General features: G+C 35.7%; 2 protein-coding genes and 1 pseudogene across 4 annotated transcripts; 2 read left to right on the top strand and 1 right to left on the bottom strand.

Annotated features, from left to right (window-relative positions):
• The first annotated feature begins 70,390 nt into the window (after window positions 1-70,390).
• LOC148832732 (pituitary adenylate cyclase-activating polypeptide type I receptor-like) lies at window positions 70,391-199,671 on the top strand. 3 transcript variants are annotated; one of them, XM_088918561.1, is made up of 15 exons: window positions 70,391-70,510; window positions 85,897-86,079; window positions 118,064-118,160; window positions 160,579-160,686; window positions 163,963-164,069; window positions 168,896-168,993; window positions 169,637-169,769; window positions 171,843-171,996; window positions 174,009-174,069; window positions 174,616-174,685; window positions 175,286-175,377; window positions 183,609-183,692; window positions 191,947-192,076; window positions 193,246-193,287; window positions 194,071-199,663. In XM_088918561.1, the coding sequence occupies exons 2-15, from the start codon at window positions 86,026-86,028 to the stop codon at window positions 194,257-194,259; spliced, it is 1,419 nt and encodes a 472-aa protein (XP_088774687.1). In that variant the 5' UTR covers window positions 70,391-70,510; window positions 85,897-86,025; the 3' UTR covers window positions 194,260-199,663. The 3 variants fall into 3 exon arrangements, with proteins under 3 accessions (XP_088774687.1, XP_088774686.1, XP_088774685.1); XM_088918560.1 differs by lacking the exon at window positions 183,609-183,692 and having other exon boundaries at window positions 194,071-199,671; XM_088918559.1 differs by lacking the exon at window positions 183,609-183,692 and having other exon boundaries at window positions 194,058-196,685.
• A 6,750-nt stretch (window positions 199,672-206,421) lies between these two features.
• LOC148832731 (uncharacterized) lies at window positions 206,422-207,262 on the top strand (annotated as a pseudogene).
• Window positions 207,263-213,184: 5,922 nt separating this feature from the next.
• Window positions 213,185-230,841, bottom strand: ghrhrb (growth hormone releasing hormone receptor b). The gene is made up of 10 exons (XM_088919070.1): window positions 230,752-230,841; window positions 229,433-229,530; window positions 226,072-226,204; window positions 225,215-225,368; window positions 224,577-224,637; window positions 218,179-218,245; window positions 217,450-217,541; window positions 215,117-215,246; window positions 214,078-214,119; window positions 213,185-213,547 (listed from the first exon to the last, which is right to left on the bottom strand). The coding sequence occupies exons 1-10, from the start codon at window positions 230,824-230,826 to the stop codon at window positions 213,368-213,370; spliced, it is 1,032 nt and encodes a 343-aa protein (XP_088775196.1). The 5' UTR covers window positions 230,827-230,841; the 3' UTR covers window positions 213,185-213,367.
• Window positions 230,842-288,358: the final 57,517 nt, after the last annotated feature.

Here is a 288,358-nt window from a genome sequence, read left to right as displayed (position 1 = left end):
TGTGTCCCATTACATCTGGCGTAAAAGTAACCCAGCATTTCAGAAAAGGAACATCATACCAACAGTAAAATATGGTGGTGGCAGTGTGATGGTCTGGGGCTGTTTTGCTGCTTCAGGACCTGGAAGACTTGCTGTGGTAAATGGAACCATGAATTCTGCTGTCTACCAAAAAATCCTGAAGGAGAATGTCCGGCCATGTGTTCGTGACCTCAAGCTGAAGCGCACTTGGGTTCTGCAGCAGGACAATGATCCAAAACACACCAGCAAGTCCACCTCTGAATGGCTTAAGAAAAACAAAATGAAGACTTTGGAGTGGCCTAGTCAAAGTCCTGACCTGAATCCGATTGAGATGTTGTGGCGTGACCTTAAAAAAGCGGTTAAGGCTCGAAAACCCTCCAATGTGGCTGAATTACAACAATTCTGCAAAGATGAGTGGGCCAAAATTCCTCATTGCCAGTTATCGCAAACGCTTGATTGCAGTTGTTGCTGCTAAGGGTGGCCCAACCAGTTATTAGGTTTAGGGGGCAATCACTTTTTCACACAGGGCCATGTAGGTTTGGATTTTTTTTCCCTTAATAATAAAAACCTTCATTTAAAAACTGCATTTTGTGTTTACTTGTGTTATCTTTGTCTAATATTTCAATTTGTTTGATGATCTGAAACATTTCAGTGTGATAAACATGCAAAAAAATAAGAAATCAGGAAGGGGGCAAACACTTTTTCACACCACTGTATATTAGTATACATATATTAGTATGCAAAGGAACAAGTAATAGGTTTATTCCATGCTGAAAAAAAGAAGAAAGAGAACACAACGTTTCGGCCGTGGAGCCTTCTTCAGGTGTGAGTTCTTCATATATTAGTATTATATACTGTATGCAAGGTGGTAGGTACAATCACAATCATCTGTTTCAGATTGCACTCAATAAGTTGAAGTAAGAGACAAGATGTAAAAAGGGTTAACTTAAGTCAGTTCTGCCTGAAAATTAGACTTCTAAGCAACAGGGGTTTATGGCAGGAAAGGGGGTTAACTGATAAGGATTCCAGATGCAAGCTAGGAAACCCCCTGGGTGTAATCTTAAACTGACCTTTTGGCAAGGACCTCGTAAACTGGCCAAATAGCATGACCCCCTCCCCTTACCATAACACCGAATGACGTTTGAAGCAGCAAGCAAGGACTATATAACCTAAAAGTTTGTACCGGCACATCGAACAATACTTCGGTTTTGTTGTTTCTTGCGGGAAACAAGACTTCGGCTTTATTGTTCCTTGCATGCAATAAACTCATCTGTTTTACTTCATCTCGGGATCAAGAACCTTATTCTTTCTGTTACAACAAAGTGTAGGTTGATATTCATTCCATTTTATTAGTGTTTTTAAAGCAGTTATCTTCTTATTAAATATAAAACATACTGTATATAACAGTATGTTTAATGGTAGAACTAACATCTTGTGACTGTAAATATCATCATGTCTCTTATTGTTTGATTTTCTTAAAAATTTGTCTTTAAATTTACTTTTACGTTTTCCTTAATTTTTTGGATGCCAAAACTTTAGAAAATACTAAATTAAAAAATTCTTTCAGGGTCTGGCAAAATTGTAATTACGAATAGGAGTTACAAATTGATTATATCTGGTCAAACAAGTGGCCTTTTACCCCATCCTTGCCAGCTCAGGAGCAGGTGCTTAATTTATGGAAGGTCTTAATTTCAAATTTATCAATGTTTTAGTATTTGCTTTTAAACACGAACTATAGTATCTGTTAAAATATTTGAATGTCAAAAGTCCTGCATATTCTAATACTGCTGTTAATATATGTAACAAATCACAATTTATGTTACTTAAACATCTGATATTAAAGTCAACATGCTTTTTATACTAGAATACAGTATTACATTCTCAAATGTGGAAATAACATGAATGTCCTGAAAGATATCGATTTCAAATGTGATAAAATGTCCTTAAAAGGTGTGATCAAAGAGTATCCCAAAATTGTTTCTTTAATAACTTGTTTTCACTGCAACAAGGTATTAGAAAATTTCTTTACATTTGACCTAAGAATGTTTTGATCTGCATATATAAAATGAAATGGTGTTTTGGGTGCTTTAGTTTAGGCACAGTAATATGTTCACAAGCACAATCATGTCTTCTACAGTATATTTAGATATAAACAGTTGTGAGGAAAAAAAATAATTTGGGTTATTGGAAAGCTTTGACTCACACACAAAACAAATGCCAGTGATTGTATGCATGTTGCTGAAGAGACATGGGATTTGGTTTTGTTTGCAGAATAGCCTGTGTTGATTAGCTTAAGATGTAGAGGCAACACAGAAAGCAGCTGGTTGCTATAGAAACTGAAAATGTTAAGGATATGCCCTACTGAATAGATTTTGATGGAACTCTCCCATATTAAATAAAAAATGTTTTTAGCTTCATCTATCTATCTTTCTATGCCACATGAAATATGACAGAATATTTTAATATCTTTAACTACAAAGGTTTAAGATTTATTCTGACTGCTTTGAGCCTTTTTGTAAATAATAAACAATTTATTGTTCAGTTTTTATCAGTATGGAAATAAAGTTAACATTTAACACATTTCATTGTGTTAATAATAAGCAACCATGGGAACTACTCACAAATATTATTAGCCCTCCCCATCATGCTATTTCACAAAAATTTTTTGATATTATTTTTTCAGTCTCAGAAAGGAAGATACTGTACCACACATATTACATTTTCTGTATTTCAGAAATCATGTAAAAACATTCACATTCCCAGTTCATACTGTATCACTTTGATGTGGCACAAGTAGAATCTACCATTATTTGGAGATGTATCTTTAATGGAAAAGGCATGGAGACTTGTTTGTTAATGAAACATGAACACACAAACTCTAACATATGTTTCACAATACCCAAAGACTTTACACAAATAATGCTTTTGTGCTTTCAATATACATAATTTAAGCCATCAGCAGTGGGACAAAGTTCTTATGGACATCAGTGTGTGTGACACAGATGAGTAGAATGATGTACTTAATTATTATGTACAACAAACCAGAGAATATGCAGGTCCAAAATGTGATGGTCTAAGCAAGACGTTACAATGACTAATGTTAACCCTAACTGGATGGTGCAACATTGGTCAAGAAGATTCATTACTGGCCTTCCTGTTGGCCCATCTTGATGAGACAGCATCCCAGGAAGAAAATACCTGTCTTCATTCCACTTATGTAATAGTCTTTCCAAAAATGTTAACAATACTGAGCAGTATTACTGTATATCCTTTTTTTACAAACATTTTGAAAATCTAACAATTAGTTGTTATGGTTTCTGTCAGTTGATCCATCTATCATGTCATTCATGCATTCAGATACAGACACAGACAACATGTATTGAAATTTTAATGGATCCCCCCTCTTTGCAAGGAATGAGACAGGGAGCTGCTGCAAGGGTACAGATAATAATAATTCCTTACACTTACATAGCACTTTTTTGGACATTCCACTCAAAGCTCTTTATACAGTATGTAATGGGGGTGTAATGGGGAGGTAATGGGGTAGAGGGGGGGGTTTGAGAAAGAACCCCAAAGGAAGTGTTTAGCAGAAATAAATTTATGTATAGGAAATTGGAAGTAGATTGAACTAGGAACTTGGCTGCTTCCCAAACATGTTAAAAATAACTAATTCAGTAATTTGGCCAAATCCAAATTAATGCAACATAGGGACTTGACATATTGAAAGCTTATTTGACTGACTGGACCATTTAAACTAAAGAAGAAACCCCACAACCCAATGCAGAATTTTTCAGTTACCAAAGTTAATGATAGCATATGTGTCACGATCGCAAACCCTCCTCTTAAGGGTGCTCCAGCCCTTCCTCGTTAGCCTCATTCCCCACACCTGTTCCTTGTTTCTACCCTGTTTCAGTTCGCCTTTAAAAGCCAGGCGCTCACTTCACTCAAGGCTTTGCATCTGATCTCCGCATCATGTGAGCGCGGGTCCTGGTTGCGCCTGGCTCTGTAATGTTTTTAGCTTCCTGCACTTGTTCCTGTTCCCCCTGCCGGTCCCGACCCGGCACCTGTTTTTAATCCCTGGTTTTTGGATGGATTACACGGCCATGGACCTTTGCTTTCGTTTTGGATTCTCCCTGGATTGTTTGCCTCGGCCACACCTCCCCCATGCACCAGCACACTTTGGACACGCCCCCCTGTTTTCATTCCCATATTCCTGCATGACTTTTTCCCTAGTGTTTCCTCACAATTCTGGATTGTGTCGTCCGCATAGGGTCCGGAAAGAACTGTTCCATTACAATATGAATGTGAGTATGGTTGAATACATACAGTAAGGGTAAAAAGAACTGTTCAAATTAATCTTTAGTAGCATTTTAAGATCAGGCAAAGAGAGGAGAGGTTTAAGACATGTCCTTGAACATAATATATGATTGAAAGCAAAGAAGGGAAAGAAATAAGAACCATATCACACAGAAACAGAGTCTGAGTTGTGGAACATGATGGGCCTTAAAAGTGGATTGGGAAAGGATTATATGTTGTGCTAACTGAAGGAATAGCCAGCAAGCATTCTGTGCTGAAGTCATCATACTGTAGTTAGTGCTTTAAGGAGTGAAGTAGGAATCACTTGCTTTCATTTTATGAAAGAGTAGTGGGTCAGAAGGAACTGATGTCCAAGATGAGAGTAATTGGGTGTAGAGATTTTGTTAAGCAAAAAAGTGGAAGTGGAAAAAAGTGGAAAAATTTAAATGTGATTCTGTGAAAAAGTGATACAGCATATAGAGGAAGAGATACTGGACCATGGCTTTTGAAGTATAGAAAATATAGAGCTGGTGTCAGAGGTCTTGAATTTCTCAAAGGGGGATACCAAAATCTAGAGTAACAAGGAATACGAGCAACACGCATAAAGAATTTGTTACAGAAACCCAGGTGTCATGGTTATGATATACAGAGAGTTAAAACACCTTTATTATGTATTGCAAATATATGCTGAATACTTCAGGATAGAATGTTTGCCGCCAAGTAAAACCCAAAAGAAAGAACAATGGCAATGATCACAGACTACAGTTCATAAAAAGCTGCAAAGGAATCTGAAGAGATTCATGGGTCCACGGAGCCATGTAAAGTTTCTATATATAGTTAATATACCGTAGTGGTACAGAGTTGTCGTGCAAGAAGCTATCCGAAGAAGATACAGTAAATGGTTTACCCTTTGTGAGTAAACAGTACACTTGAGATTCAAGAGCTCCCGTTGAGTAAGAGCAGCAGGATTTGGCAAGAGCCATGACGTACAACACAGTTGTAAGTAAATAATTATTTTCAAGATGCTTTCTAAAATTATTTCATTAAAATGTACTATGTAGTATTATAATCTATACTAATACTACACAATACTGTTACAGATGGGGGGGTTATGAAACTGGTGAAAATCAGGAACTGACCGAGTGGTTTAGTCAATAAGTAAATAATTATTCATATCCTCAAACTTGTAAGTGCTTTTTCCAGAACATACCCAAGTGGTTAGTATAATTAGAGGCACATGAATTCTTTGTCTTCTGGCACAGCATTGGTGAGAGTAGTAATGATCTAGGTAAACTTGGTTAAACAAATATTTATTACAATGACAACAAGACACAAACTACAGTACACACAACAAAACACACAAGTTACTCTATGTACAGTATTTACGAACAAGGCATTTCAGATGCCTAACATTCTGGTCACCCAGAAAACCCCAGACTGCTACTAAGCATACAGTATATGCCCAAAATAGGAACAGTAACTGTACCTTTTGTCTCCTGTGTATATACTAGCACTAATACATAAAAATATCAACATTACATTTCTACACAACTTGAAAGTTCGGAATACATATATTCTTATCATTATCTGAACAAATCTATATCTGGAAATGTGTGTTAATGATACAATATACAGTATATTCAGCATTCATTCAACATAGAGATGCTTTGCATTAAAATGTCTTAATTGGGTTTTATGCACTAGAATTAGGGAATAAATCGTATCTTGTTGATTTTTAAAAAAAAACACTTCAGATTATACATAATGTTGTTATTTCTATTCATTTCTGAACATAGCACCCAGAGGGATTATAGGGCATCACTTGCCTGTTATTAAAATAATAGGATAAAACCTAAGTTTAGAGCATCTTACACCTGGCGCTAATTTGGCAATGAAATCACTGATTCATGTTTAAACAGCTATAATTAAGTGAAGATAATTGTCCACACACTTTTTGGTTTATAACATGAGATCAGATTTTCCTGAAATGCATAGTTTAGATAATCTGGTGTAGTACATAATATAAAAAAAAATGTTTCCACCTCTTTTACATCTGTCCCTGTCATTAAGAATGTACAGATTATGCTCATACTAGTGGGATTCATACAGTACCATGTAATCATGCCTGTTCAGCTCTTATTCACCTGACAGGATAACCTGATGCTTTCTGTAGCATCATCTGCATGCAATACAATACCAGCACAGGCACAGGACATCATTTTAACAGCTGTCTGTCATCACTGAGAAGAGTCATTGGAGCTTTGTTTGTGCAATGAACTCCAAGATGGATTGCTCATTTGGGCTTCCTTTAGGGGAATGATGCTTTTTTGCCTTCGTCTTATACCCTGGAGTAGCTTCGCCATATGCTCAATCTAACTTCATGCTCAGAAAGTGGGCATTTCAGGAAATGTTGCATGCTATGAAGATTTTTACTGCATTGACTTTGAAAGCAAAATCTTCTTTATTGTATTATCTGATACCAAGCTGGTCAAGGTAGCACCAATTTGTTATGCTACTTCCCCTATCCCCTTTCACCTTGTCAGCCTGCTGCGCAGATCTGATGAATTGAACACTGATACATATAACTTTTACAACTTTATTGCAATCTGTGCAACATTTTGTATTTCAATTAGATATTTACTGTAGTTTGCATTATTTATAACCACCAATAGCTTAGTGAATAAGTTGGAAAACAATCCATATTGTATGTTTATAGCATAGTAACAAAGTGGTGCTTTACTTGCATTTATTAGAATTTAGTGAATAATCAAGAATAGTACTTTAGCACAGGCCTTTCATTTGATTTCTTTCGCTTGAATTGTTTAAATCAATTATTTTTTTTAATGCAATCTGCTGCTACACATGCATTGCCAAATAACACGTGGTGTTTTTAGCATTTCGTTTTTTGATGCTTGAATCTGACAGTTTTAATGATGAAACACTCTTCTAATCATCTTGATAAAATTTGAGTACTTGGTGCTATTTAGTGTTCAAGTAATTTGGTATTTCTTCCCCTTTGATCACAAGTCTAGGAAATAAACCACCATGTATCCTTCACGTAGGGCATACTTAAAATACATGATTACCAAAAAATGAATGCATTTTGCATTTTCAGAGTTTTTTTCTTTATTCTGTTTTATTTTGAAATACCTGTAGAGAGTGCTTTGGTTTAATATTATGTAATTTACTCTGTCTTCCTGGAAGACTCAGGCTAGGATCCTTTAAACTTTAGACCATCAGCTATTCACATATTCTAGACATGCGTAATTGTGGCTTTGTTTGCCAAGTGCTTTTTGCATCTACACAATGGACAGCAATGGCAACATTCAATTTGCCAGACAGTTGCTCAAACTACACAACAGAGCCTCTGTCAAGGATCAGACTTGCAATTTCTTTGTATTAGGGCCAAAGTTTAATTTATTACTCATTTTAATTTATTATCAGTAGAGTTAAAAGACATACTGAATTATAATTGACTTTTAATCATATTTTAAATCAGTGAGTGTTTACTTTGGTGTAAATTGTGTCAAAATATAATAAGACTAACACTCGTTGCCAAAGAAAATCATCTGTTACAGAAGGGTTGAAGACAATACTGAAGACTAGACTATAGTTTTCTTTACATAGAGTTCTAAATTCTATTCATCTCAATGAAATTTTCAGATAGCTACTGTATATGCAGTACATAAACAAAAATACATTATTCGAGATATATTGTCTCCATTAAGAATCTGCAAATTTGCTGCTCCAATGAAGATCTTTTTGGACTTGAGCAAGAGTATCCAGCTCCTCATGAGACAACCTGCAGCATAAACTCCTTCTGTTGTTTTCCCCACTCCAGTCACCTGTATCCTCCAGTCTCAATTAGCTTAATCATTGGGGCTATTTTCTTGAGCTTCCATATCACACCAAATATCTACTGTATATCTGCTGCCACAGTTACTCCATTTACAGGATCATTACACTTGTAAACTTCCTTGTCAGTGTCTCCTTCAGTCCCCTGCTCTAGACAATTTTATCTACACTGTAGCTCCAGAACTGTTCCCTTGCATTTTCAATTACCAAGGACTGGATTCTAGCTAAGCTACAACATACTCTTCATAAGCACAGAGCTTCCTCCAAAAGAAATACCCTGAAGATTTTTTTTATTTATACTGTACCTTTCTGTTTTTCACATCAAACAATCCCTGGACATCCAGACTACTTTAGCATCTGGCAATGATGGCACTCACCTCAGTGTTAAATTAATGTCTGCTGAAAAGGCCCTTATGCTAACCACGCTACCACCTCCTCAACCACCACCTTCTTCCTGTGTAGTTTCCTCCATCTCTGGTCTTTCTTTTGTTACTGTCTTCTCTTCTCACCTGCAGTCTAACCCTGTTTTTTCTACTGATTTGTCTACTCTCCAATATTTCTTTCATGCTGTCCTTGCTTCCTCTTGTTTCTTTCCCCTCACTTTTCAAGAATCTCTGATCCTAGGCGTACCGCTTCTTCAATATTGTTCAATTTCATTTCTGCTCTTTCTTCAGCCTCTGTCCCCAAAATGTCTTAAATGGTCGAAAACCAACACTCCCTTTTCCTGATACTATCCAGTCACATGTTTTTTCTGGTGCCTTAACCTCAGCTGAGCCAGAATGTGTCCTATCACTCTAACTTTTCTCAAAATCCCTGCTTGACACCCAGAAATCACCTCTAACTATCCCCCTTCACTTGCAACTCACTCTATTTTCTGCCCCAAACTGTCAAGCGGTACTATAATCTGAAAACACATTTACAACCTAATTTCAGAGTTCTGTTTTCCAGCTGCTTTTCTACCTCTGTATCCATTGCCCAACACTGCCCATAACCAATGCCTTGGGAGTCTTGTCCCCTTTTTTAAATGCTTCTTCTGATGCCCTTCCTTAGCCTTCTATCTATCTAGTGTCCTACCTTTAACTCAGTCATCTGGAGTCCTATAACATTTTCTCTCTTTCTTGTCCCCTAGCATGCAGACCAGCTCAGTGGCTGTTTCCCAGCCTCCATCAGTCTCAAAAAGCTTTCTCCCAGTCTTTATGTTGGGGGTTCTTCCTTCTATGAATATCAGAATCAATGTTCTGCTAGTATCAGTAGAAACAACATTCCTACTAGAAAGCCTTGCCTTTCAATCTTCTCTGCCACATTTATGCTGGTATCTGATCCCTCTTCCAATTTATTTTTTTCATACTGTATCAACACTTCAAACCTCTGCCACCTCCAAGATCGACAATAATCCTTCTTTTCCTCCCTGCTGTTATCTTTCCCAATTGGTGTTAAGCATCAGATCTGCTTAAACACTTTAACTCGTTTGTTGTTTGAGGCTGCCATTTCTTTAATAATTTCACAAACGCACTGCTGATTTGCTATTTCACCATTACTCTAGTTTAACTTTCTGGCTGCTGAATGGCTTTTCATTAGGCTCTTCTGCCAGTTTATTCACTGTTCTTTCTTCTTCTGTCACGTTAAAAAAATCTGCTGTCTATGTCTGACCCTGAAAGAGTTGATTCCTTGCTTCTGGCTATAGCAAGTAACGAAAATGAAAAACCCGTTTAAAACATTTCTTTTTTGTTTAACTAAATTGCCCCATTGGCCACTCCATTCGCACATAAACTTGCATGTATGGGAAAAACTGTTTTATTATCAACTGTCAGTCTCCCATAACCCTCCTGTTTTGAGCACTAAAATAAGCCATCTCAACCTTGATCTTTGGCATCTTTTTGGCATATCCCAGCAAAATAAGCAGTTTTCTTAACCCTTGGCTACAGTAACATTTGGCTACTTATTGAAATCTGAATCACATACTTCCAAATAATTCGAATTTCCCTATTCTTCATCATCTTCTTGATTTTCTTTTGATTGATTTTACCATTCTCCTCCTGTGAAAGCCTCATCAACTCTGACCTCTGTCTTAAAAGAAAAATTGGTACATATGGTACTTAGTGCTGAATAATCACAGTATACAGTAAGTATATAAGAAACAAGTAAAGGTTTATTCCATGCTTAAAAGAGTTGTTTCCTTTCTTCCCTTTTCAGCATGGAATAAACCTTTACTTGTTCCTTTGCAGCCTACGCAGGCTGACGCAGCTTCCTACTGTATTTAAACAATGCTTAAACTACAGTAGCTGTCAAAGGTGAGAAAATGTATGAATGTTGATGTTAAGTTATAGAAGATGTATAAAAATCAACTGTGAGAGGAAAAGTTTTCTATTTCTGAAGAAGAGTTGCTCAGAGCCTTGGGTTATAATAATGTAAATATTGCACAGATGCTGGGAAATACCCTGCAGCAAAAGGTTTAAAAAGTTCAATTGTTTGAGGGTAAGAAATGGCATTAGGATGTTTTTTTCAAGCACCAACCATTTAAAAAGGACAATATTCTCAAAATGTCAAGATTACATACTTCTAGTGTGGAGCCATATAATACTCCACAACATCTATGAATTAAGTTTCCATTGAATCATTAGGGAATACAGCCCAAGTCAGAAAGGACACGGAATCTCTGGTTAGGAACACGCAGAAGATAAAATGCAAAAGACTTCAATATTTGCTGTGTCATAAAATATAGAAAGTTTCATTGATTTTAATAATTTAATAACTTAATAGAGTAATAGAACTATACAAATTGTCATCGAGATAGGAGCATATCTTTCCTGTATATTGAGCAATAAATAGAAAAATGTTAATACATTATAAATCACCATTATCACAACATTTTTAAAAATACAAATTAGAACAAACACATTGGCATTTTTATTCTTACAAATGCTCTTATTCCTGAATAATATTAATGGCTTAACAGGCATTTGAGTTAGATAATAATCTTATGATTTTATTGGATAACTCAATTTAATTGAAATTATCTTTCAATCTAACAAAATATGTCTAGTGCTGGTTTCAAGTCTAATGTAAAGAGGCACACTGTCACTGCTTAAACATCTGATGGCAATAAGGATAAAGGATTAATAAGGAATAATAAAGATTCGGTCTTTGCTTCTCCTTTCCATACTGTATGTCTGTTTCTGTATTTATGCTGTGGTCCATTCCTGTGAGAGTTGACTTAAGAATCTCACAGAGAGTGTTCCAGTCATTGTTGAATATTTCTGTTTTAATATGGCTGATTTAATGAACCATGAATAATGATCCTTTAATTATCCTTTGTTTAATCTGAATTCATTATTAGGAATGCTCTTTTCATAATCTATCTATATCTTGGACAAGGCAGCAGTGTAAATATAGTAAAACCAAACCAAGTGTCTCAAACCTTCAGAATAAGGTAATTTATAGAAACTACAGCCACATCAATATATTTATGTACTATGTCTTGTTCACTGATACACACTTAGGTGCAGGGTTACCACTGCTAATACAAATATGTGGAATTCAAAAGTCCAGGAACTAAGCAATTTAGTTACAGGGCTGGTGAAGTACATAAAGACAATGACAGTGATTACTTTGTAAAATAGACTGTAATTTACCACAGGCTGTGACACTTGCCTTCCAGAATTTATGTATTTTCTCAGTTTTTCCACAGACATTTAGTTTACTGACATTCCCCCAGAGAACATACTTAGCAGTCTAGTCAGGTTCTCTGATAGCTAAAGGCAGATTCAGTTGTGATATCTCGTATATATCCCTCGACTTCTAGAATGAAACAAATACTCTATGTCATTTTATCACTTTCTTGAAATATGCAGCTATGGACTCTGTAGGTTTTCCTTTTTCTCTTCATTACTGTCTGTGGAGATAAAAGTCAATCTCAGGCACATTTACAGTACCTTGCAAAAGTATTTAGACGCTAGCAGTTTTTATTTGGTGCTTTAAAGCTTTCAGTCATGACACTTTGAAGTAGCAGTTAATATTACATTATATACTGTACTGTACACAGCCTACTCCACACATCCAAAGCAAAAAATAAGTAGTACATAATAATTATGAAAGAAAAAACGGAAAAGGCATGATTGCAGAAGTTTTAAAATCTTTTGCTGTGCACAAAATTATGTGTCTGTTTGCAATGACAGTAGTTCTTATCACTGCAGAATAAATGCACCTGTCTCTGTAAGACCCTTTAGTCAGGTTCAACCATGAAGACCAAGAAGCTTTCAGAACAATTCAGGGATAAAGTTGTATCAAGACCCAGAACAGGAAAAGGTTACAAAACATTACCAAAAACCTCACTATTTAGTTGAGTACAGGAAGTCAATTAAGAAGTGGAAGGCACCCAGACATTGCCTAGATCAATCTGTCCCTTCAAAATGAGCTGGCCAGCAATTATTTTGAAAGACTTCAATGATACTTTGATATGGAGGAAAATGTCCATGGGCAAATATCCTGCTCACTCCACAATGGAAGCTTGTACAGAGCTAAAAAATTACCATCTCAAATTCAACAGGGAGTTTTCAATGAAGAACCTAAGTGATACTGCAATAGCTTTTGTGATCAGACAAGACAAAACTGGACAACACACAAAGCATTACATCTGAGACAAACTGCCAAGAGAAGGGCTGAAGGGGTTGTTGAATTAGTTCCTGAAATGCACAAATTATGATGGTCCAGCCACAATAGCACTTATGTTCAAGAGTGAAAGTCCATTTAACAGTGCTCCCAAAACCAAATATACAGTAAGAAATAACTCTCCCCCTCTCCTAGTTTAAAGGGCTGCTTAAATAAGGTTAGGTTAGCTCCGCTCCACCCCACCCCTCCCTTGGAACGTACCACCGTCTCTTAAAATCATTATCATTCATACTTTACAAAAAAACGATTCATTCACGAAATAACAATTCATTTTTGCTTATGACACCGTGTCGTTTCAATAAGGTAACAATGATTTCTTTGAGTTTGTATTCACTGCACTGGTGCTTTCCATTGGGAAATGTGCGCATGCTCTCTTCAGTGCAAGCACTATAAAGCCAGCCTGAGAACACAGTGCGGGTTTGGATCTCCTAAACTGCCGTATCTGGAAGGCTTACGCTCTGGGTATACGGCATAACAATGAGGAAAAAGAGAGACAAGAGCGTTCTTTAAACAACAGATGAGTACAAACGGAAAGTAACAATCATGTGTGTGACTGATTTCTTACAGAGGAGTAAAATGTAGGTGTGTATGCATGTGTATGAAATATGAAACTGCTAGCCGAGCCACGAGTGTGCACCCTCGCGACTAGCCATCTGATAAGCAGGTTAAGAAATAGCGGTAGTTCAAGTTAACAATTATTTCTGTTTTAACGCCTGTACACTTTAAAGCACTGCCCGTGGCTGGTCCTCTGTCACACAAACCCAACAGTTCATCACTTGGTCAGCACCATTTATACTCTCAGCAGGGACTAGGAAGTTGTCTAAATTGATGAGAAGTTAGAAGGCACAAAGTACTGGCAAATCTTGGAGGAAAACCTATTTGAAACAAAACTGGGTCAGAAAATTCACTGTTCAGAAGGGCAATAATCCAAACTTGGATCTAAACACTGGTGTAGCTTAAGAACAATGGTGATTTTTGTGGCATGTTGTATTGAAAGCCCTGACATAAATCCTCATGAAAGTCAGTGGAAAACTAGCAAGAAAATATCCATAAGCAATCCCTAAACAGCTCTAAAGAATAGCCAAGAATTGCACGACACCTGTGTACTGTATGAAGTAGTTAGAGACTAACCCAAAAGACTTGCAGCTGTACAGTAATTGCTGCCAAAGATGTGTCCACCAAATAATGAGTACATGGGTCTGAATCCTCATGCAATCAATATGTTCATTTTTTCTCTTTAGTTTGTTTTATTTACTGTAACTTGTATTACCTTTAAAAGTTGCCAGGGTAGGTAATCAGGTTTTGAATAAAATACTAAGTTACAAAATATGTACAGTATGCATTATTTTGTAAATATACAAAACCAGGCAATTTGTGTAGTGTGAATACTATTGCAAAGCACATTACTATATGTGTAAACACTTTAAAATAAAGTACTGTCTTTCAAGTAAACATCTGTCATACCACTCTTCCTTTTTAAGAAAGCATAATGGGACAATTATCAATTTTTGATTGTACGTGCTATTATTGATTCCTTTGTTTTTTCTGTTTAAGAAACAGTTCAACTTACACTAATTTGCCATTCTTACATATAATTTTTGTTAGAAATACAATTATCAATATAATGTTATAGTGTCTTTTTAAATCAAAATTCAATATTCTGCATATGATAGAACACTGTGTTACATTATTTTTAATAGACCACTTTAGCCAAATAAATGATAAACATGGTGTAATAGGGCAGATGGATTTAGAGTTTCAAGAATGGGTTAAAAGACTGGAGGGCTGCGTAGAGATATTCACAAGGTTATTAGGATTGGAGTAATTTTTGTGAGGCCAGTCTTCCTACATTGAAGGTATTGAAGGTTTACTAAACGAACGATCTTGGTCAACTCGTGGGAATCGGACCCTCCCTACCGGGTGTGGGGGTGAGAAGCTGGGCTTCAGAGGGAGATGCCAATAGAGTGAAATATCAAAATCAAAGAAGGGGGCCAGTTTTACCACCGTCCCGGAGGGGGCTGGAGAATTGTTTGGTTATTGAGAGCTGGGGAAACTTGTATGGCGTAGAAGTCTTGGTCGTTGCTGTGTCGGCGTAATGGTAAGACGAAGACGGGAAGAGTGTGACCAGCCAAACGGCATCATGCGAGATAAGGTATTTGCTACTACCTCATATTTACAAGATGCAAGGTGGACGGATAAGTAAACATTAAGTCCACTGTGTGAGTATCTGTGAGAGTGTAAGGAGCGTTTATCAAAACATTCATTAACATACTGTAGACATGTAGATTTAAATTGACTAATTTAGTTTGAAAAGCAATTTATTTCTCTGTACATAATGTAACTGTTTTATTTACAAAATGCATACCATTGGTCTTTGTTTTACTGAGTAATATAAGAAGGGTTACAAATAAGAGGACATGGCCCATCTCATCCATTTGGTGGTTAGTTGCTACTTGATCCAAGTAATTTTTTTAAAGATGTGAGGGTGAGTTAATCAGTTATTAGAAAAGGTGATTTATACAGATTTATTCTGATTCTTTGGTAATGGAGAGATGTTTCTTATTTAGTCAATTTCTTCTCTTGGGAAGCTAAAACATGTTCTTTACAGTTTCAATCAGCACTTTGAGATTAATGCATTCTGCCACAAAAATAAAATGGATTGGAATGCTAAATTAAATCTAAATTATTTCTCTTTAAGCATTTAAAGGATCTCTGTTGATGTTGTGACTTTTCATTTAAAATTTATGTTGTTGTGAAGGAAATTGACTGTCGGCTCTTCATACCACCTTGATTGATCACTATTTAAGTGTACTGTAACTAATATGAACCTGCCAGGCAACCCATAAGATCACCTCCATATGATTCAGTTCTTGAAGTAATATAAATACTGTTAAAACTTTCAATGCAAAAAAAATACACTTGGCAAATGTACTATGGTATAAACAATGAAACTCATTAAAATACCATTCATGTATATTATTAAAATCAGAAATTTAAAAGGGAAAATCTAGTCTCTCAGTTACACAACCCTGACTTTAGTTGGTTGTGATTCTCATAGATCAGGTACACAATCTGGTCCATTTGTTTTCATTCCATCCTATTTTTTGATTACATCAATGAACATATTTACTTAATTGCTCATGATTTTCATTCCCCAAAGAGACTTGAAAAAAATATTGTTTGTAATTCTTCAGAATTAGGGCTGCGTTTTGTTCTTTAGACTCTAACCCTAGTGTAAGGCTTCTACTGTATAAAAGCGTTTTAAGGTCAGTTTAGCAAATCTGATAATTTACCTTTTTAATTTTGTATGTCTAATCAGCAACTTATTAATTACCCATTTTCTCCTTTTTTATAATACCTTCTCTTCTGTTATTTTAGTTGTACGTCTTCAGGGTGTTTATTTTAAGGTTATTTTTTCAAACAATTGTTTTTTGACTAAATGTCATATTAATTAAAAAAAAATTGTATTCAATACTAATTAGTGTTTGAAGTAGATCTATAAGTCAGGGTTGATGCATTTTTTATAGTAATCAGTCTACCATTTAGAAAGCAATGGGCCCTGATTAAATATTGAGAGAAGTTGTATTTGTTTACTTTTCTGGTAGTATTTTACATTGATGGAAATAAGAATTACAACCAAATACACTCTAACACTTAGAAGAAGTTGCAAAGTACTGTAGATACAGTATATATGGATTATATACAGTATAATGTATGTAAATGTAAATATACGAAAATTGTGGTTGGTTGTTTCCTTTCACATTAGCTGAGATTACCATGACATTATTAAATAAGTGGTTTTCTAAAAGGCCTCTGATTATATTTAATTAAATGGTTTTAAGGAACATTGTACATGTTACCTACCATCCTTTCCACTTAATTATGTCTTTTCCTGAAATGACAATTACAATCAGTATGAAGATGTTCTTGTTGAGTCAGGTCATGAAAGGTGATTTCTAAAATTCTGATTTCTGGGCCACTGCGTATAACAAGTACTTCATTTCAGATTGCTAATTACACACTTTAGACTTCTGTGAAATCCACTTGATGAAGTGTAACTTCTGTCAAAAATAATAACTGATTATATGGTAAACTAGGCAGACAAAGTATCCAAACAGCAAAAGATGTACTGTACAAAATCCAATGAGGATTATATTATACAATTTATCTTTCTTCCTCTAGACAGTTAATTCAAAACTAAATTGAAAATGTAATAGACATACTCCTCTTTATATATACAGTATATTTTAAAACATTATTAGGCTAATTGAGAGAGAAGAAATCCAGAGGCCGTTATAAAACTGGAGTAGTCACTAAAATAGTGCAGTTTTGAATTTTCTTCCATAAATTTACTTTGCTGTCACTTTTGAAAAGCCATGAGTATAATAATTTTGACTTTCATAGCATGTATTTTAAACTGTTTTAAAAATGCACTATGTAAAAATTCCATTATATTGTGGCAAACCCAGTTGGGTGGCAGATGGTATGATAGATGAGGCAGGTATGCAGCTTCAAACCAGGGCCAGTGTTTCCCTTTTAGTTTTTAATTACAGGAATGTGCTGTTCACTTGGGAGAAATAGAGATAGAGAGGCTTGGGTTAGCACAGTCTTACATACTGTAGCTTGCCATGCCGTCGAAAAAGAAAGGAAAACCCTTTATATAGGGTGCTGAGGGGAAGGAGAAGCTGTCAGAGAGAAGGGTCAAGAGGTAATGGCACAGTCCAAGGTCCGGGGGTAGTGGAAAGCTACAATTAGCTTTTTACTGCCAGGCATTTTTGCAAACAGGACAGTAGATCTATTTAACAATACATGCTTAATTTATGGATTTAACACACATGTCCACACCAAAAATATATTTATTAAGATATGTTTTCGGTCAGTTTGTTTTAAAAATGAGCATTAACTTGAAAAAATGAAAAGAAATACCAAAATATCTCAAATGTAACACCTTCCGTACATAGAAACTGTGGTTTACCTAATCAGTTCTTGGGTTTTACAGATCTAATCATGTCACTTACATAAATTTTTATATTGACTAAGAGAGAAATCAGTCATATTCAGAAGTTTTTCCTTCATCTTTGATCATTTCAGCAGTATGTTGTGCTTCACCTATAGGGATCATTGAGAAGTTTGAGTTTGAAGGAAGTCAAGGTGTAGGGGATATAATGTGTAATACAATTGCAGGCTATTAATGAAGGGGCTAGTGAACACCAGCTTATTAGCCAAACATAGATTATGGAAATTGATTGTTACAATTATAAATAAATTAAATAAACTGAAAATTAAACAATACGAATGCACTCGGGTGTTAGCTTGTGGTAGACCAGTGTGACTATAGAAGTCACAGAAGAGGTTGGATGCTAACTTGTAGCTGACTGGTGAAGCTGTAGAAGCCACAGCAGGGTGGTGAAGGTGAAGAGACCACAGTAAAGTGGCGAAGTTGAATAGATCACAGGAGGCTGGTGCAGGAGCTGGCTGCCAGCTTGTAGTGGACCATAGAAGTCCATAGAAGGTGATGGGACTGGATGTTTGGCTTGTGGTGGACCAGAGTGACTAGTCACAGCAGAGGTTGGCCGCAGATCAGTGAATTGATAAAAATCAAAGCAGTAAGGTAGCAGCCAAGATAATCTGTTCATCTTGTTTCATCATAATTAGAATTTAACCAAACTACTGAATTGATTTGTGAACGCAGAAGGTCAGAGCAGGAATTTCCCTTTGGTAGATTAAGGATAAACTGTAGGTTAGATAAGTATATTTTGATGAACAAGACCTACAGTATGTTATATCATAGTGGGGGAAAAAAGAATTAATGCTGTATATGTCCAGTAGAGTGAAGGGGTGTGGAAGGTCTGGTTGAAGCCTTGGTAACATTTCCAGTCCAAACACTGGGTGGAAAGTTAAGGATGCAAACACTCTGAAGAATAGTGTTCCTAGAAAGAGTGAAGAACTGGTGATGTGGATGAGTCTTCTGAAAAGTTAGGAATTAGCATTAGTGCTGAGTCTACCAGAGCTAAGGTTCTAAATTTTTGTATCTGGAAATAAGAGAATTAATCAATAGTGTGACTTATAATAATTTATAATATTTTCATGAACAAAATGCTGTAAGCCATTTATTTGTATAGTAAGTAACAAAGTCTTGTTAAGGATTCGGTAAGAGGGACCGAAACCAGTGAGTGAACCCACTTGCAGGAGAGAACAAAGCCAAGCCGTAATCCAAAAGCAATCCGTAATCGAAGGAACGAGCCGAGAGTCCAGGGGAAGCCAGATATCCGAAAGGGAACGAGTACCAAAGCCGAAGCGTGATCCGAAGTCGTAGACGGTAGAGCAATCCGATAATCCAGGGGTAGCCAGTGATCCGAAACAGAGCGAAAGTAACCAAGCCAAGCTGAGATCCGAAAAGCCGAAGTCCAAAGGGAAAAACCGAAAACCAAAAGCCAGGACGAACACAGGGAAGAAGTAGGAGTAGCGCAACCAGGAAGCTCGAAAGGAAAAACCAATACTGAGCAAAGAGGTAGGGAAAGACAGGTGTATAAGTAGGATGAGACGGGGGTGTGGTGGTGAATAGGAAAACTGATAGGTGAACTGATGGATAGGGGCTACGCCTACTTCTGCCTCCTCCGTTGCCGGGAGGCAGGGATCGTAACAATCTTTAGGTTGTACAGTGCAAGTGAAAAGTTTGGCTGTCTTTGGCAGACTTAAGGTACTGTAGTTACAGTATTATAGAGAAAGCGAATGCCATTCAATTGCTCCAGGAATAGGTGTATCATAACATAAGTTCTGCCCCACAGTTGGTATCTACAGTACAGTGATGTGGTAGAGCAAAGACTCCAAAGCAGTTGAGGAGGAGATAAGAAATGAGAGTAAGCCCTTGAGGAATGATGTTCATAGTGTAGTATAGGTGACAGAGGAGAGATGGAAGCTTATGATCTGAATGAAAGCTAGAGTGTACAGTATAAAGGTGATGAACAGCATCTTAATCCAGTGCAGCATTTTCTTCTTTTTCTTCCCCCAGGTGAAAAGTATTTTGGTCATAAATTCTATAAATTACTCCAGGCCATACAGTTTTCTATCCACTTAACTCCCATATGTTGTGGTTTTTGTATTACATGTATTCATTATAAATATATATATTTTTAACTGCCCATTCATATCATCTTTAGAATTTATTTTACAAAGTCATTTTTCGAAATACAACATGGGCCTTCAGAAGGCCGAAGGCAACCCTTTACACAGCAGGAGAGGAAATGCAGGTATATCCATTTAATATAATTTTTCTTCCTGTTTTCTGCCCTGAGCATATATGAGCTCCCACTCAACACAATCATCAGCTCTCCCACATGACAATTGCCCATAAAAATTATGCAATAGATACATTTTAAGTACAAATCACTTCTAGAAGAGAACCTAATTGAGCCAAAGCAGCAGGGGATACACAGGCAGATCAGCTTGTTCCAATTTAAACTGCTCCTGTCCAGTCACTTACAGTAAGTATGTAAAAGCTGCTGGAAAAAAGTCAAATCTTTGAAGAAGAAAAAACTTTTGTTGTCCCTTAAATAAAAAAATCAACAAGTTAAAATTATTTAAATGTTACTGTATATGAATATTTTCACAAGACTATTTTGAAATTAGAAGCAAATACAGATTACACGATCACTGTTAGTAAGAGGAAAAATAAGCAGGGCTTTAAAAAAATAAAGTAGCATTAAATTCTGAGTGTCAGAAACTGTATGGCACAAAACATGATTTATGCTTTAAAATGGCATGTTTTACAATTCTTTATACACATTTTGAAATGTCACACATCTACACTTACAGTATGACTTGAAACACACATAGAGCTGCTATTTTAGTCATACTGGAACATATTTTGATTGTTCATTTCTTACTTTTCATTTGGAGATGTGTCCAGCTTTAAAATAATTACATTGAAATTGTTAAAATGGACACAAAGAACTTGATTTAATGAAGTTGACACAACATGAGTTTCAAATGTCAAATCTAATTGAGTTACAAAATTGATAATTAATTTCAAATCAAGGTCTTACCAATTATCTTTTCAGTAGCTTAGTAAAGTTGACTAGATAACAATGTAGTTCAGGTGGGTAGCTGCAAAGGAACAAGTAATAGGTTTATTCCATGCTGAAAACATAAGAAAGAAAACACAACCTTCAGCTATGGAGCCTTCTTTGGGTGTCAGAATTAAAAGGACAGCATTTTAAAATGTGGCTTAACTTATCTGGTTAAGGAAATTGAAGCTTGATCATAACGTGAAAGTTACAAGACCCCAAAAGGAAGCAAATGTACTCCATAACACCAATGCAGAGATCTTCAAGATATGCAAGACTGTTTAGGAATGCCAATCTATGATTCTGTACATTCACTGAGAAACATCAGCAAACCATTATTCTTCCTACACTGCTCCCTGTCTATTGAATAAGGCTATCTGAAGCCAACCTCATCACCACAAGCTTTGGGTTACTCCTTCTGGGACAGCACAGCACCTAGATCAAAGGAGGGAAATTTGGCCAGGACAACAGAGTAACACCCCTACTCTTTTCAAGAAACGCCATGGGATTTTTAATGATCACAGAGACCGTCAGGTTTTATGTCTCATCAGAAGGACATCTCTTTTTTATGATATAATGTCCCCATACTACAGTGGGGCATTAGGACCCACACAGACTGCAGGGTGAATGCTCCTTTCAGGTCCCACTAACAACGCTTCCAGCAGCATCCCTAGCTTTCCCAGGAGGTCTCTCATCCAGGTACTGGCCAGGCTCATAACTGCTTAACTTCAGTGGGTTGCCAGTTGTGAGCTGTAAGGTAATATAACTGCTAGTAAAACAGCAATTGTGATTTCTTTGCAGGCAAAAAACAGTAAGAAGCATGCCATTATGTTTGGCATGATTTGAACTTGTGTGGGGAGACTCCAATAGACTTCTAGTCTATCACCTTAACCACTCAGCCATGACTACATCAAGTAATAAGACAAAAAGATTTGTTGGCCAGAACTGAGTTTGATGAACTGAATGTAAGCACCCTGGCCTGTCTGGTCTGTTTGCTTTGCTTGAATGAGGAAGTATTGAAGGTATTACTCCCAAAATAGCAGCTAAAGAAGTTGTTCTTGAGCACAAGTAGGAGTTCAGTACATTTAACTTAATCAAAGGTCAGTACTGAAGCATAGGGGAGTGGGGGTTTTGGAGAAAGTCAGGAGGCAACCACAACATCCAATTTGACACTAGTGGAGGTGGTGAGGGGCAGACAACAGGAACAGCAAGAACTGTGAACAAAGATCCAAGACATGCACAAACGCACTCAGCATTCGTGGAAGAGATGGAAAGCATCCATGGAAGGATGAAAGGGCTATTATAGGGATTGCTGGAGGAAGGGCTAGAAAAGAGGAACAGTTGGTAAACTGGCTATAGGCTGGGTCGGAAGATGTGGTCACCTCTGGAGAGAAGGAAAGATAGTCTGGATGAAGCAGGGATTGCTGAGCAGTGGAAAGGAGACAGGGTTGTTCCACAGCTCTGGGGAGGGGTGACAACAACGGAAGAGAAGAGTGGACATCAGACGCAAAGTGGAAAAAGTAGAGGTGAAAGAGCTGCTTTTTTGAGGTGAAATAGAAAGGCACCCACTGTAGTGGAGTGGGAGTTGGGCTACAGCACCAACTCCTATGGGAACTGGCAGGAATGAGAGATGATGTGAAGTTGGAGATGAAGAATTGAAAGGCAAGGTCTGTCTCTTTCAAAAAGAGTTCTCCACTTATTGTTTGTTTTGCAAGGAACATCTGTCTCTGTTGAGAGCATATGGTGAGTTTGGAAAATGGGGGCATTTAAAAAAGCACGTTATAACATCTTTGTTTCAATGATACCTGAATAGCTCTGGAAATAAAAACAGAAGCAGTACTGGGATAAGGCTACGAGACTGCAAGCCTGTTTAAAATGTGCAAGTAAGAGTGTAACTTTTCTGTTATTTTCTAAATAAGGTTAAGAAATATGTGCCTTAAATTCTTCACTTGCTATGATAAATGCTTTCAACTTTTTCTGTACAATTGAACTTGTATATACAAATAAGCATACAGTATGTAATATATTACATGCATCTTTAGCTTTAAAAAATAAAATATAATATTAGAATATTTCAAAAGATGCAATTTCATCATTTTACTAAATAAACATTCATCAGCTCTTCAGGTTGAGATAATGTTGAGCACAAACATTGAAGGGCAATTAATTTTAGGTTCTGAGTTTCCATGATTATTTTTTGTTTTAATATTTAGGTTCCAACATCTGGGAGTTTTTTTTCTCTTCAGCAATTGTTTCTTTCACAATATACTTAATATTGTGGATTGTTGTCAGGTGGATTTTGTGTGAGAAAACTGGTCTTTCCCCTATTACAAATCCTGTTAAAAATACCATATTACTTGACATATTTAAATTGAGGTGATAATGACATCTTCTCTCATCCTTTAATGACATCAAAATACCAGTTACATGAATCATTTTGACTGTCAAATTGAGAGAAGTGCATTTTTCTGGGAAATTAAATTCCATTTTAAATTTGTTTTTGCTGTCAAGTAATTTTTCTGACTGTTTCTATTTTTAAATGTTAAATAGTTGCTTGCTGGCTGCTGGGGCTACAGTATGTTTTCTTTACAGCACTTGTTTAGTCAAAATACATATTCAGTTATATCTGTACTTTACATAGACTATGCTGTTGTACTTTGATATGATACAGCAAAAAGTAATGTCTAGAGATAACGGAACACACAATCAGGCAGCAGTGTCACTAAGAATTCACCCATGGAGCCCAGGCCCAGAATCTATTTTGTGAGCTGCGTGAAAACTTGAATTTAAAACATGAATCGAGCTTAACACTTTTTAAATTTCTGATCAATTACACTATAATGGCACATGGAGAGGTGATCATTGTTTACTAACAGATGTTTGTTAAACTACATCAAGCAAACAGTGTATAACTACATTCATATTTTCACGTTTTTTTTCAAAAAGACTTAAATGGTTCTTTTTTTCTAAGCTATTTATTGAAAAAGGCTCCTTTAGAGAGCTTATTTTTGACTAATGTCATGAATAGAGTAACCCCTAAATTCAGGGTCACACATTCCATACCAGACAAGTAACCCATTAGACCCCAGTTACCAAATAATGCAGTCCAGCAGTTCTGTCCTCTGTGTAATTCCTTTGGTGGTTCTTGGGTATCTTCTCCCTTCCTGACTGTCCTGAACAACATGGTTTTCTCATGCCCCTCCCCCATGCTCCCTGCTGTCTCAACTGAGGTGACCACATTCTCTCTGCCTGTTCCTAGTAATGCTTCTCAATCTTCATATTCTCTGATATTCTATTAATGGCACTGAAGGTTTCCTATATCATTCATGTTCCATCAATGTTGGTTCAGAACCAGGTTGTTCATTTCTCTCCAGGGTGTGAATTCCTGCTTGTCCTGAGCAGAAGTTGTTCTCTCTATGAGTTCTTCCAGGGCTCATCTTCACCTTTTCTGGTTATGCCCATTTCCATCACTACTGCTTCAGAAAGTATTTGCTCCACTGTCTCTAACAGTATCTAAGAATCCCTTCCTATCTTAAATCTTGGAGAAGATTCTTCATATCCCTCTTCACAAGCTTCTTTCTACATCTCCTGCATCATTGAAATGCATACTATTTTCTACTGACCAAGACAAATATTAATGCTTTACAATCAACTTCTCAAACTTTCAATACAGAATGGTGTAAAATGGGAAACTAACAACTCAAAAAACAGGTGCTGGAATATGACCCGTATAATACTAACTTAACTGGGATATCCAGCCACCTTCTAATATGTTCCCTGCAGATAGCACTTCAGGAGTTCATCATTCCACATTTAATGGATGGATCCATAACCATCAGTAAGCGAGAAGAGATACAAACTTTCCCGTTCTGTGGTTAAGACATCACTGTCATGGTGCTTCTCACTGCTGCCTTACAGCTCTTGGGTCTTGGGTTGATTCAAGATTAATAAATCTGTCTTTGTGGTGAATATTTTCAGTGTGTTTGCATGGATTTTATCTCAATAATCCAAAATTGTCTCTGATCTTCTAAAGAAATGCAAATTAGGTTTCATTGGTAACTAAAATTGTCCATTTCCAGGGGCGGCTTCAATGGGATATCATAGTTGGGGTGCTGGTTTGCAGTATAAACAGTAATAGCTGTGGGACTATAGAGAAATAGAACCAAGTAACTAAATTTATTAATTTGATGAGCCAAGTGGCTTCCTCTCTTTTGTGGCCTTTCTGATGTTCTGGAATTCTGATTACTTAATGTACTTTATGTTCTTGGGTTTAACCTGTTGGCTGGGAACAAATATTGCACTCTAAGGAAAGCTCAGGTGGATTTCTGGTTATTGTTCTTCTTATATTGTCATTATAGCCATAACTGCTACTCTAAATATAATGTCTAGATTTGTTGAACTTTTTTATAAAAAATGATGCATGCACAGAAATGCGGTGCTCTGTGAACGTGTTCCATAGTGTACCCATCTGCACTTTCTTCATTGATGTAAATCTAGAGCCTTCACTACAATGTGATTCTCATTCTTTAGCTGAGATACAGTTAAAGATAATTATGATAATAAGTAACAAAGTAATATCTAATAAAGGTAATATCCATAATAAATATTCTCAAGATGACTCAGACTTTCATGAATGTAATCGTCATATTATATGAAATATAGATATTGTAATGAGTTAGTGGGTGTGAATGTTAAAATGAAAGTAAAATATAAATTACATATATATCCAGTCCTAACACCAGCTCGCTTTACAGGCAAGTTTTAAAATTTTACATACAAATTGATCATACACCTCCTATTTTTTATGGAAAACCAAGTGGATCACAAATAGGTATGTGTATTTGTTTTTTGCTCTGTAGCATTGTTAGAAATGAACAAACAAGTAATAACCAGTTGACAATAATTAAGCATGAATAAAATAAACATTACTGTTTAGTTATACTTAAATTACAATGGTTAAATATACATTTCTTAAAACAAAGAAGATAAACACTTGAAAACTAAAATGAAGTTTCCAGTCCCTTTTCCTCTTGAGTCTAACCTATGTTTTTATTTTTAAATGGGTTCCATAAATGATGCTCCATGGCGAAGTCACTATGCCAGGGGCTAAGATTTGGATTTTGCTTGATTTTGGCCAAATGCTGGGTAACCAGAAGGAACACATGTATGGCCTGGATCGGTCTCTTGGCCCTGTTGATTCCATGGCTTGCAACAATGATCCAAAGCAACAATTACAGTAATGCTGTCCAGAGACAAGATTTTTTCATGTCTGTCTGCCTGCAGCTCTAAGCTGAAGTGCTGGGTGTCTGTTGCCTGCCAGTGCTGTCATTAAGTTCAACTCCTCTGGTTCTCTAATGGAAATGACTAAAAATGCAAATCATTCCCAGGTGCAGCCGGCAAGTGACAAGGACTCTAGTCGGTCAGTGTAAAAGCTGACCACTACTTTACTCCAGGTCCAGATCTCTGGTCACATTTGTTGGTGCAGGGAGCCTTGGAGCAAAAAACAATCATTTTCTGCATTGCTACATTTGAGAGGAGTATGGCTGTAGTTGATACTTTGTGCCTAACAAAAAGGTTTGAGTGGCATCTGTGAGTCCGCAAGGTGTTGCACGTGAGGATTCATGGTGGGTTGTCCTACCCCCAAAATCTGAACATTACAAGATACCGGGGACAGCGCTCCTATTGGATAATCCAAAGTATCTCTATCACGTTTCAGCACTTTGGTTCAATTATACTAATGATGAAACAAGTCATACTTGCTACTATGGCATTAACTCTTCTGGCAGAGGAAATGACAGCGCTGGTCAGTGATCAGGACTAGTACACACCCCTTCACAAACAAAGGATGAGCCAGAGAGAAAATATTGCAACAGTGAAGTTGTGGTGAGGGAGGGTTGCTAAAAAAAAGTGCCATGTGTTTCCACAGAGCTTTTTTGCACAGGACAGCAGAAAAGTGATATTAGAATTGAACCTCCTCCCAAACTTTTGTTAAACTATTTTTCAGCCAGAAGTTTTTTCCCCACTCTCCTACTCCCAGTTCTCTCATACTTTTAAAATAACAGAGAATATCATGTCCCTTTCTAGCTCTCCCACTGTCAAATGTTTGTGTTTTCGTGGGCAGAGAGCTTGGCTCAACTGGATGATTCGACCTAAGATGATTTTATCAAACAAAACATACAAGTAAAAATTGATCAATTGATATTTAGTCAACTGCAAATATGAAAATACAGCATAAAGTTTTGTTCAATTAGAATTTTACATAAACCAGAATTATGATTTTTAATGCACCCTTTTGTTCTCTGGATTTATTTTAAAGTTGGCTTACTACATACAGTAAATGTGCCAATGTAATGCACTTTATTGTTCATAGTGCATAAATATTAATTTTAATGTTTTGTTACTCGGCCAAAAAATCTTTTTACTTGAATTAAACCAAATTTCTTTTGCATGCTGCATTGTGATTTCATGCAAGTGGCAATAAAACAACCATCATTCAAAAAGTGATACTTAAACTGTCAATACAACAAAAAGGTATAAATATTGTATACAGAAGGTGTACATACGTTTATTTTAAATACCTGTAATGTCAATGGTAGATTTCTTATCATGCATAACTAGATTATTTTGATATAAGTATCGAATGTATGCAAACCAGTTTGGCTTCACAGTTAAGCAAAAAATAGTTTGGTTGCATGACAGCTGTTTTATACAAGACAAGCACACGGACATCTGCTCCTGGCGTGATATCATTCTGGTGTGATCTGCTGAAATAAAAATGAAGAGCGTCTGTTCTTCCACTCAAATGATTTGCTGTGTCATGCAAGACCCATCAGGTGCGATTAGAAAAGAAAAGAAGGTTTCTTCTTAGAAAGAAAAAATAAGTTGATTGGTGGTTTCATCTGATTAAGAGGTCATGTACTGTATGTGTGTGCCACAACACAATGCCATAGGAAAGCTTCCAATAACAATCAATTTGTAGTATTTAGCTCTCCATGGAATTGGAAGCTGAAAAAGAACTGGGTATGGTAACTTGTATCACTAAGATAAGCTGTAGACTCTTAAACATTTCTTCAATCGAATATATTTAGAATTGAAACACGTAAGTTATTCTATGAGCACCACCTAAGTGCCTACTCTGCCTCCCCCCTACACCTGCCTCCTCTACACTCCTGGTTTTTGTTCTCCTATGCAATATCAGCTACTGACGTCCCTCTCTTTCTTACACCCGAAGAAGGCTCCACAGCCGAAATGTTATATTTCTTTTCTCTTTTCAGCATGGAATAAACCTTTACTTGTTCCTTTGCAATCTAAAACATGTTTATTCTAAACTCTGCAATTAAGAACTCTGCTCCAGTATTATGGAGTCCCACTTAATTATTTTAGAGTTCTGATCCCGACAATGATAGCCTTATTGTCGGGCTGTCTTTCCCTAATCAATCTAATTTCTATTTTCCATCTTAATTGGGGTTATATACACTACTCAAATGCAATTTAAAACAGGGGTTCAGGAGAAAGCCAGTTCCAAAAATGCACACTTACCATTACCAAAGCATAAACATAAGTTTTTAATATGTTATTTTGCATTCATCAATTTGCATCTCTCCTTCCATCATCTTTCTTACACAAGCACTTTGGGTTATTGCACTTAGAAGGGGGGAAAGAGGGTTTCAATAGATTTGCTTCTACAGTCTTGATGTCAAGCAGACTAAGATAAATCAATCCAATAAATGTATTTATTTTTCAATCTTAGTGTGTGGTTGAGAAACACTAATAGCTCATTGGGCACATATATAATGTATTTACATTTTAATTATTGAGTGTTCATTGAATGGTATTCAGATAACAAAATTAGGATTAAAATGTTATTTTATGAAAATGGTGAAAATTATAAAACGTTCTACAGCAGTTGATGCGGAGGCTGATCTAATCTGTAAGGCAGGAGCACTAACAGCCAGTAATCACTCTATCACTTAAAATTTCTTCCACACTATGCAAGTTTGCATGCACATTAAAAGTTTAGACTTTGGAATGGATGCTTTATTGAGTTCCAAATTTTGTTACAGTATATGTTTAAAAGGGTTGTTTTAGTCTCTTTAGATTATCAAAACATTATTAAAGCATATTCTGCAAAATAAGTACATAGTGGGATGTAATGTAAATTGTATTAAACCTACAAATACTTAACAAGAATAGTTGATTTAAGCAATTAATTTGGCATTCAATCAATATGAAGATTAATTGAGCCTCTAGATAAATTTTGACCTTGAGTCTGTCTTCATCAATATGAAACTACAAGATCAATACATTTTGATTTTGAGATCAGCAAAAGACAACTTCTGCTTATTATAATCCTCTAAATCTAGCACGTGAGTGACACAAGTAATTTAAGAATGATTAAGAGCAGTAGAAACAGTAATTAGGTTTACAGGTACTTTGCTATAATTCTATTTACAAAAAAGTTAATAGAGTGCTTGTACATACAGCATTTCTGCATGATGAAATGTTACATATTTAGAAAAGTATTTTCAATGACTACCAATAAAATCTAAGCTATACAAGAATTTGCCATGGAAACAACCTAACTGCAGGAGATTTCTACAGTCTGTTTAGTGCTGGAGAGATTGGGAAGATTATAATAGACTTATATATAGAGCAGTAGGTGGGGAGAGAAATCAAAGCTTATGTCAACTAATCAAAAAAAAGAAAACGTTACAAATTAGGATTTTTCATTCTGGTTTAGGTTTTTTTCCCCTATTGTCTTGGTCTTATTAAAAATAAAGCAAAATGGAAAAACTCATGCCATATCAAAATTATTTTTCAAAAAAACACTGTGCAGTATATGCATGTAAACTTGTTTTTTCAGAACAAAATCAAATAAATCAACAATTGAGTAAATGGTGTCCATAAGTAAATGTTATATTTTACATAGTATTTATTGCCCATATTTTACATATATTCACACAGGCAGTTATAATTAAAGGACAGAACTGATGAAGTACATGCAAAAATTACTGCTAAATTTTCTTCTTCAAATACTCTCTTGATAGTAATCAGAGATGCACATCCTCTGACTAATGTTGTCACTCATGCTAAGCAGTGTACCAATATCTGTTAGTTGACATTTATTCATTATCATCTCACAGGACATATAGAACAGCACTTTAGGTAATTTTACTCCCCTGTTAATCTCAACCTGGGTGTTTCACATTTGAATTAGTGGAAAAATCTGTATAAATGTCTGTCTGTATGCATGGATCTAATTAGAAGATACTAGCATTAAGATCCCATCAATAAACAAGAATTCCAATTACATTGCAAAATATTATACTGTATATACAGTATATTTATATTCTTAATCCTTAATGATGTCTTAAGGTACACTATATGATTCAATTAGGTTTTGGTTTTCAGTTATAAACAATCTGAAAAACATTGTAGAGACCAATGATTATTCTTAAGTTTTCATATCCTAGATTTATATTTTATACTTGACAATTGCATAAATACCTTGCAGCCATGATTATCTTGCTACAGCCCTCACAATGAGCTATGCGTTGGCAGTGTTCTGTAATAGAATGCTAAACTGTCCTCCTACAAACATAGACAAGCTTGTCAATTTAAAGTACCATTTACCTAAATGTTGACTTGTAAAGAACAAAATACCTATGCATCAAAACTATTTTAGTTGTGTTGTTTAAATCAGCAACTCTTTAATTTTAAGTACTGTATGAATACCTGTTCATTCACATTAATCAGCATTTAAAATATGGGCTATTACTTATTATTTTAAACAAAAATATTTGTTTAATACACTTCACATCTAAAAACCTGATTTATGATTTTTTTGTGGTGACAAAATTGATTCCAGATAATGCACCTCATCACAGGTGGCTTTATAATTGAGAAATTCTTAAATTATGTTTACAAAAAATACAATAACTTATTTGATATACTTGTTTTCATTTGAAAAATTGCTAATTTGGCCACAGTTTAGGTGGGATTCTGACTTAGAGGCATCCAGTCATAATCCCACAGATGGTAGCTTTGCACAATTGGCTCCACAGATAAGCACATCCACCAGATGTCTGAACCTGCAGTTACAAAATGGTGGAGTGGTAATTTGTGAAGCCAGAGGTGCCCGGGAGTGGCCATGGTAATTTTCTGGTGGGATCAGAGCTGCACCTGTTACACATATGCTGTGTAGGACTCATGACTACCAGCCATGTAGACTGCTGCAGAGAAAGTATTGACAGGCTTTTTTAGCATAAAGTGATTCTCTACTGTCTAAAGCATGGTACTGTGGGGCTTGTCAACAAAAGGGTGAAGACACAAAAACAACATTTCTTGACTTTCTATAAAGTCTTTTTGACAAATTTCAATGTCCTGACTTCAATGTAATTGTACATTTGAGGTTTAAATTCAATTAAAGAATTAAGTTCATGAACAGGAATCTAAGTATCTGGAGTACTAGAGCAACTCTGCTTTGAGGAACAGTCAAAAATCCTACTTCAGAATTCCCAATAACGCATAACACTTTAATATAAGCATCTTGTCATTGTAAACCATGCTAGAGAAGGATTTATATAACTAACTACAGGGGTGTGAATACATTGAATCTTATACATTGAATCTTATGTTTTCTGAACTTTATGTTTTAAGGTAGTGATGTGATTGTTATATTTATTGGCACTATTAGAAATTGTATGAGTGCTTTATGACTGTTAGGAATTAATCAGGCAGAATAACAGGCTTTTTTGGTACAAATGTTTAATACACTTAAGGATAAAAATAAGAATTTCAGAATTTAAGCATGAGATACATTGACTATGACATTTGTTATGGTCTACATTATTATTCAACATTCAGATAATTTAAGGCAAATACATATAATATTGAGAGTGAAACATTATCAGACAAGTTTAGGATATGTTAAGTCTTTTCCAGTCGGTTTTTATGAATTGAAAAGCCTAGTGCAAAAAGAGGGAGAGTTGAATTATTTGTCGGAGCCATGTCCAATCTCTTTTCTGCTGGCTTGGCCCAGGAATGTCTCGTGGCATAGGGGAAGAAAGCTTGGTGCTGAATACGGATCTTGGAAGTAATTCCTCACTAACATTGTGCTGAGCTTGACTTTCTAACAGTTGTTGTACAAAGTTGGACTCAGGTAAGATTGCCAGGGCGTGACTGAGAGAGTTTAGCAGTAAAAGTGCAAAATATTTACCTTCCAGTAAAAATGTCTGGTGATTGTTAGATATAGTGCTGTGAAAAAGTAAGTAAACCCCAGGTAAAGGTGTTTTTCTACATATTTGCATGTATGGATATTTGATCTTAATTTCAACAATATTGATAGATAAAGTTGATCTAATTTAACAAATAACAATTAAAATTTTTCTTTGCAATAATTTATTCTACAAAAAAAGTAAAAAATGCAATAGTGTGCTGTGGAAAAAATAAGTACACCCCCTAGCTTCAACAGCTGGTGTTGCCCCCTTTGGCAGAAATCACTTCTTGTAGGCGTTTTTTGTAATTGTCTATCAGTCTCCTAAATCCACTTGGAGAAATTTTTCCCCACTGCTCCCCACTGCTCCTTACAAAACTTCTTCAACCGTGTGATGTTCGAGGGCTTTCTTGCATGTACTGCCCACTTCAAGTCTGCCCACAGCATTTCTATGGGGTTAAGATCTGGTCTTTGACCTGGCCATTCCATAACCCTCCATTTCTTCTTTTTGAGCCATTCTTTTGTGGATTTGCTTAAGTGTTTTGAGTCATTGTCTTGTTGCAAGGTTCAGCTTTAAACTTAGAAGGAGGAAGGGAAGGCTCATAAGGAAGGATATGATTTAGTTCAGCTTTTTGACAGATGGCCTTACATTCTCCTCAAGTACTTTGTTACAATGTGGAATTCATGGTTGACTCTATGATGGCACACTGGCCAGGCCCTGAGGCAGAAAAGCAGCCCCAAACCATAATTCTTCCACCACCATGTTTTACAGTTGGTATGAGGTTCTTTTGGTCAAAGGCAGTTTTTAGTTTTTGCCAAATATGACATCTGGCATTGTGGCCAAACAGCTCTACCCTTGTCTCATCCGTCCAGAGCACATTGTTCCAATAGTCCTGATCTTCACGTGGGTGTTGTCTGGCAAACTTAAGTTGTGCATCTATATTCTTTTTTGAGAGCAGAGGCTTCTTCCTTCCTGACCTCGCATGCAGGGCGAAGTTGTGCACTCTCTTTTGGATGGCTGACTCATGCACTTTGACATTGACTGAGGCAAGACTTGCCTGTAAATCCTTTGATGTTATCCTGGGGTTCTTGGAGACTTCTTGCAGCATATTTTGTTCAGTTCCTGGGCTGAATTTGGTGGGACAATCTGGCCTGGATAGATAGCCAGTGGTTTGGAATTTTCTCCATTTGTAGATTTTTTGGACAGTGGAGTGATTGACTACAAATTGCTTGGAAATGGTTTTAAACCCTTCCCAGACTCATAAGCATCAACAATCTTTCTTCTGAGGGCCTTTGATCTTGGCATGATGTAACTACACACCTCAATTGCTAAGACCAAACCAGACCACAGGTTTCTGATGTTTATAGAAGGCAGTGTCCTCCAAGTTACTCTAATAATGTTCTAATCATTTGCACCTGTTTTGGTGCACCTGATTCTAACTTTAAGCATTTGATGCAATAATAAAGGTAGGTAACTTTTTCCGCATAAGGAAATTGCATTTCTTTAAATAGTACAAATGAGTGCAAAATGTAATAGGTCAATGTTATTTTTTAAAAGTAGCTCACCTTTATCTATCAGTGTTGTTGAAATGATTATCAAATATCCTTTTGTCAAAAAATGTAAAAAAAAGACAACTGTACTTTTTCACACCACTGTAGTATGTTTCTCCACCAAACAAGATCCTCATTGGTTGTTTTTCTTTTGGATAATAGACCATGAGCTGCAATTAGGTTATTGTCCAGACAAACAACAAAGTTAGCTGGCCATCATTAAGTCTGAGTACAACATCCTGGTTTCTGTCCAGGGCACAGGATATACTGGTTGTCAGAGAGGCCACTTTCAGTTTTCAGTTTCAGGTCTACGGTGCTTGGGTTACTATTTGTTAAGGGAAAAGAAAGATTAATAGAAATCTTTATTAACACATAATTCTTAGTGGAATAATGTGCTACAATGGAAAATATGACTTTGATCTATACAATGCAATAATATGTTCTACAGGACACAATATCCAATCTGTAAATCTTTCTGCTTTATGGTGATTTTTGTTTCTATTTCATGGATAATACAGTATATGGTGCTTTAAAATGAAACATCACACAAAAGGACAGGATACTTTTTCAATGAAAAACAGATTACTTTATACCTTTTTCAAAGTAAATATCTGTGTGTAGGCATACTGTTTTCTTTGCCCAAGCAAAGAATGTTGGAAGTAGAAAGGCAAAAAGGAAAGAACATGTAGCTTTTTTAATATTTATTTAATATATTGTGCTATGTTATGCTAAAATTGTGCAATGAATTCGTTAGACTTCTTTTAGAATTCTGAGTACAGTTTGACCACCAAGATACAAAAAAGACTGCAGCTCTGTAAACTGTAGTGTACATACTACATACTGAACATTCCTGGACTCAAAGAAATATCTTATGCTGAAAAATAAATCTCTTTTGTCTTGAACACAGAAGACTGAGATGACTTGATTTCTGTATTCAAATTCTCATTAACCATTGACATAATCAATCCTTTGGACTGATTATTCAGAATCAAGAGTGAAACACAATGACAATTAAATGAAACAATTAAGTTTAACAACTGTTTAAATTAAACAACTGTTTAAAGCATTATTTAAAATTTAGAGTTTTTCCCATGATATCGAAAAGGATTGCTGAATTTGAGCTTTAAGTGATTCAATTACTCGGTTAAATAACAGAGGTGTTATATCTTAAGAACACTTACTCTGTTACCACTTGACAGAGCTACTTGGAGACCAGCCCCCTGCAAGCTTTAAGGGTTTTGCTGAAGACTGAAGTGCATTCCAAATCAATTTAATTTTTGAAATGACATCAAAGCAGGAGCAAGTACTGAATCTGTGCTGGAAAAAATATATCAAAAGCTCAGAAAAAATGGCCAGTGATAATGTTGTAGCTAGGACCAATTCCAGGAATGACACACGAAAAAACAGACATTTTTAATTTATTAATGTTAATGTTTTTTTTCTAAAAAAATTAAATATATAGAAATATATAAATGAGGTAGACATGGGTGCAGAATAGTAGATTCTGGAGTTATAATTAAAAGTGGGCACAAATGTTACGATGAGCATTGTTGTCCGAAGAAAGGTCCTTTACTCAATTGTTCCCCTATAATGCTTAGTTGTATAAAAGGGTACAATTGTAACTGGGGTTAAATAAACGTATCAGCACCATTAGTTAGCTATTAGAGTATTAAAAGAAAATAAGAAACAAAAAGTTGGCATGATCAGCTCAAGACTGCAGTGCCTTTATTTACCAAATGCATTATAATTCATTAAAATCTAAGAACATTACACTAAACAATACATTTTTCACATTGAAATCTTTCCTGTTTCTTTAATTTGAGAGTATGGACAAATTTATTCACCTTGAATTTTTTTATGTACCTTTTTTCATTTATTAAAGTTTTTATATGCTTTTACATAAGTAGGATAACTAAGAATTTATAGTGAAGTGCTATCGTCATCACTATTTAATTAAAAGACTATCATGTTCAACATGTTTTGCTTTAAATCTTCAGTTCTGTCTGGATAAGTCTAGTAAAAACATTTGTAACAATACTATTTGTGCATAAAAGTCATTGGTGTTGGCAAGCCCATGACCCTGAACCGAGTAGGAATGATGGATTTTATTCCAAATCTAAATGCTTAAACTACAGACATCAAAGGGTAAGATAAGTTACAGTAAATTTCAGCAAGGTCTAAAGCGAAAAACAAATTATATTTATTGTAAACTGTAAGTATTCAGAATTCAATATTAGGGAGTAACACGTTTTGTAGCACTTACGGCCACTAGTCTTTTTGAGTATCTACCAACTTTGCATACTGGTTTTGCGTACTGTACAGTTTTGCCCATTCATCTCGGTAGATTTGCTCAAACATTTTCATGTTGTTTGGGGATTGTTTATGGACAGCAATTTTCACATCTTTCCACAGAAAGTCAGGACTTTCACTTGGCTAATCAGGGACATTCACTAACTTATTCCAAAGCCACTACTGCGTAGTTTCAACCTTGTGCTTTGGATCATAGTCCAAAGCACAAGGTTGTAGAAAATGTGAATTTTTCTCCCATGAGACTGAAGTGATGGAGATTTTACAAATCAGTTGTAAGGACAGATAGAAGTTGAGGACAATGAAAGTAAAAGAAAATCATGTTGGTGTCAATTCCTTGGACTTTGCAAATTTCAATAACCTGTGTGACAGCGGTGAAAATTTACTTTTCACTGTGATACCGCTGTTCACCACCAGAGTGTTTTGGCGTTCTGACAGCCGTGTGGGAATGCATTTTCTTATTAAACAGCATGGGTGTCCCTAATTGGGAACCCCATAATAAAGGTTCATGTGGCTGGTGTGGTGTTTGTCTCAGAACCATGCCAAAAGCCTTCCTGCTTAGGCACTTACTCATTCTCAGTAAAGAGAATTTTCTCCTTGTTTCTAGCTGGTCTCTGTTCTCTGTCAGCTCTTGCATACTTTCCATGGATCGATTCCACATTGGCACTCTGATCCCAAAAGGGACTAAAGAAAGTGGTACGCCAGTGGTTAAAAGCATGGTCAAACCTCATGCATTATCACACCTGCAAATTTATCAATCTATGATATCTTTTTCAGGTGCTACAGTGTGCAAGTACAGTAAAGTTGTACTTTTTTTAAAGACTTGTCCATTTCTTCTTGTCTCTTCTTTTGTCACTTATCTGGCTTTGTCAGGACTCAAGCATTGTTATAGTGTTTTTGTAGGAAAACACTTTTATTCAATTTTGAAATCACACAGATGTGACATCCTGCAACACCTTTAAATGGTTTTAAAGCCTTGAAAGTTTTTTATATACTTCAATATATTGTATGTTACTTTATGTATTTATTCTATGAACACAAATTACTATTTGAGTGACAATTAAAATTATTATATTCAGAGAAAAAAGAATTGATAAGGTGCATGGATCCTGCTTTTGGTCAAAATGAATAACCACAAATGTGAATTTTTTCTTCCCACAACATTGCAGTATTTGACTATTTATGACTGCATTCATGGCCTGGACCACACGTTTGCAGGGAACTTTGAACTTGAGAGACCATTAGAAAGTACTTTAAGAGTAATATATACATTTAAGGAAAGGCAATGATCTGCAATCCTGCATCCCATCCAGAGTTTTCCCTGTCTTGCACCTTTTGCTTGTTGAGATGAACTCAGGTGAGACCTGAAGAAGGCTCCACGGCCAAAACGCTATTTTCTTTCTTCTCTTTTCAGCATGGAATAAACCTATTACTTGTTCCTTTGCAGCCTATGCATGCTGACACAACTATCCAACTGAAAAGAATATTGTATCAATCAGTAACTTGAGTGTTTTTAACAACTGCCAGAGGTCAGAATTATTTACCTTAAAGCCATTCCTTAGAATAATTTACATATTGCAGTTGACTTGGAGACAGTTTAATAATAAACATCTGGAAAGCAACAGAAGTTTTGCTGAGGCATTATTTTCTGTCACTGATATATTCAGTGAGTGCATTTACTGTGGGATTTAAGACTCAGCAAATACTGATTTATAATCTTGTCATCAGAACTTCACCACATGGTGATAAATCATTGTAATTTTTTGCTTCCCTTTACCTGACTTCTTTTTCACAGACATGTGAATCAATTTGCCTGCTTATATAGTACATGGGGTTCATTCATTTTGCAAGAAACTGAATCGAAATGTATTTTTACTGGCTCACTGAAATAATACATTAAGTCAGAGTACAGTAGCTTTATTTCCTCTATTCATTTTTCACCCATCTGATATAACTAAAACAACTAAAAACAATTTTAAATTTTGAAATTCAGGAACATTTAAGAAATAAAATGTGGAGAACTCAAAGAAAATATAAGAAGAATATATACAGGAATACAGTCAAACATAGCACCTAATGAAAATCAAAATACAGTTCCATTCAATTACAATCTTATTTCTAAACTAGGTGTAGTAGAAACATATGATTTAGAAGCTACCACATTAGCATGTGGCTGCAATATACAGTGCCTTGCTATGGTGTTTTGATTTGTAAAATTACAAAATATTGCACACACATCTTTAAAAGATATTTTAGTTAAAACCTGGATGCATTCATTGAAAACTTCTAAGTGTAAGATATGTTACAGTGGAAGTCAACAATAAATGAGGACAAAAACATTAAATATGTTGATTGCATAATTATTCAAGCCTCTGAATTCAATATTGGGTGGAAGTGCCTTTGGACACAATTACAAACACCTATCTTTTTTGATTATTCTCTAACAACTTGGTGTATTGATTTGATCCCACTTTTGCCTATTTGTCAGATTTGCTCGAGCTTTCTCAAGTTGCTTGGGGATCACTTAACATTTTTCAAGTCTTTTCACAGATTTCAATAGGATTCAAGTCAGGATATTGGCTTGGCAATTCAATGACATTCGTAAAGCCTTCTGCTTTGGATGATTAGCCTGCTGAAAAGTGATTTTTGTCCCAGTTTTATGTCCATAAAGTCTCTTAGACATTTAAATCTTTTTTCATTTTGTTTGTGCTTTACTCCATCCATTTTTCCGTCTGTCCTAACAAGCTCTCCAATTCTTCCAGAGCTGAAGCATCTACATTAGCAAGATGCCAACATCATACTGTAGCCTTTGTTATACAGTACTTGAATGTACTTGGAATGTAATTGTGTTGTTTTGGGTCTGAGCCAAATGTAACGCTTGACACTTAGACCAAAAATTTTAAATTTGGTTGACCTCAATAACTTTTACAACATTTTTAAAGTATCACTTAGATACTTTGTCGCAATCTTCATGTGGAATATAATTTCCACTCGTCACAATAACTTTGTGGAATGACTGGGGTAGTGTAGACTGACTAATTTTCTTCCATCTTACATTGGCATCCCAATGTAGTTCCCTCCTCACCTAACCTGGGTTTGATCTAAGCAGTGTGTGGGTGGTACAATGAAACTCCATTTCCTGATAATTGAGTAGATTGTGTGCACATCGATATTCAGAGAATTCTCTGTCCCTATCTGGGTTTGAAATCTCCATATTCTTCATAGTTGAGTCCCAGAATGGGACGCTCCCAGAAACCGGTGTTTTTATTATCTCAAGTTTTAAGAACACTATTATTGCACACAGACAGAGACTATTCATCTAATCGTTTGGATCATCAAGGTAATTTTGTGTATCTGTTAATTGAGGTTTGTCCCTTTGTCACAGCAAAGGGTTTGAGTACTTATGCAATTGTGACATTTTTTTCTATGAATTTGTAGTGTATATTGTGTATCTAAATTATTGCTACATCAAACCGTCATGACTACAAGCTTTAAAGCAACAAAATGTGAAAAATGTGCAAGGGTCAGAATACTTTTCCAACACACCGTATCTTATATTTGCTAATTGCTAAACAAGAGCAATTGTGACAATATTCAGTTGTGAAACATTCAGGCTCAGGATTTTAGCTTAGAGGAGTTAAGGTACTCTCAAAAAATTAAACTTAAAAACTTTTAAACATCGTTAGAAGTACAGTATGCCCTACGTAGATCACCAAATACAGATATTAATTATAATTCAAGATACAGTACAGTATATACTGTATGTGTTACCCTATGGAGACATTGCAGTCCAACTCCATTTCTCTCACATGGAATAAGCAACGGTATACAAAACTTGTTCTGTAAGGTACTGAGTGGTACAAATGATAAATGTATTCACTATGTAATAATAATAATAATAATTGCTTACACTTATATAGCGCTTTTCTGGACACTCCACTCAAAGCGCTTTACGGGTAATGGGGACTCCCCTCCACCACCACCAATGTGCAGCATCCACCTGGATGATGCAATGGCAGCCATAGTGCGCCAGAACGCTCACCACACATCAGCTATTAGTGGGGAGAAGAGCAGAGTAATGAAGCCAATTCATAGATGGGGATTATTAGGAGGCCAAGATTGGTAAGGGCCAATGGGAAATTTGGCCAGGACACCGGGGTTACACCCCTACTCTTTTCGAGAAATGCCCTGGGATTTTTAATGACCACAGAGAGTCAGGACCTCGGTTTTACGTCTCATCCGAAGGACGGCGCCTGTTTACAGTATAGTGTCCCCGTCACTATACTGGGGCATTAGGACCCACATGGACCGCAGGGTGAGCGCCCCCTGCTGGCCCCACTAACACCTCTTCCAGCAGCAACCTTAGTTTTCCCAGGAGGTCTCCCATCCAAGTACTAATGTATGTATGCTTCTTAGGCACTAGGATCCTATTGTGGGTTGAAGCCTCTGTTATGTCATTAGCTAAACGTAACATACATTTTCCCAAGTTATGGTGTGCAGCTGGATAAGAACCACCACAGATGCAATTAAAATTAGTGGAGCAGCTCAGCTTTTAATAAAGCCATGGCCACTGAAAACGTTCAGGTGCCTTCAGGTTTATGGCTTCATCAGTAAGGGATGTGCCTCTCCTCCAATCAATACTAAACTGAATGGATGGGAATACTAAACTGAACTTATTCCTGCCTGATACACATTACCCAGAGAGCAATGGTGAATGATCTGCTGTCCTCAGTCACCTGACCACTATGTAAAAATAATTTCCTCATTGACATTTAAAAACCAGGAAAAAGAAACCTCTAATTGGCTCTGCTATCCAGGAGGAGGGCAGGTCCACTGAAACGCAATGTATTGGAAGGAGAAACAAAAAAGTGAAATGACTAGAAGAAAGAGCTATGGAAGTGTTGTAAGTTTTTTTTATTTTAGAGACTGTTTAGAAGTTTAGGAGAGAGACTTGTTTTAAATTTTTTGTTTTAAATTAACAAGTAAAGGTTTATTCCATGCTGTAAGGAAATGAAAAAGACACATTTCAGCTGTGGAGCCTTAACATTGTGCCTCTTTTCTTTGCCTTTCAGCATGGGACTTAACTTTACCTGTTCCTTTGCAGCCTACATACAGTATGCCGATGCAGCAACCTATAGTATTTGTTTTAAATTATTTCAACTGGTCAGTTGTACAGTATATAGAGCTTGGAGTGAGCTAGATTTTTGTTTCTGTGCATTGGTTTGTTTTTTCTTTGCACTGTAAATAGAGAACTTTTTTACCTAATGGCTGTGTTTATTTATTAAGACCCACTGATTCAAAGATCGCTACAATGGCACACCTGCCCCTGGGGTGACACAATATAAATATGCAATTGGTTATTTAAATTGTTTGCATGTTCTCCCCACGTTAATGTGGGTTTTCTATGATTTCCACTATGAAGACATAGTGATAGGTTCTGGAAAAATTGGCCTTGGTGTGAGTGTGTGCATGTGCCCTGCAATGGGGTGGCATCCTGTCCAGGGTGTGTTCCAGCTTGTGCCCGTAGTGTGCCAGGATACATTCTGCAAGCCCTGTTAACCTGAATTGAATAAAGAGGTTAGAAAATGGGATATATGGGTTAGTACAATATGAAAAATAATTAGTGAATCTATTTAAAGAAACCTGTACTTTTTAGCAACAAAATTTGTCAAAGTAATAACCCCAAATTTTCCAGAACTGATGTTATATTCCTAAGGGTAAATTCTCCTTGTGATTGACAAGATCAAACAGATATCTAGCCAGGTTTAATGACTTCTTGTATTTATATAGGAATAGGATGCTTTTCATCCCAAAGTGCTTCACATACAGGAGAGGACCCACTTCATTAACCACTGAAGTGCAACAACCTTGCATGAAACACAGTTGCCCCATTACACAGCTGGTCAAATGGAAATATGAGAAATTGCTTCACCAATTGAATTAAGAGGAAATTTCAGGCTGGCTTAGGAATGCAGACTCCCAAGATTTTAATCAGAAAATGAGGGTCAACAGCTCTGTTCTAACTAACACAGTGCCTTGGAATCTTTATTAATGACGTAATAGACAGGGCCTTGGTTTAAAGTCCAAAGGAATTATTAGTAACATTACTTACAGAATAGTAAGTACACATTTATATGGAGTCATTACTGCCTTAACACATTTGCAGAGTAGATATGTTCCACAAAAAAGCCTGAGCAATAGAAATAAAACTGTAACAAAACTATAATGTCAAAGACTGGAAGACTGGAAGATTGTCATATACTGTACAACACTGCTTGGTGGCAGAGTTGGGAGCAGTATCACAGTTAATATAAACCAGCCTCAGCAAAGCATGGTGTTTGATCAATACACGTGTGGAGCTGCATGTCAGGCAAGTGTGTCACAAATTTTCAAAAAATCAACGGCACATCGACTGCCAACAAGTACAGGCAGGTCCATTGTTCTATTCCCCTTAAGATCAGGTCTTATTGGGCAGGGACTTTATCTATACAGTATATAACAATGTAGTAGTTTCACCAGATACCTTAGCTAAAACAACCAGATGATCCCAAATCTGTTTTGTATTGTAGAAACCACACAGGAGTGTTAGGTCAGTGAGTTACCATGCCTTTATAAAAGAGGATAAAATGTGGCTACTTTACATGTTCAAAATTAAGGTAACAACAACTTAAGATCATTCATTGACTTTCAATGACAAATTGTAGGAAAGTTAAAGAATTAGTTGAGAGACTGAAAAACCCAAATAACAGATACAGGGAAATGGTAGCTGTTAAAACAGAATTATTTAAGACAGAAAAGAAAAATTGCTAAAATAGAAGGAATATCAAAAAACCCAAGGCTTTTGATTTTCTAATCAAATTCATCTGAAGAAGGCTCCACGGCTAAAACGTTGTTTTCTTTCTTCTCTTTTCAGCATGGAATAAACCTATTACTTGTATAATACAGTATATCTATCAAGTATAGTTATATTTTCCCAATGCAGACATGATGTTGAATGCCGTTAGAAACATCAGTAGGGAAATATTTTAAATATCAAGGACAGGTGGGATTGATCAAATTATTAGTGCAGAAAACTGTTAAAGTCACATGAAACGATCTCTGAATCGTTACTCTTCATAAATAGTATCTATATACCCTTACTGTTCTAAGCAGAGGATAACAAGAAAAACAAGACTTAAAATGTTGTGTAAGGCAATCAGGATGACAGTCAAGGGGGTAGTACGCAGATGTGTGCTTGTTTTGTTGTTGCATTAATCAGAGCTAAAGACATTTTCAGTCCATTCATGCTGTACTGTTTAGAATGTACAGTATCTGTCAGTGATGGGTGTGCTTTTCAACGTGATAATGACCTTAAGTACACTCCCAGATACAAACACGACTATTTCACTGAGAGAGAAAAAAAGATCTTAAATCTGATGCCCTAATCTTGTCAGTTTCCTGGCCTTAACCTAATTGAAATTCTGATGATGAGCTCATCACAGCACTGCAAATGAAGGTTAAATCTATGAGAAATGTGCTCTTGCAGAAAATAACATAGTTATAGAAAGCACATCATATCTGTTTTTTTTTCAAACAGATTGCATGTATGTGACAAAAAACTGTAAGATACAGCTTAATTTGTTGAAAACACAGCTGCCCTGATGATACTGGAACAGCTGGATTTTGAGGGTTTAGTGTTGATTGTTCATCCTCTTTATTTTATTCCTTTTTTCTTTTTGTGTGCAGTCCTTTTGTTCAGTAGTCATTTGTTTTGCCTCTGCATAGCCACGCTGGGTCTGTATCATTATTTGTGAAGTGGGGGAGCTCCTCAGCACATGGTTTTATAAGCTTTCGCTCTCCTTTAGGTTCTTGTTTCACGTTAGCAGCATTTCATTAAAGAACCCTGTGGCTCTATTACTGACTGCAATGCTGGCATGTTTAATAATGCAGCTGTTGTGACTACACAAGAGAGATGCTAAATTTCTGATTGAAATGCAAAAGGTATGTGTGTGTTCTTTGGAATACGGTATGATGCTGTAAATAAAAAGACAATAAATTGTGCATACAATCCATGCTAAGATGAATATGAAAATGTTAAAATGTTTCAGGAAAGCCATGTACTGTATATACAGAACAAACCAATTAGCATTGGTTTAATAACCTTATCTATGAATTATGGCAGTGTTTGGAAAAGGAAATCTTGAAACAAGTGCCTAAATTTGACAGACAATACATTCCTTCTGGTAAAACATGTTTGAAAAGCTGTGCATGCTGTGTTTGAAAACAATAATGGAGGGTTGTGTGTATCATGCCTTCTACCAGTCATTGACAACTGTTTTTTTCTCTCGCTATATGATGCAGTTCTGTTATCATTCAGCAGTGACGTTGCTAGTAACCATGGTTACACTGTACACTATTATATTTTTTTTTCCACCTTCATATAATTAATAATTTTAGTCTTACAGTGGAACAAAGCAAAGTGAATTAATCCATAATTGTACATTTGGCTCAGTGAGCTGGTATATGGTTAAAACCCACCGTACTGTATATTCAAGTGGATTTTCTGTTTCAACACATTTAATATATACAGAGGTAAAAATATATTTGAAACAAACTAAACATTGAAAAATGGGAAACACTGAGCTAGAAGTGTTTACTTATGAAAGAGAGGTGTTAATGTTGACCTATTTACATGTTGTAAATTGTTGAAGTGTGTAAAGTAGTCTGCACTTTTACAGTATATACAGTATATATGTATGGAGTGTTCAATTGGATAGTAAGTCTGACTCAAAAAAGAATTTGTTACTCTTCAAATTACATGTACTTTGTTTCCTTTTCAGACTATCGAACCAAATATACCAATACAGTTCACAGACTGAGAGGAAAAATCTCAACTTAGTTAAGAAAATGATTTACCTAGACTTTCTTTTGATAATTTGACTAAAACCAATTTGATTAAATCCAAAATAAACATTTACTTTAAAAGTAAAAAATGTTCTGCATCAATTTAGATATTTTTCCTTTCTAGTTGCACCTTTCCCTGATTTTAGAGCCTAGCATTTTAGATAAAATATTACAGAAATCCACAGCTGTTTAAAAGATAAAAAAGATAAAAGTTTAACCTTTCACTTCCTTAAATTGTAATTTAGTGCTCTGTTCAATAGCAATTCATGTGGAGCCATTTCCATATTGTCTTCAAAACCTATACCAGATTTGCAAAGCAGTTAAAATAATTTCATCTCCTGTGGTTTATTTGTTTTAGTCTATTTTGGGAGTATCTTGTCTGGCAAATGTAGAGGATTAAAGATGAAGCTGGTGTATTATAAAGGTTGAGTCCCATGTGACAAAGGGTCTGGAATGCAGAAACATACACAATGCATGCTTAACAGTAGATTGCTTCTAGTGGAAACTGAAGTCAAATTAAAGGGAACATGATGCCACAGGACTCAGGGCTTTTCTCTGATATAATTATGTGTTTGTTTATTTTATTTTTATTTTAATGTCATTTCAACGTAGTTAAATACCATTACCATACCATATCATAGTGAGGCAGAAGTCTGAAAAATAATCCATTTAATTTATTCTAGGGATAAAAAGTTGGTTCTTCAAAAATGTGTGTGGAGGTAAATAACAAAAGGCGTCCCACTTTCAGGAAAAACCATGGAGAGAGAACCCGATTCGTGCAAATAAGCTTGAGGGAGTCTAGCACACAAAACCATAAGGGGTGCCTGCTCATAAGCAGAGAATGAACACATAGAAGGCACTGTGTATAACAAAACATGGACCCATTCACTCAACTACACATACCATACAGTATATTACAGTATTCAGTAATTGTATTCCAAAACTGTGTAAAATCAAAAGCCGTAAAAAAAACTGTTATCCAGGGTTAACTCTCTTAACTTTGTCATTTTATGTGCAACCAGATGTATAACTGGAGTCAACATTAAATGGTTCTGGTGACGCAAACCCTACAGTGGCCTAAAACACCCTCTAATTTCAAGCTGAATGAAAATTTGCCTAAGGCAAACTTATTCTTGAAGACAATCAATTTCCAAGAGCTTTTTTCAATGGTTGGTTGTTTTAGACTCATACTTTTTAAATTGAGGAACATTTCCAACATTGATGACTGAAGGGCTTTAGACACAGAATGCAGGATTGCCCTGGTTATACCCCAGCTAGGGTTAGGATTAAAATTTCGAAAACACGTAGACACTTTTTATGCTCAGTGCTGAATTTTGTGTCTCAAGAGAACTTTAGGACAAGTTATGTTTTGGTCCTAGTGACGGGGACACTATACTGTAAACAGGTGCTGTCCTTCGGATGAGACGGAAAACTGAGGTCCTGACTCTCTGTGGTCATTAAAAATCCCAGGGTGTTTCTTGAAAAAGAGTAGGGTCCTGGCCAAATTTTCCATTGGCCCTTACCAATCATGGCCTTCTAATAATCCCCCTCTATGAATTGGCTACATTACTCTGCTCTTCTCCCCACTGATAGCTGATGTGTGGTGAGCGTTCTGGCACACTATGGCTGCCATCGCATCATCCAGGTGGATGCTGCACATTGGTGGTGGTGGAGGGGAGTCCCCATTACCTGTAAAGCGCTTTGAGTGGAGTGTCCAGAAAAGTGCTATATAAGTGTAAGCAATTATTATTATTATTAATGAGAAGGTCACAGGTTCAATCCCAGGTAGGGGCAAGCGATGTAGCTCCAGGTCCACTCAGCCTCCTTTCCAAATGAGTACCAGGGGTTCATCCTTCCAGGGGTAATAGGCCGGCCAGAGCTTGATGCTGACCAAATCACCTCCAGTGATTCACCTCCAGACAGTTCAGAAACATGGTGGTCCTTGTCCTCCATTCCCCCATGGGCCTTTATGGCATGAAAAGGGGAATTTACCAATCTACCAGTAATTGTATTCCAAAACTGAGTCAGATTAAAACTTGTAAAAAAACTTGTTCTGCTAGGTAAACTCTTACATTTGTAATTTAATGTGCAACCACATGCATAACTGTAGTCAGCATTGAATGGTTCTGGTAATGCAAGCCCTACGCTGGCCTAAAATACCCACTCATTTCAATACCATTTTTATAGCATTTTTTCAGCTGAATGAAAATTTGCCTAAGGCAGATGCATTCTTGAAGGCATTCAATTTCCAAGATATCGTTTTAATGGTTTTGGTTGTTTTAGACTCATATCTTGTGGATTGAGGAACATTTTCAAACTAATGACTGGAGGCCAGAGACAGAATGTAGGATTGCGCTGGTTAAACTGAAGGTAGGGTTAGGGTTAAAATTTCTAATCTACAGTACTTAGACATTTTTTACACTCAGTGCTGAATTTGGGGTCCCAAAAGAACTTGAGGACAAGTGATGTTTTGGTCCTATAGTATATACAGCTTTACTTTTTGGAGACTTTTTGCTGCTTTTGTTCTATATTGCAGCATTCAGTAATTATATTCCAAAACTGAGTTGGATCAAAAGTTGTAAGAAAACCTGTTTTGCTGGATAAACGCTCTTCCATTTGTCACTTAATGTGCAATGACATGCAAAACTGGAGTCAACATTGAATGGTTCTGGTAACGTAAACCTTATGCTGGCCTAAAATGCCCAGTCATTGCAATACCTTAATTTCAGCATTTTTCAGCTGATTGAAAATTTTGCCTAAGGCTGATACATTCCTGAATACAATCAATTTCCACGAGCTCTTTTTAATGGCTTTGGATCTTTTAGACTCATACCTTTTGGATTGAGGAACATTCTCAAAACTGATGACTTGGGTGTTACAGAGACTGAATGCAGGATTGCACTGGTTAAACTGAAGGTAGGGTTAGTGTTAATTTCGAAACTACATAGACACTGTTTACGCTTAATGCTGACTTTTGGGTGATGTTTTAGCCCTCTCAGATTCTTTTACAATGGTTTTGGTTGTTTTAGACCAGGGGTGCTCAACCTACTTTTTCATTTGCCAGTCCAGTGCAATCTATCAGTGTGAATTTGAAGCTCTGATATAGAAAAACAAACCGTGGGCACATCAGTACAATAACGATACCATCACTAAAATGACAGCAAATAAAAGCAAGTGACTCATGCTACAGTGAACAAGTAACGTCAATGACATTTTTATCTTGTCCTTGCAGCTTGATATTCAGCTCATTCAGCAGTTCAGTCAAGTCTGTGAGGAATGCTAAATCCAGAAGCCACTGGTCATCCTCTAATTGGGCATATTCACCATGTTTAGACGACTTCAGAAACTTTGATTTCAGTCAACAGCTGTCTAAACCTCACCGAAAATGTTTGTTTTTGAAATCTCCAAACAGCAAGTGAGCAGCCTCAGCAAACACTTTTTTATTATTTCTCGATCCCTGAATGACTTTGTGTTTAGCCAGGACGTGGCTCACACAGAATGATGTGATGATTGCCGGTTTCCCTCTTGTATAAGGCCTAGTGAAAACCAACCACTGCTAGTTGAGATTTTAATTTTTCCATTTTTCTTTTCCGTAACTTGCTATTAGTGGGAAAGTCTACATCATACATTTTGTGTGCAGTTCTGAAATATCCCTTTTTTGCGTGATTTGAATGCGAAAGTACAAAAAGAATCATGCTCCCACTCGTGGTAACTGTAATTTTCGGTCTCTTTGCTTCATCATTTTCGCTCAAACGCTACAACTATTAAAGAGGCAATCAAACTTATCAAACTGTTGACGAATTTGTCACGGTCAGTCTGTTTCGCTCCACTATGTACTGTAGCGAATGTGGGGTTCGTGCAGCAATAACCAAGAGAACGTTCTTGGGTAGCACACACAACACTATTTACTGAGCCTTTTTTTCCCAGTGTCAGCCAGCACTCAAGGAAGAGACTTTTACAACCCATTTGACAAAGGTTAAACACACAAGAGCAATAAAATGGATGACATTACATGCACACATCTGAATGATTTTTTAGGCTATCGGAAAAAGTAGTCAGATAGCTCATTTATTTTTTTCCATACATTCTTGCAATCGACTGGCAAGCACTATTGAGGAACATTTTCAATACTGATGACTAGAGGCCTACAGAGCTGGTCAAACTCCAGCTAGGGTTAGGGTTAAAATTTCAAAACTACTTAGTTTTTACGCTCAATGCTGAATTTTGGTCCCAAGAGAACTTTAGGGCAAGCGCTGTTTTGGTCCTATCTGCAACTTTTTTTTTGGAGACTTTTGGCTGTCTGTGTTGCATACTGCAGCATTCAGTAATTGTATTCCAAAACAATTGTAGGAGGGCTACAGAGAAAGAATGCAGGATTGTCATCTTGAAACCCCCAGCTAGAGTATACTGTATGACTGAACTACTGAAAAATTGACTAGAGAAAGAAGAGTGAGTGAATTGTCTAGAGTGTGTAGGTATATAGCTACAAATATTAATAGATTCAAATTCTTTGCCTGAAGTATAAAAGGTCTGCATATCATTGTTTGATGTGTAATTCATTTTTACAAGCTGTAGTTTGTTCAAGCTTTTGAACAAGGATTTGTAGTAGAAATAATCTTAGTTTTTTCTCTTCAATAGTATGCTGTCTCTGCTTTTTACACATTGGAGAAAGTGGTTGGAATTTTTGCATTAAATATAAGGACTGCAGAACATCTTTCTGGATATTAAATTGAAGGTGAAAAGCTGAAAGTGCCAAACCTAATTTCCTTAATGACAACGTATGCAGTTCTGCAAAGGCCTGACATTGGTCAGTAGTTCTTCAAGTAGTTTCAAGTAGTTCAAGTAGATCAAGTAGTTTCTTTGTTTTTATGTTGACAGTTTAATTTCCATTGGTTTTCTTTCTGTCAGGAAATCTTAAGGCACGGCTAGCAGTTATAAACTACTGCATTATCCCGTAACCTCTTGTTTAAATGAATTAGTATGTTTAGAATTTAATAAGTCATATTCGATATACAGTAACTCAGCAGCAAAAACAACACATAAAGTAGAAAAAAACTGAAACAAGAACAAATATTTACTGTATAAAAATGTTAAGGCAGTAATTATCCATTTAAAACAATTCTACTGTACAGTATATAATTATTTCTTATTGGAGATAACAAAGTGCTCAGTTTTCATAAATTTCTAAAATCTGTTTATGATCTTTGGATTAGATCTGGTATTCATCTGTCTCCAATAAATTACATATTTTGCTTTTAACAGTCGTTATGGACCCACACAGTAACTTGATAATTTGGTGCTCATTCCAAAACGCTATAATGTACAAAAACAAACCAGATTCTTTTTGTTTTTAAAAGTCTCCTTTTCACTCTTTAGAATATTTGCTTCCTTTTCATGCTATTTTTGGATGATTCCATGAAAAATCATGCACATCTCCAGTTCTATCAGAAGATGATCTAAAGAATCATCAAATTCCTGATTTGCAATAGATGAGCCAGAGGATAATGCTGTGGGAGCAAAGCTCATGACTAAACAGTGAGTGCCATCATCAAGTGTGGTCATGAATACTTATTGTTGACCATGGATTTTTTTTTTCCAAATGACCAGAGGAATACCCAGGACAAACCAGGAAGCTTATACAGTAGCCAAAGCCAAATGCTACCCCTGCAATTCAATAATTAATCTTTTATGAGGAATTTCATGGAACGTCTTCTGAAAATATGCCCTCTGTGTATCCAATATTGTTGTTACTTGTTCAAAGAAGGAACTCCAACTGCTGAGATTTTTAATTCAAACATTTAGCAGCAAAGTACTGAAAGTTCTTTAATTTCATAGGAGAAGTGAATAATCTGCCTATTGCAAACAATTTGAACTTGTAGCATTCATTATCAATGGGTCAGTTAACAAAATAATTGCAACTGGTATTGCTTTTAAAATGAAATGCCATATGATTTCTTATCTTGTCACATGTTGAGAAGATACAGAGCTGTTATGACTTATGAAGACATTAATTTAAAAATATGGACAGAATCACTGTGAATTTGAAATGTAAAACTAGGCTAAAAACAGTTAGCTATGTAGACCTGGCTCACAATTTATAAATAATACTTTGAAAATAAAATAAGTTAAGTATTAATCAGATTAGAACAAAAAACACAGAAGACACTTGGTCACCACGAATTAGGTGTGACAACCCTGCCATAATAAATAATATGATAGGACACATGATGACCACAGGGCAAAGAATTGTTTTAATTGCAACACAACCAAAAGAGAAGGATAAATATGAGCAACGAAAACTACAACAAAGATATTTTGAATTTGGGGATGTTTTTAGACAACATGAGTTTAAGTTTGCAAAGGAACAAGTAATGTAATAGGTTTATTCCATGCTGAAAAGAGAAGAAAGAAAACACAATGTTTCGGCTGTGGAGCCTTCTTCAGGTGTGTCAAACTTCAGGTAAACTTCAGGTCAGTGAGTATTAGAGTTACTATGGTTTCTAAAATATCCAAATACACAGTTTATTTTTGGGGCAAAAGTAAACTTTTGTGTAGTTTTTACTAAGGAAATTAGTATAACACAGCTAAATATCAAGAACAGAAAAGCAGTACCCATAACAAAAATAACACCTGAAACATATCCATCTTCTACAGTGTTAAAAAATCTTTCTTTTCAAGTAAAGTATCATATTCTGGGAAATGAGCCAGAACACTCATGAACAAGATTTAGATCAGGTCAATTTCAAGGTTTAGATGAAGAAATACCCGGGCACTGTATACTGATATATATATATAGATTATACATACTTTAGTGGTATTTTAAATCTCAGAAATTGATAAAGGGTTTTTAAAATGTCAAATATTTGAACTAGTGTCTTCTGCTTGCTTATTAAACATCTAGCTCTGTTCCAACTAAGGAAGTAAAAAAGGGTGAACTGATACCATCTTTCTTACTGGAATTGTATAGCTATAGTACAGAGTCACTTAATGAAGGACAAAAAGCTGAGGGCTTTCTTAAAGAACACATTTTTTTTATAAAGAGGAGGACTACTTGGGTTAGACATCAGTGACAAAGCATATAACTGGATACTGGAATGACAGTGGTTACCAAGCAGGAACCTAGAAGTGTCCCTTATACTAAAAGAGAAGAAAAATAATTGCAGACAAATTACTGCAAGAGTAATGCAAGAGAGCTCTGAGGTAGTTCTTGGTCATCAGTTATTGTATTAGTGGGCATGAAAGACTGTAATACATAAGTTTTGTGTGGAGCATAAGATCACATCACATGAAAGAAATCCTGTTTCCTTAGATACACTGGTGACACACTAGAGGTTTTTTAGGTTTTGTGCAGTTTTCTACATTGGAATTGAAAAGTGAAAATAGGCAAAGGGTGAGAAATGTTAAGACTGCTTTTACAGATAGTATGCAGTATGTGTTTGGACAGGAAAATGTATTTGGACTGAGACTTGGTTATCAAACAGAAAACAGGGGGTAAAGATAAGGAGTAACAGGGATGATGTAAATACTGGAGTACCACAAGAACCTGTACTAGTATCAGTGATCTTAATTTTTATCATCGAGATTCTGGTGTATTTAATAAAATTACTCAAGTTAGTAAATCATACCAAATTTGGAGGATTAGCAAGCCTGAAGAAAAAGAAATATCCCAGAATCCAGTCTTTCCCCAATATACTCTATTTTAAGATGTTCAATCCTTCTCGTAATTTGGTTAGGATTATGGTTACAAATGATGAAGATGTTGGTAAAAATAAATATACTGTATGCAACCATTCTAGGTATTAACACTCCTACTTTCACTCATTCATATAGAGTACAATATTTTACAAAGTATTCAGGCCCTTACATAGTTACTTTTTTGCTTTATGCTTGCAGTTACAACCATTTGAAGTAGCAAATACTATTTTATACATTTTCAAATACAAATATAAATTTTCAAAACTTTCTACACACACCCAAAGCAAAAGCAAAAAGCTACAATAACATAGATTATTATGAAACAAAAATTTAATAGCCATGTTTAATAATAATAATTGCTTATACTTATATAGCACTTTTCTGGACACTCCACTCAAAGCGCTTTACAGGTAATGGGGACTCCACTCCACCACCACCAATGTGCAGCATCCACCTGGATGATGCAATGGCCACCATAGTGTGCCAGAACGCTCACCACACATCAGCTTACTCAGAGGAGTAATGAAGCCAATTCATAGACGGGGATTATTAGGAGGTCATGATTGATAAAGACCAATGGGAATTTTGGCCAGGATGCTGGGGTTACACCCCTACTCTTTTTGAGAAACGCCCTGGGATTTTTAATGACCACAGAGAGTCAGGACCTCAGTTTTACATCTCATTCGAAGGACAGCACCTGTTTACAGTATAGTGTCCCCGTCACTATACTGGGGCATTAGGACCCACATGGACCGCAGGGTGAGCGCCCCCTGCTGGCCCCACTAACACCTCTTCCAGCAGCAACCTTAGTTTTTCCCAGGGTGTCTCCAATCCAGGTACTGACCAGGCTCACATCTGCTTAGCTTCAGTGGGTTGCCAGTTGTGAGTTGCAGAGTGATATGGCTGCTGGCCACTGCTGGTTTGCATAGGTATTTAAACTCTTTGCTTTGGGAAAACCTACTGTAAATTAATTTAGGTTCACAAAATTAATTTAACAAGCCAAACAATTAATTAAGTGTATACTGTGTACGATTAGAGTTTCACATGATTTCTGCATAAATACGGGTCTCACAGTCCATCAATTAGTACATTTCAGGCAAAGATTCTTCCAGAAGGACCAAGCAGCTTTCAAAACAACCCAAGGTAAAGTTTTATAAAGGCACAAATTAGGAAGTTTGACATGACTGATTGGAACTTTGATGGACCAAAATACTCCATCTGCATCTAAATTGATGAGGAAGCTTCAGACCTAAATCTAGAAGAAAAATCCAGCTTTCACTGTGACAATGACCAAATCACATGACCAAGGTTACAGTATACTGTAGGTGACTTCAGAACAAGGAAGTGAATGTCTTTAGGTGTTCCAGTCAAAGACCTTACTTGTAACCTATTTAGATTCTATTGAAATACATGAAAGCGACTGTGCATAAGCGATCCTCAAGCAACCTGAAAGAGCTTGAGTAAATCTACCAAGAATAATGGCAAAACATGCATCAAACCAATGTGCAAAGCCTTTCTCAGCAAAGATTTGCCCAAAAAGTCTTTGCTGACAAATGTGCTTCTAATCATAAGAGTTCATGGGTCTGGATACGTACTGTATACAACATATTTCAGGGTTTTCTTTTTAGTTTTTGCTGGCATTTACTGTAACTTATCTTACTCGTAGATCTTCAGTTTGTCAAAACAGTCAAAATATTAAGTTTAAAATGTTTTTGTTTTAAATGACACCATAGGAAGGGTCTGAATATATTTGCATGGTACTCCAGCTTCATGGCATGATCAGCTTAACCTTGGCTGCATATCTTATCTTTTCCTTTGAAGGTCTTGCCCCTTTGGATGTTTCTTCTCTAGATTATACTGTATACAGTATGGCTTATTATTGAGTCAACATTTTATTTTTCAATAGCCCAAATTACAAATCTAAGTTATTTCTCAACCTGTAAAGGTTATGGCTCATAGACATCAAATACTTCATAATGCATCCATACATCCTCTGAAAAAATGCTGAAATTACTGTTTTCTGAACCAAGCATATACACTAAGATATGCCTTTCTATGCTCATCATTGGTTACATACAGTAGTTCAGAAAGACTATTATTGGTAGTTATTTCTTATAATGGCACTTTACATTTCATCTCCCTACCCTGCCTTTTGGTTTTGCCCTGGATCCCTTTGGTCCAACTCCCTTAGTTTATTGTTTTACATTGAAATGATTATAGTTTCTCCCTTATATCCTTGAGATCATAGTTTCTCAGATCTTCGCCATTATCTTAGGGTTTTGCAGAATCTCTATGTGCACTTTCTGTTGCATCCTTTCTCTTCTCTTCTTTGCAGTGTTTCCAAAATGTGCTGCTGGTCCAATTCTATATACAGAGAAACCTATATACCTCTGAGTAACTTTGATTTTCTGTATACAGTACCTCACCACTTAGTTCAGTGTCAGCACTGACATTTAGTAAATAGACAGAGCCCCCAATTCCAAAGCCACAACTCTTCAGAAGATGAAGAGTGACCAGTGACCTTTTTGCCTATGTAGCGACTATATACATTTCAGTCTTAGCATAGAGAAGCATACAGTTTGCAGTTAATACTGGGTTCTGATGAGCATCTCCAGGAAGTCCATTTGAAGTCCCTCTTAAAATGCTTCTTAATTATACAAGTGTTTTCACACCTGTGTCTCAAGCTAATTGTGATAGAGACCTGCATAAGAATATCAACATTTCTATAGACATTAATTCAGTACCTTCAGACAGAGGTGCAGTTAATGTAATGTTGGAGTCCCATATGAAAAAATACTTCTATTACTTAGTACTTTGTAATGTAATATATCTGGGAGCATTACAAGTACAAATAAAGTGGAATACGTGGTAAGGCTTTTCAGGTATAAAAGTACTATTTCCTCTTAACCACTTTCATTCAAATGTGTGATATAAACCATACTGTATGTAGATTCTTCTTAGGAGAGACTAACTGTGTTGCACCACTTCTACAGATTTAAGGTCTGTAGCATTACAATACTTTTGAGATTGAGTAAGGAAAATAATATGGATTTTTTTGCCATTTATCTGTGAGTGTATGCTAATTCATTCCACAGTATTGTGTAGGATATGTCAGGTTTTTACTTGACCAAAGCAAATCAATATATTTTCTAATGGTTACTATCACTGCTTTGCAGCACTGTGGAGATGGGTTCAATAGCTGGGGTGCTATCTGCATGGTGTTTGTATGCTCCTCCCATGTTTTTGTGGTTTTTTTCCAAGTGCTCCCGTTTCCTCTCAATTAACTGATAGGTTAGTATGCACCCATTGCTTGCCAAGATAAGCTCCAGCTGCCCCACAAGCCTAGGTTGGAAAAGGTGGTTAGAAAAAAACTGTATGGATGATGTTGTGAAGACAACTGATGCAACTTCAATTTTGACATTAATTAATCATTTATAGTGATGTCAAATAAAGTAGAATTTGTCACAAAAGATCCAGGTAACATTGGGTTAGTGTCTTTGGTTTGCCAAAGAGGTCAAGAAGTAAGACACTGCGATTGAGATCCATCTGTCTGCAAATCAAAAACATCAGCAACATTTGGCTTGTGGAGGCTGAAAAGACATTTTCGACTCAAATTCACAATTTGGCATTAGTTTTAGAGAGTAGCTTGTCCAGTGGAAAGTCTTTTACTATTTAGAAACCACCAAAAGCCAGCAGAAACCAGTTTCTAAACTCCTATGCCTCTGTTGGTAAAGTAGGTATACAGTATTTTTGAGGGGACATACAGTATAAGGGTATCTTTGGACTGTAGATGGTCTGGACTCAGGATCCCCCTGTTTTTATTATTTGTTTTGATCAAGTGTTGTAAATATTCAATTTGTCCAATTGCTCTGCTGTTTCACTGTGCCAGGGGAACAAAGATACCACATGATGGGTTTGTTTGTCTTTTTCTTTATTCTGGACTATAGAGAGCGTTTTTTCTCATTTTAAATTGGTGTCAGGATATTTTTTACTTGATTATTTATCCTGACCCCCCCCCCCCCCTTTGTATTACATTTGACATGAAATCAGAGTGGGTATTTAGTTACATATACTAATTACAGAGGAGAGGTTTCTAGCACTACACTCTCATCATTCATGTACCTCACTTTACTCTACTCATTCTGAATGACTCACCTCATGCCCTGATCCTCTAAGTATTTGATTCAGCCTGAATTCTGTTGGTTTGCAGTATTCTGTGTTTCTAAATAACACACCACAGGAATGTACAACATTAGTAGACAAAATAAACAAAGTATTAAAATAAAATATGGGACATATGTAAAAATATCATTTTATCCAGATTAACTGGGCTGGGATCCATTATCATTCATAATGTTTTCATGTCCTTCAGTGTTTTTTCCTAGATTTGAGGCATTACATCTCTTACATAATTCAGTAGTTCGGTCAAATTCTAATAATGATGAAAGTGACAAATATAAAGGAATAGCATACTTAATACTTCTGAGTTAACTCAACTGACTTAGTAAACAACATCTCTGGCTGAAGATCAGTGCTGTCACATCCCCCCTCAATTGTGAGGAATGAGCCAGCAATAGAATCAGTGGAACAAATTATTGGATCTGTATCAGTAAGGTTGTGTTGAGAATGGAACAAAATAATGAGAAAAAGAGGGTATTGGGTGTGAGACTGTGAATCACAACAGTGTTGGGAACTACACCCTGCAAAACATATCTTCGGTAGCAGCCAGAAACGCACATGACCACTTGGGGAGCTACTGGCAACTTGATAAAATAATACTGAGCAGCTACAGTAGCTTAATTCATATGGATAGTAGGCATACATGCTTACAATGTCGACTTAATGAGTCAATGCAAAAGGGTTACGAACTGTAGATGACTTACTGATGTAACATCTGTGCCTGGTTCAGGCAATTTGGAAAAAAAATAGTATACTAATTGAATGTAAAGTTATCTGTAGAATTAATGCGCACTATAATCCTATTCCTATACTAGAAAAAGAAAACAACAGGGTTATGTATAAATATGTAAAAGGGAACCACAGCTCCAGCTCAGCGATGGTCTGCTTCTCTGAGGAGCCAGTGGGCTTAGTAAAAAACATTGTGATATATTGTAAAAGAAGGCAAGACCTAGATTGGCATTAGTGTTACTTAAAAGACACAGGTCACTTAGCATGTCGGCTGAACAAAGACGTAGAATCTGTTAAGGCCAGTATTATTTCATCTGGTACTTGCTCAAAATCAATAAAATTAGTGAATTTACAGATTGATAAATCAATCCTTTACCAGTAACTCTACCTCAAATAAATCGGTAAAGGAAAGTATTGCACATGAGGATCTTGTGACACAATTGCTTAAATGCTAGTATTAATTAATTTCTAAAACAGTCTTAATAGAGCCAAAATAGTAATAAAATAAAACATTCATTATCATAATAATCCTCACACTAGCAATTTCCTGGATACATCACTCTAAGTGCTTTACAGATAATTAGGACTCCCCTCCACCACCACCAATGTTTATCACCCACCTTGATGAAGCAATGGCAATCATAGTGCTGTCCCAGGGCGTTTCATTTTAATGACTGCAGACAGTCAGGATTTCGGTTTTAGGATGGTACAGTTTTTACAGTATAGTGTCCCTGTCACCATACTGGGGCATTAGGACACATAGAGACCACATGGTGAGCGCCTCCTACTGCCCCCACTAACACCTCTTCCAGTAGCAACCTTAGCTTTCCCAGGATGTCTTCCATCCAGTTACTAGCCAGGCTCACATTTGCTTCAGTAGGTTGCCAGTTGTTGCAGGGTGATACAGCTACTGGTTATGAGTGATCTGAGGACAATTTTGATATGGACATATGTTTAAGTTACCTGTCCAAAATGAAATGACCAAGATGTTAAGATGAATTTTAATAGTAGTTTACATATTAAAAGTTTTCATATTATCATGCCTTCCAATTTATCCTCCTGTAGATGCTGAAAACCTGACGTAAAGATGTGGGTCTCTTAAATGCCACTGATATCACCCTTATAACTACAAATGCTTACCACTATTATAAAGCTCCAATTATAATTGTGAAAAATTGGAATATGTAATATTCATTCATAAATGTCATCAATGGCCCTGACTGCCTCATTTCAGGAGTAGGACGTCTTATTGTTCCTCAGTGTTTTTCTCTTGATCAGTAGGCTTTACATGTTTACAAGTTTTTTTTTACTCTTTTTTGAAAGGATTTGTCTTTTATTGCCTCTGTATCCTCTTTCAGTTTAATTTGCAATGTCCACCAAACACTCTTGGACCATGGGGACTTTTCCTGTGTTGATAGAGGGATGTTCTACTAAGGTGGAATTTCTCTAATGATGACCCAGTCTAATTTTTCTTTCTGCATTTGTATACTGTAGTTCAAGGACTAAAAGGACGCTACCTCTATGATCACTAGGGTTACTTCAGGTCACGTCAAGGTTTTGTCTGTGTCCAGGAGGCAGGTCTCCGATATCTGAGTCACAGTACCAATTACTGTAGGGCACATCAACACAGAGAGAAGACAAATAATACATGCAACATAACTCTTTTAAAAAATTCTTTTAGCCACAACTAAAATTCTGTGAGATATTCATCTAGCTTCCAACCACTGACTCAACCTGCAGCAATTACAACTTAGAGATCTCAGAGACTGCTTCTTGGGGTTTCTCTTCTCTAAACTCCAAAGTTACTGTGATTTCTGAGGCTACTTTATTTGTTACTTTATTGTCCTGCCAAAGAGTTTCTCCATGACCTCAGTTTGTTGAAAATAAAGGGCATGTATAAATTTAATTTATTCCCTTTTTTCACAGTCTTTTAGGTTGTACAAATTGTGCACAGCATACTTTAGGTAGGAAACAGGCCAGTGAAAGGCACACCAAACATCATTAAGTAATGTGCCAAGTGCCGCTTTCATTTGATGTCTGACTTGCAAGTCAGTATAGTAGGAAGTTGTAATGAAGTCATTATTTTCAGGTGCCAGCATCTGGACACAGCTCATGTAAAGTGATGGGTCAGCTACAGCCTATTCTGGGGAAGAGTCTGCTAGACATCCAGATCAGAAGAAAAGCCAACATGCAAGAGTGTTTGGAAAAATATGGGTGTTGTACATCCTCAGTCTGGAGATTAGTGTAGTTAGACGCTTGGATTCTTTGCATCAGTTGGGACTCTGTGGCACTTTGACATCAGTTTAACACTGATATCAAAAGGAAAACACTTGTTGACTATTGTATTGTAGCAATGATCATGAAAAAAGTTATGAGCTTCTCTAGGTCTTTTCCAAGATTTTTCTGTACGAATAGAAAAATCTTCAGCCTATACAAAATAATGTTACAATGTGTTTTTATTTTTTATTATTTTACTTGAATAAAAAATACAATTAGATTTTGAATACAGTAGTATCAAAATTATAAAAGCAGAAATGTATAAATTACTCTTCTGCAATTTTTCCTGCATTACTCACAAATAAGATGTTATTTTTTCAGATTTCTATGGTGACCTACTATAGGTGCAGCCCAATTTTTTATCCTAGTTAATTTTATTAAATTGTATAATACATAGTTATTTATTTCGTTACAACCATGGTCCTGGTCCACAAAAAGGAGGGTAAAGTGTAGCACGGGGTTCTTTGGACATACTGATATAATGCCTTATAATGTTATAAATAATCTTTACTTATAGTTCCTGTTTTTGTTTGTTGTTCTTACCGTTACATTCCTTTAAAATGTTTGTTATTCCCTGTGTAATAACTTGATTAGACTTTACACCTTTTTGGAATTCGGGGGAATGAATTTAACATTATAATCAGGTGTTTGGAATTAAAGCAGGAGTTGTGCTTAAATTCTTGTTTCCAAACAATTTATGAATGTAACGGAACAAAGAAATTGACTATTAGGAATCAATCAGAAAGAAAAATAAGCAGTGTCTATTTTCAAACAAATTTGAACATATATAATATCCAAATTATTTATTTGACAACAGAACATGCATAGTAAATCAACAAGAATAGTAGTATATACATGAATTATTCTGCCATTGTACAAATACCTGATCATTCTTTCAGGGATTATAAAGATAGTAATAACATCAGGGTTAATATATGTCATCTATCACATTTGTTATGGTCTGCCTTGTAAGTTAATCAGTCTCATACAATTATTCAGTATCCAGACAAGTAAATATAATTACCTATAACATTTTAGGTTACACTTGGAATCTATAATGTGAACATTGATGCTATACTCATTCAATAACCTCTTTTCCAATTGGTTTACAAAAATGAAAAGTTCTGCACAAAAAATGAGACATCTGAGTGGATTTGTCGGAAAGTTGTCCAATCCCCTTGTGTGGGCTTGGCCTAGCCTCATTCCATAGTGCAGAGACAGTGTTTAGATTGTTTCTGAAAATGGCTATCAGGAAAATAATTCATTGCTAGTATTGTTGCTGAGCTTGGCTTCCCACTCAGTTTGTGTAAAAGTTCTGACTCAGTTCCAGTCCAATGTGCTGAGAGGGGAGAACTTGTTTTTCCCAGGGTTTAGCACTTATTACTGAATATATAGTGTATTCAGATAGTAGCAACATTTTCTTTGTGCAGAGAGAAGTTATCTACAGATGATCTCTCGGTCTGGCATTTTGAACCAAATTTCAATTTCCTGACTTTCAAAATGGTGGTTGCACTCATGTGGTCAGTTCTTTTTCTGGGTTTAGAATGAGAGACCAGGACAAAGTGAGTAAGGATTATGATGTCCAGTAATCACGACTGCTGATCGGCTGTGACCCCATCAGAAGCAGTGTTCTTCTCCACCCAGAAGTTTCTCCTTGGTGGGCCTCCTTTAGATGACTGATCATGACCTGCAGCTAGGATCATCATCATGATGCAATGATCTCTGTGCTGCAGATACAGAGATGCTGACAGTCACTAACTGTAACGACTTAAACTCCACTTTACAGTGTCCTAGTTTGTGTTAGACTCAAGACATTATTCTGATGAAAGAATACCCTTTCAATAGTTTTTTATCAAACATAACATACAAATGTTAACATTAGAATGAAAATAACTTACATTGCTGTTTCAGTCCTCTGCTCTTCCATCTTGAATATTAATTAATTGCAATTCCCCTCTATAACTGATCAACTAGGCCAGGCACCATTGATCAGGACACAGGCATCTTATATATTACATTATTTTTAATATACATGTTTTGTCATTTGGCACCAGAGGCATACAAGGTGTCAGCTGTTAAAGTATTATGCAGTCATATAAAAATAATGATACAGTATTTTTTTGTTGTTTAATGAATTTCCTGTTCTATCTTAAATTATTCTATAGGAAAACAATGTTAAGATTGTTTTCAAAACTGGGTTTTAGGAGATGAGAGGTATTTACAATATTTAGTGCAATGTATTATATCAGTACAGTAGGTTTCACAAAATATCATGGTCATCATTTGTGTTCCAAAATGTTCCAAATTTGTGTTCACATAATCAGCTTTGTAAAGTCATATGTAAAGTAATACAACATACTCTCAATCAGTTTATTTTTTATTTTTGAATTATTTTCATTTCTAAACTGTTGTGTTTCTTGATGTATAGGATTTCAGAAAGTTACTGTATGTTTAAACAGGACACAGGAAAGCTACAGCACATTAGAATAACAATATACAAATTACAAAACATTCTCATCAGGTTTATATGTAGTTATTTTTTCATGCCCTCAAATTAAGTGTAAATAAAAAATAACTTAGGAACTAGAATGAGGAAGAAAAAAAGCATAATATTGAGGCAACAAGGACACAGATTAAATTCAATTCACTCATCGTCAATTGCAAATTACAAATGCAGTACCTGGTACTACCCCCAAAGTCTCATGAAGGCATGACCCTCCAAAGGCTTTTTGTGTCAACATAATAGAAATCCAGCATTGAAGAACATTTGTAATTTAACTTTGGTGTGTGGTTTGGAACCTAGAATTAATCAGGGTCCATATAATTGAAATGCATTCTAGAAATCTTAAGCCTCTGTATACACAGTACTGTATTATTGTGCCAATATGTTATTGTCTGAGAAAGTGAAAAGTAAAATTATGCATAACCATGAATATAAAAAATCTATAATTATATATAAAATAAAGAACCTCACCATTTTAATTTGCTTCACTCTCCTTATTATTTATATACAACTCTCCTATGTAAAAGGTATATGTGATGAGTATAAGTCTGTCAATATTGTACTAATTTATTGAGAAAGAAAACTATATTTCTGTCTTCATCATTAGAATAATACACAAAGTATCACAATACAATAAAAGTCTCAATTCGAGGTCATCAGTTTTGTTTTCTTTTTTTATAGTATCACTATGGAAAAAAAGTCAACAATTCTACTCCCCTGTATTTCTTGTCATTGGAAAATAAACTATAACATTTGTGAAATTGCATTCACAGATGATTGACTCTAAAATGATAGGGGAAGTTGCATAGCTCTATAAGAAATAAATTGCTTCTGTCATGGTAACTAAACTACTTTGGTCAACATTGGTTTCCATTATAGAGATGTAGAACTAAGATTTGACTTTAGTTTGTCATGGTTTATTACAGTTTGAATCTACAACCACAATATTTTTCTATATTTAGAAGTCCTGTCCACCACACATGATCAAAACACTCTAGAACCAGAGCAGATACCATACCATCACAGCTTTACTAAATATCCTATACTTGTAATAATCAACTGCTTAAGGTGGAACAAAGCAGTGGATCTACAGTTCAGAGCAGAGTTCAGGACGACGTGGTCAAGGCGAAGCAAGGGGCACATTCAGGAAAGCATGGTAGCGAAGCACATAGGATATATTGTTGTAAATAAATAAGTAGGGTCTAAGCTGAGTAACACAGAGGAAGTAACAAGCCAAGGAGTGACCCAGAAATGAAGTCGAAACAAGCAAGGTAAGGAATCAAAACTAAACACAAGTTAAGGAAAACAGGATTTTAGACTTGAGAGATAACTCTACGACAGAGCCCAGGGCATTGTCAGACAAGCCCGTAAATAGGAACAAGTAAAAGTTTATTCCATGCTGAAAAGAGAAGAAAAGAAACACAAAGTTTGAAGTCTTTCTGGAGAAAGACCTCACACCACCTGAGTGCCCACTCTGCTTCTCTCCTGTTCCTGTCTCCTCTACACTCGCAGCTTTAGTTCTCCCATGCTTTATTAGATGCTGACTTTCCTCTCTTTTTTATTGCCATTAATTGTAATTTGTGTATTTTCTAATATTGCACTGTATATCTAGATTTTTTCCATGTGTTTATACATACCTATACTGTATAAACTTTGTGCCTGACCAGAGTTTTTGGGTGCATGTAAATGCTTTAACAAAGTGAACGTGCATGGCTGTAATAGTGAAGCTACAGCATATTCCCTAAGGAACAAGTAATAGGTTTATTCCATGCTGAAAAGAGAAAAGAGGAAACACAACATTTTGGCTATGAAGCCTTTTTCAGGCGTGAGAAAAACAGGGCAGACAGCAAAGATTAAATAGCACAGAACAACAAAGCTGGAAGAGGGGCAGAGAGGCCACTCAGGAAGTGCAAAGTGGAGAGGTGTGAAGAAAGGTGTGAAGTCAAAACCTGCATGAGAAGAGAGAAGATTACATGAAAATAAATCAGTCATTGAGAAAAGGGGAATGGTGTGAACCTAGTTTCAGGATGAGTTTCGTTTCTGTTGTTTTTCTGCTAGAGGAGTTGAGAAACCCTTCATTGAGAGACAGAGAGATCAGTGTGATCATGGTCATCTGAGGTGAAATGAGAAACTATGGGCTTGGAGAAATCTTTAATCTTCACAGCCTTAACATGTTCTCTGAAGCGGTCTCCTAGTCTCCTTCCAGTTTCCCCAATGTAGATAGCTGGGCATTTATGCAGGAGATTCAGTAAATGAGGTTACTGGAGGTACAGTGTGTCATCTGGGTGATCCGGAATTGATCTGAGGGGCCCTGAATGAGCGTGTTGTTAGATATGTCTTTGCAGGTGATGCAGCAAGTTCTGTTGTAGGGGAAGGTGCCTGGTGGGGATGATTGCTGAGTGCGGTCAAGGGAGCAGTGAACCAGAAGTTTATGTAGATTGGGTGGTTGGTGGTATGAGATGATTGGGTAGTTAGAAAAAAGGGTACCGATAGAGGGATCGCCCTGTAAAATGGAGTACTTATTAATGGTCCTGGGGATTGAAAGTGTGTTAGTGTGGTAGGGAAGCACCAAAGGAATGCGGTTGTGAGACCGGGAGTTCCTGGTCGAGTTGATGATCCGAGGACTGTTTTTGGCCCGGGTGAAGGCCCTATCGATAACATGGGTTGGGTATCCTCTGCTGATGGGAAAAAAGAATATATTTTGAGTGCTTGGTTCTGGAAATCCATGTCGTCACTGCAGAGTCGTCATATCCTGAAGAACTGTGAAATAGGGAGAGAGTTTTTGGTGTGGGTGGGAAGAAAAGAGCTGTACAGGAGCTGTGTGAATCTGTGGGTTTGTAATAGACCGATGATGAGAGTTGTGGATGGTTAACAGATACATTTATGTCTAGAAATGGAAGAGTGGTGGAAGATATGTTAACTGCATATTTGAGGGATGGGTGAGAGTTAGTGAGTTGATGCAAGAAGTGCTCTACGTGGTCATTAGAACATGTAGCAGCACCGATGTAGTCATCGATGTATTGCTTGAAGAGGTTAGGGACAAGGCCAGCATAGGAAGCAAAGAAGCATTCTTCTACCCAGCTGACAAAAATATTGGCATAGCTAGGTCCCATTCTGGTGCCCATGGTGACTCCACTAACCTACTGATAAAAAAGGTTATTAAATGAGAATGCATTGAGTGTGAGAACCAATTCTGCCAGACGCACTAGAGTGTGAGTGGGTGGGTGGATCAAGCACTGTGCCTTTGTCTAGCATGTGCTTGAGGGCTGTAAGACCATTATTGTGAGGAATGGTGGTGTGGAGAGATGTGATATCCATGGTAAAATTGTAGCATTCTGGATCCTGAAATTGGAAATAATTGAAAAGTTGGAGGGCATGGTAGGCATCTTTGATATATGAGGGAGGCATTTCAAACAGAGGTCTCATAAGGCTGTCGAGAAAAGCAGAGATGATCGTGGTCGGACAATTGCATGCTGAGATAAGGGGGCATCCAGGGGTGTCGGGTTTGTGGATTTGGGGAAGGAGATAGAATGAGGATACCTGAGGATGTTCGACGATGAGACAGTTCGCCTCCTGGGGGAGTTCCTGATTGCTGATAAGAAGAGAGATAATGGATACCACTTCCTTCTGGTAGTCAGTAGTAGGATCCCATTGGAGAGGATGGTAGGCAGAAGAATTGGTTAATTGTCTGGAGGCTTCCTTAATGTACAGGTCTTTTTGTCACGCTACAACAGCTCCTCATTTGTCCGCTGGTTTGGTGACAATATCATTCCTATTGCAGAGAGACTGTAGTGCCTGAGTTTCTCCTTGGGTGAGGTTAGACCTGTGTTTCCTAGGTGTGGAAAGGGTCTTGGGAACTTGAATGTTACATTGGTTAATAAAGTAATCAACTAGTAGAAAACAGCCGGAAGGGGGAGGCCAAGAACTCTGTTTAGGATTAATATTGTTAATGGCATCAGTGACTGGGTTGTTGTCCGCTACCACTGAGGAGTCGTCGGCGGCAAAATGAGCTTTGAGCCGAATCCTGCGGTAAAAACGGTTGAAGTCATATATTGTATATTCCCTAATTCCTGAGTAAAACCAATAGTATAGCACAATGTGTTTAATTCCTTTCATTGATAGTTTCCATGATTAGTTATCATCATTATAGAAATCCACAGAAAATGCCATTTATTCTAATGCTCTATGTAAATGAAAGACGTGTTGTGTGTCAGAAAACACCAAACACTTACCAAAATATGACTTCTCTGTAAAACATTTGATGTTTTGACTTGAACAGTTACTAGACTGGAAAATAAGTTGCACATTGTATAATTAAAGTCATGTCCTATTAGCCTTTAACAGACAAGATTTGGGGATTTTAATCAGATCATGAATAATGAATATTTTGAAAGGAGTTAATAAAGTAAAACTCAAAATCAATGATCTTGGTATTTTTGGCATTCTCCATCAATGTACTGTATAATGATCTCAGATAACACAGAAAGAGGATGTGAAATGTAGATGATAAAATTACATTAGATTACATTTTTAACCACTTTATCCAATACAGAGTTGTCAGGAAGTTGGAAGCTTATCCCGGCAAGCGACAGGCATAAGGCAGGATAATTTTGGACAGGATGCCAGTCCACCACAGAGGACACAAACACGAACACATACACACTCACACCAGTGCCAATTTTCCCAGAAGTCAAGTTTCCCTGCCAGTACAGTATGTCTCTAGACTGGAAACGGGAGCACATGGAGGAAACCCACACAAACACTACAAAGTCATACACATAGGTAGTACAAATGTACAATATAAATATTTGATAGGGAACACAAAATGAGAACAATCAACCTCTGAAAAGGAATTTACTGTATACAATATGGATTCATCATTGTCATTTTTGTGGGCAATTTGGGGAATCAATACAAGCCAAAAAGATCTAGGATATGTTGTAAAACGTGTATCATTTAACCTAAAGGAAGTAGTGTTAAGGATATAAAATGCACAAGTTAGACCTCAATTAGAATACCGTTTGAATTGTTTTCACTGCATTTTCATTTCTAGTTGTAAACTTAAACAACGGTGACTTTCAGGGATCCATTTTAAGCCCATTGTTTTTTATCATTGATATACATCATTTGATAGTCTTTCTCACACCTGAAGAAGGCTCCACGGTCAAAACATTGTGTTTTCTTTCTTCTCTTCTCAGCATGGAATAAACCTATTACTTGTTCATTTGATAGCTTGTATACTGTAGGTAGTTACCTAGTTAGATTTGCAGATGATGATACTGTTGATTATTTAACTTAACAGCAAAAAGAATCCTGGTCTTAGGACTGTTAACAGAGTTCAATCTCTTTAGAAAAAAGATATTGTAAATATTTAATCCAAATATACTGTATAAAATCCTAAGGAATTTAGATAAAATCCATCTAGGAAACTATTTCAGGCCTTGTTGGTGAAACAAGGACAGAGATATGAAAACTGAAAAGCAAAAGGAAATCAATTTAGTACAAAAAGTAGGAAATTCTAACAGGAATTGGACTTTCCAATAGGAAAAGTAGGACTTCCAATAGGGTGGTTAAGGCTCAGTGTATTACTTCAGAAAATGGTTCGATGAAATTACTGTATAGATTTACCTTACTACTAAATTACCAAACAAGCAAGATGGGAAGAACAGATTCTCTAATTTTTGCAACCTTTCTCATGGTCTTAAAATTGTTAATACCTGAGACACATTTCAAAGAATGGTTGCCAGAATAGTTCAGGGATCTAAAGGTTATTCCATAGACAGATAGGAAAAAGAGACTAAGTCTCTTTAGTTTTGAGCAGAAGAGCTCACGAGAGACTTGCAAGCTTTGAAGATCATTCAGTATTCTGCAAGTGTCAATCCAAATGAATTACTTCTTGACACAAGTGATGTTAGGTGTCCGGCACATGCTGCAAAGCCATGTTGCTGAAGCCAGTTCCTGGGAAATCTTCAAGAAATAGCCGGGTGAATTCCTCAGATCAATAAACCACTACCAGCCAAACAAGCACAATGGGTTCAGTGTCCTTCTCTAGTTTGTAACCTTCCTTATGTTTCCATATTTTTAGAAAATATGTTATTACACTATTATTTGTGTTCTGTTGATGAAGGTCCCATCAGTGGTGTTTGAAACGTCTTCTATCTAACTTCTATGGATTTGTAAAACCTAATCGTAATAAAGTCATTAAGTGTTGTATTTTATAACATAATTTTCTGTATTTCTAATTATAGCAGGTCAGTATAATGATTCAGTGGTTAACATTGCTGCCTTGCAGCTCTGGAGCTCTGGGATCAATTCAGACCTGGGGTGCTTTTTGTGTGGCGTCTGAATACTTTTCTCGTATTTGCGTGGGTTTCCTCCAGATTCTCTGGTTTCTGGTAGGTTAACTGGATTCTGGGAAAATGTGAGTTTGTGCCTGTCTGCTCAGCAATGGCCTGGTGTCCTCTCTAGGGTGTATCCTGCCTTGTGCCTGTTGTTTGCTAGGATGGGCTCCTACTCCCTCATGACCGTGAATTGGATTACAATGGCTAGAAAATGGATGGATGGATTCTAGTGATACCAATCTTTATTTTTAGATGAAGAATGGGCAAAACATTTAATTGCCAATGGTACAAAATTAGCCATGTTTCTAAATAAAAAGCCGCAGTTTCATCACAAAAGAAGAAGGCATCTTTTAAAATATTGGTTTAAAGTGTATCTTCTGCTATTTGCCATAGAGACAACATTGCAGGTACAATATACTGTAGGTATATTTTGTTACAGAATTCCTTACTTTTGGGGTAACCTGGGTATCTGCCCAAGGTTATGAACCAGAATATTTAAAAACCCATCATTCACCGTGCAACCAAACAGAAGAACACTCAGTGTTTAAGGTTGTACAACAGCTAATGCAGTACTTGGGTTTTACTGTTGACACGTTCTGCACCAATAGCAGTGCACTCTGCTTGATCTTCCAATTCTAACATCACCAATAACTAATATCACATGGCCATTACCTGCCAACAGATAACTGCATGATGCTAAAACTTAGCGGAATAAAATGAAATATTTGGAAAAAATAAATTTATTGGCCTAATCAAAATATCAACATTCTACGTGTTGCAATTCATGGATTTAAAATGCCGTGGTAGTAACATAGTGTATACTGTACATTTACCCTTTTAGAGCATTTTACAGCAAATACTCCTACAGTACTGTATCTGTAATATTCATTTGGATTCTTTCATTGGTAAATATCAATCCCACAGGTCATGTACATTATTCTATTTGCACTTTATTTCAGTATTTTGTTTCGCGTAATTGAATGTACGTTTTCGATAACACTCCCCCCCCGTTCTGATTTGATGATATGGCTGTTCAAGATTCTTCAACTCCACTAAAATATACTAAGCAATCATCCAATTGCTGAAATGCACGTTCAACAGTGTGCTTTTAAAAAAATCTGTCAATGTGTACATTACCTACTGCATTCGTCTTTCCTTAGTTCTTTTTTGCAGACAGCTACAGTATGTACTGTATAAATCGATTACACGTACAGAATTGTTTATGATGGAGCAAGGTCGAAATTTAATGATAACCATAAACAACAAAATAATATTCGAACATTTATTATTTCCGAATTGGGGCTTTTGCGCTAGCCCTGCATTTTCACCGAACCTTCATACACTGCGTATAATAAAATAGTGCAGTTTCATTGGTTGGCCCTTGGCTCTGAACATCTGCTTCGGGGGTGTGCAAGTACCTGCTTGCAAGCATGTTGAGCATTGCCTGGGAAGGCACACAGTTTATGGAGAAAAAAATAAACGTATTCTTACTTTAATCGACCACATATATAATTATATACTCTATTTATATATCAAAGCAGCTGGACATGGTTAGATGTCTGAACATTTTACACGAATTATAATTCTTTCGCGGGATATAACACCCCGTTCAAGAACCAGTGTCTCCCCATAATCGTACTTCAGGCTGCAACGTCTAAATCTTGTCATCAAGACTAAGAAACTGTTCGTAGCAAAAGATAGCTGTTTTAATTCAGTAAAGGATTGCAATCTAAAGTAAAAACCTATTAAAAAGGTACTACACCCCCGCATTCAGAAAAGGAAAAAACGCGCTGAGCATTACCTGACTGTCATTTGTAGGCGCTTTTTGGTTTGGAAACGACCTACAGTAGCTGTACGTGAATGAATTGAACTCAAAACTGGGAGGTGTTTTGAAACCGTCATTCCACGAGATATTACAACTGCAATGGTAAGGTTGTGATTCTTCTATTCCTTTTACGTTAAAAAATCTTCCTTTTTTCTTAAAGTAATAAAAATATGCAGATAAAAAGCCATCAATTTCCTCTGTAATCTATAAGTATTGCTGAAGGATTTGGTTTTCTGGCTTGTGTTTTCAGCATTTAGACAGCAGTGGGGGAAAGTAACGCGATGGAGCTATTTCAGACCTGGTAAAGTAAAGGGAATGTAAATGTCATGATAAAATCCGTGTTATAGCGTTTAATATGTTGTAGCGTTTTATTCTTGACAAAATACAGCAAAATGGCATTTATGAGCACTTTGTTTTAATGCATTTGGGAACGATGAATATACAGTAGAAACGGCTCGTGCTGTAGTTAAAACGAGTAATCTTTTGCAGCATGTTTAAACGAGGAATATTTTGGACGTTATTATTCCAACGTTAATGGATGTAAATACTTGTGATTTTTTTTTATCATATTATTGCATTGTTATATGTGGTATCTGCTTAATGTCATTTCGGGTATATAGAAATACCGCTTGTTTTTTTCAAAGCAATTGGTGGAGAATTGGATAAACAGTAGAGCCGGAGTCTGCATGGTATTTATTAATGCAGCATAATAGGTAGAACGCGGTTAGCATTTAAAGATTACTCATTCACTCAATTGACAACACAGAAGTTGAGCTTTGGTTCATTGTGGAAAAACAATGTTCTTTTGTGTTCTTTGCTGCGATTTTTCAAATGCGTCGCAGTTAGTCATTTTTATATTCATCCTTCTAGTGATTTTCATTTAGAAGGAAAACAATGAAATTATTACATATGACTAGCGTTTGCATTTTGAAATATTTACGAAAGTTAATAAGAATGGTGTGTGCAACACAAGATCTTGACTTCTTGCAATAAATACTGTATAAGGTTAGTCAGAGGTACCTACAGTATAGAAATTCTTATTGAGAATTGAAAAATAGAACAGAATTACAGTTGAAATAGTCAAGGTTCCACTCTAGCATGCACAGTTTTAGTTATTAACTTAACCATAAAAAAACATTATTTTTCAGTCACACCCCACCCAAATGCAACTCCGTGGTCAATGTAGTGCGGCTATATTTTCAAGATAGACAGCAATCCATATGATTTATAGACACTATAGCTGCATTAACGATAGCAGTGCCTTGTTTAGGTACTATACATAATATTACATTGCTATATTTATTTTTTAGCGTAGTCATTTTTATTATTGATTTTAATATTAGTACTTTTCAGCTTAACGCTAAAGTCTAAATTCCTATATAGATGCAGTAGTTTCAATTAATAAAGGTGGATGAGATTTGTTGTTACCATTTATTAATTGTAATGTTATTTTGTCTTTAAATATAGACGTCTAGTCAACAATGAAAAAGCAGCAGAACATTTCGTAATGTTAGTAGTTGTAATTTGGTATATTTGTCAGATGTAATAAATACATTTAGCTTCATTTAAAATTAATAGTGGTCCTTAAGTGCAGCACATAGAGAATCTTGTGTTCTAATATTAAAAAAAACAAAATACAGTACATGTTGTCTTTTTATAAATATATTTAAAATACACTTGAAATGTATAATACAAGATAGGCTCCGGTTCCCCCGTGACACTGAATTAAATGCAGCGGTTAGAAAATTGATGAATGTTTACAATGTTGTATTCAAAAGCCATATTATGGGGAAATGGGTTGCCTTGGAACTGTTAATTTAATGTTTGTATGGTTGTGAATGAAACATTTTTCTGTTTTGCTGTTGGAAGGTCCCAGGGGCTCTTCTACCATGATAGTGGGGCTAAATAGGGAATGAAAACTAGTCTCTAAAACGAGCACCAGTCCACTTGTGAGCTATTTGAATCAACATATAACAATATGTCAAATAACCAATGTTAATCAAAGTCTGCACCTTCACAATAAAACTCAAATCAGTTCCTTAATACATTCCTTATTTTGATTATCCCTGAGGGATTTGTCCTTGCCCTGAGGGCGATTGTTGTTGTCATTTGCAGCTGAACAGAAGCAAATCCTTCACAAACCAGAATGCACATGTATTGAAGGATTTAAGCAACAATTATAAAGAAATAGTGCAGTTTAATTTTCATTGTATGCACAGTATATGAAAGAAAAGATGTACAGACTTCTGTCTTGAAATAATGTGCTGCTGCGAAATAATGATTCACTCTTACAAAACCAGAATGTTCCTTTATGTTAATCTAAATAGACTTAGAAAAAAATATATTTGAAAAAGCAATACATAAAATTTGAGATGTTGGTCATTTATTAACGGCTGTAAATAAGGAAGGTGAAAATACCATTATTAGTGTGCAGATAAATGGTTATGTTGCATAAAATAAATCCTAAATAATATATGGGAAACTAATTGGTTTTCTTATCGTGCTTTTAGTATTTAATTGGTTTGCCTTTTTTTTAAAAGAAACATATTTTGGCATCTCTAAAACACTTCCTTAACTAATCCACAGAAATTATTATATACTGAACTGGCAAATTTAATGGTATCTCAGAAATTGCGTACTCTATGACAATGAATAGCAGAGATGAGCATTGCTATTCTTACTGTTCAGCTCTGTCATGCAATGTTAAAAAGAGTTTGATTCTAATTAGAATTTTCACAGGGAGGCACCAGAATTATTAGGCACCGCAGCTAAGCAGGATAGTGTGCCCTTATTTTCTATTATCCTCTTAATGTGCTCTTTCATATTGGTGACTGACAGAATAGTTGTGCTTAGAATGGAAACAAAAAGAAATCTTAAAAGTAATGTACTGTATATAAAAGTATTGATAGTAATCTTATAAAAAGGTTTCACGTTTTCAGTCTTTTGCAGAGTGGGTTGTTGCGTCTGGTGATATGTTTTTTATTTATGTTTGGCAGCGGTGGTCAAATGAAAATAACACTCAACTATAGGGACATTTTTTTGATCTATGAAAAAAAAGGATGCATTCTTTAATGGTTCACTGAATACTAATGTTTCAAATGTGTTTAGCCATGTTTCGATAAAGAATTCCATGGAAGAAGTGACAAGCATAATATTGCGCCATTCTTTTTAAACTAATCATTCCTCAGTGTGTGAAAGCTGTTAAGACCTCTGTACTGTATGTGATGTCTTTTAGTGGACTGTATCACAAATATATGTTCCATATTTTGTTCTGATTTGTATTACATGCATACTGTACAAGCATTCAAGCCTAGTGCAGAGTAATTATTCTTTTAAAATGTTAATGCCGCATGTGCTAGAAAATAAAACACATCTTATTTGAAAATAACATTGAAAACAGATATATTCTGTTAATATAGAAAGCTTAACAAAGGACAGTTTCATTGAACTGACATTTCTGCTCTTTACTGAGCACAGCCTGCGTTTGATGGAGATGATGCATGGTCAAAATATGAGATCATTGAGTCATATGTACTGGATGTATACATACAGGTGGTGTGGGCATCTAATTAGTTAATTCCATAGGAATTTATTATACAGTATATCTGGGATATTTTAAGTATCAGAAATTGTAAAAAATAATCATACTTAGTAGAAACTGCTTAAGTATAACCGTTTAAGGTACTGTATTTCACATACATTGCACATACAAGTAGCTAAGTGTGATAAAAATAGCTTAAGTTAATTAAGTTTAAGTACATTTCCAAAGACCAAGAAATTATTTTTGTAAAGTTACGGTAGAAATCCGTTCGATTCTTTGGTAATGCAGAGTTAACCTAAAAATCAACATTATATTCTTGATTACATTCTTGACAGAATTTACTGCCATGCACTGTTGAGATGACAGATGAGATACCATGCACAAACTCAAGAACAAAATTTACATTTCATTATTTAAAGTCAGTGTATAAGAAATAATTAATGAACAGATGCAACAAAAAGTGAAACAGTTTTGTCACTAAAAATCTTTATTTCAACATAAACTCCTCTAAAATAAATAATCCCATTAATCCTCGAATGCTTCAAAAATGGATAAAATATTTAACATAATCTGCATTTTCTTTTTGTTTATTTTTTTACTTGTTGCAGTTAATGTATTTTCATATTTTAATTAGAACACACACAACGTGTACTGAGGAGACAAGAATAATATGTATAATAACGCTGCAAAGAAGTAATGAGAAATTCTAAAATATCAAATAGCAATATCAGTGGTATACAGACAGCACAAACTCCTCCTTTAAAAGTGTACAGAACAAACTCATAATGTTTTCAGACTATTAAAAAAACAAGATCAACTACATTGTACTGTATTTCCACTTTACATATTTAAGTACATGGATAACAGCATACTGTGGCTTTTGTTTTCTGTACCTAGAGTCTTTTAACAAACAGTTTGTAAGCTGGGATACACAGTGATGCAGCGGCTAATATTGCTGCTTCACACAACTGGTCCTTTGGGTTTAATTCCTTGGGGGCTATCTGTGTGGAGTTTGTATGTTCTTGTGTTTGCTTGGATTCTCTCCAAGTGCTGCAGTTTGCTTCCTCATGACTACATTTACCTTGCTTACTTTTAATAATAAAAAGTTGTATATAAAGATTAAATAGATTACATCTTAAGTGGGAAACAAATTAATTATTATTATTTTTTCTTTAATCTGCATTACTTTTGTTGTTCAGACCATGTTTGCCAAAATTAATCATTATCAAGTTTCTACCCAGCTGGGGCATATCTGTGAGCTTGCACTATAATCTTTAAGAGTTACATTACATCTTTATTTGCTCTACAGATTTAACTAGAATTCCGGTTTCTATTTTAAATACTTTTTAATGCTGTTTGCCACTGATGATTTTAATTTTATTTTTATATTGTTAATATTATAAGATAAATTAAGTGTGATTCTGGGTGACACTATACTGTAAAACAAGCGCCGTCTTTCGGATGAGATGTAAAACTGAGGTCCTGACTCTCTGTGGTCATTAAAAATCCCAGGGTGTTTCTCGAAAAGAGTAGGGGTGTAACCCCGGCATCCTGGCCAAATTTCCCATGCCTCCTAATAATCTCCCTCTATGAATTGGCTACATTACTTTGTTCTCCTCCCCCACTCCGACGGCAGGCGGAGCGACGCGCCGGTTGGAGTATTCTCATTTGCAATTAATGGCAACGTCAGCTCAAAGATTTGGTTCAAACCACCAAATAGAGACAGGCGTGCCGACAAGCGGACCCTGTTGATGCGGAATTAACGCTAGGAAAGAGAGAAGTGTGATTCTGGGTGAATCATGTTTGAAGTTTTAACTCCAGTCTATTTGTTAATAGTCCTTTCTCTTTTCATTTCAGCATTTGAATGTGGATATTTATGCACCATTTGGATTGCTGAAACATATTAGATGATGTGGGAGTATACAGTAAATGAAGATGGTTTTAGCAGTTCTAAATGTGCAACATTTGTCTTTTTTATAGAATATTGAGATCTGGATTTTAATTAGGCTTCTTCAAACCTCTCATTTTCATGTTATACTGTTCTTATAATTTGAAATGAAAACATATCTCCCTTTGCAGGTGAGAAATATGTAATGTGATCTGTATTTTAGTAAAATAAAGCTTAATTTTATGGATAGAAATATTTTTCCCAGTCAGTTTTCCTCAAACATAAAATTTGCTTAACAATGGGTTCAAGATATTCTAATGCAATTAAATGCTTTGCAACCTGTCGTAATACAAAACAAGACCTTGACATGAATTCTTGCCTTTTTGACCTCCCTATACAGTGTATGTTTATGTGTAATGTGTAAAATATCTTTAGTTATTTTACGACTTGAACGCAAGAACAATTGATATTTTAATTGGAAAGCAAGTTGAAAAGATACTGTGGTTAAAGTACAGTACTGTATAATAGCTAAAAAACAAAAAAATATACTGGAGAGGAAAGCAAAAGCATTTGATGCAAACAGCTATTGCATCACTTTCAAGTTTTATGTTACAATGGTAACTTGCATTTCAAGTCTAAACGTTTATGATTAGCCAAGATAATTTTTTTGCATGTATCATTTAACATATATTATCAGACAAAATAATTGTTCTGAACAGTGCTGCTGCAACTAATACATGTGTATAACCTTTCACTGAAAACTAATAGGCAAAAATGTGGAGCACAGGTGAAGACACTACCCAAGTGGAAATCCGAAAGCCTAAGGAAGCTTCCCTTTTGAAACAAATCTCTTTAATCAACAGTTCTTACAATATGCCAATGGGTATGATGGCAAACAGAGAGTGATGAAGTGGATATTTCTTTTGCTGGAGAAGGTGCATGTCAGGCACAGTGATCAAAAGGAGCAAGAACCTCCAACTACAATAGAAAACGACACGAATGATAAAACAGCTCTTCAGGTCGGAGAGATCAACAGTACCTCGCTGTTTATCAGTGATCCTGGACCTAGGATTAATTAACATTTTAGGAATTGTTTGCTTGCATGGAGCCTACTAGCTTGTCCAAACCTAAATCAGAAATACCCTGCCTTGGTCAGAGGAATACGTTGGAAAATAATATCACTTATATAACTAATGACCTGTTTTTCAGACGTTTTTAATTCAGCCAAAAGCGTAGGGGTAGTACTGTATGTTTCTCTTCAATGAAGTAGGAAGAATGTAATGAATTTATGTATGATAAACATAAAACCAAATTGCAAAACCTTATTGTTTATTGTGGAGTCAACACCTTACTGGTGACATGTTAAACAGTTGTCTTTATTTTCAGATCTGTAAACTGAGGAAAAAATTGAGTGTTTCATAGGTTTTGAAACAATAGAGAGTCATTCAGATTCAGATTACACTGTGTACTTGCCACAATCAGTGATTTGTTTTTAGATTTAGCAAATGGTGGTCAGTTGTATCACAATTCTAGCAGTATGGCTGGAAACTACAATGACTTGCAGGCTAATCTGAGTAAACAAAACTTGCTGATTCATAATGACCTTTGTGCTGCACATTCAGTTAATTAAGTGGGTGTCATAAGATTGAGAACAGCTGTCCAAATGCAAGCATTTTCTACGGGGATCAACAGTCCTTGTACTGATTTTGTGTTGTCCACTTGTTGGTGGAACATATGTTTCCACAGTGTAAAAGGCCAGTAGCTTTTGACACTTAAAATATTGTGTGTAACACAATGGAACTGTGGTGCTGATTAACATGAGCCCCTTTCCCGAACTATTCTTCCATCAGAGAGGCTTTAAAGAATTTATCTGAAGATGTAAATTAATTGCTCAAAATATGACAGGAGGTTTCAATACTGCATGATAAAATGGGAAACCTTCACACTGTTTTCATGGCTCAGTTTTGTTTCATTGTACTGCAAAGATTTCAAATGACAAGCGTTGTGTTGCAGAAAAGTGACATTGACCTATAGACAGCAGTTCAGCTAATGCAATTATTGCAATCTTTTGTGGCTTCACTTAGCAGTTTGATGAGTTTGAGAGGTCTGCCACAAGTGTCAGTGGTGCTTGTAAAAAAATATGAACATGAACTGCATTGCATGAGAAAATACAATATGTTTGTTGATGACTCAGAAGAACCTAAGGGGTTACTTGTGAGAAGCCAGAAATTTTGAGTAGATACATTCAGCCTGATAACTGACTGGTTTTGTATCCCTTTGGGTTACTGCTTCAAAACTACTCAGATATCAGTGACATTTGCAAGCAGGTCATACAACTGACTGCAGTCTACTGAAAATGAACTTTTACAGGTTACAGAAACTTTGCTGTTGGATGTATTGAGTTCCAGTTTTTGGTCAAAGAGGATAAAATAGTTTTGAAGCCTTTGCCAATTTGTTTTTTCTCATTTTACGTAAACTCTCAACTTTACCAGTTCATCAATTTCACTTGTAAGCTAGTGCTACTGTACATTTGTGTTGGAGTTTTGCAGCATAGTGGCGTATTTCTGATGTGGAAAGTAGATGAAGATTTTCATAAATCCAAATTTGCCATATACTTCTTTGTATGAAGAAGTCTGGTTATGTTTGCTTTATGCCTGCTTTAAAACTCTGAACAACACTGAATAACTCCATGCAGATTTTTTCTTTGGTCTGATAACTCATGGATCCCTGTAGTTATTGTAGTGTTTTTTATTAGGTTTTTTTTATTTATGTTGATGATAAAGTCAAGGTATCTGTTTTTTAGCTGTAGTTTCAAAGCTCTCAAACTAAGATCATAATCTAGCTACAAAATTCTTTAAAGTAGTTTTTGTCAACAGCCTGAAGTGCGGTGTTTCTTGAAATCTCTGCAGACCTGTTATCCAGAGGTTCAAGTAAAGATGTGTCCAGCTTTTCCATTTTCATGAAAAGTAAATAGAACATTACTACATATTTAGATTCTAAATTTGATTGACAACTTAGAAAAACTTTCCTGAATACACAGATGCAGCTGTTCAGAATGCTCAGGGTGTTTTGTTACGTGCTGCAATGAACATGCCACGTTACACCTTAGGGTAATACCCAACACCTTTTTATTTTTTCAAATAATCTGATGCAGAACTGCAATACTTTTTAAAACTCCCAGGTGGCGTAGTGTAACCTTAACCTGCCTTAACATACGGTAGCTGGTAAGTTTTAGCCTCTTCCTTTTTCTTCATAAACATCTGCTTCAAATTCTTTAACTCAGTCACTTAACCACTGTTGTGGTTATTTTGGAAAAGGTTTGACGTGCTTGTTTTTAACTACATTTTGCTGTCATTATTATTCTAATGGGAAATAATATGCTTGTAGTTTAATTGAAATTCTTGCAGAAAATGGAAAAAGTAACTCATTAAAATTAAGTAGATTTGGTTCAGTGGTAGAATTTTTGCCTGCAGTTGTACTTTTAACAAAGAAAGACTCTTTCTCTTATACAAGAGAATATACATATTATCTTATAGAAATATAATAAATATTATGTATGTAGCATTTTGACATCTTTGATAATTTTATATATCACAATATGTATATCTATTTGTAAACATTAAAATAATATTAATAATACATGAATGAACATGAGTGAGGAAACGTGTGAATACTGTCAGGAGTTAAAACCAGTTCTACAGGCCAGATTAGACCACTGGTCTCCAGTTGTTTAAAAGGGCAATAAACAACAAGATTATTTAAGGTTAGTGATATTATGAAATCAACAAAAATTGTTTGCATCTCCTTTGCATCTGCCTTTCTTCCCTCCTTCGAGAGGTGAAAAATGAGGTAGCTTTTGTTTGAACAGTAAAATTAAATCAGTCTCTAATTTCATAGTGTAACTGCAAGAGTTGCCATTTAAGCCTTAAAAACACAATCAAACAATTACATTCTCTTAAAAACAGCTTTAACTAACTTGTCATAATTTGTCATAAAACTGCAGAAGAAGTAATCAGTTTCTCACTTAATTTAATTATTTAATTTTTCCATTTTCTACAAGAACTTCAAGTGTATGATTATTAATTACAATAAGACAGCGAATTGTAGTTAAATCAATTTCCCTACGGGATTAATAAAGTATTATCTATCTATCTAAAAACAAATATGTTAACACTTTTCCAAAATAACCACAACAAGTGACCTTGTTAAAGAATTTTATGCAGATGTTTATTAAGAAAGTGGAATATGCTACTCGTATCAGCTATAAAAATATATTTATATCTATAAATAATTACAATTAATGACGTTCAGAAACTTATTTTTATTTTCAGCTTTCAACATTTCCCTTGAGTTACAGTACATGATTCTATATTAATGTTCCATATTAACTAGATTTAAAGAAGTACTGCAACAGATTAAGTTAAACTAATGTTTTCATGAACATCGAATGCACCACAAGTTCTATCTATCAACCTTCTTTGGCTACTGAAGATTCTCTGGGCAGTGTACCATGGCATGCCAAAGTCATCTTGACGCAGTATTGAGTTTTGATGCGCAATCTGAGTGGCTGCATCTGTTTTCTTTAATTCGTTAGGATCAGGGTGTATGTCAAAGAACATTGAGTTTCAGCAGAAATTAATAAGAACTTAAAAAAAAACTTAAAAAGGGCAAAAGAATTTTGTCTCCAAGCTGTAAATTGTTAGTAACCCCCACTTAATTGAAAGCATAAGCTGAACAAGGCAACCATTCAAAAGATTCACTGTATGTTTCAAGTTCATTATTGGAGACATTTGTGTGACCTTGACGTTTTACTGGCATTCTCAAAACATCAACTTGTGCAATTTGCTTTGTTGGTACAGTAGGCCTTGCAAAACTGTTAAATACTGAATTGCAATTCTGTTTTCCAGTATGGCATTTTATTGGGAGAAATATAAGAACATGCTCTTGCATTGGCTTTGCTTACAAAATGTTGCACTCAATGAATGTGAGTTGATAAAAGAATGTCTGAAATTGTAATCGATAAAAAGAACTTTGAATTTAGCAACTGACTGAAAGCAACCTTTTTTCCAATTGAAGCAATACATTCTTTATTAGCTGAAGATACAGTAGGTACAATACATGTATTATCAGCATTTCCACATTTTTAAATGTTAATTAGAGCATATGTAAAAGATCAGTCTGATTCAATAATTACAAGGTGATTACCTGTAGGTGCAGTAATTACCATTATTGTGGGATACTAGAGTCTCATTGTTTCCTCTGAAAGAAAGCCACACTGAGCCAGAAACTTAACAACAGCAACAATCAGTCTGTGGACCTCTCTCCAACAGGCATGGTCAGTTTCACACTGTCTTTTCAGTTCCAAATTTGTCTGGTGGTGGTTAAATCCAGAGTGATGTCTGAGAAAACCAGGCAAGAATCACATTACTGTGAAAAATGTTGCTCTCGTCCTCATTAGTGGAAATTACAGCAGCTTTACAATTAGATCCACAACTATGAAATATTCTCACATGAAAATACAAAACACAGAATACTCAACTAAAAAAACAGACCCTTCTGATGAAAAAAAATACATATTATTTGAGAAAAAAAGAAGCCACTCATGAGGGATGGGTTCCCCATTATTTGAGTATGTGTGAAAAGCTATTAGAAAAACACTATTTCTAATGTATGTGCTGTTTTTCAGATACTGAACAAATAGTTTTTGTTTTGACATAGTGTTGGCCCTTTTGTGAACAAACATGTTTGCATTGTTTCATTAATTGGACTGGACTGGACTGTTTGACTGACCTATGCAGTAGTTTTACAACTGTATTTTTTTATCAGCAGTTCCTCACACATTATTTTTTAAATTTTTTGATTTCCTCTTTTGAGTTGTATTATCATATGTTTTTTTCTCTGTTACTATTATTATTAGTTATTTTAATATTTTTTAAGAATTAAAAATTGTATACTTACAGTATGCCTTTATTTTCTCTGGGCCTCCTCTAACCTGATGAGCAGGGCTGCAGCTTCTAAAGCCCATGGATTAGTATTGCCGTCTTGAGAGCAGATGTATGTAGATCTCTGTGGTGTTTCCTTCTTTTTCCTTCAATTTACTTTTGCATATTTTTTGAGATTGGAGCTTTAAAATGTTTTACATGTTGTTCTTGAAATACAATGTTACACTCTCAGCTTTACATTGGTACATAACCATGTTTATAAATATACTGTATAGCCCTCACCAAAAAAGGTGTTGTGGTCCTTGACTTTTTTGTGATGACTTTTGGCTCTTTTAATTCCAGACAATATTCTCTTCATTTGTCTTAATACTTGAAATGTTGTTGATGGCCATATTAATAGGGTGGGAACAAATTAACATGATGCAGTAAGCATAACACCCTGCTCTTCACAGCTGAAACTTTGTCTCCTTTCTTCTCTTTTCAGTGTGGAATAAACCTATTACTTGTTCCTTTGCAGCCTACACATGCTGACGAAGCTACCCACCAGAACTACTTCTTTAAAGAATGTTTATTGTTTCACTCCAACAGTAACTAGTTTGTAATTACTATATAGTATTTACTGCATACAACATATACACAAACATTACTTCAAGGTAGAGCCATCAGGATATATTCCCCACTAGAGTAATCTAGTTGTTCACAGGAACCCATTAATTTTCCATTTTATTTTCCATTTTATCCATAACAGAGTCGCAGCAGAGTCGGGGCTTATCCTAGTAAACAGTGTGCCAAAGTCAGGATACTTTAGTCTTAAGGCACTGCCACTGGGCCTGATGATGTTGATGATTTAGAGTATTCTTTAGACAGTGGTCTGTGATGTATACAAATGATTTGACAAGTGAGTCAAGTCTGGCAGACAATTAGAGAGTACAATGGTACAGTCTTGCTGCTATGATGTCTCATGTGGGCAACAACATCTAGAATAATCTGGAGCATTGTCGGTTGATAGTTGTGAATGAGCTCATAAAGTGTGGAGCAAGAATACTCAAAAGCTCAGGCTGACTGCAGCAGGTTCATGGCTGTCCCTGTTTTTCTCAGCACAATTTTGATGGTCATTTGAACTGATTCAAGACAGAGAGTGTCATACTGTAAATCAAAGTCATGAGATAGCTTGATTGCATGCATACTGTACATACTTAAATACCCATCTCTTCGCATATCGCTGTTGGGTAACAAGCAAGTTTCCTTCAAGATTTGTTTCAGAAATGGAAGAAACTATGTACTGTATGACATTTATATGCACTGTAAAAAAAAGTTCTGTGTACACATTCTGGGAAATATCTGTGCATGTGCTCAAAAACTGGCAGTATAGATTTGAAAACATTGCCATCATAGGTGATGCATAAGCATTGATAGTGGCAACAGGGGAAGCTCAGCTGTGTGCTCGGCTGTGGTCAGCTATGGTGAGCTCAGCTATTTTAATATTTGGGGTAGAGATTTGAAAATACAGTTCTTCATGGCATTCTATAATTGTTTTTTAATATCTTTTGTTTTTTTAATGTTACATTTCAATGTCACATAATATAGTATTCTGCTATATCAAATAAAGTTTTAAATGAAGGTTTGGGAGGACATCAGAACTTACCTACATGATTAGTACTATGCTTTTGTTTTGTTTTTCTTGCTGGCGTGTTTCATTTTCATATTATAATTTATAATTTGTTGTCATCAGAGACAGACCTTTCCATGCATGTGTCTTAGTGTGTTATATTTTTCACATGCCTGCTTGAAAAAAGTTATTTGCTTCCACTGACTCAGTATGCCAAAACAATTATGCTGATTTGAAATGAAAACCAAACTGCTGGTTTCATTTTCATTTTTGGTATCACTATAAGCAGACCTTCTATGCAATTCTCTATAGCTTTTCTTTTTCATTACCCTGCTTAAAGAAATATAAACTTCAGTGTTTAAGACTCAGTATGCCACTGAACTCCAGCTGATGTGACAAGGAAACTGCTTTCTTGGTTTCCCTGTGATCAGTTGTGCTATGGCTGACACTCATCTATCCTTATACAATTACAGCTTTTATAGCTACTGAGTCCATCTCGATCCTGTGTCTGTTCTCTACTGCATTCCTAGTTACTCTTTTACCAAGCAAAGCTCTCCAGGCCAACCTCCTTATGCCTTGGAAACAAGCTGTTTCATGATTTGCCATGCTGCCTTCCCTTTTTCCTCATGTCATCATTTTAATGCTGTGCCGGCATTTGAGTCAGCACAACTGCACCCTGGGAGTCACCCTTTGCCCCAGAGGTCCCCTTACCTCATCAATCTTCTTTGATTTCTCTGTAGCTTTTTCAGAACTGTAACCTATCTTCGTCTTCTTTGGGAATCCAATTAGAGCCAAAATGTGTCCTGATGCACTCAGTTGTGTATCCGTAGATAAACTTCTGAATGTTGTGGGACTTCCCAGAATTCTTACCTGTGTTCTGTCTGTAACCAGTTCTTATAGCATATTCCTTTCTACTCAGACCAGTTTGTGAATTCACGCATTTTCATAAATTCAGGACCATCTAGACCAGTCCTACAAGTTTTTAGAAGTCATAATCTATATCTCTATTTGTATGTCACTTTTAGTATGTCACCTTTCATATCACTTCTCTAGAATATCATACCCTGAGCTTTCCACTAACCTTTTGACTTTATTTAAAAAAAAAAAGATTCTTTGCACACAATCTTTTTGAACTCTCTTATTTTTACCACCACTTACACTCAAAGGTACATACATTTCCTCCAACCCCTCACTATCAACAGTTGGACAGTTACTGATTTGCCACTTGCTCCTTCACCATGTCCTGAAGTTGGCTTAATAAGCACAACTAGTACAGCTTTCTGTATATTTCTTTGATTGGTGCAGCATACTTCACTACCCATTAAGGAATAGCCATCACCAAGTATTAGTTCCTTGAACGCTGATCCTTTAAAATTTTGAAGCTTATATCAAATTCAAAAACGAATTGCCTTTAAGCACGCTCAGCTTTTCCCACAATTGACAGATTTGCTTTGGTGAGATTTGCATTTTTTTCCCATATAAATTCTTGTACCAATGTTTCAATTTTTTTTTATTTTCCCCTCTGTATACCTTTCTTTGCATTTAACCATTAGCAAAATAAAAAGGTACTTATATTTCTTAAACTTTAACCATAAGTATACAGTCTTACATGACAAATATATAAAGATAAATATTTCCTAAATAGAAAGTTCACTTATTTATTGATTAAATGAGTTATTAGTAGTTAGTACTTAGTAGGTATTTATGAATTTAATTATTGATGCACTGTATTTAGTTAAAAATAGCTTATGTATTTGGATTAACATGGACTACCTGTAATTTGCAATATAAACTAGGCCTCTAAAATGAACTGCTAAGTGGTTGTCCACAAAAAGTGCAATACAAAAAGCATAATTTGACACTATGCCTGTGATATGTGCATAATTCACTCATATTTAAGGGAATATTTGAACTTCAATACTTTTCAGCCTTTTGGGGAAACAATAAACAAAGATATTCACAACTACAGTATATGGATACTTGATCCCTCTGACCATGTCAGGAACACCCAAAAGGCATCTTGTTTATATAGACATCACCTTTATTCCACCTTTTACTGAAAGTGCCGTGCCATTTATATGAATATACTATACAGTATATGGACTCTTAACAGTTGTCTCCAAACAAGACAAGAGGCCAAATTTATCCTTAAAAATTTCACATCTACTCCCAATTAAGTGAATATTTTTTTTCTAAGTATCTCCATTAATTTTCTGAAGTCAGTCTTTCATAATCCCCGCGCAGTTATTCTTTGGATACTCCTTCTTACCTGCCGTACCATTGTCCCATTTCCCTGATGTTTGTCCAATTTATCAATCTTTAGCCTCCTATTCCTTCTCTTTCTGCCATTCACTCACGTATTTGAAGAAGGCCCCATAGGTGTATAATGTTTTCAGTGTGGAATTAATTAATACTTGTTTCTGTGCACATTTATATGTGTATTTGATTGAAACATTTAATATGATTGTCAGCATTCTTATGATTTTGTTGTTTTATCTTCTATTTCAGATTCTGAGATGATATTTGAGAAGTCAACACAGTTGTTTAACAAATTTTAAAGATTCTGAAGACTTTTACGATTACAACAACCCGGTATTAGCAAATTTCTTGTCTGAAAAATTTGAATCATAAGAAGAGATGTGTTATACCATCAAAGGATTCCTGATTGCTTTCTTCTTGCTCCTTCCTATGGTAAGGAAAACATCAAAAATGTTTTATTACATATTTATATTAATAAAATTACAGCTTACATTGTTTGTTTACAGACATACAGTTCCTGTACCAGATATTTGCAAAGTTTAAAAGGGCTGTTTTTTATCTGTGCTACATTTAGCATAGTATACTATATTTTTTTAAGTACAGCAATTGTTTGGTTTTAGTGGAAGCACCACTATATTGATAGATATATTATATATGCCAATGTATCAAAGCATGGGAGGTATTTCTATCGTAAGTGTAATTAATTGTTTTCTGCACATATTTAGGCACACAAATACTCAGTTAACCCTTCCAATTTATTTCAGACAATGTGTCATTTCACAATTATTGTATTTTTTTTATAGGTGGTAAAATGTTTTCACAAAAGCATAACCTCATTTATGTGGCATGAGGCAAACTGTTATAGAATACTACAGTATATAACACATAAACACTTAATAGTAATATAACTTGTGTTTTATCTTTTCTTAGAGAAATATCTCCTTTTTTCTAACACTTAAACATTTAAATGATAAGCCTTAATTTTACGATTGTTTTTGAGACCTCTGTAATAAGCAAATCGAATGGAGGATCAGATGATTGTAGCACCTTAGTACATACAACATGAATGAAGGCTAAATGTTACACATGGGCAAATGAAATTACATGCAGCACTTAAAAATTGAACAACGATGCCTCAGTTTTAATATCATCCTAGTCTATATGATTTACAAAAGTATATATTTAAGAAAAATGTTTCTGATTATTTAATAAGGTTAATAATAAGGTTAATAAGGTTAAACCTTTTGGTTATTCACTGGAAAAGATCCTTTATTCTCATTGTATTACATATAGTATGTTCTACTGTATAATGTATAAACCTTAAACTATTGTGAGGAAGGTCTTTAAAACCTCTTTGTGTTCATGGTTGTAAAATACAAGGGTTAGTTTAAATGAATAACATGTGGCTTCATTAATGTTTAAGCATAAATTTCATTAAAAAAAAAATCTCTGTTCAAATTAAAAGTAACCTGTTGTGTTATCTTAGCACAGATACTGTTCTTATTGTCTGGTACTGACATAGAAAGTTACAGCCTCAGACTAATCTTTAGTAGATTTGCAAAGTACAAACTCAAGATGTGAAAAATACATACCAAATGGAACCAAATGCCATTATTTACTTGGTTTGTAAATTGTGACTGGCAAAGTTTACATTTAATGTGAAAGTAAATCAACTTTCAGAAGGCAAAAAGATGCAAGATAACGCAACAGAAAATAAAGTTTTGAGTTTTTAACGAAAACATTTGAAAAAGAGAATCTTGCAGTTTTGTAATAACATAAGAGTTACCTACTCCACGATTATATACTGTATATACAGTATGTTCACTGAACATCACTGTTTATGCATATATGTTTTTATAGAAAATATCTTTTGGAGAATTAGCAATACTAAAGTATGACCATGTTGGTAAAGGTTTTATGTTTCATTGGTGCTTAATAGTAATATTAATCATGTATTTAATTTGTTAGAGGAAATGGAAAAAAAATGTTTATTTGTTCCAGAAAAAAAACACAATTATATGCATCACATTATAGATCACATTCTATTGAGAACACAGTAGGAGGCATCAGAAATTCAATGCAAAGTTTCATATCTAAAGTGTTTTGTGGGGTCTTCTTCATTTTTTTCATGCATACCTTTATTGTAGAATCACATGCTCACTTCATGCGCCACTGTTGTTATTCTCAGCTCCATTCACCCCAGGTACCCCGAATGACTGTTGGTTCATTTCTCCACCCAGATCAACATTCCATCTAATCCTGATCCCAGCTTCAGTCATCATCTACTGGACTGCTTTTAATTTGAGTTTTTGGCAGTTTGCAAGTCTCTTCTGTGAACTGCAAAAATCTTGCATCTGTTATGTTCGACCAAAAATCTATAGAGTTTATCAGTGACTTTATAATCATCTCCCTTGATTCCCCTCTTTTTCTCTGTTAGCCACATCAATTCTGTCACTTGTAATTATTTAGGGAGAAAGGATTTAATAATCATTAGGTCAGTCCCCCATGCCTCTGCTATACCTAGCTTTAACAGCTTGACCTAAGGTGGACTTCTTTTACTATGCCATAACAAATCACACTGTTTACCCCATCAAGCTGGGCGCCTGGGTTTCTAAAGCTGGCCTCTCAAGCACTATTAAAATCATGCCTCTTGACTCAACTCTGGCATCTCTTCAGCATTTCCTAGAGAAGTTTTACTTTGCACTTCATTTAACATTTGTCTCTAGGAGCAACCAAACCCTTTTCAACACCTTAGCTGAAGTGCTCTACTGAATCCTCTCTAATAATTAGATACTCCTCTTTCTTCATCTTCTAGATTTTTTCAATTAATTTTCCCAGCTTTCCTCACGCAAGCCTGTTTAAAAAAATTGAGCCCTGCTTATAGTGGATAAAATATCTGGTCCACATGCAGCCATCACATTTCTTGGAATTATTCTCAGTTCTAAAATTCTTCATCCTTTTCGCTTCATGATAAGCTTAACTATGTTCATTTTTACTTTCCTACCTACATGTACTTGTCATCATAATCATGCAGAAAAAAAACTCTTCTTTTTGCTGGGTCTCCATAACTATACCATGTGAATCATTCTACAAGACCAATCATTGATTTAGCATCTCTTTGATCTTTCCTCATCAGTCTGTTCCTTCCATCACTCCTAACAGTAACATTCATCTAATCACAAAGCAAAACTTCGGTATTGGCATTTATTTTTGTAGAAGTGAAATCCTCTTTTTTTTAGGAGTTATTGTCATCTTGAGCTTGAGGCGAACTCCAACTTTTACGAGTGTAGCACATTCTGTTCACCTTGGAGGCTATTATTAAGTTAAGTATTTCATTTCACTCTGGCCTTCTATGTTTTCATCCATTTTCTTGTTGGAATTCCTTCTACCTTTAAATTATACCCAGTCATTGTAGCTGCTTTGTTTGGGGCCACAGCTAGAAATAAAAGTCCTTCATTTATCATTATAATCATCCACATCATAAAAAAGGAGATTGTCCTCCAAGCTAATTGAGAAATTACACAGTGGTTCCATATGGCTTTTTATTTCTTATTGTCACTACTTTTAGCACAGGCCATCTCAGTAGTATAGCTGACAGTTGTTCTCATTCTCAGTTTCAGAAATTCAAAACCTTTGTTTTTGAACCCAGTCTGGATCCTTGTCTAATTACTTTTTATTCTGATCTAATCTTCCTCTGAGTCCTAATTACCAATGACCAAAAATGCCATATGATCAGGAACTGCATCTTACTCCCTTAGTTACCTTGTAGATACAAGTCTGCATTATGTAACAAAAGCACACTTTCACCACAACAATTCTGCACTTACTACGACAAAATGTTTTTGATTGATAATATGCTGTGTTTTGTGTGTTTCTGAGTAATTTTGTGTAAATGTTTTTAAGTATTTTTTCTTCACATGGTTTTATTTTAAAACACTTCAGGTTCATTTGGGTAATATTTATTTGTTCTTTATACAGTAAACAGTCATGTGGAAAAGAAAGTACACCCTCTTTCAATTCAATGGTTTTACATGTCAGGGCATAAATAACAATCGTTTGGTCTTCACCAACTTCTATAGACAAATCTAGCCTCAGAAAACAGACAACACCTAACAGATTTCACTATGTCATTATTCAACAAAAAGTAAGCCAAAATGCAGAAACCATGTGGGAAACATTAAGTGCACCCTTACTGCTTCCATAGGAATTAAAAAGGTAATTAGCAGCCAAATGCACTTGATTAATTGATCATCAGGAAGTGTGACTACCTCTATAAAAGCAGAACTTTTGGCAGTTTGGTGGTCTGGAGCTTTCAGGTGTGTGTTAACACCATGCCAAGGAGAAAAGACATCAGCAATGAACTCAGACAAGCAGGTGTTGCTGCTCATCAATCTGGGAAGGGTTATTAGGCCATTTCCAAACAATTTGAAATCTACAGTGAGAAGGATTATTTACAAATGGAGAACATTAAAGACAGTTGCTAATCTTCCCAGGAGTGGGTGTCTCAGAAACTTCACCCCAAGTTCAGACTGTATAATGTTCAGAGAAATTGCAAAGAACCCAAGAGCTACTTGGTAGGGATCTACAGGTCTCGGTTAACATGTTAAATGTTAAGGTTCGTGACAGTATCATCAGAAAAAGACTGAACAAATATAGCTTTCATGGAAGGGTAGACAGGAGAAAGCCCCTTCTCTCCAAAAAGAACATGGCAGCATGACTTAGGTTTGCAAAGTTGCATCTGAAGTGTCCTTTGAACAGATGAGACCAAAGTGAAGATGTTTGGTCATTATGCACCACGCCATGTTTGGCAATAAACAAACACAGCTTATCACCGCAAACACCTCATACATACCATCCAGCATGGTGGTGGAGGGGTGATGATTTGGGCTTGTTTTGCAGCCACAGGACCAGGGCACCTTGCAGTCATCGAGTCGACCATGGACTCCTCTTCCAAAGTATTCTAGAGACAAATGTGAGGCCATCTGTCCGACAGCTAAAGCTTGACCGAAATTAGGTCATGCAACATGATAATGATCCCTAGCACTCCAGCAAATCTACAACTGAATGGCTGAAAAAGAAAAGATTCAAGGTGTTGGAGTGGCCAAGTCAAAGTCCAGACCTCAACCAGATTGAGATGCTGTGTTGGGACCTTAAGAGAGCTGTGCATAAACGAATGCCCTCAAACATCAATGAAATGAAGCAATGTTGTAAAGAAGAGTGGGCCAAAATTCCTCCAAAACGATGTGAGAGGCTGATAAACTCATACAGAAAATGATTACTTCAGGTTATTGCTGCGGAAGGTGGTTCTACAGGTTACTGAATCATGGGGTGTACTTAGTTTTTCACACATGGCTTCTGCATGTTGGCTTATTTTTTGTTAAATAAATAATGACATAGTGGAATCTATTATGTGTTGTTTGTCACCTGATGTTAGATTTACCTTATTTTAGGACCTGGTAAGGACCAGATGATTTTTTGTTATGTCCTGATATATAAAGCCATAGAATTGTTGCATTCACTATTCACTTAGCTGCATGGAAAAGATCTATGACATTGGTCCTCAATATTTGATGCACAATGCCCCCCTTTCAGTTAACACAGCACCACAGCCTCCCCCTTGGTGTAAAGGATAACAGTTTTATTTAAACATTTAAAAAAAGATCAATTTCAGTTGCTACTTGTGAACTTAATCTTACATGAATGAAAAATATTTTTTACTTCAAAAACAAACAGATTCCAGGTGGAATGATTCAAATTCACATTTGAACATCAGTGTATTTAGGAGTTTGCCTCAACCATTATTTGTGTGAGCTTATAGATAATGCACATTTGCCACAAGTTTTGAAATTCTTGGCTCTGTGAAATAGTAGTACAACAGGAGTCACTTTCAATATCAAGTCAAAGTGCTTTTTTTATCATTGAAAACTCCAGCCACACTCAGACAGGAGGATGAAAATGGGATAAGGATGCACATAGCTTGTTCTCCTGGTGATTATGCTTTGACATTGAAAGAAAGAAAATGTAACATGGCTTAGTTTTATAATGTTGCCACTAGGGAAGACATTATTTGTTGTTATTGTGTGCTTCATTGTCTGTATTAACTCTGCTAATGTGTGATTATATGGTGAATAGCCACATGTTTACTCAAATCCAAGGAAATGGGGACCAAAGTAATTGCAGTTTTCCTAAAAAAATTAATTAACTGTTTTTGTTATTAAATAATTGATTGGATCAGAATTTGTCGATGAGATTTTGCTAACTAAAATTTGTTTAAAAGAATTTGCTGGTTGGATGTATCATTATTCTTGCTGCAGGAAAAGCAAACTTTCTGCAGATTATATGGAATGGATTTGTAGTGACTATAGACAAATTCTGCTTGTTGTTGACTGTGATTGGGGTTGATCAGCACTGACAATTTTGAATTCAGTGGAGCCTGTATTGCAACTTTGGACTCAATTATCCGTGGCATATGGACACCTATGACAAACTGAAACCTTAAGGCATAGACATTACATGGCTTTTCAAAGTGGATTATCTGGATAGAAGCACACAAAAAATGATCCCAAGGTTGTTGCAGGCAAACCAAAAATGTAGGAGTGGGAGTGTTGCTATTTGACAGCACGACTTGAACAGAACTTAGCAGCCAGCTGCCAAGAACTTGGAGCATGTGCTTCCCTACTGATGTATTTCTGATGCCTCTTACAGTAAAATGAAAATAAGGGCAACCAACTAAATACAGCAATTAAATTTCTGTTAAACCACTTTTTTCATTTGGAGTTAACTATGATGATAAAATGCATGTTAAAATGTCATGACATTTAATTGAAAATGTCTGTTAAATTGTTTACCATAGTAGCAATTGTGTTTGTATGCAAAATACATTTGGAAAGTAACCTTTTGCCACAACACCAAAGGATTATACTACAGTATATGGCAGTTTCCTGTTATGACGAGAGGTTAGTTTCTCAAATACTTTTCAAAATAGTTTTAGAAAGTAACCTCTTATCATAACATCAAATGTTTATGCTACTTAATGAACTGGACAAATACTGTACTGTATGTCCTTGATGAAGTCTGCTGTATTCAAAAGGACTATCAAAAATCCTATGTAGAAAAGAAGTCCTAAATAGGAGTTTTTGAAGTCCTAATTACGAGATAAAAAGTTTTTATTAGAAGAAAAAGTCCTATGTTGAGTTTTATTATTTTTTTAGTTTTTCCTTGTGGCACCAGGACACTGCCGTAGGGACCTAACATTTTTGTTTAAATTATGTGTTATTTGTTTAATCAGACTTTGTTTTATATCATATGACTTAACTGAAAATCAGATCACACTTTAGGAGCAGTTAATGCAGGAATATACTGTAGATGACACCAAAGGTTCACAAACGTTTTCTCACCATTGTAAAGAAAAAACAGCAAGTATTCTGTCCTTCATTTTCTACAAGTGTTTCAATGAAACTGCAAGCATTTAATTTTTCATTACACTACAGATAAACACTATATACTGTATAATATATATAAAGATCAAATAATGAAAATTACTGATCTTATTGCTTGCACAGCAAGTGAAACTAAATTAACCTTAAGTGAAAACGATATATCATAAATCGAACACATTGTCATAAATATTTGCCGTTGGTAATTATGCACTTAAAGAAGCTACAGCTGTAATTCATTTCTTGAAAGCCATTCAAATCACTATTGGCCTTTTTTTGGGTTTTTACACGTTTCTTTGCTTTAAATAACTTTAAAAAATAAATTATTTTTTAAAGCCACTATGAATTATATATATGTATTTTTTAAAATCAAAAATAAAATTATCTATTTTCTAATTATTATTTATACAATACTCAATTACTGTAATTAAAAAAATAAAATGTTAGTGTTACTGTACAGTATGATTAATGCAGGAGAGCACTAATTGAGAATTAATAAACATGCAACTTTTACAGCTAAAATAAAATTTTACTATATAACCATAAATGACAACCATACACAATCTGTGATACATTAAGGATTCACTGTGCCAATAGTCAATAGACATCTTCAAACACATTTAATTATTGGGTGTAGTAAGTTGCTTTGGATAAAATCATCAGAAAATAATAATATAGTCAAATGAACAAACATATTATCGGGGAGGCAGGGATCAGTGGAGTGCAAAGACATACAATAAAATAATTTACCCTTGACAGAAAAAAGAATAATAATATTTATCTTTTTTTTCTATTTAAAAAGTGCTAGACATTGCCAATGTTTGAAAATAATTAGAATTAATTTTACTTGCAATAAAATGGACATAATTATGTCAAAACAAAGAAGGGCAGAGCAAATTGCAAAATCAGTAGTTAAAGTATTCTCTGAAGCATGGAACTACACAAAGAGTATTTAGTCATTGGTACATATAAATCAATTTTTTTTCAATTGACATGGTCAACCTATAGTCAGCAGACATACAGTATAGAAAAAAAATGCATCATTGTACTTGTGTGGGGTGTGATCACATTTTACCTCCTTCTTGCCTTCTTGCTAATAATATCAGCGACAGCTTGATGAGGTTCAGTCAGTAGGTGATGAAAGTGAAGGGTGTTCCAGTAGGTTTTTTGTGAAAGTTTCAGTTATTGAACACAACCATCTTTTTTCTTTTTTTGTTAGAAAGGCAAAATACTTAATAATAAGGATTTTATATGCTAAGTATTTTCAGATTTTTTTTATTAATCTTACATTAATTACTGACTGTGATGCACTTGAGTGTCTGTTGCATTAAAGCACTAAATGAACTCATTAGTGAGAGAGATGATTGGGCACAGGAGATGAGGAGAATAGATTAACCTATTGAAAGTCAAGTCTGGTGAAAATGAAACATTGCATAGGAAGGAACCAATGTGCTCTGCTAAACAAGAACAATGCCTTTGTGCCATCAGCATATTGGGAGATGGCCTATGATGTTCACAGCAAACAAATTCTATCATACAGTACTACTGTACATGAATCAAATCCTGAGGACTCATGCTAATATGATAACATTCCAGCAGGTAACATTCAAAACCATTGCATTAATACTGTTTTTGTTACAGTGGCTTTCTTGTGAGATGAGAATATGACAGCAATACAGTACGCTAGAAGCCTTGTTTGCCAGACATGAACCACATTTAACAGTGAATAGACATAAACTTGTTCAGGCTCTTGAGACAAATTAATTTACCTACAGTATGTAATGCTGTGCATCAAATTTAAATAGAAAATGAAATATGTTTGTTGTGACAGTTTTGTGATTTTGTGATATGTTTCTTTTCATGCTTAGTATATACATTATACACACGTATAACCTTTGTGTATAAGTTTAAAAAAAACATTTTGGGGAATGCTTTTTAAGGAAGCATTATGACTTATAGATGAAAATATTAAGGAATGCTAGTTCTCAAATGAAACATTTGTCTGATCTTAGCAGCTCTGAATCCAGGTCTCTGACCAATGGAAGCTGGGTATTTACAGAACCACTAAGTTTATCATCATATTATCAAAACGTTGGACAGATTGTTGGGCTTTGCTGTTTAGTAAATAAATTCCGTGAGTAAACATTGAAAAGGAAAAATGAATATTTGTAGTAGTTCACTAGGAATAACTCCCAAGAATTAAGTATAACGAATGGTTTTATGTAGTGTTTTGGTCAAAATCTGGCTTAACCCATTTGGCTGAGGGCTAACCTCCTGGCCTAAGATGAGGAGGCTAGTACCCCCTGCCAGATTGAGGAGTGACCAAGGGATAACTGCAACCTTGAAATAGGGTGGATTTGGGATGCAAGAAGATATATGGGAATAATGGGAATAATGTATAGTATGTATAATGTTTTAGGTGAGAAAATTGTCAGGAGTGAATTTGAATTACAGATGCAGACATTCAAAATGGGTGGGGTATTTTGCGGTATATCCCGGTGGGCGTGTCGCATCAAAATGCAGTTTCACGCAGTATCACGTGGTATATCGCGTCATTTGACGTCATACCGGAAAGTATCCGGAATCAACTTGTAAAACCGGGAGCCAATAAAGCTTAACCTCTCATGTACAGCATTTGAGCTTTTAAATTTAAACTGTGTATTACAGCATGTTAATCATCAGTCATTAAAAAGTTGGTATATTTTATGAAAGCAAGATTGCTCAGTTGGGCAAAAGTACACAACCTACCTGTCACGATTATAGTTCCCCCTCCTTAAGGGTGCTCCAGCCCTTTCACTTTAGACTTTATTCTGTGCACCTGTTTCCTATTCCCAGCCCACCTTAAAAGCCAGGCGCTGACGTTCATCCGGGCTCTGCATCTGATTTCCGTATCGTGCGAGTCCGGGACCTGGAAGCGCCTGGTCCCGTTAAGGTTTTAACCTCGGTTCCCGTTCCTGTTCCCTGTTCCCTGTTCCCTGTCCGCCGGTTCCGACCCGGCCTTCGTGTTTTAATTCCGCGTTTTGATGGATCTCCTGGTTTTGGACTTACCTTTCTGTTTTGGATACTCTCTAAGGACTACTCTTTTGGATTGTTCGCCTCGGCCGCACCTCCCCCGTGCACCAGCGCACCTTGGACACGCCCCCCTGTCTTCAGCCCCGTATTCCTGCATGACGTTTCCCCAGTGTTTCCCCACTTCGTCGGATTGTGTCGTCCGCATAGGGTCCGGAAAGAACTGTTCGTTACACTACCTTTATCATAAATATTTTAATTATGCAGAAATATTTTATGCATCAAAGCCTTTACCGAAGATATTACTCATATTATTATTAATGAATGACCTTGGACAAGCTGTAAACTCAAAGTATTACGCTGGTCCACATTATTTGTAACCGTCATTTGAAATGAAAAGACTTTATTTTTTCATCGACAAAAAGTAACAACACAGCATTTCGTTGATCTAACTAACAAGGACGGGACATTAGCTAGCCAATATGATAAAGGAATAAATTACTTTTTTTGTTTATTTCTTTAGCACATTTATTTGAACATTTCCATCGATTGTACAAGCACTGAAAAAACTGTCCAATCCCTAGTTCATCGGGCATTTTCTTTTAGTATAACAGACATAAAAACTCCCTTGCTTTTAACAGAGCATTTCATAATTTCTAACAACGAAAATTATTTAAACTGCGACAATTATCATTCAACCAGAGCTCAAAATATCACAAGGATCCTCAAGAGCACAACAACGACTGTTTTAAAAGATACTTGTACCAGATACATGAGAATCCAAGCCTTTTTATCTACGTCTTTAAAATTTATCACACAGTAACAAGTCAAATTTCAGGGGCGTCCGTATACCAGAGATTATGGTACCGCTTCAGAAGGGTGTCAGCCAGTCAGATTCCAGGACCGGAATTATCTGTTTTATAATCGAGAATATATAAGCACGTATCTAAATAAATTAATCATGATATTAATTTAAGGATCTAAATTTCTAAATCTATGTATCTATATAGCTGGTAGTATTACTGTATTTCACTTTGTAAACATGTTTTGTTAACACCCGAATCGCAGGTGGATTCTGTTTTTTGGTCTGTTATGGTCTGTAGCTCAAATCCTGCTTAACTAAAAATTAGACACGAGAAGAGTATTATTGGACAATGTTGTGAGGCTCTGGCGGAATTTCTCTGTAAACTGAAGAGTTATAGAGGAGACAGGTTGTGTATCGCTTCTTTTGACACTTGTAAAAAAAACATTCCAATGTTAATGCGACACGGAAGATAATGTGGTGTATTGGTCGTTAGTGAAAAGATTCAATCATTTAATCTCTTTACTGTGCACATTTTAATCCGCTTAGTATTGAATATTTATATGGAATTTTACCACTAAAGGGAAATTTTAGTAGCTAAGCATAAAACGCAGAGGAGCCTAATGAAGGTCATAAAGGTCATAAACAATATTAATTTAGGAACATAAACATATTATGTAAACTGTATGTTGCTGTTATTGGTATTTTAAAGAAAAAATACACACCAATACTCAATTTCTCCTAAAGTATATTGACATTTTTTATATTTCAAAATGACACATGTTCCTACTGTATGTACAGTACACAGCGGTACCGCAGGTTGAACTGTAGGGCGCAAATCCACCCTAACCCAAAAGCCCAACATATTAATGTGCATTCGCCTGACGCTGCGCGGTTTTCATCACTCTCTGCGGGAGTGCTGGCTGTGACGAATTAAACTGGTTTCACAGGTATTTTCAACCCCCAGCCACTGTTGTTTCATCGGTTGATATCCTGTAAAGCGCTTTGAGGAGCCACCTTTAAAGGCGCTCTATAAAATAAAGTTTTTTATTATTATTATTATTATTATTAATATTGATCATATTTTTCCTCCCAGAACTCCCAGACTCGTTCGAAAAAAAGTTCATCCCATCTACAATACATTATTTTTAATATTTTTGTGGTAAGAGGGAACAAAACATCAGTATTTACTGCTAGTAATTAGTGTATGATCTATAGTTGAAATCTGAGCCTAAATAAAAAGAAAAAGCATTTTCAGAAAGCAATTACACTGTGTTTATGTAGAATAAGTGATTAGGTTTAGGAGCAATCTAATTACTTATTCGTTTAAAACGCTATATAAAATAAAGTTTATTATTAATTTGCTGGACAGAGTGGTGAATATTATTATGCAGAAGACAAAGATAACGATTTACGTTAAAAGACATTTAATTAAACACGGGTTTGTGATTTAAATGGGAATGGGGGTGACAGGAACTCTTAATCTAAATAAAAATAAAATAAATAAAACAGGTTTCGATAGTTAATAACCACTTTTTATGCACGAAACACGGGTGATTTTTCTTCCTCCTGATCAGTTTAGAAATCTGTGTACGCTGTAAGGTTTTTACTTCTTAATTAAACTTTTAAAATACACGTTTCGAATAGAAAGAAATCCTATTCGTGGTATATAGAGCAGATTAGCACGTCTTTTTTCCCCAATCAGAGGGGTGTCAGATGGTGTCAGCCAATCACCATTCTGAAGCCCTACCGTAATCTCTGGTATAGGGAGACCCCAGAATTCTGTCCCATAGTTTAGATAGATGATAGATATTTTTATTGATCCCGTGAGGGAAATAAAGTAAATCATTTTCATTTTAGGAAATTATTAAACACTCGGTTAAAGGCAAAGGAGATTGTCTGTTATAGTTGACATAAAAACAAGAGTTTGCTGCGGCGTTATTGGAAACCCAAATTTAACAAAAAATCGCTGGCATTATATCCTAGAAGACACAGACCGGCGCCAGACCGGGAGAATGCCCACAGCGTAAAAGAAAATGCCTGATGAACTAGGGATTGGACAGTTTCCAAGTGCTTGTACAATCGATGGAAATGTTCAAATAAATGTGCAAAAGAAATAAACAAAATAATCATTTATTTCTTTATCATATTGACTAGCTAATGTCCTCTCTTTGCTAGTTAGTGGCTGTGTTTCTGCGTTGGGTAGCAATGGGTGACTATGTTCTCAGGCGGAAGATGTAAACAGCTTAATTTTCATGTTAAATAATTTTTTTAAATTAAAATTCATTCTATACAGCAATCGCATATTTGGGTACCGTTTCATAAAACTTTCATGCTTAAAATGTTTAGGGAGAAATGGAAGACTGGTGTGTATTTTTTCTTTAAACTACCAAGACCAGCCATACACAGTACAGTTTACATACAGTAATGTTTATGTTCCTAAATTAATATCGTTTATGACCTTCAGATGCGTTATGCTCCTCTTCTTTTTATGCTCAGCTACTAAAATTTCCCTTTAGTGGTAAAATTTCATATAAATATTCAATACTAAGCAGATTGAAATGTGCACAGTGAAGAGATTAAATGATTAAATCTTTTCACTACCGACCAATGCACCACGAGTGCCCCTGTTGGTCATTTTGGCCAGCCAATCACTTACCACGGTGCCCTGCACCGCGGGTAAGTGTGGGTAGTTGCCCGTACCGCTGGTTTGTACCGTGCATTTTGAATGGCTGCATCTGTACTAACAGTTGAGACTGATCAAACTTGGACAATGACAGTTGTTGTCTTTTTGTATTTTACTAGAAATGGTACATAGTTGATGTTGATTTTGTAGACCATGTTATGTTGGCGTCACACTACATGACTCGACACAACTTCTAGTTGGAGAACATTTCAAATTTTGCGACTGCAGTTGCTGAATCTCGCTGCCTTTACTGTCCTAGAGGGTGATAAAATATATGACTAGGAATTGCAGGGGGTGACTACACGATTCCCTCTCGACTTTTCATCATGGTTCTAAATCTTGTATTGCGCCACAAAAGTACCGCGAGGTCACCTCATTTTGGCGGCCAATCAACGTGGAGCACACCGGAATAAGAAGAGGAGTACTGCACGAAAGAAAACAACATGGAGAACAAGCAAACTTTGTCGTGGTACGACAAACACGAAACATCATATTAACAAATATGTCACTGGTGAAAACAGTAAATCTTTAATTTCTACTTTGTAATATCTGTAGCAGCATTATCATTTTTATCTGATTTTATACACTAAGCAAAACTAGATCAAGCAGTACAAGTTAGATTATTGCAGTAAGTGGTGTTGATGGAAATGTATGGTGGGCTCTTCACCCTGGCTTAGATTAGTGACCAGTGAATTTTGTTGACCAGTGGAAAAAAAAAGTTACACTGATACAATGATGGATTCTTGGAAATAATACTACAGTATATGTGTGTGACAAAATTGCAATCTCTGTACTTTTTGCAATTTTAATATGCATGTGAACTCTCCTATCTCTTCAGCCACAGTCAATTTCTTAGCTACTTCAGATTGTTTGGATTAAGCTTTACTTAGCATATCAAGTTCCCAACAAATGAGCATGACCTTATACTTAGTTATTTCTTGTGCAGTGGGCATTTCAAACTAACAAGCATTTGAATTGAACATTTCTGATCATATGTGTGTCCTACAGGACGTGGAAGTTCCTCCAACGTCTGTTGATAGTAAGTGCAATATAACCTGTAGAATAAATTTGGTGAATACAATGAATGTATTGGAGATCACAAAGACTCTGCGTTTCAGTTTCTTTTACCTGAGGATTCTGTTGCTCAATACAATGATACCCTAATAACAATATTGTATCTTCTGTGAAAACCTATCCCATTTCTTTTGTTTTTTTTTCTTCCTGGTATTAAGTTAAATGTACTTTATAAAAGCAGCAGGATGGTGTTTTAAGTATTTCTGGAGAAACATTAGGATGACTGTTAATCTACAGGTTTATGAACAAAATCAAAAGACCAATAGCAATGCCCTTATGCTGTTCAGATCATTTTTCTTTTCCAGTCTGATTAACCTGCAAATAAGTTAGCTTTTCCTCCCTCTGCTAAACAGCTAGTTAAAATGTAACCTTCAGCATGTATCTTGTGTTCTTTCCTCTTGTTCAGGTAGCTTTTTCAGCCTCGTGTCCATTTGGTATTGACCTAATCAATCAGTCCCCAAAATCGTATGTTGTTCCTTTAAGATTAATGACTGCTGGTATTATGCCAATTCCCAGGTAGCCTTTTCTTGCAGAAATTCTGGAATGGCACCTCAATTACAATCCAATCTTGCATTTAATGAGCTCTTCTAACCTTTTTAGTCAGGGTTTGGGCAGAGGTGGTATTCAAACAGGTCTTATTAAGATGTTAAATTATTTGCTGACGGGTTGTTACTCTACATTACTTGATAAACCTCTCCTTCTGGACTTATGTGCAACGTGATAATGTTACTCACAGCATCCTGGGGGATCACATTGAGAATTATCTAAGATCACTGGTACTTAACATTGTTGGTTTGGCTACTATTAGGCTGCCAGGACCCAATTCACAAAGTGTGTCTGTAATTTGTAGCTGCTGTTGTCTCTTTTTTAGGTTGTTTATTGGTGTTTTATGCTAGGACTACTGCCGTTTAGTATTAAAGTAATGTGTCTGGGTCACATTGTTCTCCACCAGTAATATTCAGTAGCTATGCTGGCAACATTCAGGTTTTACTTGAATACAAAAAAAGATTCTACTGATGTGGTTTTTGTACTTTGCCGGTGACTTTAAGCTAAACTTTTATAAGACCAAAATTATGCTCATACTGTACTCTCCAAACACCCATAGCAATGTTTGTTATTTAAGTGTTGTCAATATTACTAAAATCAAACCCATTATGGAAGTACAGTGTAGCAAACCTAAAAAATAATCGTATCAAGTTCCTTCTTCATGCCTATAAACTTCTGGCAATTCACTGTTTTTCAGCTTATGAAGTCCACAATTCTGATAAGCATTTGCACCTCATTCTCCTAATTGAGTTAGAAAACGTACAGTACATGAGCACATTTTCCTGTACAGTCTCAGAAACGTCCGACTGGGCATACCTGGAGTATTTTGGAGTATGCAGAAATTGTTTCATAATATCTAAAATTTTACTCCTTCATTACAGCATATGATTATAGGCATAATAAGGAAACGTTTCTTAACATCACTAAAAAGGGCATCTCTCCATGTTCTTGAAATTATCTTTTATCTGTGTTCTGCTTTTTTTTCTCAGCTTATTGTTTCTTTTTTAAATCACTTTCTCATAGATCACATTTAGTGTGGTTAGGGTAAACATAACACTTTGGCAACATGTAAGCATAGATTTGAGTATCTAATGGATTTGCTGCAGACAAATAATCCTTACACTCAACCAGTATAGTGCTTTTCTGGACATTCCATTCAAAGCACCCACAGTTAATGGGGACTTCCCTCCACCACCTCGATAACCTGGCAGCTAAAGTGCTCAACACACATCAGCTATCAGTGGGGAGGAGAGCAGAGTAATCATGCCAATTCATAGATGAGGATTAATAGGAAGCCATGACTGGTAAAAGGCAGACAGAAATTTGCCTAGAGTAACACCCTACTCTTTTCGAGAAATGCCCTGGGAGTTCCTAATGAGATAGGACCTCGGTTTTACATCTCATCTGAAGGATGGCGCTTATTCTGGGGCTTTAAAACCCAGACAGACCACCGAGTAAGTGTTCCCTACCACCTCTTCCAACAGCAACCTTAGCTTTTCCAGGAGGTCTCCTTTCTAGGTACTGGACAGGTTCACACCTGCTTAGCTTTAGTGTGTTGCCAGTTGCCAGGGTGATATACTGCTGGCTGCTGGCTATATGGAGCCTATATGGTGGAGGGGCAATGGTGTTCTCTTTTAAGCTAGAGTTATTTGTATTAACCATATCTTGGTGAGTGATCGCTACAATTTATGGAGCTTGGTCAAAGGCTTCATTGAAGATTACAATTCACTTGACTAAAAACTGTATAAAACTCATATTAGGGAAATTACTTAACTGGAAACCAATATAAATTTGTTGATTGCACTTTCCAATCTGATCTTTATGAGGTAACTGCAATGTAAATTAAACCTATTAGAAAATGTATTCAGTTCTTAGATATTGTGCCTCGTAGAGAGAATGTGGTTTGCTGACATACGACTATATTTGATGGAAATCATTTACAGTAATAAAAATATATTATGGGCTGTATTTTCTTGAAAATAAAATGTGTATAGAAAGCATGTCTGTTTTTTTCTAGAATTTCAGTAAAACTGGCTAGGAATAATTGTGACTTAACTTGCAGGTGATTAAATATAAAGTGCCAGCTTTACTTATCTAATTTTGTAAACCAAGAAAGAACTAACCTATTAACCAATTAAAGGCAAAACCAATGATTCAAATATTTTTCCATGTGATATTGTGTATATGGCAAAATGAAATATTTATTTTAAAATATGTGTTTGATCTATTATTTGTATAGTGAACAAAATGTGCACAATTTTATTGTTGTTCATCGTAATTATGGTGGGGTCAGTATAGTTAATTCCCTTAGCATTTAAAACTTTCCTTGCCTGACAAATTGACCATGATGTGTGTGAATAGGGACTTACTGTAAGTGAATAGTTGAACAATATTTACATCTCTAGTAGAAGGATATTTTCCTCAATTGAATTTGGCCTTGTTTTTATCCAGGTGCTTCAGTGGAAAGGTCAATATAAATGCTAATTTTGTGGAAAGCTTGATTAATTATGAAATGAGACAGTGGGTTAAGTGCATTTGATCACCAAAAATTGGTCTCTCTCATTAACTGTTTCAGGTTTTCTTTTTTGCTTTCATTGCATGTTTTCCCTTTTTAAAAAAAATATCTACAATCTCTAGATAATTTGAAGGCTTGTACACATAATTATTATTAGTGAAAAGTATACAAAGCCACTTAAAGCTGAACTTCAAACATCTCTGTTTGGAACAGAGATTATTTTTATTCATTCTCAGTATATACTGTGATGCCATGGGGTTATGGCCATCACTTTTGAGCACAGAACAGGGGAGTCCTTATCATCTGAGATGCCCTTACAGTCTATTTGGGCAATTTTTTGTTATCATTTTAACTAGTTTCCATCCTTACACTCACTCCACTGAGAGTGACGCTATTGGGGCAACTACAACACGAGGCATAACATTTTATATATTCAGTGCATTTGAGGATATTCTCTCAACACTCTAAGCCTCAGCTCATGGACTCTAATGCTCAGAGTCTCGTACATCTGACTTCTTTCTAAATGTTATATTATCTCTTGTACTGATTCTCATATAATGCTCACATGTTCTCTCTCATGCCTCGGTCTTTTCTATAACCACGTCCGAGATCTGAAGATCAACTTGTATCACTGAGTCCTCAGCTCACTGACTTTCAAACATAGTGATTGTAGCACCTCTGGCTGTCACTTCTACCAGCTCATCCTTTTTTGGGAGTAAAAGTGGACTTGCTTCTTCTTGTTTAGACAGACACACTCTACAGCTTTCCTTACCTTACTGGCAGGCTGACACAGCAGTCACTGAGGCTACTAATCGTGCGTCTTCCTTGTACCTCGACCAGAGACCACAAGTTAGACAGGTCCCCTTCCTTCACTCTGTTCTCCACATGTAGAGTGAGGGTCTCTGCATTACACCCTGAACTCTGATCTTACACACTCAGTGGACATTTCTCTACTTAGCCTTGTTCCTGTTCATTTGTCAGAACAGGCTGTCTGCTTTAATTATTAAAGACCCTCTCTGAACTTACATTCTTATTCATCTTTCACCCTTATACAGACTTTAATGTTCCCACTTCACATTAGAACTTGCGGTCTCTTTAAATATACAGTATCAGATTTCTCTAAATCGTCAATCCTCTTCAGGATTGATGTTCTAACCGGCTCCTCATGGGGGTTATTTACACAGTGGTGCAAATATTTAATATGCTTCCAATTCCTCTGGAATTGTCGCTCTCGTCAGAGCCCCCATGGGGTTTAGAACTACAGCCTGCCTTCTTTGCTGCTGCTTCTTTTCCAGCTCTCAAACACACAGCTGCTGGACTATTGTTTAACTTCTTATTATGAGTGGTTGTTACCCACATTGACCTAGCTTGCTCAGAGCACACATCCGCCAGTTTGCATGACAGATCAGCTTGCTCATACAGCCTATTCTTTACCACACAACAGCAGCATATCAAACCCACTGCTACCATATATAGAGGAGTTTTTTTCACTCCTCCAGCTGCAAGTCATTCTCACTGCTGTGCCTCAGCATGAGGTAAGCAGTTACACCTGCACGCTGGCACCGCATATGCTCTGGCTCAGCTGGTTATTCTGACTTGCCCTGCTGTGACGTGTCTACTGCTCTTTAACATGTATACTAAAATTGAGACTACGTACCTATCAGTAGTGAGGGTAGCTCAGGACTGACAGCCTGGTTTGTTCTCTTAGCAGGAAAATATCCAGTCTGCCCTTATAGAAACTCCCACAACTGTGTCTTATTAGAACATAGTCTTCCTTCAGCTTCAAACTTTCCCAGTTGATTTTCTGAATTAGTGTCCATGCAAGTAGTTGAAAACTGGAAGAATGTGTAATATAGAGAAGAAAGAGATTGGCTTATTTCAGAATTAATAGGATAAAAGGGTTATATATAAACAACAACAAAGGAATGATACTGGTTTTCCACCTCTAGGAAAGCTAATTATAAAGAGGCATCTGTCATTGAAAGAATCAAGAGCTTATAGATGGATGCTCTATGGGTCAGATTTCACAGGTGCTTCATCTTTCTCCTAGAAGCTCTCAAAGAGAACGTTTAGCTTGGGCATCATCATGGGAGTGAGAAGTTTTCGTTGTGCTTGAATTTGTACACAATCCAAGTACTTTATGCCATAGGCAGCCCAATACACTGCTGAAAAATCAAGAGCATGCCATCATGTATCTTGGTAATGAACCCCTGATGTCCGTTCCATGATGTATTCATTTGTGTAGAATCACTCCACTATCAAGCTAGAGGCAGTCATCATATGAATACTGCTAGGTATACTTTAGCAACGTTGTCTTGTTCAGCCTCCAGCAGTGGCTCTAGTATCTCTGTTCTAACCTGTGAGTTGGTAAAGTCACACATTCCTGCCACATTGCATCTGATTCAGTGAAGCAGACAGCAGATCATTTATTTTAGGCTTGATCTGGTATAGTTTTTCTTTTAACTTCTGTAATAGAAAATAGTTATATTTTCACATCACATTTTTATTGTAAAAACTTGTTTTTTACAGTTAGAATACGAAATTAAATTAGGCCCTAATTCGTTACATCATTCACTTTTTTTTGACTGGGGGTATATAGTAAAAACTGATCGATTAATTTAATCTATGTATAGCCACGGAATCTCCAAATTTATGTCCAAAAATTGTGGCATACAGCAGCATTTTGCAAATTTCTGAAGTGCAAAACTTAAACACTGTGAATACAGACATTTTTTTTCTAATTTGATAGAGATTAAAAAATCACTGTTTTCATTGTTCATGTTCTTATGGAGCAGATTTATGCATTCTTGTGTTTTCATCAGGGGCTCTTTCAGCACTGTGCAGCTTCTCCTCAGCTTTGAAAAGCAGTTGTTTGTGTCTGCTGCTGTGAAATAGGATGACAAAAGTTCCCTTAAATTTAAAGAGGAACCATTTTTTCATGCCAGTTATTAAATCTCGGTAACAAAATTAATTGATACTGTAGCATTGCACAATTTTAGGATTCTGAATCAAGTACAAGATTGTGAACTTTGTGAAAGTACTGGATGATCTCTATTTTGTCATAAACCACTGGTCTCGCCATGGGCGAATTGTGATGTGAAGCACCCCTTCCTGCTCACTAGTCACCGTAATGACTAATGTAATGTGATGTAGGAACAAATAAGTTCAGGTTGTGCAGCAGACATTTCACTGCAGAAAAGTTCCAACATGATCTGCATGCAGAGCTAACAAGTAAGTTGTATTTGTCAGTAAAACCATTTCAAAGTCAAGAGCAATAATTCTATTGGATTAAAAGAGATATACTGTACTCGTAAGCCAAGTAATGAATATTGGAGGTTTTACAAGTTTCTCTGTACATTTTGCTTTCATTGTGTTTTGAAATGTCAATGCAGATTCTTTCTAACCCAGAAATATAAAAATTCCCCCTTTAAATTATTTTATTATTATTGTATTTAGTTACATGCTCACGTAGTCCTAACTACAAGTATTTAAATCATATTTAAATCACTATGTCAAAAATAGAATAACAGCACTTTCATTGAACACTATAATTTGATTCACTGTTGCACATTACAGTTTGGAAGACATTTATATTTTGTAACTAGTTTCGGCATATAATGTCAAACAGCCAATACTGTAGCTTCACACAGCTGCAGCAGCAATTCATGGACCAAGAATGTGTCCCTTATTATCTCTGAATAACTGACAGAACACTGGCAAACCATTTCTATACTCAGATTAGTTTGTCAGTGAACACTGTGTTCTGAGCAGGGCGCAATATCCCTAACATCTATTTTGGTAGACTGAGTAGTTTAAATGTTTTTTTGCAAAGGATTTGACAAACTTGATGTACTGTATGAGATGGATGCAGTTGTTCAAAGATCACAGTAATGTAGAGAGTTTTATTTTAATTTTAATTTTTTGATTTGCCATTTGTGTTTCTGTTTTTTTGTACTATATTTGCATATTACATTTCTAGTAGGTTAATTTGGTATGTTGTATTTTTTAAAATATAATAAATGATAACTGAAAATAAGAAAGTCTGCAAAACTGAGAAGTCCATTTGGTCCATTTATTTCAAATAGTAGTTTAGTAGTTAAATCTAAAACATATTTCTTGAATGAGGCCTCAGCCACCTGCCTTCGTGAAAAAAAGCATTTTAGCTTTGGGTTGTGATACTGCGTCTTTATTTCATTACTGATTGAAACAGCATTGACTGTATCTGTACCCATTAGAATTGTATATAGTTGTATAAAATTTCTTCTTTTTCCTTTATTAAAAATAAAAAAAGATTTAGTTTTAGATTTCAAATCATTCTTGTGATTTTAAAGTTTGGACTTATTCCAAGACTGTGATAACTAGTTTTGGAATACAGAAACTGAATGAAATTTTCTAAATGTTGCTCTAATAATTATGTCTTACTAGTGTCCTTTGTTAATTAACAAGAAATTGCTGTGACCAACCCCATCCACTAATGTGCTTTTTAATGAAAAATAGTATTTGCACATTTTTGTGAATATTTAAATCAACGTCGGAGCTAAAACTAAATACTTCCATGAGTTAATTTACTCATGTTATTCTTTTATGTTTTGCTTTTAACAATTCTAATATTTTTTTTCAGGTCTGTCAACTGTTTTTTTCTGTCTTTGAATGTTGGAAAATTTTATTTTTTACACTGCATAGGCAACACTTCTGATTTGTATCTTCTAATTGCTCCATAAACTACTAAGGCCAAATATTCCTAGAATTGGATTTATTTGCTTTAGGGGTGAAAATCTTTTAAGCTTTTAACATTGAATTATAATATCATTCTTTTGTTATTTCCAAATTCCTTCTCTTCCCAATTCAATGCTTGGTTGCTCTGCCTCACGCCTTCTTAGTCTTCTTTTATAAAATTCTATCAAATCATGGGAGCCACTGATCGCTGCAAACGTGAGAGCCCTGTTCTACAGTACTAAGTACAATCTTACCCTACTCTGTGTACCCTAGTTCGTAAAGTGTGCCACTTTTGCTATTTTTGAAGAATATTCTAGTGACATGAGCCAAACTCAGATTAGCACAACCTGAGTTCAGTGTGCATACAGTGAGCTCCAGATATGTCTTTTAAAGCTTTTCAGCACCATATCACCAGTTAATTAAAATGTATTGACACATTCCTGCAGGGTAGGGTTGATTTATTTCTCTAGTGGGCATAAATTCATGGATATTCTGTCATCTATTCGGTGTTCTTGTGATATACAGTAAGGTGTATTTGGAAGACGTATTTATGAATATATCAAAAGACTGCAAGACTGACATGATCTTGGCACCAGAAATCAGTCACTACCTATTTTTAAATAAGGTAGTCCCTGGAGAAGTGTGTAGAATTCAGGACTTATTACAGGAAGTTGTTGGTTTAAATCATGGATAGGGCAATGCTATCCATGAGCAAGGTACTTCACTGACATTGTTTAAAATTGCTTGTTAGTGATAAAAGACCATTGAAGCATTAAAAAATGGTTGTGGCCGTAAATAAATTAAACCATCTGTATATGTCTCAGTAATAATAAAAGCTGTCCAGTGAATTCTTTTAACACTGTTTTTTATTTGAAAATTAAGAGCAGTTTAATCTTTCCTTCATGTGCCACCACCAATTTGTGCTTTCTCCTTAAAATAAACAAAATGTGAATCAGTGGACAATGGAAATTAAGAGCAATATTTAGGATTTTGAATCAGAGGCACTTCTTTAAAAGGTTGTAGGAGTCCAGAACAAGCCACCCAGCCAAATAGTACAAGCTGATATCCAGGCTTTCTTCATTCTCAGAAAATCTAGGTGTGTCAAACATCTACTGTAGATGTGTCAATGTGTTGTAATAGTAACCTTTTTGTGCTCTAATGTATATTTCCGTCTCCTGCTTTGTTATGCAGGAAGTTAAAGACTGGTGGTATATGTTTGTCATGCCATTTTTATGAGAGGGATTTTTTTAATTTCGTTGTCATTGCCACATCATGTGCCGAGTCAACTATAAATAACAGAAGGTCATCCTTAGTATCTTCTCTTTCATCTTTTGGAGGATTAGACAGAGGGGCATCCTTTTGGCCCTGGTGACAAGGGCTCCTACTCCTTCACCTATGGAATCTTCTGCAGCCCAGGCAGTGGGTCCTTTGTTCAATGAGCAACACTCTCCCTCTTGAAAAAGGGGTTGTTCTTATTAGCTACAGTATATACAATCTTCAGACTTGCTCCTGCAAGTGTCTTGATGGTTTCCATCTCCTGGACCAGCTGCTCTTGGGAGGGCTTTCAGATCTCCTACAGTTTGATTCAGCTGGGATCATAACTGGATGAGCTGCATCTCCCTGTCATGTACAGTATCTGTTCCTGTATTTTGCTCAGGTGGTGCTGGACTAAAGTCAGCTCCCCGCTCTGTTTACATGTACCTTGCTTGGCCATGTCTAGCTAGCTCTGAACTTTTGCATCTTGGCAACTGTAGACCTGTTACACTTGTTCTAGACTCTTCTGAAGGACCTTCATTGCAGTGATTCTGTGGCAGTCAAGCTGAGGTTATCCTTCCTCCATTTCTTGAAGCATCTGAGGGAAAGTGTCAGAAAGTGTCTGTCTGTCACTATATCAACATTCTTTGCAGTCTGGGCAGAATTTAACTTTTATTTTTACTGTTTTAGCAGATGACGTGCTTTGATTGCTTAAAAGTTTTAAGATTTTGAAATTTTGTTGTTACATTTCTTATTTCAATTTGAGAATCTCATTCTCCAGTATCTAAAAGGTGGAACGTCTTGTCCATTTCTTTTCTTTGGCTGGCCTCAAACATGCCCTTTATACAGAGTTCTCTTCTCCATCTGCATCATCTCGGCAGTGGCCTGCACAAGCTGAGTGTGGAGACACTATATCTGCATCTCCCTGTCCTTCCCTTCCGCCTCTGTGCTGGACACTCTGGTGTGGAGGAAAGTCACATCTCATTTGGAATGTTTGGAATGTCTTCATGGAGATAGTCACAAACTGGTTGTTTTGTACTTTACAGGCAATCATCTTGGTTCCCAGTTTTTCTTTCTGCTTCTGTTCAGACTACAGTGCCTCACTCTTCTCCTTCAGCATGCTGGTCCATTTAGTACTACTTTAGTCCTGAAGCAGTTTCTGTAATTCATCCTTCTGCTTGCTCTCAGTCTGATTGGGGCCCAATCAATGGCCTAGGAATCTGTTTGCCTCTCACCCACTCCCGGCATTTGTTCAGTACAAAGTAGGTCATTGTCATCCACCTACCCCTCCAATAGCTCTGGGAACATTGGTCTCTTCCCCCATTTTGTTCTTACTCCTCTTCCTCACTCTCTATAAACAGGGGGCTAAATAATTCATCGAATTTATCTCATGTCCAGTATACTGCTGCTTCCTTTTTTTCTTGACATTTTTACGAACTTACTGGAGCTCAGGATTCATCATCATAAGGGCCACATTCACATTTTGCAGTCTTCCTGTTTCCAACTGCTTCTAATACAACTGCTTCTAACGGCAGTCATCTGCATTGTGGCCATACTCCATACAGGAAAAGCATAATTGGGCCTCCTCAAAGTCAATCTGCATCTGTTCCTTCTCCCAAGCTTTTGTATACATATCCTGGACCATGTCTGGAATTGAGGGCTGCCATCAGGCAAGAAGACTGTTGCTTTAATTCCCTCTGAAAACCTTCATCTACCACTGAAGTCCAGGAGTATTTTTACTGCACCTTGGGAAAGGTGTTTCCTGCCTTCTGCCTTCAGCCATAAGGGAGTCCTACGATCACTCATTCACTCCAAGGCCAATATATTCTTCTATGCATTTATTTTCTTCTAAAAAAATCCTTCACACATTCACTAAAAAGCCATGGGTGTGGTTCCAACACCATAGTCTGTGCTAATATGCTCCACCATACGTGACATGCCAGGGGTTGGTGTGTTATAACATAATTTTTTAAATAGGCTGGTCCAGGTAAACAGGCACACCAACACGGCCATAACGTACAAATCAGTGTTCTTTTGTTTAAAGTGTAGGGAACATTAAACAATCACCTCAACAAAAACAAAATCCTAGCTTCTTTTTGAGCTACTGAATGTCTTTTTCTATCACAACCAGGCAGTTAAGATGCCTACCAGTCTCGGTAACAGCTCTCATAATAATCCAGTCACTCTCTGAGATTCTTTACTTAGTCTCTCTCTAAATTTTTACAAAAGTTGCAGGTCCTTGGTTCCTGAATTCCTTGGCTTGTCATTTCCTTCTCCTTTCTCGTAGTTGCAGCCTCTAGCCTTCAGACAAAAAATATAACCCATCTTGGAAGCTTTTGCTTCGTTTTTTAAACTGTGATCTGACCAACTGTCTTTCAGCAACTGGTCAGTGAACTGAGGTAAGCGGCTCATTCCTCATAGCTTTCTTGGGAATACAGTCAAATCAAGGGCTGCCATTTTGTCTCAACTTGCAGTATCATCATAAAACAAACCAAAGGTGGGTTTACAGCTTCATTAAAAATATAAACATGAATATGAGGATAATCAAAACCTTTTGATTCACAGCAAATTCTGCAAACAGTTTTCTGAAAGTGGTTAAAGAAGTGTGAAATTGTCAATTAGGAGAAGTATTTTAAAGTGGTTGTGTATGTGAGAAAATGTGGAGAATGTTTCAGTGGAGCAAATACAAGGACTTTAGTTAAGCCATGTGTGTATAGACTTGAGGAAGTTAGAAGATTTAACATCTTGTTTTACAGAAGAGTGTTTTAGGTTTATGGATCATTAATTTTATGTTTACAGCAGGTGGGAGTTGTGCATTCCAGATGGGCCTCATCTTAACTGAAGCAGAAATTATGCATTGTGTCTGTTATTTTCTGGACATCTTATTATGTTAATTGCAACATATTTACTTTCAGATTTTAAACACTGTCAGAAAACTTGAAATTGTTTGTGGTATTGCTTGGAAAGTATGAAAAAGAAAGCTTTAATTCTGTAAGACATGCTGTTTTGTATTTGCATCATTATGATGAACAAATACAGTAGGTTGCCTTCTTAAAACCCTACTGCACAAGAAACAGATTATTTTAATATTTATACTTTTATACATGTAATATAAAAATAAAAGGCTATCAAACTGCTTATGTAAATTTTAAAACACTTAATTCTCAGTTTTTCTCTTCAAAGATCTATAGCTATTATTTTACTCATTTAATTTTTAAAACTGCTAAGCCTTCCTGTCAGCATCTGTCTTTGCGTGACTGCCTGCTGCTTAGCAACAGGAATACTAATTATCAGAGATAATACATCGCCACAATCTAACTTCTATAAACAGTTTATTTAGAATTTCAGCAGTGTCATAGCCTACATACAGCCTGATTAGCTTTTCCAGTTTTCTAGGATTTTGGAGCCTTTTAACATGATAGTGCTCAGGAATTCACAGGCATTAAGACTTTAAGTACTGCTTAGACATCTATAATATATAAAAAAAATAACACACAAAAGGATACACTTTTTCATTCATTTATTGGTCAGAATGATCCAACATTAAAAACCCACGATTAATATATTTGACCAAAAATTAAGCCAAATTCTACTTGTTGGAAAACACAATGGCTGAAAAGTAAGTTTTGATATTTTTTATATTAAAATTGATATTTTTATTATAATACTTAGCAAACATATTGTGAAGGCACGTATATTAAGTCCTTAATTAAGACATGGATGTGAACAGAAACCGTTTCATGTTTGTCTGAATTTCATTCTTCTTAGGCTTAATTATTACAATATGCTCCTCAGGTATAGAGGCAAAACACCCCAGTAAATGAAGACAAGAAAATATGTATTTTTCAACTCAAATTTCTATGCAATACATACTTGTTCACTCAAAGCAGGATAAATCTATTTTCCACCCCCAATATTTTACAATCCGGTTATTTTAAAAATAATTCAAATCTTCTTTTAATTTCCTAAGCTCTTTCATAAATATATAAATCTAGTTAGTGCCCACCCTGATTATTTAATAAACACCAATAATTTCTTCAGGAAAATTATGTATGGTGCTCTCTTTGTTGGACTATTGTGGATATCATTTCTTCCATATAGTTTTAACTGTACTCTCCTCCTTTCAACATGTAGCACACCAGCTAATCCATGTGCACACAGAGAGTGCACAACAGCATAAAGGCAGTATTAGTGTGTGTGTTATTAATGTGCTTTCAGATGTGATTAGTGTTACTGTGCCACTCTGCCCTCGACTTCTCCTTCTTAATGATGATTCCTAAGTTACTAACAATCTTCAGGCAGACATGTTGTGTTTGCATATCTAACTGCATTCAGAAAATCTAATCTATGAGGTTGAGTGGAGACTGAGATACCATTAGAATGTCAGCAATGTATTTAACTCACTTTCAATTGACCGTGATAAAATTTAAGATTCCAGGTTAAACTCCTTGGTTCTATGTGACATTAGTCCCATTTCAAGTCTTTCCCTAGGTCCTTAAAAAGGTCCTTAAGCAGTTAATGTTTTTAATAAGATTCACTTTGGGTTTCATACCAGTTGTACTACAAAAACTACACTGGTGTGTGTAAGAAATGACATATTCATGAGTAAATATTCATATAAAATTTCCAGTTTGGTTCTTTGGAGCTTAATTCTGCTAGAGATACAGTAGATCACTCCATCTTAATTATTTTAATGTGTGAGTGGGCTTAGAAGATAATGTCTATGTCTAAAGCAGGTTTAGATAATACCTTTCAAACAAACTGTTTTGTTTGCTTGGGGAATCAAGGTTACATTTAATACATCTTACCTCGATTGTCAATCAAGAGTTCTGTTTCTCAAACTATATAGTTTCTGCATGTTAACTTCAGATAAGTGATAGTGTATTCATTACATCAAAAGTTTGTTGTGAAAGATAGAGGTTTTGACTGTACTTTCTCACCAACAATATGATTAACGAAAACATACGTGGGTGATGTAACTACTAATTTGAAATTCTAAGTAAGCATTTGATGTTATTACTTATTCTATATAAGTTTTGAGTCACAAATTATAAAGATTACAAAAGTTTATTGTGATCTGATTGTCAAATATAGATGTATTCTTTTATTTATTATGCCTATGGCATATACAAAATTCAGCTGCAATGGTTTAAGAACAAACAATAACTACTTCCTGAGCTGTCATTACTAGACTGACTACTAGTGAGATGTGTAACTAATTTGACCAAAAAATGTTTATTTTTAAAGCAGTAAATGAAATTGCATTCTTATACTCTTGCAAGTTTTAATTATTCTTTTAAATATATTTTACTTCATTTAATCCACATATAAATTCATAAATCAAACTCTCAAGTGACCTATATTTTTGGTAAAAAAACAACAAGATGTTAGAACAATTTGAACATTTTGGGGTAGTTTTGTTTCAGTGTTTTCAGACTCACACTATTTCTAAATCATCTATTCATAGTTTGTACAAAATACAATGTGAAAATTAAACTTTAAAGATTACTGATTTTTGCTGTATTTTACATTGAAATTGTCATCCATGTTTCTATATTCTTACACTTAAATTTGAAAGATAACTACAGTATAATTAAAAGTATAGTTAAGAACAGTCCACTTCATCTTCTGTCCAACTGATGCTTTTCATCCAGTATAAAAGCTGTTTTAATAATTATGTAGTGCAAGTTTGTATTGTGGTACTATCCCACAACCTTCAGTGTTTGTAGTAGATCTGTTAAAAAAAATAAACTATGCACTTATCTATTACACAATTTAAAGTGACCATCTTAGCAGCAGACCAGGAAAGGAAAAAATGAAGAAAACACAGAAAAATTGACTTACATGCTTGGTTTTTTAAATTTCATTAGCTGCAGATAATTCCACTCACTGGCATTCAGAGGCAAAATCACAGCCAGAGACAGGGCCAGAGATAAAGCCTGGGTAACAGTAACCAGATGGCTGCTGGCGAGATTTCACAGCACACTCTTGTAAACTGCAAGGCAAGCTGGTCACCCCATCCATAAAATACAATGTCATTGAACCATTTACCCAGAATCTACAAAATGTGTTTAAAGCAATTGTTTTTAAGAATATATACAACACAAAAAATATCTGTAAGGGCATTGGTGTGGAGAATAATTATTTTTTATATTTCTGTTGTTGTCTACACAAACTGTACAAGTATGTGCTGTATGTAACGGAGCAGTATGCCTTGAAGATTTCTATGGGTGGTAACAAGGGTGGAGTTGCAGAAATTCAAGGCAACAGCTTACCTTTGCTTGGGTGTTCTTTGTCAGAGCATGAAAGAAGAAGCTCTGCCTCCTGAATTAACCCATAATCTCTCAGTCACTTCCAGCACAAGAGCCAAGCAGTCCACTAGAGCAGTAGACATGTCTGCCACATCAGAATGCCAGCGTCCTGCTGTGGGTTATTTGACTGATATTGGGTGCTGGAAATCTCTATAATTTTAAATATACACTTGAACTAAAAAAGTATTCATGTTTGACACTGATTATTAGACTGTGTGATCAGGAAAATGGGCTGGGTAATTACAGCAATGTATTTCAAAATAGCTATCAAAATAGTAACATCCATTTAGTAATCCAATAGTATTTACAATATCCATTTATATATCCAGAGTTCCTAATCCTTATACCTTAGTACTTTATACTGCAGGTACTTCTCCATCTTAAATAATCTTTAAGATGGAAAAAAGCAATTCAAATAGAGAGTTTCATTGGGGTAACTCACTTGCCTGAGGAGAATAACATACTATAGATGGGACTTTTGGAATGCCCAAAAAGAAAAAAATAGACTCCATAACATTGAACCAGAGGTCTTAAGATTTAAAAAATAAAGTATGAAGAAATATCTTTCCCTAAACAGAAATAAAAGATCTGGAAGTAGTTTTAGTAGTACTTGCAAATCAACCAGAGAGAAGAAAGTTCAAAACATGCTCCTTGACTAATGTTTGTGCATGGATGAAGAAGGAGAATATTTGAGAATCCTCATTGGCAGAAAAAGTTGGGCTTATAGTGGAACATCTAATTTGATGTAATCTTTAGAATTTCAGAGCACCAGCACTCAAAGAATAAAACGTAGTGATTGGGATTCTTTGATGAGTAGGGAAGGATACTTCGACAATCGAAGAAATGACAGGAAAACATTTGGAGCTTAAGATGGCTAAGTGCATTGAGGAAGTGGTGTCGGAAATTGTGGCAAATCACTTTTGATTTGTCTATAAGTAATGGGTCGGAAGGGATGGTTACTAAGACGCATATACTGTAAATAGTAGCAGCAATAGGGAGAAATTCATAAGGACTGTATGTGGAGTCAGATTTTATATAATGCATGAGGGTCATTATGCTGTGGAGAAGTGATCCAAGAACATGATGCAGTATACAGAAAGATATGGAATATGACTTCTGAAAAGATGCTGGACTGGCAACAAAAGTCCTGAATTTCTGAAATAGGAAAATGAAGGATACATACTTAGAACTGGTTACAAATAGAATCCCAGGTGAGACATTTGGGAAGGTTTGTGGTTCACAAAAATTTAGAGCACTTTTATTTAAATTTAAAGGACCCCAGGGACATAGTTGCACTGGAGTTCTGAGGAGGGATTACATTATCAGAAAGACCTTGGAGAGACAGAGATTGAAGGTGAGACTCTTTGAGCTGAAATAAGAAAAGGTGATTCCGTACTCCTTCGGGGTCCTTTTCAGACGATCATGGGGGATTCAAAAGGCAGTTGGGGGCTGACACCACACCAGCTAACTGAATTGATGGAAATACTGAAGTTTTTGGTTTTCTCTAAATAAGCAAAATATAAAGGGGAGCCATGGAGAACAGCACAATAAGATCTGTCTCTGGTGAGACAACATACCAACTGCAAAAAATAAAACACACAAGCCCGTAGTTAAGAAGTGTGATATGTACATATAGGTAGCTGGATTGACCTAGATTGCTTCGATTTCCTCCAGAACATTAAAACTCATTTGAGTTTAATTTTATTTAAATTAGAAATAAGAAATGATTTTTAAAAAAAAAATTGGTATTGACACCTTGTGTCTTGATTAGAGAAGAAAGTCCATTAACGTAAGGAAGTGTAAGAAGCATTATTTTGTCAGAGGATGGAAAATTTTTTTAAGTGTACATACAGTACAGTACATACTGTGTTATTCATATTATGCATGTGCAGTATTGTATTAGTGTTTCAGAAAGCCAAGTGGAAAAAACAAAACCATGCAATGTTGCAAAAAACTGTAAAATTATTATGTTTCATATTATTTTATGAAATATCTAAATATTTTTAAAATAAGTAGAAGTTAAGTCATTGTGTCCCATATCTAAGCATTGTTATATGTATTTTACAGGTATCTGCTATGCATTCAGACTGTGTGATTAAGAGAGAACAAGAAGAGTGCTTGGAAAAAATCAGGCAAGAAAACACCATTAGTGACCCTAATTTTGGTAAGAGGTTTGTCTACCTTTTCCTAAAAGTTCTTATAATGTCAGGTGATGTGTATACTGTATATATATTTAAAGCCAAGTTCTGGACACTTGGAAACCAAAGATGGTAGGTATGCATAGATTGCATGCTATTGAGTCCAAATTATGGGATGTTTTTTGCAAAAATCAAAGCAAAATCGTAGATAACAATATACTTCACCTACCATCTGCTGCAAGAAGGCACCACTCATGTGATCTTTTGCCTCCCCCTCCAGGAGATCTGTAAAAGGTGGTGCCACCGACTCTACAGTATGAATATTGTGAGGGTGACCTTCGGGACTGTTCCTCTTTGTACAAGAACTGCTCTGCATTAAGTTCTTATCTGCTGTCTCAACTACTCACTGTATCTAGAGCTAAGAAGCATTGCTAAAGTTTTCAGCCTTGGCTTTCTTAAATATTTACTGAGATCCTACTGAAACTGATATGAATACAAATGATATTGGCTGTAGACAAACTAAATGGAGTTCTAATTGTAAAAATAATATTAGGTCCTGACACCAAATGACGTTACAAACAAATTATAAAAGTTAACAAATACACACCTAATATTGCCAGGAAATACTGAGTGGTAACACTAATAGTTTCATTCTTCCGGGTAGATAGCGTAATAACAAAGCAGCGAACATGAGGTTTCAAATGAGGTACATATGTCATTGAGGAAAAAAGGGAAACCTATTTCCTATAACATAAAATACTTTACTCATGTCTATGCAGTATAATGCTTTTAATACAGTCGCTAAACAGCTAAGAGCTTATCCTCTCTCTCCCCACTTTTCATGAAAATAACTCTCTCCAGCACACATTGCAGCTCATGGATGCTTCTCTACATTGTGGATAGTCACAATTTGGGGGTCGTGCAAGGTAATATGGTGCATATAAAATTCTGTGCAGATACGCAAAACTGTGTAAGGTAAATTTGTGTATAGCAAGGGCTTACCATAATTATAAACATACTGTATAAGCCTTAGATTTCATTTTGTCACCATTAGTATTCAAGACAATATGTTAAAATTGTTAGCATAGCTAAGCATGCAGTAGACATTGTACATGTACATGAGTAGTGTTATGTAAAATGGAATAATGAACTTATAAAACCTCATAACAGCTGTGTGTAGATGCTTCATCGTTGTGCATGCACAGAAATAATATTTTATCTATTTTATTTTTACTTATTCTTCACTTAGAATGATATATTTAATTTTGTTGACCACATTAAATGAAAAATATCACTGTGCTACAATTATGGATGAATGACCAGGTATATTCCAGGCTTAAAGGAATGCTCCACACTGACAAGCTAAAAAAACTAAATCATTTTAGTCTTCAACTGAGAAGACTGCAAGGAGTCCTAATTCCTGTATTTAAAAAAAAACTCAAGGACAATGACAAAGTCAACTCTTTGAATGTCTCCACAGTCAACAGTGACGCTCAAACCAGAGAATAAAGGAGGGACTATTGCATTTTGCATTTTGCACTGAGACAAGGAAGTTATTTTTTTTTAAATAAGGGGTCTGGTTTATTTGAAAATGATTCAATCTTAATAAAATCAAACCCTTTAGTTAAAACTGGCATACTTCCTACTTAAGGTGGATTAAATGGCTTCATTTTTGCAAATTTATATTCTAAGTCTCTGCAAACCTGTATGTTTGTGTGCCCTGCAATAGGCTTTCCACCACTCTTCATCTTCTGTATTTTTGTTATCTATTATAGGACAATAAAATGAAAGACTTTTTGATAATAAATCCTGCATACAGAACATCTTATAGCTTGTTGGGTAAAAGAACTAAAGATGGTAGATTCAGACAGACTTTCAGAAAGCTAACAATACAATTAAAGATCACCCCTCCCCCCAATTTAGCATGTTGCAAAACTGTTTATTGCATCTGTGGTCATTTATGAACTTACAAAAAATGTTACTTAACAGAATTAAGCATATATTTTAATTAAAAAGAGGGACAGCAGTATTGTGGCACGCATTAAATTAATGCAAGGGAGAATATTCTCTTGACAGGAAAGAGATTGATACTAAAAAAAGAGGGACACAGAGTCCCTCACGTAAATAGTTTGGAACAGTCTGTTGCAAACAATAGACTCTGTGTCTCTCCTTTTTTCATATCGGTACCAATTCAAATGTGTTTTTAGGAGAGATAAAAGATAGTAAGAGAAGCGGTATTTAGGGCATAGGCTTGGACTACTGAATTTTGTAAACAGACCAGTGAATGTATTGAAATTGATTAGATCATTGGCAATAAAGCTGAATGTTGTGTTCACATGGGGAAACATTGTTTTATGATAGCTTCAATTCAGTAGGTGGTGAAATTATATTCTGATTACGATTTTGTGTGTTGCAGCAACAGAGTAAACAAAATTGGAGAAGACTGGAGAGCCTTTTTTGCATCTATGAATACTAATGAATTCATAATGAGACATGCCAGCAGACAGAAGGGTTGATACAGTATATATTTTATTAATAAAACCTACTGTAGCTAAACAAAAAACACAATACTCTCTAATACAGCCTATAAAAACTCCCATTTAAATCAATTACATGCTTTCTGTGCATCCAAAGATAGCATATTATTATGTTCTTTACACATGCCTTTATTCAGGCTGACTTACATGTGACTTTTACTTCTCTACTTGTACAATACATTAATTCAATTTACCGTAACAATCCTGCAAGGGTGGCAAAATGATGTAGTAGTTAACATTGCCTCCTCACAGTGCTGGGACCTGAGTTCAATTCCGGGGGTACATGAAGTTTGTATGCTCCCTGCATGTTTGGGTGGGTTTCTTCTGGGTGCTCTGGTTTTCTCCCCTAGTTTAAAAACATGCTGGTAGGTTAATTGGCTTCTGGGAAAATTGGCCCTGGTGTAAGGGTGTGTTTTTCTTCTTCTTCTAGTATATTGTCTGTAGGAAAGTATTTTATTAACATGGAAATCATTTTAACTAGGCAAAGCAAATCTGTTTATTGAATTTTTAAAGTGTATAGCATAAATGTATCTGTATTGATTAAACACAACAAATAGAATCAATAAAATCCTTACCTTTTTTTGGAAATAGAGAGATTACAGCAGGTATTAAGGTTATGATCAAACATAAACATGACTTTTTATCTGCTAAATATATTGTTTCAAGGAAAATCAGTCCTAATCCCCAACTCCTTAATGATTTAGCTAGGATTCCATTTTTGTTGGGTACTGTGCCCTTGTTTATAATTTGAAGTACATTTCTTCATTCATTAAGTGAAATGGACTTGCCCAATTTAACATCTCCTTCAGTGAGCAAATTATTTTACACAGGGATCTGCATCCCTGGTCCTCAAGAGCAGTGTCTGGTTTTGATTTAGGCTGAACTCTGAATGATTAAATTGAATTGATCAGTTGCTTAATTGGCAGGTTTGTCAACATTGATTTAGAAAAAGCAGGTCTTGCTTAATTTCTTTGAGTTCTTTGAACAAGCAATGGCAATGATGTGCAATGTGTGGTATACTTAGACTTTCAGAAGACCTTAAGAACTGATTAATAGATAGAACACAGAGAAACCCAAAGGGTACAGGTAAGGGGCAAAGTCTTTAATTGGGGTGATTTAATTGGCAGAGTACCACATGGATCTTTATTAAGAGATCACTGAACTACCTATTTTATTTTATTTTTTAAAATTCTGGTATAGGTAGTAAACTAGTCAGGTTTGCGGATGATGGCAAAATAAGAGCATTAACAGTACAACAGAACCTGCAAAGGAAATTTGAAAACAGAATTTAAAACCGGGTCTGACACTTTACATTTAATGCAAAGGATGGAGTGTTACATGCATATAGGAAAAACAAACTAGAAATATAAGGATAACTGGATATACAAGGTATGAAAAAGACATAGACATGTCTTTTTGAATTAATCCAAGTCAAACATGTGACTGATGAGATTTATTGTAGTGCTCTGTACTTCTCTACAATCAGTTATTGAAAACAAGCTCTAAAGATGAAAAAAAAACATGAAGTTTATAAAAGCTACCAATGAAAAAGACTGCAATTTAATGTGAGTCTTCTAGACAATGTGGGGAAGCAATAAAAAAGCAAACAGAATAGTATAAAGTGCTCCCCAGATTTATTTATACCCCTGCTGAAATAGGAACTAAAACCACCAGCACAATAGAAATTTTGGATGGGATATTGTTTTGATTGATTAAAAAATATGTAAACATGTAATTGTAGTAGCACATTTTTGTTAAAATTAATTGAATTTCATAACACGGAAGTGTCATATTTATTCACAGTTCCAATTGTTATTTTAAACTAAAGCAAATCTACAATACATTCTGCTCTTTGGAAGTGCAATGGATGCCTCCAGAGGTATAGAGAGGCCTCCGAAAACGTATTGTTTTTTTGGGGTATAAAAGGAGATTAAAAATAGAAAATATTCAATAGTTGCATACTGTAGATGATCATGGTTAAGGCCAGATTGTCTTTGAAGAATGTAGCAAAATGGTGACTGACTTCTTAAAATTGTTAAAATCTCTGAAAAAGAATCCACAAAAAGCTGAATCTCTTACTTTGCACTGCAGTATTAATTATTAAGAAATATGATTCCTGTGTAGTGGAAACCATGCCAGGAAGAGGACTCAAATACTGTATATCTTGGATGCATGGACTGTAAGACATGGTTCAGGAGTCAATTATGAATCCAAAGGTTATAGTTGCAGACTTCTAACACAAACTGTCAACTTCAAAATACAAAGATTCAAAAGCTATCATTTGATGTCACCTGCAAAAATGTGGCATTCCTGACTAGGTTGAAAGAGAGAAGCTTCTTATGAGGCAAACCACAAGAAGAAGCACCTCGGGTTTTTTAGATTTGACAAATTACATCTGAATGAGAATTGGAACCATGTGTGGTAGTCGACGTGATAAATGAACTTTTTTGACATGCTCATTAGAATTACGTATGCTATGAAAAGGATGAAGCTTGCGTTGAGAAAAAAAAACTCATACCCATTGTGAAATATTGTGTGGGATCTATAATGGGACTTTTTTGTGTCTTTGGATTCTGTTGTCTTTGATGAGATGGGGAATCATGAACTCTAACATTTATTCAGCTCATTTGGTTGCTATTAGCCAGCTAATGCAAATATGTCACCCAGCCTGACAGAAATCAGGGAATCATCTTTGACAACATGTCTGTATAGAATGTTCCAGAATCCTAGAACCATATAAAAAATCTGAAAACAGATTTAAAGATATACCAAGAATGATGAAAGTCAAAAAAGTTTAACCTAAAAGGCATGTACACATACAACAGTTTCAGGCTTTTAGCACTGTATAAGGGTCACATTTGGAAGTAAACAAGGTGTAGTGTTTCATAGCCGTTCAGGGACGCCAAATATGTAATCATAGTGGCTCTCTGAAGGCACCAGTTCTGTAGGGTTTGGGCATTTACTGAGACAATTATCAATTGTAGCAGTAAATCACAAAGTTGATTCTTTTGATGGCTTTAGAATCCAACCACGCGACATAACTCAAACAACGCGCACACACAGGTACTAATACACGAGGATAAATTTATTAATACATAGAATATGCATATAAACCTAACAGATCTTATCGAGAGGGTTATCAGAATACAAAAGGTATATATTCAATCAGTTACGAAGTGTTACACATCAAGAGGACATACGTTCAGTATATCATTCATTAAGACCGTTTCGTAACTGAACTTGGTTATAACTTCTACATTAGATACTCAAAACAAGTACATAACTCTTAGGAATTAAATTGATATCAACTGGTTGGGATAACAATTGAATTCTCGAGCTGTAATGCATTGAAGTTGAATACTCATCCAATTTCTTGGGATTCAGATCTCCTGCGGGCACAAAGAAACAGTTGCAGGCTGTTGCTGTCCAATCCGCGCTGTCTGGCTCGGTGCCAGGCTGTGCTGTGCGGCTTGCGACGGTGCGCTGCAGATGCTCACTGACCGGCTAGTTAGTGTTGGCTTTAACTAGCAAAGTTTGTGCACAGGAGAAAAGATGACTGTGGGTCCCAGCAAGTCAGGAAGAGGACCGGTTCGTTCCTGATGAAGAGCTAGTTCTGAATAGTGATTCAGCTGTCCACAGTTCTGACCTGTCCACGAGGCCTGCTGCTGGTTACTCTCTGGCAACCTCCACTCTAGACTCTTAGAACAAAGGAAAGTTCTGGCACTCGGACACACTGGCCGTTCCGTGGTTGTCCGGGCTGAGTCTCGGGATGGTCAGGAGGCGCGCTGCGAGAATGTCCTGCCCTTGGGAGCCTTCTGCTCCTGGGCCGTCCTGCCCTGGAATTCTCCTTTGAATTCCCTTTAGAACAGTCCACAGAATCCTCTCCAGAATCTTACTGAATCTCCCGAATCTGAATCTCCAGGCCTGTGTTGCCTGTTTTTACCTGGAGGAACTTCAGCTCATTCATTGGCTGAAAGTTCCATGGGCATCAGAGTCCCACGTGGGTTACTCGGCCCTACCAGTCCCTGATTGGTTGACCACGGTGAGATATGAGTCACTTACTCCTGACACTTAGGAATGCAGTCCAGATGTCCAACTGGCACTCCCTAGACAGATAGGCGCCAATGGATGACCATTGATCATGATAGCCAGACTTAGCTAAGTGCATCCCCCTTTGGGAGCTGTCCTAGGAAACCTTAAATCACCCTGCACTAATGGTCTCTCTGTGGCTGCTCCACAGAGATGAACAGAGAAATGGGGCCTCATTTGGGAAGCTCAGAAACACTTAATTCTGCCTTATTATTAAGCCTCGCCGCTACATATCCCCCCTTTTTGAAGGTCACGAGGTCCTGAGGCGTTGTTGCCTTCAAAACAAAAACAGAGTTAAGTGATGTCCCTTGCCATTAGAACATTAATCTTAAATGTCCACATTACTCCTCGAGAATTCATACCAGAACCAGCATTGGATACAAACAGGATGAATAACATCTGGAGTATGTATAAACACGGTAGGAGACATTATCTAAGTCTAGGAATTACACATCAGGAAGTTCACTGTCAATATCTGATACCTCTGTGGTAGATATTTGGGGAGAAGTCACTTCCTTTCTTTTGACATGCTACCTTTGACTCATTCATGCTACCCGGAGTACATCTTGATGTGAGAGTACATCATTCAGAGTACACTGTCAGTCATGATCCAGCTACCTGGCAGTAGTGTTACAATAACAACAGTTCCTGTTCCCAGCCCCCCGATAAACCACAACACCTGTGTTGGGTATCTGCTAGGGTGGTTTGGAGGTTTGTTCCATTAAAGCAAACTAAACTACCTGTACCTCTTCAGGGCTTACTGTTTCTTGGATTTCTATCCAATTCCTTAGTGTGGCATCTGAAGGCATCCATGACCTCAAGTTTGGTCTTATGTTGTCTGGTTCTAGACCGTACAGTGTTAAGTTACCATGCTGTACTATGGCCTCCTCAGGAACTTAAAGGAACTGTTTTATTAGGTAGCTGCATCATGCCTGTCACAAGTCACAGTGTCAGTTAAACGTGGTGTGCTGACCAGCCATTTACTTCCCACCTGCTCTTCATGGGGTTCATTAACCTTCCTCTGCTCGTTAGTAGCTTTACACCCTTCATTGGTGAATCGTTTAGACACAGCCAATGGATAGCTTTGGTAGCCATACCCATCTCAAGATTTGGAACCGAATTCAATCTTGGTTTGCCTTCTGGGTGAGCTATGAACGATGGGGTTAATGTCACACACTCCTCTACTGAGAAGAGTGGAATCAAGTGGGTTGGGAATTGTGCCGTGGTTAGACTGGCTACAGTGGCACTAAGCTCCCTTAACAGGTCTTGTGTCAACATTCTGGCCTGTTGCACACAAGCATAAACCCACTGTATAACACCAACAATCATGTCCACTGGTTGGGGAATAAGGTTTAACCCTGTTGCATAGGAAGTTGCCTGTAGGGTTTTCCCTAAGCTTTCCAACTTTTGCTGCTGTCGATACAGTCTGTCACTACCCTCTGGCATCTCTGACACCTGCCTTCTTGGGGCAGTCAGGATGAGAGTGCCAGCAGCACACAAACCTACCAGAAAAAGCAAACGTGCAACAGTGGCGGCAGCAATCAGTCTTCCCAAAAGTCTTTTCGGGTGGCTGATCCCAGTCATCTCCTTCTGAGTGACTGTTGCCTTTCTAAGCTGGCGCAGCGTGTACATGGTGTCTTTCTCAGTATGCCATGTGGCATCTTGGGCACCAACATCCTGGAAATCTGGGGAGATCTGACACAGCTGCTGATGCTGCTCCTCCTTTTCCAGGGCATCTGCTTTTTCGATTTGTTCATGCCTGTGCTCTAGGAACCCTGCAGGGGGCGGTGCAGCGGTGGAGCATACCTGACCCTCGGCTGAGTGGTCATCTGGAGCACCTGAGTGATCTGGGATTGTTATCCCATTCTCACTGTTCAGGTCCACCCTGCACACTTCCTGATGGAGGAATCCCTCTATCGGCATGTTTACAATCGTTCGCTGGGGGTAGGTGTAGGACACCTGCTCGCTCCCCCCTTCCCTCGCTAGGGGTTCAGGGAGCTGCCCCAGCACTGGGATAGCTAGTTCATTGTCTTTGAACTTACTATCACCCACCAGGCCCATGTCAGTGCAGGCGGGGATTCTGACACCCCTCTTTGCGATGTCCTGCACTGGCAGGCGGGTGACTTGACCATCCAGCTCCAGTCTGGGTGAACCACTGTTGGTCAGACTCAGACTGACAGACTGAGCTGGTGGCTGTAAGAAAACCGGCTCGGCTTTCATTCCCTGTCCCTTCTGGGGGACTGGGTGTGTTGGCAACCCTGCTGTCGAGGCAGGAACAATCAGGTCGGTCTCACTCACTACCTGGTAGTTGTGAGAAATAATGTTACCTGACTGCAGGTTCCCTGGGTCACAGCAGAGGGAATCGGCATCTGGGATCAGGTGTGTCCACAGCGCAGTAGTCTCAGCGTCCAGCTGGACCTCCTGTCTAACCTGTGAATGTTGCACCAGGGGCACCTGGCGGTGGCCCTGTGACAGCTGCTCAAGCAGATCCTCACTAATAGAGGACCTCTCAGGGCTAAGGGCGAGGGCTACATCACCAACCTGCTCTCCTGCCATCTGGATCCCTTCCACCACTGCAGGGTGGTGGTCCTGACCCCTCTTGGGTGCCAGGGTGCACAGGGAAAGCTCCTTTTCATCGCCAGGTGGGGAGATCTGCTCCTCTTTAGGGATGTAAAAGGTGTGTGCTTTACCTGGTGGATCAGGCGGCTGCTCGGAGCACCGCTCCTGTGGCATGGAGGCTGTTGGGACCTTGGCCAGGGCACGACTTCCCTGTATATCCGGGGAACAAGAAAATATTTTTATTTCTTGTCCAGAGGGAACAGAAGGAATCTCCGCATAGGCTTCTGTGTTCGGTGGGCACTGTGTAAGCACAGTCTGCCTCTTGGCCCCCCTTTCCTTCTGTACAGAAGGCTTAGGAGCCTTGACCTGTTTCCACACTTTGCCTTTCTGGTGATCCACCAAAGGTTCCACTCTGAGTCGCATACCCTTTTCTTTTTCTACCCGTTTGAGCTTGCCGTGTGACATCAAACACCTTTCAACCTCAGTGTCAATCAGTGTCTCACTGGGTAAGACATCTCCCATGGCAGCCTTGAGGTAAAAGCTTCCTGCTTTTCCTCTGTGTTTTACTGCCTGCTCTGTGACTTCAGGGGTGGAGTCAGCACTCGCTTGGGAGTGGCTGACCTCATCCAGGCAGGAACCCTTCCGCTCAATCAGATAGACTGAGGGAGGGAGAGGGGGCGGGTCTCCGCCTCCTCCAGTGGAGAGTATCAGCTCATTCACGCTTCCGGCAGCCTTGGGGAGCGGTTGTCCCTGTCCTAATAAAGCTTGTTCAAGCCTGGCCAGGCGGGCGGCTACTGAATCCTTTTGTTCAGCCTTTTCTAGCCCTTTCCCTTCCCCGGTGTTCTCATGGCACTTAGGACGCTGGGTGCGGTCCTGTGTGAGTGCTTTGGAACGGGGCTTAGCCAGCTCAGGAGCCTGTGCTCCTTCGAGCAGGGGGGAATTAACCCTGCTGGCTCTGACGGCGAACACAGTCGCTTTAGCAGCTTTTTGCTCAGAGCGACTTTGGACATCATACTCCCAGGCTTTCTGCGCGAATCTCTTAATATCAGTCATTTTCATGGTCTGTGCATCTGTATGCATTAAGATCATCTTTCTGACTGACGGGTGGAGATTCGCAATGAATAAACCCTTGAAATGTGTGTTCTCTTCGCAACCCTCATAATTTCGCCCTGCAAAATAAGTTCGTCTAAGTCTCTCGTAATATTCGCGAGGGGACTCTGCTCTCTCGTGCTTAATGTTAAGAGCGGCGGCTATCGCAGCAGTCGGGTCAATAAACGCACTGTATTCTTCGATAAGTGCATGACAAAGCTGTTCAAAGTCATTACAGACTTCTTTCATCTGCCTAGCCATCCACTCATGTACAGCTCTGCTGGTAGTTTTCCTGACCAGAAACACTTTCTCCTGTTCTGTGGCGTTTGGCAGGTACTGCAGGGTATACCTGAGGTCCTGAATATAACTCTCGATATTATCCTCTGACACTGCGGGGTCAAATCTCTCTATGTCCTTCGCTAGCTCTCTCAGAGAATGGAGATTTATCCTTCTAGCTTCTCCGCTGACGGAGATATGGAAGAGATCGTGGTCAGACCTGTCGCTGCTAGAGAGAGTGCTTAATAGCGACTCGAATTCAGACCTTTTAGCAACCATCGTTAAACTTAAAGAGTATTACTTTTAAGTACGAAATCACAGTTTTACCACAGAAAACCACAAGATCAAGTATGCAATCAACCCGGTAGATTGCAAAAGATCACAAAACAATCAAGCACTGCTTAAAGAGCAAGGGGAACTTTTTTTCTTTCGGCTTTCAGCACACTGTATTGTCGTGTATGAAACCCGCGGCGTTTTATATGAATTATTCCGCTTGGTTGATTCATTTCAGTCTTGCCACGCCCGTGCCAGGGACGCCATAAATGTAGTGTTTCATAGCCGTTCAGGGACGCCAAATATGTAATCATAGTGGCTCTCTGAAGGCACCAGTTCTGTAGGGTTTGGGCATTTACTGAGACAATTATCAATTGTAGCAGTAAATCACAAAGTTGATTCTTTTGATGGCTTTAGAATCCAACCACGCGACATAACTCAAACAACGCGCACACACAGGTACTAATACACGAGGATAAATTTATTAATACATAGAATATGCATATAAACCTAACAGATCTTATCGAGAGGGTTATCAGAATACAAAAGGTATATATTCAATCAGTTACGAAGTGTTACACATCAAGAGGACATACGTTCAGTATATCATTCATTAAGACCGTTTCGTAACTGAACTTGGTTATAACTTCTACATTAGATACTCAAAACAAGTACATAACTCTTAGGAATTAAATTGATATCAACTGGTTGGGATAACAATTGAATTCTCGAGCTGTAATGCATTGAAGTTGAATACTCATCCAATTTCTTGGGATTCAGATCTCCTGCGGGCACAAAGAAACAGTTGCAGGCTGTTGCTGTCCAATCCGCGCTGTCTGGCTCGGTGCCAGGCTGTGCTGTGCGGCTTGCGACGGTGCGCTGCAGATGCTCACTGACCGGCTAGTTAGTGTTGGCTTTAACTAGCAAAGTTTGTGCACAGGAGAAAAGATGACTGTGGGTCCCAGCAAGTCAGGAAGAGGACCGGTTCGTTCCTGATGAAGAGCTAGTTCTGAATAGTGATTCAGCTGTCCACAGTTCTGACCTGTCCACGAGGCCTGCTGCTGGTTACTCTCTGGCAACCTCCACTCTAGACTCTTAGAACAAAGGAAAGTTCTGGCACTCGGACACACTGGCCGTTCCGTGGTTGTCCGGGCTGAGTCTCGGGATGGTCAGGAGGCGCGCTGCGAGAATGTCCTGCCCTTGGGAGCCTTCTGCTCCTGGGCCGTCCTGCCCTGGAATTCTCCTTTGAATTCCCTTTAGAACAGTCCACAGAATCCTCTCCAGAATCTTACTGAATCTCCCGAATCTGAATCTCCAGGCCTGTGTTGCCTGTTTTTACCTGGAGGAACTTCAGCTCATTCATTGGCTGAAAGTTCCATGGGCATCAGAGTCCCACGTGGGTTACTCGGCCCTACCAGTCCCTGATTGGTTGACCACGGTGAGATATGAGTCACTTACTCCTGACACTTAGGAATGCAGTCCAGATGTCCAACTGGCACTCCCTAGACAGATAGGCGCCAATGGATGACCATTGATCATGATAGCCAGACTTAGCTAAGTGCATCCCCCTTTGGGAGCTGTCCTAGGAAACCTTAAATCACCCTGCACTAATGGTCTCTCTGTGGCTGCTCCACAGAGATGAACAGAGAAATGGGGCCTCATTTGGGAAGCTCAGAAACACTTAATTCTGCCTTATTATTAAGCCTCGCCGCTACAAAGGAATTTGATTGTTCATTAAAAAAAATATTGGGATTACTTGATTACTTTAAGAACTGACATGGAACCTACAGTGGCTATCAAATTTATTTACTCCCCTTTGAAAATGTGATGTTATTGTGTTACCATATAGAATCATGACACATTTCTCAGAAATATGTTTTGCTACCCAGTAGTTATGTTTTACACACTCAGAAAATGTACAAACAGTACATATAAGCATTACATTAAAAATAAACATAACATTACATAAAATATATCACACATTCAAAGTCATTAAACAACACACAGGTCACATTACACTCACACAGGTTAACAAAATTTGTTAACTTGAATTTCCCTACAATCACCCTAAAACCTCATAATGGCAAATACCCCTTCTTTTTTGCACACTAATTACAATTGGCCATAAACCAGTCCTCCTTTATTGTGAACACATTTGGTGAGCAGTTTTATTAAAGGTGGGATAAAGGTATTCCTCATTTTGGTGCTTCTCCATGAAGAGATTAAAACATCTGTTTAAAAGCACCCATTAGTATTCTTTGTGTATAACTTGAAGGATTAAAGGAGATACTAACATCTAATCTCAACATATTCTTAATCTAAGCAATTTGAAAGTTGTACTCTAGTTGCAATACATCCTCAGTAATCTGGACATCTTGGCTTTTAATTGCACAGAAGGACTTTGTACTGTTATACCAAACAGTTTCCGTTAAACCCTCCTGTTCGAAAACTGAGAGTTCTCACTTCTGTGACTTATTGTAAAGTTGTTATGCCATACTATATGACCCTTTTACCACAGAACTGAAAATAAAAAAATGGATAGATGGACTTCTGGCAACAAAAACCAATAACCGAGAAAAGAAGTAAATTTGTTCTTGTTCTTTATCACAGATAATTCAGTATATCTTCCAAGACGGATTAGCATCTATGCATGTTCTCACATATTTATAGGATGTAACGTACATAATGGATTTGTTATGAATTATAACTGGTGAAGGATATTCATAATGTTCATGTTACACCCTGGCTGGGAGCGGCTTGCATCCTGTCATTGCCACTGACAACAAGCAAAATTCGCACAATGTCACAATTAAGATCTGAACTTGTGTGAACGCAGTCAGGATGCGTTTCCAGGCAGTCGTCCTTTTTTCAATCAGGTGGTCAATAATTCAATTACCTGCTGCAGAAGATTATTTAAGGCTTTCTCTCTGCTCATCTCACTATTCCGACATTGAGTGAGCTACAGCGTAAGCGACACTTTTTTGTGTACTGTGTCTTCAGTTTATTTCTCCTGGAGCCCCAAAGGAGCAGAACCTTTTGTCTCTGGTGTAATTCTTTTTGTTTATAGGATTTTTCTCACTTCTTTTCAAGCCTATCAACCTAAATCTCTGAATGAACAGGCATTTCTTTGCCTGCAGCACAGTACTCCCTTGAATTTTTTCCCTCCAGTATGTCAGATCCACCTGTTTGGTTGCCTTGTCAGTATCACCTTGCCGCAGTTTCCAACTCTCTGTGCCTGTTGTTTGCTATGATATTTTACCTGCTTCTATAAAATCATCTTTTTTTAACTTGATCATATTCAATAATTCACCTTACTTCAGCCTTGCTCCATTCAAGGTTCCTGAGGAAGCTCTGAGACACTGTGCCTGGAGGTTGGCTTGCAATTCGCCATGACCCTGATTCTCAGGGTCTGCAGCATGATAATTTAAGACCAAAGAAGATTTCTTTTGTTTTTCTAGTATTTAATATCAAGGCATTCTGGTCAAACCATTTAACAGAACTATCTTCTCTGTTATGATACAGGCTAGGATCATCATTATCACTCATCAGAGAAAGTAAGGTGTAATCATGAGAAAATTTATGAAAGGTATGGTTTAGACCGCTGGCAACACAATCATATGGAGAGAGAAGAGCAGTGGTGATATTCCAAATCCCTAGGATGCCCCACATTTGGTTATTACCTTGGAAGAAAGTATATTATTGTTAAAAACAGGAGGATTACAAAAATGGTGAATAACAGGAACTGACTCAGCAGCTTGGTCGAAAAATAAAGTAAATGACAATAACCCCCAGATTGTAAGGATTTCTCCAAGAACATACCCGAGCGGTTGGTAAAATTAGAGGCATGTTCTTTCTTTATTCTCTGGCACAGCTTTGGTGAAAAAAAGTATAAATTCAGGTACACTTGATTAAACAAATATTTATTAATAGAGATATTACAAACACTACATACAGTACATCACATACAGCTCAAAGGTTTCCCTATGTACATCACAAGTTCACAGACAAGGCGTTTCAGAGACCTACGTCTAGACCACCAGGGGAAACTCCAGAATGCTGCCAAGTATTTGACTTTGAAATAATACGTACAGACTCCAAAAGAAGTGATAAGCTGTCTTCTAAACTAAATAGAATACAACCTACGATTAAATCTCTCTATATACAGTATAATCCGGATACCACAAAATAATTGGGGGTGTATCTCCCTATTCTAAAATATACTCCCTAAGCAGGAGAGGCAGTTTTGTAAAGAGAAATTCTTCACTCAGGAATTCAGTTCCCTAAAAGCTACACAATAGCAAGCTCTTTTAGCAAGATTCAAATACTTGACATCAATCAGGTCTTTTTGGATGCTCGAGCAAGGAGCTATCACCTGGCACACACTTCAAGTTCTGTCTCCACCTGTCTACTCTCTGTCTTGTGGTCTGTCCTTTTTCTTTTTTCCTCCTTTCTCTGTCTTGATCTAGTCTTATATGGTGTCTTTCTGGACTGTTGACACTTAATTATTTACCCTGAACTTAATTAAGTAAGATAAGCCAGAGAAAACTTTGACTGCTTTGATCACAGAATCTGGACCCTCCTTCATCTCCGCAATCATCCCCTTTGCTTTGAAGTTGGAAATGTTTGCACTGCCAGATGTTAAACACTTCATCTTAAAGGCAATTCCTAGTCATCTACACCTTTTTAGTAACATTATTAACTTTAATCTTCTGCAGTCTTCTTATAAGAATGAATTGTACCAAAATATCAGATATGGGTTGATCTGTAATTGAATAATTTTTTATAATAAAATGTATGGTTGGATTGTATCAAAAGCTGACGAAAAGTCAAGGAAAAGTACCCAAGCATATTTGTTTTTACACAGACTGATATGGATCATGTTTCCCAGTTAATTTGGGTGAGATTCTGAACCAAGATTGACTCAATTTATTTAAAAGGAAAACAAAATCTAATGATTGTTCTAAATAAATGAAAAATAACTGCATATGTATTCACCCCCTTAAGTTAATATCAGTACTGGAAGACGTTAGGAGAGATCATAATATGGTGGGAGGAAGTGGGGGCGTCACCAACTTGACAACTCTGGGAAAGAAGCTATTTTGGAGTCTAGTTGTGTACGACTGGAGTGACCGGAACCTTCTGCCAGATGGTAGGGGAACAAACAAGTTATGACTGGGGTGAGTGGGGTCAGACATAATTTTGGTGGCTTTTTTCAGACTCCTGGTGTTGTATATTTCCTGGATGGATGGTAAGGCACTGCCGATGATGTGTTGGGCAGTTTTGACCACCCGCTGTAGTGCCTTACGGTCGGATGCGGTGCAGTTGCCGTACCAGACTGTGATGCAGCTGGTCAGTATGCTCTCCACCGTACATCTGTAGAAGTTGGTGAGGATCTGTGGATGTAGGTGTATTTTCTTCAGCCTTCTCAGGAAGTACAGCTGCTGTTGTTCCCTCTTGATGAGACTGGAGGTGTTCAGTGTTCATGTAAGGTCCTTAGAGATGTGAACACCTAGGAATTTGAAGTTATTCACCATCTCCACCGCAGACCCTTCTTTGTAGATGGGGGAGTGAACTTTTCCTTGTCTTCTGAAGTCAACAATCAGCTCTTTGGTTTTGCTGATGTTGAGACATAGGTTGTTGGTTCGGCACCAGTCTGCAAGTTGTTTTATCTCCTCCCTGTAGGCATGTCTCATCATTGTCAGTGATCAGGCCCACGACTGTGGTATCGTCAGCATACTTGATGATGGTGTTTGTACTGAACTTGGCAGTACAGTCGTGGGTGAACAGGGAATAAAGCAGTGGGCTGAGCACACAGCCTTGAGGGGCACCGGTGTTAAGGGTGAGTGTGTTGGAGGTGAGGTTGCCAATCCTGACAGTCTGGGGTCTGCTGGTGAGGAAGTCTAGGATCCAGCTGCATAGGGTTGTATCTAAACCTAGAGCCCTGAGTTTGGTAGAAAGTTTTATGGGTATGATGGTGTTAAATGCTGAGCTAAAGTCAATGAACAGCATTCTTGTATAGGTGTTCCCTTTATCCAGGTGGGTTAGTGTGGTGTGTAAAGCTATAGAGATTGCATCCTCCGTGGAGCGGTTTGTGCGATAGGCAAACTGGAGAGGATCCAGTGTTTTTGGAATGCTGGCTTTAATGTGTGGAATAAGTAGTTTTTCAAAGCACTTCATTATGATGGGGGTGAGTGCAATAGGGCGGTAGTCGTTCAGGCATGTGGGGGCTGATTATTTCGGTACTGACACGATGGTGGTCATCTTGAAGCAGCTAGGTACAGTGGCCTGGGCCAAGGACAGGTTGAAGATGTCGGTACAGACATCAGCTACTGTATCTGCCAGGCACATGTTCTAAGTACCAGGCCAGGGATACCAAGTGATGTTATGCGAAACATAGTACTTGGCGTTGATTCCAAAAAGCTCAATTCTAGTTTCATCAGACCATAGAATTTTCTTCCACATGGTCTCAGACTTTCTCATATGTCTTCTGACAAACTGTAGTTGAGATTTGACTTTTTTTCTATAAATTGTTTTCATTTTGCCAGTCTCCAGTGAAGCCCAGATTTGTGAAGCATCCAGGTGATTGCTGTTGTATGCACAGCTTCTCCCATCTCAGTCTTGGAAGACTGTAACTGGTTTTGAGTTGTCATAGGCCTCTTGGTAGTTTCCCTGACAAGTGTCCTTTTTTTGCCCGGATTCTCAGTTTTTGAGGATTCCCTGTTCTGCATAGATTCACAGTTGTGGTTTATTTTCTTCATTTCATTATAATGGGCTTTACTGTACTTTGGGAGATATTCAGTGCCTTGAAAATTTTCTTCAGTTTTTTGTTGGGAGCTGTACTGATCAACTACCAGAGATATCTGTATCTAGCCCGAAGGAATGGGAAACACTTTACCTGTGTACAAATGGACACTGTTCAAATAGTAACAGTATGTGACATCTAAAAGCAATTGGTTGCACCAGAACCTATTTAAGTTTGTCAGAGCAAAAGCGAGGAGTCCTTATGCAGTTATTTTCTGTTTTAGAGTTATGATTCATTTAGTGGGAATTTGTACAATTTTGTAATAACTTTGACATGCTTTTAGAGTTTTTTGTGTCAATCAATGGCAAAAAAGCCTAATTAAATACATTATGAATTCCACTGTATACTGGAACACAGTAAAGTGTGGTAAAGTTCAAGGAGGGTGAATACTTTTGATAGCCACTGTACAATCCCACAGATCTCTAAAAGATCCAGTACCAAGTTAATTTTGAGCAATATTACATGCACATTAACTGGGCAACTGCAACGTTGTGCAGCTAAAAACAACAAAATTATAATTTTGTGGTTTAAACTAAAAATTACTTTTAGATTTTACTACATTGACACAACAAAAGTTTTATACAATAAAATGACATTGATAAAAAAATCATCATGTTAGACACAAGATCAATCATGAGAAAATGGAATAAAACAAACTTTTCCATTGACAAGCTCACTCTTACTGCCAGCTATTGAGTGCATTTTTTCCTGACACCACATCACACCATAATAAACTTCTGAATCACTTTCAGTATATACATACAGTATGGGGAAAAGAACATTCTGAAAGTGCCTCCTGTCATGATAATGAAATGACCATATCAGTTAAACCTATTTATAATCTAAAAAAACATACAACAAGATGGAACAGCCTTTACTACAATGGTAAAATAGTGGGACTGAGGAATAACTACCCATGTCTTTGGAGGGGTTGCTGCGTAACCTTATTGGCAGTGTAGATTCACGTAATAGTAAACCACTAGGTTGACTGCTCTAGAACTAATGTTACTGATGAACCCTGTGCATAATAAAATGCTGTTTAATGTCACAGTAAATCATTGAGCTCTGCCCTACTTTTGCACAGATTTTCCATCTACTAACTGTGACTAAGTGGATTTTGTACAAGCTCTAGCATCTGACAATACCTTTCAAATCAGCCCTTCTCTAAACCTGTGTTGTGTTTTGGTAGAAGGCCAAAATGATACTGTTTCCTTATATAAATGCTTTAGTGCCTTTTCCAAACAATGTCAGGATCGTTCTTGGAAATTCTCTTAGTTTAAAAAATAGTTTTTGGAAGCAAAGAGTTATTAAATCCAGCTGTCTTGCAGAGCTGAAAAGTAAAATGCATTTTTTATTTTTTAAAATGTCTAAGAATGGCTGAAGTGGATATCAGAAATGATCAAGTAATAGGTTTATTCCATGCTGAAAAAAAGAAGAAAGAGAACACAACGTTTCGGCCGTGGAGCCTTCTTCAGGTGTGAGAGAGACAGGGCAGTAGGCAAAGGTAAAGTAGCGGGGGAACAAAGGTTGGGAGGGAGGAGGAGTGAGAGGCGGGAGCAGGGGACAGAAAGAGAGGCCAATCAAGAGGTGTGAAGTCAGAATGGGTGCAGAGAGGTGTGAAATGAAACTTCCAATGAATGGAGAAAATTTAAAAGAACAGTAGTCTGTCATTAAGGGAAGGGAGAAGGTGTGATCCTAGCTGCAGAATAATTTTAGTTTCGGTGGTCTTTCTGATGTATGAGTTTGGAAAACCGTCTTTGAGAACACAGACGGAGAGATTAGAGTGGTCGTGGCCGTCAGAGGTGAAATGAGAAACAATGGGCTTGGAGAGATCTTTAATCTTTACAGCCCTGACGTGTTCTCTGAAACGGTCTCCGAGTCTCCTTCCTGTTTCTCCAATGTAGATGGCTGGGCATTTACTGCAAGAGATACAGTAAATAAGGTTGCTGGAGGTACAAGATGCTGTCTGGGTGATCCGGAATTGTCCTGAGGGGCCTTGAATGAGTCTGGTGGTGGCTGTGTATTTGCAGGTGATACAGCGAGCTCTGTTGCAAGGGAAAGTGCCTGGTGTGGATGGTTGTTGAGGGCGGTCAAGGGAGCTGTGAACAAGGAGGTTACGCAGATAAACAAAAATGTTGGCATAGCTGGGTCCCATTAATCCACAAACCGGACACCCCTGGACGCCCCATCGTATCAGCATGTAACTGTCCAACTACTTACATCTCAGCCTTTCTCGACAGCCTCATGAGACCGCTGGTTGAAGATCTTCCCTCATACATCAAAGACACCAACCACGCGCTCCAACTTTTTAATGATTTCCAATTTCAGGGTACCGAATGCTACATTTTTACCATGGACATCACATCTCTGTACACCGTCATTCCCCATAATGACAGCCTTACAGCACTCAAGCACATGCTGGACAAACGCACAGTGCTTGATCCACCCACCCACACCCTGGTACGCCTTGCAGAATTGGTCCTCACACTGAACGCATTCTCTTTCAATAATCTTTTTTACCAACAGGTCAGTGGAGTTGCCATGGGCACCAGAATGGGACCCAGCTATGCCAACATTTTTGTCGGCTGGGTAGAAGAACGCTTCTTCGCTTCCTACACTGGCTATGTCCCTGACCTCTACAAACGATATATTGATGACTGCGTCGGTGCCGCCACATGCTCCAACGATCAGCTTGAGTTCTTCCTGCACCATTTCACCAACTTCCACCCGTCCCTCAAATATACGATTAACATATCTTCCACTACTCTTCCGTTTCTAGACATCCACTTGTCTATCAACTACCCCCGACTGTACACTTCAGTTTATTACAAACCCACGGATTCACACAGCTACCTCCTGTACAGCTCATTTCACCCCAACCACACTAAAAACTCTCTTCCTTTTTCACAGTTCCTTAGGTTACGACGATTATGCAGCGACGACATCGACTTCGAGAACCAAGCCCTCGAAATGTACTCATTTTTCATCAACAGAGGATACCCCAGCAGTGTGATTGACAGGGCCCTTGCCCGAGCCAAAAACACCCCCCGGACCATCAACCCGATCAGGAACTCCCGCCGTAACAACCGCATTCCTCTGGTGCTTCCTTACCACCCTAACACACTTCCTATCCCCAGGACCATTAACCACAACTTTTCCATCCTACAGGATGATCCCTCCATTGGGGCCCTCTTTTCTGATCGCCCTATCATCTCATATCGCCGACCACCTAATCTGCGTAACCTCCTTGTTCACAGCTCCCTTGACCGCCCTCAACAACCATCCACACCAGGCACTTTCCCTTGCAACAGAGCTCGCTGTATCACCTGCAAATACACAGCCACCACCAGACTCATTCAAGGCCCCTCAGGACAATTCCGGATCACCCAGACAGCATCTTGTACCTCCAGCAACCTTATTTACTGTATCTCTTGCAGTAAATGCCCAGCCATCTACATTGGAGAAACAGGAAGGAGACTCGGAGACCGTTTCAGAGAACACGTCAGGGCTGTAAAGATTAAAGATCTCTCCAAGCCCATTGTTTCTCATTTCACCTCTGACGGCCACGACCACTCTAATCTCTCCGTCTGTGTTCTCAAAGACGGTTTTCCAAACTCATACATCAGAAAGACCACCGAAACTAAAATTATTCTGCAGCTAGGATCACACCTTCTCCCTTCCCTTAACGACAGACTACTGTTCTTTTAAATTTTCTCCATTCATTGGAAGTTTCATTTCACACCTCTCTGCACCCATTCTGACTTCACACCTCTTGATTGGCCTCTCTTTCTGTCCCCTGCTCCCGCCTCTCACTCCTCCTCCCTCCCAACCTTTGTTCCCCCGCTACTTTACCTTTGCCTACTGCCCTGTCTCTCTCACACCTGAAGAAGGCTCCACGGCCGAAACGTTGTGTTCTCTTTCTTCTTTTTTTCAGCATGGAATAAACCTATTACTTGTTCCTTTGCAGCCTATGCATGCTGACGCAGCTACCCACCTGAACTACTATCAGAAATGATCTTTGTAGTGTAGTGATCTGAATCATAATCATTGCCACCTGAGATAAAATTGTAAATGTTAAATTTTAAATGAGCTGTACCCAAAGTTCAAAAAGCTATGATTTGTGAACAGGACTTAGGAACTTCTCTCTAAAGAGAAACCACACTTACATTCATAACTGTGCCAATTTCACCATTCATATCAACACCAATAAAAACACATTGTCTTACATTGTGAATGCTGTAGCTGCAAGCTCAAAAGCAGAGATGAAAGACACTGCTATTGTGCAGTTCACTAGAACTGCTCTGGTAAAATGCACTGTTGAAAGAATAGGTAAAAATGCTTGATGCTGTGGAAGAATGTGTAATCATAAAAAAACTTCTAATAATTTGGTTATAAGAATGAATGCGAAGTGTGTAATAGTGGAAAACGGGGTAGGGAAGTACAAAAACTGCCACTAAATAAAACTGGGACACACCCGAAGTAGGCTCCACAGCTGAAACGTTGAGCTTCCTTTCTTCTTCTTTCAGCATGGAATAAACCTTTACCTGTTCCTTTGCAGCCTACGCATGCTGACACAGCTACCTACTTGAACTACTTCAGCCTACTTCAGCCACTAAACCAGCATTCTGTCTCTTCACAGCAATCTGTTCCAAGACCAGGCTCTCTAACCACCGTCTTTTCCTTTACAGATGTTTTCGTTATAATATCATTCCTAATGGATTTCGCCTGACATTTAACACTTTTTCCTTTGACACTGACACCACCCAGAGTAACACTCAGAGACTTCTACAACAATTACTTTCTACCATTTTCTCCCTCAAACAACAGATTAACCCTTTCTGACAACACCATCAAAAAAGCTAAGGAATTTTTATGGTAAACAGCTCCACATCATCTTCCCTTTATTACTAACCTCATCAGATCCTCCAAACTCCAAATGTTTCCACTTCCTCACTTCACAGAAGGATAAAAAACTCAATGATCTTCTACAGAAAAAAACCATAAACACCCTTACTACGTACCTCCACTGATCCTAACCTTGTTACTATACCCTCAGACCTTTCCCTTTAACAGGATGAGAGATCTTTTCTCAGCAAAGGCCTCAGAGTAAATAAAACTATTCAATTTGACAGAAAAAAAAACAGAAAAATTTATTTTTTACCTATTTACAACAATTTGTGGCAGTATGGTGATGCAGTGGTTAGCATTGTTGTCTTGCAGCATTGGGGTCATGGGTTCTTGGAGTTCTTGTGTCTTCTCCATGTTTTTGTGTGTTTCTTCCTGTTGCTCCAGTTTCCTCCCAAAGTCCAAAGACACACTGTTAGGATAATTGAGTTCTGGAAAAATTGGAAACTGGAAAAACTGGTGTGAGTGTGTCTGTTTGTGTTTGTGTGTGCCCTGCAGTGGACTGGAATCCCAGCCAGGGTCTATCTTGCCTTGCACCTGTTGCTTGCCAGGATAGGCTCTGGCTCCCCCACGATCCTGTATTGGATAAAGTAGCTAGAAAATGAATGGATAGACACAATTTGTGGTGGTTGCTGAGACAAATGGAATTGATAATCATGACAACATAAGGGAGGAGAAGAGTGAATAGGAAAACTTGCAGTGTTTTAGTGTGTCGTATTGTCTGAAGCATGGGAATACACAAAGAGATATTTCATATTAATTGCATATAAATTAAGTTTCTTTACATTGCCTTGATTAACAATACAGTGTGCACACAAAAAATATAAATATAAACAAACATCAAAGCTGCATTGGGTGTGATGGTGTTTCCTTCCATCGTAGTTATAAATTCAGCAGCAATTTGTTTGATGTTAAGACAAAAAGACGATAAGATGGAAGAAGATAAATTGAACGTGTTCGATTTTCCTGTTGCTGTTTGTGAAGGTTTTAACTTTGTACTCATTTAGAGTATTTCTATATTTTCTGACAATTTGCTGTCATTTAGTTTGTTTTTTTTTACATTGTCAAGATTGGGGCTTCTCTTATGTAGCTTTGAGTTGATAGAAAAAATATAGGGTGACATACTGATGGAAAGGATTTATAAATATTTAGAATTACATGATAAATATGTATTTCCTTAATTTTTTAGTGTGGGAAATGACTGATCAGGCATGCTCTAATGACATGCCACAAGTCCCACAGCCTTCAAACTGTTTATCATAGAATAACTTTAGAAAAAGTTGTATAAATCTTAAAAAATGTTGATTATAGTTAAGTACCAGAAAACAATCAGTTATTGATTTGCAAAATCCAGCATTGAACAAATATCAGGTGAAAGGCCTTCCGTGGAACCTTGGTTATAGTCCAAAACAGGTAAAAGCAGGTAATAATCCCAAATGTGTAAAGTGTATTCCACTGACAGCAGATTTCTGAGTTGACAGTTATATTCTAAATGAATTGGGTTGATACTGTCAGAGGATTTCATGTCTGCTGTAGATCTTCAGATTGTGGTTTCAAGGAGAACCAAAACTGTTTCCTGCTGTGCCAAGACGGTTTCTGAGGGTAAAATGTTTGAATCTCTTGGGCTGAGAGGAAGGAAACGAGTTCTGTACTGTAAAATGCTTTCAATATCAATGAGAGAACAATTTTCTTTGACAAACACCTCTTTTGGGCCTCAGTGTACATGTTTTTGGCAAGTAATTGCACTGTAATAAGAAAGAAACAAAGCTCCTTGTCTGCCTAGAATGTTGTGTTTTTGGCACTCCAGAAGGTTTGGCAATATTTGTAGGAGATTGAACATAACGGTCTGTTTTTTCTTTTAATTTTCATTCCTTTTGCTGTCATAAATCTAGTGGACCCTCTTTATTTATATTGAAGTGCTAGCCATGATCTGCAGAAAATGTGAATTTTTGGTTCCAGGGTGTTCAACCCTTGATGACCTTCATTTCAGTCTCTTGTTAAGTACATAATTTTTACATGCCCATGAAACAGACACGAAAACATATTTTATTTACCAGTCAAATGTGAAGAATTTCAAACAGCTTATACAGTAACTTGCTTATGTTTCTATATGATGCCTTCCGCAATAGGACAGGTGGTATTTTGCTCATTTAACCATGAAACTTTCCAATTCTATGGCCTCATCAGTTTATTATATATTTAAAAACTAAACTCCACAAGCTGTTAAGATCCTCTTCCTTTGAAAGGAAATTGCTTTATCATCTGTTGCAGAAGACATAAAACCTGCTAGAAGCATATTGCCAATGGTCTTTCTTCCCAATATGTTTACTATCAGGAGAAACGTGGAATGCAAATGTAATGGGCTTTCTTTGACAAAAAAAAAGTTAATCTTTCAGCTTGCGAGAGCAAAACAGTATACTCTATATATCTATTATATAAACAGTCTTCTATAAAATATCATAGATGTGTTTTTGTACAAAGATGATTTTTAGAAGAAATAAGTGAAATAAGGTGGACATGAAAGGTGTGGAAATTGACAAAAGAATGAGAAATCTTTTTTTTCCATACCAGCTTTAATGATGGTGTATAATACCTTAAAATAACATACAATAGGTCGATCCCTTGACCATCCCATATCATTTGTGCAATCTACTATAGTGCACACTGCATGCAAACCTTGACTTTTACCGTATCCTCTGCAGAGATGGTAAATTCATCAAATGGTAGTTGGTCATGTACTGTAAGTACACGTGCTCATTGGGTTTTGTGCATGCTAAATGCCTATTATGAAAGTCAGTTTTGACATTTGCAGTGATTTGGAGGATAATGCATAGTTTCATCATAGACACTGATCAGTGAAGAAGCATGAATTGACTAATCTGAACAAAAGCTGCGTATGCACTAGTATCACTCATCGTTCTTGCTGCCAACAAAAAAACTGTCAATGCCCTTAATATTAAAGTTCATGCTAAATGCCTTCTTAGACAAAGGGTTACTCTTTCAAATCACTTTCTTGATTCAGCACGACTATGAATATGACGTCTTTGAACAAATTTAAAAAAAGGAGAAATTAAGTTTGTCTTCTGGGTTTGCAGTCTTCATAACACAGCCAGAAAAGTATTATTTAGTTCTGATAATTTCACAATGCTAGAAAGCAGAACCATCAAAAAAGACTTTCACTTCTGGTTTTTATGTAGGTAGTCAGGATAGCTGTTCTGCTCTTTTTTAGCCTTATATTTGGCCAGGTAAACAAACTTATACAGTATATGAGTCTTATAATGCATACAAGTTACAGAGTAATAAATACTGAACAATAACATAGCTTATAACATAAAAATAACATATACAGATTATGAATATTGAACAATATTGTTGTGCTGTTTTGATCAATTGATCATTCATGGTGAACTGATGATTACTCAGATAAGAATAAACTACATATGAAAGATGTTCTGTGAACAACAGCTTTATCACCACAGCACGCATTATGCTACATTTTATATGCATCAAAGAATTCTCTCAAAAACGTAACGTAAAACAAATTAACATAATACTGTACGGCACAATGGGCCAATTCTTTTAATTTTTAAAATAAAAATTAAGAAACAATAACATGTTCTTTTATATATTCTAAGGTAATCATGAGGAAGAAAAATCACTAATTTTTCACATATAAAACGTAGTGTTTTAACAATTTAAACCAATTTTTATAGCCTTTAAAGTCTTTGCTTCTTCACAAAAAATGTAAAAAAATCAGCTCCCCACTTTCACCTTGCCATAACTATAGTGGGGATGTACCATATATGGGGGCTTGTTCAGGATCTTTGATCCGTTTTGTTGAGCCGATTTTTACCCTTGGTTAATGTGTGCACTTGGGGTTGTTTTAGTTTGTAGTGGTCATTTGTATTATGGTATTTTAGTTTGTATTATGGGTAATTGTGGTGTCCATCATGACATTCAGTTTAGAGGATTTTCTGTGTACCCAATGTTGGAACAGTTTGATAAATGTCACAAGGCAGATATGTTATTGATAACAGGTTTTAGTCTCTCGGTTTACTGGGGACATACTGTATGAGATCTTAAAATGAAGAAGGGATACAACCCCCACGCCAGACAGACAAAGGTGATAAAAATCCATTCAGAAGGGTGCACTGTGTTAACACAAACTTTGCTGACAGAGCCACTTGTAAGAACAAGGTGACTTTCTTCTCGGTTAAATGAAAGCTACAATACAGTCAGACAGATTTTTTAATTCTTCAAGCAAAATTAACGGTTTGTCAAAATCAGCTACTTACAGCAGTACACGCAGTACCCAACTTCTCAAAAGGTACCTTTTTCTCTCGTGCAAACTCATCAAAGGTTTTTTTTTTATAATTTCAAAACCTTGGACTCATTTATAATATCAACAAAACAAACCCCCACTGGATCACATCTCCCAAAGTTCCACACACACGAATCCCATGAAGTCAGATCCACAGATATACTGAAACAGTAGCTTACACGGCAATGAAGGGCAGTGTGATCTACAGTATGTGTGAAATATTTTTCTTAATAAGTTTAAGTTAATAAATTGTAAATTGTTTACCCATTACTAAAATTTGCATTAAGACAAAATATAGATTTTCTTAACGTGGATATAAACCTGAAAGAGATACATCGCATGTACAGCAAGATATAATAATAAACCAATTTTTATACATCTGGCTATGTATCTCCCCTTTTTGTTTTGTTTTTTGGCATAGCCAAAAAGATCGTTCAGATGGGATTTGAGTCCCGTTCCTCAGAATAGCAACCACTTGGCTAAACCACTGTGCCAAACTGCCACTTGGGTGTAGTGCACTACACTACAGTCTATGAGCATTTCATTGTCCATTACCACTATAAGGACAATAAACGTTTTTTTTTAAAAACTACGTTAAAATGTTTCTAACATTTCCACAGTGATATTTTAACTACCAAAATGTCTTAAGTTACATGATTTCATATTAATATTTCCTATCATGTTAAATTAAATCACTATTACACCTTTTTTACAACAATAAAGGCAAGTGTTCTTATTATGTGTTCTTCATAAAAGGATAAAACACTATAGCTTTCTATGAAGTACTGTATATAACCTTGATATAATTAGAACAAATACATCAAAATCTTTCTAAAATAACCACTGCAAGTTTTACAGTATATTTACACTGCAAGTTACCAAATTAAAGACTTTGATGCATAAAACGTTTATGAAAACAGTGGAATACTGTGTGTACTTTGTATTTTTATATTTAGCTACCACTATCATCTACTGTATGTACAGTAGATTAGGTATGAATTACATATGAGACTGTATGGCTTTAAACCCACTAAAGTACAACACTGTATGTGTGAAATATATTTTTCACAATCAAAGTTAAAAGTTAAACTATCCTGATTACTTGCTGAAATTTGCATTAAGCAGAATATAGATATTCTCAATGCGGATGTAAACCTGAAAGAAGCACGTTGGTTCACAACATGCCAGTAGAATAATAAACTATGTTTTCATATATTGAACTGAGAAATATTGTTTTTGTAAAATAGCCCTACCCTCTTTTTCATCCATACATCCTTTTTCACTCCACTTTTCCTGGTGAGGGTCGTGGTTGCAGCAGGCCCAGTAAATCATCCCAGACTTCCCTGTCCCCAGCAACAGATTCCAGCTCCTCCTGGGGGATCCCCACGCGCTCCCAAGCCAGCCGAGAGATATAAATCCTCCAGCATGTCTTAGGTCCGCCACGGGGTCTCCGTCCAGTGGGACATGCCCAGAACAGCTCCAGCGGAAGTCGACCGGGGGGCATCCTTATGAGATGGCCAAACCATGTCAACTGGCTCCTCTTTTGATCTGGGGGAGCAGTGACTCTACTCTGAGGCTCTCCCGGATTGCAGAGCTTCTCACCCTGTCATGGAGGATCAGCCCCCAGTGGCCCTGCGGAGGAACCTAATTTCTGCTGCTTGTATCCGCATTCTCGTTCTTTCGGTCATTACCCACAGCTCATGACCATAAGTGAGGACAGGGATGTAGCTCGACTGGTAAACCGAGAGCTTTGTCTTCTAACTCAGCTCCCGGTTCACCACCACAGACCGGTACAGTGCCCACAAAACAGCTGACGCTTCCCCAATCCGCTTGTCGATCTCACGCTCTCCCCTTCAACATTACACGTTCCCAACACCAGTCTCCATTGAAAGGGTCTCATCCTTCTAGGTCCTTTCCACTTATGCCTGCCACTAGACTGGCATCGCAGCCAAACCTCACCCCTCTTTTTCAATTAATTTAATATTTAAAATACTATAGTATACAGTTTAAAGTTAAGTGCAATACGTATACAACTTAAATTCTATAATTGGAATAAGATTGTCCCTCAGCATTGACAGGGATTTGAAGCCAGGCTTTTTTTGCAACAGCCTAAATGCTTTTACACACCATGTTAAACTTTCACTGCTCCACCTGGCAGTTTTACCGACAACTGAATAATTTAAAAAATGTGCAGTAACCCGCAGCGCGTGTGATGCAATATACTGCATTATCCGCTACAATAATAATAATATAATAATATAATAATAATTGCTTACACTTAAATAGCGCTTTTCTGGACACTCCATTTAAAGCGCTTTACAGGTAATGAGGATTCCCCTCCACCACCACCAATGTGCAGCATCCACCTGGATGGCCTACAAGCCTGAGACACTTTAGTAGAAAACCTATTTATCAACCCAGTTGGTGAGATGTTAAATAGCATCGTCTTTTGAATAACAACTCATTACACCTGCTACAAAAAAAGATTGTAATTTCCTTATAACTGAATTTTGGTTACAAGTTTATTTTGATCATTAGTACATAGTATACAGTATATTTTGTTGCATGTTTGGATTATTCATATGTTTACATTTCACTTCATAGTACCCTATTCTGTAACAGTGGACATTCTTTGAGCACATGTCAAACATAGCCAGAACTTACTTTTAACTAGCACTAAATACATTCATTTGATATTTTCTTTGGTAAAACACAGATTTCCTCTTTTCTTTATGCTGTATTTGTGCCTTCATTGCTGAGTAGATTTCTATGTTCCCCTGTCTTCAGAAGGCAGAAGTCTGATCCTCACAGATCTGTAAATAGGTGAAATATTGTATGGGCTATTGTAAAGAAGAACATGCCATGTGACGCGACAAATTCACTGATTATATAAGGTATATAACTGTTACTTCACATAGCTGGTGTCAAGACCTGGCTTTAACGCTGATATTGATCCGATTTAATTTTAATCTCCTTTATTCAATTATTCATAAGCAAGTCGGGGATAAAAATCATTGAAAAGCTCAGATCAGGAGAAGGGTACAAAAATTATGGAAGTGGATATCTCTCTGTGTGCTGTCTACTCCATCATCAAGAAATGGAATGTGTATCTTACTATCCAGACACTGCATAAATGCTTATACAATCTCATCTTTTCACTTTAGTTTTTGCTGATATTTTTGTGTAACTTATGTTACCCTTATGACTCTTTGGTTTTGAGCAATCAGTTTTTGAATAAAATATTAAGTTTAAAAATATGCATGCATCATTTTGTAATTTCACAAAATGTGACACCATAGGAAAGCTCTGAATCTTTTTATAAGGCACTGTATTCATATTATAGTAGTTTGGTTTTTTTTGTAACTGGAGACATACAGTAGGTGGGTGGAATACAACTGCCAACATGAAAGCCAACTTTACTGTCATGAACATCTTGTAGCAAGTCCTGAAAGCTGTATTTCTTGGATATGTGAGCTAGAGCAAAAACAAAAAATATATTTAAATGCAATCATATGTGTTGAAATATGAATTAGTTCTGCATTTTATTTTAGTAAAATGCACATCAATGAATTTCCCAAACATACTGTAGCTATGCACATTAACATTAATATTCAAATTAACAGTAAGTGGGAATTGAGTAATAAACTGTAGTTGCATGTGCTGAATTTGGGTGGTGCTGTAATGAGAATAAACAAATGAGGTCTTCTGAACTAATTCACTACTTGAAGCCTAAACATGTAGGTTGAAGACATTGTCTTTTAATATTTCTTCTCTGTAGTACAGAAGATAGGTTCTCTAATTTGCACACAACAAAAAAAGGCCATGAAATAGATTATGTTAAAGCATAGAAAATGTTTTAAGCAACAGATCCAGGACTGACATTTCTGCACAGATGCTGCCATCAAGTGGAAATAACTTGGAAATATGAGCTAAAATAATCCCCTGCTGATTATTTTGGTTTGAAGATGAAAGCTTGAAAGGATTTGTTTATTATTTTATACAAGATAGTTGTTTGAAAATTGTTAGGCTATACTTGAAATATTTTTAATACACATTAAAATTTGAGAAATTTAGTTTTCCTTCACTTAGTAAATAGGAGAACTGCATGAAAATATTGATAGGATATTGAAGTAACTATTTTTTATAAGTGTAGAAATTATTTTGTTTCTGTCTTTGTTAGTTTGTGAAATAAAATAATTTATTAAAATGTATATCTTAGTAACCCAAAGCTGAGCTGACCACCATTATATACTCCCTGAAACCTTATATGGGTACAACCTTCTCCCAGCAGATGATATCAATCCTCTGATAACCTTATGCGGATTCAGTATTAACACTCTAGATGCGGCTGCTCTGTTACAATTACCTAAAGCTGTAGGTAAATAAAGGACATTAATAAACAGTCCTAACAAAAATACTGTATGTAATTTTCTTGGAAATAACTATAAATGCTAAAGATTAGTTATGAGAATTTTAGATTTACAACAGATATCATTACCTGTGACTTTATTACTAGAAATTCCCTATCGCAGTCTGTATACAATGATTGTTCAGGAAATTACTAAATTACCTACAGTACATATAGTATTTGTGTAGGTTTTTTTCGGTGCTATGGTTTCTTCCCACGGTCCAAAGACATGATGGTAGGATCATCATGGTAGGATGGTAGGAAGAAGCAGGAGTGGTCCAGCAGCCTCCAGGGCATGAAAACAAAATGCCCCTGACTCGCTGAAAGTCACTTGAGAGGCACTGCCTCAAGACTGGGCTAGGGCCCTCAGGGGATAGAAAGGAAGAGAGACAAACCCCCTCGACTTGCTGAAAGTCACTACAGTATGTGAGGCGCTGCATTGCAATTTGGAATGAATCCCTCAAGGGGGAGAAAAGAAAGAGAAAACATTCCCTGAGAAGCACTGCCCCAGGAGTAGAGAATGAAGAGAATGAATTTCCTTGAATCTCTGAGAGTCACTTGAAAAATAAGCGCAAGACGTCCCCTGACTCATTCAGAGTTGCTTTGGGAGGCATTGCCTCATGACTGGGCTAGGCCCTCAGGAGACAATGAGAGGAAAGTTAGTAAGTTAGTGATGCTCTGAAGAGTAAAGCCGGGGCTCCCTTCTGACTCACACTGTGAGAACCTCCCCAGGAGGGGATAAGGTGGTACTGCCACCATGAGTTCAGGGAAGTGAGCTTTACTTACCCCCCAGAGGGAGCATTGAATGCAAAGGCGGCACAAAAAGAAAGACGAGGGAGTTGGAGAGAACCCAGAACTTTAGACCTGAGCATTAATGTGGATAGAATTTAAATAGGAAGAGAGAAAAGTGAATAATAGAAGAAGAGGAGGATGCTCCCTTCTCCTCCAGAACCTCTATCTGGCAGGTATTATTTAATTGGCTTCTGGAAATGTTGGCCCTGGTGTGAGTGAGAGTTTGTCTTTTTGCATGTTAAATTTGCCCTGTTGTGGACTGGTATCCCGGCCAGGGTGCATCCTGTCTTGCTCCCTCTGATCCTGCAAAGGATGAAGCTTTTTGAAAATGTATTAATGGAAACCTGATTACCATTTACTGATCAGACACTTCATGAGGATTTCTGCTATATGTGTGCAAATGTGGAAAAAATATCCAACTAGATCTGTTTTGACTTATAGGCAAATAATAATAATAATAATAAGTTAAAAGGAGAGAACAAACAGTGCATAAAATAATTGAAAAGTAGGTATTACAAAACAAGTTAAAAATAAAACTTAGAAATTTGAAAATATTTTTTAACTTTTATTTCTAAATCAAGTGGGGAAACAGATTTATCAGCATTGACAAAATGCATTATCCAGGAATAAGTACAAAGTACTGTACAATAGTATACTTGCGGTAAGATGTGTTTTCAAATGATTTGTATTAATCTTGAAACATAATGCAACAAAATTGAAAATCTAAATACAAAAATAAATTATTATAAATTAATTAAATTCTAAAGAGAAGAAGAATTATCAGACTAAGCTGTCCGTTTTTTCCACTCGAAAAATATAATTTAACCATATTTCTTTCTGTGTGAGAATGACTCTACGGAAATGCAATCGAGTATTGTTTTTTTTAAGTTGAAAGTAATCTTAGTCTCCACCTGAAAATCTAAGCAGAATTTATCTTTGCATTTCGATCCATCAAATTAGGCTAGTGTCTCAGTGGAACGATCACATCTGAAATCACATTAATTAAATCGATGAGCGCTCTATCAAAGGATACTTCCCAAATCTGTGTAGTAATATGATGGTTTGAATTCACTGAAACCATTAGAAATTAGAACCATTAATATTGAGAGTTTATGGCTATTAGGAATCAATTGGACACAACAAAAAGCAATATATGCATATACTGTATTGTAGATTCAAAGTGTCCATCCATCCATTTACAGTATTTACTGCTTTATCCAATACAGGGTTGCGGTGGAGCCAAAGCCTGTCTGGCATGTTAAGGACAAAAGGCAGAATACACCCTGGCCGGGACACCAGTCCATCGCAGAACACATACAAACACAAACACGCACACAGTTATACCATGGCTAATTTTTCAAATAAATTAACCAGATAACCTACCTGTGTGTGTTTGCACTGTGGGAGGAAACCCACATAACATGGGTAAAACATTTCATGTCCTTACTGTACATAAAGCACCCCGAGAATTGAACCAGGGGCCCAAAACTGTAAAGCAACAATGCTAAGCACTGCACCACCAAGCTGCCCATCTTTAAAATAAACACTATACAATTTTATTTATGCAACATAATAAACCATACAATGTCATGATACAAATCACTGATCACTCACAGACTACAAAAATACTAATAACTAATAATTAAGGGTTAAAATGCATTGACTATTCCACTTGTTGTGTCACAATCGTAATTTAAATCAATCTTACATGACTATATTCAATATTCATACACCCAAAGTCAAGTAATTATTTACTGTTATGGACTTTTATAATGAAAATATTGAGTTTATACTCATCCAAAAAAAATGCTGGTCAGGGTCTTCTGTGGAGATTATGTAAGTTCTATTGGGAAAGGAGAGTCGTTCTGTTATGCGTTAATTTCGCCAGCAGCTCGATCACCCTGCAGTTCAAAACTGGCAACCCACTGAAGCTAAGCCAGTGTCCTGGCCAAATTGCCCCCTTGGCCTTTACCCGTCATGGCCTCCTAATAATCCCCATCTATGAATTGGTTTCATCACTCTGTTCTCCTCCCCACTGATAGCTGATGTGTGGTGAGCGTACTGGCACACTACGGCTTCTGTTGCATCATCCTGGTGGGGCTGCACATTGGTGGTGGTGGAGGGGAGTCCCCATTACCTGTAAAGCGCTTTGAGTGGAGTGTCCAGAAAAGTGCTATATAAGTGTAAGGATTTATTATTATTATTGTGCTAAGACAGCTTCTCCAGAGTGGAAAGAATTCCACTTACATTCAATCTGAACTGGCTTTTCAACAGGTTGTGCATAACGTCCAAATCTTGTTCATACATAAGTACGACAGAGGTGGGGAGAAACTCTTTTAACTTGTTCTGGTTGTGGCTGGTACTACTGAATATACATTGATATTTAGACATGTCAACAAAAGTGTAACTGTATTAATTTCATTCTTTAGGTGAAATTTCATTTGGCTAGCTAGTCACAAAATTTCTCTGGTCTTAAAGAAAGTCTTGGGCAGATTTCTGTTTATTTATGGTCTCTTTAAGCCTAGAATTTCTTGAACATAAGTTTGTTTCCTTGAAATTCAGGCAACGCTGGTCACAGTCATACTGTATATTTGATTAACTTGCCAGGTTCCCAAGTTTTGATGGAGAGAGAAGAAAATGTTTGTTTTAATTTGTCAATGATTCCTCTGTGGTTGGTTATCATTGGATGACTTGACAGGTGATCTGCATCTAGCCCTCATTCCAGATATTGTAAATCTCTCTTGGGTTAGTAGACAAAGAGGTGTTGATGTTAATCCCCGAAAATTTCAAAGATAGACCCATCCAATGATGCCATGTTTCGTTTGAAAGTTAGAACGTGCTTCTTAATAGTTAGGCCTACCGGAGATGAATTCCTAAAGACTTTAATCAGAGGATCCAGTTATTGTCCGTTCAAGACTACAGAAAAATTATTAAAAATCTTTTTGAATATTTAATTCTAAGCATAATAATATCCTTGCTGCTACATGTGTGTACAGTAAGTAGTGGGCACATCATGATTGCACCTGTAAAAAAAAGTTAATCTGAAACAGCTTGTGTGTTGTCTGCATTCTGCGTTCATGTTTAAATCAATTAGCTGGTGTGCAGAAAGAACATATTGTCCCAGTCAGGACTACTCTCCAGTATCCAGTTAGTCTAGTTATCTGTCTCATATACAGGAAATTGGGAGATGATTAATTTTAGATTGTAGAATAATGATGTTGAGAAGAAGCTGGACCATTTACTGTATAGTAACTGTTTAAACAATTAGATCAGCCTCTGTATGGGAGGCTACAGTAATGTCACATAGCATCTCATAGCGATTAAGAGAGGAGTAGAGACAGAAATACAGAAAATAAAAAGTGTGGTGCCATCCTGAGGAGTCAAAGTGGCCCAACATTGTCCTTCCTTCTTCATAACTAAACAAACTCCCCTTGGTCAAGTGCATGAACAGAACAATTTAAATATCAGTTGTCTCCCACATTTGTGTTGTGTTATGTTGATGGACAGGTGCACACTTCCAAACAACAAAAACTGTCGCTAAAAAAAATAAACCCAATATTTTTTTGAAAACTCAGTTTAGAAAAGGATAGAGCAAGGCCCTTAACCCCAACTGCTCCAGGGGTGCTGTACAATGGCTGGCTCTACGCTCTGACCCCAAGCTTTTCTCCCTGTCTGTGTGTCTGTGTCTCATGGAGAGAAAGCTGGGGTATGCAAAAAGATGAATTCCTAATGCAAGAAATTGTATATGGCTAATAAAGTGACCTTATCTTATCTTATATACCCAGATATCACACCACCTTAGAAAGTAGACAACCTGAAATATTTCACATGGAAAAGTATTTACAGTATGACTTGCAGCCACCAGTATTCATTCTAGCCCCTGTATACATTTTACGATTTGGGCAGACCAAATGGGTGACTGATTGGAGAAGCACTGTAATGTATTCCCTCTGTAAACTACTTCAACAAAAATCTATCCTTTAAATGTGCATATGTACTGTATGGCTATTTTATTATGGTCTATTTATTTTAAGTCAGTTTTAAATAGTTTGGATAAATTTGTAGTATCGCAATAAACATTACAAATATAAAGGGATTGCATACTGTACTGTACTTCATATTTTTGTTTGGCATTTATTCTCCCCGGTGACGGTTTTGGCTGTAAGATCACTTGTGAGGCATGAACCAGGGAGACTGCTGCAAGGGTGCAAGTGGACTGGAGGGAGGCGTGCTAAAAACATACAGGAATATGTATCATCTGTTCACCCAGGTCTCAAAGCAAATAAAGCCATTTTCCTCTTTTCACCATCAACTGCTCTGTTCGTGGCTCCTACTGAGAATTATGTGCTTATGGGGTTCCTGAGTTGCTGAGTCTGCATGAAGTTACTCCTCCTATTAATGCTAAATAAATATGCTGTGTGAAGCCTGCAGTATTCCAAATGAAAATACATGAGAGTGTTAGAAAAGGAGCAATACTTGTATTAAATGAAGTAATACAAATGAACTATTAAATGGAAAGATATTGCAAATTCCATTTTTGAAATCTTAAAGATTAAAAAAATAGTATACCTGTAGTTAACCTAGTAATATTAATCCAGCTTTAGATATGGAAGGTGGAATACATTTAAAACTATACAGTTATGGGGTGTTTTTTTAGAATTAATGATCCTATGGTAAAAAAACAACACATCATTTGCAAGGACTAACATCATTCAATAAGAAAATGCATTTCACAATGTTTAAGAGTGAGGTACAGTATAAGAAACTTTGGCTTAACCTGTTTGGCTGAGGGCCAAAGGGACAGCTGGAGTGATAGAGATGGGGAGGAGGAAGGATGTATTTATTAGTTTTAGGTTAATGATTAACAATGGTGAGGAACATTTCCTGCAGTGCTCTGAACTGAATACCTTAGCATACCTATTAATTGCTTACACTTACATAGCACTTTTCTGGACACTCCACTCAAAGCGCTTTACAGGTAATAGGGACTCCCCTCCACCACCACCAATGTGCAGCATCCACCTGGACCGCAGGGTGAGCGCCCCTTGCTGGCCCCACTAACACCTCTTCCAGCAGCAACCTTAGTTTTTCCCAGGAGGTCTCCCATCCAGGTACCAAGTCTAAACCTAGTTTAAAGTAATGAACAAAGTAAAGTAAAAGTTAAAGTAAAGTTAAAGTAAAGTAATGAACAAAACTCTAATGAAAGCTTAAAATTCAGATTTTTTCCCAAAATAATGTTTTGTCAATATATTTATCCCTCCTTTCTTCAGGGAGTACCACAACAATTTCTGCCATCTTTTTTATCCTTTATTAATATATATATAATATAGGTGAGCATTCTGGCGCACTATGGCTGCCGTCGCATCATCCAGGTGGATGCTGCACATCGGTGGTGGTGGAGGGGAGTCCCCATTACCTGTAAAGCGCTTTGAATGGAGTGTCCAGAAAAGCGCTATATAAGTGTAAGCAATTATTATTATTATATAACCATGGCTAACCTTGTCTACTTATTGACAAGCACTGTAGAGGAGGATACATAAAAAAACTGGTTCCCACAATAGTACTTATGCAACTCTGATTTTCATAAATCTTTCAACATCTCTGATCAATGTAAAATCCACAAAAAGCCTGTTTTTGAAATTTGTTGTACAAACTGTTGTTTGTTCTGTTCTACAAATAATAGGTTAATTATTAAAACTGAGATTAATTCAGATACGTTTTTATTCATTTTATTGAATAACAGAACATGGTACTGTTTAATTAACATCTGACAGTGCATGTTACATATTTATCTCAGTAATAACCACATCTAATGCAAAACAATAAAAACTATTTTGTCCCTGAATTGGTATAATAGTACATTAATTAGACCTGTATTTTTGGACATACGATAAGCTTCACATAAATCCTGAAAGCTTCTTTGCTTTTCATTGCTAGGATAAGTTTAGACATCAGTAAGGAATGCAAAAAAGAGACAAAAGGTTATCCATTCATTAAAACAAGGCCAAATTGGCTAGCTAATGTTTTATTCAAATTACTAACCTCTGCGCCAGAATAATTGGTAGTCTTTGACAGTCTCAAAGATACCCTCAAGCTGTTTGGGACTGCATATCTAATAATTAAAATACATCTGGTGCTGGTCACTGGTCGTGGCAGCTGTGATCATCTTATAGTACCTTATCTATATTTGCAGTAGTGCAGCTTTCGGTATAGCTAGAGGACATCACAGGACCAACACTAAAACATTACTTACAGGTATTATGAGATATAATTGAAAATGATGGACACATCAGGGGGTCACAAATTTAAATTGTACCCCAGTGTATTATGCATGGATCCATATTCTGCTTACAGATGAAGCCTGGCAAGGTTCCCAGCTGCTGTTAAGCACAGTTTCATTTGCTCAAGGGAAAAATGTAATTACAGTGCTGCTCTCTAGATATAAAAAATACACTTTTAAGTACAATTTGTTTTCTGACTTTGTTTTTGACATTGATTAGGGCATTTCAGTTTGTTTTCCTACGCAGGGGATTTAGATAGCAGAAATATTTTATACCTGTATGAGCCTCATTGACTTTTTAATCACCTTTGCCTTTCCTATTTTTCTGCTCTGTAGTCTAACATCCTAAAGGGCATACTGATATAATAATAATAATAATTAATAATAAATGCTTACACTTATATGGCGCTTTTCTGGAGACTCCACTCAAAGCGCTTTACAGGTAATGTGGACTCTCCTCCACCACCACCAATGTGCAGCCCCACCTGGATCATGTGATGGCAGCCATAGTGCGCCAGAACGCTCACCACACATCAGCTATTAGTGAGGAGGAGTAATGAAGACGATTCATAGATGGGGATTATTAGATATAATAAGATGGATGTCAGACATTCTCTAGATAGCTACCATCTTTAGCATGGGATTGTTGTACAAATAATTCAACTTTTCCAATTTCTATTACCATGTCTGTAGCCATGGAGACCAAATGTTTCTCTTGGTGCACTTGGGCACTGTTTTCTTAGGATAATCTTCTTCTCACCAATGCAGTTATCTAGACAAGGATTGTCCCACTTACAGAGTTGACATTTAATTCTGATTAGATTATTTGTAGTGGCAACAATCTAATAATCCTACAAAATAATCTCACAAATCTTTGGGGTTTTTTTTCCTTATCAGTTTTATCAGTGTGTATACTGCTGGGTATAACTTCCAAAACCAGTGCCTTGCAAGTATTATTTTGTTATCAGTATGTCTGTGTTACAGGTATGCGTTAATATAGGAAGTGTATAGTTATCTTCACTAACACAGACACATCCGTGTTGCACATGCAACTGAGTATTGTACTGTGGGGTAGAGCATTCTTACACTGATTTCTCATGATATTGTATTAAAAGAAATGTAGGACTAAGAAAATAAGGAATAATAAATAATAAATAAAGAAATACAGTAACTTAAAAACCATAACTATACATAAAATACCAATTAAAGGTACCTGCTTTTTTCAGGGTTTAGTAAGAACTGAATCTGTAATGGAGTGACTTACCTTCTGTTTGCTATTCTGTTCATGGCAGGAGAAAAGCTGACATCCTATTTGAAATGACTGAACTAGTCCTTGAAAGGAGAGCACATGCTACTTGATCTGAATAGCAATGACAAAGAGCCCTTCACTGGAACCATTAATTCCCCACTGCACAATAGAATAAGCTAAGAATAACAGTAGCTGTAACTGCTCATTTCACAACATTGGTATTCCAGCTAAATAGTACCTTGGGGTTGAGAAAAGTAGCAATTGTGTTGACAAAAAGACATCTACTGTCCTCTCATTGGCAACAGTGTTTTCAATTGTACCATCAGTCAAAACCAAAGCATTTTGGATCTGTAACACTCTGCTAAGGAGATACTTTTTTAATAGTAACGCGAACATGTGTTTAAGAAAACAGCCATTGTTCTTAAAAAACCTAAGTTGGTGTACACTTGGTTAGGCTATATTTAATTTCCTTATTAACATTCTGTCAGCTTTTTATGAAACAAGTTGAATTGCTGTGCTGCATATTTCGTCTGTTAGACATTCACTCTAACATTTTTCATGCTGTTCCATGTACAGTATAAATTAAATGAAATGGATATATACAGATTCAGTATCTTTTTTGTGCTTGTATGCTTAATTGCCAAATCTGATCTCCAGCACTAAATATTGCTATTTTACCACTATATCACTAATCAATGTAATATACTGCATATGAAAGTAGTATAGTCTAGATGGGTTTTGATGATGTTATTGATTCTGTTTAGTTATTATCATTTAATTAAAAATGCCAAAATGGCAAATTCTATTACATTTTAAATACAAAAAATATAATAATATCCCAGGTCTTTAATATTTTTATTTATTATTTTCAATGGAGTATTTGAGTATCACAGATTAATCTATTGTACAGTTTTATTCTAATAATAAGAAAATAAATTATATGATGTCTTAGATGGCCTTTTTTCACAGGGGCAACATAAGCTGTTCTGTGTGATGTGATCTGATGTACAGTTATCTTGCTGATGTACAGTTCAAGGATCAAAAGTTACGTTGGCATCTTAGTTCCCTTTTTAGTACCTGGACAACCTCATGTGCTAGATTTGAAATTGATTTAAACTTTTTATTGAAGTGATTTATTAAGTTTCTGCCATGTTTGTGATGTAGTAAAGAAGTGACATTTTAAAATTTAAAATTTGTATTTATGTTTTTTATTATTAAATATACTCTAGGTAAACCATATTTAAAGGAAAAAACATCTTTGTCCCCGAGGCACATTTACCAATTTTGATTAATATAATTGACCTGAAGTTTGAATGTATAAAAAAAATGAATTATTTTACAGTGACAAGTCAATTTATTGCACTAAAAATAATCTGCATTAGAGAAAATTGTGTTTTATGAATTGCTCACAAGTTTCAGTTTTCCGGACTTAAATCATCTATTGCATTTTATCTGTTTGTTGCCAAATGGTCTCCCTTAACAGCACTTAAAGAACAGGAAATTGCTTTAGTCTCCTGTGAAATTGCTTTGCATTATCCCAAAGTTAGTTAAATTCTTTCTTATTATGAGGCATAGATGAAAAATGCAAAAGCAAAATTGCAACATGTCAGGGTTACAGTTATTTCAGAGTTATGTCTTATCTTGAAGAAGTTAGATTTTCCCTGAACATTATTTAAATATTAACTTTAGAGTTGTAGAATAGGAATACAATATACAGTATATACATACAGATAGTGGCTGAAGGAAATGACACCTGGTAAATGACAGATACCAAGAGTATTATAGTTTCATACATGTGAGGCTCATGTATTAATTAAACAAATAATAACCCAGTGTGCTTTATTATGTATAAAAATGATGAACAGATCTAGTTGCTTATAATTATGATTGCCATGCCTGCCAGAGGAGAAAATTTCCATCTAGCCATCCATCAATTTTTAACTAACATTGGGCTGTGGGAGGAAACTGGAGAACCTGGCAGAAACCCATGAAAACACAACGAGAACATACAAACCTCACAAAGATAGCACACCAGGAATTGAACCCAAGACCTTACCACTGTGAGGTAGAAATGTTAGCCGCTGTGCCACCCAAGCATAAAATTTGAATATAATTTATTGAGAAAGAAGTATTTGGAACCAGCTGCTAGACTCTGCCGTGTGTAGAAGGCACATAATGATAAACTATTTAAGTTTTAAATGTTAAACTCTAAAATACATATCTGTAAAATAAGTTGTCAGCAATAAACTGCATTTTGGTCCTATCAGGGCTCCAATCTGGTTAAAGTTCATACCATTAATATACTGGTTCAGGGATAGAACATGTTAATGGATGCATTGAAATGTGTGAACACATTTAATGAGCTAGCATCATATACCCTAGCATAGCAAGTTTGCTCCTTGTCTTTGTTATGCATGTATGGAACTGGGAGATGTACCTGAGTTTAAATCAGAGGTTCCACATTTATATTTCAGTTCAGTTAAATTATAAATTTATAAGATAATTAATTTAAATTCTGTTACTATAATTGCATTATGACCATTGTGACATTTATCTGCTTTGGCAACACTGAGGTACAGCAGTCGGTGACAACGTCTAGTTTCAGTTTCCCCAGTTAAGAACTGAAGTAGATACAAAAAATCTTGTCTTACAGTAAGTATGCACAGTCAAGCCTAAACTTAAAAAGTCTATAGTGTCTTTTGTTTTATGCTTCTTTAGTGTTTTTACATTTTGAGGTGGTGCTGCTCCCTTGTGTTCAATCATGAAACAACCCTCGTCTTTCTTGGAATCTGAAGAGCACATATCTCATACTTCACAAAAATGTACTGTATGTTTATTCTTTGATGTTTTTTTTATCTTTACAGGATGTCCTGGGATGTGGGACAATATTACCTGTTGGCAGCCTGCTATGGTTGGACAAGTGGTCAGTGTCCACTGCCCAGCATTATTTCAAATCATAAACTCTGAAGATGGTGGGTAATTTTAAACTATTAAAATGTGTGCATGTGCTGAAATAAGAACGTAGTTCAAAATTGATTGAAATGCAGTTCTCAGTTTACGTTTGTGTGTTTACCTGGATTTATAGTTAAGAAGACAAAATATTATTAGAATGTAACTAACTATACTGTACCAGTGATTATTATTATTTTACTCTGTGCATTTTCTCATTATCATCTATGGTTGAATAACATTAAACAATTAACTAAAGAAGTGATTAATTCCTTTATGAACATTGGCACTCAGATTACTGAGGAATCATCACTTTACAAATTGCGATTGGTTGTAATTTTCCCTCTTCAGTATTTTATTGTATTCAGGGACTAACTATTAGATTGGCCAAAGCACTACCAACACAGAAGCTAAGAAAGCCTGATCATCATTAGTACCAGGATGGGCGACAACCAAGGAAAATGGGATTGTGTCTAGTGGTATTGGTGTGGAGCATTAGATGGCAGCATTTCAGGGGGTTATCTGGGACATGGGCTGTAGGAAATAGCATCCTTCAGATGAGGCATTAAAAAGAATCAGCATAACTTAGTCACTTGTACAATTTGGACTTGAACTTGTACAATTTGGCCATCGTAAATTTCCATCTTATTTCAGTTGGTGAAGCAGTTTTTCTTTCCACTACCAATCATCTGCTGTAGATAGTGAGACCTCTGGTGCAGAATATGATAATTGATAACTGTGGCTACATTGTTCAGCTGCTGCTTTTTAATTCTGCTAATTAAAAAATAAACTTATTTAATCAAAGCAAATAAAAGTAATGTGTTTTAAGGTCATCTAACTCATGACCTAAGGCTACCCAGACATGCTGTCAAATACCTTGGTTTCTTTCATTAAATATCTGGGTGAGCTTCTCAAATCTGTTAGGTACAAGCAATCAGTCCAACCAAATGAAAATGCCTTTCATTTGTAACCTTTATGCTTCTCCACCATTAACGTATTTGGCATCAAATAGAAATATATGTTTTCAGTTAGTTACATACATAAAATATTCAGGTGGGTAGCTGCGTCAGCATGTGTAGGCTGCAAAGGAAAAGGGAAGAAAGAAAACACAACGTTTCGGCTTTGGAGCCTTCTTCAGGTGTGAGCCAAAACATTGTGTTTTCTTTCTTCTCTTTTCAACAAGGAATAAACCTATTACTTGTTCCTATATAAAATATTCCTTCTTTTTATGCTAATTAAAATTTAAGAATTAACAGGATAAAAAACTCTGCATAAGTATGTCTAGTGTATGAAGAAGGGGATTTTTAACTACATAATTAATACTACAAAGGCAGCATAACAGATATTAATGAAGCTAAGCCAGGGTAACCTTAGCGTCTTATGCTTAAGCAAATCTGCTTTCTTGCCAGGCATTTTTAAGCTTGCAAAGTGAGAATTAGACTTCTCCAATGCTCCTGTAGAAGCTTTGAGACCCCCAGAAGAATAGGAGATGCTTAACAGTGTTTAACAGCACACATTTTAGAGTGAAGCACTTAATTTTCACTTACCCTGTGCGTACATGGAGGGTGTAACAAGGGCTTCAAATTAAAATGTTATGCATTGTATACAGATTCATCCTAAAATGAAGTAAATTAAACATTAAGAAAGCTGTTGTCCAAATGGTTAAATACGTAAACTAAGCAGAAAATGTATGTAACATTAAATAAAAATGTATGATAAAGAAGAGCAATATCCAATTAAAGAAAGAGTGTTTAATGAGTTGTATAAGAGGTTAAAAATTATTAGAAAAACTAAGATAATTAAATAAATATTATGATGGGGTTTAAAATAATAAGGTTTTCAGTGATACAACATCAAAAGAAAAAAATACAGTTTTTATTGAAAGGAAATGGCTGATGTATTCAATGGACATTTCAATAATGTGTTTATCAAGAAAGAAATCAATAACATGCCTCAGGCTGAGGATAGACAAAGCTCTGAAGTGAATATTATCAATATAGAAGAAGTATATATACAATAGCAGAATTGTTCCAGATTTGGTACAAGCACAAGTACAAATAAAACCTCATTTCAAATACTGTATACAAGCACATTACAGTTTGACCACCACATTACAAATAAGTTGTCTGATGCTCTGGAATAAGATACTGTACATTCCAGGAATTAAACTAATGCTGTACTCTGACAAGCTAAAAGAAAAACATGTTTTAAGAAGTTTGTATAGAGAAGACCTTGAAGGAAGTCACTAGAAGTCACCAGTGAAAACAAAGTAGAAATGAATTTAATAAGGAGGATTTTTTTTGCTTAAAGTTTTGCGGGAGTCTGAAACAAGCTACCCAGCCACATTATCAAAGATAATACCTTATTTTCTTTCAAGAAATATCTGGGTGAATTTCTGAGATCTGTTCGGTACAAGTAATCAATCCAAATAGATGGGCTGAATGTGCTCCTCTCATTTGTAACTTTTCTTATACTCTTATGAATTTACATTACATTTTAAAATTAAATGAGAATGTATGAATACATTGTACTATATATTATGTAAAAGGAGAGAATATATCTAAGGTTTGATTTGCTATTGAACTGCTGTCATATACAGTGTTACATGCATTCCTGCCTGCAAAAAGGAGAAAAAAGCACTTCACATTTTGTGGAAAAAATGCAAATTCTGCACATTGCATTTATACAGTATGTACAGTAATGTCTCTATTGTATATGGCATCACTTTGATGATTAGGATGACATCCTTTTAGAAATGATGTATGAAAAATTGTATTATCATTTTATTATCATTTCAGATATTATAACTATAAACATTTTAAATAATACATTCTAATATATGAAGTACATTTTAAACATCAAAAGTCAAAATAGAAAAACTGACTAAAATTATGCTTTGTGATTTTATAATTAGAATCATTTGATATAGCACAGTCAAAATAGCCACACTTCACCTCAATATTTATTGTAAATAACATCTGCTTTATGGGAATTCTTTAAAACAGCCTTGTGATATCAAAAAGGACATCACACGGTGTGAACTGACTTTGTCTCAAACTTTAATTACTTTACAAATTATCTGCAAAATTAATGTTGTGAGAACATACTCTCATGAATTAACTATCCTCTTCTTACTGTTATCATTAATAATCCATTCCACCACTTTTATTTTCAGTACTACTGCATATTAGCCTTAAGTTACTTCTGATGCAATGTGGTTAACGATGTTCCATTACATTTCAATTAAGAGTTAGATATTGTCTCAATGAATTCATGAATGTTAAATGTCTTCTTTTCAGATTTGGGAAAAATTAGCAGGAACTGCACTGAAGATGGCTGGTCTGAGCCTTTCCCACATTACTACGATGCCTGTCTCATTGAATTTAATGAAAATGCAACTAAACCAGTAAGTATCTTTGTGATGGATCATCGTCACTGGACTTCTAGAACATCATGTTATATGTATTACAGTATGTGTAATATGTTTGATTTAAAGTTTCTGTTTAAAGTCCTGGGATGAGGTTTGTTGTATGAGGAGTATTTGCTGTGTGAAATGACCTAAGTTTGTCATTTCTTTTAAGTCATTTAGCTGTAGGTTTATTAACTAGGTTTATTAAAGGCAGGAATAAAGACCATGATGGTGAAGGATTAGTCCTTTTAATTGAAGCTGTTTTCCTCTTTTAAAGAAGAAAAGGAGTTTAAATGGGTCCCCTTTATAATTCTTTCTGAAATGTTAGAAAGAGGGAAATAACTGGCAGAGAAGACACTGGTTGCCCAGCGTCTTTAGAAAGTAGTGAACTTTTAACTTATTTCATCTTTACATCAAAGCATGCCTCTAAAATGTTATACTTGAGAAGCCAACATAAAAGTTAAAATGAAAAGTTTTCTGAAAAGCAAACTATTGTGGCATTTCAAGTGGCTTAAATTAAAGTTATTCAAAGATTCAACAGATTGAGACCTGCAGAATATATACCATTGGTTTGACTCTGGGTTGTTATCAGTTCACTCTGACCCTCTTTCAGATGATGATACATAATTGCCTAAATCCCACAGAGATAAGGTTTGAAAAAATCAGTCAAGAAATCATTGGCCTGTGGTATAACAGCAACCCCTTTGACTTGTAATTGTTACAGCCACAGACTGAGATCCTTGTCAGCTCTTGTAGTAGACCCTATGCGATGCGGTAAGAGCTGGAGAAAACAGGAGGCGTGGTAAAAGGAAACACACAGGGGTTTAATAGTGCACAAAATAATAGTGACAGTCCGTGAGACAGTGAACGGGGGAGACAAAGAACGGCATCCAAATCCAAACGGGTCCAAAGTCGGGTCAGGGCACAGTCCGGGAGTCCAGCGGTAAGTAATCCATCCTGGGACGCGACAAGGTTAAAATCCCCGGGAAGGGGGAAAAACACGAACAGACAAAACATGGAGGTCCAAGGATGACGGGGCGAGATCCTCCAGACCCCGGGCTCAGGAAGTGGGAGGTGTCGGGGATGAGGCCTATGCCCTTAGGAGACGGACATAGGGTTTCCTGGTGCTAGGTGGGCCTCGCGACATCCTTACCCTAATGATGAGCCCCGACGACTGGAGGAGCTAGTCTTTAAATAATACACCTAAGAAGGTACACCTAGGGAGCTTAATAACAGGAGTAGTGGAGCGCCCTCTAGGGAGGGATGTCGGACCTGACGGTAATGTGGCTGTAAAACTGCTGCAATGACAGTAGCATTCAAAGAGCTACAGTACATAACTCATAACTTGCCTAAACACCATGGTCATGCTGTACAAAAAGTCGCCAGTGGTCCTGTAACAATAACTTTGAATTAATAAAAATGGTGAGTCTAATCAAGTTGGTTTAAAAGTAGAATAACATTTTCAAAATGTTTTGCTAGTTACTTTATTTTTTGTGGTTATTACAGAGGCTACATACAGCATATAATTTCAGTTTATACCTACTGTATGTTCATTTTCATATCATCACATACTGTACTGTAAGTATGACTTATGCTACGCTGTATCTTTCCTGGGTAATTGAAAAGTGAAAACAAAATGGGATTTTTTTTCTAAGAAAATCCATGGATGTTGTCTTAGAAGCAACTGCACTTTATTGTTTGATTGTTTTGTGTTGAGTAAAAGACTTTAAAAAAACTATAATGTGTTTGGTTAATGTTTTGACACAACTAGTCCAAAAACAACCTGTATTGTGGAAATCATGAAATTCTCTGATATCGAATTAAAGTGGTAAAGCCTATCAAAATATTTGATCATTCTGATGGAAGTACTTAAACCACTTTTAGTGAACATTTTTGCACAGTGATTCATTTTTATAAAAGAAGGATAAAATTCAAATTTCTCCCTCCCTCCACTATACTGATACTGTATATCTGTAGCTTGTTGAACATCCCTTTTGCGCATTTTTCTCACACAATTTTGAAAATTGACCTTTGAAAATGCTACAGTATTCGCCATGGCTTCTCTTTTTTCTGAAGACAATGTAAGCAACAAGTCTTTTGTACCCTACAGTTCCCACAGCTTTCAACACTACCTTTCCACCTCAATCCAGCAGTTCTTTGACTTCTACCTCTCCAGACACCAGGAAAAACAGCCTCCCTACAGACCCTTTTTCATCCTCCATTGCTTCTCACTTAGCTCCCTCACCATTATCTCCTCACACTTGCTGATCTTCCAAGCAAGTCTAGACTCAGCAATGCAACCAACATTCACCTCCTTCCTGCCAGGATCGGAGAGAAGAAATATCACCTCCACTTTGATCTCTAGGCTCAGCATAATTTCACCACTCCTAGCATAAATTGACTGATTCTCAGTTCTGACTTCTCCCTGCATGATGTAAGCTCTGAGCATGCCTTAAATTTGACTAAACTGGTGGGTAGAAATGCTGGCTTGTCAAATCCAACATTTCTAATACTTGTAAAGATCATAGTGGTTGACCTGAATTTTGGGCAACTTTTCATGATGTGCCGGTAAAGTAAATGTTACTTTGCTGCCTGTCTCACTTTCAGGTGCTGAAGCAGCCCAACATTTTGATAGTGACAGAACTTCTCTGTGGATTTAATTAATTATATCCTCTCTTTAGTTCAGAATTTTTAGGCATTGCTTGTTATGGTTCCATCATCTTCTGCATCTTGTTTTTTTCCCCTGGTTTGTTGTCCCATGCTTCTTGTCTTTTGTGTCGGTTCCTGGATTCACCTCACCAGTTTTTGGATATTACAAAGTGCCCGAACTGCACTGTTTCTCGACTTTGGTTTTGGATTGTGTTTCATTGTTGTCTTTCTGGATTGCCTTCCTGGTTCTGGATTTTTTCTTGTTTTAAGACTCTGGCTGTGGATTGCACTTTATTGACCTCATCTGAATGTCTGTTGGAACCTGCATAGGCTCCAGTTCTTGTATTTCTGAGCTGTCAGTCAGCCCTTACATTGTTCTTGACTATAAGCCTTTCTTTGCCTCTTTACCACAAGCTACATTCCATTTGATTATTATGGTTCTCTCCATTTTCCTTTGCTCACGTCTGTTAAAAGCACAAGCCTCTCTCACTTTTTGATCATGAGTTTTGCTATGCACAACATTCTTTCAGTCTGGATTTCTCTTTTCTTTGCATCATGTTTTTCTGTTACATCTCCTTGGATTATGGCTGCAGGGTAAGATTAGGTCATGGCTCCTGCCCTTGAAGGATGTGAATAGTGTCACCTTCTTTCATAGCATTTTCCCTCTGTATCCCAGGGATCTCCAGCTTTACTGAAACTACTCTGTTTTTGGCTTTTGCTTACAGTAGACAAATGGGTTCTGGCTTTGAAATCCCGAACTTTTTCCTTTACTACATAAAAATACATTCCTTTGCATTCCTCTGTTACTCTGTTACAGTATATAGCCTCCCAGCACTTTATCTCTGAATGACTTTCAAGGGTTCCAATGAACCTTCCATATCCCCTTTTCTCTGCCTAGCCTTCTAATATCTATCCTTCTTTATATCATTTTCTTGATTTTCTTGCAATAACAAAAAAAAAACCTACCTTAACATCAAAGTAATCCTGTAAAGACTCCATTCATTGCTTGTCAACTAGACTCTAGAAGCATTATTTCTTCTGGCCTTCTTCATATTTTTCTATTGTGCCACATTCATTGCCATTAGACACACTATTTGCCCTCATCTTTATCACTGTTTATCAGTCCTTTTGTTTGCTTTCACTTTCCAGAAACTCCTCCTGAATTTATTTAGCATCTTCTGCAGCCATCAAGGAATACCAGTAATCACTAACATAACTATAAGATTGGCATTCCTCTGAAACCTTACAAATAAAATACAGAGCTCACAATCTGCTATTAATTATTAACTAATCTGCATTAGTTTTTTGAGGTCCAATTAGTCTCTGGGGGTTCTGTCAATCGTGTCCTTATGGCAAAGCTTCTGTTCCCTCAGCCATGTGACTTACACTAAAATAAATTTCCAATGCTGCTGTCTCTATGTCACATTCATTGGAATTTTATTGAGATTGAATTCTAATCTCACCCACTTCTGCTCGATTTCATATAGATATGTCTCCTGATGAGTGCTCCTTTTGTGCATATTTCTTGCAGCTCTCCCTCCATCCCATCATGATTTCTTCCTCAGGAAAGTGAGGAGGGTTCTGTCAGTCTTGTACCAATGCCAGGCTGCTGTTTCCTCAGCCATGCGATTTATGCCAAAATGCGCAATACTTACAGTTATGTCTCTGCAACACATTAACCTTTCTGTGTTAATTAGAATTTCAACAATAACCTAACAAAACAGTTTGCAGATTCATGCAGTGTATGAGCAAGAACTATGGTAAAAACACAGTATAACAGTAAACCAAAAGAGAAAAAGAATAGCTACTGTGTAACAGAAGATACCTTGCTGTGATGGTTATTAAAGATAGGATAGATTCATGAAAAAAAGTTTAAATAATCTACCATAGCATATTTATTCTGGGCATTTTCTTTTAAGTGTCATTATTATGCAGGAAGGTCAAAGAAAGTTGTATTTATGGATATAAATGGCTTGATATAAAAAGCATAGAATATCAGTTACATTGTCAATTACAATACATTAGAAGAGCACAAAAGAAAGGAAATATCAAATTAGGAAAAATACCAAAGCTATTTGTGATTTTTCTGTGTATGGTGTGTATGTATGTTTTTAATGATAATCGGATAATTTAAATGTCAATTGATTTAAAATACTTTAATATTTGTTTTTCAGGATATGTACTATGCGTCAGTCAAAGCCCTGTATACAGTGGGATACAGCACATCTCTTGTCTCTCTTACTACTGCAATGGTAATACTTTGTCGTTTTAGGTATGTACTGTGTTTTTGCCTTGACCCTTGACATACAGTACCTTCTGCTGAATAATCACAGTAAAAGTATATAAGGAACAAGTAAAGGTTTATTCCATGCTGAAAAGAGAAGAAAGGAAATACAACGTTTCGGCTGTGTAGCCTTCTTCAGCTGACACCTGATGAAGGCTCCACAGCCAAACATTGTGTTTCCTTTCTTCTCTTTTTAGCATGGAATAAACCTTTACTTGTTCCTTTGCAGCCTATGCATGCTGATGCAGCTACCTACTTGTAAAAGTATATAGTTTATCTAAGCCTCTAAACTTTGTTCACTCCTGTTCAAAACTGTTTAAATCAGATGTTGTATGTGGTTGATGTGATTACCACTTCCATTAATCTTGTGTATCTTGTTATAGCAAAATTCATGTTATAAAACACAAGTTCTTGCTAAACAATAAAGATCTGAAAGGAAGGGTGGTTTAATTATTTTTCAAACTATTATGAAAACACTTTTTAGGTTTTCTCTCCTGTGGAATTTTTAAAAAAAATAATTTCTTAAAAGCTATGTGCAAGCTGAAGACAGATATAGTAGAAAATAGGTGTTGTGTTGAAACCAGTAGTAAATAAATAATATACTGTAAAGAGTTTTTTTTTCTCGTTTTAGAAAACTTCACTGCACCCGGAATTTCATTCACATGAACCTATTTGTGTCTTTCATTTTACGTGCCATATCAGTATTTATTAAAGATGCTGTACTCTATGCTGAAGAAGACTCCCAGCACTGTCCAATTTCTACAGTAAGTAATAAACAGAACTTAAATAAGAGTGTAATTTAAGCAAGAATGTAATTCATTAAGTAATGCTCCCTTGTTCTGAAAATGCATACTTTCTGTAGAATTTCCAAAGACATGGTTACTTTTGAAATTTAAGTAGTTATTTTTGTTAAGGAGTAAAAAAAATGTATTTACTGTTCTTTGGATGATTGACAAGCCTTTTAAGAATTAGAAGATAACATTTCAAAAGAAAATAAATTGATTACTTAGCTAAAAGCTAAGTTAAAAGCAGTTATGTATATACTGTAGCAGTTCCCCATAACATTAAGTTTCTAGGCATTCAGAAGCTTGAGATCTTTTCCTTTTCCAAAGTTCTCCTTTCTTTCAGAGTTTCTCTCAAACCTCTAAGCTCTTATTCTGTAACTTTCTTGAACTATTCAAACTAAACGGACCTCGAGTGTGGGGTGGGTAGGGTAATGGAATCACCTTTACAAAAAGTAAAAGGATTCTACATTTCATGTGAATTTTATTACTGGTTATTAAAATGTTTGCACTATAAAAGAAAACTTTAAATCAACATTTTAATATGTGAGTTTCTAAAGCAATGTGAGACAGATTTTGAAATATGATCAAAGAGTTGGTTTTATGTCAATGGGAAAAGTTTAAAAAATCGTGATGGCAAACGAGGGAAAACAGCATCAGGAAAGAGGAACAGTGGTCGCATGTCGAAGCTCACCTCACCGACAGGGATAGTTCCCCTTAAAGGGGAACCATAGTCCCAATAAGCATGATGTACTGTACAATTGAATAAGTACAGGTTGTGCAGCAGACATTTCACGCCAGAAATATTCAAACATGATCTGCATGCTGGATTAACTAGTATGTTGTATTTGTCAACAAAACCATCTCTAAGTCTATATGTTGAATTCAGTTCAATTGCACTCATTTAAATTAGCTGTTCAGGTGACGACACAGGCCATGGCACAGCAAGCCCTCCAAAAATATAAGTCCTGCTAGAATTTTTCTTCTAGGTGTGATGTGCCATAAGTAACCATCGATGTAAATGACAGAACATTTTTGAAAAATTTGAAAATGAATGTGAGTGTTGGTTGGCAGGTTATTCTTGTTTTCTAATACCTAGATAAATTATTTAAAAAAAACATGTTGCCTTAAATGTGTTGGCTTCATGAAAATATTCTCTATTAACACAGTAGCAAAATTTGCTTGGTCTAAAGCATGTTTAATGTAATGGGGTCGGTTTCGCATCACTGGAAGTTTTGTTGCCATGTTCTGAATTGCAGACAATGACGGCAGTATGGAGCTACGCATACATTGAAACTTATGTTTAAGTCAAACTACTTGACTTAAGTCAAATACCTTCTACTGCCTTCCCAATCACCACACTCATCTTAACATCATTGAACCTCATTGAATTGGAGGTTCTGGAATAGAATTCCACCTCCTTCATCTGTCAAAGAACTGGAGGCTTTCCTTCTTGAAGAATGGTCCAGTGTACCAATAGAAATAGTTCAAAACCTTTATAACAGCATTCCAATAAGGATTAAATATGTTCTGAAGATAAAGGGTGGCCTGAGTTATTAAGGCCTGAGCCTTATTAGTTATTATTAGTTATTAGTTAAAACATATTCATATTTACTTGTGTTGCCAATATTTTGTCCATCACCAATATTTCCAGGTAGAGTTGTTAATTATCTATTCTTTTTTTCTTGGAAGTAATGCAGAATACATATAGACGATTCAATCTTCATGCAATACATTTGAATGGACACTCAAAAGTGTATGATCATATCATTGTAGAAAATTCTACATGAACTTAATGGACTGTTTCTTTACATTTTCTATACTTGTTGTCATGATTTTGTTGGAATAAACCTTTAAGTGCTGGTATAGTATAGTGTATAGTAATTATATTGCAGAATCTTTCTGAAAAAAAAACAACTACAGTAATTTGCCTAGATAACCCCTTCTGTCTTAAAATAATATTGTACATGTTTTTTGAGTGTCCAATACAGTACATAAAGGTTTTGTTGAATACTTGCATTCAATATTTGACTTATAATTTATTATTTTTTCCAGGTCGAATGTAAAGCTGTGATGGTTTTCTTCCATTACTGCGTCATGTCAAACTATTTCTGGCTGTTTATTGAAGGACTTTATCTTTTTACTTTGCTGGTGGAGACCTTCTTTCCTGAGAGAAGATATTTTTATTGGTATACAATCATTGGATGGGGTAGGCTAACCTTTCTTTGGAAACTTTTAGCTCATAACATTTTTTGTGTTTTCATTTTCCAGAGGTTATAGGAGATTGCTAAACACAATATTTTGTAGGTTTAGTAGGTGAACAATTTGAGAAATACACAATGAGAATCATGATATACAGTGGTGTGAAAAAGTGTTTGCCCCCCTTCCTAATTTCTTATTTTTTTGCATGTTTGTCACACTGAAATGTTTCAGATCATCAAACAAATTGAAATATTAGACAAAGATAACACAAGTAAACACAAAATGCAGTTTTTAAATGAAGGTTTTTATTATTAAGGGAAAAAAAAATCCAAACCTACATGGCCCTGTGTGAAAAAGTGATTGCCCCCTAAACCTAATAACTGGTTGGGCCACCCTTAGCAGCAACAACTGCAATCAAGCGTTTGCGATAACTGGCAATCTTTTACAGCGCTGTGGAGGAATTTTGGCCCACTCATCTTTGCAGAATTGTTGTAATTCAGCCACATTGGAGGGTTTTCGAGCCTTAACCGCTTTTTTAAGGTCATGCCACAACATCTCAATCGGATTCAGGTCAGGACTTTGACTAGGCCACTCTAAAGTCTTCATTTTGTTTTTCTTAAGCCATTCAGAGGTGGACTTGCTGGTGTGTTTTGGATCATTGTCCTGCTGCAGAACCCAAGTGCGCTTCAGCTTGAGGTCACGAACAGATGGCCGGACATTCTCCTTCAGTATTTTTTGGTAGACAGCAGAATTCATGGTTCCATTTACCACAGCAAGTCTTCCAGGTCCTGAAGCAGCAAAACAGCCCCAGACCATCACACTACCACCACCATATTTTACTGTTGGTATGATGTTCCTTTTCTGAAATGCTGTGTTACTTTTACGCCAGATGTAATGGGACACACACCTTCCAAAAAGTTCAACTTTTGTCTCGTCAGTCCACAGAGTATTTTCCCAAAAGTCTTGAAGATCATCAAGATGTTTTCTGGCAAAACTGAGACGAGCCTTTATGTTCTTTTTGCTCAGCAGTGGTTTTCGTCTTGGAACTCTGCCATGCAGGCCATTTTTGCCCAGTCTCTTTCTTATGGTGGAGTCATGAACACTGACCTTAACTGAGGCAAGTGAAGCCTGCAGTTCTTTGGATGTTGTTGTGGGTTTTTTTCTGACCTCTTGGATGAGTCGTCGCTGCGCTCTTGGGGCAATTTTGGTCGGCCGGCCACTCCTGGGAAGGTTCACCACTGTTCCATGTTTTTGCCATTTGTGGATAATGGCTCTCACTGTGGTTCGCTGGAGTCCCAAAGCTTTAGAAATGGCTTCATAGCCTTTTCCAGACTGATAAATCTCAATTACTCTGTTTCTCATTTGTTCCTGAATTTCTTTGGATCGCAGCATGATGTCTAGCTTTTGAGGATCTTTTGGTCTACTTCACTTTGTCAGGCAGGTCCTATTTAAGTGATTTCTTGATTGAGAACAGGTGTGGCAGTAATCAGGCCTGGGTGTGGCTAGAGAAATTGAACTCAGCTTTCCAAAGATGTGATAAACCACAGTTGATTTATGTTTTAACAGAGGGGGCAATCACTTTTTCACACAGGGCCATGTAGGTTTGGATTTTTTTTCCCCTTAATAATAAAAACCTTCATTTAAAAACTGCATTTTGTGTTTACTTGTGTTATCTTTGTCTAATATTTCAATTTGTTTGATGATCTGAAACATTTCAGTGTGACAAACATGCAAAAAAATAAGAAATCAGGAAGGGGGCAAACACTTTTTCACACCACTGTATATATATATATGTAATATATTTATTTTTCTCAGTGGTTTAATTAAAACCAAAAACTAGATTTTTTTGTGTTGAAGAAAATATGACTGCTCGTTCCCTTCTCTTATTCTGTTCAATACATGTAATTGTATACAATTAATATTTACAGTACATATTTGAAATTAATTTAATAGAAGATTCAAAACATTCAATTAATCTGCAAATAGAAGATACATTTCTGCATTTTAATGTATTTCCAGGCACACCTACAGTATGTGTTACAATATGGGCAGTACTCAGACTTCATTTTGATGACACTGGGTAAGTAATTTTCAGTAACAACACTCTAATTATTCTATGTTCTGTGGTGTTTATATTTTTTCAATGCCCTCTCTGTTGTCAAGTTCTGTTAATGTCATATTTGCTTGTTTGTTTTTAATTTATATTTCACCATTTAGTCATACATAAGTGTTCAGTTTTAAGGACTTGGGAGATTAAAAATTAAAATACTTATTAAGAACACTATATGTCCTGTGGCCTTAATGCAGTATTTTCTGTAGACATCGCTTATGCAGTAATTCTCTATTTCAGAAATCAAAAAAGATTTTAAAGAGGCAGCTGTTGTGTATAAGCACTTAAACATATTTCCATTAATTCATAGAAAATAATTTGTGCCCATTGTTATTCAGTTTTTGAAAACTATTTGTAAAAGCCTGAATGGGTTCTTTTGTTTCACGCACTGTGAATAGAAATACTTAAGATAAGAAACAGTTTATAGCAAAACAATATTTTATCTGAAAAAGATGTGTTAAAATTTGTAATAGGTGATGTTTATTTGTAATAACATTTGTAATGTTTATACTGCAGGTGCTGGGATATGAATGACAACACTGCTCTCTGGTGGGTCATTAAAGGACCTGTTGTGGCATCAATTATGGTAAGTAATTCATACCACAGGATAGTTGTTAGTATGTTATCTAGTAAGTTATTCAAATAATGTAAATATATAAGCTAAGGATATTTAAAATATATCTCTAAATATATTAATTTAGTTTCATATTGGTCATTTTCTTTACATTCTAAGAGGTACAGTATCACTAATTATTGAATAACAAATGTATAGATATTGTGCATCAGAATTATGGTTACAGAAAAATGGTAGCACAGTGGTTAGCATTCCTGCCTCACAGTGCAGGAATGTTGGGGGTCCTGGGTTTAATTCCGGAACTAGGGTGCTATCTGCGTGGATTTTGTATGCTCGTGTTCTTGTGGATTTTCGCCGCATGGCAGGTTCGTTTGCTTCTGGGAAAATTGTACCTGGTGTGAGAGTGTATCTGTCTGTGTGTATACCCTGCAGTGAAGTGGTATCCCATCCTGGCTGTATCCTGCCTTGCGCCCGTTGCTTGCTGGGATAGGCTCCAGCTCCCCCACGACCTTGATTTGGAAGTGGTTAGAAAATGGATAGATGGATGTTTAGTCTTTTTTTAGTGTCATACATGAGAATCAGAAGTCATAAAATAGATATTTTTCCTTCTAGATAAACTTTGTCCTCTTCATTGGAATTATAATTATCCTTGTGCAAAAACTGCAGTCACCTGACATTGGAGGGAATGAGTCCAGTATTTACTTGTGAGTATGAACTTAAAACCCTGTTGTTTTATGAAAAGTGTAAAACCATACACATAGGAAAACAGGTAAATTAAACATCTGTTCATGTTACATTTTTAATAGCAAAAATATCCAAACACCCTGTCCATTAATTAATTATTTACTTACTTTTAAAAATATAATTATATGATTAAGGTTTTGTTAAATAATTTTGTAGATGCAGTAAATAATGTAGCAAATAAAATACAAGACTATATTTCCTATATTTCCTTTTTATAATGCATCTTAAACCCTATGAATAAAAACATCAGGCAGAATAAAAATATTCATACTTTTTTTTTCTAATTAATGCATGCTATTGTTTGTTTTTTCTCTATAAACATATTTTTGGTACAAACAACACTAACCATATTTGTAAATTTTCACAATAAAGTGCCATCTATTTTGTATTTATCTACTGTAAATTATAACAAAGAAAAAAAAATACTTTCCTTCAGGAATATCTATGATCACCCTAATCCTAAAGTTGCTCATTATGCTCTTTCCTTCAATTCAAGGTGCATGATAGATTGCCTGTTGTAGTTTGAGGCACTTTATTGAAGTTTACATTTGATAAAAATAAAGGTTTTCTAAAGTGTTAAATGAAAGAATTAATGAATGCAGTGGCTCTAAATCTGGGAAAAGTTTTAAAAACTTCAGGATATAAAATAATTAGTTTAATTATTGTAATGCTTTACATCACATTTTATTTTATTGATCCTTTCTCACCATTCATGTAATTTGAACTCAGTTCTATTTATCATGTCACATTACTGGAAGTGCAGTCTAGTACTCTCCACTGTAAATGCATGTTTACAATAAGTCTAGATTCTGTGTGCAGGTACAACATATGGACATTTTGAAGGTAAAACACAAAGGAATGTACACCACATTCATTTATAAAAACATATATAATAAATTCTCAAGAACCTGACCAGGTAAAATGAAGCACTTGAGCTACATGCATTACTGTCACAAAAAAGAACATGACAAGACATGTTTGGGGACTTTTCTCACCAGAGTAAATTATAAATACACATTGAGTGTCTGTAATTGTGCTCCAAAATGGCTAATGGATGCTTTTTGATGAGGTTTCTGGGTACATATTTTTGCTGCATCTGTACAGTACATAATGTACAACACATATTTACCCAAACAAATAAACGACAGCTATATTTTTTTTTAATCCAGATATTTTGCTTAGATTGCTGTGTATTGCCGTAGGACCAAAGTATGAGGACGTGGTCTTTTTTTCCCCTTAATTTACTCTATTTAGTTTTTTTTATTAACATGGAATTCACCAATAGAGGGAGACATTGTACTATAATTCCCTCTGCAGAACATGAGTGCATTTGATGAGGTTTTAACTTATCACCTGATGATTTAACAATAAGCCATATTCTTGTGAGAATAGGATTTTTCTTATAATCATGAACTTTTAAGTTTGAATTAAATGTATTGGTATACATATATAATGGTAGCGCCCCCCTTGCAAACAATTGTGGTTTTTATTACCTGAATTTACATTTCTACAATGAAGCACTCAAACTTAAAAAAAAAAACATTACCTTTGTTCTGAAAGCAAAAAAGAATTATACAGAGAAAATGGGAAAAAAAAGTATGACATACATTTAAAAAAATTTGAAATTTTGAAATCTTTATAAATTTCTGGAAACATTTGTACCCTAATGACTTAGACTTAGTAGATGATATAGGTTTAATGTGTTAGGGTTTATTAGATCTAGAATAATCTTTCTACTGCTACTTTTAGTTGTGTATATTTTAAAATTATCCTGTAACAAATAACATTTTAATACTGTAATTAAGTCGTGTGATTAAGAATTTAAAAAGGTAAATAAAAAAGCAAAGAATTGAGATACACTACAGGTGTACATACATTTAAATATAAACATTTTATAAAATGAATAATTTCTGTTGAATTTCAGTAATAAAGTGAGATGGTTTGATTCATGCAGATATGTTTTAAGTGATTGCAATTTCAGTTTTCCTATGTGTATAGTTTTCTGTAGTGTGCATAATTGTTTCATGTGTTTTCACAGCTTTATTATTATGTGTGCAGCCTGTAAATATTTGTTTTTAAAGTGGAGTGTTGTTCATCAAAGCACTGGGGTTTCAGCAAAAAAAAAATTATGAAACAATGTGTCAGGACTGTCTTCAGTCCATTTTAAAATTTATATTGCCTGCTTCCGTTGTAATTAAGCTTTCACACTGGGTATGTGCCCATTTCTCATTCAGTTCGCACCTTGTTGCCTTGTCCATATTTCAGTTTGCATAATATGGTGGAACATCATATTAAATACCATAACATATGTACAGTATATAAAATAAAGCAAATCACTGTTAAAGAGCTGGTATGGATCAAACATACATTACGAGGTCTAACATTTTGTATCATATAAATATATCAAAAACAAGAATTAATGCCATTATTCTGTACTAAGGATTTTACAAGTTTTATTTTATTTTTTTCTGTTATAGGTTAAGCTATTTAATATAGAATTTTATGATATATTTTATTTTGGCATAAAATGATAGATTAGCTTCATAATCTTGGTTTTTGTGATCGGAATCTCCTAGTCTTCATTTTCACTTCCTTAATTAAACTAATAATGTAATTGAGCAGACCTTTGTAATTTTAACTTTGTATTCTTTTTGCAATGTCATTTTCGCTTAGTAATATTATAAGAAAAGGTAAGATGAAACAATTCAAAACTAATTGATACATTTTTAGTTACTGTATATTTGTGTTCCTTTAATCAACACAGAACAAAACAGGCAGTGGGACCACAAGGCCTTGTAGTGGATAGCCCTGAATTAACCTTTCTGTGGTGAATTCAGGGCTATGGCTCAGGAGAGACTAACTTGGTATAATACACTTTGTAGTCTATTCTCATCATATTTCAGAAGTAATACTTATCCTGGTCAGTACCAGGATTGGAGACCTTCAAGTAAAACCAGGTTGTTGCTCAAATGGTGTTGATGGAGCACTAGGTGGCACTCCTCCCTCTCTCCTAGAAAATTGCAAACAAATGCAATTGCCTTACTATGGTTGCAGCACAAGACCCTGCTAGGTCAATAAAGACCCATTGGTATTTTATGAAGCATCAATGTTAACTCCACTGCCCAAATTGAATTTGGTAATTAAGAGGTCAATGTTAAAACAAAATCCAGAAAACCTTGTGCCTAAACTGAACTGGACTGAACCCAAGTAACATAATTAAATGCTTTAAATCTATGGATAATTCAATAATGTTTTTAATAAGATTTTAGTATGAGATTTGTATATCTAATATAGTATCTTATGATATTAGTACATTTTATGTAATGTTTCAACAACCTAGCTTAGAGACACTATATTTTCCCGCTAAATTTATTTAGAAAGAATTACAATAAGTTAAAGTAGTTTTAAAGGGTACATTTTATGCTACTGATGGTGTGGAAGGGAAAAAATTACTTATCGGATTAATCTGGGTGGGATATTAAAATACTCCAGGTTGAGGAATTATAAAATGCAATTTTGCAAGGCAGTCAATTTAGCCACCCTTGCATAATACCATGGGATATTTAATTACTATAAGAAATTAAGATTTTCTAATGTTTTCAAATTGTGTAAGAACTTAACATTTTTGCGCCATGTGCTATATTCAGCTTTTTGGGAAATCTATTCAGTTGTAAATAATGTCTTGAATTGCAACTGAAATGCCTACACAAAAAAGTGAGCAGCGATTTTTATTAATTTATTTTAAATTTCAGTCAACATGCTTTCCAACTAACAGACAATTAAATAACTTACAATAACTTTGCAATATTACTCATTTCAACCATTCAGAGTCAGCGACTTGGTCATTATTGCATTGTGTAAATTACTGAAAGGGTGTATATAACATGAGTAATGAATAATAAAACAATTAAACTTAAAGTTGTCTGACCCATACTATGTTTTTGTAACATAAATGTGTTCTGCTATCACCAGCAGCAGTTCTAATTATCACCAGAAAACATCACTCTTTACTAATATTCATTATTAATCCACATTAATATACAACTTGTAGTTGTGAAGCTTGATAATTATGAGTTGTCATATTATCATTGTAGGGATGCTTGCTCTGAGCCATCTGGGTTGTGATTGGTTTTATAGATTTTCCATTATGTTCAGTTGTGTTAGCAGTCATAGTTGTTGTTGTTTGGAAGTGATCACGCAGGTGGCTCATTGTATGCAGCTAATCCAGTCTGAGTTGATCGTGGTTGCTTTATTTCATGTAGTGACACAGCTGCAATCTAGTAATGCTAATTGGATAGATGCCAAGAGACCCAACATCAACAATTATCACCAGGTTTATCTTCATTGTGCTTGATCTCTAGAGATTTCAGAATAAAATTAACAAGACTATACAAGTAAACTCTTATCTCCCTAAACACTTGCCCATCATTTGCATTCTTTGGATAGTGGCCTTCTTTTTAGATCCCAGTATGAGTCTCTGAGTACTGAGAGGCTGTGCTTTCTGTTCCTTTCTCCAAGGCTTTGAGTGCATCTCTTCTTTTTCTGAGTGCACAGCCTATCAAGATATTACATTCATATAGGATGATCATGCACTGTAGCTGTTTGGGGTTAATTATTTTATGTTTTGTTTTATATATAGTGTACCAAATGATGTAAAATGATGGTTTTTGTTACAGTTAAAAATACGACAAAAGAGCTGATACAAATATTTAGAAACTTGAAGTAGGATACTGACAGGGGAATGACAGGATAAATAAAGAATATAGTTTAAGAAAAACTTCATACCACTTGGACATCATACTAAGGAGTATTCTGTAAGTTTATTTTCCCTAGAAACTTCAAAGGTTTAACATGCTGCTGTTACAAATGTTACAACCTGTAGTATAATTTGTATGAAGTAGGTAATGGTGTGTTTTTAATGTCTAACGTGACTTAATTTTAACTAAAATTTTGTTATTATTGTTAAAACTAGTATTCCAGATACTTGGATTTAAAAGATGTACGTTTGTTTGTTTAAGCATGAACTTCAATATCTGGTCGACAGGATCTAACCTCTCCTCCAAAAAAGTTTTTTGACTTGTTCATTATTTACATTTTGAAACTAACAATTTAGACATTTTGTATAGAATATCACAGTCTGCTCCAAAATATTGTAAGAAGTCTGGATTCTTGTCTTTAAAGAAGCTGTGTGAACATGTTCTAGAAAGTTTTCTTCACAATAAGAACTTGAAGTAACAGACAAAGGCAGGCCTCATGGTACAGCTTTTTTTTTTACGTTATCACAGTCTGTTGCTCAAAATTGTGAAATTACTGTAAAAACACATTAAAAGTGCTATTTCAGTTATTTAGATCACATTTATGGTCTATTTTGTCTATTCAGATATAGTTAATAAGTTATAACTAGTTCTAGTTTTTAACCATTATTTTTATATGACTTTGAAGAGCTAACATATTTCAATTACTGAAAGCAATTTATTTTCAATGAAGTCTCAAAATCATTACAAAGAAATTATACGGGCAACCTTGATGATTATGGCTTTATATTCCTAAGTTTATTTATAATTTCAATATTTAACTAAATGCACTGATAGGTATTTGTGGTGTTCTTAGATTACTCAGATAGTATATTTACTTCTTATTATATGGAACACTTACAATAGTTATTATTGTCTAGTGTGGTGTGATTGAACTTTACTTGTTCTTTCAGTGTTCCCTTTGATACCTCAGTGGAAAATATATCTCATCTTATTTATTTATCCATATGCCCTGCCACTACTCTGAAAAATGTTACTCATAAACATACATTCACCTAATGTACATCATTTCTCCAAAATCAGTATGTTGCTGGAAAGAAGGGAGAAACATGGGATAAATCATAGGTAGGTATAATTTGCCATATTACTCATTTACAAAAGATTGTAACATAGTGAACGGGTAGTCATGATTGTGCTTTGATAAGCAACACTCCTCTACTTTGTAACTAGTTCATCTGCAAAATTAAAAAGAAAATCCATCTTGTATAGTCATTGTCTTGCTGCAAGCACTCAGACGTGGTGCTATAAAAAAAATAAAACTAATAGTGCCATAGCCCCATTTACAAGAAAAAAAAAACAAACAAACAAACACATGGACTCCATATTCTCCTTGTTTAATGTCTTGTCCTTAATATACATTTTAGATCTCATTGTGAAGTTAAGATGTACACTTAAGTTTCAGGAAGCATGTTATTATTTTTCAAACATCTCCTGTCTAAAAGGGTGTCCACATGTTGATCTTTTTACCTCCCAGTGACTTCAAAACTGCTAGTACTACAGAAGAGAAAGGTTTGGGAATAATGTCTTTGACCACAGCAATATTGTGATAATGTTTCTAATTTTTTCACTCTTATGTGGATGTTGTCAACATCAGCCATGGCTTCAGCCATGAGAAATTAATTCTACAGCAGTTAAAAAAATATAATTTTCTATTAGAACATCACCCTGATCGAACCATTCTAAAAGAATGTTCTCCAGTTCATGCAGACCAAATATATTGTTTTACAAGCCCTGAATGGGAATGTTTGTTTGAGATACTGTATTAAGACAGGATTAAGCAAGCATCTATGGTCTGTAACCAAACAATTAGAGCGCACATCTGTATACACCAAGATCAAATTGGCGACATTAGTAATTGATTTAAGTTTAAGAGGAGGCATAAGCGAACATCATTTTTCATATTCAGGGAATGATCTTTGCTTTCCAATGTTAAGATATTTTGTATAATTGACTTTAATTGTATTGTTTAAAAGTCTACAAAATACAGTATGGACAAATCCCTGTACTACACAGAGCTCTTAAAAACATTAGATTGCAACTGGATATGCCCAAAACATTTTCTGTGCTGTTCAGAATAACCATTTTATTGCTACCCATTTAAAAAAAAAATACTGATGTTTTTCTTATTTCTTTTATGTGTAAGTCACTATTCCAGTATACTGTATGTAATAACAGTAGTAGTATGAAATGCTAGTTCATAAAATGAAGCATCCCTTTTTAGTTTCTTGGCAGAATATGATTGTATTATTGTAATATGCATAAGAATACATTAACATTTGTGCAGTATAGTATATAGCCTGGATTATTGTTACATGTATCCCACTATAAATGAAATGGAGCACTCCATTTTTATAACAGTTTAAGTCAATACTTTGTTAAAGAGACAACATCGAAGCACTCAGAATTAATAAAAAGGCATGTTTTCAGGTTTTGCTTTAAACAATTTTATTTTACAATGCAGCTCATTTTTAGCTTGGCTACATCGAGAATATCTGAAAAGGGGAACATTAGTACAGTATGTTTCGTTACTGTACCTTTCAACTATCAAATAAAATGCAGTGGATAGACCACTTAGATATAGCTTGTATGTTATGCAATATAATTCTGCTCATCCAGTAAAATTGACATACTTTTTGTTGTTTTGCTGGTTTCTTTGTTTGTCAGAGTGAGTCGTGTTGTGTTATGTAAGTTTGAACACATTTATGAAGATTGGAAATAAAATAATAAAACTTTTAAACAGTATACCATTGGTATTAATATCATGTGCTGTAAATGGGGCTGAAGTGTTTTGGGATATATTTCATGGAAACACAGGTAATAATTCTGACATCTTGAAAATTTCTCTAAAATTCTTATTCGACCTTCACAATATCATTTGCAGCTTGCAGCACAACAAACATATTTGATACCAACATGCATTTCAATATTGTAGTGCTAAAACATCCACTCACAACTTGTTTTTCTTGTTGTTGTGATTAGTAATGGTATCTAATTGTTGCGTGTGATAATATCATTTAAAAACATGCGCATATTCTATAAAGCTTCGTGCTTCTATTAAATATATTTTTACCCAAATGTTCCTGTCTGTTTTATTTTGACTTTTATCTCAACTTTCCTCTATGCATACACACTTTTTGTGGCTTTTTATGTCTTTAATGTCCTAATTCTTCAAGCAGTATAAAAGAATTGGTTATAATTGTTATATAAGAGGGCAATGTTTATTTACACATTATTACCCTTATGATTTTGCTTTGCTTAACACTTTGTTTCCTCTTTTATTTAATGTTTTATTTTGCAAGTGTTTTAATTGTAAGATAGCTTTCAATAAAATGTGTTTTCCTGAAATTAATCTTGAATGTTAACCTTGTCATATTTAGCAGCTGCGTTCAGAAATGCTACTGTAAGCCTAAGAGGGCTAACCATCATTCTTGCAAGATGTCAGAACTATCTACCATTACTCTGTAAGTGGACATACTTGCATAACATTAGTGTTTTTGTGAAGCATGAACATCTAGTTTTCCCAATCAATCATTTCCCATAAATGCGTGTTTTCTAAGTATTGTGTACTCATATTTCAATAATCTCCATTTTAAAGCATAATGAATGCCTTGCAACCTGTATAACTCTGGGAAAAAAATGCTGAGAAATTTCCAAAAATGTATAATTGTGTTATACTGTATATATAAAGTATAGTAGTTGAGCTCTAATGATAAATTACGTTACAGAGAAACTAATTACAGAGATCCTAAGAAAATTAATGAAAGCAGGTTATTCAGCTCATCAGTGTTTGTCACTTCCAAATACAAAGTTATTCTACTGTATCACAGATTCAGTCCTAATTCTTAATTAATTTAGTATTTTTGCCTCTGTATGTCTGGATAATCTAGTCATTGATAATGCTCTGTGTGTAAAACATAATGTAAAAAAAATATTTTTAACAAGTTTTAGTTATATCTTTCTGATCCGTTAAGCTTGGGTGCTCGTGAGATCCACCTTATTTGTTTTCTTTAAAAATTTGAAAACATCATTCAGATCTGCTTTTAGAAGTCTTTTACTCTGACCAAAAAACTTTTAATCCATTTAGTCTCTCTTTGCAAATCATCTGTTCAAGCCCTGAAATGAGTCTTGTGTCTCTTCTCTGGAAACTGTTGGATAATTATTTATCCTTTCTACAATGTGGGAACAAGAAATAAGCTCTACATGTGGTCTAATCAGCGCACTGTACAGTTTCAATATACTGTACAAGTAATTCTTTTAACTGATGTTCTAATACAGTACACTTCCAGTAACCTATTTGACTTCCTTAATGTTTCTTTGCATTGAGTAGGTGCTGGGTGAATCTGCACCAGCTCCTAAACATGTTTCCCATTGTGCAATAAGTCTTTGTCACTCAATTATGATATACAATAATATTATTAGTTATGAATTAGTTATGAAAACAGTATTCTGTCAAGAGCATACAATTGCAATATTTAACAAATCTGCATTGAATGAAATCAAATTCTTCAACCATTAAACATTTTACCAGTATACTATTTATTAAAAACATTTCAGCTTTGATTTGTAAAGTTCTTTAAAATTTGGATTGTAAATATACAAAGTAGATGTGTTACATTTTAGAAACAAATGTTTTCAAAATGCACAAGTTGTCAGTTTCATTATTAGTACATTTCTTGGATGTAATTCAGACACAGTAAGAATTTAAATAGGTATGAAAAGCATTTTTAATCTTTGTCTTAAAAAATCAACAGAAGTATTAAATCATTTAAAACATCTCAATAAAAACAAATCAATTTACTCAATATAGTTTCTTAATTGAAATTCAGTATACGGTATAATATATGAGATGATTCAAACACTTGGATTAACAGTGAATATATCTGCATTTTTATATGCATTATGAGTGAGTGGTACACAAAGAACAAAAAGTCCTTGTTTAAGTTTTATGACAAAAAATGTATTTTTTATTAATTATAGATGGTTTAGTGACCAATGCATGTTTAAAGCCAGATGGCAATTTGAATTGCCAAAAAGATAGAACAAAGACTGTTGTACAGATTATCTGTGATACATACTGTACTGTAGCCGAGCTTTCTTTGATTACTGTGAGCAGATGTTGTCAACAGTGATTCATAATGATCATTCTACAGTATGTGAAATCTGAGAATATATTGAAATAGTTCCATACCAATGCTATTTCTTTTCATAGCATAATTCACTTTCTGTACCATGTATACATTTCTAGCAAGATTTGTTTCTTGACTTTGTGTGCAGAACTCTCAAAATGATCATTCATTTATCAAAAAACTAGTAATTTGTTCTGTATGCTGTTTTCTACACAAACAATACAGTGCATTTAGCTTAGCATTGCTTCTGTTTTCTCACTATAGAAGGTAAATAAAAGGTTTATTTAATCTGTTTCACTTCTAACTGCAAATGCAATCATCAACACAGAGACACATTTTCTACAACACCTCAGACTTATTTTGTACACTGCCACGGGGATGTCAGTGTTATTGAAAAACAGGCTTAATAACTCAGTAAAATATATTCAATCTTTCTTTTTATTTTTTTTCTGCATAATCAGTGGTTAGATTATATTTATATAGATAAACAAATTGCAACCTAGTACACTTTAATGCACAACATAAGCGCAGCATAAATAGAGTACTATTAATCTCTAATACCCCTATTGAATTCAATACATTGTCTTTTTGCAGGTCAGGTCAACATGTTTTAAGATGGAGAAATTTGCTTTGCCAGCAGGAATAAACATAATGCATTATAAAATACATTTAACAAAACATGAATCCAGTTTACAAATAAGAAACATAGATACATAAATTGAGAAAAACAAGTAAGCAGCTTTAAGAAATCATCACAATTTAGAAAGGATTTGAGTAATCAGAGTGCGGAAAAAAAAAGTTTTATATAACAATCAAAAATTTGAATTAAGCAGATTACAGTTCTATTAAACCTACTGTAAATAGGAATTAGCTCAAATTCAAGGGGTGGTTATGACATCATTGATTATTCATTGATTATCATTGATCATTGGTCATTATATTGGCCTTCCACAGAATTTTTGTGGTATAGTTTTCTGGGTGGATTTTTCTGGAGAAGAACAATCGGTGTTGGCTCTTCTTGCATTTAAGCTTCCATATTTTCCTCAAAGGTTAGCTTGTAATCAACAATAGTGCAGTGATATTTGTAAATGTTGATTATTTAAATTTCTTCTCAATGCCTTGGTTTTGTAACTGGTGGTTACATTCTATATTGAAGGACTTTATCTTTGGTTTTTGGTATGAAGTTGAAGGAAAGTGTTGTTATGCCATTTAACAAAATAATTCACCACAGTACCTCGCTCAGTGTCTGCAGCTTGGAGGAGACTGACAATTACAGAGTCATCAGAAAACTTAATGATGTGTTTATCCTAAAAAGGGCTTCTATGGCTGTCAATATAAAGAATGTAGAAAAGTTGGGATAGAACACAGCTCTGGAGAGACCTGGTGCAAGAACAAAGCTACTCTGATATAAAACCATTTACTCTTTGTGATCTGTTGATCGAAAAGTCTAAAATCCACGGTAGATTATCAAAATTTAAATTAAGATTTGAGAGTAATCTCTCTACTAACAAGACTGGAAAGATATCTTGCCCTTACCATGCTACCATGCCCATGTTAAGGTTTTTAATTACCTCAGAGAGTCAGGACTTTGATTCTACACCTCATCTGAAGGACAACACAGTTTTACAGCATACTATACCATCTCTATACTGGGCATTAGGACTCACACAGACCGCAGGGTCCCCACTGGCCCTACTAACACCCCTTCCAGCAGCAACCTTAGCTTTCCCAGGAGGTCTCTCATCCAGGTACTGGCTCACACCTGCTTGGTTTTAGTGGGTTGCCAGTTGTGAGTTGCAGGGTGATATAGCTGCTGGCATTATGATGTTGTTTCTAAGAGAGAACCAGACAACTATTTTGCTTTCAAGCAATCAGTTACAGCAATATTCACTTTTAAATAGAGCTATGGCTCTCCATGGAGAAGCCCTGCTGATACTGCTTAACCCAAAGAGGATGTAGATGATTCTGTAAAGACAGGTGAGACATTTGCTTGCTATTAATGTGGTCTAGGTGATTCTTAGACAAGAATGCTGTGGAGCCTACAAGGACTTTAATTTACTTCACTAGCAAGATGAACAGGCCCTGCTGCACTTAGTATAACTGGTAAAAACATTGGAAAACCCTCCCAAGGAAAAGCCAATAGTACACGTGTGCTAGAACATGCAACATTGCTCCTACACTCTGACAACAGCTGACCAGTGACTTGACACAATGGTCAAAAGAAACTACTGGAGTCTCTGCATTGATTCCACCCAGATCCAGGATGTCCTCTACATGGTTGTGGGCACTGTATTTTGGTAAGAGCATTAAACATGGGATGGACAATGAAAAAAAAAAAACATTTGGAAAACTTCCTCTAAGCCAACCTCACCATGTACAGATAAATACTCCTACTAGTTTAGCTTTCTCTCTTGGAGGACTGGGGCTGGAAGAGTTTTTGGACTTTGTTATAATAGTGTGAGATTCATATATCCTAGACTAATTATGAGAATGCATTAGGTTTGCTAATACTGTGGAGGAAACATCTCATTTTCTTGGAGGGCCTATCCTTTTTCCACTGATAGGTGTTAGAGAGCTGAATCAACTTCTCTGACAATTCTATTGGCAACATAAATACTGAGTTCATGCCAAATGCTATCTGCAGCAGCCTTCAAGCCACATTCTCCTCTTTGATCCAGGAGACAAGCTAGGAGGGAAGGCTTAATGGAACTCATCTGAAAACTAGTGATCAGTTTCTTCCTGAAGCACAAAATGGTGCTATTGATGATTCACTGAGGCTGTAGCTGCTAATCGCTGCTTGAATGCTTTGGACTGATAAAAATCTTGGATTAAATTCTGAATTCTGATTTACTCCAAAATGCTTCTCACATTTATTGAAACATGTATCAGCATAAATAGGATAGATTACGTGAGATTATAAATACTAAATTACTACAAAAGTGGAATGGTTTTGTTAAAGATAACTCAAAACCTAATCTTATAAAAAAAAATATACTCATGATTATTTTACTACATTACATTTAACCTCACATTAGATACACATTACAAAAAGTATATCTTGCCATGTATAGATACAAATATGGTATATTTGAACCTAAATACATTATTATGTTCAACTAGATGTTTTCTTTTTGAAGAATATAGAAAAATTACTTTGTCAAGCAAGGATTTTGATAAAAAATAAAGTGATTGTAGTCTCATGTTTGTCCCAAACACAAAATTTGTAATATGAGATATGACAGATTAGTTTAAATTCTTTACCATCTCATCAGCTAAAGATGGAGGAAATACCTGTCTTTTTGAAAGGGCTTTTACTTTGTTTTCCTGTTGCTGATGACTTTGAGCAGAAAGGTTTTCGATTTGTACTGCAACACTTTTTCCACATGCACCAACTTCCATACCTACCTCAGTTATGTATGGAAAACAACTGTACATACAGTTTTGTATGTACGGATTAAACTACAAAAAGCCAGTGCCATCCAATGGAAAATCTGGAAAATATCTATTGCAAATATCAACAACAAATATTACTTGGATGGTGATTTAAAAAATGGAATGCAGAGTACTTATTTTATATGTTTTTTTTTAAATCTGGATTATTGCATGGAATTTCCCACAGTTTACTCCTGAGTTGCCAGTAACAGAAAGTGCAAAGGTTGTGCTTAAGGGAAAAAAATCTGTGTCAAATGTGTGTAATAATTTTTATCAGAATTTACACATAAGTACATAAGTACAATTAAATATAACTGGAACTCACCATATTTAGTAAAACATTTGTCTTCATTTTGGGATGTTACTCATAAAAAAGTTTTAAGTTTTCTAAATATGGTGAGATATACTTTTAATCCTGCACATTGTATTGTGAATGTCAATATTCATTAAACGTGAATTTTAGTACATACATGTAAATCAATGTTTAATGTGTCACTCTGTTGAAATGCAATTGTATTTTATTTGTAATAGTTCTCTCCAAATCTGAGACATTATATTGTCCTTTCTTTAAATTTAAAGTTACATTTTACTGTATCTACATTGATACAAAATATTAGCATTAAGACATCATACGTTTATCCTTTGTGTGTTTTGATGCATTGATACAGTGCCTTGCAAAAGTATTCATACCCCACTCATTCAGAGAACAAAAAACAAGTAATACATACTTAACATGAAAGAAAAATGTAAATGTCATGATTGTGTAAGTATTCAAATCCTTTCTTTGGCAAACCCCTTACCCTAAATTACCTTAACAAGCTTCTGCTTATGTGCAAAAAATCGGTTCACCTGATTTGACAATAAATACACATTTCCCTGTAAGGTACAGTAATTCAGTAAGGTAGTGGATATCAAGCAATAATTCAACCATGAAGACCAAGAAGGATTCAAAACAACTCAGGGATAAACTTGTATAAAAGCACAGATCAGGAGAAAGGCATAAAAACTTTAAAAATGGATTGTGAAGTATATCTTTGGGAAATGGATTATCATATCCATAGAATGGATAAGAAATGGTGTATCATATCACCCAAACAAAGCTTGTCTGTGGTCGTCCCTCCTGACTAGCCACACAAAGAGGAAACTGCTTCAGGATGCAACTGTTCTAGTGCTGTTTCTCATCAGCAGGGACTAGGAAGCTTGAGAAGACTGTATGGAACATAGACGTACCAGAGCAGTGATCCATATTACAAGGCCAAATCTACACTGGAGTGGCTTAAGAATAAGAAAGTTAATGTCCTTGAGTGGGGTGGCATGTTGCTGCAGTAGTTAGCATTGCTTTTCTGCATGGAGATTGAACTGTTCCCTTTGTGTTCGTGTGTGTGTTCATCGGTGCCCAGGTTTCCTGCTACAGTCCAAAGACATATTGATAGGTGAATTGGCTTTTGGGGAAATAAATAGTCCTAGAGTGTGTGTCTGTGTCTGTATGTACCCTGTGATGGACTTGTGTCCCGTCCCGGGCATACCCTGCCTTGAGTCTGTTGCCTGCTGGAATAGGCTCTGGCTCCCCCATGACCCTGAATTGGATAAAGTGGTCAGAAAATGGATGAATGGATAGATGGATGTCCTTGTGTGGCCCAGTCTTGATTTGAATTCTTTTAAGAATCTGTTCAAAACTGCTGCCCAAATATGATCTCCAAGCAACTTGAGAGAACTTGAGCATATTTGCCAAGACCATTGGACAAAAGCTACATCAAGCTGGTGTGCACAGTTGGTAGGGGAAAAAAAAGACTTGCTATAATTTCTTCCAGTGAATATTAATTTCACAGTGATGGATACTTATGCAATTAACATTTTTTTTCTCTATAGTTTTTTATAGCATTTACTGTAACATTTCTTACCCTTAGATGTCTTCAGTTTTTGCACTCATGTTTTCAATAAAAGATTAAGTTAAAAAAGTATTTGCATCATTTTGTAATAAAATGGCACACCATAGGGAGGTTCTGAATACTTTTGCAAGGCAGTACATGTAATTACTTTCCATATTGTTTTTTACCTATTTTTAAAGAGTCCGGAATGTTTTATTTTTTTAAATACAATTTTAAATACTCTTTTAAGTATTCTTGCTACTAAATATTTAAACATTTGCCTTGCTTACTATTACTGTCATCATTTGGTTCCTGTTTTTTATTCTTTCTGCAGGAGTATAACATGAGTTTCATGTAGATAAATGGTTCATATAATTTGAATTTCTGTGTCAAATAAGTTTGATTTTATTTGCTTTCATTGACCATGAAGCCTTAAAGCAATAAAAGCAGACAATAGTTATTGCTATAGAAAATAAGTAAAAAGGTCACATTTTAGAAATGACTGAATAAATCTTTGTAGATATAATAAACCATGTATTTAAAAAAATACAAAGTGTTGTAAAAGGAAATATCAATGTTAAACATACAAAACAAAAGATAATATACTGTATATTTCATATACCTACAGTAACTAAAAAAACAAACAAACCTTAAAGTGTAACTAAAATAAACTATCCAATTTAAGGGCAGGCATAAAATCTATATCATCTTCCTAGTTGAAAAACAAAAGTTGTTGATACTATACATTTGTCCTTAGTTTTGCTTTTACGTGTATTAAGAAGAAATGTATCTATAAATGTCCATCTGCTAGATCTCGTTTCTCTCTTTTTAATAAATATAAACAACAAAATATTCAAAATACATTCTAATCAAGATTTTTATACTGTATTATAACTAGATTATTTCCAGTTTACCCCCCAAAATAAAATATTTTTTTTTACTTTTATATTTCAAGATGTTGAAATTAAATTATTTTAACTAATGTGTCATTAATAACAATTACATTAGGGCAGTAGATAGTAATTTCCAGGGTCATGTCTCTATACAAGAATTACAAGTATCTTTGAAGACAAAAATTTCAAACTTGAAATTAAGAAAAAAAGCAAAATATTATTATGTCTTCTGCTTCTCAAATTAACACTTATGAATAGTGGGAAAAATGGGTGATGGACTTGATGTCACCAATGGAAAACATTCCGCTTATTTATCAAAATTTACTTTTACAACATGTTTTGAAATCACAAAATACGTTTAAAAGACAATAACCTACCATGTTTTCTTTCTAACAGGAGACTAGCCCGTTCAACTCTGCTTTTGATCCCTTTGTTTGGAATTCACTACACTGTGTTTGCCTTTTCTCCTGAAGATGTCAGTAAGAGGGAAAGGCTTGTGTTTGAATTGGGCCTGGGATCTTTTCAGGTAAAAAAAAAATCTTCTTAAAGTTTTAATAAAATCTTCCAACACAGAACTTTGAGCTATATCCTTTAAAAATGTAACAAAAATCGGGAATGTTACAGTATATCTCACTCTTACACACACACAGCTTGGATGTGACCATCTGAAGTTGTATGGCTCACATGGGTAAAAATGCTACACATTTTATTATAAACTTCATTCAACCTATAATTTTAGGTTTTAACCAGACCTATAAGTCTTCTTTTTCTGCTATCACAAGCTGACAGGAATATCTAATAAACCAATTCAAAATTATCTTCCATAGATAACCAGAATAAATATGAACTCCAATATTTTACTTGTTTTGTTAAGATAATAGTCAAAAGAAATTAAAAAGCAAAGGATTTTTGTAATTTTAGAATTATCAAAGTGAACTTTTACAAATTTTAATAGTAAATCGAATAAGCTAGTAAAAGATAGGCAATGAAATTGTTGCTGTATTTTATATTCATGCTACTAAAATATTAAAGATAACTTAAACAAAATTGCAATTATTCTAGTTGTATTTTAAATTGTGAATAAATCTTTAAAATATATATTTTTAATTTAATACATTTGGAATTTAATTGTTAGATAAGACATGACATTAAATTGCAATTTTAATCTGACAATGCAATAGTGAGTTCCTCAATGTTATATATACAATTTAATTTCCTCTGAGATAATTGTTCCTGCCTGCTAAAATTTTTCAAAAGCACTATACCAACCCACCTGATACTACATGAAGATATAGCCTACCTGCCTAGGTAATGCATGCAAGGAAAAGTCACTGCCCTTCAGGTTTCAAAGGTGTCTTCAATGAGTTCTAAAATATAATCTCAATCATGACTAAGACAACAAGGGGTTCAATTCAGTAAGAGCCCAGCTGAAATGAAACCCAAAATATTCAGTTAATATCTGTCCAGCATAAGCTTAGGATACAGTACAGTATATGCAGCTTTGATTGCCAAAGCTGTTGATTATACCGTTGACAAGATAAATCAATCACAATAACTTAACACATAAACTAAATGGATTAATAAGTGGAAGCCAATATGAATAGAAAAGTAACCAGCACAATCCTGAGCTATTCAGTTACTTACAGTACTGTACATATACAGTAATGTATAACATTTCGTTTTTTGTCCCTTTAGGGTTTTGTTGTGGCAGTTCTATACTGCTTTTTGAATGGAGAGGTAAGTTCAAACATCTCTGCATTAATCTTATGACTTGTAAATTCCAGCTTTTTATTAAGCATAAAACATATACAAAATGCACAAATTTTTTTAAGCTAAATAAGCTGCATGCAAGCCAGAGTTTTCATATTATACTGTTGTTAGCATAGTTGTGTTAGTTTTTATGCAAGTTCATCAGACCAAAAGAAGGTAATTCATTTTTATTTCAGTGTTTTAAATACATTAGAACATCTAAACATCAAACTGATGCCACCAATAAAACATCTCTGGTTGTATGTTTTAAATACTGAATTTATATTCATAATCATAAGTTACATATGTAATATACAGTAACAATCATAAATTATTGATTTATGTTGTAACAATCCAACATAAATTATTGAAAAAATAACTTCATTAATTTATACAAGACAAAAGTTATTTTCTTAATTTAGATTAAAGTGGTATGTTTGAATTATAGGACATCGTTCAAATTAGTGCAAATACATTTTTAAATACTATTGTCATTATAGACTTTTAGGTTGTTCTGGTTGATGCACCTTTACTAGCTGTCAACTAGGCAATATTACTAGTTGTGCAGACATTACAAATATTATCCTATATGCACCAGGTTCCTTTTATTTCATCCATTAGTCCAATGCAGTATAGTGTTCATATGAAATTATTTTCTCTAGTAACATGTAGGAAGTTAAGTAGGAAAAGTAAGATTGAGAACTGTAAACCAGCGTGCACCTTTACAGCTAAGTACATTAAAAAATGACCTTTTCAAGTTTCTCCCTAAAGGTGCAGTCGGAAATAAAGAGGAAATGGAGGAGCTGGACAGTCAACCGGTACTTTGCTGTGGATTTGAAACATCGTCATCCATCATTGGCGAGCAGCGGAGTGAACGGGGGGACGCAACTGTCCATTCTGAGCAAGAGCAGCTCTCAGATTCGGATGTCGAGCATAAATGCAGAGAACCTGGCGACATGAAGTGCTAAATGACATTTCTGTCAATATGTTCTGAGAGAAAAGTACAAGCAGGTGGCACCACATTCCTGGTGCCTCAGAGTGAAAATGACAAACAAAGGAAAGCATGGATATTTCTTGTATATACCATACCACTGAAAGATCCATCTCATTTTATGCAACTGCATACAGCAGATCATTACATTCATTTACTTTTAAGCAATTCACAGTGTCTTTAAGTGTTTAAAACTCTATCTTAAATTCACCCTTCTTGGGCAGAATCAAAACATCAAAACATTTATAAGGAAGTAAATGGCACAAGAAAGAAATGTGTTGTACACATTTAGAGGAAAATAAGTAAATTAACTTCTAGTCTGAAAATTGCTGGTTATTAAACCATTTTCAGCTGCAAAAATTCCATTTACAGAATCACAGCACAGGAGATTAGCTGAAATGAAACACCTGTAAATAATCACTCATCCGATATAATTAGCTAGTTACAGGGTTCTGTTAACTTCATCAATAAATTTATAAGTTTTTGGCAGCCATTCCATTATAGTCAATCTTATTTTACAGACCCCTTCAGAAAATATGTGAATGGTTCAAGACTTTACTGTGAACAGAAAGGCCATACTAGATGTGTTTCACAAACTGGGATATGACACAACAAACAATGAATGATTGATACTGTAGGTCAAAAAGAATATTAAAAGCAAGGATAAACACACTGTGATCAAGATATGAAATATTTCACAGGATACAAAGGACAAAATTTTAGACATCAAAAATACACACAGAGAAAGAATTTTGTTGCTCAAAAAAAAAAATATGAGTAGTTCTTTCCAGGAGTACAAGAGGATTTATTTGGCTGTAAAAAAGCCATAAACCTGGAGAAATTCAGCCAGGATTTTGAGTGAAACGCAAATTAACAGGTGAACTGCTAATCTTTGACAAAATGCTAATTTATCAATAAATAATGCACTCCTCCTGAAGTGCTGTTCAGAGTTCATAGATAACACTGGTTTTAGGAAGGTATTGTGTCTAGTTCTGGACAGAGTTATTCAGAGGAAATGAAAAAAATATTACTCTCATGACTAAGAAACATGAGTGTCATGTATATACAATACAGTATATAATGTAGGTTTGTTGTTGTTTTTTTTTTCTTCGTGATATTTTGTGAAATTCATGTGATAATCCTATTTTACATTGAAAATGCTACTGGAGTCCAATCTGTAGAGTATTTGGTGTTCTAAAACAAAATGTGTTTAATACATTTTTAAAATGTAATATATTCATATTATTTTTAGATTATTAAAGAGGCATCACTACATAAATGTGCATTTAATAGCTGATGAAATTGTCTCTTGAATTGCTTTATGGAGCCTCTACTTCTAAAATATAGTATCACACTCCTTCAGGTGAAAATTGTATTCATTTGCTTTGCTTTATCACAATAATATGCACAATTGCAAGTTGCTTCACAGGTATTACTTTAGCTTTTCAGAATCCCTTATGTATTGCTACTTATTCAGTGTGTAGATTGCAATTATTTAAGTCCTCAAATATATTTGTGCAAAGGCCATCAGAACAGTGCTTTAGTTTAAACTACTCCAAAGATTTAAAAAAAATCTGATAATTTCTTATGTTGTATAATACCACTGTTTTCGGTTTGCAATGGCTACCTGTAGAAAGTTTACAATTGATGTCAATCCAGGATCTTCTTTCTACTGATTATTCTCTACAGATATGATTTTATGAAATATCAGTTCCAAAGTGCCTTTTAGAGTAAATCATAAACAGTATTCATTTATTTGAATTAGAATTTCAAATAAATATTTTTTATTTCAGGAAGAAAGAAAACAAGATCTGATATAAAAACATCTTTCTATATTACAAAAGTGCTTTTATTATGCTTAATCAATGCTATAAACCAAGAGGCCTTTAAAGTATTTTAGCTGATTTTGGTTATGGCTGAATACCTTTTTTTGATCTTATATTATTTGTTATCTTCCTTGCTGAAGATGAAACTGATGGAAATCTTTGACCAAAATCTCAATATTCATACTATTGTTTTTCAAATGGTCTCATTTTAGCATTTTATGTATTTCATTGTGCGCGGTGGTCTTGAACAGTGGTGGTCTTTTTATTACTGATGGTAATAATCACAACAATAAAGATATTTTATACGTACTGAGAATAAGACACCTGTATATACATTAAATCAATGATAATTTTGGAAGTAGTCTTAAATACTATATTATTTATCATATTAAATGCATGTTTATTGTTTTCATGTTCCTATAACTGCTTTATGACTTCCTGTTTCTTTAGTTTTATTTGAAATACTTTAATTAAAATAAAATAATTCAGTCTCTGCTAAATTATATTTTCTCTTGGAAACCCATAGTTGAGTTTAAAGGACCTTTAAATAAATTTCCTTTAGTAATGAAGCACAGTGTAAACCCCTATTTGTTGTGTGCACTTAAAACTGTATCTTTCTTTTACACTGTCAATTCTGGAATTAAAAATGTTGAGGAGGGAAAGATGGAAAATATTTTTTTCTTCAAAGCATAAGTAAAGCAACTTTGCTTTTCTTTATTCATTTTGTTGTATTTTATTTGGATAAAAATGCAGGTGAATTTCATGTTACACATAGTCTTAGATACTGAATATGGTTTTATTATTGGTAGTATTCACACAGATTCACAAAACATTAGGAATCATTTTTTTAAGGAACAGATACTTACATTGAATTTACTAGATGACTTACAGCACTTAGTTTCTTGTATATATTTCTCCATTTAATGTTGCCCTGCCCAGTATTTGCACTCATTCCCTGATGGAATTTAAAGCTGTTTCCTCCATGTGTCATAGAAGGCTACGCATATCTTTACTGGTTACTTCTCATACTACTAGTTTGCAAGATACTACTGCATTGAATCATTATTCTAATGGCACAAAAAACACTAATCTGATGAAAATATCTAATATCAAAAGTCTGTTTTGACTTCATTTAATTTATTCTGCTAATAGAGACCTTCTTAGAGACCCCCTTGTGGACGTATTAACTTCTTCTAAATATATGAAATGTGGATCAGAGCTTTGAAAAGATAGCAAATTATCCTGAATAATTATTGTATAAAATATAGTACATAATTGGAAAAACAAAAAAGTTAATATTCCAAGTACTGTATTTTACATACACACAGCTTGTATGAAGGAATAATCACTATATTTATAATGTTTGTGCTTAAAGGCAATTCTGCGAATGTGTTGCTTCTATAGAAATAAAACTAAATCTACCGTATTTGTCTGAATTTTTTAATTATCTTGAATACAGAACAGAATAAGTTCCAATTCACAAAATGCATTGATGAAGGCACAACCAATTTGTTTGTATGATAAAAACTGAGAACTAGAAAAACAACATATTTGTTGTGCTTCTTCTCATACTAACATAAAGAGGAAAAAAAACACTACAGAATCACACCAGAACCAAAGATGGTCAAGAAGCAGAGATTGTCCTAGTTTTTGTTGTTTTGAGTGGACTAGAGATAGCAGTACTTACATTTTCTTTGTTTAGCAACTATTTGTGAAATGCAGTTTTAGAAATATTTGATTTGCTACATTCAGTTGTCAGTTTATGTTATAAGATTCAATAGAAAGAAACATTTTTTTAAAACATTGATGGGATGAGGTTTGAAGGCTTTCAATAGTGATGTCAAAATATTCAGTTATTCTATTAACAAATTGCTGAAGTAACACTTTTAAGTAGTGATTTTAATAGCATAAATGTTAAAAGCAAGGCATTGTAGCTGGTGACAAGTACAGAGGTAACATTGGTGAAAAGCAGAGTTTCAATTTAAGATAATATTTCAGTATTTTCTAAATGGAGTGGTGATAGATGCAAGTGAATAGAATTATCTATCAGTGCTTAAAATATATTTTCCTGGTAATACTGTTGTAAATGTACAGCCTACTGTAAATGTCATCGTATTTAGAAAATGAAACATGCATCTATGGTGGTTTAATTTCTTCTCAAATGTAACATATCTGAACAGCTACTAGATTTGATGTCAAAAGTAGAGGACTGAGATGCTGAAAGTGTTTCCATCTTAAAACTGTTCAATTCAGGGAGATTTTACTGAATGTACCAGTATGGCCTTAGATAAACAGTTATGTTGCAGAAAGAAGTAAAGAACCCACCTTTGATGTATAATATATAATTAGATGTTGTGCATGCTTTTAAATATTTCTGCTGTACAGTTATTCAGATTTTGTGACTGTTGTAACACCAGCAATCATTCTGAATCTTAACACACGGACAGAACGACCATGTCTTAAAACTGTTAAAAAAGTAGAATGAATGGAGAATTGTGGGGGAAAAGTATCTGATGGATATTTTTCTCAATTATGAATTACTAACACATAATAGGACATTGAGAGTCATAGTGGTGAAAGGTGCGCATTATATGATTATATTAGATTAAAAAAATGTTAAATGGGAAAATGAATTCTTACAAATAAGTAGATAGTTGATGGCATAATAATAAAAAAAAACAATCCTAAAAGACTTCTGTGGCCCACATTGGCTCTACAGTACATACAGCCCTGCTCTGAAGTGAGTTATGTATTGCATGATGTAGACCTAAACTTCTTTTATTACATACAGTTCCCAAACTCCTTCAGATTCAGTAATCCTTACAACAAACCAAATCGATTATTAACTGTTTTGGCTAAATCCTTGATTTTAAAGGTTTAAACAGTCTAAACCCAAAAACAAACAGATTATTTCCTGGGTTTAAAAAAGGGTTTAAACACATTTTGGCAATATTAATCACCAATTAGTAGAGTTTGTAAAATAGATGCAAAAATCTAAAATTGGTTTATACATGAATAGCTGTATTATTGGATTGATTCAAAAAGTACTATTTTAGATTTTAGGAATATTTATAATTTTGAGAGTTTTAATACTAATATTTATATACACCACTAACAATTTTTCTGATAAACATAAAACACAAAGCTAATACAATATTTATATAACAGCTCAGCTTTCACTATATTAGGACTGTTTGTTACAAAATGTACAATGAAAAAAATCCCATATCTTTTCAATAAAACTACATTTTTGAAAGTTATGGCTGAAACAAGCAATGTTTTGAATATCCCTAACAGTTTTGAATATCCCTAACTTAGAGTAAATCAAAATGGTCAATTGTTATGTGGAGGGTAGTTGTGTAATATTTAAATTTGAATGTAACCCATGTACAGTTACTGTAACAAAATATTTTCTCTGTTGTTGGAATCCATTGCCTGCTGTTTTTCACTGTGATGTTGCTGTGAAATTGTTTGATGTATATATATATTAGAGGTTTTGTACATGACTGAAATATTGACTTCAACTGCAATAAATGTTTTTGACAGTGGAATAAACATTGTGAACTGTTTATTACATTATGAAAAATATGGTTCACTATAATTGAGACGTTTTGTCCAATTTGATTTTTCTGATAAACAGGGTGAACAGGGTGTTGCAGCTCAATTGCAACAATTCCTGCTTCTAATTCATATTTTAAACTTTCCAGTTGCAACTTAAAGCCAACTTTGAAACACCCCTTCTTAAGTTAATTTTTTTTACTTTGGGTTACTTAATATTTCTCTCCTTCTGAATTTAAGTACAACTTCCAATATTGTCAATAATAGAATTTTACTGAATCATATGAAAAATCATCTGATAGTTCTCTTAAGTTGTTTGCTTCCTATTTGCCTAAAAGGAGCCAAGACCTAACTTCTGACTGTTTAAAATCTACCAATGCCACATTTAGGGTGTTCCACAGAGTTTTGTGCTAGTACCTCTAATCAAACATTTATTGTCTCTTGGTTAGATTGCCTGTTTATTTTAGTTTTATTGTTATGCTGATGACATTCAGATTTATAGCAAACTAAATGAGATATTACTGCTGCAGTTCCTGCTCTTCATGGCTGCCTGTTAAGATCCAAATGTGACAGAAAATTCCTGAACTGTGATGATAAGAATCATGTTATATTTATTGAATGCTCACAATATCTAGGCAAAGTTAGGAATTCCAATTGTCAAATTTGTTATTGTTAATGTAATTAAATGTGAACCCTTGACTGAAGTTAGTAACCCTCGTGTTATGTGTGACCCTGTGTTATTTAAAGCTAATGTTAGAAACATCTTAAGAGAACGATTGTTTCACTTGTATTGAAACAGTCTACAACAAATAATGTTTATTTAACAGCAGTTTTGGGAGGTGGTCAAATTGTATTGTTTCAATTCTGCTGCCTTTTGCTCCCTGGCTGAACACAGCACTGCATGCATCTTTTCTAGCACTTGATATTTCATTTTGTCACAGATGGAAATATTTCACACTTAGTATTGCTGAGACCTTACCTTTATCGCATTTGTCTCCTACAATCCAGGACTGGCGTCACTTTCTTGCCTCTTCAACCTCAAATTCTCCATCGAAAATAAATGGGTCTGCTGTTGCCAAGCCATCAGCACTTGTCTGTCACCTCTTCTGGTGTCATCAGCCCTTCAAGCCCTTCAAACACCTGCAGCCAAATCATGTTAATTTTTCCCTTCTCTCCTAATTTTACCCACTTCACTCTCTCCTATCAATGTCCTATCTATATCATATGAGCGTTTCATTCACTTTGTTCTCCACAAGACGTCCTCCAAAACAAAGCATATCCAGATCTACCCAAACAATGTGCATTTCCTGCTCACTTTCTGTGAAATTGCAGCCAAACCCCTCACTCCTAGCTCAGTGTGTGAAATTTGTCAGTGGTTTGGTGATTCTTTTGGGGGTATGTCACAAAACCAATCTCTGACCAGTACTGTCATTTATTCAGCCAGGCAAGTTAATGTACTACAACAGTACACTATCCCTTATTTTTGTCAGCCTTTTTGGCTCTTATTGGAATTTGACCAAACTCCTGAATAATGAGTAAACTTTCAAAAATTATCAGCTATTGTTTAGGCATAGGTTTTAGAATAATTGCCTCTTATTTTCAGTTCTAAACATGGGATCAATGGAAAAAGAGTCATGGAGGTTACAACATTTTATTTCAATGCTTTATAATAAGCCTCATCTCTAACTCTATAAATGTGTGTCATCTTTGGATAACCTTACAAGAAAAGAATATCTCTGCTCTTTTTCTTAGGTGGACATAGATGCTTTGACTTACATTTCTTATGTTTCTAGAAGAAAAAGTAGATGCTTAGAGTCTAGATGTGGGTGACAGAATAGTCTTAGGAATTATGAAATAATCTTATGGTTTTCAGAACAAACAACAGAAAATTTCCCTATCCCCATATTGTACTGTAGCCCTTAAATATCATGTTCTTCTTAAACTACACTGTTTTAATATTTGACACACTCATTCTGTGAAAATGAAATGTATTTCTTTCAATAATATTTAGCATAAATACCCTGTCTCCAAGAAATTATATTGTTACGACACCAAGTGTCTAGGGGTACAGGGGTGTAACATTTAGGATAATTCTTTTGGAAGCAGGTGGGTTTTGGTGAGGGACTAGGAAGCGTGATAACAAGGGTAAGGAAATAGAGTGGTGCAAAAGAAAAGAAAATAACAAACAAAATAGAGCTGGCTAGGGACGTGAGGGAAAGCTAACCTGACTGCAAAAGAACACATGGTCTTCGGCAGCTTCAACACCCTAGCTAACCTCCACTGACTACCCAAAATCATACAAGACAAATGGCACTAATCCGTACTGAACTAGTGTTACTAATACAAAATCAACTAAGTGTGTAAAGTGTACCCAACAACCTAAACTAACCTATACACAAAAGTTCACACAAAAACACAAGTGAACCAGGAATACAAATAAGGGAGAACAAGAGTAATCAACAGGAACAGGGAACAAAAGAAAACAAAAGTTGAACATGTAACATGTTAGGGCAAGGTAATGGCAAAACAAGGATAAACACACAAACAAACGAAAGTACAAAGAAACTAACAGAAAACCAACAAAACAACAAAGCCGAAGCAATAACCAGATGCGATGCGATGCGATGCGATGCGATGCGATGCGATGCGATGCGATGCGATGCGATGCGATGCGATGCGATGCGATGCGATGACCAAAACCAAACAGGACCAAAGTCAAACAAAAGGCCTCTTCCTTCAGAAAACCTCCATGTTATATGCTGAATAAGATGTGTTCTGATTGGCTGAGAGGCTGATTGATGATGATGATGTCATATGGAACAGTGGTGTAATGGTGGGCCAATGGGGGAGGGAGAACAATCAAGGGTCAGCAGTGTGGAACATAACAACAAAACACACAGACCACACACTGGGACGTAACATACATAAAAATAAAAATTACAATATTTAATCCATCCATTAGCAGAAATCTCATTTTTTTGGAGATAATTGCAGGGAGCCACTCTCTATCCTGGAGCAATTCAGGAGCAAGGCAGGGCAAAGAGCATATGAATGCTTTCCTCAAGACGGTATACCAATCCATTACACAGTCACAGAGAAAGAGAGAACTTAAAATGACCAATCAAACCTATTTTCCTAATTACTTTGGGAGTTGGGGCAAAAACACACAGGAGCACAGATGTCCATCTACAATCAAATCTAGAACCCTGGAGCTAAGAGGAAGCAGTGCAAGCCACCATTACAAGACGTGACAGACATACTGTACAGTAGTAGCTCAGGTGGGTAGCTGCGTCAGCATGCGTAGGCTGCAAAGGAACAAGTAATAGGTTTATTCCATGCTGAAAAAGAAGAAAGAAAACACATTTCGGCCTGAAGAAGGGTCCACAGCCAAAATGTGTTTTCTTTCTTTTTTTCAGCATGGAATAAACCTATTACTTGTTCCTTTGCATACTGTACAGTAGATAAAAAATAATGCAATGGAAGTACAAATATATAACAGAAGATTTTTTAAGACCTACAACACTTAAAGAATACAGTATCTGAAAACAATGAGGACATTTTAGATGAAGAAATTAAAATGGATAATGTATTAATTGAATATTTCATTTAGGTACATTCTATATTAACTACCATCACCATACAAGAGGTAGAAGTGTTGCAGATAATGAAAGCTCCCTGATTCCAAGTCATACTATTTGATGTTAGGGTGTGCTTGTACTCAGTTCTTGCTAACAAATAATTCTGATTGACTGCATCTCTAAATATTGGGGGATTTGTTATTTCTTGTGGTTCCACCAAGGCTACAAAAAACTGTAAACCACTCTCTCAAGGAGAGAGGTTAAGAGTTGCACAGACACAGCTAGAAAACCATTTGGCCATGAACAAAGTAGGCCTGGTGATTCTCAAGTCAAGAAAAGAGATTTGCCAACACCAAAAAACACAAGGCCATAAATTTTGGGGCCACTACTTAGCAAGGAATGCAAGGAAGTAGGCTGTAGTATCAAGAAACTAAGCAAACATACCTTAAAATCATCCATATATATATACTATGTACCGTGAACACCATGTGTTGCCATTCTACTGATATTAAATGAAGAAATTGCATGGTATGAGACACAACTAACTGCATTAAACCTCAATTAACAAGGGATGTCCAAGCAAATGCCCATAGATATCACTTGTTTGGTCTTAAATTAAAGAACAATTTATAATAAAAAAGATGGAATCAGAATTCTGATTGCAACAAGCATTATTGAAATAATTTATAATTTAGAAAACAGATTATTCTGATCCATCCAGGGTCACAGTCAGGAAAATCGAGTCACCCCTCTAGTGGAGACATGAGATAGAACTCCCTTCCATTGCTTGTATACAGTAGCATATCATAATTAAGACCCAATAAAATAGCATCCCAATACTTGCTGTATTGCCACATTACATACTGTACTTCATTCCCTTACAAAAGAGTACATCCAAAATATTAAATTAAAATACAGTATAAGACATCATAATTATTTTAGGAAGAAGTGGGCTATGCTTGTTTGGTATCAAAAGAATGGGCGAAACATGAGTAGTTCAGTATTATAACTATCAAACTTGTATGTATTACTCAAAAGAAGTTACGGTATGAGTCTTCCCAAATACTGAACATTTTATCCTGCCTCTCCTGACAGAAGCAATAAAAAGTCACAGATTTGAACTGGCCAACCAGAACCCTGGCAGACAAAACATTGGAATGTCTTTGTCTGAGGCTTATAAATAGGGCAAGCCAAGAACCACACCTTGGAAGTTAGGACCAGGGAAGTGAAGCCCAGAAGGATGGGAAGTTAGTCCCATGAACACTGGAAGGACTAGAAGTTAGGTCTGGGATGTGAAGTCCAGGAAGTTACGCTCAAGAGGACGGGACGTCAAGACCCAAGGAAGCCAGCATAGAAAGGAGAAGAAGTAGCAAAGAGCTCAACTGCACCAGGGAAGCAAAGTCTGATATGCTGCTCCACTCTCTCCAGCCAGCAGCCCATCTACTTGCACTCCACAGCAATGCTGGATTAGCTCCAGAGCAGGGTCACAGCAGTCCTCACCTAACAAATCTCCACCGATCAGCATATAAGCAATAGGAACATACCAAGCTCTCTCATTTGCAAACCTTTTAAGAGAATAGGTTGCATTCACCTCATGCTTGGGTTCAATGCTTGATAGCGTAAAATAACTATCTTAATGAGAGTTTATTATAACTATGCCTTTTGGCTCAAATTAGGATTTGAGTTTATTACAGTAATAGGGAGGATCTGACTGGCTTGAGAAGATAAAATTCAATCGTTGGTTTGCACAGGAAAGATTTAGTACCACCATCTGCACTACAAAAAAATGGTAAACAAGCACAAATCTATTTTCAAGGAAGGCTATGGGAAGATAAAAAGAATTTAAAGCTAAAATACATTTTGTGTTGGGTGTAGCTCCAATATTCCATAAGCCCCGTTCAGTGACATAGGCAATAAAGATGGAACCTGTGAAAAAGGAATTAGACTGTCTGAAGACACACAGCATTATTTCACATACTGTACAGATAGGAGTGACTGGGCAGCACTTATTATCATCATTCCAAAACCAGACAAGATAGTGAGACTCTATGGTGACTATAAGGGCACAGTGTATCACTGTATAAAAATAGAAACATATCCACTCCCCAATATAGAGGATTTGTGTGCCACCCCGTGCCCTGGAGGGACATGTTTTTAGTTAATTAGGTTTATCCTTTGCATACCAACAATTACAACTGGATCAAGGATCAGACATCTGTCTGACTTTAAACACAGAGTATTTTACACTTTGCTTAAAAAATTTAACTGATGTGTCATGGTAGCTCAGTCAAGCTCAGTATTTCCCCCATCTTATATTAATTAGCTTATGTTTTTATTAGTTCCAAATATTTTAAATTAAATATCATCTGTCAGGTCTTGAATTTTGTCCTGAATTATTTCCTTTGTAGATGCTACATTGTTGGTTAATCATCTTATTTTAGTATCATCCCTGAATTTGAGTTGCTTCCTTAACCAGAATCTATATACTGTATAATTTATTTAAATACAATAAATGTGTTGAGTGCCAGCAGCCATATCACTCTGCAGCTCTCAACTGGCTACCCACTGAAGCTAAGCAGGTTTGAGCCTTGTCGGTACCTGGATGGGAAACCTCCTGTGAAGCTTTGGTTGCTGCTGGAAGTGGTGTTAGTAGGACCATAGGGGGCTTGTGTGGGTCCTAATGCTCCAGTATAGTTGTGGGAATACTATACTGTAGTGGGCGCCGTCTTTCGGATGAGACGTTAAACCGAGGTCCTGACTCTCAGTGGTCATTAAAGATCCCCAGGACCATAGATCCTGTTGTAAGTTGCTTATCCACTGTGACCAAATGCACACACAGAGAAATCTGATCTCAATACACAATTTCCAGAACAATGCACCAGCTCTGTAGAACTGAAAACACATTCTACTTGTTTCAAATTGTTTCAACTCAATTTGCAATTCAGGTTGACTAATGTTGCAAAACACTCCACACAATCCTCAATGTATAAGCACAATAGTTATTGTAAGAACACCTGGGCCATTACTACTAAAATGTGAATCACCTGGTAACACTCAAACTGACAATGAACTACAACAGTCTTCACCTGAACAAACACAATCAGTCAACTTCATTTTCACTCAGTTCTCCAATATAAAAAGGTTGCAGAAGTGGTCAGTACAGAAAACAATGGAGCAACAAAGAGCACATAGAGCAAGAGGTAGGGAAAGAAATGGAGGAGGAGGGGGAGGAAGAGGAGGAAGAGGAAGAAGAAGAAGAAGAAGACAAATTTCAAATGAAATAAGAGCCATTGTAATTGATAATGTAATCAACCATAGAATTAGTATGCAGGAATCAGGAAGGAGAGTGCAACCCAATCTGAGTCAGTTCACTGTAGCTGGAATCATCTGAACCTTTAGAACTGAGAACAGGTGAGTGGGTAAAAGTAACTTGCAGAATATTTGGCTCTCATAGCAGCAAGATGACAGCATGTTTGAGCATGACTTAGCGTAGTTTGTATGCAGAATTCAGAGAAGACCAGCGGCTGGTGGGCGAAACCAACTACTCACCCCAGAACAAGAGGCTGATTTGTGTTGGCAAATACTGCCCTATGACTCAAAGAAATCCAATGCCATACACTAGAGGACAATGGAATGTTTCACAACATAGACAGTATATACATATCCACTATCGATCATGTGCTGAGAAGGCACAGGATTTTTATGAAGCAAATATACAGTATATCGTGTGCCATTTGAGAGAAACAGTGATCGTGTGAAAGAGATGCACTACTTATACATGCAGGTAAGCTATGACCCTCCATACAGTAGTGTACACTTGTCTTGCACAAAGTTGTAGGGCAGTAGTGTTACAGTATACAGTACTGTAAAAGAAATGCACAATATCTTCATCACTGTAGCTATATGATTATGTCTTTATTCAGAGAATCTTGGAGCTTGAAGCTAAAGCTGCCCCAAATGAGTTCATCCATGTTGATGAGGCAGGATTCAATCTGTCTACAAGGCAATGATGGGGAAGAAACATCATAGGACAGAGAGCAATGGTGGAGGTCCCAGGCCAAAGGGCTGGGAACGTCACCCTTTGTGCTGCAATCAGTCACCAAGGGGTTGTCCTTTGGCATGCAACTCTTAGGCCTTACAACTCAACAAATCTGCTGGCATTCCTTGATGCACTGCATGACTGATCGTTCCAACTCAGGGCTGCAGACAACACTTACATGTATTTTGTCATTTGGGACAATGTAAGCTTGTCCACTGTGTCCACCAATTGAGGATTTTTTTTCTGCATGGAGATGGAAGGTTCACGACCGCAAGCCTTACGAACAAGTCAGTCAACTCCAGGCAATGGAAGAGACCTGTAGTGATAGTGCAGATGCTTGCCAAGCATGGATTTATCATGTTAGGAGATTTTTATCCTGCTGCTTGGCCAGGGAAAACATCAACTGTGATGTAGATGAAAACCTGTGGCCAAATCCACAAGACAGACAGGACAGTTTCTGAATACAGCATTTGTTTTTGCTTTCATACAGTAGTTGTTTGGCAGTTTACTGTGTTTTTCTTGCTTTACAGAAAGCATGTATTTTACTGTAAATGAACCATCTGAACATTCATTACAGTGAATTTTTTTCCAAATGATTTTGTTCAATTTATTGCGTTCCTACATGCATTTCCCCTTTTTGACCAGAAAATTTACTTTTTTGACATTGTGTTTTATTGTTGCTCTGTGAGTTAAACATATGAGATTAGTGTGTGGAATTCAGACCTGACAGTTTGGTTTTGAGAGCTTTGTACAATATGTAGTTTTTCAGCCATTATATGTTTTTCCCTGTGTGTGTTAAATTTTGCAGATGTGGTATTTTGTATTGACAACAGTGTCAATGATTTTGTGATATTGGTACATAGTTCTGAGAATTATGTGTAAACAACTGAGAAAAACTGTAATGCAGGTCTCTCTTCTTGCACCAAAAGGAGGAGCAGGGTCCTCTCTGCCCCTTCATACTGTACTACAAACAGAATCTCTCCTAACACTGGAACAGTGCTCCCCATATAGGACCAGAGTTTCACATGTGTTGGTTGCAGCATGTATTCTGAAGTCTTTTCCTTACATATGCATTCTGGCACCAGTAAAACAGATGTCCACATATCAAGTTGCATGATCACATTCCTTCCTGCCAGTTGCATCTGGAGTTAAATTCCATCATTTGTGCCCTGAGCAGCATAGTCCTGGACAACCTCAAATGTTTAATCTTGTTGTTCTTCTGTGGCATCTGTGATATTGTACTCGATTAGTGCTGACTATTGATGGTTGTGCGGCTGTTGACGAATATGAGGCCAACCTCTGTGGTCTCTGCCAATTGGCTTACCTTTCTGATTAGGTGCTAGTCTGTGTATCTCCCTTTTAGAATGTTCAGAATATTTAGCTGTCTCCTGGATGTCTTTCAGAGCGAGGTATCAGCATGTGCAATATTGCATACTGATTTGAAAGTTAAATCTTTCTCTGATAACAGACATTTTGATAACTTTCTCCACGTAAAAAATAACGTGATAACGTATTGGCGGGATTCTGACTTAGAGGCGTTCAGTCATAATCCCACAGATGGTAGCTTCGCACCATTGGTTCCTCAGCCAAGCACACGCACCAAATGTCTGAACCTGCGGTTCCTCTCGTACTGAGCAGGATTACTATTGCAACAACACATCATCAGTAGGGTAAAACTAACCTGTCTCACGACGGTCTAATCCCAGCTCACGTTCCCTATTAGTGGTCTGCAGAAACTTTGGTCTCGCAGTGCAACACCCAAAACGATATAAACTCCAGCATATCTGCCTGGTGCTTCAGAGCTATGATACATTGTGTAGGGACTTGCCCATGTCCTGCTATAAGATTGAGTGAGCTCTGTATAATCTGCATCCACTAATTTTCATGATGCAATGAGGCTTTTCAGAAGTCTGTATTCCATTCCAAATAAGATTCAAAATCTTTCCTTTGACATGTTTCTGCTGTGATAACAATTGCCAAAGTGCCACAGTTTGACTTCAGTTAATATTGTGTATTTTAAAAAAATTGTACTCATTCTTCCATCATCAGGGTGCTTCTCATCTTTGACAATACTCCACTTATACAATCTCCATCGCCACTGTTATAATCTAAGATGGGGGCATATTTTATCAAGCACATGTGGACTGATTTACTACATCTGCTGTTTAAATGTTGTTGATTTTATTTTTCTCTTTTTTTCTTACATTGGGTATACGTGAGAAAACCAAGAACACATAATTGCGATATGCACATTTCTTCCCTTACTGCATCTTACAGTATGTATTAACTTACTATGCTACACCGTTCGTCTAAAACATGTTTGTAAGTGCACCCCCTTTGGACAAGTGAAAAAGTTCACAACCCCCCAAAAACATATTGCCACATCAAATGAAAAATAAAACAATAGTGGATAAAACTACTTACTCAATGAGAGGGTTGCACTTGCATAGAGGCAGAGAGGACTTCTAGATGGGGATTTCTGGGGCTGAGGTAAAGACAGAAATCATCTTTGACCCTGAGAGGGGCTCTGTATTTCTTCTTCATGTAAGTTAGAGCTGAAAAGCCTGACTCAAAAAGATAGGTTGACGCGAATGGGAGATTTTTTTTAAAGGACATGTTACTCTGTCCTTGGTATTTATCATGCACTGAGATCTAAAATTGAGCCAGAGGCCTCTCTGTGAACATCTGCTTCGGAGCCAAGTCATCTGTGAAATCAATCAATGATGCCTGAAATCACTGATTCTTCTTTAAATTTAAGTGATAAATTAGCTGTCTTAATTGTAATATTGTCTCTGAATACTGATTTCTGACCCATCTATCTGCACTAGAGACCACTGTGTTTTTGGGCAAATACTCACAAGACTGACGTTTCAGTCCTTCCAAATGAACCCCGCTAACTGTCCTTAAATCAGCTTTTTGCACACTGTTCCTGCAAAAAACCTCCTCTAGTAATGGGAAGGCCTCAAGGTTTTCTTTGACAACACTCATTTGCCATTACACAAGTCTTCTGACCCACCCCTCAATTTTGTCAGATTGTGAAAGCAAAGCAAGCAAATTCACAGCTGAAAATGTATTTGCTAGCTGAGAATTTCTTTGACACAAAAATCCTCACCTCATCTTCGAGCTTGTAAATTCGGCTTAGTACCTTAACCCTGGACAGCCAGTACACTTCAGTGTACAACAGTTGGTTGTGCTCTACTCCCATCTCTTGATACTAATTTTTGAAGAACGATGTACTTGTTTCACTGGTTTTGATGGTATTTAATATGTAGACAGCTTCATTACAGGGCTTGCCTGTGTCTCACAAAATGTGTCCACACTGCAATTGGAGCAACCGCCTTCACTTTGGTTACCAGTCCACTGTATTTCTCAGTAATGGCCTGTGCTCCATCAGGAAGAGGATGGCAAAACAAAAAATCCTCATTAATTTGTCCTTTGTTCACATAAGCCAGTACCTGTGCCTCTCTTGCCACATCAGTGGTCTCATCCAGTTGAAGAGAAAAAATATACACATGATTTAACTTTGGAAATAACTTGCTCAAGCACCTCATTTGTGTGTTTCATCACAGTTTCGTTTGACAATGGTATGAAAGCCAGTTGGTCTGCTACACTTTTCCAAAACATAATTTAAACAATTTCTTTTCACATGGCAAGAAAAGAATTCTGACTTACTGTGTGTACTTTCCCCAGTTTTGGCAATCCAATGTGAGATAATAATTGCCTTCTTATTTAAGCCTTCTCATGATGGCTTTCTGTATGATAGACGTCTGGTCTCATAGCTCCTGTAGCTTTCTCTCAAAAACTTCTAGTGACTTTGTTTGCAGAGAACTGTACCTCGTTCGACAGCTTATGTCTCTCCCTTGCCAAAACTTTGCCACATGCAACACCCTGTGATTGAGGTTCCATTCCTCCCTCACATGTGAAAAAATATTCCAAATACTTGGAGTCATATTTCCTACATTTTGTCTTTTTTCCTTTGTCTGTCTCTGCAGCTTTATGCTTTGTTTTGCTCTCCCAACAGTTAGAATCCGCTCCATGTTTTTTTTTTAGCTTTTTACCTGGTAACAACTCATTCATTGCAACTTGAAAATGTAAAGGTATGTTGCAATAAAATAGTCACTGGGTGGTGCTGTTTTTCCACAATCATCTTTATTGCACTTTTTTCAAAATAAACTGTAGTATTATGATATATAATTACTTATTTATTTTAATACAGTATTCATGCAACCCCCATGTTAAGAAACGCTGGTTAAAAAGAACTGAATTATTTATCATTGAATTTGCACATTCAACACTGGTCAACCTTTGTCGGACACTGATAGCCATTTTATCATGCCCAAACACGTATCTCAATCATTCCCATTGAAAATACTAAAATCCCATGAACAGTGAATGGCCCGAATACCTGGTCATTGTAACTAATGCTATGTGTTGTTAGTTAAGTTTTCTTCAGAGGTAGTTTGCTCTCCATTTGCATTATAGTTTGTCAAGTTTACCTGTTGCTGTTTGGCAGTTTCAGAATTTGAAATCAATATTTTCCTTATAAGAAGCTCATCTCCACAATTTCATTCCGTGATAAACCTACCTTACGTAAAACATAGGGCAATATCCTGTACAATGGGTTGCTTCAAGGTACAAGAATGTTCAACTTACTATTAGATAGTATATTTACAAAAGCATTCAATTACTTTTCTAAAGGCCTTCTGAGGTAACCACACAATAACTGAACTAACTATTTTCTGTTCAAGTTGTGTGGGCAACAACTACCTCTGGCAGCTAAAATGCTCTAGATGTTTAGTTTTCCATGCTCTTTATAATGCCCTGTCCCTCTTCAGATAAAAGGTTTTTGATGATTCAGACTCTTCTCCTGTACATACTGTATATAGAAATTTCCAAACTAGCTGAACTATGAACCACAACACCCTGCTTACATCAAAGCATCAATTATCAGTAGTTTGAGATATATATTCTTTTTACCTAGTTTTAACTTATTACACAGATAAAAATGATCACGCCTCATTACACAACCACATTCACTGTCAAAAAATAAGGAAAATAAATTAGCAAAACTGCAAAAAGAAAAAAAAAACTTTGATAACTTAATCCAAAATCACATAACTCACATTTTTCTATAACTTAAATAATGTTGTCAAATATGCTCAACTTTAATACCAAAGTTTCATTCATCCATTTTATGCAAGATACAGTAGGGTCTCAGGGGAGCTGAAGACTATTCAGGCAAGCAACAGGAACAAGGCAGGACACCAGTCCATCCCACAAGCAGACAAACATGCACACACTCACACCAAGGCCAATTTTCCCAGAAGCCATTAGCATACTAGCATGTCTTTGGAGTTTGGGAGGAAACCAGAACACTTGAGGGAAAGGTGCACAAAAACAGGGTCAACATACAAACTCCAGACAGAAAGCATGCCAGGTCCAGAGTTAAACCCAGGTTCCCAGCACTGTGAGGCAGCAATTCTAACTATTGTGCCACCATGCTGCCCCTGCCCAATTTAATCTTTTAAAATGTTGCATATTGCAATATTTGGAAAATGCAGCAATATTATTACTGTATATAATTTAACAACTCTGTATTAAATGATAGCTAAATCTTTTGATGTGTAGATACATTATGAACAGCATTTTCTAAAATATAATTTTGTAGTAAAACGTACATTAAAATACAATTTACAGTCTAGTGCTCCAGACACTTGTTTGATTTTCAACATTAGAAAATCAAGTACATATTTTATTTACAGACAGTAATATATTAATAAGCACATTGTTTTCTTAAAGGAAACAAATACTCTTCATACTACATACTCTTGCTTCATACTCATGTATGTGGCAAACAATCAAAACTATAATTATTCTATGAAGTGTATAGGAACCTTCTTCTCATAAATGTGCAATGAAATCCATTTATAAAGTAACATTAAACTTGGAATAGAAACAACTGTGGATATCACAAACATGGGCTACAATAACTAAAATAAACCATTTCACACACCATTTTCCTAGTATATAACTGCAAATAATTATATTAAAATTTAAGTAACCAGCAGACAAGATATTAAACAGAAGAAATACTGTTCTGGTACTCAGAAGGTTTTCTTTTAGGGCTAGGTTTTTCTAAAACAGTGAGCTGAGTTACAGTGCTGCTTTCTGTGAACAAAGTTTTACGTTTCTGTGTAAAAGTTGAATAACCTTGGTTGTGCCACTTAGCAAGTCGCTTCTTCATTTCCGCCTGAACCTACAATAGAGCATAGCGTTAAGACTATGCTGTACTTTGTAAAAAAAAACATCTCTGAATTAATACGGTATATGTTTATCACTTTAATTTTTATGCTAAAAACATGTTTAAGCCTTTGCTAGTCCTGGAAGACTAGTCTATCACATCATTTTGAGATATTGTACCATGTTAAAAATAACTAGACAGTTATTCTGAGCAAATTCATTATTATTGAAATCTTCCTAATCCTAATTTCCTTAATCTTAATTTTATTAGGGATGTACAGTGGTTGAGGTATCTGGAAAGGCACAGGAGCCAGGATGTCTTTAATATTTTCTTGGCCATTCAGAATAGTTGTTGAATCAATAAACTCTGTGCTCCGGTCTTAAACTTCTGATTTAGAATCTTGCATTCAAAATGTCATGACTGTATTGCTGCTAGACATGCAAACTCTGTTTATTATTTATTAAAATAATGCATCAAAATAAAAACAATATCCAACATGAATAATTATAGAACATATTTATGGAACATATTCAATTAGTACATACCTCTCCATTCAGGAAACAGTAGAGTAAAGCCACAACAAAGCCCTAAAAAGGAAGCGAATCTATGACATTGTTCAAGCACCAAAATGTACGGTGGTAATAAGAGAACACAAAGATCTTGATTGAAGATATCAAATGCCTCAGGTATACATTTTGAAGGTGTCCACTGGAAGTATTTTGAACAGAAGCTCTATTGCAGACATGGAGGCTCAAAGTCTTGGACAACTGTTTAATAACCAATCTGGATATATATACACACATGTAAATGTGCATTGTGTGATATAATGTATGCTGTTTACGCAAAACAAATGTATATACAAAACCATATATACACATCAGGACATCAATTACGCTCACTGATTAAGAAGGAAATCAAACTGATCTTATATTAAAAAATTGTATACAACTTAATATACATCATTTTGCCAAATAACGAGGACATAAAATACTCAAATTACAAAATATTAATATATATTTAATATACAATTCTAAATCAGAACTAGATTCTCTATGCCACAGTAAATATACTTACAAAAAGAACTCACCTGATACATGATAAAGCAACAGAAAATAAGTATTTATGGTTTTATACAGCATATATAATTACTGTTGCAAATAACTAACTTATCTGTTGAAGACCCGAAGACTAATCTAAATTGTAATAGCTATTCTACATTTGTATTGACACATTACATTAAACATTAGGAAAAAACAATGTGACTGTAAAAATATGCATTATGCTCCAATATTAAAATTATAAAGTATTATTTCTGTTCATTATGAATTTGTAGGAGAACCTCTGAGATGTTAGAAATCCAGTTGTAATATTTTTCTGTAATATGTCTGGTGCCAACATAACTGGTTACATTCCTGTAAATTGCAATGGGGACTTTCAGAGTTTTTAAAGACACATTGGTTTTGTTTTATGCTCCCAATTAAAAGGAAAGAGATGACATCAAACAAAAAGGCAGCTAACTTTAGTCATACACATAGTAGTGTCAGTTTTTGTGTTAACAAATACTTAAAATGAAAAATGACATACCTGAAAAGAGCCCAATCCCAGCTCTATGTAAAGCCTTGCATGTACTCCGGTATTTTCAGGGAAGAATGCAAAGACTGTGTAGTGAACTCCAAACAGTGGAATAAGAAATAAGGTTGATTTTGCAAGCCTCCTAAAAAGAGAAAAAATATATACACATCAGTATATAAAATATTAACAAACACAGGAATCATTAACAAAAGCATATTGTATTTTCAGATGTATGCAAGCAACATTGCATCATTATTGCTCCATTAAACCAAATAAAGCACAATCTAATCACAACCCTGGAGTTTGTATTCTCTTTTTTTTCTCCTATACGGTGTAACCCACATCCCAAGGTGTATAAAGATATTTAACTTGAGGCACACATACCGTATGCTTCAGGAAAGAAAGTGCTATCTTAAATTATAGTATTAAAATAATAATTGGGCTTTTTATGCAGTGACATTGAATAGTCAAATAAATGCCAGGCTTTTTTTTTAACAAACTTGTCATAATGCATTGTATAGTTGTTACGACCCCAGGTGTCTAGGGGTATAGGGGTGTAACATTTAGGATAATTCTTTTGGAAGCAGGTGGGTTTTGGTGAGGGACTAGGAAGCGTGATAACAAGGGTAAGGAACTAGAGTTGTGCCAAAAAAAAAGAAACAAAATGGAGCTGGCTAGGAAAGTGAGGGAAAGCTAATCTGACTACAAAAGAAAACCCAAAACACACGGTCTTCAACGTCTTCAACACCCTAGCTAACCTCCACTGACTACCCAAAGCCATACAAGACAAATGGCACTCACCCGTACTAGTGTACTAATACAAAATCAACTAAGTGTGTAAAGCGTACCCAACAATCTAAACTAACCTTATACACAAAAGTTCACACAAAAACACAAGTGAACCAGGAGTACAAATAAGAGAAAACGAGAATAATCAACAGGAACAGGGTACAAAGAACACAAAAGTTGAACATATAACACGTAAGGGCAAGGTAATGGCAAAACAAGGATAAATACACAAACAAACAAAAGTACAAAGAAACAGAAAACCAACAAAACAAAGCCGAAGCTATACGAAAATACACACACAAAGCAAACCAAGCCAACAAAGCCGCCGCAATAACCAGAAGCAAAGCAATAACCAGAACCAAACAGGACAGAAGTCAAACAAAAGGCCTCGCCTTGCTGAAAACCTCCATGTTATATGCTGAATAAGATGTGTTCTGATTGGCTGAGAGCTAATTGATGATGACACCATACTGAAAGTGTGGTGTAATGGTGGGCCAATGGGGAAGGGAGAACAATCAAGGGTCAGCAGTGTGGACACACTGGGACGTAACAATAGTAATATGGATCCAAGTGCTTTAATTGAATGTGAGAAAACAGCAATCATAACTGAAAGTATAACAAGAAAAACAATAAAAAAGAAACAATTGTATCTCAGATCACCAGTGCAACAATTAATCAAGCTGAAACAAGCATTTAAATAATACAATTATATTTTCAAGTCAGGATCAGTGTTTCTTTCTTTGTATACTTCACTTTGTATATTTTTGTTTGTAATGTCACAGCAACATTTAGAAAATTACTAGTCTAGATCTTTTTTAGTACTAAAAATACAAATACAAAGATTGGGTTACATAGTAAAACAGCACTTATTCCTCCATTGCAAGTAATTGGTTCTTATTTTGTTATTCTTATGTGTCTTTAACTTTAGTTGTTAAATAAAACTTGCAGTAATTAAAAACCTAAAAATTGGGCTTTTAAAACATCCATGTATATTGTGATAAATAAACAGTGTTCAACTATTTTTGGAAGATTTTTCATTTGAAATCAAAAGCCATTTTGCCCAGTAGGCTTCATATAACTGTTGCTAAATAAGGCAAGGTTATGTTAATGTTTCTGATGCATAAAGAACTCAGAAACTTTAATATCAGTTTTGATAATCCTGTGAAGTATACCAAACTACAATAAACATACATGCACAAAAATTACACAATTAAAAATCTCATTCTGAAATGTTATTATTTTACTGCTCTTTCTGTTTAGTTAAAATATCATAGTTTACCCATAACTTGAATAGTCAAAGGCAACAGCATAAGCTTTAAACAAATTCAGCTAAAAGTGGCAATGGTAAAGACATGCTGAAGATTAACTGGATTCTTGGAAAATTGCCCCTGCAAGTTTGTGTGTGCCTAGCTATAGACTGGCATCCTATCCAAGGTGTATCCTACCTTGTGCCCAATACTTCCCAGACAGGCTCCGTGCCACTGTGACCCTAAATTGGATGAGTGGTTTTTGAATGTGGTGTAATGCATTCAACTAAAACATCTTTTACAACTTACATAAAATGGCTAGTGTCATTTCCTCCCACAGCTGGCACCTTTATCTTTTGCACCAGAATCCGTAACACGTTGATGAATATGACAAAGTTCACCTTCATAAAAATAAATAGATTAAGAAAAATAACTACTAGTAATAATAACAATAACAATAATAATAATAAACTATTATACAAATCAGTCCAAAATAATCAGTCCACAATTTGTCCAGAAGACACTATCTTAAATTGATATAGTTTTTATAATTTTTAGTTCATCCTGCAAGGAAAACTATAATTAGCTTATAATTATATTTGAAAATGGGGCACCTTAAATTATCAGTTATTCAAACATTAAAATATGCCCAAAGGTATAATTATTATTGTTTCAGTATTAAGTAGGTGGCTGCATCAGCATGATAGGCTGCAAAGGAACAGGTTAAGTTTTATTCCATGCTGAAAGGAAAAGAAACGTTTCAGCTATGGAGCTTTCTTTTCCTTTCCGTATAGAATAAACATTTACATGTACTGTACCTGTGCAACAGTATATTATGTCAAATGCTGTGTATGTCAAATACTGTACTGTAAAGCAAATCCAATAACAGCAAAACTAAACCATTTATGTTCCTTCTTTTAGCACAAAAGCCAGCAAGTCTTACTGTATGCCCATTACTTTTCATAAGTATATATATAAAATATACTTAATGTGTAAATCTGTTTGTTTTTTTGTAGTACCAATACTTTATATACTCACTAACACTGACACCAATATTGGTCCTTTGATAATCCACCAAACCGCATTATCATTATCATCCCAGCACCTAAAAAAATGGAAATATGTTTTTCCATTGCTAAAGAAGCAATGTCACCCTTTCAGTGTGATGTTCATAGGATTCCACGAGTTTATTAAACTATTATTAAAGTCACTATTACTGTTCTTCAGAATTATAATTATAAAGAGAAAGTGTCAAACAAACTGATACACAAATTTAAAGAAACTGGTGTGAACTGGTGTTTATTCCTTATAGAACAAATATTTCTTAGTAAATTTACAAAACGTTGTATAATTTATAAAAATATTTTATGTTTATTTTATAAGTATAGCATGAGTAATCAGTAAGTGTATCTTAAAAAAATGTCTTTGTTTTTCCTTACAGGGGCTCTTCCTTGGTTGTTTCTGGTGTCTTGGTTTCCACTCGAGGACACTGTGTGCCTAATAATGATTTATTTATGTCTTGTGTTCTTCCTATTGCCATTCAGTTTCTTTTGCTTTCACAATGTAGCAATTTGTGACAAAATACATGTATTCCCTTTTCCTGTTATTTCATGTCTAGCCCCTTTTTTCCAGGGTGAAGTACAAATTATCCCTTAGCAGTGAGGTCAAGATAAAATTTGTGAAGACCCAGCAAAAGAAAAACCTGCATCCCAGTAGAGATGAAAACACAGCATGATTATGTAAAAATATAAAAAAACAATAAGTTAGGGTTTTATACAGGCATACAAAGACTAACTCCATTTGTACATTTACATATCCAATATATCACCCTCCTCCATTTCAAACCCAAGAGATACCAATTTCCAAAAGTTTACCAATAAGCAAGGAATGTCTTAAAGGCAACTCCCACACCTACAATACATGTAGGTGGATAGCATCACTTTAGCTTTCTTTATCTACAGTATATACTGTATATGCAAATCTACTTTGATGCTAGATTCATGGTTTATAGGTCTGAAGCAAATATAATGATGCTGTTAGCACAACACGGGTAATTTGCAATGGCTCCTTCAATTTTCAGTTCTTCGGGATTAAAAATAGTCTTGTATCTTAATTCCGCTTTGGAAGCTCCTTTACGGTGAATAATTATTGATGCTATTTCAGTTAATTTGATTTAAATAACATGTTAATATTTAAAGAAAGATGTTCGAAATGCATGGTACAACCCTGTACCGCACACAATCACCCACAGTGCACCGCAGTGTGCCACGGTACGTGATTCGGCTGGCTAAAATGACCGACAGAGGCACTCGTGATGCATTGGTGAAACGATTGAATCATTTAATCTTTTTACTGGGCATGTTTTAATCCGCTTAGTATTGAATATCTATATGGAATTTTACAACTAAAGGGAAATTTTAGTAGCTGAGCATAAAAAGAAGAGGAGCATAACGCATCTGACGGTCATAAACGATATTAATTTAAGAACATAAAACATATTATGTAAATTGTATATGGCTGATATTGGTAGTTTAAATAAAAATACACACCAGAATTCCACTTTCTTCCTAAACATTTTAAGCATCAGAGTCTTTCATTCGGTTACATACTGTGGTTTATTTGGAAAAGTTTTTATGTGCTCCGTCTGACTATCTTAAGTTTATATATTTTGTAAAAGGTTATAATGTTTTAACCTTTTCTGCGAATATGCTCGTTATCGCAGTAAACAAAAGCATACTTTTTAGAATTTGATTAATAGGGAATATAATATGGAATCGCGTATCTAAAGAAATTAATAACGATATAATTTGAAACTGTGCATTTTCTCGCGACAGCTCAAATGCTGTACATGACAGGTTAAGCTTTATTACCTCCACCTGGCGGTTTTACAAGGTGATTCCGGATACTATTATCATAACTGCGGTATGACACGTTATGACGCACCACGCCTACTGTGTTTTACCGCAGCGTACTTCGTGCATTTTGAATGGCTGCATCTGTACAGCACCAATGATTTAATTTCATACACAAATACTTCTCAATTGGATGTAACTTGAAAACATTTGGAAAATCTTTGATATACGCTAAAACCAACCAAAAAGATAGCCATTCTGAAGTGTGCTTTGGTGTCAAAGCTAAACCTCAGCAAATGCTGAAAGAAACATTTCTATAGTTACTTTACTGAGACCATCTGGGAAATTGAAAGCTCCGCCAATTGCCTTTATGTTGATACTGCAAAAAAACTGGATGAAAACTGGAAGAAATGCATGAAGCTAATATGACTAAAGTTCTGAGAATAAAAATGTTGACACTATATATCATTATCTTCCTCTATATACTGTATATATATTTACAGTATAGAGAAATTTGGTCAAACCCTAATTAAGGTGGAGAAGAGGAGTGATTTGAAAAGTGAGTTTTATTGTGATAACTCAACGGGCTGAGAAGAAAGACAACTTGTTCCTAAGGATGGTGCTACTGGGACCCCCCTTCCCTTTTAATGAAGGATGAGCTACTACAAGGCAGAAGACAGAGTGGGAGGAAGGATGTGAAAATTAATTTCAGGAGCACAAAAGCAAGAAGTGTAATATTTATAAATTGGGAGGAGCAAGACATGATTAGGTTTTGACCTCCACCAAACTTTTGACTAAAATGACATTCCATTAGTTTGGTCAAACTACAATTAAGGATTTGAAAAGATGAGAACCAAATAGTGAGCTTGTTGTTTTGGTGGTAACTCACCTAGCTGAGTAGAATGACAACTGTCAGAATGCCCCAAAGAAATGTGAGAGATTCCATGATGCTGATGCAGAATATTTGAGCTCAAATAATGAAAGTAATGAAAATAAAATCTGAATGAGCATACAGTTAGTTAACATATAAGATTGAAATTAAAGTTCAGAAGAAAACGTAAATTCCTACAATGACCAGAGAGAGATTTGGGGGATACTGCTTGAGAGAATCGTGTTTGAGTGAGGGTGAAGAACCAATAAGAACCTTGTTGAAGCAGAATCCTAATTATGGAAGATGGTACTGTAAACTTGTTTAAAGAAGATTAGGATTGGATTTAATGCAAAACTTTTCGAAAAGAAGGAGGTAGACATGGCAATTGTGGTTCTTCAAAGAGCACGGAAGAATGTTGTACAAATCCAGCCTAAAGACTGGAAAGCTTTCAGTACTGAGGCCAGCTTAGTGATTCAAGGAAGTAGTACAGAAGACAGAAGAAGAAACAACAAGTCACCCACTGTTGATTTGTGAAAGCATAATGGATAGTAAAGGATAGCTGCATGAGTTGGTTATTTATGGCTCTAAATAGAACCCCAAAGAATGGCAACAATGATAAGATGATAATTATTATGAGCCCAGGCTGCCACAAAACTATTTTCACCTCTAAAGGCACTGCTGCTGCAAAGGGAGCTCAAAGGGACAGATTTGAAGACGTGATCACTGTTTTGAAATTCCTTTTCTGTCTATACATCAAGCATGTGGAAACGGTAAGAAATACCGTTTAACGGTAAGAAATAAGGCTACAAAACACACACAATCTATTAATATATAGATTGTGTGTCTATATATCTATTATATAGCATCATGTTTGTGAAACTGTTTCTGTGAAAGAAAAAGTATAAACATGGAAGACCAGATTTTCAAGACGCTTTGCTTAAAGGCACAAACATGATTATTATGTTGCTTTTATTGCAATACAGAAATAAAGGTAGAAAGGTAAAAAAGCTGCTAAGAATCACATCTGATTCCCATGTGGGTGATCTAACAGATGCCATGAGGAGAAAAGGGTAAATTAAATGTTCTCTTCAATAATGCCACATCAAAATAAAGCTCAAACTCTTTGATTTATACAGCTATTGCTTATCTGTGGAAAACAAGCAGCATGCTGTCACGATTGTAATCCTCCCCCTTAAGGGCCCTCTGGCTCTTTCACATTTTAGTGGATTTTGTGCACCTACCTCCTATCCAGCCCACCTTAAAAGCCAGACACTCACTCTGTTCCGGGCTCTGCATTGGAAGACGGACGCCCGGAGGCCCACCTACCACCAAGTTGCCCTATGCCCATGCCTCCTATTGGCGTCCTGACCCAGCTGAGTCCGGGGTTCAGAGCACCTGGCCTCGTCACCCCCATTTTTATTCCCTCTCCCTGCACCGGATACCGTTCAAGTTTTTAACTTTGTCTTGTCGTCGTCTCTCCTGAATTTAATGGTTTTTGGACTATTGGACTTTGCCCCAGTTTTCCCCCTGGACTCCCCCGGACTTGATTGCCTGGACTACGCCCCCCCGAGCACCAGTGCACCGTCATCACGCCCCCCTGTTTGTTAACCTGCCCAGTCGCTCGTCATCTCCTCCCCATGTCTGTTGCACTCCCTTCCCGGATTCTACTGTCTGCATAGGGTCCTGAAAAATGCTTCGTAACACATGCTTTATCCAAGCATTTGATGTAAGAATTTCTTTTGATGAAATTTTAGTTGATATTCAACTTTAATAATAATAAGAAACGGTTTATATTTATTTTACATATCGTTAGTAAAGCTAATTCTCAGCAGATTAATAATGTCGATGTGCCATATGGTACTACTGCAAGAATAACCCAAACTTTTGACCACATGTAAAATTATATACTTTTGACAACATGTGAAATGTGTTCTACAACAAAATCCAGATGGTTAAAAGTCAGTTTTAAGACTCATAGAGCAGCTGTGATAAACAGTAAATTGTCAGGAGTTAGCACCCTTTAAAGCAACAGAAAACTGAATCCCCAGGCAACATCAGTGCATAGTATAGCACTTTATATAGCAAATACCTCTTTAGGAGCCACTACAAAAGTAACTCTAAGTGGTAAAGAATCAATGCTGTGTCCAACAAGTTCAAGTATTCTACTTGTTGTCATGAAAGAATGATAATTTGAATTTTTGATTAACAGGACTTTAAAAAGGCTCTTTGCTGCCACATAGAAAATAGAAACAGATTTTATGCTGCAGTTTCATGAAGGTGAATGAACCAATGCAGCAGCAGGGGGCTTGCATTAACAAATCTTTACCTACACTTTTGATGCTTTACATGTTTATTGATGTGATGTTATAGACAGACTCACGTTTGTAATGGGGAAAATACTGTTAATCTCCAGTGAATGTGAATCTTTCAGTTAAGATAGATTTAGAGTTGTTCTGTAATTTACTAACCACTAGCAATGAGAGAGGCTGATTCTGAGTGAGAAATTACAGATCAGCCATTCAAGAGAATTGCAAACTTTCATTCTGCAGTCAAGCATTCACAACTACAGTGCAAAGACACCAGAGTGGAATAGCTATTGTATCTCATTTGTGAAACACAAAGATTTAGAATTACATTCACAAAGTTCAGCTGTCTGACATAAGCACACACAAAGCAAATCCTTTTTTTCTCTTGATCTGAAACTTAACTTTTTAACTACAACCATGCAAATTAAATCTTCACTGGTACTGCAGAAAGGCCCAAATATTGACATCAATGTGTTGTATGTGAGGCAAGGCATTTCTTGAGTGAAAGCAGTTCCATTGTGTTACTACTGGACTGGGCAGAAGGCAAGTTTTTTTTACTTTGCAAGTGCACACGGAACTACTGTAAGTTCTGTGTGTGAGCAAAGCAATAGATACTTGTTTCACAACTACTTCTTTTAGTAAGAGTTTCATACCCTGTTCTCAAAGCCTTTTGTCAGGTATAACATCTTGTACAACACAACCACAGTGATTCAGCTGAAGATGACCTAGTATAATGTTGTGTGTTGTTACCTGGATCTCACTCTTAAAGTTCAAAACTTCCAGAATGACAGTCTAGCAGAAGCACATCCATTTTAAATGCATGGTTACAATCCAGTTAATTTAAAACAAGAAATTGAACCAGAAGAAGTTTAAGTTTTTACTTCATATCAGTGATAATTTTTTCAAATACTGTCAGTGAGTATACGTTTTGCAATTGAGAAGCAGTAGATATAGTTTTGATGGTTTTCAAATTAAATTGCAAATACTGGGGAATCACACTGTGAAGAGTTTTCATGTGAATGTTTGCTGCACAGAAAGCAGTAAGCCATAAAAATACAGTATTCTAAGGTCATTTAATCCATTTTGGTATGAAATATCTCTGACATCTCCTGCCTGCTGCCATCTGCTGATATTTAAATTTGTATCACAGCATGTTTGACATAGGTAGTACATTGGCATATTACACAAAGAGTAAATAAATAAGCCTCCACTTTCAAGAAATGTATTTTTGGGAATTTATGCACATCATACTTTTCTTCTGGTATTTGCTACTTTACTAAGTTTGTCAGTGTTAATACCAAGGGTTGTAATGGTACTCACAAAGTTCAAAACCCATAGGTGCTGCATTCAGAATTGTGACTTTGACTAAATCATAACTTAAATCTCATTGAAAAAAAATGTACTTACCCTCTATTATCGTAATATATCCTAGTGAGGACCCATACAGTTAACACTGTAGTTGGAAAGCCTAAAATACATGGATTGATACAATTAAAATTACAATTCATAGCACCCACCTTAAGAAAATACACTTTTATTAAAAACCATATTGGTTATCAGACAACTTCCACTTTTGCACAACACATATTTCAACATATATTACATTTTCACTCAGATCCTCTTAGCGTAATATTTTAGGAATAACTCTGCCTATGTATACAGTGTAGAATATTCTAAGCATCTTAACATTTCCTTCGCTAAGCAACATACAGTACACATACTGTACCAAAAATCATGTAAATAAAATATTCCACCAAAAAAGTACATTTTTCAACAGTTTTGTCTATGTTTTTTTTATTTTAGAAAAACAGCTTCTTCTAAATTAACCAGTTAATTAATACAAATACTAAATATGTTTACTGTCTGTATTACTGTAATTATATTTACTGTAATTATTACATATAATGCAATAATTTAAATGCTAATTTAAGATTTAAGATTAAGATTAGCTTTTAAACCAGATATTATTTTCATTTCATTTGAATTCCAATCTTTAAAGTTCATGTTTTCCTTTTCTAAGAGAGAATAAAAAGCTTTGCACTCACCCCATCCTATTAATATGTACCACCAGAAATATTTTTTCTGTGAAACAAAAGTGAGAGCAAGAAGTGTCTGCAGGTACATGCCTTCTACCAGCAGCCAAAAGAAATTTGCCAGTATGCTGAACTGAAAGAACCCAACAGCAGACTTACAAGAGATCTGAAAAAAAACAACAGCGTTTACTGTGAGGTTACTTTTATCATTTTTTTAATTAACTGGATACTGAATTAACATAGATATATTACAGTATTATAATATGAAATGAAGTAGTTAGATTAGCATGAGATCCAACAGGTATTCATTTTTTGAATTGTAAATGATAGCAGTATAATTATCACAATCTTGATATAGAAAAACCACTGTCCTTACGTTTTCTCAGAAGCCAATTAGGTATGATTATGATATTTCAGAGGCTATGTATTGTAGTTCCTTGAATTGTGGGAGATAACTGGAGCGCAAAACATGGGCAAAAACACAAGAGAAATAAACTCCACACAGATACTGTAGCACCCCATGATCTGAGCCCACTGCACTACCATGCCATCCCTAGCCCTTTTTAGTAATGCTAATTAATGTCTTCATTAATTTCAGTCTGTTTGTTTCTAATAGCATTTGGTATATAACTGACATACTGTAAGACTATTTAAAAAAAAACTGGTAGTTCTATGATATGATATTTAACCTGCAAAGTTCTTGAGAACTTTCTGAACAATTAGGATTAACATACCTCTAACATACATCTTCCTCTTAATCTAATACTAAGGGAACTGATTTTAACAATAAATCTGCCATTAGATTGAATGATATTGAACAAGCTTGAATAACAGAAATTATAAATAATGAAATGATACATTTTTCTTACCGTTGACATGAAACAATGATCTGTGTTTTCATCTGCAAACAGTATGCCATCCTTTATAAACACAGCGCTAGCTCGGAGAATGAATGATGCAAACAGGTTAATGTGAATATAATTTCTGGTACAGTGGAACTTTCTGTGGAGGAAAAAAGAAGTATGTAATAACATGTTTGCAAAACGTGTATATTGCAATATGTGTAATATCAGTAAAAAATAAGAAAAAAAGTATTCAGTTCTGAATGTTTGCTATGCTTCTTACTTGACAAAACAGCATAAATGAATGCTGCCCTAACCTGCCTGTGACACAATGTATAATTAGTCAAATGCTCCATTAGTTTCAAATGATAGATTTTAAATTCTGTACTTCCTATTGTTTGTCTGCAAACATACTAGGTGAAACAACTGAGATCTCATCAGACTGCTTAATAGTTGTCGATACATTAAAAGCAGTCTGGATGTGATGTCCACCTGAGCACACAATTCTGCAATTAATAAGGGTAACCCTCTTTGAAATAATGTATTGGTAAAGAATGATGTAAAAATGTTTTTAGATTTAATGCTAAAACATTTATTTAGGGTGTGATTCTAAAGAATGGACTGATATACACTTTTGTTTATTTCCTCTTTCTGAATTAGCATAACAATCCTTAAGCAACACATCTGTGTTTCACTATTGGAATCATTTGTAGTCATTACAAAAGGTTTCCAAACTGCAACATTCCTCATTATACCATATGAAAATCTGTCCTGTTTGCTTTGACACTGTCACTTTGTTTTTGTTGTGACTGTGATGGGTCAGTTTTAACATCAGCAAGGTTAGAATTGTTTGTAGTTCCTACTGCATATTAATGACCTTACTCAGGTGGCTATGAACAATGGTTATTGTTCAACAGTCCTAGCTGTTGGAAGGAACGTGGTTTATGAGATAAACATAGAGGAAGAAACAGATGACCAGAGGAAGTTACTAGTAATTTACTCAAGTTAATAAATTTCACTTTACATCATTAAGCCCACCATGTAGAAGAATAAACATTCAATTTTTAGGGATGTCATTATTCCAGTATTCCTAGAAATAGATCATAGAAATATAGGAACAGAGAAGAGGACAAAAGAGAAGAAGAGGTAAAAAAACAAAAAGATTACATAATATTATCATCCATCAGCCCCCACATCCTTTCAAATCTTGAACCAAATAAGGTCCTTATTCTAAATAGACTTGAAACTAGATCCTAGCAAGGTAATCTAAGCATTATTTTAAGAGAGTTCCTTTTCTTATTTTAGGAAACTGTGATTTCCTATATTGTGGATTCTTATGGCTAAAATTATCCTATTTTGGTGGTGCACTGTTAGCACAGGAAAACTGGGTCTCATTTATTTTTGAAAGACATCCATGTTTAAGAGGTAGGTAGGATCCTGGGTAGGATCCATTTTCCTAAAGGTTTACTTTCTATTTGCCCTGTTAAGATATTTCATTTATTTTTATATAGATTACAGAGGCAGAATTCTCGATTTTCCAAGTGCATAGTAATTAGTACTCTGCAACCCACTGATTTTGCACACAGGTATGTATCAAAGTGTAACTGTTGTATAGTGGTGTTATTCATAATTATTTGTTTGTTTTTGGGCCTAATTATTACTCCGTCATCAGAGAATAAAAAGAAAACTACAGTATGGAGTATTTCTTCTCAGCTGTTTTATAGCCATACAAAGAAAAATATGTATTATAAACTAATTAACACTTAAAATTAAATTAAAACATTAAAAACAAAAAATACATCATACAGTATATTCAGACCCTTCCTATTGTATCCAGTATTGCGAAATTACAAAAAGATGCATATGCATTTCTCAAAACTGTATTTTATTCAAAACATAAATACACAAAATACAGAATTCCAAGTTATAGTGAATGTAAGGAAGAACTAAAGCAAAAAAAAACATAAATACAGTATGTTGATTGTACACGTATTCAGACCAAAGAACTCAATATTTGACCGAAATACCTTTGGGATTTTGACTACTCAAACATTCACTTTCTTCTTAAAGTATTCCAGTGTAGCTTTGGCCTTGTGCTTTGGATCATTGTCCTACTAAAAGATACAATTTTGTCCCAGTTTTACAGTAGGTCTAAAGCAGGTTTTCCTGTACTTTTCTTCATCCATGTTCCCATCAGTATTGACAAGCTCACCAGTCCCTACTGATGAAAAGCAGTCATAACATAATGCTTAACAGTAGGGGTGGTGTTAAGTGACTGATGCATTCTTAGGTTTGCATTAGATGCAACACTTAAGACCAGAAAGTTGAATTTTGTCTCGTCTGACCACATGTTTGCAAACCTCATGCAGTATTTGTGATGGGTTATTTTTTTTCAGTTCCATACAACACCGGTTGTGGAGTAACTGGGATATTGATTACTTTATTATTGGCCATATACAATTTCTTGTATTAGGAATTTGCCTTTTCGCATAACCGAACTTGCTCTCCATGAAACACACAGACAGAGAGAGAAGCTTAGGGTCAGAGCGCAGGGTCAGCCATTTACTGTATACAACACCTCTGGAGCAGTTGGGGTTAAGGGCCTTGCTCAGGGGCCCAACGGGGTAGGATTTGGAGGGACCATCTAGGCAGTGTCTGGATGACTTAAACTTCACCATGATCAAATAACATTCTGAAATGTTTTATATACTACTCTTCATCTGTGCCTTTATACAACTTTATCTCTGAGTTGTTTTGAAAGCTCCCTGGTATTCATTTCTGAGTTTTTGCTTGAGATTTACTAACTCAATGAAGGACCGTAGATTACGTGCTTTATTGCGTAATCATGTGACCCACTATTTTTCCATATAGACATTGGGTAGTCAATTGTATGACTCCCTTAGGTAATTTTGCACACATAAAATACATTTAGATTGCCAAATTAGGGTGTGAATACATTATTTTATTATTTTTTCTTTCATGTTTACTATTTATAAAGTTTTTTGCTTTGTGGAGTATGTTATGTATGTAATAATTATTTGTTCATTCAAAGTATCATGACATAATCAAAATTTGCCAGATTTACATACTTTTGTATGTAAACTGTACTGTATACTGTATGTTTGTAAAAATCAAAATAATTTTATGTTATACGTAATAATATTTTTAGAAATAGTCAGAGCCTTAATGTATTGGTGATTTAAAACTTTTCTTAAAGAGAAACCCTTTATATTCTGTTTATTTGCACAAAAATAAAATGAAAGTATAGCCTCAATACTCAAAAAACTATACTTTACATATACTCATATTTATATATTTTTTATGAAATATAAGAATTGTAAAAATGTAAATAAATTAACACATTGAAAATAAAAACATTCTACATTACCTGAAAGCAGTGAAGACAATAATGGCTGTTATTAATGATATCACTGATGTAGAATACCCTGCGGTGTAGACATGTCTAAACGTTGAATAGTATGTTTTCTAGGAAAAAAATGTTAAAGTTTAAATACTGTGTTACAAATCTCCTCATATTACCATAATAATATAAAAACCCTAACAATCACGTATTTTGGTCTGGATAGACCCATTAATCCACAATAAAACACGTCTTTGCTCTTAAAAACGTTTTTTTATATCAAAGTGTGATTTAAAAACCTCCTATCCCGAGCCTAAGTGTTTGCTTTTTATTCCTATGTAGTTACAATGACTTCCAAAACTAGAGATGAAATTACATAACTGTCCATAGTTCCAGAGGATTTTGGACATACTGTGCCTTTTTTTCTGCCAGTACATGTTTGAGAATATTATCAAAACCTAAAGAAATAACAAGAAGTCATTGCTGTTCTGTCTCACAGAGAACAAGGTAAATTGCTTCATTTTTATTACGAGCATGTGTCTGTTCATTCTAGTTAACAGAAACGTTTGCTTACACGTTATTCCTTTCATAATGCAAAATTATTTAGTGAACTAAAAAAGAGAAAACAGGTTGAAATTAAAGTTACCTAATTATGGGTTAAAGTATTAGGTTGTTTAGAATCTATTCATACAGACTGTAATAATACAGTATATTGTTTTGTGTAATTTATTTTTTAAAACCAATTTTATGCCCTGCCCTACTGTAATAATTTGACTGTCACGATAAAGTGGTGACAGACCTTGTTTGGTGTAATAGTACAGTATATATTTATGCATATATTAGACATATGTGTGGGAAAGTAGTTGATGTATACTTTTATACCAAAACTATAGTATAGAAACAGATTTATATACTATATTCCCTACAGTAGGTTTCCAGAGTATTGCAAAGGTCATTAACCTTATATTAACCTGATATCAATCTTTCTCCCAATCATTTCGGAAAACATTATTTAAACAATTTTAAGGCAATAATGGAAATAAATATACTGTATTACTGAAAGAAATGAATTTATCGATTTTTAAAATGTTTATTAAGAAAATTATATATTTCAATACTGATTAAAAAAAACTTTACTGCAAAATCATGACATCCCCATTGAACTGTGAAAAATCCAATAAAAATCAATTTTATTTTTCAAATACAGTATTTTTATATAATGGCTTTTTAGCAAAAAATAATATGCAAATAACAGTTTTAGTCCTGTTCTGCTTATAACTAGTCCTTATGTACAGTATATATAATCCCAAAGTCATGTAACTGTAAACATCTGAGAAAAAACAAACCTCATTTTCAGGTTCTGTGTCTTCATCAATGTCACATGCATCTAGATAGAGTGGATGTGGCTCTGTCCAACCCATACTTGTACAGTTTCTGAAGATGTGCCCTGAAAAAAAATATTTCTGCATCAACAACACTACATAAATGAACACTGGCAAAAATTTGTATGGTTAAGTGGATTGTAGTAAGACATCAGCATTCAAGCATGGAACTGTTACTGCTGTGGACTCAAACTCCATTACTGGAAGGCCTGGTAAAGTACAGTATCTTGTGTTTTTTTGTTTCACATAAGCTTTCAGTACTGTGGTTGATGGATTAAATTAATGGACTTTGTAGTTATGATACTTGTAACCAGGGTTCAAGTTGCTTAATGGATAACTGTACCTTAATTTAGGTGAATGTTGCAAATAAAAGCCTTCTTATAGTTTTATATGTCTTTTTCAATCCATCTAGCCATTTTCTAACTACTATTTCCAATTTATTGGATCTAGAGCTTATCCCAGCAAGCAACAGGCACTAGATGAGGTACAGTACACTCTGGACAGGACACCAGGCCTTTGCAGGACACAGAGACACAGACATGCAAATACTGACATTCAGTTGTGCAAAGTTGATAGAGATATGTTGAAAAATGTGCAACTATAATTGTTGCCAAAGAAGCGTTCACGAGGTACTGACTCTGGGGGTGAATACATTTACAATCTAATATTACAACACTAAAATAAATATTTCTTTAGGTTTTGATTTTTCTTTCCAGTTTTTACTGATATTTAACTTCTTTCACTCATAAACTTGTTAAATTTAAACAAGACTGGATTATTTTTTTTACAAAATGAGCATATATCATTTGCAACTAAACAAATAGGAACATCATATATGCATTTATTTAGTCTAATGATCTTGCAATTAGTAGCAACATGACCCCTCTACAATCTCCTACTTTAATGGCTTTGTTGAAAAACAACATACACACACTTGTAAAGTCTAACATATGTAAACAGAGGAATGAACATCAAAATATAAGTGTTGTGTCTGGATGCTAAATACTTTACTTCCATCATTATCATAATCCATAAACACTGAATTGGATTATGTAATAGATTAAACAATGCATAAGTGAAGCGAGATATTGCTGACTGGTTGAATACGAGGCACATTCTGTTTAATCTTTGAATTACAAATTCTATACTATAAAACTACTATATTTCAGAGGATTTGAAAGCTTAGAGAATGGGATGAGTTTTCAATCATTACAATTTAGATATCAAACCCATACTGAATATGCAAAGAGCTTAAAATATACTTTACCACACATTTAAAACTGTACTCTGTGTGTATCAGGGGAATTTGCTTACAAGTGACAAGACAAGGAGTATGATGCAGCCAAATAAATCCAGGGTCCAAATAAAGCATACTGTCCACTTAATAAAAATAAATATTTCATCCAGTTTCACACACCATTTATTTTGAAGTATTCTTCAGAATTTTCTATCCTTAAAAGAAGCACGTTACTAAAACAAAAAATAACAAGTGTAAGAAAAATATCAAAAGCCTTTACTTGTCTTCAATCTTACATGCCTTATATAATAGGGAGGCAGGTCTGATAAAATATAATATAACCCCACCCCCCTCCCCAACTCTCCTTTGGGAAATCAGCATAGGCTTAATTGCCTGAAAACAATTACCTCAAAAGAACAGCTCACAAGAAACAAAGTAATGCATTCTTCTTTATTACCTGTCAGTGCATTTTACCTAGATTATCAATCTGATAGCTGAAGTTATCTGAAAAGAACATCATATCATTAAAACATAGTGCTGCCCTAACCTCTCCAGTTACTTTAGAAAAACTACATGACTGCAGACTGCAATATTTTAATATCAATTTAGGGAATTGTACATCTAGTGTCTGTATCATATCTGATGAAAGTTGTAATTTATTGTAGAATTAGATTCAGTTCAACAGTCCTAAAAATCTGAATCTTTCCAAATATAATTTTATGTAACTATTTTACACACAAAAAAAAGATAACTGCCCATATGAAGTTTATGGTTACTGAAAACAGAAGATGGGCCTGCCACACTATCTGTAATTTTGTGAATCTCATAAATGAAAGCTAAAGCTTACAAAATGTAATGTGAAATGTCTATACTGTATCATGGTACTAGACTTTCTTCAAGTGGCTGCAAAGATACAGCAGTATCATTAAATTTAGACAGAATATTAAATATTAAATTTGGAAGTGCTGTCTGGAAATACTGTATAACACTTTAACTGGTACAGTATGTGAGGTTTAAGATATATGGAATAGAATAATAGTCCAAGAGACAGATCTAAGAAAGGAGGATGATCATGGTAAAGGGGGAATTCAGTGGCCTCCATATTCTGTAAGGACACAGTCAGAGGCTTTATGAGAGAAAATTCTACTATCTTTACCTGACAAATTTTTAAATCATATCTTATGAAAACGACTGAATTGAAAACTAAGTTGATTTTTTAGAGCATACTGAATAACTCACCTTTTCTGAGGTAATAGCATTGAACATCATCCTTGTAAGAATAAAATCTCTGCTTAGACTACTAATTCACAATGCATAGCTCTTATTTAAATGCTAGTGAACACAATTATTATTTCTGAATATGTTAATGGTTTCCTGATAATTCTACCATTACATCAGTAAGGGATTCATCACTGCCAGATCCAGTGTAGATAGACTCCACATTGTCATTGTACAATGACAGTATACAGTACAGAAATGCAGTCCAATCAGGGAAAGTCACTTGGCTAATCATTTTCCTCCAGAGAATGTTGTACAGAAGGTGCCTATATCCCTGTCTGAGCCAAAGGAAGGACATGATAAAGGGTAATTCTCTCAATGATTATCTTATTTTTTTGTCCAAATTAAGTACATTTTTGTTTGACTTGGAAAATTCATTCATTAGGAAAGGCACTTTTCAGAGGGATTTTAATATTGATGTTAATAATATCCTTCCCATTGAAAAAAAAAGGATCCAACACTTTGTGTGGAATATCTCTAATTTGGAAGATGGTATGCTAAGCTGCTTTTACTGTAAGTCAAAGTTTTATACAGTATGACCAAATTAGTTTACCGTGTTCTCACGGTCTTTATTAAAGGATGTCTGACCTCTGGTTGCATTTGCTGTCTTTTTCATATTTTACATGTAATTACAGACACTGTCTTCCATGTTCTGTTCTGTCATTAGATGCAGAGAAGGATTTTAATCAAATATGTTTGGCTGGTTTTGAATTTTATGTTCTGGGAATTAGGGTTAGTTAAGGTAGACTACATTTTTATATCAACCCCTCATCTATAGTGATGAGTGTTCTACCCAATTTGTTACAGTATATCTAGGAGCTGTTGTAAGGTTAACCAACTTTGTTGTTTGCCTTCTATTTTGAATCTGTAATAAAGATTGTTTAAGAATATAATGCTTTAACCTCTGTTATTGTAAATAATACTCAACACGATATATCACTTTATGTATGTAGGCAATGTCTCTCAATTTCTGTCTCATATGCTATTTTTAATTAATGTGATGCTCTGTCAAAGTACAAAATCAATTATTCCAAATAGGTATTACTGTCATTATATTACATGGTGAAGAGAGTCAACCCACCTCTAATTGTACCAGTGGAAGAACACTTCAGATACATTGGTGTGGAGGTTCAATTTTTTTATTATAAGCTGTCATAGTAAACAATAATAACATTCTAGAAAGGTAGCCACAGATCTAAACAGGTTTATGTCTCCATAATGAAAATGAATGTGCTTCCTTACCTGGTTTTTTAGTTCTATGATTCCTTTTTCCCCCTTAGGGTACTGGGAATGACTGCATTCTAGAATTTTAATATTAGGAAAGGAAGTTATTGCAAATTCCAGATTTTTCAAAACTTCCATAATTTCTGTCTGACATACTGTATTCAAACGTATTCAATAACAACTTTCTAAATGTATTAATGTGGTGGTCCTGCTCAGGCAAGCAATCAACTTCTAACTGTGTGACTTCTACTGTATACAGCAATTAAAAACATGTGTAGTATAATAACCCAGGATTATTATTATTATTATTATTATTATTATTATTATTATTATTATCTGTGGCTGCTAAGAAAATTGACAGCTTGAAAGACCTATAAACCTGAATCTATAAACATAAATAACATTATATATAAACCTGAAATCAGATCACTCAAAGTCGATTATAGTGTATCTGATGCAGACAACCCCCCAGTTGGAACTCCCTATGTAGTTTATGGTTTATGATTCACATTTGTCCATGGTACTGTATGTGCATATAAGAGAAAATACAAAAGCTTACTCAAGTCTGTGTAATAGCCTGACACTGTTTTGGTTGTTGCAAGTAAAGGTACCACTAGTCATTATTAATAATAACACTAATAATTCCTTTCACTTATACTGCATAGCGCTTTTCTGGACACTCCACTCAAAGCACTTTACAGGTAATGTGGACTCCCCACCAATGAGCAGCACCCGTCTGGATAATGCAACAGCAGCCATAGTGAAGCCAATTCATTGATGGGAATTATTAGGAGGCCATGAGTGGTAAAGGCCAATGGGAAATTTGACCAGGACATAACACCCCTTCTCTTTTTGAGATTTTTAATGACCACAGAGAGTCAGGACCTCAGTTTTACGTCTCATCGAAACAATGACGCCTGTTATGGTTGTAGATTTGAAAAGAGAAGCAATCTAACATCACAAACACTACAGAAGGTGGTGGAGACAACCCAGGCCATCACTGGTACAGAACTCCCTTCCATTTAGACCATCTTCACTATGCGCTGCCTCAGAATGGAAAATAATATAGTTAAGGATCGAAACTAAATTGGGCATGCACTTATCTCTCTTTTTCCTTCTGACAGAAGATTAAGGAGTATAAAAGCTTCTTTCACAGAGCCATAAGACTTCTGAACACCACCTCTTAATCTTCCTATTTCCATATTATATCCCAGTCCTTTTGCACTGAACTCACAATACTGTTACTACTTGGACTTTGCATATTGCTGCTACTTGAATGTTACTGAAGATTGTTACCCTTCTAATGTATACAGCTGCTATTTGTTCTGTACTAATATCATGTAGATTACTGCTAATCCTAAATGTACGCATACTGCTGCTGCTTGTATTTTCACTACTGCATTCAACTATGTTGTTGACACACATGCAACACACATTGTCTTATGTTTATTTCTCCAACAACTTGTGTACATTCTTTTTCTGCTGATGCTGCACTATTTTATAAGTTGAACTGAAATGGAAGAATACTGGATACAAGGGCTACTACATAATTGTATACTATTATACAGAAATAATACGAATTGAAACAAAATAATTGACAAATAGAAATATTTGTCATATATATATACAATATTAAAACAAATGACAATGCAAACTAAAATATGAAACTAAACGAGACAATCAGATTTTACAACGGAAAAGTATTTAAGGACTGTTCTAGTTTAATCACTTTGAGAAAAATACACAGCACATCTCTCTGTTTCACTCCCATGTGCATGAAATAAAAGCTTTTAACTTCCAAGACAGACTCCTCACTGTTAAGAAAAACCAGCAAAATACAGTATCTCCAACAATTGTGTCATTGGTTATACTGTATTTGTTGAGTCATTAGTTACTGTATGTGAGGAAACACATTGTGACAAAATGTGGGTCAGGGTCATAGAGGGAGTGTATTTTGAGCCTAGAGTTTTGAGAAGCCTTTATCTTCTTTGACCCTGTCTCTTTAAAAATTTGTAGTTCCTCTGTTTAGAGAACATGGAAACTACACATCCCAAGATACCATGAGGAAATGGCCTGCTCATTTTTTTGTCTAAATGCTCTCACCTGTGAGAGATTAGCTGCCGATTTGATGGGTTTAAAAGGGTGTGGTAAAGACAAATTGTGCTCTTTTGTTTGAGGAGGACTAGAGAGTTAAGCTGGTTTTTGGTGCTGATTTCTGGATGTCAAGAAGATAAAGTGAGTACTATTGATGTTTTGGGTGTTTGTTAGAGACTTTGTTTATACTAGTTTTCATGAATGTGGGAACTTGAGTGTGGTTTTTGACACTGTTTTTTAAAGCATTTGAGGAAAAAGACCTGACAATCTCTGAAAGTGTCACAATGTAAATGAGTATTTAATTGTACCATATGAAAATGAACTTGAACACATTTCAGTTTTCCATATTATGAGATTTATCAAAGACTAATTACAAGAATTACTGACTTCAGTTAAAATTAGTGTTTTCCACACTTTCATATTTATTTCTATGTTGGTTTTATGTACTTCAAGAGGATCATGGGTTCAAATCCAAGGTAGGATGTTGCAGTTGCACCCATGAGCAAGGTAATTCACTTGATTTCCCCAGTACTATACAGCACTATACTACAAAAGGGCATTTTCACATGATTCTAAGCAAGAATTTATTTTTTAAACCAACACCCAGGTAACCACTATCTAGCCTGATTTTTTTCACATCTCTGAAGCTAAGCAAGATTAGATGTGCTCAATGCATGGTTGAAAGAACTCCAGGGAAAAATCCAGGTTGCTGCTCTGTGATGTTGGATGACCAGTAGGTGGCACTCTTACCTCTGTAATAAAAGTTCCTACAGTATGTCCTTGTACTGAATGTACTGTAAATAGATGGTACTGTATTGTAGGAGATGCTATCTTGTAGATGAAATGTTAAATTGAGATCCTTATTATTTGGCAATTAAATATCCTATGGCACTGTTCCTTGCCTAAGGTCTGTAAGAGACAAGGGACTTGGGAGAAGATTAATCTTTCAGTTGGGTAATGACCCAAAAAATGCAGCCAAAGCCAAAGTGGAGTGGTTCAAATGGGGACTACAACACTACTTGTATATTTTGGGGGTAGAATCCATCGGCATTAAGTGCATTTCAAACTTCCATATAAATTATTCAGTTACTTGTAAAACCTGCAATTTACATCACAAAATAGACTAAATTTCCATGGATGTGCAGTGCCATGTTCTGTGATTAAGAATGAGGCAACAAAATACCTGGTGACTTGAAGTGGCCCTATTGTATTACATTGTAAACAAGCAGTCTTGCAAACACATCTCTTTAATAGAAATATTGCTCTTGACTTTAAGACCATTTTTCTGATAACTGGAACTTGTTAACTTTGCATGCAGATAATGTTAGAACACTTCTGCAGTGCAATGTCTGCTGCACAACTTGCAGTTATTTGCTGATGTATCTAATTGCATTAGTCATTACAGTGACTAGCAAGCAGGAAGGTCTGCATCAAGTCACAATTGGTGGGATCCAGCACCATCAAGGCCTGTGGCCTTGTCTTTATTCTGTCTATACTGGGAAAACAGCTTTACAATGTCTGTCTGTAAGACTTGAGGTATGTTCTGTAGTAGAGAGGTCCCCTTTGGCTGCATGTTTTCTTACACAAAGCCCAAACTGTTGTCTCTAGGCAACAAAAAGATGAGAAATCTTTAAAACGTAATTCTTAGTGTACAGTAATATGCATTGCTGCTACAGTACATAAATTTCATTTTATCAAATAAAATGGTCTACAGCAGCAGACTGGTTTCTTGGATTAGCCTGAAATTGTTTTTTTTGGTGCATCAACCGGCACTTACTAAATCCAGTGAGTGCCTGATCAACTCTTAGTGTAATGCCTATCTGACATTGTTGCTGGCATTTCTAGTGGATTACCAACAAACTTTGTGATATGGTTTTAAACATGTCTACCCTGCATGGCCACCAAAATGTAATTCCCACCAAGAACGTACAGGTGCTCTATTATTTTTCTCGCCATGTCTATAATGCCAACAAACACTAATTCAAGGTGCTAACCTCAGTAATCCTACCAAAGATCAAATATCGTTAATCCACATCCCATCAACGCCATGTTTTCTTTCCCGTCTCTATCTTTTCCGTGAGCTGATCCGTGGAGCTCCATTTTCTCAAACTAATTTTAGTGTATTTAAATCCCTGGCCTCTTGCAAAAATGGTTCTACTCTTGTGTGGGTTTCCTCTGTGTGCTTAGATTTCCTCCCATCTAAAACCATACTGGTTCATGTGCGTTTCATTTTGGAGCACCCCTGGACACCCAATGAAGGCTCCAAATGTGTTTTTTTTTTTAGCATGGAATAAACCATGGAATAAAGTCTTGGTTCTGGCTGTAACTCTTACAAACTATGGAAGTGCTCTTTTCAAGATAATTGTTAAATCAAATCTAATTGCTTTTCCAATGCAATTTAACAATGTAAATGCACCCATGATAAAAGGGTTGGGGATATTCTGAATGTCCTGTTTGGCTCTTAACCAGTAGAAGTAACTGGTGCCTTTATATTTAGCTGTAACTTTTACAACTCTAAAAATGCTGCTTGATGTATATAAAACCTGTTGGACTGCTGCCTTCCAGAACTGTAGTTGAGTATCCATGCTCTGTGTTGTTCCTAAGCATTGTTTACAGTTTCACATTCCCATCTGAATATTGCAATATCTTTAGCGTTTTGCAATAACCCTACCTGTGTAGTCTAAATGTCAGCATTTCCCACACTACAGTATACATCCTACCACATGTTGTGGGGGGGGGAGGAGGAGACATTTTCACAAAGGTAGAAATGTAGGTGTGAATCCTCACTGCCAGAAAGTAAGTTTATACAGGCTGATATTTTGGTTTGCGCTCATCATCATTTGTATACCTTTACATCCAACTCACTCAAGAAAGATGGAGCAAGGAATGCTTTGTGGGTGGCTTGTAAGATATGTTGCCAAAGTATTATTCAGGGATTTTTATACTGACAGTTTAGTTTGTTATACAAAATCCCTTAAGCACATAAATCGAAAAGAGTTGACTTTAAAACCTTTTGCCTGGTAGAAGGGTAAGACCTATGAGGCTATTATTTGTCTCTCATGAATCACAGAGCATAATAAATACCAACAAGTGTACAGGCTTTAGGCATTTTTTTAACTCTTTGATTTTTTAATACAGTACATCTCTTGGGTGAATAAACTGAACTATGTTTATTACATTAGAGATTTTTCAACACTAAATACTGTACAAACCAAATATGTGGTGGAAGTATTCTTTCAGGGGCTCTTATAGAATAGAATAAATCCTCCTCATCAGTTATGTTCCTTTGATTGGCAACTGAATTCAGCACACTGCAAAATTTAATTGTCATTTTGTGCTCACAATCATAGTGATGCCTTTGTTTGTATCAAATAACACCAAGATTGGTACAAGGTAATTTCCTCTTTCACTTGTAAATTTTTAATACCTTTCACAAAATAACTATTATAAAAATACCATTAATAAACAGATTTATTTCACATTAATTATTCAGCTTTGAATGTTAGTATGTCCAGAAGGCAAACAATGTGTATAAAAATATTCAGGGTGCTTCTTTTGTTATGCCAAGCATAACCATGCATGTATGAGAAAATGACTGTCAAAAGGAATCGGGCAGGAATTTTGGAGTAATTTCTCCACCACACCTGCCTCCCAATTTTACAGTGGCTTTCAATGTCAAATAAAGCAAGTACTGTATATACATGAAGCATTAATTAAATTAACCATTAATATATAATGACTGAAAAATAAAAATAAGTTTTACTACCTTGTTTAGTTTTAAGATGATGAAATACTTCAGAACATGTCACTCTGACAACACGGCCGACATCTGCCCTGGGCCAGCAATGTATTTCGTCCCAGTCTGTTGGACACCCTGAAATCGGAAGGATTTTATTTAGTAATTATGCATTAACAATACACCAGATTTTGAATAAAATATACCCCAGGGTTATTCAATTCTGCAGCTTGGACTAAATATAGCATTTGGAGAGCAAAGAGTTTATTTTATACTCAATGATTAATACATCTGTATTTTTTTTAATAAAGATACGAAGTTTCTCCCTTGTAATCTACTTTTTTTTCCTAGGGTATTCTGGACCCTTAAAGAGCTTAATGACTACCATCCTATTGTAAATTCAGTTCCTACTGAAAGAAAATCTGAAACGGTTGTTTGCAACTAAATTTAAAATTTATCTTGCAACTAATGAGCTGTTTGTACAGTACTTTTCCAGTCAATGTATAAAAAGTCACATTACTGAAACAACCTTTGGCAAGATGGTAATGACTTTCACAAGTTCTAACTCACTTAATATCTTCTCCCTTCAATACTCTTTTTTTGACTCATCTTTTTTGCTACATGCACCCAGTTTTTGGAAAAGGTAATTATGTATTTTCCATATCTTAGCTCGTGGCAACAAACCCTGTGACCTCAAACAGCAAAGAATGAGAAAATGATGGCAAACTCCTCCAACCCACCCATCTTTAAGAAACTTCTCTTAAATTGAAAAGGTAGGGGCTTTGCTTAATGGCTCTCAACTTCTGCATCACATTTGTAACTTAGTGTCACTGAATTATAATTAAATTTGTGCCTTAAGTTAGGAATCTGTTATTTTTGACCCTGTATAGTAATGGTGAAATTCATGTTGGAAACACCATTAATGACATCTTGATAACAAGGTTATTTGATACTGAAAATGTTTTTACTTTATTAGGATTGGACAACTGTAAGAGTCATGTACTGGGACTTCCAATAAAGGCATTGCATAGGCTTCACTATGTGCAGAAGCTGTCACGTACTGACTGAAAATACTTTTGCTCAGCCTATAACTTCTGCCCTATGAGAACTGCATTGGATCTGAAATTTGGTGTTTTTTCAGGTTCTTTAATTTCCATATAATTCAATAAATAGTTTACTGTAGCTCCATATCTTAATCTTAGAGCTGTAGATTCCTGTCTCATTCTAAAAACAGGTACTGTACATAACAAAGGAGAGGAGGACATTTGGCATATATAGCTGTTTTTGGGAAGTAGTAGGTGATTGATTTTAAATACTTCAGATATTTCTTGAAAGTAGACATGGTACTGTATCTGCTTCAGTCACATGGCTGCATAGTTTGTTCAATATTTTTACAACCCTTTCCATAAGGAAGGGACTGTTTTTGGTTTTAATGCACTACCATGTATTCTACATTTGGGTCCTCTGGTTCATGTTTCATTCTTGGTTCTTAAGAAATCCATTTTTTATTGCATTTGAAGATTTATTTTAAATTGGGTTCCTCCATAATCTTATCTATTCAAAACAAAAGGTATTTTTTCCTGTGTAGGGCATTGCTTTAAGCTCTTAAACGTATTTGACTTTTCTAGCCTGATTCCTTTTTTTTGTAATGAGGCAATCGAAATTGTATTTAATATTCTAAATGAGGCCTTACTAATGTGTTTAACACTTAACATGCAATCCCTTGCTTTAAAGTCTAGGCTTTTAACTATCCCAATTTGCTTGCCTTTATGACTATCCTCACATTTGTCTAGAGAACATACTGTATATGTAACTGTACCTTTAATGAAGTGAATGCCTTGTGTAATCAACCGTAAAAGACCTTAAGAATTCTCAGTACAGATCAATCAATTCAAAAAGTGCAAGGTATGCCGCGCTAAAACATGGTGGATGTTCCGCAACGAACTAATAAAGTACCACAGGTATCAGCTTGGAATTTAACCTTTTGGCATTTTTTACATGCTGTAGCTGGATGAGTACAAATAGATTGGATTACTAACTGGAGTAAGTACTTTGAAACCATATGGGTTTGGAACAGCTGGAGGTGAGACCCGGCTTGGGGAGGGCGGTATTTTGATTTTCTTGTGTGAACCGTATTCATTACAATTATCGTTCAAATATCAGAAATATAAAAATAAACCTTTGAGTTTGCATGAGAGACAAAAGGTACCTTTTGAGAAGTTGTGTACTGCTTGCAAAGTAACTGATTTTGACAAACGGCTAACTTTGCTTGAATTTAAAATCTCTGTATTGTAGCTTTATTAAATTGAGCAGAAAGTCACCTTGCTCTTACAAGTGGCTCTGTTAAGCAGAATTTGTGATTTCACACAACACCCTATTGAATGAGTTTTAATCAATTTTGTCTGTCCAGGCGGGTTGGGCAGAGTGATGGAGAGCCACCGGCACTTTTCTTTCCCCCTGGGTGAGCACTGCGGTGTACAGTGAGATTACTGAGTTGTCCACATATTTACTAAAACTATCCAAATGTCTGAATTTTTGCTTTCACGAGGCAAGATAAAATTGTACCCAGCTGTGAATCAGCTACATGACCTTGCCACTGTGAAATTTGTAGGGAAAGAGGTTTAGTGGGCAGCGTTACTCGCAGTGTAGTGCCCATAGTGTGTGTTTTAATACACTGCACAGTATGAAGCTAGTATTTTTTAATGTCTGTAATTGCTATTCTTGCAGGTACTTGGTACGCTTCTACGTGTTAGCTGGTGGGCAAATGTTCGAGGTGAAAATTCTTCCACAAGGACTGTACGTTTTAAAGTAGAGAAAACGGCACTGAACTTTTCCAGCTCTGTATGTCGCGTAAGCCATTCTTCTTTGGCACTTTGGTCATGGAGGTTGGAAGACGCTTCCCTCTTCCTGCCTGACATGTCCGCATTTTAAACCATTGTGTGTCTGAATCGCAATGGGTGAGAAACAACAGAGAAATGGGGGGGAAGAAAGTGAACCCCGTCTTAATTTTAAATTTTACCTTTGAATCTTTGTATCTTATTTTCTGATAGTCAGATTTAACTTTGAACACAGTCTTGTAAATGTTTTTAGAAGTGAACAATTTATCAGTGTGAATTTTAATACTACTTATTAATTACTAATAGTTTATGCACCAGACTTTAGATGTATATAAAATATTGAACTAAGTGCAACATAACATTCAGAAATACAATTGAAAATAGTCTGAGATTTGTGTAGAGGAAACTTAAAATTCATTTTAAAAATATTAAAAATGATTAATGATATCTTTCCATGTGTAATGTCACTAGAAAGTAATAACCTGCTGCTTTGTTTAAGGATTGTTTCAAATATAAAACTAACTGGTGATAAAGCTATGTTTAATGATATTTAAGATTTCAAGTTAAAAGAAATGATTTACATTCCATTATTCAGTTTTAAAGGCAGATGTGCTCAGTGCCATAAACACTGCAAGCTGCAGAATGGTCTCCTTACGGCACCGCCTCTTCTCTGACTAAGCTTGGTGGGCGGTGCACTGTTTTCTCAACCAACTGTTAATTTGCTTCATGCCACAGGAAGACTGCAGAATGTGACTGCACTGTATCTGTACGAAATGCATGTTGTGTTTACAAAGTTAGTTTAAAAATTGTAACTTGCAGCTTACACAAAGATTCCAAGCTGATCACAAGGAAAAAAATCACCTGTTTTTTTGTGGATTTTGTGTTTTTAACGAAACCTGTTTTTTATGGGTTTTAAAATCATGCAATGTCTGTTTTTGGCACATTACGGTTTAATTTCTTTTAAAATTAAAATCGGTTGCCCATCGTGCCACACAATGTTACATTTTTGTTTTTGAGAGTTCAGAAGGCTTCAACTGATGCATAATGCCTTCTCGTGTTATGAAGCCGCTTATACCTGGGATCTGATTTATTCAGATTTCCAAAAATGCCACTAGGTACTAGATAGTTTAAATAAGACAAATAACGATCTTTAAAATGCCTGTGGTTAGAAGGCTTTCTGCCATTTGTTCACAAAGTGAGATAACAGAAAATCAATACTCTGGAAAAGATACAAGAAGCTTAAAATTACTGTTAAAGACCAGACATGGTTTCAGTAGAATTTAAGACTGCTTTGTTCTCTATTCTAATTGCAATATATATGATTTTATTTTAAGGCTTGTTGTAAAGGTGTCTTAATTTGCCCTCACTGAATAAAATGTTTTGAGTTCAACTGGTTGAACTGGTTTTTACTCCAACTGTTGACAGTATTCACATTTTTATTTCATATTAATATCACTAAACATTGAATATTAATATATAAAACACAAATGTACATAATATTTACCATTTCATTTTTTAAAAAGTCTTGGAAAAGCCTGTGCCCTAAGCGAATATTGAACTTGGATCGCCTAGACAGAACCCCTATTGACAAACCCGCTGTACCAATGGGCTGCTCAGAAACACAGCTGAGACAAACAGCTTAATGTTTTGAAAGTAATCATGTATAAATTAGTCAAATTCCACTTTTACAGAAAGTGGATTATAGCAATACCAGCTATATATATACATTCAGATCCTCAAATTAATATTTTCTTTAGATAATTCTAAAGAATTATCTAAAGAAAATGATAAATTCTAAATTCTGTATTACATTCCTTATATTTAGTGGGTTCTAAAAGTGAGTTTTTTTTTTTTACCACAATGAGCACAAGTATTCATAGAAAAGGTTAAAAGATAAAGCTTTTAATCAAGTTTATAAACTTAAGTCGTAATCAGCATGTCAAAACCAAAATAACCACAGTAAGTGATCAAGTGAATGACTTTGATGCATAAAAAATGTTTATGCAGAAAGTGGAATATTGGTGTGGTAGTTTAAATACACTACCAGCAATGTATAGTTTGTATAATTACATATTAAGTAAATATCATTTGACAGTCAGATGTTATGCTCCTGTTATTTTTATGCTTGGCTACCAAATTTCCCTTTATTTGTAAAATTACACATTCATATTCAATATTAAGCAGATTTAAACACGCCCAGTGACGAGATTAGATGAAGCAATTGTTGCACTAACAACCAATGCATCACAAGTGTCACCTGTTGGTCATTTTGGCCAGCCAATCATTATGAACATCATACCTACTAAATTAATATACAAAAAATGTGACCATGAACTGTCTAAATAAACATTACAAAGTAGCTATATACGGTATGTAGTTTAAAATGGGGAAAAATGCATATAAAAAAATTCACCCATACATACTTTTGATAACCTTTAATTATTTTTCACAACATGACCTAAACAATCAGTTTCATCAGTGCAATTTTTGAGTGGTAATTTGTGGTTTTCTGGATGATTTTAGTATCCACTTCACATGTGGTTTTATTTATAGTTTTATCTAGGATTACATTTATGTATCCTAGTATTCCTACTAGACATTGTATTTTGCCCAATAATTATGCACTTAATTATACCTTAATTTGGTGGAAAGATTAATGAGTTCTGAGAGGATGTATTATTCCCAATTTGTTTTCTTGTTCCAAATTGGTCATTAAATTGAGACCTTTGGGCAAGATTGTTGTCTTAGGTTTAGGAATGTCAATTTCTTTGACCTGCTTAAATTCCACTTGTGTGTATATGATCTAGCCCACCTTAATTTTTCCTCAGTTTAACTGGTATAGTAAGTTCTCATTATTTTACCTGATCTGTTGTGTAGTGGTGTTACTGGTGCATAATGGTCACTAGATGTCACCCAGATGGGTACTGCAAGTCAGAGGTTAATGAAGTAGAGATGCAGCCATTCAAAGTGTGCGGTACAGACACGTAAAGGAGATAATTGGCTACGGCGTCGCGCGTCGTGACGTGCGATGATGCAAAATACCACGGTACGTGTTTGGTTGACTGACAGGGGCACTCGTGGTCCGTTGGTCGGTCGTAGAAAGATTTACAGTAAATGTCTTTACTGTGCCCGTTTTAGCATTGAATATTTATATGGAATTTTACCACTGAAGGGAAATCTTAGTAGCTGAGCATAAAAAGAATAGTACACGCTGTACATTGTCTGTTGATAATGTTTCTGTAGTGCTTTTTCAGCACTCTGCATGTGACCTTGCCGGTGGCGCTGTGGGTTATGTTCCTGACTCCCACGTCACACGCTCTGTGTTCGAATCCCGCTGGAGATATGACTTTTTTTTGTAACAAACATTTCTTTAAAAAAATAAAACGTTTCCCTGGGTCAGAGATTAAATAAAACCTCACTTGCACCAAACAAATTTATATTTCTAAATATCACAACATGATTGAATTTGTCATTTTAATAACAATGAATAGTCACCTAGGCGTTACAATATAAACATTTATATTGATTTAAATTGTTTTGAGTTAAATCACAAACGTGGGTTTAAATGTGTTTTTTGATTCACAATCGGACAAATGTAACATAAATTGATATGTTTGTCTTCTAAGTATCTTAATAAACTTTCAGCATAGCTTTCTCCCTGTTTAGATTTATTTTTCTTGGGATCTTGGGATCAAGTGTGGAAAGATTAGATTGCAATTGTTTTTATTCTTTATATAGATTTTAGAAAAGTGTAATGTATAGTAAAAAGCTGTACACCACCTGCTATAAAGATACATATTGTAATACTTTTGGGTTCGGATGAGAGAGCGAGAGAGCTAAGGAAATAGCACTATAACGTTGTTCATGCACAAACAGTGGCATGTTACATTATTAATGTGGGTGTCCCCTCTTGACAGAAAGCTCTAAATTGCATTTTTAGTACGCTTTTTGACTTTTTTTAAATTGCAACACATAAATAAAGCTGATACTGTTTAGACTTTTAATTATTTTAAACTGTTACAGCAGCACAATGCAACGCAAATTGCAAAAATGCACTTGGAATCTGTCCAAGCCCTACTTTGTCAGGCATTTTCTTTTACTGTAACGGACATAAAAACTCCCTTGCTTTTAACAGAGCATTTCATAATTTCTAACTATGAAAATTATTTAAACTGCGACACTTATCATTCAACCAGAGCTTGAAATATCACAAGGATCCTCAAGAGCACAGCAAAGACTGTATTAAAAGTATACTAGTGACGAACTAGTATACTTTAGATCTTTTTTCTGAACTGGGGAAAATCTGATCATGTTTCTCTATAACAATAATAAAAAACATTATTTTACATATCGCCTTTATGTAATATCACCTTAAGGACAGCACATACAAGGGTTAATTGCACAATGGACCGTGCAAAGAAATTTAAAAGTCTTCTTTAGGTGTGAGGGCAGGAGTGATCGCAGAAGGCATAATCAGCAAATTAGGAAAACAAAGAACAGGACAGGCAAGACGTTTATCCAGAGAGCGAGTGATCAGAAAAAGGAACAGCTGTTACGCCCAGGTTTTACGCTCTCTGCTGAATTAATAAAAGCATTTTATTAAAAACGCGTTTGCGTTTGTCTGGGTATTTACTTTGTAATCTGTGGTTTACATCTACTGTATTGCTTTGAGATGCCACTTTTAAAGGTGATATGTAAAATAAAGTTTTTTATTATTGTTATAGAGAAACATGATCAGATTTTCCCTGGTTCAGAAAAAAAGATCTAAAGTGCTTACACCTAACTTTCTTAATTAGATGTATTTAAAACAGTGAACTACTGTAGGTGTAACATAACATTCAGAAATACAATCAAGAATAGTTTTGTGGTGTTTGTATAGATGAAACGTTCCTAAAACGTATAACGTAACAAAATTAAAGACAATTAAAATCTGTAATCTTTCCACTTGTATGTCATCGGAAAATACAAGAAGTTTCTGCTTTGTGTAAGGATGGTATCAAAAAGTAATCTAAGTGGTGAGAAAGCTGTGCTCAATGATAATTAAGGGACTTAAAAGTAAAAGGAGATGCTTCATATTGCTTGACTAATTTTAAAAACTAAGTTATAAATGCAGATGCTCTCTCAATATCTAATATCTTTTAGATTTTTATAGAGAAAAAGAGGCTGTACAGTATGTGTTACAATATAAACATTTACTGTCAACCTTTAAATCAACAATTGATTTAAAGATGATCTGTCAAAGCGCAATGAAACCTATTACTCGATTCTTATGGACTCCCAGTCCCGCCAGGGTTTAAAAAATAACATGGAATCGCATATCTAAAGAAATAACAGTATACAGTAATTATTTTCATGCACAAACAATAGCATGTTACATTATTAATTTGGGGGTCTCCTCTTGCCAGAAAGCGCTAAATTGCATTTTGCCTCAACACTCCATGCTCAACAACGATAATTCACAAACAGCCAGAACATTTAACTCCACATTCCCAAATAGACCTTATTTCCATAGCCCCGCCCCTTATGCAAAACCAACATCCCTCCCCTGTTCTCTCTCCGCTGGCGTTTGTAATCGTTTTTATTTGTAAATAAATTTTAGCAAAGTCATGTATTTTAAAAATCTTAAGATTTCTTTATTTATGTCTTTATTTAGTGGTTTCATTAGTGACAAAGGCTAAACTTTCTTGGAAAAATGTCTTTTATGTAAATCATGTTTGCTATTAATTCGTTTAGGGCTAGAATATGTTCATTGTCTTCCAATGAAAGAAGGGTTCCTTTCGCCGTAGTCGGGTTGACATTAGAAGCTTGCCATGCCCGGACTGTTACACCAACGCATTAGCATGTTAAAGCGATTTCATTGAGGAGCCTAGCTTTCTTAACTAGTAAGTACTGTACTTCCTTGGTTTTGGAGGGGGGGAGGTGTCTTTCGCTGGAAATCTCGCCCCCTTCTACTTTGAAAATACCTGTGAAACCGGTTTAATTCGTCACAGCCAGCACTCCCGCTGGCCGCCCACGTGTTATGCTCTTCGTTAATGTCTAAGCCGGAACACATCATTATCTCATTTTGTATTTCTTTAAAAAAAATCGTTTGCCCAGCCTAACAGTATTGTTGTTGTTTTTATCCTGTAAAGTGCTTTGAGGAGCCAGCTTTAAAGACGCCATATACAATAAAGTTCATTATTATTACTATTGTTAATTTGCTGGACAGAGAGGTGAACATTATTATGCAGAAGACAAAGATAGCGATTTACGTTGCATTGTGCATTGTGCTGCTGTAATAGTTTTAAATAATTAAAAGTCTAAACAGTATCAGCTTTATTTATGAGTTTTAAATAAAGGCGATTTAAACGCGATTTAAATCAATATAAATGTTTATATTGTAACGCTTAGGTGACTATTCATTATTAAAATGACTTAAATTCGATCATGTTGTGATATTTAGAAATATAAATTTGTTTGGTGCGAGTGAGGTTATATTTAATCTCTGACCCAGGGAAACGTTTTATTTTTTCAAAGAAATGTTTGTTAAAAAAAGTCATGGCTCCAGCGGGATTCGAACACAGAGCGTGTGATGTGGGAGTCAGGAACGTAACCCACAGCGCCACCGGCAAGGTCACATGCAGAGTGCTGAAAAAGCACTACAGAAACATTATCAACAGACAATGTACAGTGTGTACTATTCTTGTGTTGCGGTACATGAATAAAATTATATCGTTATTAATTTCTTTAGACACGCGATTCCATATTATATTCCCTTTTAATCAAATTCTAAAAGTATGCTTGTTGACTCCGGTATCACGTTAGTTAAAGACTTCGATGCTTAAAATGTTTAGGGAGAAATGGAATACTGGTGTGTATTTTTTCTTTAAAGTACCGAGACCAGCCATATACTGTATGTTTAAGTTCCAAAATTAATATCGTTTATGGCCTTCACACGTGTTACAGTATGCTCCTATTCTTTTTATGCTCAGCTACTAAGATTTCCCTTCAGTGGTAAAATTCCATATAAATATTCAATACTTAAATGGGCACAGTACATTAAATATACATATACATACTGTATACAGTACAGTTTGCATACAGTAATATATTTATGTTCCTAAATCAATCTCTTTTATGAGCATGTGAAAGGCATGGTGAATCGATTCTCAAAAATTTACTGTACTTTGCATTGGAAACAAATGCGTGATTGCGATATGCTGTGGTGTTACTTTTACAAAAATGGTCAATGAAAAAAAGAATGTGGACCAGGGCAATACTTTGAGTTTACAGCTTGTCCAAGGTCATTCATTATTAATACTATTAGTAATATCTTTGTTAAAGACTTTGATGGCGACAGCTCAAACATGAGAAGTTGAGCTTTATTAGCTCCACCTTGCGGAAATTCCGGATACTATTATTTTACTTGCGGTATTATAGGAGAATTTACAGATGCAGCCATTCAAAATGCGCGGGCGATACCGCATTATTTTCCGGTACGCTGTACGCAGTCTACCGCGAGTTACAGGTAAATACCGCGAGTTACCGGTAAATACCGCTAGTTACCGTAAATTCTCCTATAATACGACAAGCAAAATAATAGTATCCGGAATTTCCGCAAGGTGGAGCTAATAAAGCTCAACCTCTCATGTTTGAGCTGTGGCCATCAGTCTTTAACGAAGATATTACTAATAGTATTAATAATGAATGACCTTGGACAAGCTGTAAGTGTAAACTCAAAGTATTGCCCTGGTCAACATTCTTTTTTTCATTGACCGTCTTTGTAAAAGTAACACCACAGCATTTCGCAATCACGCATTTGTTTCCAATCATGCAAAGTACAGTGATTCACCATGCCTTTCACATGCTCATAAAAGAGATTGATTTAGGAACATAAACATATTACCGTATGCAAACTGTACTGTATACAGTATGTATATGTATATTTAATGTCTTAACTGTGCCCGTTTAAGTATTGAATATTCATATCTAATTTTACCACTGAAGGGAAATCTTAGTAGCTGAGCATAAAAAGAATAGGAGCATACTGCAACGCGTGTGAAGGCCATAAACGATATTAATTTTGGAACATAAACATACAGTATATAGCTGGTCTTGGTACTTTAAAGAAAAAAATACACACCAGTATTCCATTTCTCCCTAAACATTTTAAGCTTCGAAGTCTTTAACTAACGTGATACCGGAGTCAACAAGCATACTTTTAGAATTTGATTAAAAGGGAATATAATATGGAATCACGTATCTAAAGAATTTAATAACGGTATGATTATATTCGTGTGCTGCGACAGGGCTGTGTAGGGCTGTTTCGCCTGCCTGTTCATGCGAGCTGTCTTGTAGCCTACTGGTCTAGGTGCGTGACTAACAACGCACAGGTTGTGTGTTCGAATCCAGCTGGTGCTGGGCTTTTCTTTTAACAAACATTTCTTCGAAAAAATAGAATAGCGATATTATGGACAATCAATTGACTTTTATATTTCAAAATATCGCAACATGATCGATTCTAAGTCATTTTTGATAACAATGAATAGTCACCTTCTTCCCTTCTGGCAGCGGTTCCTGCTTCTATTGTGTGTGTGTGTGCAACAGAGTAAATTTTTATAGAGAAATGGAGGCTGGACAGTATGCGTTACAATATAAACATTTATATTGATTTAAATCGTGTTCTGATTTAAATCGCAAACGCGTGTTTAATTATGTGTTTTTTAATCATAATCAGGCTAATGCATTTCTACATTTTCTGTATGAACCAGCTTAGAGGTTCATACAGAAAGACACCTTGTGTTTAAATTGAGTGTAAGGTAATTTATGCTTCTAAAGTCATGGTCAGCATTTATTATTGTACTGTGCTGTAAACTTTTTCTGTGCCTAGTCACATTATTTTATAGCGTTTTTATTGCGTTATTAAATCCGGTGGCGCTGTGTGTTAGTTTCCTGACTCCCATGTCACATGGTCTGTGATTGAATCCCATGGAACTATGACTATTTTTTAACAAACATTTCTTTGAAAAAATGAAACGTTTCCCTTGGTCAGAGATTAAATAAAACCTCACTCGCACCAAACAAATTTATATTTCTAAATATCACGACATGATCGAATTTAAGTCTTTTTAATAACAATGAATAGTCACCTATGCGTTACAAAATATACATTTATATTGATTTGAATCGCGTTTTGATTTAAATCGTAAACGCGTGTTTAAATATATGTGTCTAAAGACGATATACTGTATAAAAGCGCTGATTCCTATGGAGTGTGTTCCGCCGGGGATTCAAAAAAATTATTTTAAATAGGCTGATAAAGCTTAGACTACTGTAACTGTATTCTAGCCTGTATTACAACAGAACATTGGACAATGCAACGTAAATTGCAAAAATGCACTTGGAATCTGTCCAAGCCCTCCTACAAAAATTATTTAAACTGCGACACTGATCATTCATCTCTAAATAAACTTTATTTTATATAGCGTTTTAAGCGAATAGGTAATTAGATTGCTCATAAACCTAATCGCTTTTTCTACATAAACACAGCGTGATTGCTCTCTGAAAATGCTTTTCCTTAAAGCTATTCTATTGAGGGAGTAGCCCAGCTACCACTTAACACTGTACTTCCTACTTTGAATACCTGTGAGACCGGTTTAATTCGTCACAGCCAGCACTCCGGGAGGGAGGGGGTTGAGTAGTGGAGGCAGGCGAGATTTCCAGCGAAAGACACCTCCCCCTCAAAAACCCAGTAAGCAGTAATGCTTTAAGTCGAAAATCGAGGTAGATTTTGAGGATGATAAAGAGGGTAAACTGGGATGGGAGGAGGGTTTGGTTTTGCATAAGGGGCAGAAGATTTCCCTTGTAAGGATGGTATCAAAAGCAATCTTAAGTGGTGAGAAAGCTGTGCTCAATGTATTTAAGGGAGTTAAAAGTAAAAGGAGATGCTTCATATTGCTTGACTAATTTTAAAAACTAAGTTATAAATGCAGACGCTCCCTCGGTGCGCTGCTCTGGTACGCCGGCTCTTACACAGTGCCTGTCGGCAGTAAGCGTTACAATATACATACCCAACACTGCTTGTACCCATCTGTCATGCAAATAAAACACCTTGAATTGAATTGAGGGGAGAGGGGGGGAATACTAAAGCCAATACTGGCTCAATACCCTCAATGGGCTTTGACGTGCTAATGCGTTGGTTTAACAGTCCGGGTGTGGCAAGCTTCCAATGTCAACTCGACTCGATTGGAAGACAATGAATGTATTTTAGCCCTAAATGAATTAATAGCAAACATGGTTTACATAAAATACATTTTTCCAAGAAAGTTTATAATAATACGATCTATAGTTGAAATCTGAGCCTACTGTAAATATAAAGGAAAAGCATTTTCAGAGAGCAATCACGCTGTGTTTATGTAGAAAAAGCGATTAGGTTTATGAGCAATCTAATTATCTATTCGCTTAAAACGCTATATAAAATAGTTTATTTAGAGATGAATGATCAGTGTCGCAGTTTAAATAATTTTTGTAGGAGGGCTTGGACAGATTCCAAGTGCATTTTTGCAATTTACGTTGCATTGTCCAATGTTCTGTTGTAATACAGGCTAGAATACAGTTACAGTAGTCTAAGCTTTATCAGCCTATTTAAAATAATTTTTTTGAATCCCCGGCGGAACACACTCCATAGGAATCAGCGCTTTTATACAGTATATCGTCTTTAGACACATATATTTAAACACGCGTTTACGATTTAAATCAAAACGCGATTCAAATCAATATAAATGTATATTTTGTAACGCATAGGTGACTATTCATTGTTATTAAAAAGACTTAAATTCGATCATGTCGTGATATTTAGAAATATAAATTTGTTTGGTGCGAGTGAGGTTTTATTTAATCTCTGACCAAGGGAAACGTTTCATTTTTTCAAAGAAATGTTTGTTAAAAAATAGTCATAGTTCCATGGGATTCAATCACAGACCATGTGACATGGGAGTCAGGAAACTAACACACAGCGCCACCGGATTTAATAACGCAATAAAAACGCTATAAAATAATGTGACTAGGCACAGAAAAAGTTTACAGCACAGTACAATAATAAATGCTGACCATGACTTTAGAAGCATAAATTACCTTACACTCAATTTAAACACAAGGTGTCTTTCTGTATGAACCTCTAAGCTGGTTCATACAGAAAATGTAGAAATGCATTAGCCTGATTATGATTAAAAAACACATAATTAAACACGCGTTTGCGATTTAAATCAGAACACGATTTAAATCAATATAAATGTTTATATTGTAACGCATACTGTCCAGCCTCCATTTCTCTATAAAAATTTACTCTGTTGCACACACACACACAATAGAAGCAGGAACCGCTGCCAGAAGGGAAGAAGGTGACTATTCATTGTTATCAAAAATGACTTAGAATCGATCATGTTGCGATATTTTGAAATATAAAAGTCAATTGATTGTCCATAATATCGCTATTCTATTTTTTCGAAGAAATGTTTGTTAAAAGAAAAGCCCAGCACCAGCTGGATTCGAACACACAACCTGTGCGTTGTTAGTCACGCACCTAGACCAGTAGGCTACAAGACAGCTCGCATGAACAGGCAGGCGAAACAGCCCTACACAGCCCTGTCGCAGCACACGAATATAATCATACCGTTATTAAATTCTTTAGATACGTGATTCCATATTATATTCCCTTTTAATCAAATTCTAAAAGTATGCTTGTTGACTCCGGTATCACATTAGTTAAAGACTTCGAAGCTTAAAATGTTTAGGGAGAAATGGAATACTGGTGTGTATTTTTTTCTTTAAAGTACCAAGACAAGCTATATACTGTATGTTTATGTTCCAAAATTAATATCATTTATGGCCTTCACACGTGTTGCAGTATGCTCCTATTCTTTTTATGCTCAGCTACTAAGATTTCCCTTCAGTGGTAAAATTCAATATCTACAACGGACACAGCAAAGACGTTTACTGTAAGTCTTTCTACGACAGACCAACGGACCACGAGTGCCCATGTTGGTCAACCAATCACGTACTGCGGTGCCGCGCGTCATCTTGCGTCACACTGAGCGACGCCACCTGCGGTACGTGTCTGTAACGCGCACTTTGAATGGCTGCATCTGTACGGTAACTCGCGGTAGACTGCGTAAAGCGCCCCGCAAAATAATGCGGTATCGCCCGCTTGTTTTGAATGGCTGCATCTGTAGGTTACCTTATATACTATATGTGCATTTTCATATCCCCTGGGGGGAAAAAAAAAGCAAAATATCAGGAATTGACCGAGGGGTTTAGTCAAGTAAAATGATTATAACCAACTCGTAAAGGACTTCTCCAGAATACACTTCTATTTACAAGTTTACAGACAAGGCATTTCAGAGACCTATGTCTATTCCACCCAGATAACCTCAAACAGATACCAAATATTTGACTCTTAAATATTGCCTACAAAAGCAAAGGAAGAGATTAGTTGCGTTCTAAATAGAATACAACCTATGATTAACTCTCTCTAACCTGGGTGCCAAAAGATAAAAATAAACCAATTCTAAAATGCACCCAATAAGTAGAGAGGCAATTTTAAACCAAGGGATTCTTCACTCAGGACCTCCAAGTTCCCTAAAAGCTATAGAACAGCAAGCTCTCTTGGCAAAATTGTAATACTCTCGCCTGGCACAAACTTCCTTCTTTCTTTTCTCTCCCCCTTCCTTCTCCTGATTTGATCTTATCTTTTGGTCTGTTTCCTGGACTGTTAATTGACACAAACACAATCACTTACCCAGAACTTACAGTAATGAACTAAGGTAAACATTGACTGTTTTGATCACAGACTCTGGGCCCCCTACATTTTAGCAAGCTTCCGCCCTGCTTTGAAGCTGCAAATGTTTACACTGCTAGGCTTTGCACATTTTATCTAGATTCTTAGACCCCTACGTTCTCCTACCTCAGCCTGTTGCAAAATTAAATTTTGCAAAAGATTTATTTTTTTTTACTCCAAATGCATTTGTATAATGACTACTAGAGCGCATATATTTTTTTAAATTGTACAACTATTTATAAAATTAAAGGTAATGTGATGGGTTCAACGACTGCACTTTATTACCCTGGGTATTTATAGGGCTTGTGGAGGTTAAAGAAATTTTAAAAAAATGAAAATCAATTTTTTTCACTTACTTGTACATGGAAGCTATGTGTATATATGCTAAGGGTGTGGGATGGTGACACATCAAGGTGGCTGATTCATTTCTAAACAGACAACACTTACTCTCTATGCACAAAGTTTTACAGAATACACCCACAGGAGACTCATTACAGGCATAGGAAATCCCAGACTTCCTTGCTTCAGTGTTAATCAATGATCATCTTTCTATTGCTGATGTTGTGTGTAAGAGGCTTTGAGCCTGGCAGGGTCAGTAATGTTAATGTTTTAATGCTTATGATGCTTTAAAATGATAGTCTATATAATGATTCAAAATCTTTTTTATATAGCACCCTTTAAAAGTGGCTTCTCAAGGCACTTGACAGAACAAAAAAAAAATAGTGATGGGAGGGGTTTTGGAATACTTTAGGAAAGGGGCAAACCAGTTTAATAAAAGCCCTTCTAAAAAAGTCTAGATTTGAAAGAGATCAGGTAAGGTGACTGATTTCCAAGTGTTGGGGTGGAGATTTGGGGGCCTTGTACATGTGTAATTGCAGAAAACTTTTAATTTATTATTTGTGACTAAGTTTGAGGAAGCCCTGTTTTAACAGGTAAGCCTAAGCAGGAAGTGATCACCATAGTGTAGCGGAGCTAGTTCGGACACCGTGACTTCATTGCCCTCCCTGCACGTAGCAGGGACCTCAGCTGCCTAGGCTGAGGGAGTTCTCCTTTAGCTCATGCGGCTGGCTCCCTGTTGCATTACGCTGGAGACCTCGTTTCGTGCCCCAGGTGTTGCGGGACGAAATGGGTGGGGTTTAGTGGTGGAGGGCAGGAACCCGCGTGGAACCATGGTGGTCACAGTAGCAACAAGTAAACTTTCCAAGAGGGTGAGATGACAATTGAAAAATAACACAAAAACCAAATGTAAGTCCACTGTGATCCAACTAAAAACTGGTCTTTAACTGGTAATATCTGATAACTGACTAAATAAGGAAAAGGTGTACTACTTTTAAAATACTGTAACTCCTAGGAACTAAAATAAAAAAATTGCACTTGTTGATACCTGAGTGTTTTGTCTTTAGAGGAATACAGAGAGAAAACACTCCAAGAGTAGGGACAGAATTCCAGAGCTCTGGGGCATAGCAGGAGAAGTCCCCATCACCCATAGAGTGTTGACGGGCAGGGTAGATAGGAGACCAGAATTAGTCAAATGAAGGATACGAGGTGGGCAGTAGGATGATAGTAACTCGGATGGGTACTGAGAAGTTTAAGAGCAGTGTCAGAAACTCCAAGGCATGTAGAGTCTTTATAGGTGAGCATGAGGATTTTAAGGTCAACACAAAACCTGAAAGGAAGCCAGAGCAAGGACTCCAGGATAGGAGTAATGTGATCACTTGCACTGTACCTGGTCAGATTCTGGCTTTAGAATTCTGGACATAATGTAGTTTGTTCAGTGTGGATTTAGATACCCCAGTGAGTAGGGTGTTACAGTAATCAAAACAACAGAAAACAAAGTGTTGACCAGCCTTTCAGCAAAAGTTAGCTGAAACAACATAGGAGGAGTCTTGCGATAGTTCTGAGGTGGAAGAATGATACTTTGACAATGTAGCACGTGTGGGTCAAACATCAAGCCTGGATCCAATATCACCCCCAGGTTTTTCAATTTACATTTGTCATCCATGTTTTTTTGTCAAAGATGCTGTTAGTAGAAACAGCCATATCAGTGTTGTGTTAAATATGGATGTGGTTTTGAGTATCATCAGCATAGAAATGACTATTTACATCACGCAATCATAATAGCTCACCAAGTGTGGACTTGTAAATACTGAAAAGTAGGGGCCTAGTATTGAGCCCTGAGGAACACCAGGGTTATAAAGTCCAATTTCAGAACTAAAAGAGACAAAGTGACTGCTATCGGTAAAGTAAAACTTGAACCATTTAAGTTTAAGGACAGTGTCAGAAACTCCCAACACAGTCTCAAGATGAGAAAATATGGTATTGTGGTTACCGGCATTGAAAGCAGCACTGAGGTTAAGCAGAATCAGGATAGAAAGAGAACAAGAATCGGAAGCCATAAGAAGATCGTAAGTGACTTTAACCAGGGCAGTTTCTGTGCTACGTAGTTGTCGGGAACTAGATTAGAGGGGTTTGAAGAGCTCATTTGTAATGAGATGGATATTTAACTGAACTATAACGGCACATTCCATTTTTTTATTTTAATGAGTTAGCTGTTTATACTCAAATTACATACTATATTAGTTTGTGGTGGTAGCTGTTTTTCATTAGCATTACACTGCCTCTGTGTGAAATTGTCAATGGAGGAAAAAATTGGTAAAGACCAATTCCTTCCCTTGTTTATGCCTCTTATGGTCATGGAGAAAACACGGATGATACATCTATCTGCAATATACAACAGGTTTTTTGCACCTTGCCGTTTGATAATGAATCTTTCTAAATGGTTTAAATCCGTCTGCTCAAAACTAAATCCAATTTGGAGAAACATTAGGTATTGTCTTTTTCCCCTACTGCACAATGTCTTCCCTTCAGGCTCAGATGGCAGATTATTGTACAATTTGTTTTCTCCTCTTTTATTGATTTGTGGTCTGTAATTTCCTGCTATTGATATTGAGACCTGGGTTTGAAATTTTCATATCCAATTTAATCATAATAAAAATACTTTAGTCCTTCTTAATCCACTACAAAAGTGGGCAAATTTTATTAAAATGTACATGAAAGATACTGTTGTAACAGACAAATAAGTTCTGGATCCCGAGATGAAGTTAAACAGATGAGTTTTATTGCATGCAAGGAACAATAAAACCAAAGTATTGTTCAAAGTGCAGGTACAAAACTTCCAGTTTATATAGCCCTTTTCTGCCGCTTCCGAAGTAGCTCATTATTATGGTAATGGGGGGAGGTCACGGTGTTCGGACAGTTCACAGACTTTGGCCAAATGGTCAGTGTTAGGTTTCCTTCCTTGAGAAGGAGAGCATCTGGAATCCTTTCCTGCCATAACTCTAAGCCTGGAATGTCTGGTGTCACAAGAAGTCCAGTCCTTGTGCAGAAAGGAATCAGTTAACCCCTTCTTCACATCTTATATCTTCCTTCAATACTAATGAAACAAAAGTAGTATTAAATTTCATGTATCAAATGTATGTACAGTATTTAGCTACAATTGTCAATAGAGTGGAAATAAGGAGATGGTTATGCACCTTTTATTGTACCATTCCATAATGTTAGTTGTAAAAACTAACAGTAATTCTACAATAGTATCAGCCTGAAGATTAGTTATTTTTTCAGTCTTTTCCTTCACAATATATTCCAGTACTGTATTTCAGCTATATCAAGTTTTAACAAGTTTCCAAATACATCCAGGTCTGTGTCCATCTGTATGGAATTTGGGTGATATAGCTGCTGCTTTTTTTCAACACAGAAGTAAAACCACTTTTTTTGCTTTCCATAACTCACCATGGTCTGTTGATTCAGCCTTTTGCGTGCTTTGTCTCAAAAATGTCATTGGACATTCTATATACAGCAAACAATGCTTTCACAACTCGGGAGTGTGAGAATCATGGTATTTGAACAAATCCATATTCACCTCTCCAAGAGGTTTGTAGCATCCTTAGGATAGTTGATTTTGCCACTTAGTATGGAAAATGTGATGTGATACGCATTCCGAGTTTGTGAAAAATATAGGCTGATCCCACTGACAGTAATACAGTAAATAAACCCATTGAAATGTTTTTTTTTACATTAAAGAGTTTTCATTGGTAAGCATAATTCAGAGATGGAGCAGTCAAGCATAATTTTCTTTTTATAACTTAGTTTCTTTGTGACTTATTAACCTTTCATTGTGCATGTGATTCATGGTATTGCCAAATCCTGGTCTAGACCATAGTTGATTAATTTTGTTTCTTAACAGTGTTATATTGACATTTCTGCACATTGATGGAAGAAATCCTCTTACAAATGTCATCAAATCAATGAAGCAGAACAACTGTCACATGGGACTTAGGCTTGCTTTCACATTTCCCCTCAGCATTTTATTACTTGTATAATTTCCATTTCAAGGGAACATTTCTGAATTGGAATAGATAACATATACAGTAAATGTTGAAAGGTATCCAGGTAGATTATTTCTACTAAACACACATGCAGTGCTTGTTTAGGAAACGGATGTCCTCTGGAATCTTTCTAACAACAAACCAAACGTGATGTAGAGATACCATAAAGGTTTGGATGACAACACTTGAAAGAGCACCCATCTTAGTCAAAAATAAACTAAATGGACACCATGAACCAAAGGAGAAGTAACTTAGATCTCAGAACTTCCTGAATCAAACTTTGTTTAGAATCCATCCATTATCCCATACTGTAGCTCTTCCTACTAGAGGGGATTGCAACATGTCAGAGCTTATTCTGTAAACAAAGGGGCAATAGAAGATTGGGAACATGTGCAAAGTCAAAAAGAAAATAAAAATGAATGTCTAAATGACTTTGAAAGTTGTGAGAAAACCAAATCAGAGAACATGCTTGGAGTTCAGACACCAGTGCTACAGTAGCTGCCATGGAACCACACTGCTCAGTTTATAAAGTCAAAACCCTCAATTCATAAAATAAGTCTTAAAAGGGTGATTTTTTTATCGTATTGCAAAATACTAAATTAAGTATTTATATTTTTGGAAAGGCTTAACATCTCCAAAACTCATTATATCCAGTGTAAGCAATTTGTAGTTTCTCACAAATAATTTGGGATCTGGACCAAATGGCACACACTGTCCCACTCAGACCTTGAGTAGAGTACTCTACCCAGATGACTCATGTACTGTTTAAGCACCTGCATAAATGCGCTGAAGATTTCACTGTAGAGATAATCAATGGTAGTTTTTTCTTGTCCACTTATTGCCATGTGGTTTGTGAAAGCCATTATGTAGGACATTTACTAATGTTCTGCTTAATATAAGAAATGGAAAATGGATATATTCAGGCAGAAAATTATTGAAATGGATCTTTTTTTAAAATTTATATTTGAAAACATGTCAAACATCAGTGGAGAACCTACAGATACTGTATACCTAACACTTCAGCCATTTTTAGGCAAAATAAAGCTGCTTAATTCTGATGGACAACCACCTAAATTTCTAAAACAAATAGGGTTAAATCTCACATTACACTTTCTAATCACACATGTACTGCTTGCTTAGTTTGAGTTAGTGTTTTAATCTCCCAAGTTCTACAGTTGATTGAATCCTATAATTGCTTAATGCCACTTCGCAGTATATTGGAAAGAAAAATACATTGGTGAAACATTTTTCAGTTAAAAATAATGAGGTGCACAAGGCTGTTGCATCAGAGATGCAATCAAAATGAGGTGATTAAATCAATTACTGTAGCAGGTTTCTGGTTTTAAGGAAAGTTTCTCAGTACCTGAGTTATTGTACTGCAGATATCGCTAAAAATATGGCATTGTTAGTTTTTCTTTTTGTCTATAAACATGTTCATTGTAAGTGTCCAATAAAAATTTTGATAGGAAAATCTTTTTTATAAAAAATAAAGTATTAAAAATACTGCACTATTAGGAATAATTTAAAACAAGCCTTAAGATATCTAATAACACTGGTCAGACAAGCATTTAAAACTAAAAACTACTTGTACTTCATGCATAAGGCTAGCACTTGGAATTCTTATTGGTACGTTACCATAGATGAATATCATACAACCCTTACGATGGATACCTTTGGATGAATCTGTTATTGTCAAAATATTGCATATTCAGTATATATTTTCATAAAACCATGGTCTTTTTCCATCCTTAAAATAGTGAAGGGACTCCGTTAACTCTAAGCAGGATACAATGCCAACATTCTGAACTAAAAACATTGATTAATTTGTGTTAAAAGCACTCTGATTAGTGAACCCCACTTGTATCCATACTGTACCTATACCCATACTCATTTAATGACAACTAATGTTTATTCAATAATGCACTTCTATGCTTTGCCAGTTGTAACATTACATAAACCTAAACAAGATCCAATTTGGTCTCTCACCTCAGCATCCTTTATCTTCACCTCTGCTTTAAGAACCATAGCAACACTTATAATATACAGTATTGGACACCACATCCAGGGCAGGATGCACACATGCCACATTACACATGTAATTTAGACTGCAAGCATTTAAACTGTGGGAGGAAATCAGTATCTGGCAAAATCCACATGGCCATGGGGAGATCATGCAAGCTCCACATGGAAGGTTCTCCAGGCTAGAATCAAGCCCAGGACTAAAAATTTCTAAGGCATTTATTTGCATTTATGTAAAGTATTTTGTAATCATTTAACTGTTCTGAACACCGAGTAAAAAACATTTTTTCAGGTTGTTGATACACAGTAGTAACATCTTTAGATACCTGTATCAGAATGTTTAACTTTCACTTTAACAACAAAATATATTAACAGATACAGTATATCAACTTTAATTTTCTGTATATTGAAGTATTTACATTTTGAACATGTGCATTTTAAGTTTTTGTTGTATTCTTTGCTGTGTGATATATTTTATAAAAGACACTGTAAGTCTGTTATTTTGGAAATTTGGCCAAACCCTAATTAAGGTGAAGTAGATGTGTGATGTGCATTTTTTGTTTTATTGGCTTGCCTGGCTAAGTGAATGGAAAACTAGCTCTAAGAACCAGGAGGAAGAACCCCCCTTTATTTTGTGTGGGATAAGGAATAAATTGGAAGACGTGAAAAGGGGAGGCCTTTATACACAGGTTAGCATAAATTAGTGAGAATAAGGTCATTCCTTCTCCAGAACATTATTTTAAAACTACTTTTCATCACCACACTCTAATGAATGGATTAATGGAAGGATGGATGTGTGGATGGCTGATATGTTGTCACTTTTGAAGAGACTGCTAAGGCTAAACCCCAAAACACCATTGTTTTTTACATTCACAGTTCCATTCAGTACGTTCTTGGGTTAAAAAAGAATAATTTCAATATTTGCTAAGGGTAAGGGCAATAAGTCACCAAATTAAGGCATTTTTTAAGCAAATCGATTTTTTAAATCCCTTTGTGCTGTAACATTTGATAAGCCATAGTGAAATTATTTAACATCTTATTGTTTCATCTTTGTGAGAGTATAAAATGTGCATGTGGTAAGAGACTGTACTAAGACTGAATATGCATGAGGGGATTAGGGATTCATATTTAAGAACTAGTGAAAGAGAAACAATCAGAAACTCAGACCCTTGCTAGCAAATACAGGAGATGCCAGGCAAGTGAAAAATCTTAACCCTGGAGGAACTGGGCTCCAGCACCAATACCAGAAGGGACTGGCCATTGACAAGTGCTACAGAGAGAAAGCAGGGCTGCCTGAATGAAATCTGTATGACTTTGGCAAGAGTTGTAGAGAGAGCAGCAGTCACAATAATTACCATATCAGCTCACTAATAAACGAGATGGTTAAAGCGTGTCCGGCCAAAGAGAATTTCCCAGGATGAGGTACTTGATACTACTGCTTAATTGCTGTGTGCAGAAAAAGAACAGTAGAAGATTCCAGGTGGCCAGTTAAAATGCTAGCATTGGTCTGATCATGGTTTGTTTTAAAGATTGCATTACAGCACCCCAAGAAGTGTCACAATTCATATGGGCTGAATGCAGGGTGTAGTTTAATGTATGTTCAAAAGCTCTGATAAGTAGAGACAGAGGGACAAAGGAAAAGCTAGTAAATTCAGAATAGTGAAGGAATTTCAAGACGGCAAACTGTATTATTGATGGGCTAAGCCCTTATTTTATTTCAACCATTTTGGAGAAAGGAGTTGTAAAAGGTTAAAATTTGGATGGTAATTGGCAGGATTAAGATAACAGGGAAGTTTCCTTTTTAGACGCCTTAAAGGCGCAAGCCAATTTATGTATGCTACAAGAAAATTTCCATAAGGAGTTTGTGGAAGATCTGGAGACCAGACAAGAATAATTTGAAGGAAGAGGTTCACATATTGTTATTGAGAGATGGATATGAATGTACTCTAAATATAGCTAGTGGACAAATATCCAAACAAATTATATTATAGCAATTATAGCAAAGGTTCAATGAGTGTGTGCTCCCAGGAGTACTAATTCTTAAATACTGTGTGAGTGAAGAATGAGGACTTCACTGGATTAGCAGTAATGACATTTCTGGTACATTTACCAAAGAAAATTATAATCCATCTGTAAGTCAAACTATTTGATATCAGGGTGTAGGTACTTATTTATTGCTGACATGTAAGTCTGCATGCTTGGAACATGCCCAAATGGGGCATTTGTATTTCTTGAGGCACTACAAAGGCTAGAAGAACTGTGAACCTCTCTGAAGCAGAGATGAGATTTGCAAAGACAGAGCTGACCATAAAAAAATTTGGCCATGAACAAACTAGGCCTTGTGAGTCTCAGCTTAAGAGAAGAGATTCCCCAACACCAAAGACAAGGCCATAAATTTGGGGCTACTACTTGTTTAAAGCTTCAGTTTCAAGAAACTGTGAAACCAGTCATCTTATATACTGTGTATATCCTATGTACCACAAACTGTGTTTTACCATTCTATTGATATTAATTGCAGAAATCATATGGTTATACCCAAAAGAAACATAACCAACTGCATTAACCTCAAGAAACAAGGGGTATCCTAGCAAATGCCTGATATCACTTGTTTGGGCTTAAAGAGCAATTTATAATAAAACAGAACAGTCAGAATTATGATTGCCACACGCATTACTGAAAAAAACAGCTCATTGATAAAAGGGTGTGGATTATCGTACAAGGAGCAGCTGGTGGCTTGAGATGAGCTACTGTAGCAGTTCTTTATTGTGATTTGGTACCCGTTTCTCAAATCTCCTATTTTAATGACATCCTTCAGTAACAAGATCACTTTGTTTTACATTTCTAATTTATTTTTTTATAGATAGGATATCTACTTACCACTTTTCTCTGTAATGTTAAATGACTCCTCTTGTAGCTTTTCAAAACACAGAGACTTGGCTTCTAAAAGCTCTGAAATTAAGGCACACTCCGGATGAATTGAATCAACCTGCAAAATAAGATTAAAGAATTGAACTCAATTTCATTTATGATCTCAAACAATTTTTCCTCACTGTTAGGCTTTTTGCATCTCGGACATCACAAACTTATTTTATAAGAATGAATCTTTGAAACTTTGCCAATCACTTGCTATCATGAAGAAATATGGTTTGCATTGGTTTCATGTTGAATTAATGATAATGTCAAACAAGCAGGATTTAAAATTGCCCAAATCTGATATCGGCAACCAAACAATCTAGCGTTTCTAGGTTACAGTTCATTTTACAACTAAGATTTCATTTACATTACATAAAAATTCCAGAATTATGAATCCACCACTTTAATGTAATTGATCACATCTAACATTAATAAATTAATTGGTGCAGAATGTAAGCTCAATATTTATAAAGTTTATTCAGAAAATAAATGAGATTGGAAAGCTTTAAGCAAAAAGTACCCATAATCTCATAGTTTCACATGTTTTTCAAGCATTCAACCCCATAGGGGTTTGACCTGTTCACAGTGCACTGTACTGGGTCAGCATCCCACCATATTTCATTTCCCCAGGAGTACTTTTGCTCTTAGCCTTTTTTATTTCTTATCTGTTTTATAACCCTGACTCACCTCAAATGGTAATCAGACTGGCAACACATTTTTTTAAAACATCTGTGACTCTTCCCACAACAAAATACTATTTATAAAACATTAGTGGCAGCTGAAAGTTTCCAACTCAAATATAACGTTAATGAAATCCTGCATATACTTCTATCACACAAGATGAGTTATTGATAAAACTGTGAAAGATTTTCCTAGACCATGATACAGCAGAATCTTCTGCCATCTAGCAGCATGAAAACCAAACAACCTATGTCTTATCAGTAAAGCACAAAAAAATATATCTCCTTAAACACTACAGTAGCACCATCATGAGCTGTAACCTCTCTATAATACAACAATATATCCTTCCCGTCTTCTTACTGGTCTCCAAGAACTTAATACAAACATTTCAATCTGTCTTCACTGTGTTCCTTTCTGATGTCACCTAGTTTGTAGACTAGTTAGTAGACCTAGTTTGACAAGGGTGTGTCTTTACACAAAAACAGGAAAGACTTTATTTTCAACTATAAATCCTGATTGTACTCTTCCTTTTCCAACCTTGGGAGTAACATCAGCAACTGCACCACCTTTTTACTCAATGAAACTGTCCCTAGTGATTATCTCAAAATGAGGTAACAGGGTCCTTTTGATAATATAGACTAGCCTACTTAGTGGTCTATAGTTAGTTGATCCAAGGATCTCACCCAGCCTTTTCTTGAAAGTCAGGGTGTTGGATTTAATATGGTAGGGTAGCTACCATAGGAACACCATACCCCAGAACCCTTTGTGAAATTAAGTGCCTCTTATTCAGGGTTTGATTGTATTTCCACAGTTTCCACTTGCGCCCTCAGGCTAATTTTTCACTGCTTATTAAGAAAACTGCTGGGTTGATGTCAATGCCATTGAGAATTCTAAATACTTTGTTTTAGGTCCAGTAGTAATCATAGTGTGATATCCCTCACATTGCATTAGCAGGGCCCATACAGGTACATGAGCCAACACTTCACAAGGATTTCCGGCACCCGAAACTGCATTCTACTTATCCTCCTTTTCAACCCCAAGGTCATTAAAAATTTTCAATTTACAGGATATCCCCTCAGCTGAAGCCTTCTTTCATGTATACATGTTGGCCTCTGTGTCCCTTCAGGATCACCAAAAGAGTAACACTCTGTCTAGCAATCTCATGCATCACTGCACCTCTTGCAGAAAGTGCTGTGCCATTAACACTGGAGAAACAGGAAGACATGGAATACAGAGCAGTGAGGGTCAAAGATCTCTTCCAACCAGAAGTTACCCATTTTGTGTCTCTCAGCCTTGATTACATTGACCTTCCTATCTATATACATTAATAGGGATTCTAGGATATTTATTCTGGAAAGACATTTGACACCTGTTTCAAAATAGTCACACTGGCTAACTGCAACCTCAGCTAGGGCTGCTTCTAGTGGTGGGTCAACTACAACTACAGTCCCTTCATCACGCATTCCACCAGCTATTGATTTTGGCTTTTCACACTTTCCCGATTTTCTTTGGACACTATCATTCTCATATGCTCTTTCTTTTGTCCTTTTTACCCAACCATTTTCTTCATATTCTCACTCACTGCCTCCTTCTCCCTCACTCATGAATAAGACTCCACAGCTGAAACTGTTTTTCTTCTACTTTTCAATGTGGAATTAACTTCTACTTGTTCTTTTACTTCTGTTTATAGCTTTGTTAGCCATGGCTTCTGTCTTTTAAAGTACACACATTTACCTACAAGTCTGCCATCTTTTTACCATCTTTACACATTTTAAGCAGTTGATATTACACTTCTTTCTTGAATCACAGATCTTAAGGATATATCTTTGTCATACTGTAAGCTGTCTGAAATCTGGCCATCTGTTTGGTTTATCCTTCACCCAACAGCATACTGTACATGCCAGTAAGGATTCATGTCAAACAGAAGGTTAGAGGTTTTACTTGTGCCCACTCAAGATGATAAGAGGCATGTTATTCTCTGTAAATTTCTGTAAACATGAAATACAAATTGTGTATTTTGTTTTACAGTAGTGAGTATCATTATCGTATTGCAACAATGTGTAACCAGTTCCATAAATACATGCCATTCTAATGTTCTTGCTATTTGTGTGTATGCGTGTTTGGTTCCAAAGGTTTTCCCTACCTTTTACCTACAAAGTGTGCAATGGAAGAAAAAGCTGTGAATGTTAAAGTGCCTCTGAACTAATTGTACCTCTCTCATTTTCATGAAAATGTCATAGTAATTTATTTCTAAAACAAGAAAACTATAAAAGAAGCATATACACAGGTGATTTGAGAAGGGGCATACTCATTATATGCTGTATAATAACAATAGGTTTAGCTTCTTCCTGTTGACAGATGGTCTTGTACAGCAGTGACATTTGATACAGACTTAGCAGTTAAAGCTCCAGTATTATTGAAATGTTTTAAATAGCGTATTTAAGATTATACTAAATCACAGCTGAATGTCATTAAAAAATACAACTTTATTTTCTACCCTTTCAATAATTAAAAACAGGTGCCTTTTACTTTATTGCAGACTATATGCCTGTCAAGCCTGTTGCACATTTAATTAAAAATCACTCCTGTGCTGCAGATGTCTTAATGATCTTATAAGATTTAATCCAAACCCTCTTATAATTTTATTCCAGTACAATTGTTCATAGATTTTTAAATTACTTTTTCTTTGGTTGGGGAAAAAAAACTTTATTTCATACAATTCTTATTAATATTTTAACAGGTTTTTTAAGCATATATATTTTTAACCGTATTCCCTTTTAGTCTTTTGCTACACTTGTCTTTGAGTTACAATTTCAAGAAGACAACATGGAAATGGGGAAAGAAAATACGGATGTAAACAGTGAGTATTTACTTCATCTTACTATAATGACATTAAATTAACCAACCTGAAAGCAAATAAGTAGGCAATCAGTCCAATTAAATTATTTAGAGTACAAATGAACAGCACTGAACAACTAGATTTGTATTCATTCATTACCTACACTTTAATGTAAAAACACCAGAACATGTTTAAAATCACAATTGTCAAAATAAAGCTACTGAAAAATTGTACAAGAGTTAGCTCATGTTTATGGATAAGCAAAATACATACTGTTTACATATCACAAAAGGTGCTATTTTCAATAACTTAGAGTTGGGGCTAAATCCTAAATTAACCTTGAACTGTACTGAGTGTCTTTGTACACACATTACTAAACAGTATGTCAACTAATCCAAAATTAAACCTAACTTAAGATTTGAACATACAGTATTGCAGGTATGACTGTTAAGTGAATAACGCTACAACACAGCACAAAACACTATAAGAACAGTTAAATTTTACATTGTTTGATTTTTTTTTAAATCACAAAATTACACTTTTACCTGCAGTTGCTTCCTTCATTATGAAATACATACAGTATCTCTGTAGGAGATGGGGCCCATTGTTGGATAAGCACTTCCTAGTGCTTCTGAATCATTTAAGGATTGCACAGTCATGCCCAGGCTGGGATTGGCTCGCAACTTGTGGTTGCCAAGGGTAACTGCAGCATTCTCATGAGCACACTCGCTCTCCAGCCAAATATGTAAGAATATGATCTGGTCACATGCCTATCCGTCCAGCTGCCCATCAGGCAACCAACCTTATAATCAAGTCACCAATTACCTATCACGTTGAAGACCTAATTTAGAGCTAGATTGGTGCTCTGACATTGAGTTACTGAGAGCCATCCAGTGATGAGCTCTGAGCTCGAAATTCACTCACAATGGAACCGAAAACATCTCGGCAGAGGTCCAGTGGTGACCTGTATGCCTGTTTCCTGGGCAGCCCAGCACAACCAGCCTACCCAACTGCATTCCTGCTCTTTCAGTTCTTCCTGAAATTACATAGAGAAGCCCAAAGTTCTGAAGGATACCACAATATAACATGCACTGACTGGGTTACTATTGTCCATTTGACCATATTAGGATAATCAGATTACCAATATCAATCTAAAGAAATGGTCTGCTCAAAAACATATGTAATGTACTGTATTTAATCTCTATTTAAACTCTGTTGGTATCCTTCAATATTGATTCATTCCCGGGTAACTATAGAATGTTAAACGTTTTCTTCTCATAAGAGGACAGTACCATTACACATTACAAAGAAAAGTGTTTATGAAATACAGATATTTCTAAATTATATTAATTAAGATTTGTAATGAAGATGGGGGGGACTCCACAATTAAATTTTCATCAAACCATTTAGCTGAAATCCTGTTTAAAGTATGAAGACTACAGATTAAAAAACATTTTTCTCCACAAATATGCCATTTAACTTTTATGGAGAATTATTTAAAGTTTAGTAGCACCATGATATATCCTTCCTTTCTGTGAACACTGCATTCCAATCAATTCACTTTACTTTGTAATTTTGGGATTGTAGTAAATAGTAAATAGGTAACTATTTGCACAACTGAATAGTCATGAAACAAAGCTCTCATCTGTAAAAATGATATAGCACTTCACTTGATGAAAGCTAATAATGTTCTCTCTGAGTCACTCCTTGTGGCCAGAAAGCAATGAATAAGGCAGTATAGAGAGATCAGCACAGCTCATTAACATGGGGAAGCCACCAAGAACAAGGAAATACTGTGATTATGAGTGATTGAGTATAATAGGAAGCATTTCTCATAAGTGAGCACATTTTTTGTACCAGTTCTACTATGATGTTATTTTAGGCACTACAAATAGAAAGTTAGAAACAGAAATTAGTTGATCTGTTTAGAGATTTAGATCCATCTTTGGTTGTAGAGTGCACCAGACCAGTAGGTTTTACAGGTCACCATTAATTTGTCAATTTCTAAAGACCTGGCAATTTTTAACTACAATCATATATACAGGTAGATCAATTAAGTAACATAAGAGATTATAAGGAACATGAATTAGAAATAATAATTAATTTATAATAATTGCTTACACTTATATAGTGCTTTTCTGGACCCTCCACTCAAAGCGCTTTACAGGTAATGGGGTCTCCCCTCCACCACCACCAATGTGCAGCACCCACCTGGATGATGCGACGGCAGCCATAGTGTGCCAGAACGCTCACCACACATCAGCTATTAGTGGGGAGGAGAGCAGAGAGTAATGAAGCCAATTCATAGATGGGGATTATTAGGAGGCCATGATTGGTAAGGGCCAATGGGAAATTTGGCCAGGACGTCGGGGTTACACCCCTACTCTTTTCGAGAAACGCCCTGGGATTTTTAATGACCACAGAAAGTCAGGACCTCGGTTTTACATCTCATCCGAAGGACGGCGCCTGTTTTACAGTATAGTGTCCCCATCACTATACTGGGGCATTAGGACCCACGTGGACTGCTCAGGGGGTGAGTGCCCCCTGCTGGCCCCACTAACACCAGAAATCATTTAGTAAGTTACAAATGGTCCTAATCTTTTAAATAACAGGTGATATGAGGTGACCTACACTATAAGATTAACTGGACTGGGCTCTTCAGGACCAGTACTGGAAACCTCTCCAGCACGTATCTCAGCATGCATGAGTCATGGTCACATTTGATGTAAATTGAAGGTACGGCCCCATACCAAAGCAGTCTCTGTTATGTAATGTTCCCTTGGGATTGTTACCTCATTTTTGCTGCTTGCTGACTTTACATATGTGGATGCAAATAGAATAGTTACGGTAATGTTAATCTTAACTGAACTTTGCTGAAGGATGGCTTAGTCCCTTTGTTGCAACATCTTTCCTATACAATGTTATGTACGGCATGAGGCTATGTAGAATTTAAGCCTAGCCATCAGCTGTATACAAGTTCAGTATAAAACCCATTCTTTGAATACATGAATTAAAAGTAGGATTTGAGAGAGACTTTTGTTCAAGCTGTATTGCAAAGAGAACAATGACATTAGATCCCCCCCCTTCACACACACTTTACAAGTGTGCCTTGAGAATGCCTATCTCATTTACTGTATATCAATGATCTGGTTGGGATACCAAACTAGAAAGATTAGTAAACTCTATAGAAACATTAAAATTAAAAATATTTTTACCAGATTCAGAACTGGGAAATCACTGGGCAGAATAAACATAATGTAGACAAGCATAGATTATTGCAGTTTGCAATATCATGAACTACAAATATAGTTGGAAACACTGAGCTTGAGTTTTTGTTTATGAAAGACTTAGGAGTCTGTGCAGACACCATTTATCTTCCAGCCAATGGGGAAAAGATATAAAGGGCAAACAGAATGAATGCATACTGTAATGGAAAGTGTAGAAAGGGTACTTAAAGGATACAATGTTAAAGTTGCATAATACATTTGTAAGATGACATTTAAAATATTGTGACAATTCTGGTCACCACACTACAGAAATTTTAAAGGGCTGGATGGACCACTTTTGTAATCATTTGCATGCTGTAAATAAGCATCTAATATGTTCTGAATTAAGACTAATTCTTTCTATATACTGAGAACCTTTGATGCCTGTAATTGTGCTCCTGGACTAAATTCTGGAAGAACAGCACAGACATATTCATTTCAAATATGTGCATTCTTTCTGAGGATACAAAGTTTGACCCAGCAATGAAAGGAGTCTTAGTGCTGCCCTTGTTCATGTGAGAGCTGTAAAGCTGAATTATGCACCAGCTCTATCACTGGTGTACATAATATACAGAAGGAGACACAACCCTCATCTTATCTTGAACTGTGCATGCTTATGATGTGTAATCATATTTCAAAATTAAAAATGAATTACAAATATTATGAGAAGACATTTGCCCAACATTTTCAATGTAAGGCTTCAGTGAATTTTCAGGTTCTTGTGACATTCCTTTCTGTGGGCTGAGACAATTTCCAGACTAAATTTATCAGTGGGAAGTGCCTGCCAAACACCACTTTGTATACTGCTTGAAGGATCTAAATTCTCATTTTGTTTGCCACTATTAAAACATTGAAGTAGACATTGTGTCTTACAAGTATAAATACTAAAAATACAAACAAAATCCAGATACGTCTCTAAAATAAGCAGAAATATAAATAGTTTAAAAGAAAATTATCTGAAAAACAATCCATTTTATTGGCCTTGAGGAGAAGATGACCAATCTCCTACAACTCATCCATAGTTGGTGTTTTGGCTTTTCTACAAACAGTCCCCCCTCGCCCCAGCACCCTAAAGAATTTGCAACATCCTTTCAGTGTTTAATCTCTGATGTGGAGCTTCAAGTTATGCAGATAGCCCATGCTTTCCTATACTGATTTCTTCTCCCTGCAGGCCAAAGTGGCACAACTTCAATCTCTTGACACCCCAGTATCTTTTACTATTGCTCCTTGAATCACTCAAGAACAATTACCAATTATCTGAATAACAGACTGAAAGACTGTTTTGTACTTTGACTGCTGCCATGGTGGCATCTGAAATGGTCTCTGATATACAGTAAGACAGTATGACATCCCCATTATCCTAGCACAACCAAAAGGCCTTGATTAGCTGTGCATTAGCTTGTTTCAAAGTGTCCCATACTAAAGAGACAGAGCAATTCTTAATTTTTAGACATTTTAGCTAGTCACACATCTCAACAAATCGCAATCTATGACTTTCTGTGGGAGGTCAGCACATTTTGACAGAGGGACAGGGGAAAGAATGGGTACCCCAGCAATTCTGCTGGTACAAAAAATTACGCATGTTCTATAACAATCAAAGGAGGGCACACAAATGTTTAAAAGACGACATAAAATATTATCTTCATATTCTATAATACTAATTTATTTTGCTAAATTTTACATTTTATATTAACTTTAGACATTTATCTAAATATCCTGTTTTTTTCCTTAGATTATATAATAGTGAATACATTCTGCTTCAACTGTTCATTTGTAATGCAGCATTAGGCAAGGGGCTTAATTGTGGACATTCTTAATCCTATGTTGTGTGCCTTTGCATAATTCACCACTATAATAGCCTAAAAGCTTCTATGGGCTATAGTTCTGGAGCCATTGTTACATGGAGAAATCAATATTTATAATATAATTCAATATAATGTATATGATATAGGAATATTTTCAAAGGTACTTTTAAATTACAAGAGTTTAAAATAAATATTTACATATGCTTTGAGGAATATATTTTTCTTTACCTGTTAACCGGAACAATGAAAAGAACAAATCCTAATTTACCGTATTCTTGGAGGATTGTCTTTATATCACTTTTAGTATTTCTCTTTAAAGCCTTTTTACTAACTGGGATTCTAAGACCCTTTTGTGTAGTCATAAATCATAAATTTGCTTTTGACATTTTTTTCTGCGATTCTGAAATTAAGGTTGCACTTAAAAACTAAGAAGCAGTTACATGTTGTCTTCAATTGTTCATTTCAAAGTTACTTTGAAATAAATGAACAAATTATTTAAAACAAATTCTAAAGAAAGAGGGAGCACTCAATTTCTAACATGTGGTGTAATGTAATATAGATCATCTATTGTGTGGGGCTTGAGATCTTGTATGCCCATGAAACAAAAGTAAATCATATAACTGTATCTGCTCCAGTTGGTTCTCCAGGAATAAACAACTGAATGTACAGTAGTACTGTGATATATCTCAATCAAGTGCACCATCACAATATGAATAATAGCTGTCTTACAGTGGAAGAAATGATACTGTAGAAAAAAGAGCAAAGGCAAACTCCCCTTTATATATAACCACCACTACCTGACCTTTGGATCGCACAGGAAATCAGCCTGTTCAGGGCTTAGACAGAAAACAACTATCTTCAGAACTGCTGTGCAACAACCACTAAACTCTAAATCTAAATATAGTGTAATGCTGGACAGTGAAATCTTATTCACATTCATTATATATTGTATGTTCTTTCACAACCAGCTCTGTGCAACGCAAACTGTTGATTTAGCTCCTTTTTGCAATGAGCTAGATGTGTTGAATGGTTTCCTCTTTACTCTTGTCTTTGTAACCTTTCTCAGTCTTACATTCTTATACTATCTTACTTTTACTACTTATAATTGCAGTTATACCAAAATGCAAGGAGAACCTGAAGCTTTTGTCTTATTTCTATAACTCAATCAGATATGCTAACCAAATAAGTCATAGTTAGGCTGCAATTAGCCCATCATATGAGAGAAACATTTGTAAGAGAGAATGGGGCACAATTAGACAAACTGCATGACTGCCATAGAAACTGTTAAAGTACTGCCATTTTGTGTGGAAATGTTATTATGGGTTCTTATTTCCTAGTCTAGAGCTACTGCAATCAATGAAGTAAGATATGAAATGTTAAATGCCTTTTTATACTCAAAGTAATTTTGACAAGTTCTCTTCGAACAAGATAACCTATATTAAAGAGATCAACTGTGTGGAGTCATATTATACCCTGTAATCCTGGGATTAAAATATACTGTATATTCACAATTCAAAAGAACTTAATTGGCTTTGTAGGTTATTCAAAGGCAGTTTACCTGAACTTGATAAAACAATTGTTTAATTGTTTTAATTTAATTTCATTTAATTATTGTTTAACATAATTAGTTATCTGAACACTGGCTTCACATTTTAAATTTAACATCTAAAAGTAATGACCTTTACAATTTTCAACATTTTCATGTTTTACAGTCTAAACCTATTTTGGATTAGTGGAGTTTATTACAGTATTTATTTTGTATTTATAGTTTGAAAAGAAAAGGCAGTCTTTCATTAGTTCCATATTCATACTGTATATTGTTATTTTTGCCCTATTTCTGGAATTACAGGTTCTTGTCCACCTGAGAATGTGAACTTAAAGAAGGGGAACTACTGTAGAAGTTACTCAGCAGTGTGATCCCAATAATCACTGGGGGTTTTAATCATGGGTAAAATACAGTATAACATACTAGTCACACTATTGTATGGCTTCACAGTAAGATTTTCCAAGGGTTTCCATAAATTCCATCAATTATCAACAATGTGGTTGTCTGATAGGCTTATTAAATAATAAAGATTGAAGTTTCCATTTATGCAAGTGATATTTAATACATTTTAAAAATCTTTAATTTGACCAACATGTAAATTCACACTGCTAATGCCTACAATAATGCTGTCTAAATTGTAACACACTAAGCAGAGTCCTTAAATTATAAATATATAATAACTGAAAAAATAAATGAACATTTGTTCCAATCTTTCCAGTACTTCTTTATTTGTACTTAAATATAGATATGTTTAGCATATTTAGTCACTCTTCGCTATATTAATCTATAGGATTTGAAGGTTGTGGAATTGGAATTCCAAATCTTGGAGCACCGCATTTTAGGAGAAATAAAGGGAATTAACTTGGTTGGGGTTCAGTTTCAAAAACAATTAGCACATATTTAGAGTTGAAATATAAACATTCACATACAGTATAGTACGAAAAGAAAAACAAAACTCAATCTAAATGTTTATATCGCTCCCCCAAAACATTCCCAGACGTCTGTTTCGATAACACCTTATAATGGAATTATACTGATAATGAAAATAAGACACAATTAAAAATACAAGATACCAGACTGATCCCAAAATGATTTGTTTAACCAGACTTCAATTTTTTTTACATTTTTACACACAGGAAAATTAGTTAACATACGTGTTATCAGAAAAAAAAGGAGCTCTACTGTCAACAATCAGGTTACAGAATTTATTCACATAACACAAAGTCTGCAATGCATAAATGGTATATAGTACTTACCAATTTCAAGAAATTCAGCAGAAGGCACAGATAGAATAAATTCATTTTCAGTCTTCGGGTAGTAAAGTTTCAGAAAGGACACATTTCAGTTTAACAAAATCAACAGCAATTCATCGAGCATTGTTTTAGTATTTTAGTACTGGGGACCTGGAGGATGTTTCACAAATCGAAGATGTGACCTTGTACGTAACAATCACAATTTAAAAATTCCACTTTAGTACACCACAGCTCAAATAGTCACCGTGTTAAAATTCTCTACATCTTAGTTTAGATATCATACAGCATTTACCGCAGGTTTCTACCACAGGGAAAAGGACGGAGAGTGTTTACATCTTCGACTTGCATTTCTTTCTAATTCTTGAAACGCTGTTCAACTCGCTCGAAGGCTGACTTTATCACTCACTGTTTCAGAACTAGAATGAATGTGAGCAGCGACGCTGGCAGTCTCAGGTCAAAAGCTGTGAAGAGGCTGTCTCTAAATCAGCGAAGCATTGCTACGTAAACTTCACCACAGTAACACTTACTGTAAGTGTGTGGTAACTTAATTGGTTTGGTAAGGCACCTAATGCATTTAAAAATACAGTATAATTAATAGGTGCAATAAAATACGCACTTCAGCGTGCACGTCTCGAGCACAGCAATTTCACCTTTTCACTGTGTAGAAGAAAAACACTGAGCACATTTCTAATGCGACATTACTGTAGTTACTTGCCTTTTGTTTTAAACGATTTTTATTTAAAAAAAGGAACAAAACTAGTATATTCTGTATTTTGTAGCAGAAAACAGATTCAACCTAAGCGTACAGTATGTAAATCTAAACTTAAAAAGCTGTATCCCAAATAGTCCAATGGATAGATACTTTATTGATCCCGTGAGGGAAATTGCAGATTAAATCAATTACGAAAAATATAAGTGAAATTATTAAATAACAGAATCCATTTTCAGACAAGGACGATATTGAATTGCAAACATAGATAAAAAAACAACTGCAAAGAGTGGGAGGTTAAAATTTATTTAGCACAACAAAGTAAAATGTACAGTTTCTGGGGGGATGAGAAACTGTGACAATGAAAGGCAAATGGCTGATGCACTAAATGTTTTTCACTTAGGCGTTCATTAAGAAGTCAACAACATGCCTCAGGCAGGACGTAGTTCTGTATTAAATAGCATTAGCATCGAAGAGGCAGAAGAGTTTCAAGCACTAGAAGCATTCAAGATTAATAGTTCCCCAGGGTGCAATCGTTTCTCAGTGAAACGAGGTATTATTCAGAAGCCTCTGATGGATCTACAGTATATCAACAGTCTGAAGACAGGGATGTGTGAAACTAAAAGTTTTGACACTAATATGTCCATCCACAAGAAACCAAGTAATTACTTTATAGACCAATACTGTATGTCTGACTTCCATTAGGTTTTAGAAGTAATTATTAGACAGATCATAAATATGGTAATATACTTAGGAATAGTTAGTATGGATTGAGAAAAGATCAGTCTTAACTAAACAAATTGGTAGTACTTTGATCAAGCAACCACAGTAATGGATACACACACAGCATAAGATTCTGTGCTTTTATTTGTATAAGACTTCTGTTCAGAAAAGATAAATGGGGAAAATAGAAATGAATAAAATGCACAAGGGGTTAATGTTCAAATTGGGGTTAATGTAATTAGTAAAGTTAATACAAATAATTAATGGTTGATAATGCATTTTAATTGTCTTCTTAACTATAATCTTTGGGAGTGTGTTTTCCTCTTTCTGTATTTAGCAGAGTACCACAGAGATCTGTATTGGGATCTTTGCTCTTTCTGATTCATATTGATCCAGTTTCTGGCATAGGTAGTGAACTAGTAGCATCTGCAAATGTGACTAAAATAAGTGAAATGGTAAACACTGTAGATGCAACAAATGAAATGTAAAAAAGTTTTAAATAAAATTCTAGACTGTTACACATTGTTTGCCCATAGACAAGTGTAGAGTTTGCAAACAAGTAGTAAAAAACTATGAAAAATAAATGGCCTAGAAGAGGATAGTTATTAAAAAGACATGAAAAAAATCTTAGAATATAAAGTATAGTTGAAAACTGAGAATTTGAATCAAGAGATATTGTAAAAATTATATAATGCACTCATTTAGAATATTGTCACCAATTTGATCACCACATTGTAGAAAAGTTATTTGTGCTCTGGAGCCAGAGATGTGCAACCAATGTAGAGATTCCTATGCAGAGAGACATTAAAATAGTTTTGAAAAGAGAAGCTTATGAATGGATCTAATATAAGTATTAGAAATCATCAAAGCCATTAATAAATTTAATATAGTAATTTAGTAACTTTATTCAGTGAAACAAACTTAGGGGCACATCTGAAAAAGCACTGAAAATTGTATACAGAAGGCACTTTTGTTTACAATCCTTTCTTCCATTTTCTTATACAGGAATGTTACCAGGATCTTTTAACAAAAACCTAGCAAAAAGACTTTTCATGAAGCTCAAGCTTGGTCTGAATTAGATTTGTGGGATAACAATACAAAACATGCATCAGCCTCAATGACCAAAAGGTTAATTGAGCATAACAATCATTGTTTGTGATTGGTTATCACATTCAATAGTATAACTTTAAGTCTGAGCTGAAGAAAAAAAAAGAATCATATGCAAAAGATGTACAGTAGCAAGAAAAAAAGGTCATGTAAAGTACAAACAGAGTTATAGATGTCCTTAGATTTTTGTTTATACAGTATAGAAGATTATACAGTACTTCATTCTAAATCAGTTTTTTGTCAGTTAATTGAGGATATGAATAATTTAGAAGCTACTAGAGTCTAAATATAAATACTCTTTTGCAAGATAAGAGCATAAGAATGGTTACAAATCAGCAGAAGACATTTGGCCCATCTAGCTGATTTGTTAATTAGTACATAACTGATCCAAGGAATTTCATCCAGGAAACCAGGGGGTAGTGGCTTCAAGAACTTGGCAGGATAGCCTGTTCCATACAAAAATGTTATTGGATTAGTGTATTCACGTATGCCTAATAATTTATGGTGTACTTATACAGTAATCAGTGTATATTGGATAAATGGAGACAGCAGAATAGCAGCAGTTTTGTCATTAAAATTGTATTGATTTTTGCCTTGTATAGTTTTTACAGAAACAATAGGTAACATTGTTGATGAGATTTGTTGAGCAGTGACAAGCAGACACAAGTGCACATTGAATGTAAAAGGTTAAAGAAAACTAAAACAGAAGTACAAGAAAGCAAAACAGAGGAAAGAAGGATTATTTTTCTCCTGTGGATCATCACCTTCCATATTCAGTACAGTATGTGTCCCCTTTTTATTTTCCTTTTGATTTTGGGGTGGAGCATCACTGTCTTCATACAGAGCACACTGCTAGGGTTGATTTAACTTCATTGAGGTATTTAGCCATAAGGTCATTATTATTTATTGTGCAAGATATAAAATACTATAATTTCCTTATTATCTTGTCTTGAGTGTTTTGCCAAGTCGAATAAACCGCTCATCCAGAGGTGCATGTTTCCAGTTACTCACTAGTAGTTTCTTCTCCAGCATAATGGTAGTTAGGATCCATGCAGTATCTTAAGCAGTAGAACGGGCAGTTGGAAAGTGATTCCTTGTTCATGCAGAGGCAGATTGGAGAGTAAAGTCTTAATGTTCTGAAAGATCCTATGTATTTCTGATCACATTTCTGAAATTGCAGGGCAACCTCCTAGAACATAACCCTTGTACTTTTCTTCAAGAGCTTTTCATATTAATTCTATGAAGCCTGGATGGGATCTAGTAAAACTAATTGTAAAATTTAAAATCCAGTTTGAATTTCTCACACCATTGTTTTAGACTGACTGTTAATCCCTTGTTCTTGATTTTATGGCAATTTTAAGGTCTGCCACCTACACAGAATTTACTGCAGAGGCTTTTTTGTCAGACTGTTGTGGTAGCATTGTATACCATGGTAGGCTGCAGCCTCTTGTCCCTCACCAGGTCTAATCATAATGTCTATACATATATTGTTGAAGCTCACTGGCTGAGCTAAAAGTTTGTACAAGCAAGTTTCAACAAAAAATATTGCCAAAACTGGAACTGTTTCAGTAGTTTTTCAAATGATTTCATAGCATTGCCTTCATATACTGTAGTTCTAACAGCCATTCTGTCCAGAGAAAGGCTAAATTAGCAAAAGTCACATTTAGACATGCTCAAAATGAAATATGATGCTGTGGGTGTTGAATAATGACTAAAGTTAGCTGGAGTCTTTGCAAATAAAATTAATGCAGCTCTTTATTATTGTCTAAATGTAATGTCAGAACTTTTACATAAAATAACTGAGTAGTCATTGTATATCATTTTTCAAACCTGAGGGTAAGGGTGAAATATGAACTATATATTCAGTATATAGGATAGCCTTCAGCAGCACCACTGTACAGTAGATAGCAGTTAATCATGCAGCACAATCTTCTCTGCAGAGTTTATTATTTTTTATTTCATATGAGTCTCACAGGATATTTACTGTATATCATATCTGAGAGACATTTACATGTATGTATCCATATTTATACATTTTAATTGGGCAATGTATTTTAGATAAGCTTTATACATTTTTGATGATTGCATTTTCTATTTATAATATACACAGTATACATTAGATTTATAATTTATTATGTTTGGATGACATTACCTTTCAATGGGATTGTTCCAGAGATTGAAAGATAATTATATTTAGTTTATATTACAGTAAGACTCTTGCTTTACTAGTGCTTTAATATAGTGGTGCATTTGCTTGCTCCAAAAATTAGGTGGAAATTAATATTTAGACAAAAAAATAACTTTAACAAAAGCTTAAAAACTTAGTGTCTTTGATAAGATCACTTTGTTCTATGCCGTATTGTTAAGACGGGACTTAAAAATGTGTACAGGTAAGTAAGGTATAAGATGCATATTTTTATTATTTTTACTGTATGGAATTTTAATTTTTTCTATACTGATGGTAAAAGTTAGTAAAAATTAAAACCTTGGACTGTGCGTTTTAAATGGTTTTGTTCAATACTGTTTTCTCTAATGATTCTCCTTTTCATTAAATGTATAGCACAGATTTGCAGTTGTGGTATTACGATCTACAGAAACATCTTCAGTGCTGTTAATAATATGTATAATTTTGGTTTTAGTGGGCTCCACAGAGTCCTTTATAGGCCTTCCTTAGTCTCTTTCCAGAAAGCCTTATTGCTATGCTGCAGATACTTGCCAAAATCAGGCAGGCATTCAAGGGAGGGAACTGGTTTACTAAACCACTTCTGGCTGTACCATGCCCAAGGATAACAAAAACAGACACGTTTAAGTGGGGTGGACCTACTAAGGAGAGATAATCAAAAATGACATTAAATAAGAAAAACAATTAAAAAAACAAATGTAATAGATATCTACAACACTCCCAACACCGTTTTTCATGTAATTACTTAAGAGAATGATTTGAAATGACAATTGTATCCAATTTCACTTATTTGTAAGATCCATATTATTTCTGATTGTTTTATTATACTTTCCAAAACTGTACTTTGCTTCTCCCCTACTTGATAAGTCATACATATGATTTGTAGCCATAAGTACCTAAATACAGTATAAACGTTAGTGCGGCATTGTCGTTAAATGTGGGTCTGATTCTGGTACAGTACCTTGATCACATGAGTTCCTTGTGAATAAATTTCAGTTAGTCTGGCTGGTTTTAAGATAACTGTTTCTGAACCAAATACAAGATATAATTCAACACAAATTGAAACTCAATTTTGCTTTTGTTAAAGTCATGCACATTAAATTTCTTTGATTAGTAAAATGTACAGTATATGGACACAAAAATAAAAGCCTCAAAAGTGCTTTTTGTTAATTACTTTTTTATTTCTTTAAGATTTCTCTGGTACTGGCTTCTGGGGTAAAAGGCAAACATGATGACCATTCCATGAGTAAAAAATGTTGGAAAACATTTTACCACTAGTCAGTTTTTTAAACGCTAACTAAAATGCTATACAATTTCACAATATTTGCAAAATAGTATTTTATGTTCTTGATAAAATTGAAGTTTTCACTTTGTGTCAATTTCCATTCATTGTTTGCCTTTATTGCTTTACACAGGAAGTAATAAAATAAACTTGAATTGTTAAAAAAATCTATTTTGATCTACAGTATAAAGGCATAGTAATTAGGTCTCACCATGTAGAGTGATCAAAGTGTTAGGGACAAACATTGATAATACAGCACAGCACTGGTCTCCAAGTATTATGACTTCACATGCCCAAACCTTGTAGGGTGTAATCAGCACATTGGGCATACAATGAGTAGTGAGCTGTGTGAAAAGACTAAGGATTTGGTAATGATACTGATTATACAGTATGAGCATCTATCCATTATTGTGCAGGCCATGATCACCAAAACTGTCAAACATTGGCGTATACACATTCTTATTCTATCTATAAAGTATGAGTTTCTTCAAGTTGTTTTAAGTGAGGTTTGCAAGTTTTTGTAAGTTCATTCCCATGTTTTTTCTTACTTAAGGCATTAAAGCAGCTGGTATCTTAAGCAGTGGAATATGCAGCTGGGAAGTGGTTCCCTGGTTATATAAACTGGGGCAGGATTTGGAATAATTATTTTATCAAGATAAAATTTAAAAAAGAATTAGAAACATTTACTATACATTTTACACAAAATTTTAGCATTGGTTATACTGTGTGGCCATGTTACACACTATGCATATACAGCTAATACAAAAGTTAATTTAACATCAATTATAGACCTTAAATCTCTTCATTAACACTAAATATCCATAACATTTTGTGATAATTGCTTTTTAAACCTTAATTGAAAACATTTCCTCACTTTTGAATGTCATTTTGCATTCCCATAATGACCTCTGTTTGTTTATTTGGAACCTCTTCAATCTTGATACTTATTTCTTGATTATTATTTTTATAAATTGTGTCTTTGGGGGGTTTTATAAACCTTAATTTGACAAAGATAAAAATATTTCTAAGTGTATCAAGAACTGTACTATGATTTCTCCATTCAACATTTTACCTGAGCTGATCTATTATATACTGTATTACAGCTGTCTGGTGGTCATGTGAAATCTAGAATTCAGCCAGTTCTGCTAATAGTTTACTTTTAGTTTATTGAACAGGGACACGACACAGCTCTTAATGTGCACCAGAGTTAGCTAAAAAGTAGTCCCATCCAAGACGCAATGAACAAAATACAGGACAGAGACATAAACATATCAAGACTTATCATAATATACAGTATATGCACTAATAATGACAACTTGGAGATAGACTTAGGTTAACTTAAATATATATTCTATGCTTGGTTAAGATAACGTTTTTTGATCATTTTAGAAATATTCTTATTGGGTTAAGGAGATCTGTATACACCAATAACCAGAAATAACATTTGTATAGATAACATTATAATTATATTTTATAATACAGCAAAACATGCAATGCCCACTGCAGATAAATGTTGAAGTTGTATGCATTTAATGTTATCTTTCACAAACAAAAGCAAACCCTCTTCCCCTCCCTGACCTTCTGTATCTCCTGAAAATAACATACCCAGGCAGTGAGAAAGCAACAGCAGATAACAAAGATTCAACCACAAAGAATCTTTCAAAACTATTTAGGGATAAAGGTGCATATCAGGAGAAAGGTATCAAACATTTTAAAGACCCTTTGTCTATTTGGGCATGGTAAAGTCAATCATTAAAAAAAACATCTTAAACCCTACAATCTGTTTTCAATAAGGAACCTATGAGATACTGCAAAAGTGATAAAAGGTTTTGTAGTAAGTTCATTGAATTTTTTTGTCTAAATGCAAAGCGATCTGATGCAAACTCAACACTGAGAGGATAGGTCAGTCAACACCACCCTTAATGTCAAGTATGGTTGTGATAGCTTTTTATTATTCTCATCAACGGGGACTGGCAACCTTGTCAAGAATGTACACAGAGCAAAATACTGGGATACTTGAGAAAAAACAAATTTAAGATGTAAGACTGGGACAGGAATTCACCTTTCATCAGGACAATGAATCCAATCAAGAGGCCATTTCTACTCTACAGTGTAGGTCAATTCATTCATTCTTTATTCATTTAAGAATAAAGTGAATGGCCTTGAGGGGTACAGTCAAAGTCCTGCCAATGCTATTGAGAACCTGTGGAAAGATTAGAACACAGTGAATATAATTAATATCAAAGCACAAAACAATTATTTTTGTGATCAAATGAAATATTTCATGTTCTCCTTCAAACTCAACTATATGAACTTTGTGGACACATTAGTCCCTTGTTATATAGTTTTGCATTATCAACCCATAATACTCAAGTACTGTACATCCTAAACAACTTCATTGAGAATTTGAAGACATTACATTTTAAGGACATGAAAGCTGAGTTTAGCGCAATTAAATTAAGTGGTTTATGAAACCAATAGTACTTTAAAGGGACTATCTGACTCTGTCAAGGGCAGTGGTATTACAAGCAGCTTTCATATTCCATTGGGAGCAAGAACCATTAACTGCTCAGCATGATGTGTAAAGAAGTTTTAATCCCACTTTGAAACTAGCGCCAAGAAGATAAAACAATTCCATCCCCATCTAGTCCTTTGCTTCTCTGATAGCCTGCAGGAATGTGAGATTCCTTTAATATACAGTAGAACAATACAGCCCATAAGAAAACAAGGAATCAGTAAAATAAAATCAGAATGCCATTTTCCTTCCCTTTTTGTTCTTTATCAGTTGAAAGTGACATACAGTAAACCCATAACATTCTTTCCTAGTGACCTTAGTATGACATTTTACTGAAATTATCACATAAAATGCGAGATAGACTCCCACTATTAGAAGATAAATGTAAGTAATTAAACATGTAAAGCAAATAAAACACATTTCAGTTGTTATTAAAATGATGTGACTGTGCATGAAAAATAGATTATAAGGAATCATAAGTTATAATTTATACAAATAGAATAGAAATATGATGAAGGGCACAGACTCCTGACATTTCCTAGATGTTTTTCATTTCAGTACAACATTGAATATTTATGTCTGCCATCAAGCTTAATCATACCCATTCTGAGTATCTTTAACCTTCAAAGGACGTAGATAGCAATGTACCGTATGCTCAAGATTCATGGACTATCCAGCTTGTTTTATGGTTTGTTACATTTATCAAAATATGGAGTAAAACATTTCCACAATTTTTTTACATTATGCCTTGTTGTTTTGCTGGAAAAAATAGCTGACATCTACAATGTAAACTATCTCAAACAACAAATATACAAAAAAAACAGCATGAATTCTTGTTACTGTTGTATTATACAGCAGTCGAATACATTTGGCGCTTTTATCTGTACTCTTTGCATTTATTTACTATGCACTGTGCATTTATTTACTATGCACTAAGTGGTGGCTCAAGGAGTATAAAACAGCTTTCCTACACTTCTTATCTCTCCAACAATGTTATTCATAATTGTGTAGTTTAATATAAATGTTACTCTATACGTACAGTAGACAGGTTTAGATACAATATATGAATACTTGCACAATTCTATAAACTGATTTTGTCATTTCAATGACTGAGGGCTTTTGGTGAGTGCTATGATACCTATCACCTTTGGAAACTCAGATAAATTAGGAAAGGAGGGTTTTTTTGTGTGCTTAAACAGAATGCCTTGATATAATCATAGCTGTTTGTGTATGACTATCTAAAATATATTATCTTTATACTGCAACATTCAGTCAAAAGCATTTCTTAATGCATGTACAGTACCGTATAATGGTATGTAGCAATAAAAAACAGTGAAATCTTTTTAAATACTATTTTCAGACAATTTATATAACTGGTAAAAACAGTGAATAAACAAAAATGGAAAATTAAATTACCGATATGTACAGAATGCAAACACAAATCAGCAGGTACAGACAGGAACATTAAGTACAGTAAATGCATTTATCTTTGTCACTTATCTGGAGGGGTAATATCTGGCTATCATGGTGCCCAGCCCCCTCCCCTACTTCCACCAGCATTCAGTTAGGTAAACGTGGGTGTTGCAGGGAAAGGAAATGAAGACACGATTCCAGTGGTTTAAAATTTGATTTACTGTAGGTTTGTAATGATGTGCTAATGAGTCAAAAAGGCAGTTTGTCTTCCTCCTGAACATTAGTTATGAGCTCCAATTATTGTAAGAACCTTCTTGTACATTGAATCAAGTAGTTTGCCTGAAATCAATCCAAAATGTATGTTATTTGGCTACAGCTTATATAAATAAAGCTCAATTCAACCATGAAATGAAGATTGCAGATTGTGTAGATGTTAAAACAGAAGCCCTTACAGTATGTACACTATTTAAAAATTGTAATCCAAATCCTATTACAACAACGTAAATTCTTGCTTTAAAATATTGATGGCTTAAAAAAATGATTTTAAAGGAACAGATAAAGTATGTTACATGCCACAGTTATAGTACTCCGGGTTAAAGCTGTGCATTCTCCTTCATTTGATTTTACCTCAGAGACAATCTGAATGTTTTTATGCTGAACAAACGTGAGGGTTCCTGAATGAAGAAAAAGGCCACATTATCGAAAGACCACAATTCTTAATACAATTTATTTTTTTAAAGTATTTTTTATTCTGTGGAAGTAGAAAGTTTTTTATGCCATTTGGTCAAGTGTGCATATTTGGATAAAGTCTACCCTCATGTATTTGCAAAATATTTAAACCAAATAAACATTGAAATGGAAGTAATTTTCAACCAAATAACTGTGGAAAACAAATGAAAACAAATGGGATAGTCTGTGAATCTCAAACATGCATTATCTATGTGTTTTGGTTAAAGATACTCAAGCATTCATTTAGACATACAGTACACTGTATCTTAAATACAGTAACAGTTTAACCCGCTGACCTAAGAAGTAGAAACACCTGGGTAAATGAACGACATGTCTAGCCCCCAGGTAACGTAAGCAAAGGGCCAAGAGTCAGTGTGTGTACAGTAAACAATTTTATTCTTATTACCTGGAATATGAGAAGCTCTGATTATATGCTATCTAAAGAAGAGTCACCAAGTGAGAACACTCAGCAACTTCACAATTTGCATGAAGAGGACAACAATTTTATTAATGCAAACCAGAGAGAAGGAACAAAAAATTCCATCTCCAATTGGTTCCCCAAAGATATGCTGTATGCCTGACATTGACCTTATTCCAGTTCTGGCGAAACAAGTGCCAAAGGCATAACTCAAGAGGTTAGGTAGTCTAGTCAGACAAACAGGCATGGGGAGCAAAAGTCCACAGTGCGAGCAAGGTGGTTGAGCTGAGATATTTTTTAATGTTTGAAAAGATAAGTAAAGGTTGAATGGTCTAGACCCTAAGATCTAGAGACTGGGGCCAAAACAATTCCAAAAGATTGTGTGCGCAGGGTCATCCACTCAGAGAATAACAAACACAAATGCAAGAGTTTAAGAAAGAGAAAAGATCATAAGATTATCCCCAAAAGGTAAAATGTGTGGAAGAATAAAACAAACTGCACCATCGCATACAGTACAATGAGTGCCAGAGAAATTCCTGAAAAATATTTTCTATCATTCCTATATA

Source organism: Atractosteus spatula, chromosome 6 (genome assembly GCF_055471065.1).
Source record: "Atractosteus spatula isolate fAtrSpa1 chromosome 6, fAtrSpa1.hap1, whole genome shotgun sequence".
Classification (NCBI taxonomy): Eukaryota; Metazoa; Chordata; class Actinopteri; order Semionotiformes; family Lepisosteidae; genus Atractosteus; species Atractosteus spatula.
The sequence above is the reverse complement of the archived record's forward strand: the minus strand, read 5'-3'. Positions and strand labels throughout refer to the sequence as shown.

What these genes read in the sequence shown, in the direction of transcription:
- LOC148832732 (XM_088918561.1), top strand. Translation starts at nt 86,026, where the DNA reads ATGTGTTATACCATCAAAGGATTCCTGATTGCTTTCTTCTTGCTCCTT. An exon ending in CATTAGTGACCCTAATTTTG is followed by an intron (nt 118,161 to 160,578) that starts GTAAGAGGTTTG and finishes TTATCTTTACAG; the next exon opens with GATGTCCTGGGATGTGGGAC. An exon ending in ACTGCTTTTTGAATGGAGAG is followed by an intron (nt 193,288 to 194,070) that starts GTAAGTTCAAAC and finishes TTCTCCCTAAAG; the next exon opens with GTGCAGTCGGAAATAAAGAG.
- ghrhrb (XM_088919070.1), bottom strand. Translation starts at nt 230,826, where the DNA reads ATGGGTTGGACAGAGCCACATCCACTCTATCTAGATGCATGTGACATT. An exon ending in ATCATTGTTTCATGTCAACG is followed by an intron (nt 225,369 to 226,071) that starts GTAAGAAAAATG and finishes GTTTTTTTTCAG; the next exon opens with ATCTCTTGTAAGTCTGCTGT. An exon ending in TGGGATTGGGCTCTTTTCAG is followed by an intron (nt 214,120 to 215,116) that starts GTATGTCATTTT and finishes CTTCCTTTTTAG; the next exon opens with GGCTTTGTTGTGGCTTTACT.